Source organism: Rhinolophus hipposideros (assembly GCF_964194185.1).
Source record: "Rhinolophus hipposideros genome assembly, chromosome: 7".
In the NCBI taxonomy this organism is placed as follows: domain Eukaryota; kingdom Metazoa; phylum Chordata; class Mammalia; order Chiroptera; family Rhinolophidae; genus Rhinolophus; species Rhinolophus hipposideros.
This window is the reverse complement of record NC_138053.1, coordinates 100,386,685-100,665,518: the sequence shown is the minus strand read 5'-3', so window position 1 is coordinate 100,665,518 and position 278,834 is coordinate 100,386,685. Positions and strand designations below refer to the sequence as shown.

Sequence of the window (278,834 nt, the reverse complement as noted above, 5' to 3'; positions counted from 1 at the left end):
TGATGTGCTGACGCAGGCCACGGCCAGCAGCTGCACCGAGCAGCAGGATGGAAGGACCCAGCGATCTGAAAGCTGCAGCCGGAATCGGGAAGGAGACCCAGGAAGCCTGGCCCATAGCCATCTGTAGGGGGCCCCGAGGACAGGGGACAACCCCACCAGGCTGGGCCACCTTTCTGGGAGCCAGGATGGGCAGCATGTGACAGACCAGTGCCCCTGGGGACCGCCTCTCAGGCTGTGTGGAAACAAGGCACCAGGAGCTGAGCCTACCGACCCAACCACAGTGCGACGGGGTTGCTCCCAGCACAACTTACCCAGAGAGCTGAGCATGGAGATGTCCAGAGAGACGTCAGAATATGACTTCACTGACACAAAATCCAGCACGGAGCTGCCATCTCCTAGGGAGTCCCCAGCCTGCAGAGAACAGGAAACAGAAAAGGAAAGACACCTAAGTGGGCAGCGAGCACCACTGGGAGGACGGGCCTGCAGTCGTGTCCACTCCCAGGAGCGGGCGAGACCAAGCTGTGTCCAGTCCATGTCGTGGCCCAGGGACCAGTGGGGGAGAGCCCACGAGGAGCCATTACCGAGAACAACAATGCCAGACGGACAGACAAAGGCTGCTGGCTCTGGGGACCTGCAGGTGCTGAGGGAGCGTGGGGCAGACGGCATCAGGTAGGTACACAGCACCTGAAGAGCCCACAGCTATTTCTCAGGGACTTCACATAAGTCACGTGGCCAACTGCAAACCACAGCACTCTCTTTCCTCCTCGCGGGGAGCCTCCCAAGGCCACACGCTGCAGCCCCCCAGCGCTCCTGCCCTTGGGGTGCACCTGTGCTCCTCTGTGGAAGTGGCCGTGTCAATTCCGGCTCTGCACTGCACAGAAACAGCCCTGCCTTCTCCGAGACCCTCTCCCCCACCACACACTCATCTTCCATCCAATTTGCGACTCTCAGAATACTAGGATCTTAGGGTTGCTATATTTTAAGCAAACACTTCAGGGACCATCTAAGTACTCTAGGGCCCTCGAAATTCTGCCAAATCACATTTTCTCACAAGGGTGCCAAGTCCTAAGTCACTATAGACAATTAAATGTCAAAGGACAGTGCCCTCCCTCACTGGACACTCTGGAGTGACACTGTCTCTTCACCAAATAGTTAAGAAACAAAAGCTCCACATGACGGATACTGCGAGTCCGTGGGCCTGGCTTGTGCAGATGCCTTTCCACGCCCCCCACTCCACCCTCAGCCGTCTCCCGGAGCTTGGACAGGACCCACACCGGCTGCTCGGTGGGAAAAGGTGTCCACCTCCATCCAGCAACTCACAGGGTCCCAGTTACTGAAGGAAGCTAGGGCTGCTGCTCCCGAGGGGGGCACCAGGCCTATAACCCGGTGCCTGTTGGGTTGTCTTGGCCTCGGTGTGAACCCTCTGTGGTCAGGCTTTCTTGGCCTCGGTGACCTGTGAATTTTCTTCTATCCTTGGCTTTCGTAAAACCTACGTCTGTCTGTGCTAAGTGATCTCTCCCAAGAGGAAATATTACTGTAATGACTACGGCCATCAGCACATCAGGCTGAGCTCATGGTACAGAGCCCAGTGATGGGCCAGGCCCCACAACAACCCCACCACGACCATCCTGCCTCGTAACCAGAGACTGAGGCTTAGAGCTGTCAGTCACCCCACCCAGGGCCCTTGTTCCTCAGACTCAGGGGGACCATCGCACAGCGTCTTTCGGGGATGTTACAGGTTTACCTGATGATCCTACAGCACAAGGCCATCTGGAGCTCATAATGACCCTGAAGAAAACTAGTTTGCTCACAACTTATTCCACCAGTAAAAGGGCACTAGAAGCAGATTCCCAAGAGACCACCGCAGAGCAATGTCCCCCCCACACACACGTGTGCACGTGTCCCAAAGAGCATTCCCAAGCTGGTCCGCCCCAGGGCTCACTTATGGGGAACGAGTCTGGCATTGACCTTCCCATTGGCCACTTCTGCTCGCCAAGTGAGGAGATCTCCATTCTGAGACACCATTGAAAATGTTACCATTGAAGCTGGTGCCTTTGAGGACGTTAAAAAGTGAAGCCTAAGGCAGAAACGTCTGGGAGCCAAGTGGTGACAGAAGCATGTCACCAGACGCCATGAGGGGCACAAGCAGGATGGAATGAAATGGACAGAGGTGGGCGCCTCGTCATGTGGCAATGCCAGGAGGCCCCATGTGGACAGCAAAGCAGAGAATGGAGCTGAGACCCGGGACAAACATGGCCACAGCCTCCAGGGGTCAGGAGAGGGGTGAGGAGCGGGCGCTGTGTGACAACCGCACAAGGAGTGACAAGAGGCCCCTGCTGAAAGCTGTCCACAAGCAGGCCCTGGTGGCCGAGCAGGGGTGTGTGCCAGGCTCCCAGCTCAAGGTGGCCTGCTCGCGTGCCAGCTCTTTGAAGACGTGTGCAGGCTTGCACTCTATACCACAGGGTCTGCAGAACCGCGGCTGCCTCTCGTACCCAGCCGCACTGGCAGCCACATCTACCCTCGGAAGAGATGCCATGTCACCTTTGGTATGTCACTCAACAGGTGTCAACCACGGGAGGCTGGCTCCTGCCCAGGTAACACCTGCGGCCCAGGCGCATGCCCTGCCCAGCGTCCTGGCGTCTCTGCTCCAACACAGGGACTGTGTTCAAAGCCCACTGTCAACATGTGTACGCCAAGGGATTCCCACGGGACAGATGGGGGGAATCTTAGCGAACCACGGTTTCCTCAGGGACCATCTATGCTGGGCGCTGCTGAGGCCCCGAGGACCTAGTGCTGCCAAGCTCGTCCCACTCACGAGTGTGCAGCACACATGCGCCCAGCCGCCAGCACAGGGCACCTCAGGACCGGAAGGACCCACTGCAGACAACGCCCCCTGCACGCCCTGCAGGCCCCGGGGCAGGACCACCCCCACCCACCGCCCGGCACCTATGCATTCCTGAGTCTGGATTATAGGTATGTACGGGGGCTTTACACCCCTCACCCCAAGCCATTAAAATGGGGGGGAGGGGTGAGACTACCACTTAATTGTATTCATCAAAATGCAATTAGTCTCTAAATAAGACAATACACGGTGCTCTCTCAACCACCCCATTTCAAAGCCGGAGCAGGCCCGCCCTCTGTACCCTACTTACATGTCTGTGGGACTCACCTTCACTTCATCTGGGGGCTTCATCGGGATATTTCTCCTCTGCAAAGCAAAACAGGCGGGAAACCAGTTGTTCCAAAATGATTGTCTACAGAGGGACCATTCATCCACGTCACGGACACACGTGACGGCTTACTGACTGCTCCTGGGCTGTCCTCATCATGTTCCCACTCTGTTGTGAATCAGAGCCAGACCTCGACGCTTCTGTGTAGCCAGCAGGAGACTAACCCAGCTAACCCCACCCACAGATGACCAGTTCACCCAGCACCACCCATGATTCCCAGTGGGCTGAGTGCCCATGAGCACAGCAGGCAAGATGGAGGCGAAGGGGCGTGAGGACACCCACCCTTGTTTCTGCAGCATCAGATGGTGGAAAACAAAAAGGAAAACATCAGACGTTATACCTGAGTCTCAAGGGCAGCTCAGGAAAACACCGGGCCTGGGCCTGGTGGTTCAATGTAAGACACTCAATCCGCCTGATACCAGCTCAAGTCCTGATGGGGCAGATGCCCGAGGCCGCCACTACCCTCGGACTGGCAGAGCTATGGGGCCATGTACCCTGTTCATCGGCCAGCACAGCGCCTGGAAGAGGGCTCAAGCTTGACCACTACCGTGTGACCAGCCTGCATGCTGCCTGAGCCACTGTCCCGTGATGGGGCAGGAGCACCACCCTAAAAATACCCTGCTGCACACATACCCCGAACAGCCATTCCGTTTGCACACATTTGTATCTGCGACCTGGTGTTCAAATGTTTCTGAGATTCATTTGTGTTATGACTGTCACAAACTTTTAAACAGAAAAACAAGTACTGCCGTATTTTAACAAGTTTTCTCCCATCAGTTTCCTTTAACGCACACATCTGAGTGTACTGAATGCTCTGGCACATCTCTAAAACTATATGACTGTAACACAAGTTCACTGTCAGGTAATCAACTCGGAACCTAGAGAGGAAACCCAGGTGCCAGAACGTCACAGGCCTTCTGCTGTAAGCAGCAACACACGGCGTGCAGACGATGTTTCCAACACTGGGCCCGAAGGCAACACCACGAGGAAACTTTCACCCCATGGCACAAAGAGTGGCACCAAGAACCCAGCTGCCACGCCGAGGCAAGGAGATCACAGGCCGGGCCGTCTGGAGGAGAGCACACTGCTCAGGGCAGGAACTAGGCACGTATACGTGAAATGCTACCAAGCTAGTGCACAGGGCAGACCCATGCCAACTCCACGCAGACAGAACAGACCCCACAACGAAACCAAGTCCATCAGAAGAGACCCTCAAAGGGCTACTTCTTAGTATTTGAGCCAAACTGACCTTAGAACAAACGCTGCCTATAAGGATCGTAACAAAGCTTAAAAACAAGATCAGGTGATTCACAAGTAACAACTCTGCCAAAATGCACAGCGACAGTCTTTAGAGAGGAAGATAAAATCCAGGTCAGCCTTGTCCAATGGAAATATAATGTAAGCTCAGACATGTTAATTTTCTAGCAGCCACGTTAAAATTACCCTTAATGTGCAACTAGTCTTCACATATTTTACTGAACCCATTAAAAACACTTTCATTCTACCACGAAAGCCAAATAAAATAATTACTGAGATAGTTTTACTTTTTTTTTTTTTACCAGTCTCATCCAACCAGACAATGAAACAGCAAGTCATGGCCAATAACCCAGAGGAAAATCTGCCAACACAAACAGATCCAGAATAGCAGAAATGAGTTGGCTCACAAGGACTGGAAATGGGACGAACGTGTCCCAAGATGTAAAGAAAAACACGAACACAACGTGAGAGAATGGAAGATGTAAAAAAGAACAGAACTCCAGAGACGGAAACACCACATCTTCAATGAAAAATTCACTGGCTGGAACTAACAGTAGATTCAGACATGGTGTAAGAAAAGAATACTAAACTCGAAGTCAGGGCAACACAAACTACCCAACAAAGAGGAGGAAAAAAAAGACCTTATTAAAAAAAGAAAAAAAAGACTTCAGTAACATGTGGGATATATCAAGACATCTAACAAATGTGTCAAAGTCACAGAAAAGCTGAAAGGGGGTGCAGGCAAATAATAATTGAAGAAACAATGGCTGAAAATCTTCCAAATTTTTTGAAAACTGTAAACCAATAAGGCCAAGAAACTCAACAAATCAAAAGCAGAATAAACAAAGAAAAGTACCCTAAGACTCATCGAAAATAAATTGCTGAAAATCAGTTATAAAGAGTAAAATTTAAAAGCATCCAAAGCAAAAGTCCACAAACTTTCTCCCAAGGACAGCAAAGATTTGAGGTTTGAGGCCACAAATAGCTCCCAGCACAGTCTTTGTTTTCTCACAACCTTTAAAAAATGTAAAATACATTCTTAGCTCGTGAGCTAGTTTGTCAGACCATGATCTTGACCAAAAAAGACATATTACAAATGGAACACGAAGATAAAAGTGACTGCAGACATTTCAGAAACTGTGTAAGTCAGACATCTTTTAAAGCAGAGGGGAGAAAAAGCCAACCGATTAATTCCAGACCCAAGGAAAACGAATTTCAAAACTGAAGTTAAAGACTTTTCTCAAAGAAAAGCTGAGCAAATTCACTGCCAGCAAATCTACATTAGGAGAAATATTAAAGAAAATTCTTCAGGACACAGGAAAATGACAGCTGAAAAATGGAAGACATTTGGGTATACACAAAGTTATGAAGTGTGTCAGAAATGGGGAACATGAGATAAATAGGATTTTGTAATGTTCCTTTTAGAGACAACTACCAGTTGAAAGTAAAAATAAAAAATGGAAAATCCATGAGAGAGGAAGCGTTAGCAATGCTCTCAACACAGCACTGTCCCCCAGAACCCAGTCGTGTAGACGGGCTCTTTCCACAGGAGCGGTGCCACGTGCAGCCCACCTGCCTCAGCTGGAAGAGCATCCGCGAGTGGTCTCCACCTGTGATCTGGTCCAGGAGGTCGTCCACCATTCTCTTGCTGTAGCTCCCAGCATCCTTCACGAACTCCTGCAGGCTGGAAGGGGCCGTGGGAGGACATGCTGGATGAACAGTATGCTCCAGTGTCCCCGACTCTGCTGCCACGAAGGCCGACGGAGCAGCGCACAGGAGCCGGTGGCCCTGGCCCCACCCCACCTGCCCCACCTGGTCTTATGAAAGCTGCAAACCTCCCGCACAGGGTGGGTGTGGGCGTGGACCAACAGACTCAAAAGATTTTCAGTGTCCATGAGCCAAAAACGCGACAGAGATCTCAAGAACAAATCAATTTCAAAACAGTGAGGTGAAGAGCCGTGGATACACAGACATAAGGCAACTTACGCTAACTTCTGCAAAGAAGCGCATTCATGTCTATCTGTATTTGGTGCAAAAATACAAGTAGACTGAGAAGAGACGCACAGTGTAAACGGCCACCTACTGGGGAGGGGAGGGGTGTGGGAGCAAGGCTCTCCAAGAACACCTTTTAGTGTCACTTTGATTCTGGAGCCACTTGAATGCCTTTTTTAAAAACCAAAATAACGCTGACCAAAAAATGTAAAACGGTGGCAGAGAATGAAATGCCATGGTCCTAGCTTCAAAGCCGGGGGAAGGCTCAGAAGGGGGGCTCAGACTTCAAAGACCTTCACACGGAGCAAGGAGGTACCGGCCTGGTGGCGACAACACCAGCATCTACCAGGAGTGTTTAGAACAAAGCACAATGACTGTGAGAAGGGGCAGGCAGGCCAGCACACTCAGCGTGGCCTGAAAGTGGCCAGGACAGAGCGCCTGGAAAAGGTGGGTGGGGGTCCAGGAGCCCTGTCCACTTACAGTTCGTGTGCTGGAACCTTCGCTGTGTGGCACAATCCCTGTTTCAGGGGCAGGTACCTAGGGAAGGCTAGCCTGGTCCAGGTACACGGTGCCACCCGAACAAAAGGCGACTGCTATCCCTCAAGAGCTGTGAGCACACTGCCAGGGGAATGGGGACCAGCAGCAAGGAGTGAAGGGGGCAGTCACCAGCTTGTGACATCATCCTCTCCTGGAGGAAATTTCCTTCTCAGTTTTCTACTTTCACTTCTTTTTTTCATGAAAATCCAGGTTAGGCGTTCATTTACTGTATTAGGACTGATTTCTTGTTTATTTTTCAAATAAGTTGTTCCTTTTTTGAAACAATCCTTTTTTGAAATAAAACAAAGATCTAAAATGGAAAAATTCCACTGCTCAGAGGCCAGCAAAATTAAGTTAGTTTCCCCATAGAAAATTGCTAAAATTCTACAAGTGACCAATTTCTACTTTGCCACAGAAAACAAAAACACACACACAAAAACATCTGTATAGAAATGCAGTACGCCTATAACTTTAATATTATGATACATCTTAGCCCGTGTCCCCAAAATTCCTATATTGAAGCCCTAATGCCCACAGTCCCTCAGATGTGACTGCATTTGGAGATGAGGACTTTATTTTAAAGGGTGACTAAGTGACAATGACGCCTGTAGGATAGCCCCTAACTCCCTGATTGGCGTCTTTGTAGCAAGTGATTAGGGGACACGTACACACATACACACACGGACAGCAACGGGACAACACAGAGGCTTCAGAAGGAAGCAGCCCTGCTGACACCTGCATCCCGGACTTCTAGCCTCTAGGACTGGAGATAGACATCTGTTGCTCACGCCGTATGCCGTGCTTGTTACGCAGCCCGAGCTGATTCATACAGCTGCCGAGAACCACATCTCAACACAATGGTGAAACAAACTTACTAAACACACACGGGTAGTCACACACACATTTTTCACAACCATACCCTGGACCATGACCTCCTTAAAAGTGACTAAGTCACCTGAACACCAAGACCAGCCCTCAACGGACCAGTGCTTCACTGAAAACCACGTGGAACTTTCTGCTGCTGTTTGATCCTGCTGCCCGTGGCTGTCTCTCCCACTAGCCACGAACAGGCCCCAAGGTGCCCTGCAGGAAAGGGGCTCCGGGTGCAGAGCGAGCAAGAAGCCCGGCCGTGCAGCCATGCCTGGCTTACCTCAGCGCACACTGCACACCCGTCTCGTCTCCGTAGGCAGAATACAGCAGCTCCGCTTCATCTGATCCCAGGTCCCCAAATACCGAGTTGTTCTGCATTGAAAGTGCAGTGCTGGCACTTGAGAGAAAAGTGACTAAGAGGAGAAAGAAAGGGAAGCACCGGAAACCTCAGGTTATACTCCAACTGCACCGGGAAAAGACGCACGCACTCCGGCACTGTCCTTGTGGGCTGCTCACCCACACGCACCCCCTCAGCCACACCGTCTTCTCTAACGCAGTCTTACTCCTGAGTCCAGCTGAACTGGGAGAAGCTTTGGGGGCATAACGAGCAGAATGGTTTTGTCGCCGTCGCTGACCCCCATGGCCAAGGCTGCAGAGAACGGCTAAACGTCCTGGGAGGGAGGGAGCGCTATGGAGGGCTGCTGGTTCTGGCTCATGTTCCTCACCGCCCCTCCCCGACTTCTGGGAACCGCACCTATAAAGGTCAGCTCTTGCTGAGGGGACGTAAAGGGGGTTGGAAGGTGGCTGCCCTGAAGGAGACACATGCTGGCATCTCCGTGAATGCTGTCAGGGGCCTGGAGGGTGGCATCTGGGGTACGGAAGGGCAAGGAGCAGCCAGGCCTCTCTCTGCTGTGTGCCAGTAGCACCCCAGTGTGACAAAATGTTCTCTGGGAGTAAAGAGCTGCACACACTGACACATTCCAGAACCAGAAAGCCGACCATATAGAAATGCGGCCACCGCCCCTCCCCGGCTGGGCCAGCCGCTCTCACTGTGGAGACCTCCACCCACAGACCACGCCCTGTTGCAGGCATATCGCACCCCTCCCAACACATGAAACGTGTGTTTGTTGGAGAAAATGAAATTCCCACCACTAGACCATGACCTGGCTCCAAGGGTCCCAGCAGCCATCACTGTGGCAGGCGGCAGCCCATCCAGAGAATTCCATGAAGCATGGGGCTGAGACCCACCCACCAACAAAGAGCAGATGGCCAAGGAGGAGCTCGTCCTGTGTAATTTCATCGCCATCACTTTCAAATTGGAATCTGGATACAGTCCTGACAACAGGTGAGTCAGGACGACCGTGGAGGAGCCACCGGGGCCCACGCTCCCCGCGCTCGCCGCTCTCACCTTTGCTCCTTCTCTCATCTTTGAAGCCCAGCGTGGTGAAGCCGGGCAGCAGCTTGCTGCAGAGGGAGCTCAGGTCCACAGGGTGGGTCTCCTCCTCTACAAGGAGAGGGCACTGTGAGCGGACGATTCGCGAAGCCCCCGCCGGCCAGCACCGCCAGCTCTCTCCACCTCACAGCGTGTGGGAGTGGAGCCGGGGACCCCACAAACACCCACTAAAACCAAATCTACCAAAGCTAGCCAGCGTTCTCCAACCTTAACTGCACTCCAACTTTCACTGTGATTATTCCAAAGTCAAAAGCATGAAAATCATCAGCTCCCTGCCCGTGACATTGGCAACATAACATACCCACTGACCGCTCAGCATCTAAAATATGTTGCATGGGTCAGAGCAGCAGCAGGGGAACCCCCGCCTCTGCGTGCCCTGCAAAGGTACGTTTCCTGTGCAAGCTTGTTAACCACACACTGGTCATGTGACCTGAGCGGTGTTCAAGTCCACAATCAGAACCTCAGTCTGGCCATTCTTCTTAGTGGGCGATCAGCTCATGTATTCCCTTCCCGAGAACATTAAGAAATTGGTCAGAGTTTTACTCCATATCCATCAGAGAACGCCAAGTAAACCTGAATGTCAAGGGCTGGGTGGAAGAATGCTGCCAGGCAGGCCAGGCCCGTGGGGGCTGCCCATGTCCACCTGCGTGACACCAAGGGACAGTGTTTCATCTTCCACGTGTGTGCACGTTCAAATCCAGTGGGTTCTGCTTTTCTTCAAAGGGTAAGCCTTTGAAATCTTTTCCAAGGTGATGGAAAAGTGTAAAAATACGTCTTAAACACCATACAGGCTGGATGGACCCCGAGTTCACGCCTCCTTCAAGACCTTTCTTGAAGTAATTATCAAAGGGGAGCTTCTCATGAAACTCGTGTGGAGCTGACAGTTACCTTTCAGGCTTCAGGTGGAGCAGGGCTGGGCACCGGTTTCCGATGTGTGTGGTAAACCCCTCACTTTCACCAGGGCATCCAGCCCTAAGCCTGCAGCTTTGCGGGAGCGCAATCCCCATCCTGCTGGCTGTCCCGGGGACCCAGTCTGACCAGCGCCTCCACCCACACTGGACGACACCGCAGCCCGTGTACCACAAGTGTGGAGGAGAGGAGGCCGTGGAGGGCGGGAAACTAGACGAGGCTTCTCATCCCCACAGGTTACTGCCCGTGTCACACACACCAGGGAAAATGGTCATCACAAACAAGTCACAGGGTTTAAATCATCCAATAGGAGTAAGTAGAGGTTAGGAGAACAAAAGACTGAGGAGAAAACTGAGCCTGAGGGGCCACCCACCGTCGGCATCCGGCTCGGCTGTGTTGACCACGCTGTAGAGCAGGCCCCCGTCTGCGCTCTTCTTCAGGTAGCCCATCTGCAAGGAAGCGTGCCTGAGCTCACGCCCAGAGCGACGGCCCTGAGCACCCAGGAGGCTTCTACTGAAGCACCAACAAAAACGGCAGAGGCGCAGGGCCCAGCCGGGACAAACCCCGAAGGGCCGCCAAGGTTACGGGCTCTCCATGAACGAAGACCAGACGCCCTTGTCATGCCCTTCCTGGGGTCTAAGACCCAGGAAGTGTGCACACGAGTGCAGTGACAGGACTTCTGAGAAAGGCAACTCAGGACCCCTCCTAAAGGGAGCGCTGGGAACACAATACGTAGGAAACGCCTTTCCCAGTCATTAAGAAGCACCAAGACAAGTTATAAGACACTGCATCATGTCAACGACAGCCAGAGGCTCCATCTCTAAGGCATGTGGGAGCTATTTCCACTTAGAAACCAACCACCAATAAGAGCAACTCCTCCTCTACAGGTCCTGAGGGCTCCCCACCGGCCTGGGTGCTGGAGCTCGAAGTGGGGGTCAGATGCCTGAGTGGGAGCAGCCACCCGGGCGGGGAACCAGGGCCCAAGCAGGGTGAGTAGGGTATGGGGAGAGGGACGGGACACTGGCTACACTTGACCAAATAAGTGTACTGCGGGTAACATAAGCCAGGTTTCTCACTGTGGAATTACAAAACCGGAAAGGAGATCAGTGAGCAGGCCCGGGGACGTTGGGTGGCATCGGAAGTTCCAGTGTGAAAACACAGTTCTGGGAGAATGGAAACGCAGAAGACGTCCGTCGAGGCTCCCTCTAGGAGCTGTATGTGCACAGTGGCCTTCCTTGCTCTGTCCCTGAGGGCCACCCCCAGCGCCCAGAGTGTGGTTTTTGAACGCTATTCCCCACTGCAGAACCAGGGCTTCTTGGAGAAACAGCCGATACAGGGCTGAACGCAACAGGGGTGCAGACCAGCAGATCCCAGAGAAGCACAATGTGAGCCTTATAGGAAGCCTCAAGCCTTCCAACAGGCATGTTCAAAATTGGTAAAAAGGAATAGGCGAAATTAATCTTAATAGGGTTTATGTGACCCAATGTATCCACAAAGGTATTTCAAAATTTTTTACAGTCCGCTGCGCGTTTTGCAGACTCAGTGTAAAAAAGAATGTAAAGTTCTAATAAGTTTCATACAGACTACACATTATGAAGTAAGATTTTGGATACATGCGAATTCCATCCATGTCCTTGTCACATGACCACCAGGAGGCGTAAGCTGCCTCCGTGACCTGGCAGCTTCTATGGGAAGTGCTGGCCTAGGTCTGTGGCAGAGATATGCTCAAAGCACGTGGGGCCTCTTCCTGAGGACCAGCGTCCCACTGGCAGGCCGGCCGCCCGGGCTCCGCTGGCCACCCCTGGGCCGGCCCCGGGAGCGACTGACTGCAGGGCACACCGAGCCGGGAGCACAGGCAGGCCGAGCTGCAGCAGAAAAGCCCGCCGGGCTCATCTGTAACTCTCAGGCTCAGCCCGATCTGAGCATCAGCCCAGAGGACCCCTCCTGACACCCCCACCCCCCGAGACAAGGTCAGCGAGGACACAGAGCCGACCCCGACTGGAGCCTGCAGTGACAAACGCACCCCCAGGACAGCAACGCAGCTCTGGCTAGACACACAGACCCCCTGACGGTCGGCAACTCTTGATTCTGACGCTGTGCTGCTGTCCTGCCAGACGACACACCCGCCCCGCTGGCAGCGCTACCTTGCCACCTGGGAGGACTCGGCTGATCCTGTCCCGAGCCTCGTCGGCCGCGTGCTCCACCAAGGCCAGCACGTGCTCCTCTGCTGTGCTGTCAGTCAGGCTGCAAGCGTTTCCTTCTGGCTCAAACATGCAGCTACAAGGCAGGAAGACCACACGAGTCACCGGGGCACATGGCGCACTCCACGCCAGCCTCCCTGTGCTCAGCGCCTAACGGCAGCCCCGAAGCCACACAGGGGACCAGCAGGAGTGGCCCAAAGTGCACGTCTAACCACAGAAAAGATGCTTTCAGGGAGAGGAAGCCAAGCACTTTCCACATTGCTCACGTCTCGACTACATGTTTCAGTGGCTTTAAGGAAAACAGAAGAAACATGGCATGACAGGAGCCTGGCTGGTTAAAGCATCATTCAAGGCGCCATTAGAAAAACGTGACAGAAATCCCACAGAGGCTGAGGCGCGGGTGGTGAGCGGGCTGGAGAGCAGCCCCATGCGAGGCCACGGGGGCCCCGAGACTTCAGCAGGCCAGCCTCACGCTCTGCGCAAAGGAGTTCTTAACTTCAACAGCTGAGAGGGACTACAGGCAGTGCCCAAGGGAGGCTGCCTGTGCTGTGGAAGGTTCTGGAAGTAGGTGGAGGGAACCCCTCCTAGCAGCCGGGGAGCCAGCCTGGCCTGGGGGTCCTGAGCCCTCCGCAGTGCTTAGCTGCAGGAGCAGGGAACTCAGAGCGTGTCATGAGAAACGCATGTTGCCACGCGTGGTGCTTGCTCAACACTGCACAGCTGTGACACGTGAGCCCAGCTCACCAGCACGTGTCCTGCATGTGAGAAGGCCTCTTAGGAATGAAGGGCCAAGTACTCACAACGGCACGTGTGGGAAGAGGAGTGACAGTGATTGAAGGCATGCCGTGCACTGGAGACAGAGCCTGCGCGCACGTGGCGTGGTTGTGCCAGCCTTGCTGCCTCTAGTGTCCGTCAGAGTGACAGCGTGTCTCCTCTAGGACAAGTCACTGTACTGGCTGGAGAATGGTGTGCCTGCACGTGGACAGTGTGGCTCTCACACAAACCACTCCCTGCAGATCTGCCCACAGGTCCGACGGCCTTCTGATACCTCCCAGGGGTCACGGTGATATTCGTTACCCACACACTATGGTCACCTCCCTCTCAAGGTGGGCAGGGAAGGACAGTCGCGTACCTCTGTCCCTAAACTGCTGAGGAGCCATGCCCCTCCCGCCAGGAGGCATGAGCAGCCCTTCCGTCCCTAAGCGACACTGAGCACCTGGCGCGGTCCCCAAGGCGGGGGTGCGAGTCCACAGGCCGGCGCCCTGCCCTTTACCTGATGACTTCTCTACTCGGCCTTTTGGATTTCTTGGCAGTTTCTACGTGTACAGGTGCCACTTCGGGAGCGGGCTCCTCCACGGCTGTGTGCTCACTGCCCAGGAGAGCTGCCTGCTGAGAAAAATCCATGTTCTGCATGAACGACACGCTGCGCTTCAGAGCTAACAGCCGCTCCTAGAAGCAGAAAGCACAGAGCGGCAAGGACTTTACCTCTCCCTCACGTCAAGGTGCCATGATGATGGATGCATGGGGTGGCCACAGCCTCACCTGGCCTGACCGCTAACCTGCCATGTGGTGCAGCGGGACGTGGCCACGGGGTCAACATGGAGAGTGCGGCCAACTGGCTGGCGAGTGCTCGGAGCTGGCAGAGGGGAGCAAGCCAGAGGTCTGGGCCGCACCTCACCTACGGGCTCATCGGGCTCAAGGCGCGGGTCCTAGACATGGGACACATGCAACCTGGCTCATGGGACAGACCTGGGAAGCCACTCAGGATGGCAGAACGGCCCGGCTGGGCTCAGTGAGGCAGCCACGCAAAACAAACCCAAAAGGCTGGCTGCAATCCAGTGAGACAGACACCCGGCTTGAGGCCAACAGATCCGGGACTTTCCACCAATTCTAAAGGAGACGTCACAGCTAGGTCAGGAGCGGGAGCAGGAAGAGGGTGGTTGGAGGAGAGGGACATGGAGAGGCGGCCTGGGCATCTACCCTAGAGCAGAGGGGTCCCCACCGTGGCCAGTGGCGGATGGATGGAAGCATGTCATTCACTGGGAGGGAGTTTCTGTTTAGGCATAAACCACGCAGAGGAGAACTCTCGTTTCTGTGGCTGCTCGCTCTCAGTGGGTCTCTTACTTTGCTCATCATCTTAAAGCCTGCGTGAAGAATCTTCTTAGCTAATTTGTAGTACACGGTGTCTGGTCTGTTGTATGTCATTGCGTTATCACACATCAGTTTGAAATCTGCCTGAAAAAAGAAAAAAAACCCATCAGCTTTGAACCATCATGCAGACAACAGAGAGGCCAAAAGGAAGAGCCTGAAATTGAGTGGGAAACAATGAAATTTGGCTTTGGTTAAAAAGGTAACTTTAAAACTCAGAGACATTTTCCTAATTGTTCATTGGTCTTAAGTCTCGTGAAACCAAGTCTAACTTCCTGGTGAGCACCACACGGACGCTTCACGAGAGGAAGAGAATGGCTTCCTGTGCTTCCTCGCGTCTCCGCCCTTGCCCCTCTCTTCTGGAGGAGCTGGGACACAAATAAGATCGAAGGCTGACAGTGGGTTACGGAAAAGTCCAGGGATGAACTGAGAGGTGGGCAGTCATGTCCTCTGTCTCTGCACTTTTCCACAGGACTTAAAATTTTGTCTAAGACAGTTATTCTAGCGCTAGAAGAAAAACACATCCCCCTAAAATAAAGTCTTACTGAATAACAATCTACATTAAAATTATTTGAAACACCGATATTTCAACATCCTAAGCAAATCATTTAGCAAACACTTGCCACAGGTGAATCAGATGTCAGTATGGATGATGACCACTAAAGCCACACACTGATGTAGCATGTGCCATCTGGGGACCTTACAGGTCAAGGTGCCAGTGTCCCCAGGCCTGGGACAGAGGCCGTGAAGCCCCCAGGGACCATCACAGGTCCCGACTGTGTCGGGTTTAGAAAACTCTCTTCAGGACAAGAGACGGGGTGTACACTGCTCACACCTGGGCTTTGTCACCAGCGAGAGACCAGATCAGGGCTGAGTTCAGAAAGGCAGAGGACTTCAGGTATGGTTACTGTTACCTCCTGCCCTCTGGGACACCCCCACCCCGTAGAAATCTTCCTTTTCTCCTCCTCTCCTTTTAGCCAGGCACGATGTTTCCATAGGTCAGCAAATGCTCTCCATTATGTTTCTGGTAAATATGGAAAAGCCAACCTTTCCTAAAGCTAATAGGCCTAAGAAAGAAACCTAATCCTTTTTCTACACGTGCTGCTGCCAACACTGTCCAGCCTTCCTTTCGAACCCCAGGGTTTCGACCCCACCAGCATTTCTGTCTCTCACAGTTGGTAGGTACTACAAAGAAAGAGCACTGGCAGCAAAGAACTCAGAGGACGCAAGAATTTATTATTCTAAAGACACCAAACTCCCAGTTATTATGTGACAAAACCAAGAATGAGGAAAATATTACTAAAATTACCCATTCTGAAACCAGGTCACATAGGACACATGCCTGTGTGACCCATCATGTCCTGTTTATGTCAGCACAGTAACTTATTAAAAAAAAAAAAGAAAAATGCATTTCTAACAGCATGTAACATGCATGCTAGCTTCTAGACCAAACACAGAGAAAATGACAACCAACCCATTTCCTTCATGCTGTATTTGTGTAATACCAGCTCAAACACAAACACCTGCGAAAATGTGCAACTGGAAATGACCTGAGATAAACAAAGTTTTTACTGGACATAACCTGACACAGAGCCTCCTCCTAACAATTATTTCAGGAACCAAAATTCACTTACCTTAAATTCCGTGACTGACTTATATTCATTAGCTACGATTTTGTCTTTCATCGTACCAAAATCCATTGGATGTTTTATTATCATTGAGTATCCAGGAGCAATTGCATCCGTGACAGGAAAAGCAAAAAATCCATGAGGATCTTTTCTGAAAACAAAAACACCTGTATTTAAACTGGAAAACCCCTAAAATCTAAATTTCTAAATCACACAAAATCCTTCACAATACAAAAACTGATACAATTGCCCAAAGTTTGGTTCTTAAAAAGGAAAGAACTTATGCTTTTAAAGCTGTGGTATGTATTTTGGACACACTGACAGTTCCCATAGTAGCATCGTGGCTCTGGCCGTGACATTGACATCATAGCATCACTGACACCCCCATGCTGACTGGGTAGACGCAGCCCCCACTCTGCTCATACGTGGTGCTTGCCCACCCTGTCAGACCAGTGTCCCCAAAAACGGGCTCTTCAGAAACACTGTTTACCTCTGGAGCTGGCGCAGGAAATGCTCCAATAGCTGTTGAATAGGCGTGCTCTCGTTTTCAGCTGACAATTAAAAAAAAAAAAAAATTGAACAAAGAGTCTGATATGACTTCACCGCAGAGGTCCAATGTCACAGTGCGTGCTGATCTGTTTCGAGTTCTACAGCATTTTAGTAAGAAGGTTCAAGTAAGAACTGGATACAAACATCAAGCAGAGTCAGCCTCGGCTCCTGTCACAAAGCTCAGCTGGGTGGGAAAGGGTACCCACATTTCAGTCCCCAAGTTTAAGAGTGCCAATGTCCCCTAGAACAACAACCCGGAGCTATAACTCATCAACCTATTTGCAGCCCCTATCACTGGGCCTGGTACATTCCAGACAAGGTAAGAAGGGGAGAACAGGCTTTGGACACAGAAGATCATCCTGGGAGTCCTAAACTTCTCAGTTCGCCTGTCTGTCAACTGTAAAGCGGCGCTAAGAATACCCACTGCATGGGGATTCCTGCGAGCACTGCAGTTGTCAGCTACGTCTCTGGGCCCACATGTGAACAGTTTTTGGAGAATGAAAACGCAGACGTCCGTCGAGGCTCCCTCTAGGAGCTATATGTGCACAGTGGCCTTCCTTGCTCTGTCCCTGAGGGCCACCCCCAACGCCCAGAGTGTGGTTTCTGAACGCTATTCCCCACTGCAGAACCAGGGCTTCTTGGAGAAACGGCCGATACAGGGCTGAATGCAACAGGGGTGCAGACCAGCAGGTCCTCAACAGAGACACTCTTCAGCGTGACCAGGGAGGCCCAAGAGAGCAACATCTGGTCATTAGCTCTGCAGGTAACCTAGGGAGCGGGCAAGGAGGGGAGCACTGGTGTACAACCTCTAGCAGGTAAGTCCGATCGAGCTGATAATCACCAGCGACTATTCTGACATTGCACATGTTCATTTTAGGGACTGTTGTTTGTGCCTGACCCTCTCTGCTCCCCAACATACCAGCAGCCTGAGTCCCATCTGTTCACCATGGGAATGACTGCCAGAAAACCACACAACCCCCCATGATGGCAACACAATACCTCCCACCTCCCCCAGCAAGAAAAGAAACATCCGAAGAGCAAAGTATCTGGAAGCCTTTGAGGGAAGTGACCACACACAAATCAGAGGGCTCCGGAAGCTCCCCTCTGGCAGAGCAAGCCCAGCTCCCAGGGTTTCTGAAGGCCTGCATACCTGACTCCAGCACTAGCCTCCTCCCATCTACCAGCTTCTCAGCTCGGGGGCTTAAAGAAAAAGGCCAGGAGCGGCAGCTGGCCAGGCCCTGCTCCAGAAGTTCAAAGGCCACAGAAGAACCTCAGCTCTAGCTGCACATCCTGTGAGGTCCTGGCCAGAAAACTCCCTGCCTCCCTCCCCCGCTCCATGTGCTTCTCCCCAAAAGGACACGACGCAGACCTCTACTTCACAGTGACAAACTCCAATGCTCCAAGAAAGTCTCTGAAGATGCCAGCACTTGCCTGGCTGTGTCCGGCACGCTCGGACAGGCCGATCGGGGGGCGGCTCCACCTCTACCTTCTTCCCAGGATCGAAGTCATCGGCCTCTCCCTCTGTGTCACAGTGCTCCTTTTCCCGTTTCCGCTTCTTCTCTTCCTGGGAAGCAAAGGCAAGCAATGCAAGCAGTTTTAAACAGACCTCCTGTTTGTAAGGGGAAACACGAAGCTAAGAGAAAACACCGTCTTCCAGAGTCTCTTCTCATTACAGACTCCCACCCTGCAAAGCCCCTCCCCAGGGGTCAGGTGAGAAGCGATGCACAGAGAGCCAGGACTGAGCAACTACCTCCGTGGTCTGCGTTTTGCTACAAACAGAACGCCCCATTCCCTAACCCTGGGACACCCGTCCTCTGCCTCCCAAGGGTTGCGGGGTCACCACCCTCCTTTACCTTTCGCTTCCTTCTTTCTTCATCATCCAGGTATTTCTCCTTCTCTGACTTTTTCTTCTTTTTCTTCTTCTTTTCTTTGTGCCTTTCCCGCTCGTGATCTGACCTATCATCGTAGTAACTGGAGTCGTGACCAGACCCCGAGAGTTCAGTCACTTCACTTCCTCCCACCTTGAGGACCAGCTTCAGCGGCTTCTCCAAGGGCTTGTCTGCGTAATCTGCAGAGACAGGGTGGCCCTCAGCACATGTGCTTCCAGGAAGCCCCGCCGCCAGCTGGGTGGCTGGTGTCCCACGGTGTGGGTGCCCCACTGCGCGGGTGCCCACGGTGCGGGTGCCCACTGCGCGGGTGCCCACGGTGCAGGTGCCCCAATGTGCGGGTGCCCCACTGCGCGGGTGCCCCAATGTGCGGGTGCCCACTGCGCGGGTGCCCCACGGTGCGGGTGCCCCAATGCGCGGTGCCCCACTGCGCGGGTGCCCCACTGTGCGGGTGCCCACTGCGCGGGTGGCCACGGTGCGGGTGCCCCACTGCGCGGGTGCCCCACTGCGCGGGTGCCCACGGTGCGGGTGCCCCAATGTGCGGGTGCCCCACTGCGCGGGTGCCCCACTGCGCGGGTGCCCACTGCACAGGTGCCCACTGCGCGGGTGCCCACGGCGCGGGTGCCCCACGGCGCGGGTGCCCATGGAGCGGGTGCCCACGGTGTGGGTGCCCCAATGCGCGGGTGCCCCACTGCGCGGGTGCCCACTGCACGGGTGCCCACTGTGCGGGTGCCCACCGTGCGGGCGCCCACCGTGCGGGTGCCGCAATGTGCAGGTGCCCAATGTGCGGGTGCCCCACGGTGCGGGCGCCCCACGGTGCGGGTGCCCCACTCTGCGGGTGCCCACGGTGCGGGTGCCCAATGTGCGGGTGCCCACGGCGCGGGTGCCCCAATGTGCAGGTGCCCACGGTGCGGGTGCCCCAATGTGCGGGTACCCCACTGCACAGGTGCCCAATGTGCAGGTGCCCCACGGCGCGGGTGCCCAATGTGCGGGTGCCCCAATGTGCGGGTGCCCACGGCGCGGGTGCCCCAATGTGCGGGTGCCCACGGTGTGGGTGCCCCAATGTGCGGGTGCCCCACTGCGCGGGTGCCCCAATGTGCGGGTGCCCACTGCGCGGGTGCCCCACGGTGCGGGTGCCCCAATGCGCGGTGCCCCACTGCGCGGGTGCCCCACTGTGCGGGTGCCCACTGCGCGGGTGCCCCACTGCGCAGGTGCCCACGGTGCGGGTGCCCCAATGCGCGGGTGCCCCACTGCGCGGGTGCCCACTGCACGGGTGCCCACGGTGCGGGTGCCCCAATGTGCGGGTGCCCCACTGCGCGGGTGCCCACTGCACAGGTGCCCACTGCGCGGGTGCCCACGGCGCGGGTGCCCATGGAGCGGGTGCCCACTGCGTGGGTGCCCACGGTGTGGGTGCCCCAATGCGCGGGTGCCCCACTGTGCGGGTGCCCACTGCACGGGTGCCCACTGTGCGGGTGCCCACCGTGCGGGCGCCCACCGTGCGGGTGCCGCAATGTGCAGGTGCCCAATGTGCGGGTGCCCCACGGTGCGGGCGCCCCACGGTGCGGGTGCCCCACTCTGCGGGTGCCCACGGTGCGGGTGCCCAATGTGCGGGTGCCCACGGCGCGGGTGCCCCAATGTGCGGGTACCCCACTGCACAGGTGCCCAATGTGCAGGTGCCCCACGGCGCGGGTGCCCAATGTGCGGGTGCCCCAATGTGCGGGTGCCCCAATGTGCGGGTGCCCCAATGTGCAGGTGCCCACGGTGCGGGCGCCCAATGTGCGGGTGCCCCAATGTGCGGGTGCCCACGGTGCGGGCGCCCAATGTGCGGGTGCCCCAATGTGCGGGTGCCCACGGTGCGGGCGCCCAATGTGCGGGTGCCCCAATGTGCGGGTGCCCACTGCACAGGTGCCCAATGTGCGGGTGCCCCACGGTGCGGGCGCCCAATGTGCGGGTGCCCCACGGCGCGGGTGCCCAATGTGCGGGTGCCCCAATGTGCGGGTGCCCCAATGTGCGGGTGCCCCAATGTGCAGGTGCCCACGGTGCGGGCGCCCAATGTGCGGGTGCCCCAATGTGCGGGTGCCCACGGTGCGGGCGCCCAATGTGCGGGTGCCCCAATGTGCGGGTGCCCACGGTGCGGGCGCCCAATGTGCGGGTGCCCCAATGTGCGGGTGCCCACTGCACAGGTGCCCAATGTGCGGGTGCCCCACGGCGCGGTGCCCAATGTGCGGGTGCCCACCGTGCGGGTGCCCCACTGCACAGGTGCCCAATGTGCGGGTGCCCCAATGTGCGGGTGCCCCACGGCGCGGGTGCCCAATGTGCGGGTGCCCCAATGTGCGGGTGCCCCACTGCGCGGGTGCCCCAGGGAGAAGCCCGCGGCCGCCGCAGAGGAGGGACCTGTGTCCCTGAAAGTGAGACCCACCCGGACCTCGGCTGGATGCGCGTTTTGGACAAAAGCGAACCCGCAGCGGGTGTCGCAGGACGTCCCGTGGGGCCTGGTGCGCCATCGCACCACGTCAGGCCGCGTCCCACGTCAGCTTTCGCCGCAGAAGACGCGTCAGGCCGAGAGTCCGTGCAGCCCCGTCCGGGGACGCGCAGGAGGCGGGGCCCGCGGAGGCCGCCAGGGGAGGCCGGGCCCCCGTCACGCGGCCGCACCCGCGCCCTGGCCGCCGGCCCCGCGCCCCCCGCGCTGGCCACACTCGGCCCCGGGGCCTGCCGCGGCCCCCGCGTCGCTGACCCGGGACGAGCGGCCCCCGCCCGCACGGCGCGCCCGCCCCTCACCCTCGTACGACGAGCGCCACTCGGTCTTGTGCTTCTTGTGCTTCTTGCCCATGGCGGCGGCGGCGGCGGCGGGCGCGGGGCCGGGCGCGGGGAGCGGGCAGCGCGGAGCGGGAGCGCGGCCGCAGCCCGGGTACCACCGCCCGGCGGCCCAGGCCCCGCGGAGGTCGCTGGGTCGCGCCGGAAGCCGGCGCCGCGGCCGGAAGTGGCCCCGCCCGGAAGTGGCCCCGCCCGCCGCACGAGCGCTTCCGGGTCAGGGGACGCCGAGCCGCGCGCGGCCGATTCAAAGCGCGCCCGGGCCCGCGGAGCTCCGTGCGGCGGCGCCATGGAGCAGGCGGTGGGCGACCTGAAGCAGGCGCTGCCCTGCGTGGCGGACGCGCCGCCCGTGCACGTGGAGGTGCACCAGCGCAGCGGCAGGTGCGAGGGGCCCGCGGGGCGGGCGGGCGGCGGGGCGGGCGGGGCGGCTGCCGGCGTCTCCCGGGCCTTCCGTGTGCCGTGCCCCGGCCTGCTGCCCTGTCCCCGGGAGCGGTGTCCCCGTGAGCACGGTGTCCCCGGGAGCTGTGTCCCCGTGAGCACGGTGTCCCCGGGAGCTGTGTCCCCGTGAGCGCGGTGTCCCCGGGAGCTGTGTCCCCGTGAGCGCGGTGTCCCCGGGAGCTGTGTCCCCGTGAGCGCGGTGTCCCCGGGAGCTGTGTCCCCGTGAGCACGGTGTCCCCTGGAGCTGTGTCCCCGGGAGCTGTGTCCCCGTGAGCGCGGTGTCCCCGGGAGCTGTGTCCCCGTGAGCGCGGTGTCCCCGGGAGCTGTGTCCCCGTGAGCGCGGTGTCCCCGGGAGCTTGTCCCCGTGAGCACGGTGTCCCCGGGAGCTGTGTCCCCGTGAGCACGGTGTCCCCGGGAGCTGTGTCCCCGTGAGCGCGGTGTCCCCGGGAGCTGTGTCCCCGTGAGCGCGGTGTCCCCGGGAGCTGTGTCCCCGTGAGCGCGGTGTCCCCGGGAGCTGTGTCCCCGTGAGCGCGGTGTCCCCTGGAGCTGTGTCCCCGGGAGCTGCGTCCCCGTGAGCACGGTGTCCCCGGGAGCTGTGTCCCCGTGAGCGCGGTGTCCCCGGGAGCGGTGTCCCCGTGAGCGCGGTGTCCCCGGGAGCGGTGTCCCCGTGAGCGCGGTGTCCCCGGGAGCTGTGTCCCCGTGAGCGCGGTGTCCCCGGGAGCTGTGTCCCCGTGAGCGCGGTGTCCCCGGGAGCTGTGTCCCCGTGAGCGCGGTGTCCCCGGGAGCTGTGTCCCCGTGAGCGCGGTGTCCCCGGGAGCTGTGTCCCCGTGAGCGCGGTGTCCCCGGGAGCTGTGTCCCCGTGAGCGCGGTGTCCCCGGGAGCTGTGTCCCCGTGAGCGCGGTGTCCCCGGGAGCTGTGTCCCCGTGAGCACGGTGTCCCCTGGAGCTGTGTCCCCGGGAGCTGCGTCCCCGTGAGCACGGTGTCCCCGGGAGCTGTGTCCCCGTGAGCGCGGTGTCCCCGGGAGCTGTGTCCCCGTGAGCGCGGTGTCCCCGGGAGCTTGTCCCCGTGAGCACGGTGTCCCCTGGAGCTGTGTCCCCGGGAGCTGCGTCCCCGTGAGCACGGTGTCCCCGGGAGCTGTGTCCCCGTGAGCGCGGTGTCCCCGGGAGCTGTGTCCCCGTGAGCACGGTGTCCCCGGGAGCGGTGTCCCCGTGAGCACGGTGTCCCCGGGAGCTGTGTCCCCGTGAGCACGGTGTCCCCGGGAGCTGTGTCCCCGTGAGCGCGGTGTCCCCGGGAGCTGTGTCCCCGTGAGCGCGGTGTCCCCGGGAGCTGTGTCCCCGTGAGCACGGTGTCCCCGGGAGCTGTGTCCCCGTGAGCACGGTGTCCCCTGGAGCTGTGTCCCCGGGAGCTGCGTCCCCGGGAGCACAGTGTCCCCGGGAGCTGCGTCCCCGGGAGCACGGTGTCCCCGGGAGCTGTGTCCCCCTGAGCACGGTGTCCCCGGGAGCTGCGTCCCCGTGAGCACGGTGTCCCCGGGAGCTGTGTCCCCAGGAGCGGTGTCCCCGGGAGCTGTGTCCCCGGGAGCTGCATCCCTGGGAGCACAGTGTCCCCGGCAGCTGTGGGCAGTGCGCTCGCGCACCTCGGCGCGGGCTCAGGACCGGCCGGGGGCTGCTGGGCCCTGGGGAGCCTCCCGTGCCTGGCTGGGAACCCCGGGCCGGGAGCACCTGTTAGCTTGCAGACTGTGACCTGAACCCACAGCCGGAGTCCCCGGCTCATTAACGACAGGAATAGTCGGTGTTCACGGAGTGCGGTCGCTGTGCCACGCGTGGGCCTAACACTTAGAGTGTGTTCACTAATCCTCGTCCCAGCTCCGTGCAGCAAGGACTCCTGCCTCTAATGCCCGCATCTAACGGAGGGCCGGCACGGGTCCGTGGGCTGCTCCCTGAGCTCACACGGTGGTGGTGGCTCCAGGTTTGGTCACCAGGCGGCCCCTCTCTCCTGTACTCTTAACTGCTGCACTATCAGGTGTCTGGCCTGGTTATTTCTTTAAAATGATAGTTACTCTCGTTTTCTAACTTAAAACTGATCTGTGTGTTTTGTTTGCCTAGCACGGCAAAAAAAGAAGACATAAAACTGAGTGTGAGAAAGCTACTTAATAGACACAACATTGTGTTTGGTGATTACACGTGGACTGAGTTTGATGACCCTTTTCTGACCAGAAATCTGCAGTCTGTTTCTATTGTTGACACAGAATTAAAGGTGAGAGACCCACAGGTAAGTTACTAATTCCCAGTACCAGGATCTGGTTAACCCTTAACTGAGTCCAGAATCAGTACCATGAATGGCAACTTGCTGCTGTGGTCGGTGTATGTCACACTGCTTTACTCATGTGTTGGTTTGCCGATCAAAGCACTGGCTGCCTGGGAGTACACATGGCCCCCGTGTCAGCCTCGACCAGTGCAGTCGGGAGGCACACTGGAAACCCGGAACTCGAACGGTGGGCTGCACTGCGCAGCCTGCGTGCCTCCTGTCTCATGCTTTCCGTCAGCAACATTTATGGAGTGCTCAGCACGTGGGAGGCCCGTGGGAGGTATGGGGACAACAGAGGTGAGGAGGTGGGCTTGCCTTCTCAGAGCTCTTCACCTGGTCCAGCAGGATTCATAACCCCTCCGTCTTACAGAGTTCGTGTGTGGGAGCTGAGAGGGGCTTTGTGTGGGCGTGTGGCTGAGTGGGACAGCTCTGTCACCATTGTAGAAACAGCCCAACGTGTCTGCCTTGGGACAATGTGCCTGTAGTTTCTGTCTTAGAAGGAATCAGTTTGGAAGAATTGATACGGCACTGACATTTCTTCAACGAGGTGGACCTTCCTCTTATGTTAAGACTAACATTTGTGGCGTTCTTGGAGTTTTATCCACACCGAGATGTGATGTTACTGTACTTGATTTTGGCCACCCTGCGGGGAACCAGGGAGCTTTCCGATGCTTGTGGAAGGACAGAGTAGCACAGTGTAACTGGGGGGCCTGGGTGCTGACCACGAAACATTTTAATGTTCTCATTTCTGAAGAAGTTTGTCTTAACAGATAATTATTGTCAACAATAATTGACAATGTGAAATATTTTAACTATCAGAGATGTCTGAACAAATCTGACACATGCACACCAAATATGATGAAATAACCATGAAAAAGAATGAGGTTTCTATCTACCGTACTGACATAAAAATGTCTCTATGCTCCAGTACTAAGTGGGAAAGGCACAGTTAGAAAAATGAGTGGTAGAATCGCTTTTTGGTCAAATGTGTGTGAGTGTGTTTGAGACTAACATCTATGAGGTTGGATGTAGAGAACTTAAAATATTCTTCTATATTTGCATTTTTTCAACAAGTGTGTATTGACTTTCGTAACTACAAAAACAGTAAAGTTGTTTTTCTAAGTAAATGTAGGACCCCAAAAGGGGAGGGAGGGATACACATTTTAAAAAGAACTAATCCTAAATCTGAAATACAATCATAGTCTTTCATCTAATCTAAGAACTGGTCTTTAACATTCTGTACATTCAATCTTTACTTTTGGACTTTGACACCTAATTTTTATCGCTAGAATTAAAAGCGAGTTATTTTCCGTGTGTACGTGTTTGTTTGGTTTCTCCTGCTCACAGCCCATCGATTTGAGCACGTGCACGATTGCCCTTCACACCTTCCAGCTGAATGAAGATGGTCCCAGCAGTGAGAACCTGGAGGAAGAGACAGAAAGTATAACTGCGGCAAATCATTGGCTTCTGCCCGCAGGTACTTGTGACAGTGACTGTGGGTGCAGTGTGCTGAGTCCACGAGGTCAGAGCATGGCACACCGAGGCTTGCCAAGTGGGTTAGCCAAGGAAATGTCCATTGTTTTGTAGGGTTTCAGGGCATTTTAGCACTGATGAAATGGAAAGTAGATCACAGCAGAGGAAAGTGGGATTTCCTTTGGACGGGTCCTCACAGATGGAATGCGACCTTGCTCTTTGCTGCCCAGTGGGTCTGTCCTGCTGGACCACTCCTCCCCCTGACCTTCTTGGTGCTTCTCCAGGGACTTGCTGATGGGTTCTCGCAGGCAGAGCCCTGGGGTTAATTCACTCATCAGGTTTTGTGCCGATGTCCTCACGGCTGGACTAGACCTGCCACTCTGCCTCACCCAAGTGTTGGCTTGTGGGGAGAGTGGTGGATTCAGGACCGGGGCCGTGTCATAGCGCAGATCCAGAGAAGACAGTTATGCATAATGACACGACAAAAAGGTTACTCTTCCCCAGTTAATTGTTGGTCAGAGTCCTACATCACTTGCGTTTACTTTGCATCTTTAAAAAAAATTTTAAAAGATTAACATCCCTGTAATCAGAATGTTAGTATGCCACGTGTGGAGCTGTGGAGCGCACATTGGTGGTTTGGCATATCTAGCCAGTAGGTGTAATGCTTTCCTTAAGTTAGGTTTTTGTTTTTTTCTCAGCGGAATTCCATGGGCTGTGGGACAGCCTGGTGTATGACGTGGAAGTCAAATCTCAGGTAAGCTGCCGTTTTTCCCAGAAGGCCCATTTGTAGTAGAATCGCTATGATGTTGGTCTCTAGCACCGGGGAGCCCTGTGACTCAAATGGGCTTTTGGGAACCGCTGCCCGCCAGCAGCCTGCGTCCTGCGTGTCTGTTCCCTGGATTGCTCCCAAGTGGAGTTGGTCTCTGGGGTGTCTCCTCAGGGGGAAGAGGGGTGCAGAAGGTGACGACAGCTTCTGTTGGGTTTCACTCCTAGGCTTCCCCGGGTCTGAGGGGCATAGTGTAGGCAGACAGGAGGGCAGGATCGAGCGAGCACGATGTGGGGATACTCGAAGTCCGTACCCCGTTCCCCTGGCTCCCATCTGGGAAGCCACTCTGAGCCCAGGGAGTCCTGGCTGCTGGCATCTTGTAGTAAATGTGCTGCGTGTGCTGGCCCCGAGGAAGAGGCTTCCCCCTGCTTAGTCAGTCCCTTCGTCATTGTGTGCGATGCTGGCATTTTACAGAAAAAGTCCGGGTTCCTCCTTTCCACTCGCGGTAATAATCAGCACGTACCCTCTGTCTTGCGTTAACCTTCTGCAGTGAAAGCTTGTGAGGTGTGCGGGAAGCGACTGGCAAGGCAGCCATGCGGAGCCACCGCGCTCCTTCCCTGCCGCTCACGTGGCAGCGTGTTTGGTGGCAGCTTCTGCCTGTCGGCACCTATATCTGTATTTTCCTTTCTCCACTCAGCTCCTTGATTACGTGATGACAGCGTTGCTGTTTTCAGACAAGAACGTCGACAGCAATCTAATCACATGGAACCGGGTGGTGCTACTCCATGGTAATGTACGCGGGGCTGTGTGTGATGTCAGCTTTGTTCATAGCTTTGTCCGTCTGCGAGGAGTTAAAGCGTTCCTGTGGTGGGAGCCACTGTTGTCCTCGAGTGCTCCCTGTCCCCGAAGCCAGTGCAGCCGCTGTCTGCGCATTTCCTACCTGACCCTTCATTTGGCCGCCATCCGATTACTGCCCTGTGACTTTTCCAGTAGTGCTAAACTATTTGGTGAACTCTCTTATTGCCTCAACTGACCATAAACTCCTTGGGGGAGAAATGCCGCATATTTCTTTGTAGCATTCTTAGGGCTTCACTTTGAGTAGCAAACTGCAGAAACCCCACTTTACAGAAATTCTGAGTCTTCTCAGAGGAAGATCGTGGGTGTTTTTCTTAATGTCACTGGATGGAAAGGAATCTAGGATACACAAATTATAGTGAGGTAGGAGCTCAGAGTACCTAGCTTCTTTATACCAGTTAAGATTGTGTAAATGCTTATAGACAATCTTAAAAAATGTATCTTTTAAATATTAGATACGCCGGCACCTTGTCTTGATACCAGATTCAGAGTAGGAGATCAGTAGCTATTTCAATAAGTGAAATACGTTATTTCCATTTAGAATTTGTTACATGTCCCCTTTGTGATTACTGAAAATGCTTGCAGAAACTCAGAGTTGAATGTGTCAGCATTTTCTGTTAGATGCAGGGTGTTGTAGGTGACATAGCAAGAAGCTGTACACACAAGGCCCTCACTTTGCCGCTCGTTTAGTGTGGGGTGCAGGCCCTGGTAGACAGAGCTGCCGGGAAGGCAGTGCTGCTGTGGGCCGCAGGCAGCACGCTTCAGGGCTCGAGTCCCGGTGTTGTCAGCAAGGGTGTATGGGGCTTCCGAAAGGTGCCTTAGGGCCTGGATTTCACTGGACATGTGGCGGCGACGAGGGTGTTAGGGAAGCCGGGAAATGCAGCACTCAGAGTTGAGCGGCCCTTGGCCCAGAGGTGGGGACTTTGTTGCACAGTGAAAGCTAAGACCAGAGACACGAGTTCAAACGGGAAGAGGGAGAAACTTGTGAAGTGCATTGGTGATACTGTATGGCGCTTAAATACTGCTAGCAGACTTGTTTGTGAGTTAGCGAGCAGCGCTCGTAATACCACTCACAGCATCGAAAACTCTGCTCTTTGTTTCGTATTCTACGGAAAAGACAACTGCTGCTGTTTTCAGAAATTTGTCACAGCCCTGACTTCCCCACATCTGTGCTTGAATTTTGCTGCAGGTCCTCCGGGAACTGGCAAAACATCCCTGTGTCGAGCGCTGGCCCAGAAACTGACCATCCGACTTTCGAGCAGGTATCTTGGTGACTGAGGAGAGGGGAAGGTCCCTGCCTTTCATTTACACAGTGGGAGCTCTCTCTGTTTGTTAATCGTTTTACACAAACAGCAGGTCCCTCTGTCAGTGTAAATCAACCAGTTCCTCTGTCATCAGTATCGTCTTGAGTTACAATTTTGATCTTTTTAAGTTTATGGACACTTGTTTGGTGAGCAGCACGTGTCTGTCCTGGTGACAGAGCACGTGTACCTCAGAGAACGTGTTTCTGCTCCTGTGGGTGGGGTGCCTCATGGGTGTCAGCTCAGGGTACTTGACGTCCGTGCTGGTGGCCTGGTCTGTTGTCACTTACTGGAGGGGCGTGGCGAAGCCTCTGATGGTGCACTTGTCCGTTTCAGTCTCCTCTGGGTTTGTAGTTTTATCACATTTGGATGAAATTAGTTTTCTCAACTAATTTCCCTGTCCCCCCTTTCTGGGAGTCCATTTATTTACATGTTAGACTGTCTGATACTATCCCACGGGCCACTGATGCGCTTTTTTCCCCCCGGGTTTTTAATTTTTCTTTGTTTCATTTTGGACTGTTTTCTACAGTATCTACTTTGCTTTTAATTCCATTCAATGAAATTTTCATTTCTGAGAGCGTATTTCTCTTTGGTTCCTTTTATACTTTTCATTCCTCTTTTCATTGTGTTCTTGTTAAAATCCTTGAGCAAATGGGTAATAGCCATTTTAATGTTTAGATAATTTTGTTTTAACATGGATGTTGGGATTTGAAGTGTCTGAGTTATCTATCTGAAGTATTCTGGTAGGCATTTCAGTTATTTGCAATTTGGTATGATCTTCCTGAGGGTCAGTTTGAAGCTTTGTTAGAGAGGGGTCTAGGTGTCCTCTAGGGGCCGCCTGGAGTCTCAGCTGGACACCAGGAATGCATAATGAGTACTCTGCTCTGGCGACTCGGAATTTGAACACGCCCAGCCTGCAGGAGCGCCAGGAACTGTTCAGCTCACACACGGGCACAGCCTCATGGCTTTCCCTGCTCATACGCATCCCAACTGTTCAGTAAAGACTCGAGGGACCCCGCGATGGTTTCTGGCACTTAATTCCTGAAAATCTCCCTCTGCTCTGGAACTCTGCTCTCTAACCTCCAGCTGCCTCAGACTCTTTGAACTCTGACCTCTGTCTCCTCCACTTAGTATGATGGCCGTGCCCTTCCTGGGTCATGTCCCGGTGCTCCAGGCAGAGAGACAGGGTGCCTGCAGAGCTCACCTCATTTCCCCTCTTTCAGGTCTCAGTTCTCAGATGCCTCTTGGCCAGTGTTCTTTACAGATGTTTCATTTATTTTGTCCAGTTTTCTTTTTTAATAGGAAATATGTTTATTATTGATCATCTCAATTCAAAAATACTCATTCTTTCTTAGGGCTGGTCCATCATAATCTGTCTTCTTAAAGGTATTAAATAACCAAAATTATGAGCAATTTTATTTAACAGTACATAGACACTTCTGGAAGATAAACAACCCAAGAATTCCTAACAATGAAACAGGCTCTCCAGAATGTGCCATTAAAACAAAGGAGGCATTTTCAATCGCAAGATATAAGAACCCATGGATAAAATCTAACGGAGCACATGCTGGAAAATGGGATCAAAAAATGTTATGATCCACCCTCACCTTGTTTGCTCTGGGATGGCATAGGCACCGCTTGTGAAAGTGTTGTCCAGTTTTCTAATTGATGAAGGCAAAGGGTTATTCTGGTACCTGCTACTCCAGTTTGGCTTTAGAAAAGGAAATGCTGTGAGATTTACTTTCGAATGTATTTTCTTTTCAAAATGTCTCATATTTGTACATAGGAAAATTGCTTTATTTCAACCCTTTATTTTATGTTTAATGACTTGGCCTTCGTCTTAACATACTGTAGTGCCACCTGTGTTTTAAAGATCTCTAGGGGCAGGTTTCTAAAACAGCAGAGTGAAGATGTTATTACAAGAAATACAACTTTTTCCAGTACAGTCAGGCACAGCATAGTGACGTTTCAGTCACCCACAGACCCCATATACGACAGTGGTCCTGTACGGTGACAACGGAGGTGAAAAATCCTACCGCCTGGTGACATCACAGCTGCGGTCACGTCTTAGCTCACCGCACCCCTCACATGTTTGTGGTGACACAAACCTGCGTGTTTGTGGTGAAAACACCTACTGTGCTGCCAATCGCATGAAGGAACGGCAGACACAGTGCAGGGCGCTGCTGGACAATGGCAGGCCACGACTGCACTACTGGCGTATGCGTTGTTTTTGTCCTCACTTTACAGTGGACTCTCTACTGAGAGAAGTTCTCTGTGACACAGTGTGCGGGTTACGCCTCAGCAGTCTCCCCGTCTCGTGATCGCATCCTTTCCTCCTGTGCTGGCCTGAGTCCCGAGATGTTTTACGTGGTGACGTGCTGCACAGGCCTGAAGCCCGGCGTGCAGTGGGCTGGGCCGTCACTGATGTTCTCACAACAGTGCAATCTCCTGACGACACATTTCTCAGAACATACCCCATCATCAAGTGACACGTAACCGTACCAAGAGCTGGAAATAACGTATTTATTTTGTGGCTCAGAAACGGCACATGAAGCCTTTGTTGCTTCCTTGATAATCAAAATGTTTTATAATTAACTTTAATATTCAATCCAATCTTTATTTCGTTAGGGAGTCTGTCTCCCTTCTCTCTCTTTTGTAAACAGAACTAGTAAATGGTGTTTTCCTCCTTTTTTAGTGGAAAGTCAGTGATACTTTTTGAAAGTAATTATTTTTCTTCTGTGGGCTTTTGACAAGAACAAAACTGAAGAGGGCCTGGGATCCAGCTTCTCTCCCCCTCAGTCTGGTTCCCTGTTTTAGTCTAGTCAGGACTCAGTGCGTCCGCATGTCTCTGCCACCTCCCGCGAGACGGGAGTGTTAGCGCTAGACTTCCATCCACGAGTGTGTGCTAAGGTCATCCGAGCATTCAGAGCAGGAAGTGATTTTGTGCCGTCGTACTCGAGGGTTTTGTGGAAGGAAGAGAAAATGTTCAGCTCCAGTCTGAACTCGTGATGTTTATATACTGATTTGTTTGCTGGATTAGTACCAATAATACGTTTTAAATGTAGAAATGTCGATTGCAAGTAGGTTAAAAATGAAAGGGGTTGTACTCTTGCTTTAATTCAAGTGAAGATATCACTCAGTGGGAAAAACCTTGCTTTGCTTCCACTAGAACTTTTGGTTCTGTCCTGTTAGATTTTTCACACTTAGCGTGCAGGCTTCCTGACTCATCAGTTCTCTGTCAGTAGATACAACGATTGAACAAGTCAGTAGTTCCCGCAGGCAGGGCAGTGGGAGAACGGGGGCCAATCGTGAAGTGGGTGTCTTAACTCTTCTATCATCCTAGGTACCGGTATGGCCAGTTAATTGAGATAAACAGCCACAGCCTCTTTTCTAAATGGTTTTCAGAAGTAAGTATTAATATTCTAATTCTCTGTGTTGTTGACCATGTTGTTGAAAAGGTGTCGTATATATTAGGCAAACTTTCTGTGGGGCTTCCTTTCTGGTCAGAGGAAATTCCACAGCTAAACAGTAACGTGGAAATGGTCTGAGGCCCGAGAGCCGGGGCACATGCAAACCTGTGACTGGTGGGACAGCATATTCAGCATTATCTGAGGAGGGAGGGGACCCCAAGTTCTGACCTGGGCTGCACCCCTCACCTAAGAATGCCCTTGGGCTCTGAGCCTCATGCCACCATCTGTGAACTGGGGCTTGGCAACGTGACATCACGAGGGCCCCTGACCTCTGAAGCATTCTGCCATGTCAGCAGGCACGTCTGGCAGATGGGAGTGGGGACAGGGAGTGTCCATAAGGGGTGTGCCTGGCCAGTTTACATGTTTGCTGCCGTGACCCATCTCGTGGCTGGTGTAAGGACAGCTGGGAAAGGGACAGTAAGAGGCAGGCAGACAGGTGTGCCATGTGGCCCTGGAAGGGAGGCATGTGGACTCAAGTCTCAGTGTCCTAGCACATGAGACAGGGACACGGGGCTTTGGGTGGACCTCCTCCCCTGCAGGCCTAGCTTCTGGGACTCAGAGTTCTTCGAGGGCCATCAGGAGACTGAGCTTGTGGGGCCACTTGGGGTCCGAGCAGTGCCAGGCAGGGACGGTGGATGCAGGTGTGCCCCAGGCAGTATGGCGAGTGCATGGCAACACTAAAAGAGTGTGTTGGTTCCAGAGTGGCAAGCTGGTGACTAAGATGTTCCAGAAGATCCAGGACCTGATCGATGACAAGGACGCTCTGGTGTTCGTGCTGATTGATGAGGTGGGTGTGTCCCGCCAGTAAACCTGCGGTGGGGGGATCAGGGCTGAGTCACCTCTCACTGCTGCCCGGCCTCCGTCTGCACGCACTGTCCTCCTTGGCACCCCACACGTTGAGCTGGCACAGGCGGGCTCCTGCACACCCACTCGTTTGTTCGTTCACTCAGTGGACGTGTTTCGTGGCTGCCCTGTGGGTCCAGGCATGGTCATTTTTGACCCATTGCTCCATCCCCACAGGTGGAGAGCCTCACAGCTGCCCGCAATGCCTGCAGGGCGGGCACCGAGCCTTCAGATGCCATCCGCGTGGTCAATGCCGTCTTGACCCAAATTGATCAGATTAAAAGGTAATACAGTCACGTGCTGCTTAACAGTGGATACGTTCTGAGAAATGCGTTGCTAGGTGATCCGTCGTCTGTGAACATGACAGAGGCAGGAGGGCACCGCCCACTGCACCCTGGGCTGCGTGCTGCAGCCTGCTGCACCTCGGCCATAAGCCTGGAAGCGTGTGAGGGCACCAAGGACCGTAGAAGGTTGGAACATGGTATTTGGGCAGCTAACCAGAGCCAGGGCACAGCGAGCACACGGTGTAGAAGATAAAGTGTGTGCACGTGCACGCACATTGGGACGGAGCTTTGGAGGGAAAGAAGGAAAAAGGGAGAGAATGGGAGAGGAGAGATGGAAAGAGACCCAGGGAAATAAGCCTGAGATGAGAAATAATAAAAGGGAGATGAGGGAAACGGAAGGGAAGTGAGCTTGAGCACGAGCGTGTGCAGGGCCTCCTCCGGCTCCCTCGCCGACCCCGGGGTCCCAGCCGCGAGTGGTGCCTGGTGGGAGGACAGCGTCCTGAGCCTCCCCATACAGTCAAACCACCCACAGCCATCGGTACGTTCAGCATTGCAGGCGGATCCAGCCTTTGCTCTCAGCATTGCCGGCAAACCTGTGTTTCTAATGCATCGTGACCTCGTGCACCCACTATCAGATGTGGGTGGGTCCACCGTCACCGAAATGGCATGAAGCAGCATGTGGCTGTAAAGGACCAGACGCCCAGTGACGTGACGTGACAGGTCGCAGAGAGGATGTGTGAGGGTCACAGACCTTTCCACCCTACTCCAGTTCTCCTAACGAAACATGCCTCTGCCATGGAGTGTCGGCTCTTTGTCCACTTCTGAGTGGCGTACACTTACTGCGTTTTAGGACTTACGCACTTTATAAAGTATTAAAATGGGAACCAGAAGTTGGGCCTGGTGACAACTTACACCCTCCCTGCTGAGCAGCATAAAAGGAATCGCGGGCGCTCTGTCCCCATGTGCCAGCACCATGGTGTGTGTCGCGGCTGAGGTGCTGGCACCGGGCGGAGTGCCATCTGCTCGCCCTTCGTGGGCCCAGGTGTCACGTCTGCACCGTCCAGCCATGCAGGTCCAGGGCCTGTGCTCAGGACACCAGCGTTGTTCCCGCTGTAGGGAGCGAGACCCACAGACCGCACTCATGGGTCAGTGACGTCTGAACCAGAGCCCCAGCTGTCCTCCATGGGACATCCACGCTCCCTCCACCACCCGGCATCCTGCTCGTTCTCCAGGGTCTGCTCCCGGGGTGCCAGGGCTCCTGAGTGTCACCCAGAAGCTAGCTCGTTGGATGTACAGCGACAGTGACTACACTGCTCAGGAATGTGTTGGCTCGGCCCTCGCCGCTGTTAGCTATGGAGAATGTCTGGCTTCCTGGAGGTGTGCTTGTCTCCTGCGCCCAGCTGCAGGGGCCTCTTGCTTCCCGCCCTTCCGAGCCTCGTGGGACGTGTTGCCCCTCCTTGTAGCTGCTTCCGTCCCTCCCTGATTTGCTTCTCAGTCTGGTTTCTATCCCTTGCTCAGCCGAGCGCTCAGTTTTCTTTTCCTGGAACTTTCCTCAGCATTTTCCTCCATCTTCACTGCTGACTACCTCAGTTTCTGCTACCGAGGTTTCCATTCCGTCTCTTCAGGGGCCCCTGCACAGCCTGTTCACAGCTTTCTGTCATCTGGCATTACTCATGGTTCAAGTGGGTGAGTCCCGGTCACAGACCTGTGTCCACTGTGAGCAAACGTCAGACACTCTCCCAGGCTGCTCATTCTGCGCTGAAGCCCCAACTTCCCGGGTTCCCGTGACAACGACGGCTGCGTCGTGCACCCACCACTCACGCCAGGGTGTGTCACCCTGACACGCCTCCTGTGGCCGGGTGTGTGGACTCAGGAAGGAGCAGACACATGTGTTCGCCTGGTTCCTTTCCCCTGCCTGGCCTCACGTTGAGTCATATCCTGGTTCACGCCCCTCTGGGTGACCCTTCCACGCCTGCCTCTGCAGGTCAGATGCTTTGTAACAAACTCCCCCTGGACGTGATTCCAGCCACGTGCTCCCTCTGCGTCCCCACTCAGCTGCTGGGCTGAGCAGCCAGCTCCCCTGCCTCTGCCCAGGCCCCTGGGACCCGTGTGCCCCTGCCACAGAGCAGCACACCTCATGCCAGAGTCCAGGTGAAGCCGATCCTCCCAGGTGCTTCCCTGGCCACACCTGTGTGCTATCGGCAGGCCCTGTGCCGGCCCATGTTGCTGAGCAGAGCAATGACAGTGGCCTTGTGGAACCTGGAAGCTAACGGGGAAGCAGCTGGTACTCGGGATAAATAATTCAGCTCCACTGTGTTGGGGTGACGGGACCTGTGAGATGAGTAGTCTGGCAGTGGTGTGGGTCCCGGCAGAGCGGTCAGGAACGCTCCACAGAGGTGGCAGCTTAACTGCAATTGAAGGAGGCAAGGGAACAGTCAGCAGGAGTCTAGGAGAGCTTTCCAGAAGGCAGAGGAGCAGATGGAGCACAGGCCCTGAGAGTGTTCCTGGCACGCTGTGCTGTGGCCAGGACAGCCTAATGGGAGTGAGGGGTTCGGCAGCAGCTCGGGTGAGGGCCGTGGGAGGCCTTGCGGGCCGGCATTGGGACAGTGGGTGCGCCCAGCCCAATGATGGTGGCCGAACGTCCAGGACCTTCAAGGGCATCTGACACTCCCCGTGTAGGGGAGGCTATAGTCAGGTCACTGAGGCATGGGGTGACCGGTCCTTGCTCTTCTGCCTCCAGGCACTCCAACGTGGTGATTCTGACCACTTCCAACATCACGGAGAGGATCGACGTGGCTTTCGTGGACCGTGCAGACATCAGGCAGTACATCGGGCTGCCATCTGCAGCAGCCATCTTCAAAATCTACCTGTCCTGTTTAGAAGAACTGATGAAGGTGCCAGGGTTTTCTTTCTCTGTACTAATCAGTCAGTAGATTTCTTATGTTTTCACAATTCCTGGCGTAGCATAACAGGCCAGTGTGGAATGAGGGAGTTTCACATGGCGTTAACCCTTTAGATTGAGATTTTCAATTTATTCTATCTGGCAGGTTGCACTAATAGAATTATGGCCACTGACTCAAAATGGTCACCACACGCCATTCTGACCGGAGGTCATAGTTCACAGGGAGGCCATCCTGACCAGAGGTCATTGCTCACAAGGAGGTCCTTCTGACTGGAGGTCATAGTTCACAGGGAGGCCATCCTGATTGGGGGGTCATAGTTCACAGGGAGGTCATCCTGACTAGATGTCATTGCTCACAAGGAGTTCCTTCTGACTGGAGGTCATAGTTCACAGGCTGTCATCGGTTGCAGTATTCATGTCCCTTTGGTCCCGAGTTCTAGCGATGGCCATGAGCACAGCAGCAGTGAGTGTGGTGATGGTCACCGTCAATCTTATAACTCAGTCTAACGGACCTGCCGTGTGCCTGGTGCCAGGAGCTCTGGCACTGGGGGGACAGGGGCGGTAACCATCCCAGCCAACAAATGGGTGTTGACATGGTGATCACAGTAATGGCATCATTGTAACCGCTGGTGGGGTGGGAGCGACGCCCCCAGCCTGCAGCCACCACCTGGCACCGTGGACCTGGGGCCCCGGCATCCTCAACAAGGACAGCGCAGCGTCTGTGACAGGGACGGGAGCTGGTCTCAGCACTGGTCTCAGAGCTGGGGCCTCGCTGTCCTGGTGTGCACGTCCGGCCTGCTTTCTATGGCATGGGAGATGGAGCGGGGCGCTATGGAGCTTTGACGCAAGTCCCAAGTGACAGGCAGAGTGTTGTGACGCATGTTGCTGCCCAGGAGCCAGTCGATGGCAGGTCCAGCTGGAGGCCTCCGAGGGCCTTCAGTGTGGTGTCACGCTCACACTTGTGCTGTGAATCCCGGGCTGGTTAAGGTTCCGAGTGCACAGCCTTCCTGGGAGCTGAGCGTGTGTCTAGACAGCTTGTGGTAAGTTAAGGCATCCTGATGTTGCCTTGGAGATTTGGCCGGTCCTGAAGGCATGTGACTGGTCCTCTGTCAGGAACCTGCTGTCTGCCATGCTCACTCAACTAATGTTGGACGGCGTGTGTCAGTGGAGCGGCAGCCAGGCAGCCTGGAAAGCCGGGAGCCTGAGGCAGGCAGGAAAGTCAGACCACACTGAACGCGAACTTCTGAATTTACCCATGACCTTCACCAAACCTCCAGCATGGGCTTTCCTCTCCGGGTTCCCAAGTGGAAACAGTTCTTGTCCGAATTCATTAAGTAGTGGTCATTTGGTCATCGTGGCAGTCTGACAGTTCAGCATGGTGACTGGCAAAGAGTGTCTAGTGTACAGTCATGTGGTCTGCATGGCGAACACGGTGGCTCAGCTCCGGGGTCTGTCAGTCCACCTAGTGAGGGTCTTATCTTACAAACAGCAAACAGACCCTACTTGAAAGGCAGGTCAAGTCCTGGCTCCCAGGCCCAACTCTGCCTTGTGGCTTGTGACACGTCCTTGAAGCCGAGTAACAAACTGGACTCCCTCCCGGACATGTGGTGACGACACATTTTGGCCAAAAGCACAGAGGAGACTGGGTCACTGCTGGGTTCTGAGATGTGTTTTATTTGTGTTGTTTAAGAAGCGTGTGGGTGGGGTGGGGACAGGTGTGCATGTGCGTGTGCACGCTCACCCACGAGGGGAACGGGAAACAGTCTGTTCCCTGGTCAGCTGTGCAAGGAATGATCTCAGTCTGCATTTCTGTAAGACGTGATGTGGTCTGTGTTCGCTCACTGAGTGCTGTCCTGTTGCTGACGTGTGCGCCCATCCCACCCTGTCCCCAGTGTCAGATCATATACCCTCGCCAGCAGCTGCTGACCCTCCGTGAGCTGGAGATGATTGGCTTCATTGAAAACAACGTGTCGAAGTTCAGCCTCCTTTTGAGTGAAATTTCAAGGTGCGATTGACCTCGTTTTTGTAACCAAGGAAAAGTCCATTCACTACAGTAATGGGGTTGTCTTAATTGACTGTAGCCGTCTGGGTAGTGGTTTGGGGGTCAGAGGAAAGGAAGTTGAGTCCTGAGTCATCACACACAGGTTGGGGGGGGCCCCTTTTCCCCGAGTTGCTGGACCAGAGGATGGAGGTCCACTGCCCTCCCGAAGGGGCCATCAGCTAATGGGAAAAAGTGCTGCACTTATATCTGCAGACTGACGTTTGCAAATTAAGGTTTACTTGGTGCATTAATGATTTCTTAAGCAATATTTGTTAAATGCTTACAAATTGGCAAGAAGAAAAGAAGAGAAGCTTTTCCTTAAATTAGCAAAGGAAGTAACTGCAGGATCATATGCTTGGTGCTTTGGGAAAGAAAAGACCCTGTGCGGTCCTGCCCTGGGCGCCGAGAGACTCGTAGCACGTGAACACCGGGAGTCTCTGACACGCGTGCGAGGCCCAGGGCTGGTAGTGCTTTCAAGGCCTCTGGTGACGTTGGGGGTCAAGGGAAGGTGGGAGATGGACCAGTATCTCAGAGGAGTTAGAATTCGGATAAACTGGAGAGAAAATGGGAAGGTCACGGGCACCGTGCGTGCAGGGACCTCAGGTGGGTTGCGCTGCAAAGACCAGGTAATGGCAAAGACTGGGGGTGCTGAGGGCCGAGGGGGCCGCTTCCGAGTTCTGACCAGCAAGTCTGAACTTTATTCTGAGACTGTGAGGCACGTGGAAGCTTTTCAACAAAGCATGAAGAATGGTATTTTTTAAAGGTGGTTTTTTTCGGCTTATATGGTGAAGTGGTTTAAGTGGTAGAAATGGGATGGGGGGAGCGGTTCAGAGCCTTGAACCAAAGTTACTGAAGACGTGAACCAGCCTAGTTACCTGGGTAACCCGTGCTGCCAGCCGTGCCCACCGCATCAAGCTCTGCCTGGCACTCCCAGGCAGGCGGGCATCCGGTCCCGGCACCCATGGGTGGTATGTCAGGGCAGCAGGGACCCCGTCCCACCTGAACAGTAACTGAGGACTCAGGGAGACCAGCCCCACTCCAAAGGCCATGGGAGAAGGGACATTCAGAGACAGGGGTGGGAAACTAGCCCTGACACACAACTGTTTGTGTGGATTGACGTCCCCAAACTTGGTTGCATGCACAGGAGGAGCGAGGGCCTCAGCGGCCGTGTCCTAAGGAAGCTCCCGTTTCTGGCTCACGCGCTGTACATCCAGGTTAGTGCTCCGCAGCCACCTCGCCTCTGGGCGCCCTCCTCACCCACTCCTGCAGCAGGGCGTGACCTTGCTGGGAGTCATACTGAATATCGTTGGCATGTCTGCCTTCTTTTCCTCCATTTCCAAAGGGACAGGCTCCCGGGCAGTAGGAGGTGTTCACCTTAACGGCGGGGCCCTCTTGAGCCCTTTGGGAGGAGGTGGCCGTGCTGGGCTTGACTCACACAGAACAGCTGTGGAACCGCTGCCCAGAGTCGTCCCCTCTGCTCTCTGCGCTGTGGGTGGGGTGGGTGCTGCCAGTGGCACCCCAAGGGCGAGGGCCACCCCACAATGCCTGTGTATTCTTCCAGGCCCCCACCGTCACCATTGAGGGCTTCCTCCAGGCCCTGTCTCTAGCGGTGGACAAGCAGTTTGAAGACAGGAAGAAGCTTTCCTCTTGCACTTGATCCGGGCTCCTCCACCTACGGTTTTCAAATGGTGACCACACAGTGAGGACACTGCCCTGTATATCTCCACACAGCGTGGCAGGGCCTGCAGAACCAGGCGTTGAAGGAAGCGTGTTGCACTTACATGCTTTCAGTGCACATTGAAGGCAAATGGCCTGTCATTTTCACTGTCTGAAAGGGTCGTAGTTCAAGTTCTATTGTCTGTAAAGAACTGTCTAGATGTTTTTACTTCATCCTTCTGCCAGTCGATCAGACACAAAAGGCTGACAAATTTTGTTTAATATGGTTAGGGAAACAAGGATTTGATTGTAGCATTAAAAATGTACACGTCACTCAGGATAGAGGACAGCATTTGCTCTCTGACGTGAGCTTGTTTTCTTTAGTGCACATTTCCAAGACTACTTCATGAATAAGGAAAACCTATTCCTGTGTTCTAGAAACCGAGAAAAAATTCTAGGTAAAGTGTTCTTTGCAATAGTCAGACATGGTCCTCTGTGGGAGAGCTGCAGCCCTCAGTGTTCAGGTGAAACGTGTGTGTGTCAACACCCTTCATAACCAGCATTATCACAATGAAGATTCACATTCACAGATGTGAAATAAATTGGCCAATAATTGGTATATTCCACCAATTATGAATTAGAATATTATGTTTGCTTTTATCTCATGCTAAAATAAATTTCATATTAGTGTTTTATACATATTTTTAAAGAACATGTTACCTTTTGTTACATCTTTCTAAGTATTAAACTTTTTCCAGAATGTTCTCATTTTGTTTCTCTTATAACTCTCGAATGCTTTGAATTTTATTTAAGAATTGTTCGCATGATTACTTAACTTTTAGCCTGTTTTATACTTTGAGGGAGAAGTACAGAAGAGGCTGTGCCCATGGGAGCTTCACACACAGCCATGGGGAGGGGTTCTCAGGCTGGCGGAGGAGGACCCCCCAGGTCGTGGCACATGCAGGTTTCATCCCGGTGCCATCGGTCATCCTTGGCTCCAGCCAGACACAGAACCAGATCTCCGGAGTCCTGCCTTGGAGACCAGAGCCTGGCTCTGATTTCCTAAAGACCTTGAAATAGGTTCTGTGGGCACCGGGGCACTCCACGCTGCAGTATTGGGGCTGAAGCAGGTGAGGACTGTGAAACAACTTCATTTCACAGCTTTGCTGCTGAAATGCCCGATGTCTGGGTATCCAGGTGGAAAGAAGGGCCCTGAGAGTACAGGCTCTGTGGCTGGTGAGATACACGATGAGGGAGACAGCCCAGGGAGAAGAGAGCCGAGAAAGGGACGGGGATGGGGACAGGTGGGGTGGAGCCTTAGAGCCCTGTGGGCTGAGGATAGGAGATCTGAGTGGGGGGCTCCACCAGATTTATACACATTTCCCAGAAAGTGGCTTCCAGAGGTTCTGTCCTATGGGTGTGGCTGGTGTGTCTGCCCATGGGCCACTAGAGGGCGGCACCGCTCCGTGGGACAACAGGAGGGCGGACAAGGCTCACCAAGACCCCAGGGTGAAAAGACTAGTCAGCAGAGGTGGCCAGCCAGGCCAGGTGTGTCTGTGTGCGTGTATGTGCACGTGTGTCTGTGAATATGTATATGGACATCTGAGCATGTGTGACGGGAGGCGGGGCATGGGAACACAGGTATCCTTGGCCCCTCGTGCCTCCCCAGAGCCTATCTCAGTCGACAACATGGGCCATCTTCACACCCACCTTTCTTTCCAGGGGAGGCCCCTGCTTGACATGGGTGGGCCGAGGTATGAGGTGGGGGTCACACCTGGGCCCCCAAGCAAAGGATGCGGTACCTGGCTCCTGGGCTGGCCCAGGCTGTGGTGGGCACTTTGTGGGATGGGATGCAGCCAAAATCCCCAGAGGCATGTCACCAGGCGTGGCTGGCTCCTCCCACTGGCCCAGAGCCAGGATGCGGTGGGGCTGCCATGCCCACGAGGCGCAGGTGTGTGAAGACGGTGCCCTGTTCCTGGGGTGATGTGGGCCAGAGCACTGCCCCCCAAAACTCCACGGGTGATGAGACCCGGCAGGCGCAAGTGAGCACCGGTCAGGAAGCTGTGTGTGTGTGACTGCCTCTGGTCCTTTGCGAGTCCTCCAGAAGAGTGGGCATGAGCCATGGCCAGGGGCCTCAGGGGCTGCTGCAGCCGTGAGGCCACACCTGGCACAGGTGCGGGGATGTGCTGATGGGACCACCGCTGAGCCCAGCCTGAGGGAGTCCACGGCCATGCCAGGGTCTTCGGTTTCTGTAGGATCTATGTGAGTGCACATCGAGAACAGGTCACCCTGCACCCTGCCCATCACAGGCAGGTCAGTTTCTGACATTTCTTCTTGGCCTTCCCACGAGAATGGCTCTTACCCACAGGCCAAGACCCACTGTTGGGGGTCACCCTGACTGCCAGGTTTCAGTCCCAATGACACATGGGGCTGGGGAAAGACTGGAAGCTCCCACTGTACAGGGGTTCTGGTGCCTCAGCCCCTGCTGCCCTGGGACCCTTCTGCACAGGCCTCAAGGCCAGAGAAAGCTGGCACACAATTAAGCTCTTTGAGGGGAGGCGTGGAAAAGCCAACGCCTAACTGGGAAAATGACTCTGAGGCGGTACCGTTGGGGGCTATTGCGATGAGCTGATAGCCCTCACTCTGGGAAAGATGAGGTAGCGTAGAAGCAGGTGAGGGTAGGGTAGGCTGAGAGGACATGCCAGGAGATTGTGGCAGAGATGGTGCTGCCCAAACCCCGCCTCTGCTCCGTCAGCGCTTTCCCAGCTTCCCTGAGTGGGTGTGGCCTGTGGGAGTAAAGGGGTGAGATGCGCGTGGCTTCCAGGGACAGGCGACTTGCGCCATGTGTGGAAACTGGTACAGCCTCCCCAGACTGAGCCAGGCTGAGTGAAGGGGAGCGCCCCCCCCTGCCACCCTCAGTGTCAGGAGATAGACCTGCTGCTACTGATTCCAGCCATCAGACCTGCTGTGGATATGGCACAGGGCAGAAAATAAAACATAGGAATGAATGTGATGATGACATACCCTTGCATCTGAGGCCAGGGAGCCCAACACTTGGAAGCCCAGAGTTCCTGGTACGAGACACCACTTCATGGCCCAGGTAAGGAAGCAGCTGCTCCCCGTGGATGTACTTACTGTCACTCCTGTCACCATGCTGCTGCTGCTAGAATTAGCTGAATTATCATTTGTTACTGGAAACCTTCCTCTGCTATCACCTGCGTTATCTTTTATGATGGGAAAATTTCCTCCTCTATCACATGTTTATGACTGAAAATGTTTTCTCAAGAAATCTGAGTTATCATTTTTAATGAAAACATTTTGTTCTCTATCACCTGAATTATTTATGACTGAAAATGTAGCTCTATCACCTGAGTTATCACTGATGACTGGAAACCTTCTTCCTCTATAACCTGAGTTGTCATTTATGACTAGAAATCTTCCTCTATATTTTCAGTTATTATGACTGAAAACCTTCCTTATCAATCACCTGAGTTATCATTTATGACTACAAAGATTCTTCCTCTATCCCCAGAACTATCTATGACTGGAAACATTCCTCTATCACCTGAGTTATCATTTATGACTGGAAATATTCTTCCTCTTTAAATTATCATTTATGAGTGGAAACATTTTGTTTCTAGCACCTGAATTATCATTTATAGCTAGAAATGTTCCTCTATCACAAGCATATTACTTATGACTGAAAACTTTATTCCTCTATCACCTGAGTTATCGTTTATGACCAGAAATCTTTCTCAATCGTCTGAGTTACCATATATGACTGAATACATTTTGTTCTCTTATCATCTAAATTATAATTTCTGACTGGAAATATTTATCTATCCCCAGAGTTATTTATGACTGGAAACATTCTTCCTTTATAACCTGAGTTATCATTTATGACTAAAATCCTTTTTTCTCAATCATCTGAGTTATTTTTATTTCTGAAAGTGTTTTGTTCTATGTCATCTCAGTTTTCGTAGATTACTAGAAACTTTTTTCAATTATAATTTGAATAACCATTTATGACTGAAAAGCTTTTTTCTGAATCAACTGAGTTAGCATTTATGATGGAAACAGTCATTCTCTACCATCTGAAATATCATTTATAATGAAAATGTTTCTCTACTACCTGAGTATCATTTATGACTGAAAATGTTATCACCTAAGTTATTAGTGATGACTGGAAACCTTCTGCTATCACATGAGTTATCATTTGTGACTGAAAACATTTTGTTCTCTATCACCTGAATTATCATTTATGACTGGAAATGTATCACTATCACCGAGTTATACTTTATTACTGGAAATCTTCCTCTATAACCGGAGATATCATTTGTAACTGAAAACATTTTGTTCTCTATTACCTGAATTATTGTTTATGACTGGAAATGTGTTTCTCTATCACCTGAGTTATCTTTTATGACTGGAAACATTCCTCCTCTATTAACTGAGTTAATATTTATGACTCAAAAACCTTCTTTATCAATCATCTGAGTTATCATTTACGACTGAAGACATTTTGTTTTCTATCACCTGAATTATTTTTTATGACTAGAAACTTTCTTCCTCTATAACCTGAGTTGTCGTTTATAACAAACCCTTATTTCTCAATCATCTGAGTTGTAATTTATGACAAAATATTTTCTTCTCTATCATTTAAAATATCATTCATGACTGGAAATGTATCTCTATCATCTGAGTTATCCATTATGACTAGATAGCTTCTTCCTCTATAACCTGAGTAATATTTTACTACTGGAAACATCACTCTTCCTCTCTAAATTGAGTTATCATTTATGACTGAAACCCTTACTCTAGCAACCTGAGTTATCATTTATGACTGAAACATTTTGTTCTCTATCACCTGAATTATTATTTATGATTGGAAATATGTTTCTCTATAACCTAAGTTATCTCTTATGACTGGAAACATTCCTCCTCTATTAACTGAGTTATCATTTATGATTCAAAAACCTTCTTTATCAGTCATCTGAGTTTTCATTTATGACTAAAGACATTTTGTTCTCTATCACCTGAGTTATCATGTATGACTGGAAATGTTTCTCTATCACCCGAGTTATCCTTTATGACCGAAAACCTTTTGTTCTCTATCACCTGAGTTATCATTTATGACTGAAAACATTTTGTTTTTTATCACCTGAATTATCATTTATGATTCCACAGATTCTTCCTTGATTACCAGAGCTATCTATGACTGGAAATATTCTTCCTCTGTAACCTGAGTTATTTATGACTGAAAACCTTCCTCTATAACATGAGTTATCATTTATAACTGGAAACATTGTGTTCTCTATCACCTGAGTTATCATTTATGACAGGAAACATTCTTCCTCTTAGCCTGCATTGTCATTTATGACTGACAACCTTTTTTGATAACATGAATTTTCAGATATGAGTGAAAACATATTGTTTCTACCACCTGAATTATCATTTATGACTGGAAATGTATCTATCATCTGAGTTATCCTTTATGACTAGAAACCTTCTTCCTCTATAATCTGAGTTGTCATTTATGACTGGAAACATTCTTTCTCTCTAAATTGAGTTATCATTTATGACTGTAAACCTTCTTCCTCTGTCAACTGAGTCATCATTTGTGACTGTAGACATTTTTCTTCTATAACTTTGGTTATCATTTATGACTGATTACCTTTTCCCTCTATAACTTCATTTATCATTTATGACTGAAAACAATTTCTATCATCTGATATCATTATGACTGGAAATTTTTTCTCTGTCACCTGACATACTATTTTTGTCTTGATAACTTATTTCTCTATCATATGAATTATTTATGATAGGAAATTGTTCATTATCTATCACCTGAGTTATCATATAAGACTGGAAAATTTCTTTCTCTATTACTTCTGTTACCATTTTTGATTGAAAATTTTCTTTTTCTATTAACTTATCCTTTATGAAGTTATTAGTTATCCTTTATAAAGGAACCTCTGTAATCAGAGTTTCCATTTATGACTAGAAACCTTATTTTTTTAGACATTGGTTATCATTTATCACTCATGCTTTGAATTTTTTTCTATGTGTCCTGATTTATTATTATTGACTTAAAATGTGTCCTGATTTATTTATTTATTGACTTAAAATTCTTTTTTTCTCTATAAACTGTTAAATAATTCTTTTTTCTCTATCAACTGTATAAAGACTACCTTTTTTCTCTTTTACTCAACTTCTCACTTATGCCTGGAGACTTTTATTCTTTATCATCTATGTTATCATTTATGATTGAAACCTGTTTTTCTCTATCACTTGAGCTATTAGGAATTATTGGAAACCTTTCTTTTTCTATCATCTGTCTTATCATTTATAATTGGAAATCTTTCTCTATCAACCCAGTTATATTTTTGACTAGGAACCTTCTTCCTATGTTACCTGAATCATTATTTATGACTGGAAACCTTTCTCTATCATGTAGTTATCATTTACAACTGGAAGCCTTTTTTATGTATAACTTCACTTACTTTTTATGACTCGAAACCTTCCTCTCTATCCCATTAGTTATTATTTATAGCTTAAAACGTTCTCTATGACATGAGTTATAATTTATAACTGGAAACAGTCTTTCTCTATCATCTGATTTATCTTTCATGACTTGAATCATTCTTTTTCTGTCACCTGAGTAATCACTTATAAATGGAGAACTTTTTTCTGTGTCACCCTAGTTAATATTTATGACTAGAAATCTTCTTTCTCTATTACCTGAATTATCATTTATAACAGAATCTTTTTTTCTTTCTCACCTGAGTTATCCTTTAAGGATAGAAAGCTTTCTTTTCTATCATCTGGTTTATCCTTTATGGGTGGGAACACTCTCTATGTATCACCTGAGTTATCACTTATAACTAAAAACTTGTTTTTCTATCAAGTGAGTTATCATTTATGCCTGGAATTTTTCCTTCTCTATCACTTCATTTACAGTTTATGACATGAAACCTTCTCTATGTTCTGACTTATCACTTATGACTGGAAATCTTTATTCTCTATCATCTAATGTAATAATTTATTAATGGAAAACTTCATTCTCACTTGAGTTATCATTTATGACTGGAAACTCTCTTTATCACATGAGTCACCATTTATGACCAGAAACCTTCTTTTTCCATCACTTGCATTATTTATTATTGGAAACTGTCTTTCTCTATCACACAAGTTGTCATTAATACTAGATACATTCTCTCCTTATCTGATGAGTATCATTAATGATTGGAAACCTTTCTTTCCCTCTCACCTAAGTTATCGCATGTAATAGGAACACTTTTTTATCACCAGAATTATTATTATGGCAGGAAACCTTATTTTTATCACCCAAGTTATCATTTACAACTGGAAAACTATCATGTGAGTTAACATTTATTAATTGATGCATTTCTTTTCCTGTCACCTTTTCCTGTTGTAATCATTTATGACTGCAACCTGCTTCTCTGTTATGTGACTTGTCATTTATGACTAGAAACCTTCTTTCTTTATGATCTGAGTCATTTATGATGGAAGATCTTTCTCTGTCTTGAGTTTTCTTTTGTGAAAACCTTATGTTCCCAGAGCTCTATACATTGCACACCTTGTTTTATTTTTAATGGTTTCTTTTCTTAAGTCCATAGTATTTTCCTGGAGAAACAAAAGGCATTAAATAGAAGTTTGAGAAATATAGCTATGACTTCATGTCCTAACCTATGGTACTTTCTGTTCTAGATTGAATCGGTACAGATTTTTTACCTTCCCTTTATTTTCATTTGCAGTTATTTGGGAAAGGTAGCGCTATAAATATTTCTTTCAATATCATGTACTCAGTAGACTTGTAAAATGCCATACAAGGTGAAATTGCTCAAGGCAACAAAATATGTTTTCAGGTTATCTAAGAAAGTTGACGTTATTCCTAATGTATTTATTTAGTCTTTTGGAGGCATTAAAAACAAGAGGCCTTCTTTCAGCCATCTTTTGGTGGGTTTTGATGAGCAATTGTTCTAACATGTTTGTTTTGTTTCTTTTCTTTGAGTTTTTCAGAAAATAAGGCTCACTTGTGTGGCGCTGTTTTGTTGCTTCCTCGCTGTGTGCCTTGGCAGTACGCTCCTGCTCCTTACGCTCCTGCTCCTGCCTTTGGCTTGGATCGTGGGCACGAGGCACCCGCTCAGCTCTCCCTGGGCTGGGGGGAGACTGGAGTCCCCAGAACAGCTGGTGCTGCATCCACAGCTCTGCTAAAGACGTGCGATCATAACTTCACTGACAAGAGGGGGCCTCAGACCCCTAGTAGATCAACTCTTTGCTCCAATTGCCCAGAGCCACACATCAACCATGTGGAACGCAAGGCCAGGCCCCAGGGGCGCTGCTGTTTCCTAGGACACACTGGCTTCCCAGGCAGGGTGTCTGTTCTGGTCACAGAGGAGAGTAATTATATCCAGTGGGTCTTGGGGCATCTGAGTAGCTGTTATTTTGGAGAGGCAGAAGGGCTCTATCCACTGACACACTGGGGGTGGGCCACCTATCCACTGGGAAAGGCTACCACCAGCTGGCCAGTGCCCCTCATTCTAAGCTCTGTGACCCCAGGTGGCTCTGTGGCAAGTTTCTGTGGAGGGTGCATTTGTTCTGGCTTTATATGAGTTTTCAGAACCACACAGGTGGCTGGCTTAGGGGAGGCTGGGTGGGGCCTCCCTGCCATGACCAGGCAGCTAGTTGGCCTGAGCCCAGAGCCTTTTGTGTCTGATCTTCAGACAGCAGAAAATACGAATGTGGTTCTCTGGCTCTGTGACCCCAGGTGCACTTTTGCTGAGCCCGCAGTTGTGCCAGGAGCAGATGGGGACTCTTCTTTCCTCATTTACCCACTGGCGTCACCTGTCACGCTGGGTGGCAGGGGCATCTGTGTGAGGAGCTCCAGCCTGTGTTCCTGGGGCCTTGCTCACTGTGGGCCGGGGTGTGGGGTGATGTGGCCGGCGGGACACACTCTGCCTGCTGTGGGCTATTCAGGTTACATTCTGTATTTCATGGTCCTTGTGTCGCTCGGGAGAACCTAAGTCAGAGTTACTAGTTCTGAGGACCTGAGTATAGTTCCACGCCCCCATGGAGACAGCAGTGACTGTGCCAGAGAGACTGCAGGACAGACGGATGGAGCGACTTGGGCTCCCCGGCCCTGGTCAGCCCCAGGCAGCTGACCTCACACAGCTGTGTGCACACCAGCACACACACACACAGTCACACGCATGTGATTGCACACACAGTCTCATACATGCGCAGGTGCCTGGATAAGCTTCCCGGTGTCTCTGAACAGAAGTTGGCCCATGGCCGCCATGCTCTCTCTGGTGTGGACTTGACACAGCGGTGAGGTGGCCACTCTGTCAGCCCTATGCACAGCTTCGGGCCCCCACCTAAGTTGCCAGGGGGCTGTGGGCTGGCAGGTGGCCATGGCCAGCACACAGTGGCTTCTCCCTCCCCCAGTGTGGGGCTTCCAGATGCTTCCAGATGTTGGGTCAATGTTTGCCCACCTAGTTGGCCCCCAGGCAGAGCCTCGGTGCCCCTCCTTACCCCAGTGGGCTCTGTCATCCATGCGCTCAGGGCCTGGTCACTGCCACCCCCACAGTGCCCGTGGGCCATCCCTGTCTTTCCCATCCACCCTATAAGCCTCAGGCAGCCCGGCCACACACCCCCACTTGAGGATAAACGGCCGACTTCTGAGTGCCAGTGTTCCTGGCAGGGTTCACCCCAAACCTGACTAAGGGGCCAAATGTAACTGCTAGTCATTTCTTTAAAAAACCCTTTCCTTTTGGTCATTTCAGGGAAGAGCCTTTTTCTCCTGCTGCCGGGCACCTGCAGGGTCACAAGTGAGTAACTGTCCCCTCAGTAGCCCTGACAGCAGGAGCCTTCAGGGAACATCACCGCGGGAGGTGGGGAGCACCTGCTCAGTGACGCCACCAGGACAGCAAGCTGTTGCCACGTCTGCTCTGGGCGTCGGCGTCAGGGAGCACAAGCGGCCATTTCCCAAGGTAAGAAATGTCAGCGAACTTCAGGCCCACACTCTCCACGGCACAGGCTGGTCTCGGCTGGGCACTGGCCCCTCCGTGTGAGGGCAAGGGGTCTGCACCTGCCCTGCGGGGCCTCCTGTCCAAGACGGACTGGCCGGGGGTCCTACCCTCAGGGGAAGAGGCAGCGCTCCTGAGGACGCCGCCATCCTGCCTGTCTGCTCTTTCTGGCTCCTCCTTCCTTCCAGACACGTCTGTCCTTGGGTCTGTGCGATGGTGCCAGGAGGCCATGCAGGCTCTAACCCTTTCGCAGACATTAGTGCTCAGACGGAGGGCACCAGCCACCCTGTGGCCCACACCTCTGTCACACGCTACTTTCCTTCTCAAAGGGACAGAGTGGTCTGCCTGCAGGACATGGTGGCTAAGTGGCCCAAAGCTCCCGGGGTAAGGCCTGCCCTCACCCCTACTCCCAGGCCTTCCACTCCCCACAGTACCAGCTGCTTTGGGCCGGGCTCGGGGGGTGAATGGCAGCCTTGGGGTAAATCAGAGAACAGTGATAAGATGGTACCCATCAACATCTATTGCCCCTTCCTGGGTGCTCTGGGCAGAGCTGGCTGTCAGCATGAGCACCCAGGGGACTCTGGCACCTTCTGTGTCATGTCAGTGGGACAGTGGGAGCGACACAAGAACCAGCAAGCACAGCCAGTTCCTGGCCCACCCGCCAGCCTGTCACAGGGTTGTTGTGTTTTCTACTGAGACACATGACTTCTTTCATTTCCATTTTGGAGAATAATTGGCAAATGTACCAGCTAGTGTTTATTCGGCTTAACTTTGGGGATGAAAGGGAAGTGGGGTCGTTCCTTCATTTGGATGCAAGATGGAGAAGCGTGGACACCGGGTCGCAGGGTCGAGCACTGCTATGTGGATGCCGGTCGGGCCCCCTTTTCTTTCTGAAATCAACCTAAAGTCAAGCCTTTGCACACTTTCCAGTTTTCTCCTTGTGAAATGAATTGCTCAATGTTTACTTAACACAAGAAATAAGTATAATTACTGGGAATTAAACTTCCAGCCAATGGTGAAGAGCTGTCACTTTACAGTGATCAAAGGCTTTGATCTGAAATTGTATGTGTAACTACCAAGCAGACCCTTCATCCCATCTCTGTAACAAATCAGGGCGGACACCTTGTTTGAGCAGCATAAAGCCATCAGTCATGGAGACCTTTAGCACACGGGCCAGACCTTGTTAACAGGCCGGGTCCTCAGGACCGACGCTCAGCCCTTTGCCCAGCTCCTGAGCTGACGCGGCCTCGTCTGACCTGCGTGGTTGCCCTTCTTGTCACAGCCACTCTCTCTCTGCAAAGGTCTATTCACGGGTTTAGAGTTGTCTGCTCTAAGCACCCTTCCTGTCCACGGGAGTCTCATCTCGGTTCTGCCACGTCCATCTTCACGCGAGGCCGCGAGGCTGGTGCTCGCATGCACGGGGCTGTTGTCCCCACAGCGAAGCCTCTTTGCCTCTGGGCTGCGGCTGCCCCCATGGCTCTGAGCGACCTTCGTCCTCGCCCACCTACGATGCCCTGAGGTGGCGCTCTGCTGTCCTGCTGCTCCCGTGTCCAAGGGTGTTTATTACACACCTTGTACCCATTCCCGCCACTGCGTGTCCCAGCGTGTCGGCCTCAGCCCAGCTCAGCTCTGTCTTCCTTCCATCAGGGCCGCAGGATGGAGTAGGTATGGGGACAGCCCACCAGACTCTGTGCAGTCTTGGCTCTCGGTGCACAGGTGCAGGGTGGGGTCTGGGAGGGAAACCTGGCCTCAGGCTGGCCTCTCACACTCCACTGGGGAGGCAATGATGGGTCAGTTGCCTCTCAGATCCCTGGATCCACGTGGGGTTGGGTTAGGCTCTGGGTGGGGTGAGGGCCAGACCCAGCCAGTTTCAGCTGCTGTGTCTCCTCCAGCCTCCTTCCCTCCCTTCTCCCATCGCAGGCAAACCTTAGTCTGCTGGGTGTGAGAGACATGGGAGTGCAGGGGCAGACAACGCATTTAACCCCCTGCAGCACAGCGAGATGGCTTTTGAGACAAAAAAGCCCATCTGAGGCTGCCGGCCAGAAAGCGCCTGAGCTGGGACTTTCCTCCTTCTGGGCATATCCAACTCCCTGTGAATCTGGGTTCCTGGAGTGTGGATGGCGCCCCTGGGTAGTGTGACCGACATAGTAGCTGGTCTCAGCACCACCTTCACTCCCCTCTCCGTGTGCCGCCGTCCGCAGGGCACGGATGCTCAAGAGAGACACGGGCAGTGAAGGTGGATACACCTGGCTGGCCTCCCAGGTGCCTCACGAAAGCTCACAACAGCCCCCAGAGGTGTGTCCCTCCTCAGACAAGAGCTTGGGGTCAGGGCCAATGTGGGGAGTCATACAAGCTCTGCAGTCGGAAAGCAGATTTTTTCTGACAGACCTCTCAGCACCTCACCCCCATGCAGTGGTTTTCATAGTTTTTAAAATTCATCGAGACTTCCTTCAAAAGTGTCTCCTGGAAGCAAATCCGGGAATGAAATGAAACTAAAGGGGCAGGTGCAGCCTGGGCCCTGGCTGGTTCTGGCCTCCTCGTGGCCCCTCCATGGAGGCTCCAACACGTGTCCCCTTGGAGGTGTGTCGCCAGCTGCCTCTCAGGAAGGACAAGCCCCTGTGTGTCTCCGGGCTGTGGTGGGAGAAACAGTAACAGGGGGGTGGCTGGAAGCTGCCTGTGGTGGCAGCTGGTTCTGGGGAAAGCACTGCTGTTGTCTCCCGGGAGAGGCCCATGTGAGCCCTCAGGGTGGGCAGCAGCCTTCTCTCACGCTGAAGAGAAAACAGACGGGTTGTGGTTCCTGGGCCAGTAGCCTTGTGCCCTGGTCCACCTGGGGCGGGCGGGAGAGTTTCTGTGTCCCAGCCCCCAGACCCCGAACCCCACATTCCATAATGCTGAGCCTCTTGGCAAGACGAAGGGCAGATGCTGTCCCCAAGGGCGTGTCTGCAGAAGGGCTGTGCTGACGTCCAGGTCCCCAGGAGCCATCTGCTCAGCCAGGCTGGGGTCCTCTCAAAGTGGCATGGGGGCCGGGGTCTGGGCACTGAGAGGGGAAGTCAGGGTGCCCCGGGAGGGAGCCGAGAAAGTGCCGGAGACAGCTGCCACCGGGTGGGCAGGGCCCTGCAGCGATGTCCACCAGTCCCTGGAGTGGGTGTGTGTGTCCCTGCAAGCGCGGCTCCAGCCAGCACACAGTGTGTACGGTTCCAAGAGTGCAACGCTGCCACCCACACTGCCAGTGACCCAAAGCCGGGTCACATGTGACGTCTGTGTTTCGTTTGCCTTAGAATTTGCCTTTCATCACAGCGCTGCTCAGAGGCAGGGTTGGAGTCCCACTTCGTGCTGCTGTAGGCCTGGTGCTGCTGACCTGTCCAGTGCCGCTGGGAAAGTGTCCGCTGAGACAGGCCCAGCCAGCTCTTGCCCTTCCCAGGCCTGGTGACCCTGGCTCTGGGATCAGAGGGCACACTGCACAGTGGCTCCTGGCCCTGCACTGACCTCAGGCCCTCTGGGAACAGGCAGCTCAGCGAGAAAGGGCCCTGGGGTGGAGGACAGAGGGAGGGAGGACACAGGCTGGGGTGGGGATTGCAGGGTGTGAAGGAGGAAGGGTGTGAAAGCTGCTCCCTGGTGTGTGTCCAGTCCTGGGCTCTGATTCTCCTGCTTTTGCTTCTTGACTTAGATGCTTAGCTCATCACAACCCTTCTTCTTTGTCACCAATAGAAGCATTTATTGGATTTTCCTCGGTGCCACCCTGCGGGATCCAGAGAGCTCACTGCGCAGTGTCTCACGTCCATGATTTCTTCTTTGACCCGTGAGTCATGGAGACGTACTCGTATGGTTTCAAAAGTATTTCGAATAGTTATTTTTGCTATCTGTTTTGTCTCCCTTCTCTCTCTCTCTCTCCTCTCTCTCCCTCAAGTATCCCTAGGAATGCATACATTTTTAACAATTCGGTATTTTATAATTCATTATCCTCATGATTTTTTCTGTGGCCCAAATGTCTCAAATTTAGCCAGTGACAGCCACACAGAGTTGTGACATTTGTCTTTTTACCACATTTCAAGGACCTTGAATGTTTTCTTACAAAAAACAAGCACTCTGACGGACACCTGCAGCCTTATGTGATCACGTTTCCTGTCTGCTGCCCGTGCCGTGTCTTCACGCCCCTCCAGCTCGTGTGGTGACCCGGTTTTCCATGTGAGCTGGAAGGGGCATCGTCTCGACCAACAGTTGAAAAGGCAGGATGTCTTCCTTCTGCAAGTTTTATTGAGAACCTGAGCGCTTCACAAGGCCCTCCCGGGGCTGTGCACATAGACTCCAGTCTCACATGGTTTTGCCTAAGTGCCTGGCCACGTACAAACATGGATTCAAGGAGTCCCATGCAGGGCTGCGACGTCGACCTACGCTACCAGGAGATGCTCTGGGTGGGCATCTGGGCCCAGACAGCTGAAGCTGAGGGAGGGTCCACGGGTCCAGCGCACGTCCCCCAACAGCTACGCGAGGTGTTACTCAGACCACAGGGTGTGACTGCAAGATTGGTCCCGCATCAGCCTCCAGAAGTGGGACACTCACCCTCTCCTCAACTTGACACAATGATGTTGGCAGTGAGGTCATGACATCATCGATTTAATCCACTGCCAAGATGCCCCTCAGAGATTAGAGACCAGAAAGTGGTCCGAGGTGGGGCCAGGACAGCTGACAGCTGGGGCCAGAGCTCACATGGGGACGTGGCCCTCGGATGGGACAGGCCTGGCAGAGGGCACCTCCCCTGGGCCCATGGAGTGTAGGCAGGAGCCTGGCTTCCTGGACTCCATCCAGCTGCATCCCTCAGGGAACAAAATGGCAGCTCCAGCTGTCCCACTGTCTGTCGTCTGTCTGGCTGAGCACGCGATTCCTCTTTGTTTCTGTGAATGTGGGAGCCATGGAGCCAAGCGCTGCCAGGAAGCTTGAGGGAGGTGATGCCTCAGCCTCACTCTGCCACGTCTCCCCGTTTCCTGCCCAGACTGCACAGTGAAAACTACTGGACAGGAAACCTGTGAAAATGTCAGCGTCCGTCAGACCCTGCCACAGGGGGACAATTCCTCATTGAAACATGTGGCCTTAAACCCCCGTTTCGCTGCCAGAAGCCAGCCAGCCACACTGAGGCCCAGGGCGCAGTGTGACCAATCAGTGAGAGACACACAGACCCCAGCCTTACATCAGTGTGGTCTCCTTTGTTTGCCCTTTGTGGTTCAATGGGGTCAGCTCCTGGGGGGGGGTTCCTCCTCGTCCCCCCAGGCAGCCAGTGGCCAGAAGTGACCACAGCGGGGGACACAGGTTCAGAGGGCAAATACTAGGACATGCAAGACAGGCGGGGCACACGTGTCTGAGTGCGAGAGGCAGGCCAAATGACCCTGTTGTCCCATGTGGCCCATGGGCAGCTATGTCACTGAAACAGCCCTGCATCCAAGGACATGGTTTTAAACATCAGGTTGGCCCTTAGTCCCCAGAGGGCTGTTTCCATTGTGGGTCCTCCGTGTCAGTGCCGGGTCCAGAGCGGCAGCCCTGGCCTGTGTCCTTTTCATGTTAGGTTTTCCGGCCGCCCCGCAGCTGCTGCCACCCAGCACTCTGCCTGTCACCATAGCACTCTGCCTGTCACTTCCTCAGCTGCTTGTCTCCTCTCAGCTGCCTGTCTCCTCTCAGCTGCCTGTCTCCTCCTCAGCTGCCTGTCTCCCCCTCAGCTGCCTGTCACTTCCTCAGCTGCCTGTCTCCTCTCAGCTGCCTGTCTCCTCTCAGCTGCCTGTCTCCCCCTCAGCTGCCTGTCTCCCCTCAGCTGCCTGTCTCCCCCTCAACTGCATGTCCCCCCACTCAGCTGCCTGTCTCCCCCTCAGCTGCCTGTCTCCCCTCAGCTGCCTGTCACTCCTGCTGCTGCCTGTCTCCTCCTCAGCTGCATGTCCCCCCCCTCAGCTGCCTGTCTCCTCCTCAGCTGCATGTCCCCCCCCTCAGCTGCCTGTCTCCCCCTCAGCTGCCTGTCTCCTCTCAGCTGCCTGTCTCCCCCTCAGCTGCCTGTCTCCCCTCAGCTGCCTGTCACTCCTGCTGCTGCCTGTCTCCCCCTCAGCTGCCTGTCTCCTCTCAGCTGCCTGTCTCCCCTCAGCTGCCTGTCTCCCCCTCAGCTGCCTGTCTCCCTCTCAGCTGCCTGTCTCCCCTCAGCTGCCTGTCTCCCCTCAGCTGCCTGTCTCCCCCTCAGCTGCCTGTCACCCCCTCAGCTGCCTGTCTCCCCCTCAGCTGCCTGTCACCCCCTCAGTGGCCTGTCTCCCCTCAGCTGCCTGTCTCCCCCTCAGCTGCCTGTCACCCCCTCAGCTGCCTGTCTCTTCTCAGCTGCCTGTCTCCCCCTCAGCTGCCTGTCTCCCCTCAGCTGCCTGTCTCCCCTCAGCTGCCTGTCTCCCCTCAGCTGCCTGTCTCCCCCTCAGCTGCCTGTCTCCCCCTCAGCTGCCTGTCACCCCCTCAGTGGCCTGTCTCCCTCTCAGCTGCCTGTCACCCCCTCAGTGGCCTGTCTCCCCTCAGCTGCCTGTCTCCCCTCAGCTGCCTGTCTCCCCTCAGCTTCCTGTCTCCCCTCAGCTGCCTGTCTCCCCTCAGCTGCCTGTCTCCCCTCAGCTGCCTGTCTCCCCTCAGCTGCCTGTCTCCCTCTCAGCTGCCTGTCACCCCCTCAGTGGCCTGTCTCCCCTCAGCTGCCTGTCTTTCCTCAGCTTCCTGTCTCCCCTCAGCTTCCTGTCTCCCCTCAGCTGCCTGTCTCCCCTCAGCTGCCTGTCTCCCCCTCAGCTGCCTGTCTCCCCTCAGCTGCCTGTCACCATAGCACTCTGCCTGTCTCCCCCTCAGCTGCCTGTCTCCCCCTCAGCTGCCTGTCTCCCCTCAGCTGCCTGTCTCCCCCTCAGCTGCCTGTCTCCCCTCAGCTGCCTGTCTCCCCTCAGCTGCCTGTCACCATAGCACTCTGCCTGTCTCCTCTCAGCTGCCTGTCTCCCCTCAGCTGCCTGTCTCCCCCTCAGCTGCCTGTCTCCCCTCAGCTGCCTGTCTCCCCTCAGCTGCCTGTCACCATAGCACTCTGCCTGTCTCCTCTCAGCTGCCTGTCTCCCCTCAGCTGCCTGTCTCCCCTCAGCTTCCTGTCTCCCCTCAGCTGCCTGTCTCCCCTCAGCTGCCTGTCTCCCCTCAGCTGCCTGTCTCCCCTCAGCTGCCTGTCTCCCTCTCAGCTGCCTGTCACCCCCTCAGTGGCCTGTCTCCCCTCAGCTGCCTGTCTTTCCTCAGCTTCCTGTCTCCCCTCAGCTTCCTGTCTCCCCTCAGCTGCCTGTCTCCCCTCAGCTGCCTGTCTCCCCCTCAGCTGCCTGTCTCCCCTCAGCTGCCTGTCACCATAGCACTCTGCCTGTCTCCCCCTCAGCTGCCTGTCTCCCCCTCAGCTGCCTGTCTCCCCTCAGCTGCCTGTCTCCCCCTCAGCTGCCTGTCTCCCCTCAGCTGCCTGTCTCCCCTCAGCTGCCTGTCACCATAGCACTCTGCCTGTCTCCTCTCAGCTGCCTGTCTCCCCTCAGCTGCCTGTCTCCCCTCAGCTGCCTGTCACCATAGCACTCTGCCTGTCTCCTCTCAGCTGCCTGTCTCCCCCTCAGCTGCCTGTCTCCCCCTCAGCTGCCTGTCTCCCTCTCAGCTACCTGTCTCCCCTCAGCTGCCTGTCTCCCCTCAGCTGCCTGTCTCCCCCTCAGCTGCCTGTCTCCCTCTCAGCTACCTGTCTCCCCTCAGCTGCCTGTCTCCCCCTCAGCTGCCTGTCACTCCTGCAGCTGCCTGTCTCCCCTCAGCTGCCTGTCTCCCCCTCAGCTACCTGTCTCCCCTCAGCTGCCTGTCTCCCCCTCAGCTGCCTGTCTCCCTCTCAGCTGCCTGTCTCCTCTCAGCTGCCTGTCTCCCCCTCAGCTGCCTGTCTCCCTCTCAGCTACCTGTCTCCCCCTCAGCTGCCTGTCTCCCCCTCAGCTGCCTGTCACTCCTGCAGCTGCCTGTCTCCCTCTCAGCTGCCTGTCTCCCCCTCAGCTACCTGTCTCCCCTCAGCTGCCTGTCTCCCCCTCAGCTGCCTGTCTCCCTCTCAGCTGCCTGTCTCCCCCTCAGCTACCTGTCTCCCTCTCAGCTGCCTGTCTCCCCCTCAGCTACCTGTCTCCCCTCAGCTGCCTGTCTCCTCTCAGCTGCCTGTCTCCCCCTCAGCTGCCTGTCTCCCCCTCAGCTGCCTGTCACTCCTGCAGCTGCCTGTCTCCCTCTCAGCTGCCTGTCTCCCCCTCAGCTACCTGTCTCCCCTCAGCTGCCTGTCTCCCCCTCAGCTGCCTGTCTCCCCTCAGCTGCCTGTCTCCCCCTCAGCTGCCTGTCTCCCTCTCAGCTACCTGTCTCCCCTCAGCTGCCTGTCTCCCCCTCAGCTGCCTGTCTCCCTCTCAGCTACCTGTCTCCCCTCAGCTGCCTGTCTCCCCTCAGCTGCCTGTCTCCCTCTCAGCTGCCTGTCTCCTCTCAGCTGCCTGTCTCCCCTCAGCTGCCTGTCTCCCCCTCAGCTGCCTGTCTCCCCTCAGCTGCCTGTCTCCCCTCAGCTGCCTGTCTCCCCTCAGCTGCCTGTCTCCCCCTCAGCTGCCTGTCCCCCCCTCAGCTGCCTGTCTCCCCTCAGCTGCCTGTCCCCCCTCAGCTGCCTGTCTCCCCTCAGCTGCCTGTCTCCCCTCAGCTGCCTGTCTCCCCTCAGCTGCCTGTCTCCCCTCAGCTGCCTGTCTCCCCTCAGCTGCCTGTCTCCCCCTCAGCTGCCTGTCTCCCCTCAGCTGCCTGTCTCCCCTCAGCTGCCTGTCTCCCCTCAGCTGCCTGTCTCCCCCTCAGCTGCCTGTCTCCCCTCAGCTGCCTGTCACTCCTGCAGCTGCCTGTCTCCCCTCAGCTGCCTGTCTCCCCTCAGCTGCCTGTCTCCCCTCAGCTGCCTGTCTCCCCTCAGCTGCCTGTCTCCCCTCAGCTGCCTGTCTCCCCTCAGCTGCCTGTCTCCCCTCAGCTGCCTGTCTCCCCTCAGCTGCCTGTCTCCCCTCAGCTGCCTGTCTCCCCCTCAGCTGCCTGTCTCCCCTCAGCTGCCTGTCTCCCCTCAGCTGCCTGTCTCCCCTCAGCTGCCTGTCTCCCCTCAGCTGCCTGTCTCCCCTCAGCTGCCTGTCTCCCCCTCAGCTGCCTGTCTCCCCTCAGCTGCCTGTCTCCCCTCAGCTGCCTGTCTCCCCTCAGCTGCCTGTCTCCCCCTCAGCTGCCTGTCTCCCCTCAGCTGCCTGTCTCCCCCTCAGCTGCCTGTCTCCCCTCAGCTGCCTGTCTCCCCTCAGCTGCCTGTCTCCCCTCAGCTGCCTGTCTCCCCTCAGCTGCCTGTCTCCCCTCAGCTGCCTGTCTCCCCCTCAGCTGCCTGTCTCCCCTCAGCTGCCTGTCTCCCCTCAGCTGCCTGTCTCCCCTCAGCTGCCTGTCTCCCCCTCAGCTGCCTGTCTCCCCTCAGCTGCCTGTCACTCCTGCAGCTGCCTGTCTCCCCTCAGCTGCCTGTCTCCCCTCAGCTGCCTGTCTCCCCTCAGCTGCCTGTCTCCCCTCAGCTGCCTGTCTCCCCTCAGCTGCCTGTCTCCCCTCAGCTGCCTGTCTCCCCTTCAGCTGCCTGTCTCCCCCTCAGCTGCCTGTCCCCCCCTCAGCTGCCTGTCTCCCCTCAGCTGCCTGTCCCCCCCTCAGCTGCCTGTCTCCCCTCAGCTGCCTGTCACCCCCTCAGTGGCCTGTCTCCCCAGTGCTCTGCCTGTCAGGCCACAAGGGCAGGTGGGCAGCACCCGGGGGTTTGCCTCCCAATCAGATTCAAGAACACTCACGGCCTCGGCTGGAGCACTGCCAGGGGAAGCCAGGTGTGGCTACCCGCGACCCAGGTCAGACACCAGCCAAGAAGATGGAGAGGTACAATGACAGGGGTTGGGGTGCACAGAGCTGGAATCGGGAGAGGTGTGAGTTTGGGCCCTGACCCTGCCAGCTCTGGGAGCTCACGTAATATCCCTGGGCAGCTCCTCTTGGTAATGGCAGCAGCCGTTTCTTGAGCACCGGCTGAACCAGCCCCTACTCTGAGCTGCCAGGATTCCAGGTCCCCCAACTGGGCCTGCATTGCAGCCACCTGGCCGACGTGGACATGGGGCCTGGGGACTAAGTGGTGTGACTGTCGTCACATGGATGGGACTGCACAGGCCTGGCCCTGAAGCCCAGGCTCTGAATCCTCTGACCGCAACATGCTCTCGTCATGCTCCCTGTCTCCCAGGGAGCCACAGGTCCTCTCCAGCAATTCGGCTTTGACCCTAAGGGCACCACAGTGAACACACTTTTCCCAAACATAGCAGGTTAGTCCCAAGGGGCAGAGTATTGGGACAGGGTGGACCACAAGTCTCTCTAGTTCAAACATTTTGTTTTGATGGTGACAATGGAGGCCCAGAGAGGTTGAGTGACTTTTCTGGGGTCACACAGCTAGGGAGTGACTGGGAGAGCTTTTTCAGGCATAATGATGGACGTGGAAAACACCTGGTCCTCAGAATCCAGGATTTGAAACCAGGGCCAGTTCCCAGGCGAGGACACACCAGTTACCTTAAGAGGGCTGAGGTGGCACAGCTCATGGCCCCCTGTTGTGACCATGCTGCAGCCTGGGAAAGCCAGGGCTGGTTTCACTGTTGCCATTTACCAGCGGCCGGAGTCCACGCACCATGGTTTTTCCCGCCCTCTGTGCCCACTCTGTCCTCGCAGCTGTCCCCTCATCCCCCCCCACCTCCTGTTTCCCTCTGGTTGCTTTACCTCTGGGTTGGTCTGGGGTTTGGTCCCTAGGGAGAGGCGTGGGGGAGCTCAGAGGCCCCCCTGGCCATCAGGGAACACAGGCCCTGAGTCAGAGGGAAAGCGTCCTGCAGATCACAGGCAGGTATGTGGGGACCCTCTGGGAGGCTGGCCTGTGGCCCTGGGAGTGAGAGATGTTCCAGAGGAGCAGGAGCAGGGCATCCCCAAGCCCAGGCCAGTGCCTGCCGCGGCCCTAGCAGATGGGGCATGCACATCCCTGGGTGCCAGCTACCCATGTGGGGCTCACAGGCCACACATGAGAGCAAAGTGCGGAGGGCAAGGCAGACCTTCTGGGGTTCTGTCTCTCACCCTGGACGCCACACGTTCCCCTGCGGGAGCTCCATGGGGTAGGGCTCACACTGGCTTCCTGACCAGGCATATAAACCAAGTTTAGCTTTGGAGCTGACGCCGACACTCCGTGGTGGACATGGCAGCACCTGAAGGTGAAGGGGCAAGCCTAGGCCCTGCCCCCCCAGGGAGCTGCCCTGCCCACGCGAAACTCCACTGGGAAGACGCAGTGCTGAGGACAATGCAGAGCACTGCGGCAGGGCCTTTAACTTTGGGTTGCATGCTAAATTGGCAGCATTTGGAGTGCCTTGGGGGGAATAACGTTATTATTACAATTATCATTCTTTCTTTCTTTTTGGTGTTTTCCTGTGACTACCAGAAAGTTTGAATTTACATACGTGCTTACAGTACACCCCCCTGGACAGAGCTGGTCTAGACGGAGAACCATCTGGGCGATGAATCCTGACCATTGACTTCCGCCAAAGGGTTTCAGAGGAAGGAAGCATGAAAGGTTTTGCTGAAATTTTGTGGTCCTGCCTGGACAGGCTCACGGTCCGAGTTCACTAAAAGGTAAGCATAACATAATCTTACGTTAGAAGTTGACATTAAAGCAGCCGTGGCCCATGGCGTGGGTGACAAGCACACACGGCTCTGTGTGGAGTGCCTGGCACCACCGGCCACGGAACAGCTTGCAGCGGCCTCGCTGAGAGGGCACAGGAGGCAAGTCCCTGAGAGCAGGCCTCTCGTCTCCGCATCCTCCCCCGAGCCGTGCACCCTGCGTGTGTCCGGCGGTGCGGTGGGGGACACTGTGTGGCACTTACGAGCCTGTGTTCTCTCGTTGGCTGCACTCGTTCAGCATTTCAGTGCAGCATGTGCACCTCATCTAGGGCCCTTGTCTTGGCTCCAAGTGCGAACATCCCAGGCCGTCCCCAGAGCTGGCACTGACACTTCTCTGTTTCCTTTGTGGTTGTTGGAAGTTGGTTCCTTGGTAAATTCTTTGGGAAGGGCTCCTGGGGACGAGGCTCCCAAGTGTCTGCAAATTTACGACATCTTCCCCTTTGTTCCTGCAAAGCTGCTGGCTGGATTCAGTGCTTGGCTCACATTTTCTTCCCTAGAGTGTCTTTAAAAACGTGGCTCCATTGTTTTCTAGCAAAGAGTTGCTAGTGAGACACTTGACACCAATTCTTTGTAAATACAAATCCTTTGTAAACAAACTTGGGGCTTGGGGTCTTCCTGTTTGCACGTCCAAGGGATCCCCCATGCTCAGAGACCCTGGTTCGTTAGCCTGCGTCTTGCTGCTAACCGTGGGACCTGGGTCCTGCCGGGCACGTGTGCCTTTTCCATCCCCACGTCCGTGACGCGCTCCTGAATCACAGTTCTCGGTTCTTGTCCCCTTCCACGGCTCTTCTCTGCTCTTTTAAAGATTCCAGATACTTAGGTGTACACACACGCACACACAGCTCACACACATCCCACAGACACACAGCCAGACCACAACCTACCCCATAAAAGTTATTACAGTAAAAATAAAATTAAATAATATTCCAACAAACAACAAAAGCATATCAGAAAGATATGACTGCAAAACAGGTGAAAATCATTCCCTAATATTTAAAAATGAATTAAAGACATTAGAGCAGTAGTCGAGCTTTGAGACAAGAGTACAAGTCAGAAACAGAGACGCTGGAAGGGATGTAGCTAGACAGCAGGCGTCCAGGAAATAGCTGAAGACACCAGGAAACACGAAAAGGGAAGGGAAAGGAAGGGAAGGCAAAGCAAGGCAGCTTCAGAAATGGAGACTGAGTTTAAAGAATCTGAGAAGAACAGACACCACAGAAAGCAGTCAGAGAAAAGGGAACTGGAGAAGATAGAACTAAAGAGAATTGAATAGAAACAAAGGAAAAATGCCAAGATCTGTGAGAAAGTAACAGGTGTCAGAGGCTGGAAAAGGTGATCGTGGTGTATTTGTGTGTCTGTGAGTGTGTGTTATGGTGTACAGCATGTGTCTGTGTCTGATGTGTGTGCATGTGTGCTTGTATGTATGTGGTGTGTGTGCCTATGTGTGCACATGTGTGTATGAGTGTGCCTGAATGTGTGTGTGGTGTGTGCGTGCATGTGTCCTCCTGTCCACACTGCTGGGTTTCCATGGGTGATGACCAGGCAGCTCCTGGGAGGTGACGCGGAGGCAGTGTCCTCCCAGCTGGGTCTCTCCACTGTCACAGGACTCACCCCCGCCCCCCCACAGTGGAGCTCAGGAAGATTCCAGAGCCTGCGTGCAGAGCACTGCCCTCACTGGCCTGCCAGGTCACATCGTCCTATCCTTGCAGCCCCTCTGACCGTGCCGTCCTCCATCCTACCCACGCCCTGCTGCAATCCCAGGGTCCTTTCCTTTGCTGGTGATTCGGGGTGCACAGCCAGGGCTATCCTGAGCCCGTTGGCTCCCCACTCCCTGGCATGCACGGACCCCTCGCCTCATGGTGTGCTGGGCAGTGTGGCCAGTGCAGGAGAAGGTAGTCCATGGGTCTGGATGTCTCTCCACGATTGTCTGTTGGTCTCCAGGAAGAGTTTGGGAGATGAGCCCGCTGTCTACTTCCCACTCTTCCTGGGTTCTCGGTATCCTCTCCAGCCTTAGCCGACTTCTCTGCTTTGGATACACCTGGTGCTGACGACCCCTCAGGCGTGTGATTCTGATGGACATGAGACAAGGTGGCAGGGCTCCCCCAGCCCCCGACCCCATCCCTTAGGCGGGGCAGCACGTGTGCCCTGCATGCAGTTGCATTTGCTCCTCAGAAACCCAAGACGTGGGCAAAGGTTAGAGAGAAGACATTTCTGAAGAATCAGAGAGTGGTGCAAAGGAGAGGCCGTGTTCACAGATTTGTAATGGCTGAGAAGATCGCACAGACAGAATAAAATCCTTGGGTGAAGAGGTGAAGACCCTGAAAGGGTGTCTGTGGGCTGCGAGCTGGAGTTGGGCAGTGGGGATGGGGACATCGGCGCTGTGTCTGCCTCAGTGGCTGGCTGGTCACTGCCTTAGGGCCATGTGCGGTGCCTCGGACCTTCCGGCCTCTGGCCTTGTGAGGACTCACGGCCATTGCTGTGTTTTCCACGATGGCTTGGGCGACTCACGTACAAATGACATGAATGGCATCAGTGGGAGGTCGGCTTGTCCTCTTGGGCTCCTGGGTGTTCCTGCTCCGTCCACAGCTAGAACCAGCCCGGTGGGTTTAGGGAAGGCCTCGCCCCCATAGCTTCGGGGCGTTAGGGGCAGGACACAGAGGTTGCCACACGCCCAGGCTGATCCCAGGCCCAAAGCTGAACACCGCAAATGCCATGTGTTCTACAGTTGTCACCTGCGGGCTGCCATGCAGGAAAACATAAGCCTCCAGAGCCAGCGCTGACGATGGCAGCTGGAGACACACATCTGCCACGAGGATTTCTCGCTTTGAACCCTGGAGTATGCCGCCCAGCCCTTGCGCTTTCATGGTTGGGGAAGTGAGCTCTGGCAGTGGAGCACGGCCCCAGACGGGTCTGTCCCCTCCTTGGCACCAGGGCCACACGCTGCTAACCAGGCTGCTCTCCCCTGGCCCGTTGGGCTCTGTGGGAATGTGGCCCTCATGTCCACAGTCCCCTCGGGGTCTAAGGGTCAACACGGTGGCAGTGGTGCTGGACCCCATGGCAGGAGAGAGCACGAGAGCAGACCCTCCAGGTTGCTCTGGCCCAACCCACCTATCCTGTCACCCACAGCCAGGCACCTGGAACATTGGGGACCCTCTGGACAGCAACGCCGGCCAACAGCGGAGACCAGGCCTGCGACCTCCGCAGGGGCCTCTCTCTCATCCAAGGGCCCCACCCCGCTCACCAGGTCAGTGAAGGGCCAGGTGTGGGGGCACACTGGAAATTCTGTTCCCTCGTGCCTCTGCTGGGAGTGGACGGGTGGTCGGTCACCAACCTGCGCCTGATACCTGGCAGGGCCGGCCCTGCTGTCTTTGCTGCTCTCCTCCTGGGGGGTCTGAACTACGCTGGACCCTCAAAAAATGTGTGGGACGGCCAGTGAGTGCTGGCAGCGGCTGGTGTGCAAAAGGACTGGGCCTGAGTGGCGGCCTGTCGGGCCCCCACCACACTCGGCCTCCGCTGCTCTCGGCACCAGCACAGCTGGCCTTTTCTGTCACTTGACATGGTTGCCGGGGCCCTAAAACCAGCCCCCACATGCCTTAGAGTGTGCCAATGAAAGCAATAGGAGCCAAATAATGAAGATAAGATGGAAGCTAATAAAATAAAAACCAAACAATAAAGTCTTGTTTTCCTGGGGATGAGTCTCTGAGAAGAACCCTGATGAGACGAGACCCCACAAGGAAGAGGAGAAAAGGCAGGTTACAAACATCAGAATGAAGAGACACGCTGCCACACGTCCTGTGCACACTTAGGATAAGGAGATTATTTTTGAAGCACTTCGTACCATTATTTTAAAATGTAGAGGAAATGGATAAAAGTCCTAGATAAACACAAATTTCCAAAACTGACCCAGAAAAAAGGGGAAATCTGACTCCATGAAAGAAATGGACTCTGTGATTTAAACCTCTCAGCCTAAATGGCTTTATTAGTAAATTCTTCCATTTAGGAAAGAATTAACACCAAACTTGCATAAATTAGTCCATACACTAGAAAGAAGAAATATTTCCCAAATAATTCCAGGAGGTAGCACCCTTCAGTATCCAACAATGAGAGAAATTACAAGAGAAAGCTGCAAATTGATCTCATGTACATGAATGCACGAGTCCTAAACAAAATATTGGCAAATCGAATTAGGTAACATATTTCCTCTTTTTACATAAAAAAATTATTCATAATAACCAAGTTGTATTTTTCAAAAAATTCAAGGTTGGTCACTCAATATATTGGCAGAGTAAATAAGAAAAAGCATAAATCATCTCAATCAATGTTTTGAAGAAAGCATTTAATACAAGTCAACAGCACTCATGAAAACATCTTTGAGGCCAGCTAGCAGGGGACGGGGTGGCTTTCCCGTGGTGACAGCCATCTACAGCCTGAGGACCACATCACGGAAAACGCTTTCCCTGTGGCAGGAAAGGGACAGGGCACCAGCTCCCATCTCTCCTCCCCAACGGCCCAGTGGGTCCTGTGGAAGAAAAGGAGATGAAATAAGGTACAGCTGCCCCTCACAGAAGACGGGACTGTGACATCAGGAAGCCATCCAATCGAAGTAGGTCATTAGGAGCAGGAACTGCCCTTAGCAAGGTTGCTGGGTAGAAATCAGTGTAAGTCATAGCCGTCAGGCCTTGAAGAAAAGAGTGGACGGCTGCCCAAACGGCCTCTCCAGCAGTACACACATGTGTCACCTCCACACAGAAAGTCCTGAGCCGTCGGGCATGTTCTGACAAAACATGGATGAATTACCATGCCTTCCTGGGATCCTGAGGGTCCCAGCAGTTGGGAGGGTGGGCAGACGGTGCAGGACCTGATAGGAAGAGACGAAGCCAGGCCTGGCTGCAGCTCACGCCCCGTGTGGACGTTTGAGCCAGTGTTTCCTCAGGCAGGTTGCCTGGTCCCTACGGGAACACGCAATGTGCTGTGTGACCTGGAAGGAGGGCAGGAGGGATGTGGCTCCTGGTCGGACCCAGCTTCTGCAGACAGCCAGGCGAGAAGCCAGCTCTGTCCCCAGCAGTCTGCGGCCCCCCAGGTGTGTGCTGGGGGAGAGGACACAGCTCAGTAGCTTCACCCCAACACCCCTGTTGGGTTGGGTGGCACTTGCTGATTTGTATCCAAACCCTGTTTTGATGACTTAGGTTGGGGCCAGAGGCCACTGTTTCTACCCAGATGTCTGGGAGCTGCCAGGCAGCTCGGGCTCCACGGCTAGAAATGGCGAGAACCCCCAGGGGGCAGATGCGATCAGCAGCTGTGGCCGGGACCCTGCTGTGTGATGGGTGCAAGCCCCTCCCACGTGGAGACTGGGTCGCTGGAGGGGCTCCTGGATGGGGCAGCACAGGGAAGGGCTGTTTCCCTCCCTCTCGGCTTCTAGATCCTCTAAAGCAGTCACCATCGTCCCCAGTGTCCTCATGCCACCACAGTGCCGGGTGGAATTAAAGGAAGAGGAATGGAGCAGGGACTCAGCCTGCGAGCTGTCTCATGGCCACGGCTGACCCCGGCCCCCAGGAGGCCAGGGGCAGGTGAGGGCTGGGCCTGACTCACCTGGGCAGGTGGTGTTGCCTGTTCCCCTGCCCGGGCCAGAGGTGATGCGGCCGTGAGTGTGTCCATTTCCTCAGAAACACAGAGAAGCCCGTGATTCTGTGCGTTGGTTCAAGAATGTTTCTAGGAGCAAAATGTTCTAATGAACAGGGAAAAGAAACTGGTCCACATGGTATCAAAGGGACGCTTGTTGGGAAACGAGGTCTGCGTCACAGTGATGTCAACACCGCCTGTCGTCTCAACCCCCACTGTTGAGCCCCATCCAGACACAACTTGTGGATGACCGACTCAGTTTTTGCCCTAAGGGACTTAATGTATCAGTGCCATGGAGATGAGGACAAGGGGACTTCCTGACGGGCTTAAACATAAGAATGGTTTTCCAACAAAGACTGCATTATTCTCCTCTGAAGGCTCACAAGAGGGAGTTTGGGTGAATTCCGGGCAGAGAAAGACTTAAGAAGACGTCCAGAGGGCTTTGAAGTTGGGTGACATCGACCCTTCTGGGCCACCACAGGCACTAGAGGAAAGGCCTCAGCTCTTTCACACACATTTTCAATGATCTTTGCTTTCCAGAGCGGGAGCGAGTTGTAGACCAGGGGCAAGTTTCACGATGCTGCAGTGGTTAATTCTTAACCGGTTCTGAACGATGCTTAACATTAATCTTTGTATTTAACACGTCCCTCGTGAACTAAAGCTCCTCTTTTTAACACTAACTTTTATTTTATTTTATTTTTTAAGTGTGGTTTTCCAGGACCCATCAGCTCCAAGTCAAGTAGTTGTTTCAACCTAGTTGTGGAGGGCGCAGCTCACAGTGGCCCATGTGGGGATCGAACCAGCAACCTTGTTGCTAAGAGGGCCATGTAACCAACTGAGCTAACCGGCCTCCCCTTAACACTAACTTTTTGTTAATACTCATTTTGTTTTCAGCTTCCAGAGGCATTTCAGAGAGGCACGTTTGTCAATAGCAAAGCCCTGAGCTGAAATTCACTAGAAAATGCCCAAAGTGGGGAAGCTGGTTGCTTTAAGTGGCGTTCAGTTAAAGCAAAAGTTCAAACATTGTTTTGCTAAATTTTGGGCCATGTCTTGATGCTTAACCCCATCTGCTTGCTCTGTGAGGCATTGTCTTTTATAGAACTTTAGAAGCAGTAAGGTCTCTGGGACTTGAAAGCTGCGCACGCCACCGGGTGCCACGACCGAGCAGAGGGCAGGGAGCAGGTGTGCCCCTGGTCCAGAGGCTTTGCAAGCCTTCCCACAAGACGAAGCAAGTGCTGGGCTGCTGGGAGAGTTTCAGGTCTGAGCTGGAAGCGTGCCTGCTTTTTCTGCTGTTTTGTAGAGCTTTGCATTTTATTTATGGTCATTAAATCACATTATTTTTGAATTTATACTTTTGTTCACGACTTTAAGGCTTTGCAAAGGGCCTAACGTGCACATAGATAAAGATAATTCAAAGGAATGAGTCCAACAGTTACTTCTAATTGGCAGCAGAATTTGGCACCCAGTTTATTATAACCTTACATGCTACAGTTTAGAGCTCATCTCAACTTTCTATAAAGCTGGAATTGAAAACCTCGCTCGTAGCTTGATATGATTTGAAGACAATGTTTGTTTCATAATTTGAAACAAGAAGCTGGATCTTTTATGAGACCCAATATTACTTCCATATGAGGAGCAGAGCTGGAGTGAAGGTGGTCGGAGGGAGAGCGAGGCCTGGCCGCTGGGAGCCATGGCAACACTCTGCTTGTGCGTCCCCATTTCCTGAGGTCCCGCCAGGGGTGCGTGCAGGGCACATCTTCCCTCTGGGTCCAGGAACCTTGTGGGCGGCAGTAAAGGAAGCACCCAGCACCCTCTGCCTGGCTGGGGCAAGTTCTCACCTTAGTGTGTCACCGCGGACACCTGCTCTGAACAACCTTCACTCCTTCACTCAATCGTTAGTCTCTTCTTTTGTTCTTTGTCCCTTTTCTTGACAATTTCTGGAGCACCTGTCATGGGCAAGGGCTCTTCCAGGCTCTGGGGCTCTGCAGTGAGATAAAAGAGGACCCGTTGGCAGGGGACTTATGAGCACCCAGACCCCCACACATGCTGAGGAGGGAAGCCGGGCTGCTCTGCACGGAGCCCAACGGGGTGTCCCCCAAACAGGCCCAGGATGGGACTCAAATACAGGACCGTGTCAGGAGGTGGTCCCCAGAAGCAGAAGTGGTCTGAATGGATGGAAAGTGGGAGTGTCCCAGGACACAGCCATCTGGTGAGGGTGGTGGGAAGCTGAGAACATGTCCACGTGCCCAGTGTCCTCGCAGTGGCCGGTGAAAGCCAGAGCCCAGGGGACGGGGTGGGGCACAGTGTGGCCTCTGAGCAGAAGCCTGAAGGGGCTGAGGGTGATTTGCGGACCCCAGCTCCTGCTGGGGGGCGTAAAGGAGGCACAGAGGGTTGGTTATGGGGTGACTGGCCTGACTTTTAGTTCAAAGGAGACCTTTGGTGCTCTGTAGAGGATATACCATGTGGCACATAAGAGCCAGAACTGCCAGGAGCCTGTGTCCAGAGCTCAGGGTGCTGGTGTGGCCTGGACGGATGAGAGCGGCCAGGTCCAAGAGGCGGGGCATCGGAGGCAGGGCTGCGAGCATCGCTGATAGGCCTGCGTGGAGTGAGAGGAAAGCCAGGACGTGTCCCATACGAGGCCACTGTGGCTCCTGAGGGGAGGAGCCCTGGGGGACACGCATAGTGGGTGTGTGGGAAGGCACCCACAGCAGAGGCCATGGAGCTGTTGGAAATTCACATCTGGAGGCTCAACTTTGTAAAGGTGTACATTTAGTCTTTGTTCTTCTTATATCTCCTGCAGCTTTCCCTGGGTTTGTTTCTCTTTTTATTTTGAGGTTTCCTCCAAAAATGTTTTCATTGTGGATTTTGTTGACAAATCTTTTGAAATCTTATGGGAATATTTTTATTATGCCTTCACATCACTTGTTCTTTCAACTATTGTATTTTATGTCTATTTCTCTTTGTTGCATTTCTCAGGGATATATATATATTTCTTTTTCCTATTGCTAATTTCTTCCTTTATCTTTTGAAGATATTTGTCATACTTATTTTAAATAACTTGTCTGTTTGTCCTAATACTTCTGCTTCAGATGTTATAAGCTTCCCGGTTTGTGGCTTTTTCTTTTGTGATTTTTAAACTTCTCAGGTTTTAGTTTCCTTGACTCAGAGCTCACCTTCTCTCTAGAAGTGAGTTAAATGGTCTCTGGAAGAAAATAATTCATCTAAAACTTCTATTTCCATGCATGGCCTCCAAAATACACTCACAATTTCCAGCCATACCATGGGAAAAATGGCCAAACACCAAGAAACAAAAAGACAATATAAAGAGAATCAAATGTTGGACTAACAGGTATGGATTTTAAATTTACTGTTGTTAGCATGCACATAGAAATATGACAAGATGAACAGTTTTACCAGAGAACTAAAATATATTTTTTAAATCAAGTGGAAATACTAGAACTAAAAACTACATTAATTGAAATTAAGGACCTGAAAGATGGATTTATCAATTGGGTTAGACAGCTGAATAAAGTTCAGTGAAATGGAAGACAAGTCAGTAGAAAATACCAAAAACAAAGCAATGAAAGCTAAAAGGATTAAAATAGAAAAAAAGCACAAAAACATACAAGACATAGTGAAAAGGTATAACATGCATGGATTGGGGTCCCAGGAGGAGAGAGAGAGAATGAGGGAGAAGAAATAATTGAAGAAACACTGGTCAAATCAATGAAGGGCATTAAACCATGCATTTGTGAAGCTCTGCAAATATGAAGCAAAATGAATACAGAGAAGACCACAGCTGGGCACATCACAGTCAAAGTGTCAAAAATGAAAACAAAGGGGAAAATTGTAAAAGTAAATAGACTAACAGCTGACTTCTCAACAAAAATGATGGAAGCTGGAAGACAATTGCATGACATACTTTTGAATCCTGGAAAAAGTAACAGCTCACCTAGAATTCTATGTCCAGATAAATTTAGCACATTAGTTTGCTTTGCAGATAAAATACTTTTTGAAATTAAACATGAAGATATCTTCAAATTAACAAAAATTGAGAAAACTTATCAGCAATTTTCACTAACATAAATGATAAAGGAAATTTTTCAGGCAGAAGGGAAATTATACCCCCCTCCAAACCTTAGTTTTTTAAAAAACAAGAAAATAGAGGAAATTGTGGAAAACAACAGAAAGGGTGAATGTGTGGGAAAACTCAGGTGACTACTGACTGAACGCAACAATAATAACAATAGCTTGCAAAACTTAAAATACATGTAAAATTATTATATAAGACAATAGCACGAAGGCTCAAAAAGGTACTGTGTTTCCCCAAAAATAAGACCTAGCTGGACCATCAGCTCTAATGAGTGTTTTGAAGCAAACATTCATGTAAGACACGGTCTTATTTTAATATAAGACCCAGTCTTATATTATAATATAATATAAAATAATGTAATGTAATGTAATACAATATAAGACTGAGTCTAATATAATATAATACAATGTAACATAACACTGGGTCTGAGGGTCCAGCTAAGTCTTATTTTCGGGGAAACACGCAAATGGCATTAAAGGACTGTAAGGTGCAAATGGCATTAAAGGACTGTAAGGTGCATTGTCCAGGAGGGCTAAAACTCTAATATAAAGGATGCATGTGGCAAATCGCTGAAAGAATAATACAAATCTGGGGTGGTCGGATGGCTCAGTTGGTTAGAGCGTGAGCTCTGAACAACAGGGTCGCCAGTTCGATTCCCATATGGGTCAATGAGCTGTGCCCTCCACAACTAGATTGAAGACAATGAGCTGCTACTGAGCTTCCGGAGGGGCAGCCGGATGGCTCAGTTGGTTAGAGAGCGAGTTTTCAACAGCAAGGTTGCCGGTTCAATTCCCACATGGGATGGTGGGCTGCGCCCCCTGCAACTAAAGATTGAAAATAGCAAGTGGACTTGGAGCTGAGCTGCGCCCTCCACAACGACATTGAAGGACAATGACTTGGAGCTGATGGGTCCTGGAGAAACATACAGTTCCCCAATATTCCCAACAAAAAGATAGAAAGGAAGAGCTGATTCTACAGCACGTATTTAAAAAAAAAAGAGTAATACAAATCTAATATGGAGGAAATAATAAGAAATATTTGATTAGTCAAAAACTGGCAGAGAAAGAGAAGGAACAGAGGAGACCACTACACAGCAAACTGTAACGTAAATTTAAACACAAATGTACCATCAGGTCCACTAAAATAATGTAATCATTGTTTCAGCACGTCATTAAATTGCATTAATAATCTAATTAAAAGATGAAGCCTCAGACTGGATTACAAAACTAAAAAACTTCATTTCCTCAGATGACCTGAGACGATAAGCACACAAACACATAAGGGTGGGAGAAGGTACACTGGGCAAACACACCAAAAATCGGTGGGAATATTGAAGATTTGAAAAACTTGACAAGCGAATTTGACATGGTGAACACACCAAAAACCCTGCACACAAGAGCTCACTGAAGTATACACTTTTCCTCAAGTGCACAAGGATCGTAAACCAAAACTGATGACGTCTTGGGCCAGTAAGAAGCCTCAGCTAATTGTCGGATGCTGACAGCAGTAAAGAGAATCATCTGTGACCACGGTGAGATCATTGACGATGAGTTACGTGGAAAAAATCCGAATGTTTGAATATAAAGTGACAAACTTCTAAATAATCCATCTGTCAGAGAGGTCCCAGTGGAAATTAGGAAATATTTCAACTAGATGATGATAAAAAATGTGAAGTAAAGAAACTTGTGTGATGTACTGACAACAAAGGCAGCCCTGAGAGAAAATGCACAACCTACAATGCAAATATTAGGAAAAATGCTGAAAATCAAAGAACTAAGTGTTTTTCTCAAGAACTTGGAAAAAGAACAGAAAATTAAACTATTACAGTCAATAAATTAGAAGGAAGAAAACAACAATGATAACATCAGTAATTAATGAAATAGAAAACATTAGACAAGAAAAAAATCAACAGTCAAAAGTTTGCTTGAAATAGAATAATTAAAAACAAAATGATAAACTCCTAGAAAGTTTATTCAAGGAAAAAGTGAGGCACAAATCAACAATATCAAAGATGAGAATGGAAACATCACTAAAGATCCTACAGATATTAAATAATTAAAAAGTATGCTGAACAATTTATGCCAATAATTTTGACAATTTAGATAAAACAATTCTGAAAAACACAACTTGGCAAAACTGATACAAGAGGAAGTTAAAGCCTGCAAAGTCCTATTGAAAACAGCCCCACAAAAACTCCACATGGAGGGCGAACGGGTGGCTCAGTCGGTTAGAGGGCGAGCTCTGGGCAACAGGGCTGCCGGTTCGATTCCCACATGGGCCAGCGAGCTGCGCCCTCCGCAACTAGATTGAAGTCAATGAGCTGCCGCTGAGCTCCCGGATGGCTCAGTTGGTTGGAGCGCGTCCTCTCAACCACAAGGTTGCTGGTTCGACTCCCGCAACAGATGGTGGGCTGTGCCCCCTGCAACTATCAACGGCAACTGGACCTGGAGCTGAGCTGCGCCCTCCACAACTAAGACTGAAAGGACAACAACTTGACTTGGAAAAGTCCTGGAAGTACACACTGTTCCCCAATAAAATCTAAGAAAAACTCCACATGGAGTTGGCTTCACCAGGAAATTTATCCAAATGTTCTGGAAGACATGACATTAACCTCACAGAGAAGAGAAATTTACCCGGCCTGACCTCGTTATTAATATCCAACAGGGTCACTGCAAAGGAGAAACATCACAGCTGTCATGACGAGCACGGACACAAATACACTTTAAAAATTAGCAAATCAAAGCCAACGGGGTGGAAGTGCAGTCCGACTGACCAAGCATGATGCAAGCTGGTAAGGCCTGCGAACACAAATCAACATGTAGCACAAGTGATCAGATGCAAATGAGAAAACTTCACGCAATCATCTCCACAGATGCATTAAAAAGCTCTAAAAAATTCAACCCGTTCCTTATAAGTCTAAGAAATGAAAGAGAAGCAAAGTCAATCCTTCATCTGGTGCAGACTACCCACGAACACCGTACGGATGCTGAAATGTGGAGACGCTCCGACGGCAGATACCAAATTTTACCGCTCTGACTAAATGTTTAATCAGAGGCTCCTTCCAGTGCAACAAAACAAGTAAGCAAGAAAAAGAAAGGAGGAAATAATACTATCTTAATTTATTGACAAACATAGGAAATATAAAACTGCACAAAACCATTAAGTGATACGGGATTTCAGCAAGATCGTGATTTCTGGGCCATGAAGCAGGCCCGTCAGTGGCCGTCCTCGGTCTGCCGCTGGTCACCTCTCAGCCTGCTGATGGCAGCACAGACTCAGCTGGCAAGAGGTGTGTCCCCAGAGGTGTGGCACATCGCCGATCCCTGGGGAGGCCAGGGGGTTGGCCCCTCAAGAGCTCTGTGGCTGGGCCCAGGACCCAGTGTCCTTTCATGCGCTTGCTTTTGATTTCCTTACTGTCCACTCATGTGTCAAGGACTTGCCAAGGCATCTCTTCCCTAGGACAAGCACAACAAAAGCACCTTCCTAACCACTTTCCCCCCCAAATGGCCCTGAGCTGAAAAATGCTGGTGCCAAGGTGGTAAGCGTCGGTGTGTGGTCGTGGGCACTGCTTTTAAAGTGGGAGCAAGTCGTCGACATTCTGTGACTTGATCTGTTTTCCTCTTGACTTTGGTGGAAATTGTTTCTTCTTACTGCAATTGATATTTAAAAACACTGGTCAAGGTGAAATAGGCCGCTCACCGTGAGAGCTGAGGAGGCGGGCGGGCAGCCGGGGCGGCAGGAGAAGCAGGCGGAACTGAGATGGAGACGCAAACACAGGCGCGGCTGGCGTGCTTCAGAATAGAGGACCCGATTGTGCCTCATTGGTGTCTCTTGTGCTGTCTTGGCTGGTGAGGCTCCTTAAACGCTTTCCTGGAAACAATGCATCCTTTTTTCCCACGCACTGCAGACATTCCCGCAGCTCAGGAATGGGCCTCTGTGGGGCGTAGTGCCCGGCTTGGGTGGAGGGGCAAGGTCCACCGCTGCGTGCCACCTGGGGTCGGGCAACCCCAGTGGCTGTGGGGCAGAGCAGCCTCCATCCCACGTGGTGAGCTGGACCAGCAGGGCAGCCCTGCAGGACCAGACACCTTAGCTCACGGGTCTGCTTGGGGGGCGCAGGCTGGCAGGAGCAGAGGGAGCGAGCTGGCCCTGGGCCTTCATTAGTGTCCTGGACGCTGCGTGGTCCACGGTGCAGAGTGCACACGTGTCGCCTCAGAGGAGGTGCAGCATGCCATGTCACAAATGTGGAAGGAGGCTGGCCAGTGGCCTGCACGGTGGTCGGAAGCAGGGAGAAGCGGGCGCTGACCGCGGCCAGGGCAGTGGGGCAGCCGGCCGCCTGGAACTGCTGGGGTCGGGCACCGTCCGTCCTGGTTTGGGGGTTGAATGTGTAAGTGTCCGTGCAGTTTATTCAAACCTCACGGTTAAAGGATCCACAGCGCACAGAGTTTGCTGGCGCTGCTCCCCGGTGATGCCACCTCCATTCCTGAGAGACCACAGGTGTGTGTGGGAACGGCAGGCGCCCCTGGGCTGAGGGCGAGGGTTCTGGCAAGTGTCCCATGGGAGAGCCCTGGCTCCCATTTCTTCCCTCGAGTTAAAGTGATTGGGAAATGAAAACAAAGAGAAAACTTTCTCAGGGAACGTACAATCTCCTGTGGTTTTCAAATGTGATGACAACCGCCAGCCTGGGCACCTAGGACACCAGGTTACTGCCCGTTTTGCCGGGTGCTGCAGCCCAGGCACCCCAGATCATCCCCTGTGCCTGTGCAGGAAAGGAGCACTGCACCGTGAAGGGGGCTCGACCCCCAAGCTGGCCGTGGGGCTCGGATACGGGCTCTCCCCCTCTCTGTCTCTGTGTCTCTGTCTCTCTCTGTGTCTCTGTCTCTCTCTGTGTCTCTGTCTCTGTTTCTGTCTCTGTGTCTCTCCATCTCTCTCTGTCTCTCTGGACCCCACCTGACCCTGACTGTCTTACCCACTCACTTGCTCCCTTCCTGGGGAAGCAGGATGGAGACAGTTGTAGGAGCTCTGCTGCTGGGTGTTGTTGGAAAAGGGAATGACATTCAGCAGGAAGAGGAGTCCATGATTTACTGAATGTCCTCAGAAGAGCTTTCATCCCTGGGGCCAGGCGGGGTCAGGATGCCTCTGTACATTTTCCAGTGTCCCCTTTGCTCCCATCTGAGTACAGCAGGAATGCCTGATATGATAGGCAGAGTAATGGTTCCCAAGGACGTCATGTCCTAACCCCAAGTCCTGTGAGTGGATATGTTATGTGACAAAAGGGACCACGTTTGCTGATCCACTGGCCTTGAGGTAGAGACAAGGTCCTGGGTTATCCGGGTGGCCCAGTGCAACCGCAGGGATCCTCACAAATGGGGGGTGGGCAGGAGACAGAGTAAGAGAGATGTGGTGTGGGGAGCCCAGGATATGTCGCTGGCTCTGAGACAGAGGGAGGGTCCGAGTGGGCTGGAGAAGCTGGAAAAGAGAAGGGACGCAATGGCCGCTGTGGCCCCCACAGGATCAACTGTGTGCACACCTGCAGCGGGGCCAGTGGAACCACTTCGGACTGTGGCCTCCGGACTGTGAGGTCATAATGTGACCTAGTTATAAATGGCTCGGTCACACAGCCCCAGGGCTTCCTATAGGATGGAGGGCCTGGCACACTGGGGCAAACATGTGGACAGAAGCCCAGGCGACCGTCTCTCAGGACCAGGGTTGCGAGGGGGCACCCCTTGTCCCCGGCACCCTTCCTTGCAGGCCACTGCCCACTGCCCAGGGTTTGGCAGGTTCCTGGGGACAGCTGGGGTCTCAGCAGGGACAGCCTGGCCCCATGCCTAAGGGGCCTAAAAATGGTTCTTGCTACCCCCTGCATGGGGTCTGTGTCCACCTGTCCCTGTGTGGCCCCTAATCTCACACACATCCACTTTTCGATCCAAAATATTTTGCAGTTGCCACGGACAAGGAGCTGTAGTGGCTGGTGCTGGAAGCTGCCCCCCGAGGCCACCCTCCAGCGAGACAGACCGTGTTCTGCCCGGCTCGGCCCTCCTCCCACTGCTGAGACACTGCCAGTGCCCGACCTGCTCCATTTGGCCTGCTGACCACCAGATAACCCAATGGTGGGTGCTCCAGCTGACGTAGCCAAACATGCAAACAGCCCAAGCGTCCGTCAGCTGATGGAGGGGTGAGCACAATGGAGTCCCCCCATGCAGCGCAATACAACACAGCCGCGAAAAGCAAGTTCTGACACAGGCAGCACCTTGATGAACCTGGAAGTGTCCTGCTGAGTGAGAGGCCAGATGCCATAGCCTTCTATGTGACACGTCCAGGAATAGGCTGGCCAGTGGTTGCCAGGGGCTGGTGGAGGGGCCGGGGAGTGAAGTGGTGAAAATGCTGTAAACTTGGATTGTGCTGATGGTTGTGCAACTCAGTGAGGACACTAAAATCCCTAAAATGCGCACATACTTTACAAGGCCGAGTTGTATCGCATGTGAATTATGTATCTCAATAAAGCTATAAATTTTAAAAAACAATGTTCCCACAATTTAAAAAACTTATAAAAGTAACATTTCCTGGTAGCCTTTTAGAAATCAAGACAATGTATGCTCGTTGTAGACAGTTTTTAAAATACAGAAAGCTATACAAAAGAAAGGATTATGTCTCCACTTAGCAATGACAAGCACTTTACATGTGCTGCGCTTTTTCCTGGTTTCCAGCCTGGTTCATTCACGTAACATGAGCATGGCCTGTGTGTCAGACGCCTTCCCAAACTGTGTGCCGTCCACAGGGTCGCTCGCGCTTGCCGGCGGCCATGATCCGCACGCGGGTCTCCGACTGTCCTCGTGTGTGTGTTGCAGGCCTTCACCGCCGTCAGAAACCATGATGAGTGTCTGTGTGCAAAAATCCTCTGTCAATATTTCCTTGGAAATAAAACTGAGAAGTAAAATTACTGAATCAGGAAGATGAACTCTCCTTTCACGTGTGAGGACAAGGTGGAGTCTTAAGAAAAGGGGTGGGGGCTCCCTAAGCCCCACTGTGATTCTGACAGTGCAGTCGCTCTGGGGGATTCTTGCCTAAATAATTGTAACGTTTTGTGGCAGGTCTGGCCACACCACACAGACAGCTGTCTTCCATGGAATGGACTTACGTTAAAGAAAACCACAGTGATTAGTCGTCTCTCCTGTAGACCAGGTCCTGTCGACACACTTCTGGGTTTTGCTTGTTTTCTTATCGAAAAGCGTCTCCCGAGACCCAGCAACTAGGACCCCCCTCCCCCGGCCCCGGCCCAGCTCACCCACCACTCGGAAGGAACGTCCCAGGCTTTGTCACGGTCACCCCCACCCCACGTGCCCCTAATAAAATGGCAGCGACTCCCTAAGCTTGAGACAGCCCCTCCAGTTGAAAAGGACCACACAGTGGGCAGTGGGGGAGGTCAGAGTTCACCCTCAACCCCGCGCCCCACCCCCGGCAGTCAGGATGACGGAATTGGGGGTTATTTCCTAACAAAAGAAGCAACCAGATACAGGTGGCGAGCATTCATTCAAACCCATTTTAGTTCCTCTGGGCTTGTCTGACTTGCGTGTGGGAACCCTGGAGGCCCCACCTCCCAGCCCATCTCTCCTGCTGCCCACCTGGGGGGGGGGGTGGAGACTGCGCCAGAGGGATGAGGGGCTGAGGTCAGTACGGTCACCGGGCAGTCCGGGGTAGGTCCACGGCGTGGAAGGAGGCACCTGACACCTCAGTAACCAAAACATGGCTGTCGTGTAGGTGGAGGCTGTGTTCCTGAGGCCACACACACAGCAGTGGATGGCCGTCAGGGGTTCCGAGGGCCGTCCCCACCTGTAACGAGTCCTCCGTGTCTGGCACCCAGCCTGGTCGCCTTGTCTCCTGTAACTCTTCTCAATTATCTGCAGGCAAAGGTGCTGGGTGAGGCCAGTGGGAGGGAAAGGATGTGGGCAGTCTCAGCCCAGGAACGGGGTGAGCAGCTGAGAACTGGCTCTGTCTGCACCCCCACGACCAGGGCCCCTCAGGCCCCAGGCTCAGGAGCCCAGGCTCAGAACTCCTCTCCCAGCCCCCCAGGCTCTGGACACCCCCAGGCTCACCCAGAAGAGAGGCTCCCACAGGCTCACAGAGACCATGGAGCAGCCTGGTTCAGGTCATCTGGGAGCAGGAGGAGGGAACAGGCAGAAGTGGGGGGAGGGACACTGAGGGGCCAGGGGAGGAAGCCAGGGCTGGGGGAGGGGCTGCTTAGGCTCCACTTCAGGGCCTGGGGTCCCCTAAGCAAGGTGGGCAGAGACGCGCCCTGCTGTAGATTCAACTGTCAGCGTGCGGCCCGAGACAGACGCCACCTCCCGGCAGCTTGTGTGTCCCCTCACATGGGGTCCTTCTCCAGGGAGCCAGGTCTCCTGTGCTCCAGTGTGAAAGTGGAATATGACACCCACAGAGGAAAGGGCCTGAAGGCGGGGTCAAGGTCCCTCCTGGACGGACCAGCCCCTGTTGGGAGCTCCCCGGTGCAGCCCAGCCCAACACCAGGCACCACAGACATGGTGAGCGGGGGAGGCCTGCTGTGACCAGGAGGACAGAGGGGACACGTGGGGTTTCCATGTGCACACCACACAGGGTCGCCCCCCCTCAGGTGAACCCCTGACGAGCCTGGGGTCCGAGGGCTTTGGAGGGGCAGTGGCAGTGGAGGCAGTCAGACGCGGTGGAGACTGTCGCCCACAAACGTCCTTCAGGTCTGGGGCTCGCTGGTCCGGCAGCCTCGATGGGTCCAGCCCGTGGTGTGAGTCCAGGTGACCCGTGACACTGTAGCAAGGCCAGGCCCCTCCTCCCGCTGGACCACTGCCCTGCCAGGAGTCTTGGCGTTGCTCCCCTCCATGCAGGGCCCCTCTTGTTGCCCTCGGTGACCCCTCTGGGCGTCCCTCTGCCCGGCTGCACCCTCATGGCCTGCACACTGTGGCTCAAGCTCAGCCTGGTCCCCACCCCTTGGCATGAATGGATGTGGCCACTCTGTCCAGTTATTCACACCGTCCTGTCATATCCACAGGAAGGATGTCAGGTTGAGGCCTCAGTCACATGCTGGTGTCCCAGTGTCACAACAGCACCTGGGGACTGACCTGTGGCCGGCAGACGCTGCCAGCACCTCCACCTTCAACACTGTCACCGCTGTGGCGCAGGGCCCCTCTGTCCGGCCAGCCCCTATGTCCAGCGGGTCCATGCGGCCTCCTCTTGGCCCCCAGCTCCACCCTCCGGTCAGTTCCAGGCACCAGCTCGGCTGCCCCCCCTTCCCTCCCAATGCTGCAATTCTCCTCTGGTCTCCTGGCCTCATCTCCCCATCCGACCACTGGCCTTGTCCAGGGCCTGCCTCTGGGCTGTGTGCCAAGTGCCCTGGCTGCCTAACCAGCCTTCTGACCGTGCCAGCCCTCGACCTCCTCATGCCGCCCCCTTGGGGGACCTTCACTGTCTCCCCTTTCCCCACATGTGCCACGCCCAGACGCTGCAGCCTCACAACAGCCCCGCCTGTGTTTTGTTTCAAGTCCCTGTGGCCCACGGCCCCACCCCCTGCCTCAGGTCCAGCCCCTCCTCCCTGTCCTCTCAGCTGCTCTCCCGGAGCGAGTGTTTGGGGGACCCCACTATGCCAAATGGTGCTCACCCTCCACGTGTCACCTCAGTTAAGATTTTAGCAGAGTTTTCTGGGAAGATGCCCCCCGCACCTCCTGGCACATCCAGGGAGGCCGGCCTCGGGGATACTGAGCCACAGGAGCTCCACCAGGAACAGGCGCGGTCCTCCTGCAGGACGCGACAGCCGGCTGGGCCCGGCCTCCTGCCCCCCAGGGCTGGGGGGCTCCTGGGAAGCACCACCCTGGGGGTTAAGCGTGGGACCTGCTGCAGGTGTGGCGGGCCTCAAGTCCCCTGCTGCCCGCCTCGCTGAGTAGACGGCCATGTCTGCTCCGTCTTCCTCCTTGTACACAGGCCCTCCCACGGGGTCCAGACGTGGCTGCCTACAGCTGCCATGGCTGCCATGGCCGTGTCGACACCTGTGGAGGAGCCTGGCTGAGAAGCCCCCAGAGTGTCCTGGCAGGTGGGTCCCCTGCCCAATCGCCCAGGTTAGTCCCACCTCAGCCCATCTGTGGCTCCATTACGTTCCCCTGCTTGGGGTTCAGCGAGTTGAGTTTCTTATACTCGGGAAACCCCCAGCACCCATAGCCTCTGGGAGTTCCTGGAATGACTGGCCATCCCCATGTGGCAGAGAGTCAAAAATTACAACTCAAAGAATTTGGAGGTATGCCACCTAAAGCAGGAAAAACAAAAGATGAAACAGATACGTTGAACTTCAAAATCCAAAACTTCTGTACTTTGAAGAACACCATTGGGAAAGTGGAAAGACAACCCATGGAAAGGGAAATGATATTTGCAAAACACACGTCTGTTAAGGAATTTGTACCCATAACATACAAAAAACTTCACATTTCAACTAAGGTTTGAGCAGACGTCATTAACCATCAGGGAAATGCAAATCACGCCAGTGTGACACCAAGTCCCACCTGCCAGGGTGGCCAGAATCAAAATGTCAGATAGTAACAAGTGTTGTAAGGATGTGGAAAGATAGGCGCACCACACTGCTGGCAGGGCTGTGACGTGGGGCCACCGCTGTGGGTAACACCTGGGAGCACAGTGAGGTGGCTCCTCACATGGCTAAACAGAGAGGACTCAGTGGCTGGCAGGTCCCCTCCCGGCTGCCACACAAGGCCTGTGTGTTCACAGGACTCAACCCAGATGTCCACCAGCAGATGCAAAAAAAAAACAACAAAAAAAACGTAAAAACGTGGTCCGTCCACCCCTTGGAATGTTATCCAGCCATGAAAAGGAATCACGTCCTGACCATGACACACCATGGACGGGCCTTGGAAATACTACGCTCAGTGAAGGAAGCCAGACACCTAAGGCCACACGTTCCATGACTCTGTTCACATGGCAAGTCCAAAACAGGGAAACCTGTGGAGACAGAGCAGACAGTGGGGCTGACGGGAAGACTGGCGAGGAGAGCTGAAGGGCACAGCTTCTTCCTGAAGCAACGAAATGTTCTGAAACTGACTGTTTTGGTTGTACAAATCTATGAATATATTAAAAACCACTGAATCGTACACGTAAGTGGGCAAATTAGAGGGTATGTGAATTACATCTCAAAAAGCCGTTAAAGCAAACAGTTGAAACCTCTGCCAGATAATCCAGGTCAACGTGGAACACTTGAGAACTTCCTGCTGCCCAGCATTGTGTGACAAGGTAGATGTGATGATAGACACCGGTCAGCCCAAGCCAGGCCAGCCTGGGGGGCAAGATAGAAAGGGCATTGATTCCAGGGGTGCTCGAGCACCCACTCGGCCCTTTGCAGCCCTCGTGACATCTGTGTTGAACAAAGACTAGAGCTTCAGCCAGAAGAAATAAGACTCGATGGTCCCTGCCAACTCACCTGGCCAGGCGTCCCAGCCAAGCTCCCCTGTTGGGAGTGTGGGGTGGCTGCCCTCCCAGCGTCTGCGAGCATCACCATGGAGCTCCATACAGGACAGTATCTGCAGGTCACACACCCACCCCTCGAGTTGGTGCAGGGTGATAGACAGGGACACAAGGCGCTTGGAAGGGTTTTCATCTCTCAACTGGTAGTTTGCCTGATGCCCAATAGTATTACTACTATTGTTGTCACAGCACCTGAATAGGATACAGGAAACCTCAGAGGCTGACAAACAGTTAGGCTCTAAATGGGGGTGAGATGCAGAGAGGGGCTGGAAGAGTCTGGGAGGGTTGCTCAGAGGCAGGGCGCCTGGACCAGGCTCTAGAGCTGGGTGCCGTGTGGAAGGTGCCCATCTCCAGGGACCCAAGCCGGCACTGGGTCATGCTGAGTCATCCATGGAAAGTGGAGTAACCACGGGGTTACAGCAGCTGCTGAGTTGAGGCCACTGTGGGAGATGCAGGTGCTTGGTGGCCCAGGGAGGTTTGTGGCAGGAAAAGGAAGGTGGGTAAGAGTGGCCAGTTGGGGTCCAGGGAAGTGAGAAAGGATGGTTTCTCCAAAGGAAAGTAGAACAGGGCAAGGATAGGGGTCCCCACAGGGTGACGGGTGCAGAAGAAGGAACAGAAAGGGGGCTGAGGGCTGGGTACTGAGGGAGGGGTCTCCAGGGCAGCTGGATGGGCTGGGGAGGAGGCAGAGGGGAAGAAAGCTGTGCTGGGGGCCTGACCCTCAGGCGGAGGGGGTGACACCATTGGGCCGCGACCCAGGACTCCTGGGGAAGCTGATACCCTCCCTCATTGCCCAGGAGTCCAGCAAAAGCCCTGCCCCAATCAAGGCCAAAGGAGGGAGGAGTGCAGGGTGTGTCCAGTCAGGCCCACTGCTGGTCCTGCCCTGGGTTACTGTGGGACGGAAAGAGGCTAGGGCTGGACTTCTGGAAAGAAGCCAGGCGATCCACACCGGCCAGGCCAAGGCTGGGAGTTGCTCCTGTGGAGAGACCCCCCTTGTCTCCTTGCCCCCCTCCCCAAGCGCCCTCTCCCATGGGCCCCCTGTCCTCTGAATCCTGGACTGGACCCCACCCCAGCTCAACTTCCAACCTACCACCAGCACCAGCACCAGCACCACCACCGGCCACAAGGATGCCGGGGGGTGTTTCTCCAGTCCTGGGAGGTGCACCCGGGTCCTCTCCTGAGAAGGGAGGGACTCTGGACTCCTCTAGAAGAATCGGGACCCATGACCTGGGATGGCCTGGTGAGCGTCCTGGAGCTTTCCCCAACAGGGTCCACACAGAACAGCAGGCTCCCCTGCAGCCCCTGACCCGTCACAGGCGGCTTGTCCCGGGTCCTCACCTCCGGCGGACGCCGTCCCCCCCCCCCCCCCCGTCCCTGAATTGGCACTCCCCCAGCAGGGCCAGGCCCCAGCGGGTCCCCGCAGAGGCGGCGGCCCGGGATCCGGAGGCGGGCTGGGGTCGCGGCCCCGGGGGCGGTGCGCTGCGGCGGGCGGCCGCGGGGGGCGCTGCGGGGGCCGCAGTCAAAGCCCGGGCGCCGGCGCGCGAGTGCGGAGCGAGCTGGGCAGTCGCCGTCGCCGCGCCCTTCCGCCCCGGGCCCCCGCGGCCCCGGCCCCCGACCCCGGCCCCCGGCCCCCGGCTCGGCGCGGAGGTCCATGCGGCCCGCGCTCACGCCCGGCACCGGCACCGGCTCCAGACCCCAGACCCGCAGCTGAGCGCGGGAGCCGGGGCAGGATGGGCAAATTTCAGTCCAAGCACGGTGAGACGCGGGCGCGCGGGCGGGCGTGGGGCGGGGGCGGGGGCGCGGGGCGGGCGTGGGGCGCGGGCGGGGCGCGGGGCGGGCGCGGGGCGGGCGTGGGGCGCGTGGGGCGGGCGCGGGGCGGGCGTGGGGCGGGCGTGGGGCGCGGGCGGGGCGCGGGGCGGGCGCGGGGCGGGCGTGGGGCGGGGGCGGGGGCGCGGGGCGGGCGTGGGGCGCGGGCGGGGCGCGGGGCGGGCGCGGGGCGGGCGCGGGGCGGGCGTGGGGCGCGTGGGGCGCGTGGGGCGCGCGGGCGGGGCGCGGGGCGGGCGTGGGGCGCGGGCGGGGCGCGGGGCGGGCGCGGGGCGGGCGTGGGGCGCGTGGGGCGGGCGCGGGGCGGGCGCGGGGCGGGCGTGGGGCGCGGGGGGCGGGCGCGGGGCGGGTGGGGCGCGGGGCGGGTGTGGGGCGCGGGGGGCGGGCGCGGGGCGGGCGCGCGGGGCGGGCGCGGGGCGGGCGTGGGGCGGGTGGGGTGCGGGGCGGGCGTGGGGCGCGCGGGCGCGGGGCGCGTGGGGCGCGTGGGGCGGGCGGGGTCGCGGGCGTGGGGCGGGTGGGGCGCGGGGCGGGCGTGGGGCGCGCGGGCGCGGGGCGCGTGGGGCGCGTGGGGCGGGCGGGGCGCGCGGGCGGGGCGCGGGGCGGGCGGGCGCCCGCACTCACTGAGCCTTCCCTCTCCGCGCCCCCCTCCGGCGCGCGCAGACGCTGCAGCCTTCCAGCGGAGACAGAGCCCTGAAGGTGAGCGGCCGCGGGGCAGGGGCTGCACCGGGCGGGACCCCGGCCCCAGAGCCCGGCGCCCCTGGGTGCGGGGACGGTGCCGCGGGGTCTCCGGGAGCGCGCAGGTCCCCCGACCCCGGCCCTGCTCTCCGGCCGGAGCCCCGCGCGCCAGGCCGCGCCGAGGTGGGGTGGGCGCGCCGGGCGGTGGGCACCTTTAGGGCGCAGCTGCCTGGGGCTCACGGCGCGTCTCCTTCCCACCTCGGTTCCCGCGCTTCCTCTCGCCGGGCCGCAGGGGACAGCTTCGTGGTGTCCGCGCACCCGAGTGGCCGCAAAGGCGCGGAGGAGGCGGAGCGGCGCGCCGGCGTGGAGCACCGCGCACGGGACAAGCAGGTAGGCGTGGATGGGTGCGTTGGGGAAACCAGGAAACGTCGGTGCCAGGGTTGTGCCCATGGCTGGGACGGACCTAGAAGGCACAGGCCGAGATGGCCCGCGGGTTGTGATGCCAGCTAGACTGAGAGCCTGTCCCTCCCAGCCTCCAGGGACCAGGCTGGCAGGTCCTGAGCCCTTAACATCCCAGATGGAGGCGTGGGGGGAGGGGCATGATTGCTGTAGGATCAGTGGCTTCACAGTAAAGATGGCCTGAGTTAGAGACCACCGTGAGTCCCATCTGCAGGGTGGGTGACCACCGGCCTGCAGGGAGGCTCGCGGAAAGCCAGGCTCCACGTGGACCCTGGGGCCACCCGGGCTGCAAGGTCCTGCTCAGGTGGGTTTGGAAGGTGTTGTGTTCAGAAGCAGAGAACTGCTCAGCACGGCACCAGAGGGACCTTGGGTAGACTAGACCCTCGCATGTGTGCCAAGCAGGAGAAAGTGGATGTTGGATGGGTATTAGTGTGAGCTGGATCCGTGTAGATGGCTGAGACCTCTCCCTGCCCACTGCTCACAGAAAGTCATCTCTGTTTGTGGAACGACATTCTTGTGACGGGTTGATAAATGAAAAGTTCTGAGTACATTTGTGAACACCGCCCCTCCACCCAGACTGGAATTAGGGTTCCTGCTTTTGGGGAGTGAGGGTTTAATCTCACACCTGTGAAGGTAGGAAGTACATTTTAAGGTACTTTCTGGTATATCATGGTAATGTTGGACAGGAACGCCGGCTGGACCAAGGGACAGCGTGGGGTGCCCAGGGAGCAGCCCAGTCCCGTCTTTCCCACTCCGAGGGAGGTGGGGGTGTTGTTGATAACAGGATGGTAACTCTCCCATGTGTGGCATGTAAATTGGGGCAGGCTGGGAGCTGTATGGGCATTAGATTCGTGGTCAAGGCTTCAGGCTGGCCCTGGCTCACTGGCTGTCCTGGCTAGGGACCTGCTTCCTGGGGACACACAGGACCTGGTGCTGCCCACTCGGCCCTCAGGACTCGCTGGGCACATCATTTGTCCAGAATATGGCTGCAGGAAAGAGGGTGGTCTCATCAGCACCAGGCAGGCTTCTCATGGGCTGAGGGGTTCACTGGAAATAGCGTCTAAAGTGTGAGAACTTCAGTGACACTGTGGGGTTGTCAGAGCTGGGGCTGAAACGGGACTCCACACTGCTTGGACAGATTTTAAAAGAATGGCAGTGTTGGCTTGGGTTGTTCCCTTTTCATTTTGCCCTCTGCTATGGTCTAAATGTTTGTGTCTCCCCAAAATTCACATTGAAACCCAACCCCCAAAGCGAGGTGTGTGGAGGTGTGGTCATTGGGAGGTGACGAGGTCACAAGTGTGCAGCCCTAATGATGAGGTTATTTGCCTTTTACGAGAGACCCCAGGGGCTGCCATGTGAGGACACAGCCAGAAAATGCCGTTCATGAATCAGAAAGGGTCTCTCAGCAGACGCTGAGTCTGCCAGCACCTTGATCTTGGACGTCCAGCCGCCAGAACTGGGAGAAATAAATGTCTGTTGTTTATAACACCCCCCATGGTGTTTGTTGTAGCCTCCTGAACAAACTAAGACACCCCATTTCAGGAATGAAAGGTCCTTTTGCCACCATGATGTGGACAGAGCAAATTCAGAATACAGGATGGTCCTTAAATTAAATACATTTTAGCCTCAAGATGACGGCTCTGCTTTTTCCGTATCTTCCTGATTTGGCCATGTGGCTGCAAGCTGTGGCCAGGCTCCAGCCTTCAGTTTAGACATCCTGGACCAGGCAGCTGGGCAGGGCTCAGCCCATCCTGTCTTGGGTGGAGCTCAGCTTTATGGGTCCACACACTGGTTCCACAGACACATCCACACAGCATTGTCATGTGTGCTGATGGGTTGCACCTGTTCCCAGTGGACACAGCCTCGCAGAGTCAAGATGGCGAGTCTGAAACCCCACCGAGAGACTCACCTCTGGACAGGCCTCTAGCTCCCAGCAAACGTCATCTGCGTCCGTGTGGTTCTGCCACAGGTGGGCTCCGGCTGCTTCTGGAATCTGGGGCTCAGCACCATGGCACGGGTTCATGCCTGCCTCCTGGTGAGAATTCCCTGGGGCCTGTCACCATGACCTCTGTCCCGCTTGCCCCCTGTGTGGTGGGGCAGGGCCACTCCTTCCTCCTCACCTGGCAGCTCAGGAGCCAGTCCACCTGTCCACCTGCTCACCCTACTGCCAAGGAACATGGTGGCAGCAGGATTTACACGGCTCACTTAAGAGGGCTGAGATGTTAACGCTGGCTTTTTGCAGAAATCCCTGGAAAATCCCAGGCTTTGCAGGAAGTCTGGACACCGCCCTGCCCACAGTGAACAGAGAGCCATGGTGCGGGGCATAAACCACACGTTTGCCCGAGACATTCGCGGTGTGGGTGCCACGGCCCCTGCTTGTCAGCCGGGCCACGGGCCTCGTGGAGGCAGAGGCACCCCTTGTGACTCAGTGAGCTGGGTGGCAGGTGCTCCGGCCACAGTGCAGTTCAGAGGGCTGGCCTGCGGTCTGCTGTACCCTGTGCTCTGGGGACACTGGCCTCACAGAGTCCTGGCCTTTGGGGGTGTCTGGACCTCAGGGCCAGAGCTCTTTCCTTCCTTTTGGGTGCACACTGTGGGGACTTGGACACTAGCAGCATGTCCCTGCCCTCAGAAGTGCCGTGCGTGTGGTGAGGCTGGCACAGATGTGCACAGGTGCCTGAGGGTCACCTGGATGTGGGGACACTGATGACAGTCCCGGGGTCCCGGCCTCGCTGAGCAGGAGCACTCTGCCCCCCAACAGTGTTTCTGAAATTGCCAGTGGCCCTCTGGGTCCCCGCTGTACCTCAGGACAAGCCAGGCTGGACGCCATGCACCTGCCCCCTGCCCCAACCTGGCCCCAACCCAGCACCCATGGCAGGCCGCGTGCTGCTGCAGGGGCGGCGTGGCCACTGGAGGCAGTGTGTGTGCCCACCTGCCGTTTGCTGAGCTGCGGGCACCCTCACATTGAGTGGTGAGGACTCTGAGCTGGCGCCTGGCCTCGGGGCTGGGCCAGCAGGTCCGTGTTAGCTGGTGGCACAGCCTGTCCCCATGAAAGGACGCTGGTCAACAGAGGCTCTTCCCCTGAGAGGCTGAAGCTTCCAGAGAAGCTCCTTGGAAGCTGTTGGAGATGTAGCATGTGGCCGGCCTACTGGGAACATGACACCAAGGCTCGGGAAGGCTGTTTGGAGATGCTGGCCATTCACTCCACTGCATGCCCCCAAGGCCTGGGCCTGGGTGGAGCGTTCAGTTCTGCAGTTGGGGGTTTCCCAGACGCCCACAGGCCGCAGCAGGTCACTGACGGCTTCCTGGGGCGGCATGGTGCAGCTGAGGGCTGGGTGGACCTGTCAGCTCCCAGGAGAGGTACAGACCTGCAGGCGCTCTGCCCGCGTGGGGGATGAGTTTCTCCAGCGCGGGAAAGCACGCTGCCTCGTCCAAGGAGCACGTGCCATTTCTCTGTCCTGTGTTTGTCCTGTGGCCGAGTCGTTGCGATCACTTGGAGGGTTTGGTTGTTGGAGAGCTTACCTTCCAGCCAGCTTACCTTGGCTGAAACCGGCACTCAGCCAGGTGGCCAGCTGTTAAAGGGGTGGCAGAACACAGCCAGACGCGCTGTCGACTCCCGGGTGTGGGCGGGCAGCTGCAGCTGCTGGGAGACCCTGAAGCTGGCGGGAAGCCATGGGGCCAGGGGGGCGACCCCTGCCAGCCCCTGCCCTGACCTTGGCCCAGCAATCCAGCCCCTGGCCCCCTGACTTGGAGCTCTGGCGAGGTGCGAGAAGGCCTTCCAGCTCTAACACTGCAAGGCCCCCACTGAGCCCAGGTGGTGAACGCAGGCTGTCGTCTTTTCCTGGGCACATGACCCTGCTGTGCACGCAGGGAACAGAGTAACTTCTCATCTGAGCAGCAAAGTGTATTTGGTTTCATCTCCCTTGTAGGCATTGCCTGGTCCTTCACCTGCTGTTGCCTGGGTGGCCAGCACTTGTCTGGAGCGGGCTGGAGCAGGGCAGCACCTCGTGGCTGTGCCAGGCCACAGACCCTCCCTGGGCATGGGGACCGGACAGCACGGCCCTCCCCTGTCCATCCTGCCTCTAGGCTGCGGTTGGGTGTTTGATCATTCTTTTTCTCAGGAGGTGAGAGGTTGAAGCCCATGTCCCCTGTCCTCCAGCCCCCACTGTATGGCCAAGGGGCACCCACCCAGCCAGCCCCAACAGAGGTTGTCAAAGAAATTCTGCTCACAGACAAATACTGGGGATGTGTGCCATGGCCATCTTCAAATGTGGCAGCCTCGGCTCACCAAGGTTTCCCTCATACCGCTGCAGTGGAAGGTGGCCCTTGTGGTGGCCCACCGTCGTGTCTCTGCGTCACAGCTTGTCCTGCATGGCTCCCAGGCCATGTGCTGCTTCAGCCAGAGGTCCTACAAGGAACGATGAAGTGATGGATGTGATGAGTTTGGAGCTGGCGCAGCCACCCGTGGGCTTTGCAGAGGCGTGCTGGACAGCAGCCCACACGTGACCATTGAGCGCCCACCTTAGGCTCCATTCCTGACCTTCTTGGGCTCTGACACCAAGTGCTCAAAGGAGTGCTGTGCTGGGTGGGCGGTCCCTGAGAGGCCAGGTGTCCTGAGCAGGCACGGGGGACGTGGGGCCACGCGGCTGGCCCTGCCTCTCCTCTCCCTGGGAAAGGAGGCCTGTGGCCAGGTGGCTTTGTGGCTGCCGTCCCCGAGCTAGCAGAGGCGCAGTTTACAGAGGCAGCAGTTCGGGTTGCTGGGCACAGTCCATCCCTGAACTGAATTCCAACAGCTGGATTTGAGGTAAGCCAGCGTCTGAGTGACGGAGACATCGCCGCCCTCAGCCCTTCCTGCAGCTGTGAGGTGGGGCCTCTCCCAGGTTGATGCCTGCACCAGAAAGCCTCTGGGTTTGGAAGGACAGGCCTTGTCGTCCAGGGAGGGGCCGTGCTGCCTGCCAGGCTGTGGGGATCACAGACAAGGCGCTGGTGGGGCGGCCCACTGCAGGCCCCTCTCCTAGGCCATGCGAGTCTGTCACAGCCCCTCAGCATTGTCCTGCTGCCGGGCCTGCCCACCCCTGTAGCTTCATTATCCCGTCCACTTGTGAGGAGACCTGGCGAGTGGGGCCAGTGAGGTGCCCTCGTGCCGTTGGGTTAAACCAGAGAGAAGTGTGCGGTCAGGGCCTGCTCCCTGCCTCACACGGGGACATCCGCCTGGTCGCTGGTACCCACCCAGCAAGGCACTTTTTCTGATGATCCCATGTGTGTGGGCCGAGGAGCTGACAGGGCGTCACAGCAGAAAGGCCACCTTGCGTGAGAGGAGGAGAAGCCGTCCTGCACAGGACAGCTGGGCCTTGGCGACTGGCCCGTGTGGGTGTCTGGGCCGTAACCAGCACCACAGATGTGCGGCCTGCGCAATGGGAAAATGTCTTGTCCCCCGGGCTGGATGCCGAAGGGGATCCAAGGGCCTCTGCCGTGCTTGGAGGCCGTGTCCTCACGTGGCGTCCCCCCTGTTGCCCTCTTTATGTGATGTTCCTTCTGTCGGGACACAGGTTGTATGGGTCCAGGCTCCACCCTCACGTTCAAGTGACATCTGCAAGGGTCACAGCCATGGGACTGAGGGCAGGACTCGAACATGTGAATGGGGGGGAAGATCTGGCCCCTGACAGGCCTGGGTTTCCCTCAGCCCCTTCTCCTCCCGTCCTCCCTCCTCTTCTCCTCTGCCCAGTGCTGGACTGTGTGATGATGGCTGAGAAGGAGGCAGTCATCCCGGCCAGGGGACACGGGACGCGGCCCATGGTCAGCCTTTTCCCAGCCTTTTCCATGTCTGGAGCTGTTTCTCTCCGCTGCACCCCATCTTCAGTACCGTCCACGGCCCTTCGTGTGTCCTGAGCCCCCAGGCATTTGGTGCTGGAGAAACTGTGGTCCTGAGACCGTCTCTCCTTATCACTTGCCCCATGTCAGCGGCTCTGCTGTGCCCTGGCCTGGGATTGGTCACGTGTGGGAATGGGGCCAAGGGGAGGCTGTTCCGTGGTGCGTCCGCCAGCCTCTCGCGGGCCGGGCCTCGGGCCTCCATCCTGACCCGCTCCTCGGGCCCCAGCCAGGTGGCTTTAGAAGGTCTCTGGATGACACTGCTCGCCCAGCGTCAGCCCCCAGGTCCCCGAAGGGCTTCAGGAGAGGGGGGTGTCGGGAAGGGAGCTGTGAGCTGCACTTTCTGTTTCCTATTTCAAGAGCCAATTCCTGTAACTCCTTTGGGTTGTTTTGGTTGGAAGAAGGCAGGGGGCATATTTTTCCGTGGTTCAGCTGTCCCCGTTTTAGCTCTTGTAAGAAAGTATTTCCCTGTTCTCTTCTGGGGAGGGCATTGGTTGAAATGCTCCTCCCTCTTGGAGCACCAGTTTCCTACCCCTGCGGGACTGCGGTTCTCACGCCTAAGCCAGGCCTGCCCCTTCTGACTGCCCAGGCCCCCTCCGGGCCCGTGGCAGGGCACACAGCCTCACCCCTGTCCCCCACTCCTCAGGGAAGGCACTGCCCTCCCCGCCCTCCTCCCTTGCACTTCGACCCATTCCCCTCCCCCTCCTGCCCCTCCCCTCCCACTCCTCCTTCTCTCTCCCTCCTCGTCCTGTCTGGAGGCCCAGCGGACCCTGACCATCTGGGCACATTGTGTCCTCCTGATCTGCAGGGACATTTGCTCCTCTGAGATCTAACCACCCAGGAGGACATGCTTTCCCAGCCTGCGGGGTTACAGATGCCCATGTGTGTGTCTTAAACCCAAGAGGGGCCGGCGCCCAGCTGCAGGGTCCCTCGATCCTCAGGAGAAATTTGGGGCAGACCCCACCCCAGATCCCACCAGTACCCCAGATCAGTAATTCTTTCTGAAGAAAGCTGGACGTGTGGTCTTGTCACGTGGTCTTGTCACGCGGTCTTGTCACGCGGTCTTGTCACGCGCTCTTGTCACACGCTCTTGTCACGTGGTCTTGTCACGCGCTCTTGTCACGTGGTCTTGTCACGCGCTCTTGTCACGTGGTCACCAGCGACATTTGATGGCAGATCTTTCTGGAATTGTTGAACTTTGACAGTATAAGCACATGTGAGAGTGCCTTAGGATTAAGTGTTTTACAGAATTAAAAGCCGCCTGAGGCTACCTGTGTTGGTTTCCTGGGGAGGCTGTGACAGTCCCACAAACTGAGTGGCCTAAAACAATAGGCATTTATTCTCTCACGATTCTAGAGGCCAGAAGTTTGAAATCAAACTGTCAGTGGGGCTGCACTCTCTGAAGCCTCCAGGGGAAGGTCCTTCTTTGCCTCCTCCCACTCCTGGGGGCTCCAGGCACCGGGCACGGCTCGGCTCTGCCTCGTCTTCATGTGGCCTGTTGCCTGTGTCTGTCCTTTCCTCCTCTTCCAAGGACACTACTGTTGGATCGGGGCTGGCCCTGAATCCAGCATGAGCTGGATTCCAAATAGAGCCACATCTGAGGTTCCGGGTGGATGTGGATTCTGGGGACCCCCGTCCAGCCCAGGACGCTACCCCCGAAAACGTAACATCACAACACGCTGTTTTCCAGTTTCTTTGGCACGAAAGGGACTTGAGTGAGGAGCAGAGCCGACAAAGCCCGTGTGTCCCGCCCCGTGCAGTCTTCCCATCAAGGCTTTGTCTGAAATCTGCATTTTGAGGCCACCCCAACAAGGTCCACATTGAGTGACGGCTGAAGCCGCCCCACTTTCGCATTTGGTGATTTCAGAGTGGGTCCAGGTCTGGGCTCTGTGCTCAGGAGAACTGACGTCCCTGAGCCACAGGAGCAGACGACCTCTGGTGTCACAACGGTCACGTACCTGTGCTCGGCACATCACCGCCAGGCCCCCGTCTGGGTCAGCTCTGGGAGTCCTGGTGGCCCTGCCGAGAAGGAAGGCGGCCGGCAGGTGGGCCCCTCAGCCCAGTCTGGCCCCACATCTGGGCCTGTTGGAAGCACGACTGTGCATGTGGTTGTCTCTGCATTTGGAACAGCTTTTAATTAGCCTCCGGCCAAATTCCATGCAATGAATTATCCAGCTGGTGAAGAAAAACCTCAGGGGTCCTCTTCAGACTAAGGCAGCCCCTCCACCAGGCAGACGCTGAAAGGGGCTACAAGTTCCTCTGTGCTTGGCAGTGTCCCCAGATGTTAAGGAGACTTTCCGTCCTGCAGTTTCCCTGTTCATAGCGCAGCTGAGGGGAGGAACAAGGCAGGAGGAATGGCTCCGAACCGCTGGCAGGTCCAGCATCTCAGCAAGTGGTCCTATTGCTCTGTCACACCCAGGTCGCATCCCATCCCTCGGGAACCCGTCAGCTTGGTTTCTCAGAACATTTCACCACAGCCCTCTCTGCTGTGCCTCCAACCAGACCTCCACTTCTCCCCTGCATCTCTGAGAGCCCAGCTGGTTATTGGGCCAGTCCCAGCACCTCCTCCCTGGGCTGACGGCCTCCCTGGGCTGACGGCCTCGCTGGGCTGACGGCCTCGCTGGGCTGACGGCCTCGCTGGGCTGACGGCCTCCCTGGGCGGACGGCCTCGCTGGGCTGACGGCCTCGCTGGGCTGACGGCCTCGCTGGGCGGACGGCCTCCCTGGGCTGACGGTCTCCCTGGGCGGACGGCCTCCCTGGGCTGCCTCTCCACTGAGAAGCTGCGTGTGATAGACGCGGGGCCTTGCAGGAATGCCGTTTGCCTCCAGCTGGGTCTGCTCACTCCTGTCTACTGTGCCAGCTGGCATGCACCCAGGACCACAGCCAGCCCTCAGCCTTGGAGGGGAAGGACTTACCTTCCTTTTGTTTGCAATGTTTCCCAAGGAATTTGTAAGAAGTTTTGGGCCCTGAAATCAGAAGCGAAAAACCTGTTATGTTTTAATACAAAAATCCAAACTGGAGGTTGTTTTAAACAACCCTCAAGGTGTCTGGTGGGTTTGAACTTGGAGCGCTGCTGTGGTGGAGCCGTTGGTCAGCCAGGACTGAGTGGTCACTTACAGGAGGAGGCCCCTCCTGCCGTCAGTGAGTTGAAGCCGCTGGTCGTGGTCCCGGGCCCTCAGCCAGCGGAGGCGGGACCGTCCCCCGGTAAACCCAGGGGTCTCAGGGCTTCAGTGCACGTCCCTCTGGGACTCGGCCTCTCACATGAGCTCAGGGCGAGTGAGGCCCAGCCAGCTGTGGTTCATCAGTCTCCCTCCTGAAAGAGCCCTGCTGGATACTAGCAGGGCCTCCCAAGGGTTGGGTACCAGTCCCAGTGGCCTTTGGCACAGCCTTCCCTCTAGCCGGGGACCTGGATGGTTGGGCCCTCCGGGGTTGGCACCTGCCCCTTGGCAGGTGGTTCGCCCAGAACCATGCCGCAGGGAGTCGTGCAGCTGGGACCCGGCCAGGCAGGCCCTGGAGCCTCTGCTCTGACCGTGAGCTCCCTGCCTTCTGCGGGCTCCGTGCTGCTCACAGGCTGCGGGGAGGCAGACAGTGGCCACCACATAGGTGCCCTGTGCCGAAGGTTCCTGGGAGAACTAACGCGAGGGGTTGTGAGGTCAGCTAGTGGGGGAGGTTGCCACTGATGGGCCACAAGCACTGTGGCATTGATGAAACGTCCAACAGAACCGAGTAGCCATTCCTCCGTCTCCAGGTAGGACAGGGAGGGCCAGGGAGGGGCCCTGGACTTTGCCACAATCACAGCTGAGACCGTGTGTGCAGGGACGTTTGTGACAATAGGGGAGTGAAGACCATGGCTACACCTGCGTCCTTACCTCCCCGCAGCACATGCTAAATGTCAATACGACTGCCTCCCTACAGCTTTGTGACAAGTGTCACCTGCTGGGAGAAGGGCCAGGTGGCCCTCCGGCCCCACACCCACAAAGTCGGAATTCTTGGGGTTCCTGGACCCCATCTTCCCAGCTTTGGAACAACGAAGAACGGAGGCATCTTGCCCTTTCTCTTTTTCCATCGATTTGTTAAAATAGTTTAGGCTTTCTTTGAAACAAAACTGTCTTTAGTCCTCAGTAAATGCAGTGTTTATGGCTAGTCTGTGAGGTGACTCCAGAGGCCTGAGGTGTATTTGCAGCAGTGGCCAACCCTGCTTTTTTCAGGAGCTCAGGCAGCGGTCAACCCCATCTATGGTCCTCATGCCAAGGAGGTGACACTGTGGCCCCCTGAGGTGGGCAGAGTGAGGCTGCAGGAGCCGGCAGCTGCCAGCGAGAAGGTCCTAGGCTGGAATGCAGTGACAATCCTGCTTCCGACCTGGGCCCCTCCATTGGGGCCGTCCAGTGCTATCCAGCGTCTTCTACGAGTGGCCAGGGAGCTTGGGGCAATGCTGGCCTCCTGGCTGCGATGAGAGGAAGCTGCCTGGAAGGGCCTGGGTTTCCCTTCTTTTCTGCCTGTCATGGAGAGGACGCAGCCCAGACAGAGCAGGGACACTCTCATGCTGGGTGCAAGGACACAGGGGACAGACACACTTCCTGCTTTCGGGGTTTCCATGCCCCGAAGGCAGGGGCAGGATGCTGACCACCTCAGTCATGGCTCGTCTGGGGGGCTCAGAGCCCCAGCAGACGAGTCCTGGGTCAGTCAGAGGGCAGCATGACCAGGCTGCTGCCCCGAGTGGCCGGACAGTGGGTCCCTGGCCAGCTGGCCGCCCTCACGTGGCATGGTGTCATGTCTGTTTTCATCCTGAGAAGCCCACGTTGGGCCGCCCTTCCTACCCTGGTGTTGCGAATGGCTGCAGAAGGGCTGCAAGGGTGGGTGCCCTGCCTTCGGCCCCAGGCTGTGCCCCCCAGTTTCCCAAACCATGTTGCCGCTCACAGACACGCGTTTCCTCCGAGCACTTTTGTCTTTCACACGTAGGGTCTCCGCTGAATTCCTGTGGCCATGGGTTTTGGTCCGTGTCTGTAGAAGTAGCTTGGGTTTCATCCCTGCTCCTTTAAGATCCTGCCGGCTTCAGGTGTGGAGCTGAGTGTGGCTGCTGCGGCCACCTGGCTCCCTTTGATCTCGGGTCTGCTGAGGCTATCACTTGTCTTATCTTATGCAGGGTGTATCTCTACACTGTGCTACAGAGACGCTTTCTAAAGAAGGAAACAGCACTCACTACTTTTCTCAGAGCTCAGCCAGGAAGTCCTGGTGCTGTGATCAGGTCTTAGCTCCCCGCCTTTCCAGTCTGTTGGTCTCCGCTGAGGGCACAGGCGGCACCTTAACGTATAGTGCCTTCTAAATTAAAAAGACTAAATCAATGCATGGGGTTCCTTTCCTGCTTTGGAATAATCTTCCTTTGAAATAGGAAACACAAGGCTTTAATATGAATAAAAGAAAACAAATAGCCTGGTGGGGTTTCCCGTGGAAGAATCCAGGTGGGGAAGGTGAAGTCTGGGTTTGAAACCCAGGGGCATGAACCTCATCTGAATGCGGGTGACCAAGGGTGTGACGGGTCTGTTTTTATTCTGTATTTTGTGACTTCTGTGGCCTATATGCTCAGAAGACAACAGATGGATTTGGAAGAGCGATCACCCTTGATTTTCCTTTTTCTGTGAAATTCTGAATTGTGAGCTCTGAGGACGAGCAGTAGCAGCACGAGAGGCAGGAGCAAACAAGATTGTGCAGCACGTCCTGTGGATCTAAAACAACCCAGGAAGCTAAGAATGGAAGTCCTGGAGGTTTGGGCAAGTTTATGGCCACGTCACAGTATCGAAGGGGGTGTGTACAGGTGTGTGTGTGTATTACACATGTGTGTACATGTGTACATGTAGGCTAGACACACGTGTACATTTGCACAAATTTAGTATCTGTACTGAAACCTTTCGTCCTCAGCGACACCTGACTGAAGTGGAAACGGGAGACGTGGATTCTGGTCCCAGCGACAAGCCTGAGTTTTGGGGTCGGGCTCTTCCCAATCACGTCAGTTAATGTGGGTCACACAAGTTGTGGGGGAGGGAACCTGGCCACCATGCTGTTAAACCCAGCTTCTCGCTGACCCTCTGTTGACAGTGTTCGCCCTGCATGTATCTACAGGGCAGGTGGCCTGGGTCGACCCCAGTCACTCATTCATAATGATGAGCTGTGGGCCAGGCACTGGGCGGGGTCCCTGGTGGTGTGTGGTTGGCGGACGCTCCCTTCCCATGGCATGTTTTCAGTCATTCCTGCCACGGGCTTTGCAGCCATTCTCTGGCACGTTCCAAGTGTGGGGCCCTTGGGGACCCTCTCAGGGTCAGGGTCTTTTGGGGGAGGGTAGGTGCCAACAAAGAAATCTCTATAGACCAGGGTAAGTGGGGTGTAGAATACAGGTTGTCTTTTCTTATTAAAATGAGCAAAATTGTGGAAAGCTGGGCCGGGAAGAGAAGATGGAGGCCTCGTACAGGATGTAAGTCAGAGCTGGCGTGTGAGGGACACACACATTTCCTTTAGGAGAACTTCTGAACCCAGATGGCTGAGATTCTAGATGGAAATTCCAAATGTGGTTATTACAGAGTCTGACTAAATAGTCCTCATCCAGAAGGACCGCTGGGCAGAATCTGAACCGCTTTCTCAGGCCCTGAAGCTCTGTGGAGACTTGGAGAGAAAGAAGCTGCAGTGGTATGCAGCTCCTAGGGAAACCTGGGGCGCCCCCGCCACCCCCACGCCCCCAGAACGCTCAGCTTCTTCGTCCCTAGTCTTTTGCTTTCAAGTCAGAAGTTTGGAATAACAGTTACAGCAGCCCCTTGAATGGGACCCTCCGAGGGCCTCAGCCGCACATGTGTCGGAATCATTAAGCTCGTAAACCTACATCGTCACATCTGAAACTGGTTAGCCGCTGAAACCGAGACTGCCACTTCAAAGCTGCTCTGGCGGTTCCAGACGGGACGCTGGGCGCTGGTGGGTCACCTTGAAGCCAAATTCCATCCGCCGCGGCCACCGGCAGAAAGCAGCCCCCACCCCCTCACAGAGCCAGCGGTCTCAACAAACTCGGAAAAAATGGGTTCCCTCAGACACGGGGGTGTATTCCCACACACCTCCAATGAGCGGGTGGCTGGACCCGCCTACATTCCTGGCCCCAGGAGGGGGTTCTTTTATTTAAACAGCACCGGCAGCAGCTGCCCCCACCCCGGCCCACATTTCTGCTGGAGTGCCTAGTGACTGGCCGCTTGTTCCCTCCGCCTGCCCCCGCCCTCCAAGTCTCCCTCATCCCCCTGCCCCTCTCGGGCTCCTTGCTGGCCGTGGGCCTCCTGTTCTCTTCTCCAGGCGCCCTGGTGCTTCTCCCTCATCTAGGGTACCACCTGCACTGGGCTGCCACCATTGGCACGATTAACCCCAGGCTGAACCACCACAAAGAGAAGCAAGGTTGTCTGGTGGCTCCTGACACGGCCCTTTTCCTTCTGGAGAGTTCCTTGGCTGGCGGGTGGTGCTGACTGAGGAAGCTGGAGCAGAGGTGGTTCCGAGGCCCTTCCTGTTCAGCTGTCCCCAAGGCCCTGCCCTCCCTGTGCACTGTTAGAACTATACCTGCTTCAGTGCCAGGGCCTTACCTGCCCAGGGCAAGGAGGTAGGGGAGGCTGTTTCCCTGCTGATCAGAAACCCTGCCAGGCCTGTCCTGTCCTCATCCCCACCCTGTGGATTCCTGCAGCTGCGTGAGGTGGAACTGCTGTGAGGAGGGGGACCCGCCAGGTATCAGGTGGCGCGGCTGCAGAGGTGCTCTGTGGAGCTGGGGGCATCACTTGCTGGGGGTCACTGGACGTACCTGGGAGCCATCCATCTTGTTTCCTACCAGATAACCTCTGTGACCGTCAGTGTGGGCCCCACAGGCCCCAGGACCCCAAACGTCCCCCCCGGATTGAAGGCCACCCCCTCCTGAAGGACTCGCTGAGCGGGCATCAGTAACCGTCCTGGTATGAGCAGTTCTGGAAAAGTGCCTTCAACACACCCGCTCCCTTCTCCCTTGTCACTCGTGCCTGCTGCCCCCAAAGGAGCCCCTCCCCCTTCTCTCCTGCTTGGACTCCTGTCCATAAGGAGCCCCCTCCTGCCCCCACTACACCTGGGAGGAGACCACAGAGGACTCCGGAAGTCACACAGAATTCTGAGAAGTGGCCCCGAGCTCACATTCCAGGGGATGGTATTTCCAGAAGCCCAGAGATGCTGGGGCTTCAGGCCGTGAGCCATGAGGGGCTGTGAGCTGCACACGGGATCACACCAAGTTGGGAGAAGGGGCAGCGCCTGCAGGGAGGCTTGGGGTGCACCCAGGTGCCCGCACACCCGTCCTGGCCAACACACTGTGTTCTCACCACAGAAAGGAAACCTGCTCCTGGGACCCAGAACACTACTCGTTTTCTGGATGGAGTAAATATTTGTGAGGCCACCACATTCTCAGGAACGCAAGCCACAAAGGCCTCGGAGTTTATCAAGAATCCGCTTTCAGAAGCCAATGTGTTTCTGGCCGCGTGACCTCACTTTTTTCACTTGAAGCAGGACCTGCGTCTCCCTTCTGCCCTCAGCCCGTTTCGGTGAGAAGAGGAACCCCAGTCAGCAAGCTCAGGTGTTAGAGCTGGTGGTGTGACCATGTCTGTCCTCACAGCACAAGCTTCAGACGGGGGCTGGATGCTGCCCCTGGGGTCCGTGTGCTCCTCCTGGGACCCACGGCTGTCACCTGACATGGAACAGGGTCTGCAGGTGTGGTCTTGAGGCGGACGGAGGTCGTTCTGGTGGGGCCCTCACAGCTCGTATGTGTCTGTAAGAGGGAGGCAGTAGGAGATTTGACATCGAGGAGACGATGTGCACAGGGAGAGGCCACGTGGAAACGGAGCAGAGGTTGGAGGATGTGGCCACAGGCCCGGGAATACCTGGGGCCCCAGGAGCTGGGGGAAGCAGACGCACCGTCCTGGAGCTTCTGCGACACCTGGCCCCAGACCTGGGAGAGCATAAATTTCCATTAAGCGCCCAGTTTTTGGCCACTTGTTCTGGCCACACCAGGATACTGACACTGTGCCCCAGCCCATTACCTTCACAGCTGTTCATTGAAGTCCAAATCCCCGAGACCCACACACTAACCTCTTGGCTGAACAAACGTAGATTTTTCAAGGGCAACTCGCAGGTTTTATCTGTTTGGGAAAGACGAGACAGACTCCTGCCTGTCCTGGGCCAAAACAAGGATTGACGTGACCCAGAGGGCTGCTGCCTGGAAATGAGCAGGTCTTACGGGCCCTTCTTTTCACGGCTGTCAGCCACCAGGAGAGAACGCACTTGCTCTGGACACACTGGTTTCTGGAATGGTCTTTCCCAGAGGCAGGGAACAGAAAGCCTTTGGTTGGTGCCGGTGTTGAGTTTCTCAGGAAAACAGTCCCCTGAAAATTGGGGATGTGTTTGCTAAGATCCCAGATGCATTGCATTTTGAACATTGAAATCTGAAAAGCAGACCACTCAGGATGTAGTTCTTTACATCACAAAAGGCTTCTCATTTCCTATCTCACCTGCCTGGCCTTAAAGAATAGAAGCCCTCAGCCAGGTGTGAGTGATTTCCCAACAACCCCCCCCCCCCTTTGGACAGCCCAGACCTCACACCAAGGCCCACAGAGAGCCCGAGTCATCACCACCTCACCACTGGCTGAGGACACTGCTGTGATTGTGGGGCTCCACCGAGCGCTGTCCCACAGGAATGTGTGGCTGGACCTTCTGGCTTTTCAACGGAGGCCAGGAGCCGAGATTTCAGGTGAATCTCCCAATGCCCCGCGCCATGGGCAGCTGTGGGGAACGTCTCACGGTCTCACCTGGGTCTTTCACCAGGACGTGTGTAGGGCAGGGCCGTGTGCTGTGGCTCGTGAAACAGAAATCTTCTGAGCTCAGGACAGAGTTGGACAGGAGATGTGGATGGTGGCCTCGGGGCAGCTGACTCACAGGCCTGGAAGGTCTCTCCTCAGAGCCCCTGCAGGGCTACAGGGGCAGGCAGCGGACCACAGGGACCCCGCAGTGAAGGTCACAGCCACCTAATGTTGACGTGCAGAAGGAGGACCTGACTGTGAAGCAGTAGGAGGCCGTGGGCTGAGACTCCGTCACCGGTGGCCAGCAGAGCCAGAGAATGAACCTACAACGCCCCCGGGCAGCTGGGGATGGCAGCAGGCAGCCAGGAGTGCGCTGCCCTCTGGCCTGTGCCCCAGGGGAACAGCTGAAGGTCAGGCCCAGCACTGAGCACAGCTGGGTGGGTGGCCCCTGCTAGCTTGCTAAGGGAGCCCCGGGGTGGGGGTGGGGTGGCGGGAACAACTCTTGTCACCTGTCAGCCAGGGAGTAAGGAGGATGGTGCTGAGGACCCTTTCTGGGAAACCTGGCCAGGCGGAAGGCGGGGCCCGATCGAGAGTGGAGCTGGGGCTCCCTTGGCGGGGCGGGCAAAGGGAGTGAGGGCAGGTGATGGTCCAGCAGGGGGGTGTCCGGCCCAGGACCCCCAGAGGGCAGGCCTCGCCCTGGGCAGGGCGCTGCGGGAGGTGGACGTTAGGAGATGGGCATCTGCTTGCACCCTCCACCCCTGTCTCACACGGGGGCCCCAGTGAGCTGGGAGTCAGCCGTCTGGGGGGGTAGCCCTGCGGGGAGGGGCTGCACATCTGGCCAGCGTCCCTGTGGTGGTTTCTCCATTGCCACTAAAGCTCTTGGCCCTTCTGTTTCGCCAAAGCAGCAAAGATTAAAGGGCATTTGATGTAACCAGGGTGAATGTGACTGAAAGCACCAGTCACAGCGACAAGGAGTGTTACTTTCCCCCCAAACACTCTTTTTTCCCTCTTTTGCGGCTCTGCGTCTCAGAGGCAGTTGCTGATTTAGCTCCTAGGTAGACACTAGATTTTAGCGTGGGGATGTGCGTGAACGGACGGTTTTCCAGCTGGAACTTGAGCACAGCAGGGCACTGCTCACTGCCGGCCGTGGGAGCTCACTGTCCCCATCACGGTCACATCTACCGCTGACTGTTGAGTTCATCCTTCGTCACTGTGTCCTTATTGTGACATTGTCATAATGTTGGGAGCGCTGTAGGAGACCAGCCAAGGCTCTGCTGTCACCTGCCCTCAGGCTCCCTGGGCGCGTGTCCCACAGGAGCTGCGCCGTGGCTCTTCTGGGTTCTGGCATGTTCCTGGAAGCAGGTCTGGGGCTTCGGCAGTTTCACCGACTGACTTTACCTCTTTCAACAAGAAATGATGGGCCGGGCCCGTGGCTCAGGTGGTTGGAGCGCCTGCTCCTAATGCCGAGGTCGCCAGTTCGATTCCCACCTGGGCCAGTGAGCTGCGCCCTCTACAGCTAAGATTGTGAACAGCGGCTCTCTCTGGAGCTGGGCTGCCGTGAGCAGCCGGACATTGGCCTGAGCTGCCCTGGGCTGCTGTGTGCCGCCAGGAGCGGCCGGTGGCCAGCATGAGTGGCCGGCAGCCATCGTGAGCGGCCGCAGCCGGTGAGAGCTGCCATGAGCTGCTGTGAGCGGCTGACCAAGGCTGACCAACGACTGGCGACCGACTGCCTCAGCTGGGGGTCATGGGACAGGGAGCTGTGTCCTAGACTGAGAAACAACGGCTTGAACCAGAGTGGGGGGGGGCGACAGAAAAAGGGGGAGGGAATTAAAAGAAAAAAAAGGCTCTGCACACTCGGCCCCAGAGCCTCATGTTCGGAAGCCTCTGATTGTAACGCACACTTGGGTCCAGGTGGGGTGCCTGGGGGCAGGGGCACTCCGCCCACAGTCCGGAGCCGGCAGGTTCCTGGGCAGCAATGGGCAGCGCACGTCCAGTCCTCACACGCGGCTCCCGGAAGTGCTCGGGCTGGGCGGGGAGAGAGGACAGGTGGCTGTCCTGTCTGTCCTGTGCCTCCTCTTAGCACGGACTGCACACAAGTCCTGCGCTCCCCCTGTGGCCACGATCTCAGGCAAAGGCCACGCATTTGACAGGGCACGCGGGCTTTCGGGAGCAGCAGGTTCTGTCCTGTGTCTCGGGCAGCACGTTTTGTCCCGGACGTGGTTCTGGACACCACCATGCGATGGGCATGTGTTTTGGTTTCTAAAACTGTGAGACTTAGTGAGGCGTGGAGAGGCTGGTGTCTCTGCACGGAGAATGGTGACACCCCAGGAGGCAGGCGTCCATGGCCGGCCCCAGCAAGCCCAAGGTCACACTCGCCCTGTTCTCCCTGCAGGAGCTGCCCAGTGGGGACCCCAAGGAGGAACCTTTCCAGGGGGACCAGTGTCCTCTAGAGGGTAAGTCCCGCTCCCCAGACCTCACCCGTGCCCCCAGCATATGGCCCAAAGCTGCCCTTAGCACACCTGACCCCTGGTGATGTGGACCGCCCACGCTCCTTAGCTGCCCATGAAATGCAGACCTGCCCCGGGGCACCTCCTCCCCACCTTGTTCTCCAAAGCCACCGCTGGCTGCGAGGGCCGGAGGCAACAGGACACCCCTGGCCGTGGTGACCCCAGGTGAGGGCAGCCCTGCCTCTGCCCAGGGCCCTCGACACCTCCTTGCTCCGGAAGGACGGGCTCTCAGCTCAGGCCCATCTGGAGAGCATCAGAGGCTGCCCGGCTGCGCCTTCCTGCAGCCCTGCTGCCCGCGTCCCCTGCCTGGGCAGGGCCAGGGGGAAATGGCCCTTCCTCACCCCTTCTTGTCCCTCCAGTGGTGCTCCCCCCTGAGAAGGCCGAGGGCCCGGGACAGCTCTTCAGTGTGGACGATGGAGAAAGAGCAGCAAACCGCGAGGGCCCACGAGGCCTGGGCAAGAAACACCTGAACATCGACGTAGGTGTTTGCCCTGCCTCGAGCAGACGTCCGCGGGCGGGATGGGTGCACATCAGCCCTAAAACAAGCGTCAGCCTGGAGGGTTTGCCTGAGGTTCAGCCAGTGGGAGGAGTTACGGCAAAGCTTGCACGAGCTTCCAGTGTCCGCTGGCTCGGGGTGGGGGCGGCAAAGGGTGCCCCCGAGAATCCAGCGGAAACTGCTCGGTGATGTGGCACCAAGTAACCCGGTGATTTGCCAGGGTGACGCCAGCACCAATGGAGTGACACAGAGGTCCCCCATTGGTCTCCCACCCCGCCCAGGGCAGGAGCGCGGGGGAGCGGTGGAGGGGCCCACTTTCCTGAGGGTGGGGGGCTGGGCGTCCCGCTCAGTGTGCTGACCTGCCTCCTCTGTCCCCATGTGTCTCGCAGGCACTCCAGTGTGATGTCTCAGTGGAGGAGAACCGCCAGGAGTGGACCTTCACACTCTACGGCTTCGACAACAGGGGCAAGGCCACCAGGGAGGTGATGCACTTGTGTCCGGGGCAGACGGTGCCTGGGGCAGGGGCTGGCCTCAAACAGATGCCACCACTCCTGGTCTCCACGATGGGGGGACAGGCTGAGCCCTCTAGGGTGGGAGGAGAGGTGCAGATGGGGGCTCAAGAGGGGGCGCACAGCAGGACCCAGGCAACCACTGCAGCCGAGGCTGTCTGTTTCCAGCAGAGCCCTGCACGGCCTCTGGGAGTCCCCGCAGGCCCAGCCAGGCCAGCAGCCCCTCAGCAGGTGAGAGTAGTCCCAGGAGTAGCCCTGGCGCCCTCCCCTGCTGGCCTGTGTGTCCAGGGCGGGCAAAGTGCTCCTCAAAAGGAAGCAGACATATAGGACGACTGACATAAGTGTCTTTGGATCAAAGAGTAAGATGGGTAGTTATCTGATGGCCCAGTCCTTTGAGCACAGACTCTGAAATTGAGAGGGTCCAAGGGATGGGATTCCAGCAACAGCAGGGCTGCCTGTTGTCGCAAGGGGCTAAACGTGGGGTGACAAAGGCTGCTCAGTAGGTCGTCCCATCTGGGTCTGTCTGGAATGCCAGTGACTCAGGCAGGCAGGCAGCCAGGGGGGGTGGCAGCGCCCCCGCCCAGTGCGCCTGTGGTGGTGACATCAGTGCCGCCCTCAGGACATGTCCAGCCTAATGCACACCATCTACGAGGTCGTGGACGCCTCCGTCAACCACGCGGGCAGCAGCAGGAGCCTCCGTGTAAAGCTCACCGTCAGCCCCGAGCCCTTCGGCAAGAGGAGGGAGGGGCCCTCCGCCGGCCAGGGTGAGGGCCTGGGCCTGCCCCTTAGATGCCCTGAGGACCCTGCTTTGAATGGCAACCCACCTCCTCCTTGCAGCCACCCCAGCCCGTCCCCTCTGTATTTCCCCATAGCCCTGCCTCCCACACAGCAGGCCATGGGGGCCACTGTTCAGCACCCCCCCCAGGGCAAAGTCTGTCCTTTCCTGACATGGAAAGCATGTTGCATGGCCTGGCCCCTGGCAGGGGCGGCCTCAGAAGTGTTTGCACAGTAAATGACTGAGTGAGCGAATGCACAACGGCCCCTTTCAGACCGGGAGCCCACTCGCTGCAGGACGGAGGGCGAGCTCACCGAGGACCCCAGGGTGGCTGACAGGAGGTTGTCCGCACACATCAGGTGAGGGGCCTGGGTCAGGCTCCGCCCTCCAGTGGGGCCCTTGCCCCACTTTCTGCAAACATCAGGGGCCACCCCCTCAGGGCAGGCTGTCAGACGGGCACCTGGGTGCGGAGGTGCCCTGCCGGCTTGGGCCCTCACTCCAGCTGGAGCTGAGCACACCCAGAGTCAGGCGGGTGAGGACTGGAGGGCAGGAGGGCCTCCAGACCCTCAGCGTGGCGCACACGGGCGACCTGCGGTTCCACTCATGGCTGTCTGTGGTGGTGACAGGGGCAGTGGTCTCAGGGGTCTCAGAGCAGTGACCCATTCTCTGGCTCAGAGTATCCTAGGTGAACCAGAAGACGGGGACTTCTGTGGATTCCCTAATTTGTCCCAATGGGGTCCTGGGGCCGGCTGGGGACTTTGCTGTCATGGACACCCACCCTTTCTGATGCTCCTCGCTGGGCGGTGGGTGCTGGGCAGAGCCCGCCACCGTGCCCCCTCCTCTCTAGGAGTGCTGCTGTGCCCTTTGCTGCAGCCAAATATCAGGCCCGTGTGCCCTGTGCCCACACAGGAGGCCCAGTGCTGACCCCCACCCCTGCCCCGTGCGGGGGCCATACTGTGTGGATGAGAACACCGAGCGGAGAAACCACTACCTGGACCTAGCTGGGATCGAGAACTACACGTCCAAGTTCGGACCTGGTAGGTACTGGAGACCAGTCCGCGGGGCACGAGTCCCCTGGCAGTGGACGCCTCCGTCAGGAGTGTGAGCTGGCGCGCGGGTTCCTGGGCCCCGCAACAAGCACGCTACGGCCTTGTGTCCAGGTGTGTGGGGGGTTCCCGGTCCAAGGTGAGGTGTGCAGGCCCCGCGGAGGGTCTCAGTGTGTTCCCTGTCTGCAGGGTCCCCACCGGCACATGCCAAGCAGGAGCAGCAGGCCAAGGCCTCACACGCCCCGAGCAGGTCCCGCTCCCAGGACTCGGACGCGCACACCACGTGCAACCGCAGGTCCCAGGTGCTGGCTGACCACACTCTGCTGGCCACAGAGCCCACCGCCCGGGCCCTGGACATGCAGCCCCGGCTAAAGGGGCAAGACAAGCAGTTCCTCAAGTCCCCCAAGGGCTCGGGTAGGCCTCCTGGGGGGCCTGGTGGGGGCGTGCCTGGCGGGGGTAAGCCCGGGAGGACCTCCAGCTACTATTTGCCAGCCGCCCCACCCCAGGGCCCCCAGGACGGCCACCACCTCCCACAGCCCCCACCGCAGCCCCCACCACAGCCCTTTGGTCACAAGCGGTACCGGCAGAAGGGCAAGGAGGGCCATTCGCCGCTCAAGGCCACGCTCGGCCAGCCCTCGGCGTTGGAGCACGAGGTGGTGCGGGACCTGCCACCCATGCTGGGGGGGGAGGGCTGCACGGTGCCTGTGGTCCAGCGCCACGAGCACCACCACCACCACGAGCACCACCATCACCACCACCACCACCACCACCACCCGTCCTAGTGCACCCCCGCCTGCCAATTCCAGGTCCCCGGTGAGTCAGCCCAGGTGGCACTGGGGGCACTTGAGAACAGGGCCCTTCGTCCTTCTGCTCTACTCTCCTCCATGTCAATGGATGTCCTGTTGAGATGAACACGTCTGATATTCTGTGTAACTCACAAAACCATATGTAAGCGTAGAAAAATACACTTGTATCTTTCATTTGATTCCAAAGTGAACCCCTGTGGTGCTGAAAGGATTGTGCTCGGACGACATTCTCGCTTTTCTTGCGATGCCTTGCACTTTGGGTGCCTTGGATTAAGATGTGCGGGCTGGCGAGGCCGTTTTTACGTAACCGGGAGTGGATGTTGTAGCCCTCATGTGGTTATTCCTTGTGAAGCCCAAAGGGCAGGTGTTCCTCCGTGCTCTGCGTGTGCTGAGGGGCGTTCCAGCACACCACGCCCAGCACATACCAAAATGGAGGGGTGGCCACAGGGAGGGGCGAGGTGCTCCTTGGAGAGTGGTCAAAAAATGTGGGACATGAGGCCACGAGAGCAGATGGGGTGGACGGCAGCAGCATCTTAAGTGGACAGAAGGGCCGGGAGGTGCTGCGCTCCTTCTGAGCGCACACACAGTCCCCTGGACAGGAGGCAGAACGCTCGTCCTCTGGGCTCACACAATGCACCGTAGTGCTCACCTGTTGGCAGAGGTGATCCCTCGGGGTCAGGAAGAGGATTACAGACCAGCAGGAAGTCCCAGTGATGTGGAGCAGGGCCCATCTCAGGGCCGTGGAATCCTGGCCAGCAGAGTCCCCCTGAGGCAGGCCACTGCTGCTCCTTCCTCCCTCCGAGATGAGCAACTGGACTTTCTGGCAACTTGAGTTAGTACAGGTGATTTCCCCCTTCCCCTTCTTCCGCCTCCCCCGCTACTCCAGTTCAAGCCGTTGTTTCTCAGTCTAGTTGTGTAGGACACAGGTCCCTGGCCCGTGCTGGTGTTAGGAGCCTTGCGCTCCCCCCAGCTGAGGCAGTGGGTCGCCAGTCTCGGTCGGCCACTCATCACGGCACACGGCACACGGCAGCAACACACGGAAGCTCACACTGACCTCCCAGCTCCAGGGAGAGCTGTTGTTCACACTCTTAGCTGTAGAGGGCGCAGCTCACTGGCCCATGTGGGCATCGAACCCGTGACCTTTGGCGTTAGGAGCACGGCGCTCCAACCACCTGAGCCACTGGGCCAGCCCCTGTGCAGGTGATTTTGCATTGACCTTCATGGAACTGTTTTTAAGAATCAAGCAAACTGGTGGTTAATTTGTAATTGAGGTTCTTTTCCCCCAGGCATGATAAAAATATGTGCATTTTGTAATATGTCATACCCTGTTTTAAAATGAGCTTTTAAAGTAGATATGGTCAGGCCACCTGCACCCGCCTGTGGCTGCATGGAAAGGGTGTCTGTCTCCGTTTATAGAAACGTTTGTAGAACAATTAACCTACGTGCAGGCACACACACCTCCAGGTTTATGGGTAACTTTTCCCCCACTTTACTGCACTAAAAAGAAAACCAACAAGCCCAAAACCTAAGTCCCCAATTGGGTTCATGATAAGGGGACACTTGGAGCCACTGTCTGGGGCTGCACAGACCAAGGTTTACATGGAGACACTGGGCTCTAATGAGACTGGAGAAGCCGCTGCACCGTTCGCTGCTGTCTCCTCTTCCTTCCTTTCGCCATCACACCCCGTTCACGGCCATGTAATCCCCCTCGGGGTTTCTGAGGAACGGGTGTCTCCCGTGAGCGGAAGCCACATGCAGGGCAAACTGGGGCGTCCTCGGGGTCTCTCGGCCAGAGAACTCACCTGGTTTCCAGGTATTTCCGCTCAGCTCGTGCATGCTTGCCCGAGGCAGAGCGCCCGCTCGTGGGAACACGTCCACACTCCATGCACACGCGTGGCTCCTGCACAAGCAGCACACCCTGCCTGCATCAGGGTTTCACAGAAATGCTTGTCATCCAGAGCCGTGTCCGTTTCTCCGTGTGCAGAGCTCTTGCACCGGGTCCCACATTCGGGGGCCTTGTTTAGTTAGTCCCAGCACACCTGTCTGCCCTCAGGTAGGCGCTCCGCTGACCAGTGGGCATGGAAGTTTGGTGGGGCCTGAACTGCAACCTCTGACCTCAGATCCCAGTTTTAAGAACAATTCCTAAGTGCAGTGGGACGCTGGCAAACAGACCAGAGGCTGTTGCTGCTGGTGACCTCGCGACACACAGCTGCACACCAGGCAGCTCTCCAGCCCCCACCCTGCCTCCTCCGCCCTGCTGACCTCACTTTGTCCAGCAAGCTCTGCAGCAGACCAGCCTCCTCCATCACCAGAGGCAGGGCTCCTGCAGCCCCAGGCCCCATGCGGCCCTGCCTCCACCCGGCATCCCTCTGCCCTCGGGTTGCCCGGCTCAGGGCCTTTGTGGTGGATGCCTCTGCCAGGAGGGTCTCTCCACTGCGACTGACCCTCACTCTTCTCCCAGCCCAACATCTGGTCCGGGCTTCCTCCCACTCACATGGGGTCCTGGTTGACGCTGCCTCCCCAAAGGTCACTGCTCACGCTGCCAAGGCCTACGGGCTCTAAGCCGTGCTGACCACATGCCCAAATGGCTGGGCCACGGGACCTACCACGTAGGTGCCCATGGGCACATGGCCAAGTGAGGACCTGGGACCCCACCAAGTCCTCCCTCAATTCTCTGCCAGCCCCTCGTGGGGCCTGGTACTTCCACTCCCGTGACACCCAGTCCCGCCAAGGGCAGGCCCTGTGCTCTAGGCCCTACATGTGAGTGCCCCGGGCACAGCCCACACTTACCCAGTGGGGACTGAAGGACGGCTGTGCTCTCTGGGTCCCTCTCCAGCAGTGACTGTCTACCTTGCCCAGGGCCCAAGGAGACACGCTAGTGAACAGCTTCACACACCTCAGTGAGTGCAGCGGCCACTGTTTTCGCACACTCAGACTACAAACTCCATAACCACTTTAGAACATCTTGACACCCAAAAGGTACCCCGTGTTCACATCCCAGTAACTCACCAGCAACCCCTTTCCTTTGTCTCTTAACTCGCCTGTTAGGCACACTTCATAAGTGGGTCATACGTAGCCTGCGACTGTCAGAATGACTGAATTATATCCCACTGAGTGTTTACTACGTTTTGTTTAGCCGTTTATCAACTGCTGGGTGTCTGGGCTGTTCCCACATTTTTGGCTGGTGCGCCTGCTGCTGTGAACATGCATGTGCAGGTTTATGTGGCCGATCATTTCTCTGGGCGGACACCCAGGAGCAGAACTGCTGGGTCACACGGCAACGGAGCACGCTGGGAGCTGCAACTATTTCCACAGCAGCCACACCTCATGTTCCCACCAGCACCACCACAGGGTTCTGATTTCGCCACATTCTCAACACTTGTCCTCCTCCCTTCCCTGGGTGCACCCACACCTGGGGGTGTGGCCACCTTGGGGTGTGGCCACCTTGGAGGCGTGCTCTCAGTGTCAGTCTGTGCATTACACAGACTGTCCCAGTGGTCAGTCTGGGACCCCGTAATTCAAGGGGTCCCCTCTAATCCGATGTTCTTTGCTGATTCCACTTACAGGGTCCTTTCAGCAAACTCCTCCAAGAGAACAAAGGCATGGGGGCATTTTCTGCAATTGTCTGATTTTTATGCGGAATAAGACCCATGAGATCCTTCAACATAACTCAGATTTTTAAACCATTTTATTCTTCTACTAACAAAAATCATACAAAGAACCTGTAGAAGGAAAACATGAAATCCACCTTAACTGGCTGCAGTTAGTTACACAAAGGTCAGTGTGGAAAGGCTGCGTGGCGTGGAAACCACAGACACGGTGGGCAGGCACAGACACGCCGCCAGTGAGCCGGTCCCGACCAACTCCAGGCTGACCAGGACAGGAAGACGGGCCGACCCTCAGGCCCAGCCCACCTGCGGCTGTTTGGCACACGCTCTGGCCAGTGGTCACTCTGACTGCGACGCTGGCCCTCCAGGCTGCACAATGGCTCCTCAGAAACATTTGGAAGCACACACTTAGCCTTTGCCCAACATGAAATCCACGGCCTGAGCCAATTCCTGAAATGCCCATGGAAGCCAGAGAAGGCCAAGGGCAAGGCCGTTCGGGCCTCTTGCACAGACACAATCTTTGTGGACTTGATTAGCACTGACATGCTAGGTGTTTAGACAAGTAAATAAGCCCGACAGAAAGTGGGGCACTGTTACTGCAGCCTCAACAGTGCATGTGACCACGATCGCCAGCAGAAAGACCACAAGGTCAAGTGCAAAGCCTGCCCTAAAAGGCTGTCACCGTCCCCTACCTGCGGTGGGACAGACACAAGCTTCAGGCAAACAGCTCAGTGCCCTGTGCGCCCCGCCCCCCCAGTCCCTTGGGACATGAAGAGAGGACACGGAGGCCAAAGGATCGAGTGCGAGTCACATGGAATGGCGCGGTGTGCGTGCGGTTCTGCAGGTGAGGAGAGCTCTTGTTCCATGTCCCCCAACGCCACGCCGCTGGGATGGGCCTGCCGGAGCTCAGGAAAGAACACAGCCGGCTCACAGGCCCCCATCTGGAGCACAAACCCAGCTGGGTAACCCACCCCGTGTTCCGATCAACTGGGTTCCCTTCCCAGATGTCCCCAACCAGGTGGGCACCTGACCAAGGCCACCGGCTGAGCCTGGGGACCAGGGTGTGGGCAGAGCTCGGTTTTCTGCCTTTATTTAGGGAAACACACACACAAGGATATTCAAAGGAACAGACAGCTGGGGGCTGACCGAGGAACCGTTACTGAGCCCTCACTGGGGGCTGACCTTTCACCTTCATAAACGGACCCTAATGGCCCAAGGGTCAGAACGGACATGTGACTGCCGCAACAGACTGGGTAGGTGTAGCCAAGGAGACTTAATTCTACAATCCAGAGGCTGAGTGCATGGCCGTCACGAGACGGACAGCTGTGTCCCGGTCACCCGGGTCCCCTCAGGAGCACACGGTGCACCCAGGGCATCCCATCTCCCCTGAGACTTGAGGAAACCTTTTCAGTCATGCACTGGCTCTCAGCCTGGACTGGAGAGCCCAGTGGTTTTCTAGAAACTTCTGTAGCAAACCACGCCAGCAGGTCAGGCCAGGGGCAGTGTGCGCGTGGCACGGCCCCCAGGCCCACCCAGCACGCTGCAGAGCGGCCGAGTGCTAGGAGTAGATGGTGATCACCTCGCGGCCGCTGCCCCTCACCAGAAGCACCCTGTTGAGCCCCTCGGTCAGGACCTCAAGGAACTCCATATCTGGGGCAGATGAGTTAAGGCCACAGCTAACCGGCCGCACGTGTAGCCCAAAGCTTGAAGAGAGCGACTGACTGACTCAGGGTCCCGTGTCGTTGGGACTCGGTTTGAGGAAGAGGATGAGAACCGAGTCAGGGAGAGCCAGGCCCCGGGGTGGGGAGGGCCCGGGCAGGGGCCCCGGCGAGCAGCCTGCAGCACCGACCCCACCCAACACAAGGCCCCCCCACCTGACCAGGAACCTAGAGGGGACCCCACCCCACGTTGGGCTCTGGGTACAGGCACAGGGGAGCCACGTGCTTGGCAGACGTGTCCACAGCCCAAGACACCCAGACAAGCGCTGGTCATCAACGCGTAAGTCCCTAAAGCTGTGGGCAGTTTGAGGCTTAAAGCTGACAACCTGGCCGCTGACCTACCTGCCCTTTGATCCCCCAGGGGAGGGGGGGCTGAACCCTGGAGGATGGCCCCCTAGCTACACATCACTGGGCAGCCAGGAGCCGGTGGGGGGGCCCACCCCATGCAGCACAGGGTGGCTGATGCACATTGGGGGGCTGGGAGCCCCGCGGGGCACAGGGCTGACCTGTGACCTCTGAGGTCACAGCCTCCCGCTCCGTGCTGGACACCCTCACCCACCAGGAGGGGCCTTGGGCCCCTGTGGGGACAGGGCCTTGATGAACAGAAAGGGGATTGAGGGGCCTGGAGGACGTGCTGAGAACGCTCCGAGCGGACCTTCAGCAGACGCCCTGTGGACTCGGTCGCCCCAGCTCAGCTGGTCCCAGAGGAGGAGTCACACACTGGTGCCCCTGGGGCCGCAGCAAAGTGCGAGGACAGGAGTCAGCCCACGTCACAGCCCCCAGGGCCGCGCCCAGGAAAGGATACAGTTCTCGTCCCCTTGCCGGTTCCTGGGGGGCCCGGGCATGTTCAGCAGAACCAGCTGGGCGTCCTGGGACTTGTTCAGGACGACCCCGTTGAGCTTCACGGCCGTGTGCATCCTCCTGACATTCGACTGGTTCCTGGGGGAAGACGGCCACTCTGCACCCCGGCTGTGAGGCTGGGTCTGTGCCCACCCCGCCCACGTCACTCCGCTGCCCAGGCCTGGCTGAAAGGCAACCCAGCTTCTCACGGAATCATTGCCCAAAGGCCCCACGGGACAATCGTGACGCGAACCGAGGGGACTTGTTTAGCAGCTGAGGACCACAGCCTCCAAACACTTCACACTCAGCACTACTACTGCTGCCAAGCTTCTAGTCTACGAGCAGCTGTCCGCACAGGCGAACGAGGGCTTTGGCGGCGAGCTCGCTGCTTGGGCACAGAAAGGGGCTCACACGAGCACCGGCTCTGAGCTGCTTCCACCTGGAACCCCAGTGTTCAGGCCGGACCCCGTCTGTCGTGAGTCCACTAAACCTAGTGCACACGGCAGCCGCTCGCTCACACAGGATGGGGCCCAAAGAGACCCCAGAGATGGTGAGGAACCAGGTCCCTCCACCCGGATCCCACCACCCTGTGGTCTGAGGTCCTGTGACAAGAGCCGGACATCCTGGCCGAGATGCGTTCCCCGAGGGGCCACCTAGCTCTCGACCCTCCCAGATGCTGGGGCTCTTGGCTACGGCTGAAAGTCAAGAGCTGGCCACGTCCAGAGACCTAGACATGGCCCCACCCTCACTGACCACCTGGTTCTCCAAGCCCCACAGTGGGCACAGCGCCCATGGGGCTGACTGCCAGTGTCTTGGGCGGCCTGGGTCTCAGTGGCCCCCAAGACAGGGCCCCAGCCAAGTACAATTGAGGAAACTGAGACCCAGGTACTCGGGAACCTGCAGACCCCACGGCCCCGGCTCCCCCCTCGGGAACTGAGCTCCAGGAAGCACCTGCAGGTGGAAGTCTAGGAGCCCCGCCCACTGCCGATTCTGGGGTCACACATGGGAAATCCATGGCTAGCCCTTCTACAAGGTCCCCCGTGCCCCAGATACAAGAGGGACAGGCCTGACAGAGTCTGTGAACGAGGGCTCAGAGAAAGGCCTGCAGGACAGATGACCAGGCCACACCCTTTGGTCAACTCCACCCTTAAGGCAAATAAATCCGGTAATCACCACCAAGTACCAAGAGGAAACAGGGACCCGGACCCTTTATTTTTGCCCTCCAATTCTGTCTGATAAAATTAGAGATTGGGTCTCTGTCCGTGGCACAACGGGAACGTTTCCTCATCAGAACCATGAATGAGCCGCCTGGAGAGACCATAATCAGCAGTGTGCATGAAACAGCAACAACGCCAGAATACGTGTGAGCCATTAAAGGATCTCTTAAGATGAAGAGTTTGAGAACACACACAATCATGAAATCGGACGTTTGGGTCTGGAAGGGCCGGTGGTTCTAGGGCAATGAGCCCCCTTTGGGGTCAGAGGTGCAGAAACTAACAGCCGACCGTGAATCAGAAACACACAGACTCTGCCGCAGGGAGAAAAGCTTCACAACAGAGTCTGGAGGCTGGGAGCTGGAAATGGGGGTGGGGGCCCCTGGGCAAACTGGGCATTCCGGTCCCTGGCTCCCTGGCCTCGGAAGACAGAGGAAACAGAGGAAGACTGCACAGCACACCCCAGCAGGACCCCACGGTACGTCACGCATGTCAGGTGTGGGCTGACCTCGCCACCTTCCAGAAGCTTCCCTCAGCCTAGCCACGAGTGGGGCAGATGGGAGTAGGCCCTGGGCAACGTCGGTCTGCATACTTAGTTCAGGGCATGAAACAGCCTTTCTGGCCCACTTTCTTCTGAGTTTCCCCGCCTGCAAGCATCCAAACCCCGACCCTGCTCATTTCAGGGGTCGGGGTACAGGTGTGCGGAGCCCCACCTGCGCCCTCGTGGCCGTGTGGGAGCAGAGGGGTTCTCTGTCGGGCCATGGTTTAGGGAGAGACCCTATTCCTGTGTCTACATGTTTTTGTTTACTTTACAGACTTTATGGTGGGGGTACTATTAAACTTATGGAAAAACAGAGCAGAAAGTAGAGCCCTGTATGCCCCCCCCAGCACAGTCTCTCGACACGTCCATCCGTTTGCTCCCTCAATGAATCAGCACTGTCCCGTGTCCTCGGTGTGTGACTAACTCAGGCTTGGGGGCCAAAAAAGGAAGTGCAGCCACTGGTCCCCAGCACTGCCCTAGGCTGGGGAACGGGGAGGGACGGAGGCACCGACAGCAACCTCAGGGTCCTGCCCTCCCACGCGCCGGCCCGGCCATCACCCCTGGCCCCCTGGCCATGGGACTAAGCCCCAGCCTGACCGCACACAGAATTCACCCACATCCCCCTTCACACGGAGGTTAAAGGACGGCCATGTCCTCCAGGCCAGGGGACACAGGAGATGCTGGCCCTGCAGAACTGACTTTCTATCAAACCCCTTGACTGAGGGGTGTGGAAGAACCAACCAGCTGCGACAGAAGCACACACTCTCCCGTCAGAGAGGCTCAGGACCAGCCGCCCGATCTCCGCTCTCATGGGCTGTTTAGAGAATGAACCTCGCGGATGTGCCATGAGCCGCTCTGAACCAAGGACAGCCAACTAAATAGCAACTAAACAGCCACAGCAGTGCGGGCAAGCTCCGCCTGCACATGGACACGCATGCGTCACAGGATACGTGCACACGCAATCATGCACACACGCTCTGCGAGGGGCCGGGCATGGGCAGCAAGCAGGCTAAGAGGTGTCCTAAACCACGCGAGTGACTTACAGGTTTCCCCATTCTCTACATGGGAGAGAAAACAAAGAGCACGTTACTTCAGTGACCGCGACGCACACTTCACCACGGGCCCACCCCTGCTGCCCTTTCCTGGCCTACCTTGGTCCTTCTCCACGAGGAGGGTTCTAGGCCCACAGGCCTAGAAAGCCCCTGGTCCCTTTCTGACACCCCGGGCTTTAGGGTCAGGTCACTGAAGACCCCAGGAGAAGCCACGCTGCTGTCCTGTCCCAGGACCCAGCGCTGTGCAACTAGGACTCACTCCAGGATCCCTCCCCGGGCGCAGTCACGCTGTGCCACCCATGGGCCCCTCTGCCAGCCCAGGGTCTTCTCCGCTCAACAGCACAGACGGAAGCCAAGGCAGGGGGACAGGCTGCTGGCCCTGGCGGGCAACCTGGCCATCAGCGGAGGCCAAGCTGGGAGTCCCGATCCATCTAGGAGCCCTAACGTCTAGCTGCTGTGAGACCCACCAAGGGCTCAGACAGGCCGGCTTCACAAGTGACACCGCCAGGGCCCGGCTAGCTGGCCCTGAAAGGAGTGTGGCCCTGGGCAGGTCCCCTACCCTCCCAGGCCTGCCAGCTTGCAGCTGTGTGTTGCTGTGACAGGCAGGGAAGGGGGTTGGCTCAATGCAGCCAGGACCTGCCACCGGGGCCCACAGGCGACACTCACGGCTTCAGGCTGAAGAGATCTTTGAACCCAGATATGCCGACGTCTTTGTTCTTATACTTCTCCGCGATCAGCTTCTCTTTCGTCCAGGTCATCTGCACCTTGTCCGGCGTGGGCGGGGCTTGGGTCCTGGCAGCCACCACAGAATGGGACGCAGTGTTCCGGTCGTGGATTAGCTGAGCCTGGTGGGAGGGCGGGGCAGCGACGGGACTCACCATAGCTGGTCTCCAAAGTCCCTCCGGGAGGCGGCAAGCATGGGCAGGAAAAGACGTTGGCCCATAGAACCAACAGAGCTTCGCGACCAACCGGACCTGAGGATCCCTGAACAGCCTCCCACATGGGACCCCAGAGCCGCCCCCACCCCTGGTCAGTCCCCCTTCCTCTCGGGCTTCCAGATCAAACTCGTCGCTTCCTTCTCTCCTCCTGCCTTGCCCCTGAAAGCCACTGAGAAAAGACCCAGACTTCCACGTTGACTCAAGGGGACATTCACCCCTTCACCATCTATCCATCCACCTCCATCCCTCCATCCACCTATCCATCCACAGCAGAGGGACCACCAGGGAGTCCATGTTTGGGGTAGGCGGTAAGTACCATGGAGTTTGGGGATGGGTGTGGGAGGAGAGAGATTCGGTTACACAAAGCACCCGGGACGCCTGTGTGCAAAGGCGGTGCCGACCGACGGCCAGAGGGAGATGGGGGAGGCCTGTGGGGATGAGGGGCTCAGGGCAGGGCTGTGCTGGGCTGCTGGGCCACGGAGCCTGGGGAGGGGTTAACAAGTCAGCTCTCGGAGGCTCCGTGGCTGCTGGCTGGAGGATGGAGGGGCAGGACGGTGGCCGTGGGGGTTCGAGCAGGAGATGACACAGGAGAGGAGGGGCTGTGCCCCGCTGGGACCGGTCTGAAATAGACTGCACGTGTGGGGCTGGCAGGACAGCCCCTGGCCCGGCCTGGACGCGGCCCAGAGGCTGGTGAGGGCAGTGATCCCGGGGGAGGAGGTAGAAGGCCACCTCGTTCACAAAACCAGGGCTGTCGGGACAGGCTCCAGGTGACGACAGCCCCGTGGGGCGGGGGAGCCAAGGGCCCTGCGCCATCACTGTGCCGCCTGCCACCTCCGCTGCAGGTGCCGCACCCCCACGCACCTCCCTCTCCCGCTCCGTCTTGGAGAGCTGCATCTGCTTCACCATTTGTGACCTCTGCTCCATGAGTAGCGTCTTCTCATAGGTGAACGCGGAGATGTCGCTCTCGCCCTGGAAGGTTCCAGGGCACAGAAGACAGTCAATGTGCAAAACAGTGTGTTTTCACATCACCCGCTTCACTCGGTGTCTGGACAGCGGCTCAACAACGGGCTGCCGGGCTCCTCCCTCCTCCCCTGGGAGGGTGAGCGTGCGTGCGCGTGTGGGAGTACATGTGTCCTCCTGTGTGCATGTGTACAAGAGTGGGGATGAGCACGTACGTGGGTGACCATGTGAGCGTGTGTGCAGAAGCGTGTGTGTGCGACAGCCCTCACAACCAAACACTCCCCCCCGCCCCCCCCCCGGCCATGGCCCTTCCTAGCGCCCACGCTCACTAATTCACGAGCCGCCATGAGGAGGAAAACCAGCAGCAGCTGAGCCAGCGCAGTGTGTCCAGGGCTCTGGACAAGGGCACTGCCCAGCTGCGGCTACGAGCACACAGCCCCGTGTGAGGCACAAGCTCAGAAGTAACAGGAGCTGCTCTCTGTGCCCAGGAGAGCCGGCTGCCGGTGCAGGAGAAATCTGTCTTCTGCCCGCTGACCAGAGCTCAGCCCTCTCCTGACCTGGCCTGTCCCTCAGTGGGTGACACTGGGTCCCCCGCCCCTCGGCGGGATTTGTGACCCCCACGTGCACCACCCCCCAGCATTGGGAATGCCGCCCACAGGACCGCCGTGGAGCTCTACGTCCGCCTGGCAGTCCCGTGAGCTGGACGTCATTCCCTGACACTTTCTCGTGAGTCACTAGGCGGGAAAATTAACTTTTATGCATTATTTTTGTATCAGCTCACTCTACTAAATTTTACTGAATAAAATGTTTATTTCCTTGGGTTTTCCTGGTATGTAAATCATACCACATACAGAAAAAAAAAAGCTCCCCATTCCTAGTACTTAAGGCTGCAACACCCCGGAGGCCAGACCTTGTGGCTGGCCAGCCGCGGATGGCCCGGACGCGCTGACCCTCACTCACCGTGAGGCGCTTTGGCTCAGGCGCTCTGAGTCCATTCCTGAAAGCCCATTTATTCTTACTTCCCTGGTGCCCTCAATGATATCTCCTCATTTTAGAGAAAAGTCTCAGCAAAGCCACCAAGCTCACTCCTCAACGGGCTTTTCTGAAGCTTGCTGGCCGCAAGGACCTCCTTCCTTATCAGCGGCCCTAATTCTTTATGGTTCAATTTTAGCCTCTGGCCACTAGCCTCCTGTCTCCTCGTACATTTTCACACTCCCCCCAGCCCATGGCCCTCAGGATCCCTGTGGGTCTCTGCCTCCTGAGGACTCTAGAGTCCCAAGCACCCAGCCCCTGGCTCTCTGTGAGGCCATGTGACTCAGCATCCGGCATGTCTGTGTCCTGCGGTGCCCTGGAGGGGGAGGCCAGCCTTGAGAGGGACCCAGAAACCACAGGAGGGGCAGGCGGGACCCTGCACACACCCCCCCAGACGGAAGGACCTAACTTGGCTGAGGTCTTCTCCTCACAGGACCCATCTCCTCCGACAGGAGAGCCAGCAGAGCAGCTGAGGGCAGGAGGCCGGCTCTCACTTTCACAAAGAAAACACCACTATGTCCGTAATGCCACAGCCGCTTTCCACTTAAACCTAATTAGCAATCGTGAGTGAGATCAAGGAGGGCTGTAGATTTGAACAACGTTATCGTTCAATACATGGCACCAGCTACCCACTTGGAAAGCTGAGTAAGACCAGTGGCTTGGAAATAACTAGTTCTTGCAAAATTGTGACACTGACTCCACACCTCCTCAGTACTCCAGTACCCTCCTCAAATGGGGGCAAAACCATTTGCACCTTAATTCCATTTGGCTTCAGATAATTTAAAATTGTATGAGATTCCTGAACAAGGATAGCAAAAGCCGATGGATGGTTACGGGATGGGGAACAACAAAGGGACGCGGGAGCCACCAGAAGACGTCCCCGCAGCCCAAGTCGGGCAGTGCAAGCAACACAATGACGAGTGTGGTGAACAACCCAAAGTGCAAAGGAGCGAGACACACACACACATGCACTGACACACGTGGGGGTCCCCACAGCTCAGTCCCCCTCCTGCACCCTGGAGACTCGGGGACACGCTTCCAAAGCAGAGTCTGGAGAAGGAACCACTGCGACTTCACAGCAGAGGCCACAGGTCCTATGAGGGGTGGAATGTCACGTCCCCCTTACAGGACACACTGGGGAGGGCGCGCCCCCCTGAGGTTCTCCATAAACCAAGTCCAGTCTGCCATGAGAAAACCTAATCTGGGGGACATTCTACCAACACCTGACCCTTCTAAACTGTCAAGGTCATGAAGAAAGAGAAACCACCACAGCGCAGAGGAGCAAGTACAGCACATGGTCCTGAGACAGAGGCCACGGGAAGGATGTGAGATGCTGAATTGGGAGCACAGTGGGTGGTGACCAGCAGGGCCCACCCTCGTGTGACAACCATGCTGAGGGCCCGTGTCAGCACCGGGTGGCGGGAACCTGCCTGAACCGGCCCCCCTGCACACGCCCCAGGGCCAGACCACAGCAGACTAGAACCTGACAGCGGGCCTGCCCACGCCGGCGCCCTCACCATCTCCACCACCTCCACCTCGGCGCTAATCCTGAGGTGGTACAGGAACGTCTGCAGGTCCTTCTTCATCTGGATGCTGTTGTCGTCCACCTGGGCCACCGTGAAGATGCGCATCCGGCACTTCCTCCACACCTGGGGGGGCCTTGCATGAGGTCCCAGGGCCGCCACCCCACGTGCCTCACCCCGTGCCCCCCTCCCACCCCCACCTCCCGCGCCTGCCCCGCCTACTGTTGCCCATGACCCCGCCCACAGTCCCGCACCCTCCCCGTGCCCCACCCACCTTGTGCTGCCGCAGCAGGAAGGGCAGCAGCATGAGCAGGCCCCCGTCGTGCACGATCCACCACACATCGATGTTGCCGTCGCTGAAGCGCTCCTGGTTTTGTGGAAACAGGTCCACGTTTTTGGCCACCAGCAGGGCCTGCTGGGCCGCCGTGGTGTCGCGGACAGTGTCTGTGGAAAGGAAGCACATGGGTCAGCCGGACACCAGCCAATGCGAGAGTCCCCACAAAGCCCCCACCTGGGGCGGGGCCCAGGGTGGCCCTCGCTCCATCTGCAACTCCACAGGTGACATGGGCACAGGTGGCCGAGCTGGGCACCTCCACAGTGATGGCCAAACGGGGGGATATGGCGGGGAGAAGGCGAAAGGGTGGCTGAAGGCTTCGAAATGGCCTTTGCCTTTCTTTTTAGGTGAAACAGCATGGCTGTGCCCGGAGGGCCTTTGGGGAGCATCTCTTGGGCCACAGGAGACGCGACCCACCGACAAAGTTCCTCCAGGAGGAGGGATTGTCTTCCTCCTTCCAGGACTCTGGCCAGGCCACGAGCACCGTGTTGTGCTTCATGCCCCCCAGGCCGGCCGACTGGATCAGGTGCGACACACCGTCCCGCAGGTTGGAGGACACCACCAGCTGGCAGAAGCCTTTGCTCTTCTCAGCGCTCATCAGGGACCGGATGTTCTGCAGAGAGGCCAGGGTCAGCGCCACAGCTCCCGTGGAGCAGGTGGGAGCGCTACGTACCAGCCCCACCCAACCACCCCCCACAAGGGGAGCCGGTGGCACTGGACAGACCCCGCCCTGATGTCACTACCTCGGACTAAGGCCAGAGGCACAGGGCAGGTGGTGCCTTTGGGGCCTGAACTCAGGACCTGGCGTGAGCTCCAGGGGACCGCCTGTGCGAGTGCGTGTGCATGCGTGTGTGTGTGTGTGTGTGTGTGCAGGAGACGGGCAATAATCATTGCTGTGCACACAACTCCACACGGTTCTTTGAACATGACCTACGTTGTGCCAAAACCTCCCACGGTTCACTGGGACCTCTCAGGGCCTGTGTTAAACATCTGGTTTATGGAAAACCTCACTAGAACATGTCAAATCTAACTTCTTGTAAGGAGCACTGTGATGCTTCACGGGTTCAGGGATGAGATACCAGGTGTGCACCACACTCCCTGCGGTGCGCAGTTCCTGCCCGCTCCACCCCCCAGGCTGGGGGACGCCTGACATGCAGTGACCAACACGCCTTCCATCAGAGCACCAGCATGTGTGCACAGCGGTCTTCTCGCTGGCCACGCGGACCAGCCAGTAGCCAGGCCCGGACCCCCTTTTGGGTGGAGCTGGGAGCCACAGAGAAGCATTCCCAGGTCCCTACACCAATCAGGACTGCCTACTGGATTTCAACGCCCTTGGGGCAGTGACCCATCGACACCACAGATGTCTGCTCCCAAGAACGGGAATGTCTCTACCCCACATCGCACTTGGGAACACAGACACCTGTTTTCTGAGTGTGCAGGTCTGTGCACAGAGGTATTTTGCCCCAGAGTGGACTTGACCCCCCATCTCACCATCATCCAGTTCAGGTGACATGGAAGATGAGATTTGGGACCTCGGAGCAGCTGGTAGCTAGATGACATTCTGGACGGTCAGAATGAATTGGGACTTGGGAGGATGTTGGGATGGTATGAACGTACTTTGCACATTAAGGCAGATGTGGATTTGGGGGGCCAGAGGACAGATTATAGTGGGTTTATGGTGGGCCCAAAAGATATGTCCACATCCTAATCCTGAGAACCTGTGAACGTGGCCTTATTTGGAAAAAGGGTCTTTGCAAATGGCATTAAGACAAGGATGTGGAGAAGGGGAGACCCCCCTGGATCACCCAGGTGGCCGTGAATCCAGTGACAAGTGTCCTTATGTCATAAAAGTAAAATTAGAGACACAGGAGAAGCCATATAACCAGAAGCAGAGACTGGGGTGAAGCGGCCACCAGCCCAGGGACGCCTGGAGCCCCCAGCAGCTGGAGGAGGCGGGAAGGGTGCTCCTCCAGAGTCTAGGGAGGGGGTGTGACCTGGCACCTTGATTTTGGACTTCTGGCCCCTGAACTGGGAGAAGATAAACCTGCTGTTGTCGGTCCCCCGTGTGTGGTCACTTGTCACGGCCACTTCAGGACACTCATACAAAGGCTAGACTATGCCCTCTCCCCTTGCCAGGACCTCAGAGCCTCTGAGCAGGCAAACTGGAGGCGCAGGGACCTAAGGCCACCATGCGAGATCTGGACTGTCGATGCACACGGCACAGGAGCTGGGCCATCGCGAGGGCTCGGGGGAACCTGTCCGTGGAGGACGTTTCCAGGGTTCGGGCTAAATGGTCTCAGCCCCGGGTTCTACACCGTCCGGGGAGAAGCTGGCAGCCCCTTTAAGGTCTGAGCATCGCACGTTGGGGGTGGGGATGGGGGCTCTTCTGCACATTTCAAATCCAAAGACCACTCAGGCCGTCTTAGAGGTGGGTGATGGCAGAGCACAGCACTGTGTCTGGGGCACGCACATGGAAGACCTGTGTGTGCGGCCCAGCAGAAACGGCCTGGCCCCAGCCCCTCCATCTTCTAGTCCCCGCCCACGCGCCCACCCACCTCCTCGGCCTGCTGCGCCTCGGTGTGCTTGTCCAGGTAGGTCCCCTCCAGCACGGAGCCCACGATGGTCAGGCCCTTGCCGGCCTTGAGCTGCGTGGTGAAGGACAGCAGGCGGGGGTGCTTCACGCACTGCTCAGCGTCCAGGTTCAACATCACCAGTACCTGGGGCCTGTGCAGGAACAGCAGTGACCTGGCAACTCACCACATGCTCACCGATGGTGGAGAGGCAAGACGGGAACGGATGAACAGTCAGGCGCCTGCCGGAGCCCCACGCCCGAGAACCCCAGTGGGCACCGCCCCTCCCTGCCTGGCAACACCTCCAGGTAAATGCAGGATGGAGGCCAAGTGGCTTTCAGTGCAGATTAAATTCCCCCCTTCCACAGGGGCAGCCCTCCACCGACCCCCTCCCAGAAGTGAGAAGAGGGGCTGCGGGCTGTTACGACTGGTCTCCCATCAGCAGCAGAAGGAAAGCTCGTCCCCGCCCCCCTCACCACCCACGGGGCCAGGCTGAGAGCCTGGCACCGGGCAGTGGCTCAGACACAGCTGACCAGCCCAGGACTGAGGGAAGGTGCTTCTGAGACATTGTTGTTGTTTTTTTAACAAGGAAGGGAATGCCTTCTCTCTGCAGGTCTGATTTTAGAAACAGATGTTCTGTGGGTTCAGAGGGCGGGGATGGGGTTTGGGGAGGGCTGCAAGCACTCACCTCCAGTTCTTGGTGTGGGGGGCACCCTGCTCCACACGCAGGAGCGCGTAGCGGGCTGCGTTCAGCGACAGCCCCCTGATGCCATCGCCCCACTCCTTCTCGGCCCTGCAGAAGGGACAGCAGTGAGGCCCTGCTTTGCAGCCACCCTAGTAAGCTGACTTGGGGGGGGTCTCTCGGCACTTCTGTGACAGAGAAGGGGCCTTCCAGGCCAGCTGAGAGAGGGGACAGCCTGTGTGGGACCTCAGAGTCGGAGCCGACTGGAGGACATGAAGGAAGGGCGTGGTGGGGGGCCCTCTGACGGGCAGGCAGTGACCTGGGCAGAGACGGCTCCATGGGCCTGGCCAGCACAAGCAGTCGTAGCCTCAGACCCTCCTTCCAAACCACCTGAGAGCTGGGGCGGGGCTTTACGCAGCCTGCCTGGGGATCCACCGGCCCTGCCATGCCCCCCCACCCCCAATACCCCACCACCTGGCCAGAGGCGCCAACCCCCTGCCCTGGGCGGCCTGGGTGGCCAGGGGAGATGACCCAGGAAGGAACCGTGGGCGGTGATGCAGGTCCCATGAAGTGCTACAGCTGCCCACACTGTGTCCTTTCACAGTGTGGTTTCGGGGAATTCTGAAATCCATCACACATCAGTGGGCTTTCCTTTCCAGAAACAAGAAGTATGCTCAAACACGATGGCTTTTACACTGAGACACAGATAAACCTAACGCTGTATTGAAGCAAATGTGGAGCCACTTGTGAAGAGCAGCCATGCAGCTCCCTGCCTGCTAGGACCAGGGCTGCAGCGGTGACCCCACCCCACCGGAGTGCAGGTGCCCAGACGTCCCTGTGCCCCGGCCCTGGGAGAGCGAGCCGACGCCTGCGCTGCCACAGCACTCGCTGACCCCAGAAGCCAGGCCCCGCGGCCCCAGCACTCACCCGCGGTACTCGATGTACTTGTAGATGCAGCTGGCGATGAGCATGGCACACAGGGCGTAATACCAGGAGCAGATGAACATCAGCGCCAGGCACAGACTCATGCCCAGGAAGGACAGTGTCCTGCGGGAGTGAGTGGTCACGGGGCGGCCGGCACCCGCCCCACACGCCGGCCACCCCCACCCCCAACCAGCATCCGAGCAGCTGCCTCCAGAACAGCACCGCCCATCAGTGGCAAGCGTCCCCGCAGGGACCCCCGCCCCCGTGGCGCCTCACCAGTGGTAGTACTTGAAGCGCGGGCGCCAGTTGGGGGTACGCAGCAGGGTCTGCACAGCGCAAGCCAGGTTCACAAACATGTAGCACATGAGGAAGAACCTGGGGACGCGACAGCAGCGTCAGAAGGGCCAGCCAGGTCCCACGGTCGGGTCCCCACACGCCCCGCGGCACATGCCCGCTCACATAGACAGGATGGGCGCCACGCTGTCCAGGGAGGCGATGAGGATGCCAATCTCGCAGATGAGGGCCGTGAGCAGCAGGGCCCAGGTGGGCTCCCCGTTGGCCTTCCCGTGGCCAAACACCTGCAGGGAGATGGGCACGCGGTGGGCGGCCAGGCTGGGAGGTCCAACCGCAGGGGAGCGGGAGGGGCTCCATGACACCACCGTGGTCAGGGTACCCTGCATGGCCTCGTCCCTCCTGAGCGAGCAGACAGAAGCCGTGACAGGTGAAGAAACGCGAGTCTGCTGGGATCAGTTTCAGGAAACTGAGGTGAGAAGAGCAGACGCTGGGGCCGCAGTGCATGCCCGCCGAGGTCATACACCAGAGACCCCATACACACAGAGGTCGTTGTGCCCCCGACATTCAGGTGGTGAGGTCCTGACCCCAGCACCTCAGGGCAGGACTGTGTCTGGAGTTGGGGACTTTAAAGGGAACATTAAATGAGGCCACTACGGGGAACCCTGAGGCAATATGACCAGTGTCCTTAAAAGAAGAGATCAGGACACAGACACACAGAGGGACGATCTTGTGAGGACACGGGGAGAAGACAGCGTGTTCACGCTGAGGAGAGGCCGCAGGCGGGGCCAGCCTGCAAGCCCTGACCTCAGGCTTCCGGGTCCAGACAGGAGAAGGAACTTGTGTTCCTTACGCCGCCTGTTCTGTGGCGTTTGCCATGGTGGCCCCAGGGCACTGACACAGTAACGGCCTCAAGCTCATTCCAGAGCATTTTAGCCCCAACTGGACACCATGGGCCTCACCATGGTCACAGTGGGGCATTCGGGAGCAGTGTCCCACAGGGCAATGACAGGAGAGATGCCCAGTCCACAGGACGCAGAGGCCCTCACGTCGCTCCTCTGAACTGCTCCACCAGACCAGGGTGGCGGTGGGGACGTAGACCGTGCCCTAGAGCAGACCCTGGGGACCTACAGACACGTTTCTCCTGAGGGTCCCCACTCTCAGAAGGGGAGCCCGAGATGCAGCCGAGGCTTGCGGGGGGTCGCTGTGCTCACCTGGAGGAAGGGGATGATGCCATCTCGGGCAATGGCCTGCAGCAGGCGTGGCGCCCCCGTCAGGCTCTGCAGGCCGGCGCCACAAGTGGAGAAGAAGGAGCCAATGACGATGACCCAGGGGGACGGCCAGGCCAGCATGCCGATGACAAGATTCCCCTGCAGGGCCTCCCCGAACCTGTGGGGCCGGCGGGTGGGCTTTCAAAAACAGCTGAAGACTAAAGGTTTCCCCAGCTTCTGAGTGGGCATAACGCTGTCCCCACGCAATGAACAAACGTGTACCTCGAGGGTCCTTTCTCAGGAGCAGGGAATCTACGGCCCAGCCGAGGGTTTGTGTGGCCACACTCACTCACTGTCAGGGACCCACAGGAGCCCTCACCCCCCGAGGCAAGCAGGGTTGGCGAGCAACAGCTCCTCCACTGAGCAGCAGGGCCCAGGAGGTTTCCCACAGCCTCTCTCAGGAGCTCCTGCACCCCAGGGGCCCGAGGTGACTCTGTGGTCCCCATCTCCAGGCTGGAGCAAGAGAGCGCCATCCCTCTCAGGTCAGACCAAACAGAACCTCAACAAGGGTCGTGGGGTCTTCCCGCTCCACAAGCAAAGCTTGAAATCCAAGGTGATCTCATTTCAAAGTTCAAGTTTTTTAAGAAAACTGATGCTAACCCCAGAAATTTCTATTAAGTTGAAGATAAAAACCAACATACTTATCTCGTAAGATCACACCTTCAACGCAAGCTCCAAAAAGCACAATGCAGGAGAGGTCTGCAGCTTGTGTCAAGGAAGCAGTGGCTGCCATGAGCTGGCAGCAGGGCCCTGATCGCAGGTGGGCCTGGACCCACCCTGGGCGCACTGCCTGGGGCCCGTCGGGCACCGTCCTCACTGCTGAGCCCTGGGTCCACAGAATGGGCCTCAGCTCAGTGCGGACATGCTGGGCCTGCAGCGTGACCACTTCGGAGACAGGACTGGAGATGCTCACTCACTTAGAAGGGACGAACCTCAGTGAGAGAAAAGGCTCCCTGGCATCTCCAGGCTAGTGACACACACAGCTTTGTGAAACTGTGCCCAGTGCACGTGTGTGTGACTATCGCACGATATGCATACTTACATGTCACTAACATGTTGTTACATGTGGTAACATGGTTACTCTATATGGTTTATTTACAATACCACATCCCGTAACCAACTGGGAAGGTGGCGCCCAGGTGTGTGTTTTATTTTCTGGCATGAGGTTGACGCCAGCCCAGGTCCCTCTTGAAGAGACAGATGTTGTGGTCAGAACTCGCCTGAACCGGGGAAGCGTGCCCAGAGGCGTCAGGGACTGTCCTTCCCCAGCGCCTGCACCTCTCACGCCCTGACCCCTTCAAGGATACAAATAAAAGACGTTGTCACAATGGCCAGAATGGTGCCTGTAGGGATCGACTTCTGGGCGTCCCTCAGGTCCCCAGACCGGTTCGAGCCCGCCATAATGCCTGTGGAAACAGACAATCTGACATGTTACCAAGCAAACCTAGAAAACGCCACCCCCACTGGCCACGGCCTCTCTGGGGCTGAGTTAGGATGACCGCAGCCAGGACCTTGGCCTGGCCATGCTGGAAAGGCATGAGCTGGAAGAGATGTCTGCATGGGGCCTGGGTCCCCAAGCTGGGCCTCACTGTGCAGCTGTGGGACAAATGCTGCAGGGCATATGGGGGAAGGCCCCAAATGTCCTCCAGGCTCTCCACAGGGACAGCCACCCTCACCATGAACTGAGTCACAGTCAAGACCAGAATGAGGCTCAAACCAGACACACACCATTGATGCCAAAACCAAAGTCGGCCTCCAGATGCACCTAGCTCCTACTTCACTCCCCTCTGGGATCCGGGTTAACCCACGTGGCCGGGTCCCCTCTGGGATCCGGGTTAACCCACGTGGCCGGGTCCCCTCTGGGATCTGGCTTAACCCACGTGGCCGGGTCCCCTCTGGGATCCGGCTTAACCCACGTGGCCGGGTCCCCTCTGGGATCCGGCTTAACCCACGTGGCCGGGTCCCCTCTGGGATCCGGCTTAACCCACGTGGCCGGGTCCCCTCTGGGATCCGGCTTAACCCACGTGGCCGGGTCCCCTCTGGGATCCAGGTTAACCCACGTGGCCGGGTCCCCTCTGGGATCCGGCTTAACCCACGTGGCCGGGTCCCCTCTGGGGTAACCCATATGACTGGGGGTCACAGACTCCCAGAACAATGATGCCAAATGCCAACTTCCTCACAAGGCCCGGTCTGGATCAGAGCATTATAAGAACAGGAGCCTAAAGTACTCGGGGCCTCCCCACGTCACCTCCGCACTAGGCTCAATCCTTCTGCACATGGGCGAAAGTCACTGCCCACGCCCTCAAGAGTCACTGCATTTGGTACATAAAGTACAAGTGATTCCGATTGGGTTCAAAGAAACGCCAACTGACGGTAGGTCCATCCAGCCCCCCGTGAGCCTATTCTAGGTGGGACCAGACGCACCAGTGTGCTCAGAAAGGCAGTGGCCGTGTTGGGTGGGTGAGAGCACAAAGACATGTTGCCACCTGCTTCCAGAGGACGTCTCCACCCACCACGCCCACTCTCATCCCAGAATGCATTCCACTCTAACAGATGGGGGTGGAGTACAGGACAAAGACCCCGGGGGCCAGAGCCACATCCCAACCACAGCAGCCAAGGTAAGTCAGTGACCCCAGCTTTGAGGGGAGGAAAAAAAACAAAAAAAACACTTGCCAACACCTCCCCCTCCATGCCTCTAAACTAGGGCTTTAGGAAGAGCTGAGATATGGTATGGAGTGCAGACAGGCTCCCGGGGCGGCCAGGGGCTCACCCGGGCAGGGACCAGAGGGCCAGACACAGCAGGCTGCTTGTTCAGCCAGGCCAGCCCAGGTGGGGGCTGAGGGCTCCTGCTTTGCAGGGAGAAGGCTGAGGGGTGTCCAGGTGGGAGGTGGTCTCCAGGAGCAGGGGGTGTGTATGCATACGTGCGCCCCAGTGTGTGCACGTGTGTACATGTACTTGGGGAGGGGGAACGTGCATACACTAAGGGTCATCCGAGAAGGGCAGCTGACTCTCGCAAGAAGGATGGTGCAGCACCTGGCCTCTAACAGCCCTCCACGTCCTGTCCTAGGCGCCAGCTAACAGCACCCTGCGCTTCTCCATGGACCATGCTGCTTCCAATGCCGCGGGCCTCGCAGGAGAGCAGGGAACAAACCTCACTTAAACACACAACTTCCTGAGCTCCCCCCTCAGAACAGACAGCAGCAGAGACCTGTAAGCTCGTTGCTTGTGCCAAACAGGAAAGAAAACAGGGCACGGGGTTGGGAGTGGGCGAGCTGCAGGAGGGAGGTGGCAGCTCTGGCCTCACCAGTCACGGACGGGAAGTAGATGCCGACCAGCATGGTGAAGTAAGTCATGATGTCAGTGAGGACGTAAGGCAGCCCGCTGGCTCTGCTCTCCTCTGGCACGGGCACCGAGGGCGTGCCCTTCCTCTCCACAAATACCCCTTTGTCCGTGTATGCACTCCACAGGTTATCTGTGGGGGAAAAGGCTGGGTAACAGGACTCTAGAACTTTCCATCAGGCTCCTACCACAGGGAGGCCCAGCAGATGCACCTGGCACTTCCCCATGGGCTCCAACTTTGCACGACGACAAGGACACCAAACATTCCCTGGGGAAACTGCTCACCTCCTCTGAACAGTTTCAGTCCTAAAGTAAAACCTGACGGGAAGACTTCACTTGAACAACAAACATGCCCCTGACAAGTGGCCTCAGGGCTGAGGGAAGGTCTCCCTGTGGACGGAGTCAGTCAATGATCCCACCACTGGGGTCCCCAATGATGGAGGACCCCCACTGATGGGGGACCCCTGAGGGGCAGTGATGGCACACACACACACACACACACACACACTTGAGGTGACACCTGGGCCCGCCTCCCACCTATGCAAATACACCCCCTAGCAGATCTCAGCCTGCCCCAGCTGCAAGCTATGGACACCCTCCCCAAACAGAACCCCCTACAACGCCCCCACCTGCAGAGCCCAGCCCCAGGGCCCCCATCCCTGACACAGACCCCCCCAAATGCCCCCACACTCCCCACAGGTCATTGCCATACCTACTCCCTTTCCACCCATCCTGCTCCCTCCAAACACGGCACCCGTGTGTCTGTCTCTACCTGTACCCTCCGTATGACCTATGAACTCCTGCCCCTTCCAGGGGTCTTGCTCTGCCAGAGCCCAGATGTGGGCCTTGGGCTCACTACCCAGAGGGCCTCGAAGATTCAGGGTCCCCATGATCAGGGACATGTGGACAGTTGTCACTGCAGCCCTGAACCATCACTGCCAACCCACCTCAACTCAGCACGGCCCCCAAAGGCCTCCAACACCTACTGTCATCACAACGTCAGAGAGGCACAGGATACTGACCCACCAAGGGGTGGGCAGCTGGCCCTTGGCGTCAGCCTGCTTCCTTTTTCCCTAAAAGGCCAGGCCTCTCTCCCGGGTGGTGGGGGACCAGCCCAATTTATCACAGAAGAATGCAGAGACAGAAATCCAGTCCACACCCGTTAATTACTTCCCTCATTAACAGAACTGCTGCAGAGTCCTCAAGAAAAAGGACTGATTTGGAGCCACTGTCCCACTGGCTGCCATGACATGACCGCGTCTTCTGCTCTGGGGAGAGCCGGTCTTCCTCTGGGGAGGGTCAGCAGTGGGGAAGGGGCAGCCTGGCCATGCACTGAGCGGCGGGATGGGTCCCCAGGGACTGGGCCTCGGACAACGCAGCCCCACAAGATCGGACAGGCCCTCACCCAGGAGGACGCCGCTGGCCACGCCCGGGATGCCCTGGATCTCCGTGAGGTTGTTCTGGGCAAAGTAATCATCACAGGTGGTGCTGTCTGCGGAGCCGTTGCAGAAGAGGCCCCAGAGCATGCTGGTCCTCGTGCCGTTGCTGGTGACGTGGACTTTGGTACAGGCATCAAAGCTGCGACTCGATAACGTGCGGTTCCCCAGCAGACAGACCCTGCAGTGGGGGTAAGGCGTGTGGACATGTATGGCTCCCAGGGGACCAGGCGGAGATCCACGGAAGCCCCTGTAAGTAGCTTCTGACACTGCCCGTTTAGCATGATGGACCCATCCACACGAGCTGCTGGGATCAGCATCTAAGCAGGACTCTAGCCCCCGAGACTGCACTTCCTGAATCACAGGCTCTCACGCGAGGGGCTAAGGGACAGTCAGTCCTGCCGCCCTGTCCTGGGGCGTCGGACGCAGGAATGAATGGGCTGTTCCCTCCACGTGGAGATGGCAAAGCACAGGAGCAGGGGGCTGGTGCCAGCCGCCCCCCCAGACTCCTCTTGTCAGCCCATGGGCAGTGGGCCGACTGTGCAACCTAAAGGCTGAACACTGGCCACACCAGTGGCTCGCTGTGACCTAGGGCCACTTCCTTGTGACTCGGCATCTTCATTCAAAAAGGAAACAAGGAAACAACCCACTTGGGGGCTTTCCTGAGGACCAGGGCAGGAGGCCACTCCCGGGAGGAGCTGGGTGCTGCCTGATGGTCCCCAGGGCCGCCCGGGCTTTCACCAGAACTCTCGTGCAGTCCTTTCTTTGCAGATGGCTGGTGACGAGAGCCTCTGACTGCTCGCCCCCGAAGCCAGTGAGAGAACATAAGACTCACTGGCGGCCCTACCACCCCCCACTGCCGTGGCCACCGACGAAACCTGAAATACAAACTAGGAAACACTGTCTTTACAGACCTGGCCCCGGGAAGAGGGACAAAGGACAATATCCCCACGACGGACCCAGGACTCACGGGATGTCTGGCGGGTCGAAGGCGGTCTTGATGACACCGGCGTAGATGGCGAGGATGGACAGCACCACACAAGCCAGGAACACCAGGGCCAGCTTGTTGACGTACTTGACGCCCACGAAGACCACCATGGCCATGAGGGCCAGCGTGCACGTCCCATATATGCGCATGTTGTGCAGCATGGCCACCGCCTCACCGTCTGCCGAGGCCGCGTGGATGACGGCTGCACCAGGGGAGATGTAGGTCTGCAGGGAGAAGCAGGTCAGGGCCGCCATCCACCCCGGCCTGGAAGACGACCCCATGGGGAGAAGGACGGCCAGACACGACCTCCTGAGGGGCCCTTCTCTGGGAAGCTTGGCGCTGAGCTCCCCCTTCCCCGGAGGCCCCACACCACCAGAATGTGCCTACAAGGGACCGTCGGGTGCACAACACAGGGGCATCGAATGGCAAGGAACTGGGCCCAATTCTGAGATGACACTTAGGACCCTTCACAGTGAGGCAGTGTTAGGACACACGCATTCCCCACTTTCCTAACTTAAAGGAAAAGCAATGTTTTTCTGCTACCAGGGATGTAATTCCAGGTTGGAGAGCCCAGTGCCAGCCCAGCACAGCCCTCCCAGAACCACGCGGGCAGAAATGGAGCAGGATCACACGTGGTGCTCGGTGCACCCTGCTAGGACGGTGCACCCTGCTAGGACGGTGCACCAAGGGACTGGCGACGTAGCTCTAAGACGCGGGCAGGACCAGGGATGGGGACCTGACCAATGGGCTTGGGGAGCACACCCCCCTATTGCCCAGCAGGCACCCAGAGTACGGGAGGCACTGGTGTTTTGGGCAGCCGTGCCTGAGGTACCGCAGCAGGAGGAAAACTGGGACGAAGGGGCGGCAGGACCAGTGGGTCCCAGAGAGTGTGACCTCTGAGGGGTCTGGCAAACCTTAAAACACACAAAAAATTGAGCGCAAGTACTTCACGTTGCAGGGGGAAACTTCCTGCAGAAGGACCCAGAATGTTCGCCATGTGACAAGGACAGATGAGAAGAAAAGCTTGACGGCAAGCGCTGCCCCCAGGGTTGGCGCCCGGGCAAGGGGAACCATGTGCCAACAGGGCACTTACCAGAAAAATCTCAATGGTCCCCAGAATATACATGGCCCCTGCGAAGGTTGTGCCCAGATAGAAGCAGAGGCCCACGGCGCCCCCAAACTCCGGCCCCAGTGACCGCGAAATCATGTAGTACGAGCCGCCAGCTGCAGAAACCACCAAACAGGAAACAGCGGGTCAGGGCCGTGTCCTGTGAATGCAGACTTCACAAGCAGACGGCCATCTCTGGGAGTTGTGATGGAAGAGGGTCATGGTGAACAACAGTCAGTAGGAGGGGGCCAGGAGCCAGATACCTGCGTCCATAAGTCTGCACATCTTGTCGGACCAACACCCATCCTCTTAACTTCTCCACAAAAGGCCCGAGAACCCAGGCTGCTCAGGCACCATTTCTGTATCACCTTCACAGTGCCCTCAACTCCCACGCCCGTGTGTCTGTCCCTGGCTGTTTTGTCAGTCGGCTGGGTCCACACAAGGACACCAACCAGGAACCACTGTGAGTCTGAAATGTCTGCAACACATTTCAGGGAGAGCCCCCTTTCTGCAAACCAAAACACCAATCTGCTTCTGGAATCATCACACCCCTCCTGCAGCTGAGTTGCGGCGCCTTCCAGCTGGGCCTGGAGGGAAGCAGGCGACCCACAGGGGGCTCACTGTGCGGAAGTTCTGGGGGAGGGGCAGCTCTTCAAGAATTTGGGGTGCAAAACAAACTGAGCCTCACTTACATACACATACAGGTTGCTCAGCTGCAAGGGAGCCAGGTGGCTCCTTCCACTTCTGTGAATCCAGGTGGCAAATGAATTAGAGGCTCCCAGGGTACAAACTGGGCCACAGCACTGCCCTCCGGCCTTTCCTCCCTGGCTGAGCTCATCCCCTTCCCGTGGGGACTCCCCTCTTGCTCCCCTCCCCCAAGCACCAGGCCGGTAACTACACTGCAAAAGGGAGGAAGACAAACATCCAGGATTTCAGGGCTCAAATTTCAAAGTGAAGCCCGGAGGGAGCAGACCAGACGTCCCCACACCAGGCAGCCCCTCCCCCATCTCTACCCCTTGGTCAGATGGCGTCAGAGGCAACAAATGCAGCCTGTGGTGCTTTAGTTGGTTGAAAAGAGAATGATGGTTTGTGGGAAATTAAACATCAGAATCAAAGGGATGTATCTGGTCATAAAATGCCAGTGCGTTGTCCAGACAGCAAAGGCGCAGGTTTGACAAAAAAATGTCCTGGGGACAGTGCCATGGGTTCGCCCTGTGGTACCCTCAGGGGGACACAGGAAGAGGCCGCAGGACCCGGGGCACCAGCCCTCATGAGTCCACATGAGCACTGCTGACCAAAGGTGGGGTCACTGCTGGCAGCTTCTGGAAGGGCCCGGCCAGCCCAAGGACGTCCCTCTCTGCCCAGGTGCCCCCTGACGACGTAGAGGTCTCTGTGCTCGGACACTGATGACAGACCCCACCCTACAGGCGGTAAAGGCACATCCACAGGGGGCCTTTTGGAACAGGGCCCCATTTCCCGCCTCACCCGCAGCCATCTTGGATGAAGGGCACGTCAAGGTCATCATCAAAATGAAAGGGGAGCGCGTACTGAGTGCACAGCAGCGCTCAGCTCAGCTACTACCCACTAAAGGAAGTCGCATTTCAGATGACCCGGCTGCCAGACCCCTTACCTGGGACCACGCCGTTGGTGGCAATTGCACTCATCGAGATGGCTGTCAGCATCGTCTGCAAGACAGGTGACCCTTTAGAAGAGCATTCTTGAGGTCCCCCCGGCAGCAAGGACAGCGTCCCCCCACCATCCCCTGCAGCAAGGGCAGTGCTTCCCGGCTCCTGACCACTAAGGGGCTGCTGAGTATTGGACACTCAGGACTGCAGCCCCCAACCCCGTGTTCTGTCCCCTTAACCCCCAAAACTGTGCCCAGGTAGCTGTGCCCAGGTAGCCCAGAGAAGATGTGACTGATAACCCCATCCCACAGTGAAGGGCCCGCTTCTGCCTGGGTGGTACCCCCGTGGGGTGTATAAGGGGGACCCTGCCTGGGTGCCCACCCGCGTGGCAGCCTGTGCAGGGCGGCCCTGCCCCAGCTCTCACCACCTGCTCAGGAAGCAGCCACACCCGTGGGTTGGGGAGCAATTACTCTACAACCAAAGGACCAGAAGCCACAGCTGGGAAAGCGAAGGCCCCAGTGACTCCGGTGACCTGGTGCCCCCGGGACCGTATCTGCTGCATGGACAAGACCCTGCCCTGTGTCTTGCTTTTTATCCTTTATTCGTGGCAACCACTGCGGACACTTCCCGACATCACGGCACAGGAGAACGCCATGAGGCAGTTTAGCTGACCCCACAGACCCGCAAACACCACGGGCCAGGGTGCCGGGAAGCCCGGGGTACAGGGGAAGTGGACCAACTGGGGACCAGGGCACTCCCGCTCGTCTGCATGTTTGAATTCTCTCAGGTGACACGTGGTGACACAACCGTTGAATCACCCTTCTCATAACAAGAATAAAAGACAGTAGGAAAAGCACGGCCGGGGAGCGGGGATGAGCAACTAAACTAGGTGTGACAAAACAGTGGACAGAAGCGCGTCTGTGTCCTTGACGGGGACACAGCGCGAGGCCAAGTGTGGGTCTGGGGCTCAACAAGTCACCTTCCTATAAACGGGGTCCCGGAAAATGCCCAGAGGGTTCCCACTGGAAGAGGACCTGGTCCGCGCGCAGGACCGTGCAAGTGGCAACAGCGCCCATGGCAGCGCCCGGCTGCCCAGACGTCCCAGCCCCTCTGCACATCCGCGAGACGCGCCGCCCTACAGCCGCCGCCGCGCTCACACGGGCTCGGGGCAGGGGCTGCGCCGACCTGGAATGCACGTGGAAACCAGGGCCCCAGAGCCCGCAGTGACGCCCAGGGCACAAACACCGCCAGGGCCGGCGGGCTCACTCACGCAGGTGCAGCACACGAACACGATGAGGAAGGACTCCAGCACGCCGGCCACACCCACAATCCACGCCATGCGCAGGAAGAGGATGACGCCCAGGATGTTCTGCAGGCAGGGCAGGTAGACGCCGATGAAGGTGCCCATGCCCGGGCTCTGAGGGAGAGAAGGTCCAGGGAGGGGCTGCACCGGGCGCTGCTGCACCGGGCGCCACAGCCCCTCCTGGCAGCCTCACCTCCGCCCTCAGGCCCGGACATGAGGAAAGGAAGCAGGTCAGCTGCCTGGATCTAGAAAAATGGCTGAATCGACACCACCCCCCAGAGTGACCTGAGGCTGCAGGACGCCAGAGCAGGACGCCGGCCGCCAGGAGGGGCCAGGCCCACATTGTCACCAGGGAGCGGAGGGAGCAGCCTGGTGGGCCTTCTCCTCCGAGGGGAATGGCAGGAAGGGGGAAAGTCTGGGAAAGGGAGAAGAGGACCAGACTCTGTGCAATGCGACTGTAGCTTGGGGCTCCAGGAGCTCAGGACCTCATGGGCATGTCCCTAAAGCCACAGAAAGCACAGACACCAGGGCCAGGCACAACTCTGCTGTGTCCGGCCTGCGTGGACGGAGTGACCAGGGGTGCCAGCGAGACTTCAGAGGACTTGTGTGAGCGCATAGGACAGCCACTCCCCTCGCCACAGTCCACAGCCGTGCCGCCTGGACACGGGGAACTGCGGGGGGGAAGTGCCGGGGGCCCAGGTGGGAGCATCCGCAGTGCGCCTGGCGAGACCAGCCTGGGACGACAGCCAGCATGACCAGTCAGGAGGGACACCTGGGATTTGGGGACATCTGCTATACCAACAAGACGCTGCTTAATGAGGAAAACGTGTGAATTTAGGTAAAATTTTTAAAAAAGAAAACCTGGGAAGCTTTGCTTTGAAAACGTTTCCTGAATGACAACGCTGACCGAAAACAAGGGCCCCATGTGGCAACTGAGAGGGGTGTAGCCCTGGGGCTCAGGGGACACAGCCCAGCCCCAGGGAGGCGGCTGAGGGCAGATGCTCAAGGAAGAACAGACTGAACCCCCATGAAAGGAAGGAGGTGGTTTCTTGGGGTGACAACAGAGCCGTCGAGTACAGAAGGGACAGGGCCACGAGCTCTGACAGATCCTAGGACCCCAGGGACAATGACCTGAGCGCCGCCCAGTCCCTGAGAGGAGCCAGGGGCAGAGGGTCCAAAAGCCTGCACAGCTCAGGCGCCAGTGCTGGGCTCCGGCCAGCTGCTTTAACGCCTGCGCCCCGAGCACCCTGGCACTCCTAGGCCAGAGTCCTCAGCCCCGGCCCTGCCCACCCATGGGACCCTGTGCTTTTGTGAAAAGAAAAGTGAGCCTGGCACCTGACACAGGGTGGGGTATACGTGAACTGTATGAAAATACGAATGCTACACCAGGTGACAACTATGCTGGGCGAGTGCAGCCGCTGTGCACTGTCTCATGGAGCACACAAGGTCGTCCACAAAACAGCACAGAGGCTGAAGCTGACCGTCCAGTCACAGCAGCGCCCGGCTCAGGCCCCACATGGGCCGGGGGCCAGCTCTCTGTGCAGTAGCTGGCAGGCTCCTCAGTCTCCCGAAAGGGCACAGCGGGCACACAACCTTAATTCTCATAAAAGGCAGCTTTGAAGGACACACCTGACCCCTGAAGCCCAGGAGGCTGCAGGGACCAGGCCCTAAAGACGGCGCCTGGGGGGAGCCGACGCCCTATCTCTGGGGACGAGCGCTTAGCCCAGCTGGTCAGAGGGACAGAGAGGGGTGGCCCCTGACCCCACACCCCAGGGGACTTCAACTCAGTCCTAAGTGGGGCAGCTGGACTCACCCCAACCGAAGCCTGCCCACCTAGTGACACGGCTGTGCTAAGGGTCATGGGGTGGCCGTCCCGCCTGGACTGAAACCCAGGGATGGTCCAGGTCCCCATCTGGCAGTGGGTCCTTGCCACAGGCCATTGGGATGTGCCAGGCTGGACACTTAGGTTACATCTCAACAGAAACTACGAGGGGTTGGGGCTGCAGTCCTGTCTGTGCCACGCGGCGGCTGTGACCTGCTGGGCTGTGCCATGTGGCCTGGAGGGAGCTGCAGCGGCAGGTGGGGGGCCTGTGTGGGGCCAGGAGCTAAGGCCGAGGGTTGCTTCCAGAAGCACTGGGACCCAGGCAGGCTGGCAGCTCCCTGGGACACAAGCTCCTGCAGACAGATGGACAGCTGTCCCACAGCACAGCTGGACCAGAACCTAGGACACGCATCCACAGATGTGACCTCCCGCAGGGTGTCACCTGGGCCCAGCGTCTTCTGTCCCCCACCTCAGGGCGGGCCGTGGCTCCATGAAAACCCAGGGTGGTTACAAGCCCCTGACAAGCCAGGGAGGTCCTGACAGGGGGACCAGGACAGGTGTGGTCCAGACACACCACTGCTGCAGAGGCCACCGCCCTCTGGCCGGGAAGGTGGATGGGGCTAGATGGCGAGGCCATGTCCCCGTTACGTCTCCATTACTTCAGAACACGGGGACCTTCGGGTGGCATTCTCAGAGACAAGTTAGGGGAAATAAAGGGGGGAAATCACCATTTGACATCAAGAAAAGCCGATTTCCACCCGTGAGTGAACCACCTGCAGAGGAGGTGATCAGAAGAGGAGACTTGGGAAAAGCCCGTTTGTTCAAGGTTTCAGAGGAAGGAAGGAGGAAGAGGGCGCGTCATGACCTCTGGAAGCTGGGGCCTGCACTGGGAGGTCTCCCTTGGTGGTTAAAGTTGTTTTTTTAATTTTAAGTCTGTGTCTTTGATTTTTAAAGTAACATACATACTGCAGGACAATTTAAAAAGTAAAGGAAGTAAGACAAAACTATGAATCACACATCGTTCTCCCATCGAGACCCTCAATGTGTCCTGTTCACTGTGGCTCCGTCCGAAGTTGCGAAACACAGCCTGCAGGCTTGGCTGCTCTGTCCTGGACAGCCCCCCAGCCCCGCAGTGCGTTCCTAAGCCCGCTTACAAAACCCTCCCAGAAAACCTTTCCACACAAATCCTCACGGCAGCTCTGCTTATTTTTTAGGATAGAATCCTAGAAATAAATGCCTAAGAAATAAAATTTCTGGGAAAACGGTAAGAGACGAAGTGGCGTCTGACTGAACAAAGGGGGCAGGCCGGGCCGTACCTTGACCTCGCGCCGCCGGCTTTCCTCGGCTTCCTCATGCTCCACCACGCCCTGGCTCAGGTTGGTGTAGTTGGCCAGCTTGTTGAGGAGTGACGACACCATGGGGTTGCTGTCCATCTCCTCCTGTTTGGGACCAAGACATGGAATCAGTCACCCCAATCCCGAACTGACACGCCCCCAAACCGACCAGACCAACCACCCGGCACAACTCCTGCTGTGTGGACGCTGCAAAGAGCCCATCTACCTGCAGGGCCAGCTGGAGCCCAGCTCTGTCCTGGTCCTGAAGCCTATCCATCCCGCCAGGCCCTGGTCACAGGCCGTCTGAAGTTGGGGGTCAAGGGCCAGAGGTCAGGCTCCAGGGCCCACTGAGCGGGGCTACCCACCCAGCAAGGGGGACAGGGCTCCCCAAGGCGGGCCAGGATTCAGCCTGTGTGACGGGCTCCTAAGGCACCTCAGGGGGAGGGGTCGCCGAGGGACCACAAGGGTCACCACCTCGTGCCCATCAGGCAGCCTGGCCCCAGCTCACCCTTAGACTAGAGGGTCTCAAGGCCACGGCCCACATTGCAGCTACTTGGCACCCTGCTATTTGCAGGAGAAAGTGGACGTTACCTCAAAGAGCGCCATGCTCCTCCCTTCAAAGAAACTCTCTCTCTCCATCTCACCATTGTCAATGATGGGGCTGCTTTCTCTTGAGTGCCCATCTCCTGCTAGGGAAACAGTTCAGGTCAGTGTTAGAAGCTGAAAGAAGATGGGGGCAACAGGGAACCAGGGGGACGGCAGCCTTAGGGAGGACCTCCCGGTGACAGACAGACACCCACAGCTGAGCCAAGTGCGGGACACCGGGGAGAGGCCAGCGCCTGTGGCCTGAGGACGGAGTGGGCGCTGGTGAGGACACCGGGCTCCGAGAGCCACGTGTGGCCACAGTCTTCCTTCTCTGAGAACAGACACACAGGAAACCTGCACACGTCAGACTCTGCCTAGGACCACAGCCAATGAGGTCCCAGATTGTGGCCCCCTGCCCTGCACTCGGGGCGCTGCCTGGCCAGGCACCCTGGGTCTCCCTCCTCAGCTCAGGTCCTGAGGGGCCTGGGGCCGACGTCCACCAGAGGTACGACAGGCCAGAGCCTGGACAACTCCCCACCAATACAGCACGACGAGCCCTGGAGCCACTTGGCAGCCATGCTGAGCGTGAGACGTGTCTGCATGATGGGACAGAGACGCAGCTCCAGGGACCCTCTCACGTGACCACTAGTCTCCTGGACACCCGCACGGGGACCAGACCTCTCCACCCCGGGGGTGGCCCGAGGGCCTCGGGCTGCCAGTGGCCAAGAGCTGCTGGGTTCACAGCCAGGGCCCCTGGCCTCCGTTTTCCCACATGGAAGATGGGACTCACAGGAGACTGATTAACATAGTGGTGCCTTTGGAACGTCACTTAGAAAACCTTGGCTGGGCTGGGCTGAGAGTGCAGGGTCTCACACAGGAGAGGGGCTAAGCAGCACCCCAGGACCCTGGCCCGGACCCCAGCAAGTCTGTCTGCATCCAGCCTAGTGGCTTCCCCTGGGAGGCCCAGCACCAACAGTGGGGATCACAGAGAGCCAGGATGGGCCAGTCCTGGGGTGCACTGCCGGGGCGGGGAGCGGGCCCCCTCAGCAGGCACGGGCTTCTGGCAGACACCACAACTGTGCCTCCTCCCACAATTAACCAGACATTTTCAGATGAAGCAGGCAGCATGTTTTACAAGGAGAAACCTGCTCAATAACCACGTGGCCCATCACTGGGAACCTGGTTTTAAATTACGGTTCACCATGCAATAAAACCCTGCATTTATTTTAGAAGACGGGCTGTGTTTGCCCTGAAGCATGACCCCCGGGTACTGATGACAAACAGGAAACAGCATCACACACAACAGGAAGGCAGCCTCTGAAAGGGCAGCTCCAAGGTGAAGTGGGGCTCCCTGCCGGGCTGCCCCCCCCCCCCCCCCCCCCCCCCCCCCGCAACGGCGTCTCTATGCCGATGTGACTTCCTGAAGCTCTCTGTGGGGGGCAGGGGGCTCAGGTAAGACGGACCCCGCGCGGCCTCCTGCTCCGCAGCTTCAAGTCCCAACGCCTGCCTCTTGGGGCCCACGGACCCTCCAGCGCCTCCCCGGAACTCCCGGGGACACGCAGCCTAACAGGAAGTCCACTGCCTGCTGGCCTGTGACTATCAGTGACGTGGAAATACCCGAGTCCACGAGGACCACACAGACACTACGTTGGCTCTGTTGTGACAGCACCCCGAATCCTAACGGATCACAGTGGCCTCACCTGCGGTCGGTCCCAGAGCCGTTCGGAGCACAGATCCTGCAATGGGGTGTCATGGAATCCACACACACGACACGGCCCTAGGTGACACCTGGGACCCCCACCTCCATGGCTACTCTGTCAGGATGGCCTGACCCAGGCCACCAGGTCACGGCAGCCAGGTCAGGGGGACCACACAGGGCTCGGCCTGACCAACCTGCGAGCTTGCTCCCAAATCCTGAAACACAGACCCCAACACGTGCTCTAAATTCAAAATGGACAGAAAGCCATTGGCATCCCTCTAATGGCAACCCGTCCGTGCTACTGAGCCCGGGACCCTCTGGCACCCCCACTGCACAGATCAAGGGCGGCAACACCACCACCCTAGAAGCTGCCAGCAGGGACACGCAGAGCAAGCAGGGGGAGCAAGCCTTGCCTGCACCCCCATCTGTACCTTACCCGAGGACCCCCCACACTTTGCCCACCTATGTGTCACGACCACCAAGTCACTGTCACTGACGAGTCACGGCCACCAATGGGCCTCGTGGGAGCCGCAGCCATGGCAGGGAAAGGCCCAGGCTCTGACCACCAACCATCCTGTTATGACCCAACCCCCACCAGGAGGCTCTCGAGTGAGGGGGCCAGGAAGAGGCTTGGACACGCTGTCCTCTGTCCCCAGGGAGGCCCAACCAGGTGGAGCACGGACTTAGTGGGGAGCCACCTGCTTGCGCAGGTCCTGTCAGGGTGGCGCTCTGACAGAAGCCCTAAGAGCCAGGCGTCCCTGACCCTGCCAGTACTCAGGGAGGGGGTGTCCACCAGTGTGTCCCCTGAGGAGGCTCTAGGTTACGTCCCTGTCCCCTAACAAGGGAAAGGAATGAGGGAGACAGAGGGGCAGGGAGCCTCCAGGGCCGCCATGAGGGCACAGCAGCCACCCTGCGCCCGCTCCGCCGACCTGGCCCGACATCCTCAGCTCCACACCCGTCTGGCCGCGGCCTCCCGGTCCTCCACTGGAGGGGCCCAGGCCTCAGCACCCACAGCTGCAGCAGGCGCCCCACCCCACGCTCTGCGCCGCTCTGTCCGCCTGAGGGCTCCCAGGCCCCAGGCCCTGCTGCCAGCTAGTCACTGAGCAGGAGCAGGGACACGCAAGTCACCACTGGACTGATCGCCACAATGACCACTTTGGCCGAGAACCGCCAGCGGATACTGGGCCCGGGGCGAAAGCTGGAGCAAACGGCACAGTGCTGGGCCCACGTCTCCCACGAGGCACTCCAGCCGACACGCCACCCACGGACCTCACCAGGGGTCAAGGCTAACATCGGGGTCGCGGGATTGACCCCCAGAGCACAACACTGACTGCTGGGTTCCCGAGTCTGATCGTGAGGAAGCTTGAGACGAACCCAAACAGGTACCACAGGCACCCTGTTCATGAAGGCCGGTGCCCCGGAGGCCGACGGAGGGCCACGGAAAGTTCCAGATGGAAGGACATGGGGATGGGTGATGGAATGCAGCGCGTCACCCAATGCTTTAGATAAGGGACATCGTTGGGCTGACTGGGGAATGTGAACAGTGGACAAGACCTTCAGTCAGTGAGAATTCTGATTTGGGCGACGACACCAGAGATTATGGGAAACACACCCATTCTTCTCAACAGTTCAGAAGAAAAGTGAGTAAAAGGGAGAGAAACAAGCCAACGTGGCAAAACCGTAACATTCAGGCAAATCGGGCCAACGGCACATGGAAATTCTTTGTGTTCTTGCAACTTTCTGAAGTCTAAAGTTACACCAAAATAAAGTTAAAGGAGAAAATACAAACATTCTCAAATAAAAAAAGAAACAATGCTAAAGCTCCTTGCCCTAAACCGCAGCAGCCCCGCAGAGGAGCCGGGTCAAGGCCGGCCTGCCTGCCTCCCTCCGTCCCTCCCTCCCTCTTTCCTTCTGGAGTTTTAAGCGGATTCCTGCCCAGGCTCCCTTTTCTGGAAACAACGTATTACTTTGGTGATAACGGTCATGGCTGCTGACAGAGCAGCAGTTCCCGACTGTGTTTCTGGAGTAAATGAAGGTGAAGAGGGCTCTCTCTAGACCCGCCTCTGGCTGGAGGACACTCAGGCCACCCAAGGCGGCCGACAGCCCTGAGAGGCAGGGAGGGAGGGGTCGAAACCCGGTTCAGTTTCTCCCTCCGACAAGGAAGCCTGGTCGCACAACCTTGGACAAAGTCAGGCTCCTGGGTCTCATGTTTCTTGTCGCCGGAAAGCCTCGCCACACAGCTCCGGGGGCAGCTCCCACGTCCTAGGGCCTGACCCTTTTGCACACATGGGGGGCTCAGAGGGCAGAGCTGGCTTCAGACCCCCTTCTGTTCCCCAGGCACAACCCTGCCAGGGCCACCGCGGCTCTAAGGGCAGGGGACCCTACTCTGACCAAGGCCCACACAAGCTTCAAGGCCACTCACCTGGGCTTGCGCCCCTGTCGTCACTCCGCTCATTCATGAGGACAAGGACCCAGCACAAGCCTGAGCAGAGGGAACCCTGGGGCAGGTACTGCAGGGACAGGCAGAAGGCGGCCTCACCAGGCCCCACTGTGTCCTCCTGGGCGGGTGCCCCAGTGGTGCCCTTGCTACAGGGCGGTGGCCTGTGCAGGGCCGTGCGAGGAGGGAGGGCCCCACAGCTGGATCAGGTGTCCTGGCCACGCCAGCCCCAGGGCAGGACCCACATCTGCTGTCCCCAAGCAGGCGTGCACACGGCACAGACAGCCCGCCACGGTTCATCTAAGGGACAGCTTGTGTCCACCAGTCAAATGTTTCATCAGTTATGGCCCAGAGGTCACAGGATTAACTCCAAACCGTCCCCCAACCACACTCCCTCCTCCTGCCCCCAAGGAACCCACTTCTGACTCTCCACACCTGTGGACTGAAGGCGCACAGCTCACCTCGCATTTACAGAAATAATTTTACAATCTGTTGGTTTGACAATCTGGATGTAACCACCTGTTGTTTACTACACAGAAAAACAACGCGATGAGGTGGAAGGTCACAGTTCACGGCGAGCCCGTGACCCTTCCGACGCATCTTGGGGGGCTGCAGAGCTCATGTCACAGCCGCAGCCGTGCCCACTAGATGCGGAGGGGGCGGGGAAGCACCGTCACAGGCCCAACCTCAAGGATTCCGATTCCGTAAGGTGACACGTCGGGCGGGGGTGTTACAGACACAGAGCCGTCCCAGGAAGACTCCCCGAAACCACCCTCCCTTCCTCCTCCCTCTGTGGCTTGGTGTGGGCTCCTCTCGTCACTGAGAAAACACACCCTCAGCCAATAAAATCTGAACCAGAACAAGTCAGCATGGGTTTCACTGCACTCCCCCCAGCAGCCCGACCGGGAAACAAGCCACGCTGGGGTGGACTCCCAGTGGCCTGAGCTGCCCCCCAAAGGACAGCCAAGCTGTGGGTGTCACACCGGAAAGAGCACTGAGGCTCCCAGTGACCCTGGGAAAACAAGGGAATTTCCCCCAAAATGGAGTGAAACGGGGAGATATTACGGAAACATATCATGTAAACACAGGCCGGGTCCCTGAAGTAGTTCCCGGCTGAGCGCTGAGCATGGTTCCCGGGACAGCCCCTGGCAGCAGCTGGGACAGGTGTGCTCCGCAGAGGTCGCCGTCACAGTCAGACGCCACCAGGCGCCAGAGAGCATCGCGTGGCAACGAGCCATGAGCGTCCACTCTACAACCGCCTGGACTCTGGCCTGCTGGCCAGCGCTGGACTCTCGATGAGCTCTCAGGACAGACCTCTGATTCTCTGACACAGCAGCTAATTCCTGTAACTGGTCTTCTGATGGCCTTTAAAATGCACATGTAATGGTCCCATAGCAGCAGCAGCCCCTGCTCCCTGACCGTCCGAAGGCCACCAGCCCTAGGAGCATTCAGGGGACACCAACATCACCCACCACCTAATTAAAAGTGGAAACCGAACACTCAGCCCACCACCAACTCCACAGCAGTGGCTGTCCCAAATACAGGGGGGACCCGGGCAGCAAGACAGTGACAACTGGCTACAACAGGGAATAAAAAGAATTCATAAAGCCACATGGCCCTCATTGTTAAAAACTTAAAAGGCGAGGGCAAGGACTTACACACTCGTTTCTAATTAATCAAGTGAGGAAAGAGAAAAAGAACAACATTATGGGCAGAAACCCAACAAATACACCTCAGCTGGCATCAAGGTCCCATCCGTAGCGGGAGCCCTGGGGACGGTGGGTGCCCTGGATATGATGGGACGAGAAGGGCACACGCCCTGTGGGGGCCTCCTCCCCAAACCCACAACCCAGTGTAGTCTAAGGACACGAGTCGCAGCCCCCCTGAGCACACCCCCACTCCAGAGCCGTGCAGCCGAGAACAAGGGCAGCCTGACAACCTGTGGCACCAACAGGACACCAAGCAGTGACCGCTGAGTGCAGTGTGGGGTCTAGGGACAGAGTAGGACGTTGGGGACAAGGTGAGACGCTGACGGCTGAGCACAGTGGGCAGTGACACGCAGAGCTGGCCCTAGGTGTGACGGCCACGCCGAGTGGGGAGCCAGCACCGGGCCCGTGGGACACTGCTGCACCTCCACGCGCCCCTCAAGTCCAGAACTATGCCAGACGGAAAGTTCATCAAGTAAAAATAATTCTCATGGGCAGCCGCTTAGCTCAGTTGGTTAGAGCCTGATGCATGTACCACCAAGGTCGCCGGTTCGGTCCCCACACGGGCCACTGTGAGCTGCGCCCTCCACAACTAGATTGAAACAACTACTTGACTTGGAGCAGGTGGGTCCTGGAAAAACACACTTAAAATAAATACAAGTCTTTTTAAAAAGAAATAATAATAATAATAATAATTCTCGTCTTGGTGGGACCACAAAGAGAAAATTCAAGAACCGAGGCCTGGAAAACACAGACAGGTGCAGCTCGCGAACAGCTGCACACGAGTCAGAAGACCACCGTTCGTGACCCCCGTATGAAGTGGTCCAGGCGTGAACCCGAGAGACACCCTGAAACCCGTGGGGGACCAGGCCTGGACACTGCATCCAAAGGGGCGGGGCCCTCTGAGGTCACGTTGGCGGTGGGAGATGGACCCCAGGACCCAGGAGTCACAGGACAAGGACATCCCCGTGGCAATGTCTTGCCTCGCGGCGTTTCTCCTGAAAACAACCCCAAGGAAACAACCACGTGTAAGTTCCATGGCATTCTGCAAGACACCTGGCCCAGATCTTCAAGCACGTCAAGGTCAGGAAAGACGGCAAGGTGGAGAATACTCTAGACCATGGGCCGGCAAGCTTTCTCTGTAAAGGACCACACCGTCCCTTCACAACCACTCACAGGCTCCAAAGACAAGACAGTGTGTGAACAAATGGCAGGGCCATGTTCCAATAAAACTTTACTGACAAAGGCCGGCAGCTGGCTGGGCCACAGGCTGCAGAGCCCAGCAGGCCGGCAGCGGCTCTCAGCTCTCAGCACACGGGGCCTATGACCCTCACCAGGCGGAGGGCACTCAGCACGTCCTCCCTCCAGCCCCGAGGGCTCCCGGCTTCAGGAGCCACTGCCCCTCCTTGCAGCAAGTAGGAGCAGCCTGTTTAGAGCCCACGCCCTGAAGACCTGGCTCTCCAGCCCAAGAAGCCAGCACTCGGTGGGTCACTCCTCTGCAGAACACGTCCCAGCCTCAGTGACCACATATGCCTGCTGGTCCCCTCACAGTCTCAAGAGTTCAGTAGTGCGTGTGCTCCAGCACCTTCAGCACCTTTTAAACAAGCTCAACAAGACCAGCTATCCCCAGAGACTGTGGCCCTGCAGAGGGGCCACGCCAGCACACCCAGGTGACCGACGGCCACTGGTCAGCAGACCTGATCCAGCCCAGCACTCAGAGCTGCAGCCGGCCTGCAGCCCGCTGAGGCCCCAGACGAGCTCTCCCAGGAACGGACCGGATGGCTGACTGCTGCTGGAGAAGCAGGGACTCGGGGCGGGCACAGGCGGGGCACAGCGGCCCTGAGCAGCGCCACCTCCTCTCCTCCCAGAGCGCAGGCAGTGCTGGGCATGCTCCAGACGAGGCTGCACATCTTCTGTCTTCACCTGTCACTTCATTACAAAAATGTTTCAACTCTCGGCCAACAGACGCTCTCGAAGCCCCACGGCCACACCCCAAGCACCGGCCCTTCCCGTCCAGCTGAGGGGCAGCCACCAACATCCTGTGAGATGGACCCCGCAAGATACAGAGCACCTCACCTGGCCCGGGGCAGCCTCTGCTTGCTTTTCGCCCTGAACCAGTTGTTCCTGCATCGGCTTTGATGCCCACATTTCTGGCTCCCTGAAATGCAAACTGAACCCAGCATCCATAAACGTCACACAGTGACCGGGGACAGTGCCAGCCTAGAGGACGGCAGCCCCCAACCCCAGGCCACGCCTGGACTCAGTCACCCTGGAGACTGCATGGCTCTCAGGGTGCATGTCCCTGAGTGTGTGTCCCTGTCATTACTGAGCAAACACAATCTAGTTCTCTGCAGGACGCGAGGCAACGCCCCCCCAAGCCCAGAGAATCAGGCAGGTACTGGGACTCAGCGAGGCTGCCCAGGCTCGGGGCAAAGCAGACCCACCTTCCTGCCGTGGCCTGGGAGCCTAGACCATGGTGGTCAGCTGTGGACACTGGGTCAGAGCCCAGCGTCCCCTAAAGGACCCCAAGTGCACTGTGCCCTCCCCTCTGCGGCTGCAACCTCCACGAGCCCCCCCTTGTCCACGCATACTCGCCCCTCCCCGCGTGACCAGCACATTCCTCCCCACACCTTCCTCCTCCAGCTCAGACGGGGTTTCACCACCGTCCCTCCCAGAATGGCTCCAGGAAGGAGCAGAGTGGCCTGTGAGACTCAGGGCCAGATGCGTTCCCAAGGGCCAGTGGGCTGGGCTGGGCCAGCATCGTCAGCTGTCTCCCCTTCCTGCCACCAAGATAGAGGTCTGCCCAGCACTGGACAGGTAGGGGCCCCACAGGGGCCTGCACCGAGGCATGGACGTGGGGGGACACGGTGTCCTCTGTAGCCACCAGGCACTTCCAGCAGAGCAGAGTGCCCTCTGGTCACCTACAGTGCGTCCCATCAGCCGGACCCCAGAGCACCCCACACCACTTCCCCAAGGGCTGGGTCCTCTCTGATGGGGTTAAGAGCTGGAACGACATGGTTTTCGGTTCCGGGGTCCTAGAGGTTTAAGTGGTGACCCCTGGCCTCTGCCCTCTGCAGCCAGCATCAAGGCTGGGATCTGAAAGCCAGCAGCCTGGCGATGGAGGTCAGCGGGGTGCCCACGGGGCTGTAAGTGCCCAGCTTCCTACAGCTTCTGGCTGATACAGAAACGCCTTCTGTGGTCACAACAGAGGAAGCATTGAGCGGACAAGAACCACCCACCGGCCACCAGCCACCACGGCCACAGCGTGCTGCGGCTCTCCGCCTGCAGTGGCGTCTTCTGGAGGAACTGACGAGCCTTCCCCAGGGAGCTCCTAGGAGCGTGCCCGGGTCCTCTGAGAAAGGACCCGGTGAGCTGAGGGGACAGGATGTGGGCACTCCCCATGTGGGGTGGCCCCTGGTCCCTTCTACAAGCTGCACCTCAGGTCCTGGCCCGAGGGACAGTCACTGCCTCTCATGGGGATGACCTGTTGCTTCCCAAGGTGTAAACCTCCGCTGAGCAAATTAAACCTTCCTCCTCTGCGCTCACACCAGTGTGCTCCCCGCCCGGCTTCCCACCACGAACAAAGCCTGTTACCTAAGGCTAACGCTCCAGTTGGGGCAGCAGGGTCCCCAACCCACAGATCTGGGCTCCGACACAGGTGTAGGCCTGGCTTGACCCAACGCTGGGTTCCCCACACAAGTGACATCCATGTGCACTTGGCTGGACATCCCACTGGGCGGGGAGGAGGGCCGCTTACACTCCATCCTCAAGGCTTCCCCACTGGGGCACAGCCCTCACTTCTGAAAGCATCAACGACATCCTGTCCCCAGCACCTGTGACACCAGGTGTGATCAGCCTCGTAGGTCAGAGGGGCCCACAGCGCAGCCTCAGGCTAAAGCCCACTGGGCATAACTGCGTCCCTCTACTCCCCCACTAACCACGCACATCCCATGGGGCTCCCCCACTGTCTCCCTGAGCACCCCACTGTTGGGGAAAGGGAGGCTCTCGTGGGAGACACGAGGCGATCTGGGGACCCATGGGCAGGGGTCCCGAAGGCTTCAGACGCACCTTTCAACGGGGACCACGGCGTCTACCCCACCTCCACTCACTAATCATGCCACCAGGGCCCTCAGCCCCCACCACCTGCAGACCCAACCTCTGGCGCATTTTTAAGTGTGACATTCGTACTGTCCAGAAAGCAAGGACAGTGCCAGGTGCTCAGCTACCAAAAAGCACTGATACAAAGAAACGGCAAATCAAAAGTGGCTGGAAAGTCCCGGGAAGTAGTCAGACACACGTCAGCATGCACATAAACACAGCACACATACATGCACACACACACACAGAGCACACGTCCATGCGAGCACACACAGCACCACACGAGCATTCACACAGCACGTACAAGTGTGCACAACCAGGCACACACAGCACACACACAAGCATGCAGACAGCACACCACAAGCGTGCACAGATACACAGCACATACACATGCACACACAAACACACACAGCATGCATACCAGTGTGCACACAGACACACGTGAATAGACAAATGCAGACACACACAGACACATGTATGTACCCATAAACACGTCCATATGTAGAACAGTCGCACAGATACATGTGAGTACACAGAACACGTGCAGACACACACGTGCACACAGAGAACACACCCACTTCCCACACACAAGTTAACACCCTGCTACACGCACACACGCACGTGCTCACACACAAGCATTCTGGGGACCACAGCTCCGAGAGCTTCTTCCCAAAAGAAGGATGTGTTTCCAGGACTTTCAGTCTGAAGAGAGCCCCCCCAGAAATGGCGGGCCCCTGGGGAGCCCTACTCCCTGACACACCCTCAGTCTTACAGCTGCTTGGGGCTCCTGGTCTGACCTCTCTGACCTCAGGGCCCGGCAGCCCTGAGCAGCCCCCAGGGCAGCTCCCATTACCGCCCCGGCTCCCGTCTGGCTGTGGTCAAGACCCCTGGTCGGAGGTAAGAGGAAACCCAAGAAGAACCTGGCGCTTCTCTCCTGATTTAGGCTGCACTTGATCCCTCCCCAGTGACCAGCCTCTGAGCCTCTGAGAACCCAGGCCCGACCCGCAGGCGCCGCGACCAGACGGGGCTCAGGAGACAAGAGGTCATGGCCACCTCTGGGGCACGATGGTCCCTAGACGGAAAATGAGGCACAAGGAAAACTCAGAATGGCCTTTGAGTCCCGAAGGGCCTTGCATTACCCTGGGGTGTACATGCCCTGTTGAGCAGAGGGTGACAGACGTGGACACAAGGGGCTCGCCCACCTCTCGGATAGTGCCAGGCCTCACCACTGTGCTAACCGAGGCGTGGCCTGTGTGCAGAGGTCAGCGCGGTCGCACACGGCCAAATCGAAAGTGGTAAACAGGCCCAGGCGCCACTGGCTCTCCTCCCAACAGCCAGAGAGACCCCAGGCCTGTGAGTCACGCGGACCCAGCCAGTGGGGACTGTGCTGGGAATGACCCAGAACGCAGGAAACAAAGCTGCTGCCTGAATCACGGCTCCCACCCCCACACGCGTCCACACAGAATCGATAACACACTTCCACTCCTCCCCCAGCTGTTTTCTCAGAAAGCCGCCCCAGAAGAGGAAGAGGAAGCGTGCGAGGAGCCCCTCACCGGCTCAGGGCCTTGCTCAGGGCCTCCCGAGGTGAGGGTGGCGGGGCCCACGCAGATGCCAAGGCCCAGGCCCAGGCGAGACCCCGGCGCCAATAACAGCTCCCCGGCGGCCCCCGCCAGCCACAGGGAACCACAGGAGACCACCAGACGCTCACCGGGGGCTCCTGGCAGGAGGTTCAAGGACCCACCCAGAGCCGGCAGCCGCGGGTGAGGAGCCGGGGGGCCTCCTTCTCAGCTGGTCCTGCCAGCTGATTCGGCCGCAGCTCCGGGCTTATCTGCACAGAGCAGTCTCTGTTCTGAAAAGGGAGTTCCCCTTTTTCATAAAAGAAAGGTATTAACCCTTTGTACTCTGCTCTCTGCTGGACGGCACTGCCCCAGCGTCCCCCAGAAGCCCAGGCCCCCTCGGACCCATCCACAGCCAGCCACCTGCCAGAGCCTGAGCGGCCCAGCTTCTACTGCGCGGGAGACCTAGCCTCCTATTCCTGGGTGCTGTCCCCACCACTGTCACCAGGCCACAGCCCTGCAGGCCCCTCAGGAGGGCTCACACGCCCCCTGGAGAAGGGTCTTCCCTCCCGAGGCCCCGGCTGCGTGCAGACACCCCACACCCACCCCAGAGCAGCTGTCACTAGAAAATAACCCTATGGGACATCCCCACAAACACAGTGAAGTGCAAAGTGCTGGGCCCGTGAGCTTGGCACGGACGTCACACCCTGTCCTCCCGTCTCACACGGAGGTGATGACAGGAGAGCCTGGCACCTGGCAGCACGAGGGGGCCAAGTAGCCCCCGGTGGGTGTAGCGTGTCCTTCCCCAGGCCCACCTTTGGGTCTCACCCCGAGCCTGGCCACCACCCCAACTGCTGAGCCCCAGCTGTGCGGCACGAGAGGTGTCTACAGCAGCCCTGAGGACAGTGGCCCTGGAAGGTGGCCTGGTCCAAGGTCAGCCACGCCGGTGCAGGAGCCCAGGCCCGAGGGTCACATGGCAGGTCCCAGGGCTGTGGCCGCAGGCCCACTGGGTAGAGACGCAGGCAGAGACTCCACTTCACGGCTGGGTCCTCCAGAGGGCAGGGGACGAGAACACCCGCTACTGACCTGTAGGACCCGCCCCGGGCAGACCCCTCTGGCCCACTCCAGCCGCCCAGACATGGTGTGTAGCCTCCGCCCTGACCAGCTCCAAGCCCACAAGGCACCTCACACTGTTAGCACCCCCTTCCCAATGTCCCCCCGAGAGCTGCACCATACTCCCCAGTGGTACAGGGCAAGGCTGTGCACACCTCCAGGAGGACGATCTGAGGTCACTTACGTGAAGGAAACACCCTGAAATTCAGTCCCGCCTGGACCACTAAAGGAGGAACTGTGCCACGTGGCTCCCAGGCCCCTCCCGGGTCCCAGAGCAGGACAAGAAAGGGGCTCCTGGCCTCCAACAGCACAGGGGACACCCAGGGGGCACAGGCCCCATCAAGGTGCTGGGACCAGCAGGAACGTCCGCGGCCCAGCAGAGCCGCCCAGCACAGGCAGGTGGGTCGTACGTACAGCAGCCCCCCCACATCAAGCCCCACTGGCCCACAGGGCCCACTCCTTCTCACTGACGGTGATGGGAACCCAGGAGCCGACTCTGCCAGGGGCCCCCAGAACCCACACAGCAGGCCGTCACGCCTGCCCCCCGCCCCTACTTTCAGACCCTGACTGTGCCCAGGCGCCTCCGTCCAGGGCCAGGCTCCCCCAGGGCCCACAGCGTTTCACTCAACCCGGGGTCTGTGCCAGGGGACTGTGTTTCAGGGAGCTCCACCCTGGGGGCTGTCTGCTCGTCCTTGTCACGGTCGGACAGGCTATGCCTCCAGCCGGCGGGTCGGGCCAGTACACAATACGAGGCACAGGCCCAAGGGCCCACATCAGAGGAGGGGGCGACATGAGCAGAGGCCTGTCGGGGGGTCAGCTGTTCCTACTCACAGCCACAGGCCCCCTCAGACACGGCAGCAGGTGGGCGGAGCAATCCCAGCCTCATGCCTCCTGGTGGCAGGGACACAGCCAGGCCGTCAGAACCAGGCGGGCCCTGAAGCCTGTGGCTTCCACGTGGACGGGGCTGGGCTTCACGTCGGGAGGCCCACCCGCCACCTCGACACTCTCGCTACAGGCACCATGTCACCTCTGAAAGGCCTCCCTCACCCCCGGGCATTCATGGAGTCCATTTCCCCATCACACCACTAACCACGTGCCAGTTCCTACAGCCACCATGACCCAGGAGGGGGGCCGAGACCCTCTGCTCACTGACGCCCCAGGACCACCATGGACCGGTGGGGTGAACCCCACACCCTTCACAAGACAGAAGGCGGCTGCTGTGACCAGCACCCAGCAGCCCCAGAGCTGCCTGACCGCTGGGGGCTGCTGTCAGAGCTGGACCCACTCGGAGCCGTCCCTCACGTCCCAAGAACAGCAGCTGCCACTACTGGTGTCCACAGCTCAGGCACCCACCCCAGCACAGCATGGAGATCAGGAGGTCTGGGGAACCTTCTGGAAAAAAAGACTGCAGAACTGGATCTAGGAGGCAACGGGCTCCCACACTTACTACAGGGAACACATTTCAGAACAAGGCACAGACATGTCACCCCCGCCTGCACACCCCACGGTGGGGACAGCACCCCCAGCTGTGTGACTGGATGGGGCTCCACTGGGGGGCTGGAGTTAAGAACAGACGCCCCCACACCACGTGATCCAATGCTGGTGACCAAGCCGCTCTACCAGCCACTGCATGCGTGCACACACACACAGACACATGCATGCACATGTACACACACAGGCAGACGCATGCCCACATGTGTGCAGCCCACATGTGCAAACACATGCCCACATGTGTACACGCACACACATGCACATGCAGACACATGTACACACACAGACAGACGCATGCCCACACGTGTGCACGCCCACATGTGCAAACACATGCCCACATGTGTACACGCACAAACATGCACGCGCAGACACATGTACACACAGGCAGAAGCATGTCCACATGTGTACACGCACACACATGCACATGCAGACACATGTACACACACAGGCAGACGCATGCCCACGTGTGCACGCCCACGTGTGCAAACACATGCCCACATGTGTACACGCACAAACATGCACATGCAGACATGTACACACAGGCAGAAGCATGCCCACATGTGTACACGCACAAACATGCACATGCAGACACATGTACACACAGGCAGACGCATGCCCACGTGTGTGCACGCACAAACATGCACATGCAGACACATGTACACACAGGCAGAAGCATGCCCACATGTGTACACGCACAAACATGCACATGCAGACACATGTACACACAGGCAGACGCATGCCCACGTGCACACACGGGCTCGGCAGCAGGACTTAACCAGGTTCTCACTTGATTTCTAAGCAAAGGGACTGTCGCCTGAACAGTCTGGGACCCCAGCACAGGGAGAGGGTGTGAACACAGGCGTGCGCCCAACTCCATTCGGCGAGTATCAAACTACTTTTTCTTCCTTGGCCTTTCGAAATGGAATTTGGTACAAAATACATGTTTGGTACCCCCCACACCTAATATGAAACACTCTAAAGGGCGTCCGTGGGCCCGGCCACCTGCAGCTCATCCCAGGAGACAGGTGGGTCACGGGGTCTGCCAACGGGACAGACGCGCTGCCTGTCCTTCTGTCCTTCCTGTGTCAGAGGGACGCATGCCTTCCTTCCTGAAACCCAGTGACGGATGATGCTCTGTGCCCTTGCCCAGCTGGACAGACCAGAAGGTTCTGGCCACCCCCCTCTTTACCTGCACGGCCCCCTGAAGCCCCACGTCCTCACCCCCGGGGTTTGTGCTGTCGCCATCCGCGTGGCCGCAGCCTGACATGGCAGAAAACCTGCTCCAGGCCTGGGGTCACGGCCTCAGCGTGCTTACCACTGCCCACTGCCAGTGGCGAGCCTGCCACGTCCCCCAACAGGACAAAGGTGAGTCTCCCCAGGACTGCCTGGGCCAGTGTGGGGGGGCTCCGGTGTCCTTCCCAGAGGGTGGGAGAAGACCACAGAGTGACCAACAGGACGTGAGCAGCAGAGCATGACATCACAGAAAAGGATCCAAAAAGCAGAACAGGAACCACAGGGACAGGAAGCGGAGTCAGAGCCATGGGAAGCCGTCTCGGGCCCCAGGTCTCGGCCGGGGCGAGCAGCTCCCTCGGGCTGGCGCCGAGCCACGGAAGCTGGAAGCTGCGGGTGGAACCCCTCTGGGGGACACACAGGACCCAGCCACCGGCCTGGGAGGGGGGTACCTAGAGGGGGTCAGGCTGGGCTCCCCGAAGTCGGTTAAAAACCCATCATGCCAGAACTCCCGAAGAAGCACCCTCCTCCTTGCCACCTCCCCTCTATGTATTTCCACGAAGAAACAAAGTATCGAGAACACAACACAGAAGAACCTATCCTTTCCACTCCCATCACAATAACATGCAGAACAAATGTCCCTTTACGCAGGGGACCAGGGTGTGGTGCCCGTCCTCGGGGAGGGGACCAGCTCCCAGGAAAGATGAACCCCAGTCCTTCCAGAACACGAGGCCCCACCTTGCCGGCGGGGAGGGCCAGCGAATATGTCCACAGCAGAAGCTAACACCGGCCTCGGCCTCCACTTCCTGCACCAGCCCTCCCTGGCCCCAGTGGTCTTCACTCACTGGGGGAACAGCTCCTCCAAGGGGGCCCAGGCCTCCCTGAAGCAGCACTGGGGTTCAGGGCTGCCGTCTTCCTGGGGCAAACGCACCAGGCACAGGCCTGCCAGCCAGGAGATCCAGGGTAAAGCGGTAGGACTAATTCAAGGTCAAAGCTCAGCTTCTGCCATCTGCCACCCACCACCCTGCCACTGGCCGTGGCGCCAAGGGGTCGAGCAGGCCCGCTCCTTCCGGCTCCAGGTGCCACAGGCTCCTTGGGGCTCCAGGTGCCACAGGCTCCTTCATCACCGGCTCGTGGGGCCTTCAAGCTTCCAGACCAGACAGACCAGAATCTGGCCTCACTAAGGTCTGTATCAGCTGGGTCTAGGGAGGTGAGCGCCCCCATCTCACCTCCCACCCACCCTCGGCACGCACTCTGTACACACGCCACCCTCACCCCTCGCCCTGAGGTCCTACACCTATTTCCACAATAACCCAGGGGTTTCCAGGTACAGGGTGTCCCCAAAGTTGCTCTACCCCCCTGTGAGGCCACCCAGAAAGCCAGGTGCTTCCCTGGGGGGTTGAGGGTCAGCCACAGGGTCAGACAGCCCGGCAGGAAGCCCCAGCTATCCTGTGATGCTGGTGCGGCAGCCTGGCCACGGGCCTGGGACCACGGATTGCAGACCCCACACAACACGGACGCTCTGGAAGCAGTTGTGGCCCGGCTGTTCCCAGCTCCTGCAGGACCCTCCCCAACAAGCAGGGTTTGTGTTGGTTTTCCCAGGCGACCCCCTCATCACGCTGGTGACAGGGCCGTCACATGGCATCACTGAGTGCAGACTGGTCTGAGAGCTTATGTTAAACTCAGAGCCCAGCCAAAGACCCTGACAGACAAGGGCCCTGGGACATTCAGCACGAGGACCTCCTTCCTCTTTCTGAGGAAACACGAAGACAGAACACAAAACGTCAAAGTCCCGGTTAGCTCTGTGCCAGCTCAGCCGAGAGTCACAGTTCAGCTCAGACAGAAGGGTTTGTGAACAAGAGTGCAAAGCCCACACACACGGAGCTCCTGGGTCTGAGATCATCCAGGCAGATGTGACTCCTGTCCAGCCCTCAGCAGGGACGGGGCTCAGAAAGCAAAGGCGCCCAGGGAGGGGGGGCTGGGGGCTCGAGAGCAGCTGGGCAAGACGCTCAGCCTTTCTGGCAGCTGTCGTCCCAGCTCGTGGTCCCAGGGCAACACATGACAGCAGAAGGGACCAGTAGATAGGGAGCCAGACACCCAGGAGGGCAGCTGAGAGCTCCTGTGGGAACAGGATGGCTGCCGGAGCCCACATGACACAGTCGCCCAGAAAGACCACAGGGCCCACTCACACGTGACGCTCAGGACCGGGGGCTGTGGTGAGAGGACGGAGCCTCACACAGTGCCTTCACACCCCAACCAAGCAGCAGCCAGACCAGCCCCACTCCCAAATGCAGAGCACAGCGGGGTGGGACCCTGAGGACTGACGACGGAAAAGCCCATCAAGTGAGCACCTTCAGCAGGTTCCTAACGGTGCCCCCAGGAGGGGCCCGACATGTCCTGCCAAGGAGTGGGCATGCAGGACCTGTCCGCTCCACTCACCTGGCCGTCTTCCCGTAAGTGACTGCAGCGGGCAGCCCCCTCCCAAGGCCACAGTGTGTGGCCCAGGGCACGAGGGGGGGGCCCAGCTGCAGGCCCCAGACTGGATCCTCACCTCCCCAGTTTCTAGAGGGAAGCTGCACACTGAGTAAACCATCCATCAGCTGCAGGAAGCTGGGCCTGGAGGAACAGGCCTGGGGGACAAGCCCCCACAAGAGAAAGTGAAAGTGCCACAGACCTCGGTACACCAGAACAAAGAGGACTGGGGACCCCCCAGCACTGCTAGTAGGGGCTGGGGTGGCCCCTCCCCCAGCCCCACCAGGGACGTGTCCTCCTGCTGATGACCAGCAAGTGGGCTACTTCAGGCCCCTGCGCACACAGAGTGGGATCAGCAGGGGCTGATCTGACCCGCGACCCTTTGCCCCGCCGCCAGGGGGGGGCAAAGGCCAGAGGAAGAGCGAGGCGCCGGGGGCAAGCCAACCCCTGGGGGCCCGGGTCCTCAGAGGCCCCTTCCCCGTTTCCATAGCGACCCCGTGGCGTCTCCACGCAGCCCCCGCCCCACTCCGAGTGCCACACGGGGCGCTTCCTGGATCCCGGGGGGCGGGCCCTGGGGACCAGCGGAGCGGAGTCCCCGGAGTCCCCAGCCCTGGGAGCGCTGGGCGCCGATCCTGCGCCCGCGCCCACGCGGCTACGCCTGGTGTGGGCTCGGCGGGCGGCGGGGACGGCGCGGGGGACGGAGCCGCAGGCAGGGGCAGCGAGGGGGGCTGGGGGCGCCCGGGGGGGGGCGGGCGGGGAGAGCGGGCCCACCCCCTCGCGCGCTGCCGTCCCGCCCCGGCCCCGCGCAGCCCCGCGCAGCCCGGCCCCGCGGGCAGGTGCGGCCGCGCTCACCCGGGCCGGAGCAGTCGGGCTCGCGGGCCTCGGGGGCGCCGGGCGCCTCGCCGGTCTCCGCCGCCGGGTCCTGGTCGCCGTCGGCCCGCGCCTCCACGGGCACCACGGTGAAGTTGGTGGGCATGCTCCCCGGCTCCGCGCCCGGCCACGCCGCGCCCCAGACGCGCTCCGCCCGCGCCCGCCGACGCGCCGCGGACTTGGGCGCAGAGGCGGGTCCGCGCCGCCCGCCCCGAGCCCGCCCTCCGGGCCGGCCCCGCCCCGCCGGGCGACCACGTGACTTCACCTGCGGCCCCGCGGCCCCCGGAAAAGTTTGAGCGGGCGGGGCGGGGCGGGGCGGGGCGCCTCCGCGGATGCCCCTCCCCCGGCCTGTGCCAGGGGACCGCCCGGGCCCCCCGCCCGCCCAGTGTCGCCGTCCCCTAGCGGGTGACTCCCCGCTCCTGTGCCACCTCCCCCTGCCCGCCGCGGAGCAGTCCCCCCACAGTCTGGCCCCCAGGCGAAACTAAAACGCGTCCCCCACCAGGCAGAGCTGGGATCGGGTCCCCTCCCCTCCGTGCCTGGCTGGAGGCTCACCCATTCGTGGGATGGGATTTCTTGCAGAAGGGAGCCATGGTTCGGAGGGGGACCTGCTCGGCGACTCGGTCCACAAGCGACTTAACCTGAGGCACAGAAATCACCAGGCCCCCAAGCCCACCGCTGCCTGCTCAGGTGAGCTGCTCAGGTGCGCGGCTCCGGGAGCCCGCCCTGCCCCCATGCCACCGTCAAGTCTGGGGAAGCCGCTGGGACCGGAAGTTTGCGGACCAGGGCGGGGAAGGCCGCCAGGAGAGGCAGGCGGCCGAGCAGCCCTGCAGCCCGGGATCTGACAGCCAGTCACACAGGAAAATGGGCCAACAACCCAACGTCCGTCAAAAGGCGATCAGTCGGAAAAGTTAGGGCGTCCAGGTGCAGTGAGCTGCCCCAAACTGTTGTACACCCACAACACAAAACACAGGTCGGTGGTGTGGGCACTGGCGGTCAGGACAGACTAAAACAACAATCAGAACGGTCGGACAGTGTTTGAAAAGTGGGTGTATTTCTGCAGGCCCAAAGGCCTCCCAAAAGATGCCAGGTTCTCTCTGGGCTGTGGGGCTCTGCCTTTTCCTGGCATTGTGTTCCTATAACAACCAAACAACGTAACAAATTCAGAAAAGCCATTTGCCATGAAAAACAAAGGAGAGAAGAAGGTGGGTAGCCAGGTTCCCACCCTCTGCCCCAGGCTCAGGCCCCAGGCAGAAGCCGGAGGCCTGTGGTCACCAGGCCGGACAGGTCCAGGCAGCTCTGGGAGTCAGTTGGGAAGTCGCAGCCCTTAGCCTGGAAGGGTGCGGCTGAGGGGGGCCTGGCACCCCTCCTGGGGTACGGGCCAATCTCCACCACAGAGGGGAGAAGATGCAGGTTGCTGCTGGGACCCTGAGGGCACGGTGGGAGCCTGAGGGGGCAGGAAGAAGGGGAAAGGGGAGGGGAAAAGGAAGGGGGCCTGGAGTAATTTTTTTAAAACGAAAAGTGTGACCTGCCCTTCCTGGCAGGGTGGGGCGTGAGGGCCACAGGGACCGAAGCCCCCGGGGAGTGGGCCTGTCTTCCGCTGCCCTGTGGGACCAGAATTCTCCTGCATGTCTGGGTGGGAAGAATTCTGGGAGAGGACCGCCCAGGGCCACGGTGGTCTCTGAGGACCCCACCTCTGCCTGACTGTGCAGTGGCTCAGAAAGCAGCTGTTGCAGGCAGGGCCAGCAGAGTCCCCGCCCTGCCAGAGCTGACAGACACAGGGGGGCTCCAATCTGACCCCGCCTTGGCCCCTCCACCTCACCCCAGGCTCCCCCTGTGACCTGGTTTCCAGGGCCCTCCTGCTCAGAAGCCCTGCAGTTGGCCCCTGGGGGCAGGATAGGCAAGCACCCTGAGGACCTAACTGTTTCTGGGGTTCAGCAAAACAATGTCCTGGATTCTGAAAAACGTCATTGTCACCTGAGAATACTCAAAAACAACCCAGAGACTCCAGGTGGAAGGGACCCAGGAGACCCACAGGGCAGGAAGGGGAGGGCAGTGTGGGACCAGGTCGCCAGCAGGGGAGAGTCCTCAAACTATCCCCCACTTTTCTATAGATTTGAAAATGTTCAAAATAAAATCATTTCATGACTGGGTAAAATCTCCTTGTTTCATGACACATGGCTGTATTGAAAACATTAGTGGCCACGACCTTCAATGCCCCTCGTGAGTTCTGATATCCTACTGCCAGCTGGCCCTGCTCTGCACGTCTGTCCCCAGCTCAGAGTGTCCTGGGTGCCAGGTGGCTGGATGTCTCAGGCCACCAACGCTGCCCTTCACCTCCAGGATTGGGGTGTTCACAGGCAGACAGCAGAGCCCCAAAGAGGAAAGCACTGAAGTCCCTTCAAAACAGGGGGGTGGGGGTCCCCTCCAACAGAGCTCTCAGACCTTACTGGGCTTTATTTTGTACTTGAGAAAGGTAAGGATTGTTAAAGGAACACAGAAGTTAGAATGCAACTCAGCGTTCCAGGGGGTCTGCAGTCCTTTCAAGGATGAGATCCAGTCTTAGGGTCACACCCCGTGGGGGTCCTGGTGGCCGCTGTGGGTCTCCAGCTTCTCATTTCCTGAGACTTTGGTGGAATGGGCACAGCCTGCCTTCCCTCCGCTGTTCCTCCGCTGATGCTGTGGGAATCCTGCACCCATAAGCTGGCCTGGCTGCTGAGGGCTCACGAATCAGGACAAACCTCAGGTTTAGAGGGGGGCGGGCACAAACCGGCCCAAATGCCATTGTTTCCTTCAGCCCTTGTTCTGGCCCCACAAGTAACTTCTTTTCAGTAAATCTTGGACAAATGTTTGCTGTGAGCTCTGGGAAAGGCCGTGTCGGAATCCAGACTTCAGAGTTGGAGGGGTGAGCCTAGGGCTATCACAGGGTCCCTGCAGCTGGCAGTCCCCTCTGAGGCACAGGCAGCCTGGGCCCTGGTGGGGTGGAGGTGCGGCCTCGGTGGGGGGTGCCCACACCAGAGAAGGGGTTCCTGCCAGCACTCCACCACAAGGACCCAGAGCCCCTCCATGCTGACGCTGTGAGACAAGAAGACCCCACACTGAGAACCCTTCTGTGAGTCAGAGCTTCACAGACACCTTTCTAAACACTGAGAGAAAGAAAGTGGACCAGCTGAGTAGGAAGAGCGGACACCAGACCTAGTCAAAGTCTGGGATTCTCGCGGCAGCCGTTGTGTCCTGAACCAACTGCAGTGACATGGGACTGTTGGGAGGACAGTCACTGTGAGCAGACAGCCCGCCCTGATAACTCAAAGGCGAGGCCGAATCCCCAGCTCCGGGGCAGGAGGGGTCTGGGGCCACCCCCCAGGGAAACCGCATGGAGCCCACTAGGCAGAAAACCCTGGCCCAGGGTCTGGCCAGAAAGGGCTTGTCAAGTCTGTCCCTGTGGTCTTGAAAATGCTGGAGACGCAAGAATTTCTCAGAACAAACTAAGTGAAACCCCGAGAACAGCTACGGTTTCTGGGGGCTCTGCCGGGGGTGGGGGGCAGGGGGGCTGGACAAGCCTCTGGCCTGGCTGAAGGGAAAGGCAGAGCGAGGAGGACAGTGGCACCTCCTCACACCCTGGACCCACAGCCTCCAGGGACCACAGCACCGAGCAGGATTGTTTAATTTGAAAGAAGATAAGAGGCCTGCACAGCTGTCGGTGATAAGCACACCAGACCTCCCCTCTGGGGGAATGTTCCAGTGACTGCGGGGTGGGGGAGCAGCGTTTTAGAACTGGTCCAGTAAGGAGGGCCACCTGTGAAAATTCAATCCATGGAACACAAATCGTTCCTGTCGTTCCTGTCGACAAAAGGCAGCACCTGCCGCAGGCTGAAGGCACTTTCCAGAGCTCTAAGTATACGTCTGGTCGGCGGGCTGCCGTACGGTTCCCAGTGGGACGGGGAACAATTGCAATGCCACCAGCAGTGTTTTAAAGCAGGCACCTGGAAATCTGAGGGCAAGGCCAGATCCACCTTGCTGCCACCTTCTCCCTACATGCCACTTCCGGGGCCCACAGCCAGAGCAAGGACACCCACAGCCCCTCAGCCAGCACCCGGCACAGGTGGGGGACCCTGCTGTCTCCCGCCACCCTCATGGTACCCCCCAGAGTTCCCAAGGGCCCTGGGGCAGGTGGGTCTGTGACCTGGTTTCAGCCTCTCCCTGAGGTGCTGGTTCCTGGGGTAGGTGGTAAGGACCAGCCATAGGTGTCAGGACAACAGGGCTCCTTGATGCGCAGCTGGCCCACACTGCCATCCCTCTGCCATCCCTGCACCAGGCCACGCCCAGGCTCCCACCCACACACCCCAGCCGTGGGTAGGGCAGGCCTCACCACGCCCGGAAGGCTGCGTTTCAAGGTGAGGCCAGGAACACACCCCGTTCCTTTGGATTTCCCCCAGAGAGCTCCAGGCAACGGGCCAGCCCTGTGCCGGGCAGGGTGGGGACAGGAGCATTCAGCTTTGGGCTCTGGTACATAACTCTGATCTCCCTCAGGTCCCCGGCTCCCCTCGGCTGCTCCATCTCCCTCCAAATCCAGTCCACACCGGCCTAAGGCACACAGGTTGTTCCCAGCCGTTCAGTCCCTCTGAGGCCATCAGATGTGAGGCTCGCAGGCTCCAATGCAAGTTACTGGTGTCACTTTGAGACCTTTCTGGTGCCGGGGTGCTGGCTGGGTCTCTTGTCTCACTCTGAGGAGTGCTGTGGAACCCACCTGGGGTGGCGGCGAGGCCAGCTCACCTGGCAGGCTCACAGGACACCCCTGGCAGCCACAGGGGGAGGGCCCCAGCTTTCAGGACTGCAGCCTGCAGTCAGAGATGGCAAAACACAGATTTACACTAAAATCGATGATTGCAGAATTCCTTCATGGCCTCAAAACGCACTCTTCATGAAAGAGAAACCGACAGTGGTCAACCTTAATGCCAGATATTTCTCTGTTCCTCCAAAACCACTGTTAAGACTGGGAAAGTGGACCCTCATGCGTCAAGATAGCTGCCAGCACGTGGCCAGCCGGCCTGTAAGGATGGCCTACAGTTCAAGCAGGACGAGCCAGACCTGGAAGGAAGAGATGAAGATGGCAACAGACGCCCCACAGAGGAGCCAGGGCCACGAGTGAGGCACGCAGAAGCCGGCCGAGTGCGGCCAGGCTGGGGAGCGAGCGGCCTCCCCACACCCCCGTGTCCCCCACACACCCGGTGTGCAAACTGTGCAGCCACTTTGGAACTGCTCAGAAGTAACCTGGGAAACTGCACACCCGTCTCCATCGTGACCCGGCAGTGACGCCCAACAGAAACGTACAGGCCCCAAACATGCATGCAAGGACAGTCCCAGCAGCACCTGTGTCAGCCAGGCCGCAGCAGCCCACGTGCCCCACAGAGGCGCTACGCAGGCAGGCGAGCGTGGTCCGGTGGACTGGCGTGGTGGCGCACGGAGCTCCGGCCGCACACGCCACGCTCCATCTCACAGACGTGGTGAGAGAGGCCGTGTGAGCCTGTCCCCCTGGAGCTCAAGGGTGGGCCACACCAATGTGTGGGCACACGGCAGGATGGCAAATCTGGGGGGGCGGGCCCTGCTGCTACCTGTTTGGGGGCTGCACCGCACAGGACTCACTGGGTGTGGGCTCGTGGGCTCCACCGGGGGTCGCCACTCCTCACAGGGGCAGGAAAGGGTGGCTCAGAGCCTCTGGGCTATGCAGTGGGCACAGGCTGACCTCACAGCATGGACGCAGCTCATCCCACGTCTGAAAGGGAAGTGGCGCCTGAGAGCAACCCCAGTGTGTGCTTCCGCTGCTCCCCAAATTACCTCCCAAGCCCAGAGCTCTTATTTTCCTGGCAGCTGGAGACCTGGACCATTTCTATCATATCCTTCTGTCAACAAGGAAAGGACAAGCCAGCAAATATTTGTTAAATCACAAAGCCGTCTAGGCAGAAGAGAACTCTGTCAGGCCTGTAGTCCCCAACAGACGCCGGGGGCCAGAGGCCTGGGGTGGGCACGTGAATGCCGGCTTCAGGCCCCAGACCACGGTGTGTGGGCCCGTGCTGCCCATCTCCACATGACCTCTCCAGTGCCTCCCGCCTTGCTGGGCAGCGTGCACACTACTTCCAAGTCCCATGTGCTGATGTCCCCATTGGCCCCGAGCCTCTCCGAGGAGCTGTCCCTGACACTCGCCGTGGCAGGCTCCACCCTGAGTGTGCGTGTAGCCTAAATCACGGAGCAAGAAGAGACAAGATCTTAGTGCCATAACGATGCCCATCCCGTGGGCCAGACAGGCTCAGTCACTTGCCAGACATCACACAGCCAAAGAGGGTGGGGCTGGGACCAAGAAAGGCGCTTCAAGTGCAGCCGTGTCCCCAGCCCCATGGGTGGTGTGGAGGGGCCAGGATGGAGCTGAGCCTTTCCTGGGAGGCAAGCCCAGCGCCCATCCAGACCGGCCCGGGATCTGCGGGGCGAGCCCTGGACGCACACCACAGCCCCCTCCGGAGTCCATGCAGGCTGTCCCAGGAGAGGGCAGCGGGGACCCCCGTCCTGTCATCCTGAAGCCAGTGGGCAGTGGCGTCCCCTCCAAGGGTCAGAATCTCAGCCCATGAGGTCAGTGGGGTTGAGGCCACCTCCTTGGGGGTGTCTCTGCCTTCGGTGCCACCCCGTCACTGTGTGGGGGCCATGGCCCTGGGGTCACTGCTGCTGCACGTCCCGGTGTCACGTGGCCCCCCCATGTGTCTCAACACCACCCTCAGGAACTTGTCAAAAACTGTTTACCCATTTTGACTTTTCTTTCCCTCTTTAAAAAAAAATAATTTTGTTTGTGGTAAAATATCCAGGACGTAAAATTGACCGCATCAACCACATCTGAGTGTGCAGCCTGGTGCAGGAAGCGCACACGCGTGTGTGTCACAGTAATGAGACAGGAGACCGCCTGACGGAGCCTGACACCTTGGTAGCAACAGGCAAACCGGAATGTCAGGCAGAGTCAGAGCCTTGGGTCCCAAGAAACAGACGTCAAAACCACCGGTGCCAGATTTTATAAAAACGTGCCCTAGCGCTCGGCAGGGCGCCCACCCAACACCTACCTCCAGCCCATGGGAAGGAATACTTATCTGCTCAGATAAAGTCCTGAAAACTTTAACACGAAGCTTTACCTTTTAACCTCCTCCTACTCCTCCAGAACTTTCCATCCTCCCAAACCAGAGCTCTGTCCACAGTAGACCCTCACTGCCCAGCCCTTCCCGGCCCCTGGCACCACCGTCCACTTCCTATGTCTGTGAGTCTGACTCCCCCAGGGACCTCGTGTGATGGGGTCATAGCGTCCGTCCTCTGACTGGCTCCTTTCACCTCCAGCTCCATCCACACTGCAGCAGGTGCCAGAACCCTTCCTTCCTAACGGTGAGTCACATTCCACGTCCGGATGGACCTCTCTGTGCTTGTCCATTCCTCTGTCCGTGGGCCTTGAGTGGCTTCCACCTTTTGGATACTGAAGCATTTTGCTTTGCTAAATGATCTCCCCCATGTAGAGTGACGTGGAACAATTTGTCACCATTTTTGTAAAGAATCTCACGCACAGCACAACCCCTCTGGGAGGAGCCAGGACATGTGTCACTGGGGCCTGGGGTTGGGCAGAGGGGAAGGAGACAAATTCCCACCGGACTCTCCTCTGTACCTTTCCCATCTCATAGCCTGTGCCAGCACCACTAGGACAAAAATACTTCACAATCCTTTAAATTAAGCAGCTGTCCCCGGAGATAAGCAGGCTACACTGCAGCGCCCAGGGTGGTGATTTCTATCCTATTATTACCCACAGCCAGATAAGGGGACCAACGGCCTGTCCCAAGGTCACCTCAGAGGGTCCTGACAAACTGTTGAGGACGGAGGCCCAGGGAGAGGACGGGCCAGCGATGGGCTTGGGGTTGAGCTGGGCTGTGGGCTGCGGTCCTGTGCAAGTGTCCGAGGGACACGTGAGCCACAGCCCTAGAGGTGTGCGGGGGCTGAGGCTCACAGACTCAGCTGCAGTCAGTTCTGCCAAACGCTTTCCAGACTGGTAGAGCCATCCCTCAGGTTACACTTCACGTTCTTCTTCACCATTGAACCAAAAGCCACCTCTTTTTCCTGACTTCCTTCCATTCCATTAAGAGGGGAGAGAAGGGAACGTTTGGTTAACGCCTTCTGAGTTAGATAAGTACCTCTGTGTTTAATTACCTCGTGCTAACAAACCTCAAATCTCTGGCTTTGAACACACAGGAGCAGACAGATTCATGAGTTACTAAGACTCACTGCCATCTACAAAAAACTACCTTTTTTGTGCAAACACTGTAGGTCATTAATGACTACTTTCTCAGGGCAGTGATTTAAAAATACATTCTAAAAATAAGCTTTGATTGCCAGGAAAGTCTACTGAGGTCACACAGGCCTCACAACTCACATTCCCATGTAAGAAACGTCCAAGCCTATAGAGACATTTTGTAAGCGTTTACTTGAGCCGAACTGACAACATGTGCAGGGAAGCAAGATCTCTAATGCTCCAGAAGTGACAATTTTGCAGTTTCTTCTATGCATCTGGGCTTGAGGAGAGGACGTGAGGAAGAGGACACAGAGCTGGGGAAGCAAGGTGGGATGGATTACAGGGGAGTTCAGGCGATTCTGTGCTCCGCTGAGGGTGGACACACTTATTTCAAAGGTGTGGTCTCCTAGAGGCACAGAAACACTGGCAGGGCTGCCTACGGCCAGGATGAGCCTTTTACTGAAGAAGTTCCAGGCCTGGGTGTGACCTCTCACCCACCTGCCCAGTGAGGAGTTTATGACCCAACCACCTGTGAGGTTACTGTCCATAAAACTCCTTTTCTCGTTCACAACTCCAAACCCACACAGTCCATTGTCCCCAGTGCAGCAGACAGATTCTCCCAGAGACAAACAGCCCAAACGCACGTCATACAAAGTCACCACCGAGCGCAGCGCACAGGAACAAAAGCAGACCAGCCGAGACTGTCTGATGGCTACACTCCACGGAGAAAAGGGAGGCACATTTAAAAACCCAAAACAGGAAGATGTGCACCCTCGGCTTGGGGCCCGGACAAGTGCTCTGGGAGGCAATCACAGAAAGTCGGCAGGACGGTCTCTTCAAAGCGCTCACGGAGAAAACCCGCGCCAGCGTGCATTCCCACACTAGCAACGCAGCCGTTAAAAAAAGGAGGCACAATGACAGCATTTCCAGACAGACAACACAGGAGGGAACCGTCCCGGAGCTGAAGGCAATGGTCTCCAACAGAAGCACAGAAACGGGGAAACCATAAGGAAAAGCACGCAGGTAATGGCACCACCTGGGCAGAGCAGCTGCGGTGATGCATGTGGACCTTAAGTGTGCAGTGTCACATACAGACGCGCCACGACAGTGGCCCAGGAGTGGGGCCAGGCCGCGATTCTTGTGCGCGTGGGGGTGGTGGCAATGCTCATTCCTAAAGGCCACATGGCAGGGACAGCCGTGCGTGTCACTAGCTGCACAGAATACGGGAACAACAAGTTTAATAGCAGAGAAGGCGTGAATAGGTCTGGGCTCACCGCTGCATGGCCACCCTGCAGATTATCACTTCCAGCCCCTGGGCTCAACGACAGCAGAACCCGGCGGAACCAGGAGAAACAGACACTTCGACTCCAACAGCGAGAGACCCTAAGACACCTCTCTCAGGGTGCAGCCAGTTGGCTCAGTTGGTTAGAGCGCAGCGCTCGTAACACCAAGACCCCACAAGGGCCAGTGAGCTGCACCCTCCACAACTAGATTGGAAACAATGACTTGACTTGGAGCTGATGGGTCCTAGAGAAACACACTGTTCCCCAATATTCCCCAACGTAAAAAAAGAAGATACCTCTCTCAGTAATGGACAGAACACATTTTAAAAACTCAGCAGAGACAAAGGTCTGAACCACGGGTGTGACATGACAGTTTGGCAGCCCACACACCTAACGACCACACAACTCGTACACATACCGTCCAAATGCACATGAAACATTTAGCAAAACAGACCATATTCTGGCCCGTAAGACAAATCTCAGCCAATTTCAAAGAATGCAATAACAGTAGGATCTCTGACCGCAGAGGAATAAAGCAGGAAGTTAACCACAGGGAGATAACTGGAAACCCCCCCAGGCGCTGGGAAGTTAAGCAACACATTTCAAGGAACCAATGAGCTAAAGAAGAAACCACAATTGAAAGCAGCTAATATTTTGAATTAAATGATAATGAAAACACAACCTACGGACACTTGTCAAGTGCAGCTAGAACTGTGCACAGGAAAAAGTTGTCACCACAGGAGATCCTGCAGAAACTACAAAGACAGTGTAGTAGGTTGACCTGTGTCCCCCAAAAGATAGTGATAAAGTCCTGCCCCCCCCCCGTGGTTAGGAGTGTGGCCTCATTTGGAAAGAGGGGCCTCACAAATGAGACCAACTTGAGTTTACACTGGAGTAGGGGGGCCCTGATTCAGTACGATTTGTGCCTTTAAAAGGAGAGATTTGAAGACACCTGAGGAGGAATGCAGGGGAGGAGGTCATGTGACGACAGAGGCAGAGATTGCAGTGATCTGGCCTCAAGCCAGTGGGGCCCTGGAGCCCCCAGGAGCTGGGAGAGGCGGGGACGCTGCTGGAGGGAGTGTGGCCCTGACCTCTTCTGGCCCCGTTTGTGGTACTTTGTTATAGCAGCCCCAGGAAATGATACAGATAATAAGAAGATATTGTGAATAACTTGGTGATAACAATTTTGAAATTGTAGATGAAATAGACAAATCTTTCGGGAATCACAGCCTAATTTACAGAAAGAAATAGAAGCTGTGAATAGTACTATATCTCATGAAGAAACGAAAGCCATAATTGGAAACCTTCACACACACACACACACACACACACACACACACACACACACACACCACAAGCCCAGATGGCTTCACTGGTAAATTTTTTCCAGACACTTATGGAAAAAATAACACCAATTATACCAAACTCTTCCAGGGACTTTTTAAAAAAGAAGGGATACTGCCTAAACTCATTTTATCCAATCAGCCTTCGTCATCGAGGAACTGAAAGATAAAGTCTTGATGAGATATACTACACCCATGAAAATATCTAAAATGCTACTGATTGGTGGGGCCGTAGCATTCTCTTTTTACCTGGGGGCGAGGGCGTGACAAGAGGAAAATTCTGAAACGCCTGAAATTAAATGACAGCGGTCGGAGGGTGGGAAGAAGAAACCAGGAGTTACTCAGTTAACAGCCACAGGCAGAAGCCGAGGGGAAACTGCTCTGATTCCTGAGTATGTCTGGAAATTCTGAACCAACTTTCAGGTGGCTGTGTCACTCTTACCTGAGAGCAAGATGACCACTAGACAGCCCTGCACACTGCTTGCAAGTGAACTCTCTGGGCCGTGTCCCACGACCCGACCCCGCAGAAGCAGCAAACGCTCCTTCCCAGAGACTCTGCACCTCGGACAGAACCAGCCCCGCCCCAAACAAACTCATCAAAGGGTCCAGTCGGGATGGAAAGCCTGGCAAATGCGTTGGCTTTTCCATCCTCCCTGCAGCCGGTGGTTCACACCGCAGGCCCCAGGACCTGATCCTTTTCAGCTTAGTGCATGGCTCAGGGAAATCTTTCTTTCAGAACAGTTTTTGGCCATGAAGGTTTCTGCTTAACAGAGTTGGTTAGTAAATGTAAAATTTGTATTCGTCTGGCTATTGGTGTCACATGTCGGTGCCATGTTACCTAAACATGCACGTCTACCAGGAAAGACCAGAGGGGACAGTGGTCAAAGGATAGCAGCCCCCGCTCCCTGCTGCAAGCCTGGTGACCACACACCCAGGCATGGTTGAAGAACTGCCAGGGCCAGAGTCCAGTGAAGTCAAGGTCACTTATTCCCAGCGGCCTAGATGAGCTCTTTGTTGTTTGGCAGCACAAGAAATAAAGGCTGAATAACACAGCTCTCCATTGGGACAGCTCAGGTCACACAGGCACGAGGACCCATATCCTCCCTGTCCATGACCTGAAGTCAATGCTGACAGGCACAAAGAGAGCAGCGAGCCCACTGAAGGCCTGGGGCACGTCTCAGCACAGACGCCCTTGCTATGGTTTCTTTCTTCCTTATCTCATTGATGGAATTAACCTTCTCAGATGCACGAAAAGTGTCTTGTCCTTTATTGCTTTCCAGTGCTTAGCACAGCACCTGACACAGTATCTGTTCGCGCTCAGTAAGGATTTGCTAAATAAGGCGCTGGGCCAACACCCGGGGGGTTGTCAAGACCAGTACTGCCCGAGGCGGCGACTGCAGCCCACCTGGTTCCCATCTGTCCCCCGACTGGAGTGGGGGTATGTGTGGGGGAGCGTGTGTGTGTGGGGGTGCCTGAGCAGTTTTGCTTGGGTCTGCGTGCATTCTGTGAGTGTATGTGCCCACATGCACTCACTGTGTTTAGTACACGTCTTCCCATGTGGCCTAGGGCAGCTTGCGACTCATCACCACACCGGCTCTGCGTGCCTGGGCAGTGGCTCTCAGGTATCTTGCTTGTGCAGACGCTAATCTGGACCCGCCCCCACACTGAGGCCAGGCCAGTTTCTCCGTCCACCCACACAGGCTCCCTCACCTTCCCCACCACGCTCTTCAGGCTCTGCTTTATTCTCTCCTCCTGCTGCCCTCTGCAGTCGGGAGGAACGCCTGGAGATCCCAGGTCTGACCGCCTCACACAGCTCTTCCCCTGCTCACACCCCTGCTGACCCTCAGTGAAGCCCTCGTCCAGGAATATAGTCACTTCCTCGTCCTTCCTGGGATATTCTTATCCTTCCTAGAATATAGTCACATGCCCTGGACATCAAGGGCACCTCCCCAAGGGGCCACAGACACCACCAGAGCACTCCTGCTGGCCCTTCCCGGGGAATGGGACACAGGGTGGACATATCCAGCTGGGGCCCTCACTGCTTAGGAACAACCATGCCTTTTGCCTCTGAGAAGGCAGCTGGGACACTCCACTCCTGGGTGGCACCAGGCAGGTCTGGAAGTGTTTGGAGAGTAAACACCCCTCCTGGGCAAATACAGCCACAGCCAGGCTCTGAGGCCACACACCACACCAGCTGACAGGCAGGAGGGGGGCCCATGCTTACCCAAGGGACAGGGAGCTGAACCCCCTGATCAGGCCCAGGGTCTGGGGACTCCAACATGCAGAGAAAAAAGCCACAGAGACACTGGGGGCACTGACGGGGGGATGTGAGGCCACTCAACGGGACCAAAGGTTGAGCCCTGGCCAATAACCAACAGCGAGCATCTGGAATGTTCCTTGTGTCCTGGGCAACAGCCCTCACCTTTGGCGGGAGAGGCACTGGGGGGGGACGTGTGAGGTGTGAAGGGACCACTGGCTGTTAATAAATCAGGGATTTTCTGGAGGGTTAAGGTGAGGAAAGAGTGAAGAAATAAATGGAGTCACTTTAGTCAAGATTGTAAATTACTGCAATGACATAGGTTGAGGCCTGAGGAAAGGATTTTGTTCTTGCTTTACCTGCCTGGGACTTAAACATCTGAACTCTCCAGTTATGCCTGGAGAAGATATACAAAATGCGTGTGTGTGTGTGTGTGTGTGTGTACACACACACAGAGGGTGCCAAGAAAAATGTACACACATTTTAAGAAAGGAGAAAACTGTATTAAAATTTTAATATCCAATATATACCAATAACAAAAGATGAATGCAAGTCATGCGTATACATTTTTTTGGCACCCCGGTGTGTGTGTGTGTGTGTGTGTGTGTGTATGTGTGTGTGTGTCTGTGTGTGTATATATATATATATATATATATATCCTCCAGGTAACCCTATGGTAACATCCTGAAGGACTAAGGTAAGAATGTTCACACGTCCAGACCACCTGATATCCAGTATCCAGACCACCAGTCATCTAGAGGGTTCAGACCAATCCAGAGGCACAGAACACAGTACTGATTCTTCTCAAGAGTGTACTTTCCAAGGATGCCCACTCTCATCACTTCTGTGCAACATAGTATTGAAGTCTTAGCCACAGCCATCAGACAAGAAAAAGGAATGAAAAGCATCTAAATTGGAAAGCAAGAAATACAACTGTCACTATTTGCAGATGACATGATACTATATAAAGAGAACCCCAAAGAATCCACCAAAAAAATCTCTTAGAACTAAATGAATTCAATAAAGTCATGGGATACAAAATTAATACTCAGAAATCAGCTGAATTTAAAACATTAAAAAAGAATACCTAGGAATAATTTTACCCAGGAGGCAAAAGACCTGTACTCGGAAAACTGTAAGACACCGAAGAGAGAAGCTGAAGAAGAAACAAATCAATGGAAGCACACTCATATGCCGTGCTCACGGATAGGAAGAATTAACTCACGAACAGGAATCATTAAAATGTGCAAAAGCAAGCTATGGAGTCAACGCAATCCCTATCAAAATACCAATGGTGTTTTCCACAGAATTAGAACCAATAATCCTAAAATGTATATGAAACCACAAAAGACTCCGAATAGCCAAAGCAATCTTGAGTAATAAGAAAAAGGTGGACGGTATCACGCTACCTGACACCAAACTACACTGCCAGGCTACGGTAATCAGAACAGCATGGCACTGGCATAAGAACAGACACATAGACGATGGAACAGTGCAGACAGCCCAGAAACAAACCCACACCTATGTGGTCTATTAATCTGCAACGAAGGAGGCAAGAATATGCAATGGGGTAAAAACAGTTTTTCAATAAATGGTGCTGGGGAAATTGGACAGATACACGCAAAAATAATGAAACTGGACCACCTTGTTACTCCATATACAAGAATAAACTCAAAATAGATTAAAGACTTAAATGTAAGACCTGAAACCGTAAAACTCGTAGAAGAAAACATAGGCAGTAAACTCTCTGACGTTGCTTTTAGCAGTATCTTTTTGGATATGTCTCCTTGGGCAAGGAAAACAAAGAAAAAAATAAACAAATGGGTCTACATCAAACTAAAAAGTTTTTACACAGCAAAGGAAACCATCAACAAAACGAAAAGACAACCTACTAATGGGAGAAGTTATTCATCTTCTGATAAGGGATTAATATCCAAAATATATAAGGAACTCGTACAACTCAGCATCAAAAACACAAACAATCTGATTTCAAAAAATGAATAGACATGAATAGACATGTCACTGACGAGGACATACACATCACCAAAAGACATGTGAAAAAAGTCTCAACATCACTAATCATCAGAGAAATGCAAATAAAAACCATAATGAGATATCAGCTCACTCCAGTCAGAATGACAATCGTCTATAAATCAACAAACAAGTGCTGGCGCGGATGTGGAGAAAAGGGAACCCTCAGGATTGCAGGCTGGTGCAGCCACTATGGAAAACAGTATGGAGGTTCCTCAAAAAAATTAAAAATAGAACTACCTTATGACCCAGCAATCCCACTTCTGCATATTTATCTAAAGAAAACCAAAACGCTAATTTGAAGAGACATATGCAGCCCTATGTTCATTGCAGCGTGTTTACAGTAGCCGAGATGTGGAGGCAGCCGAAGTGCCCATCGATAGACGATGGATAAAGAGGAGGTGGTGCATTTATACAAGGGAATGGTACTCAGCCATAAAAAAGAATGAAATCTTCCCATTTGCAACAACCTGAATGGACCTAGAGGGTATTGTGCCAAGCGGAATAAGTCAGACAGAGAAAGACAAACACTATGTGATCTCACTGTTATTGTGGAATCCTAAAAAGAAAAAAAAATAAATGAACGAACAAAACAGAAAGAGATAGATACAGAGATACAGAGATACAGAGAATAAGCTGATGATTGCCAGATGGGAGGAGGGTTGGCGGAGTGAGTGAAAAAGGTGAAAATGGATTAAGAAGCACAAAATGCCAGTTATAAAAACAGTCATAGGGATGTAAAGTTCAGCATAGAGAATATAATGAATAATAAGGTAAAAAGTACGTCTAGTGTCAGGTGGGTACCCGGCTAGTCAGTGGGATCATTTCATGAGGTATATAAATGTCTAACCACTGTGCTGTAATGAGACTAACATAATATTGTATGTCAATCGCACTTGATAAAGAAATTTAAAAATAAAATAGTAGAAAGGATCTACGTTTTACTGTAAGACCCCTATGCTTTTCTTTCTTTGATCCTTGACTAATTCATTACCATTTATTTCTAGCGAAGCCCGTGTTCATTTACACTCGGTTGACAAGGGCGGGTGCAGATGGAAAGGGGGCATAGGACCAGGCCAGGTCTGCAAATGTACATAATGCCACCAAACCGTACACTTAAAAATGGGCAAGATGGTGAATGTTGTGTTTTGTATGTTTTAGCACAATTGAAAATTAGATCTAAAAGGCCTGTGCAGGTCCCAGCGAGTCTGAGGGCAGAGGGTCACCGGGAGAGTTCCCGGGGTCCGTGTGGGGTCAGCCTGAGATCCCAGGCTCGGGAGGCCGACTTCCAGCCTTCCCTGATGTGAGGACTGGAGCCAAGTTCCCCAGACACTGCCTTCCTGTCCCCCTGGAGGTGTGCCAGGAGAAGGGTGCTCAGGGCTGGAGAGGGCTTCCATGCATCCGGCCATCCTGAGGGGCCAGGCCAGGCCCTCTACGGCCAGGCCACGAATGAACACGAGAGCACCTAGGACTGGCCAGCATTGTCTGGGGAGGAAAATCACAGGCTCCACCGTGGGGAATAACCGACATCATCAAATAGGAGGAAAGACAAGACTCTGGCTGGGGTCACAGGCACGGAAGCGAGAAGCCTGCTTCCAGGGCCGGCGTCATTCTGAAGCCTGGTGACTCAGAAGGAGAAGGTGCCCGCTGTCGTCAGCCTGCACAGACCGACCGCACTGCTCACTGTCACCAGATCCTAAGCCTGAGGTCAGACAACAAGGGAGGGGCAGCCCCGCCAGGCAGCCCAGGGCATGATCTTCAGTTTCCCCTAAAGAAGAAAGTTAAAAAACCCAAGAAGCTTCTGGTGTTACCTCCACAATTTTATTTCTGGGTGTGGTTCACAAAAAATGCTGAAAATCACCTAAAATTTGGCTTGTTTGCTTACAGGAGGCTCTGCGGCGGCCGTGGAGATGCTTTCGCTGCTCCCCTCCCCCCCAAGGCGGCCAACCCTCCAGAATCTCCCAGAAGCCACAGCACTTGCTTCAGCCAGAGCCTGATGGGTCCTCTGGTGGGGCTGGCCGTGAGGAGGGGCCCTGGTGGCCAGTGTCCTGAGCAGGGCGCCCACTGCGGGTCTCTGCAGCACCGGGGCAACTCCGTGGGGGCGGAGCTGCAACACGTGCCTGCAGACCCTGCAGTGAGCCGGGCAGGACCTTCCCTTCCTCAGGCCTGAAGTACAGAGGGGAGGTTCCACCCACCAACCCCCAGAGCGGACGTGGGGGGGTCCCCCCAAACCTGCCCCAGCCCCCTGCTTGCTGCCCTGAGTAGTTAGGAGGAGGAGGAGAGACGGTTCCTTCTTTCTCTGAAGTGCAGTCTCAGGCACAGTGTGGGGAGCTGTGCAAGGAGAGACCCTTCCGGGCCTTCCAGGGGAGCCCAGAGGGAGGAGAAGCAGATGGGAGGTGCAGGGCAGGGCCACCTGGGGTCATAGGAGGAGGAGAAGGGAGGGGACAAGGCCTGGGGCACAGGAGGAGGAGAAGGGAGGGGACAAGGCCTGGGGTCACAGGAGGAGGAGAAGGGAGGGGACAAGGCCTGGGGTCACAGGAGGAGGAGAAGGGAGGGGACAAGGCCTGGGGGCAGAGGTGGAGGTGCAGCTCAGAAAGAGCCAGGCCACCCCCTGGCAGCCAGTGCAATCTGAAGTGGGATGGGGCGGGGGCACTGCCCAGGGAGCCCTGTGGTGGGGCAGGGAGGGCAGTCCAGGACCCCAGACAGGAATCTGATGGGAAGGGTGGTCTGGGGGTGGTGACAGGCCCCAGGTCAGCAGGACAGGGAGAAAGCTCTCGGTGAGGGCTGTGAGGTTGGGCGGGAACCTTCTGGAATGCCTCCCTGTCCCTGTGGCCTCCGGCAGCGTGTGGCTTGGTGAAGAGAGGCCCCAGAGGTGGCCCCAGGACCAGGGGCGCTCACAGGATTCAGGCTGCAGGTTGGGTACCAGACACAGGTCTGACAAAGCCACACCTGCTCCCACTGCCGGGCCTGAGGCACGGTCCTCCCCGCCCCCTACTGGCCGGCCTGTTACTCGCCCAGCGGTCATCTGGAGGCCAGGGGCCCTGGGCCCCCCTCTCCAACCCGCAGAACCCCACAACCCTGATGCCTCCCCCACGGAGCCCCACAAAGCCCCAAAGAGCACGGCTAGCAACTTTTCAGTGGTCACTGAAGGTCACTATCTCCCCTGAGGTTTCCACCCCCTCGAGCTCACTGCCTGGACTGCAGACATTATCCGCCCTCATCCCTGGTGGGGCCACATGGGGCCCCTCCCGAAACCTGCAAACAGGAGCAACCAGGACCTGCTCCCTGTGCAGCCCACCCCCTGCGCAGTGAGGGGCTGCCCACACAGCAGACGGCGCAGACACGGCCTCCGCGGCCAGCAGCCCAGGGCCCGACCACAGCCCCAGCAGCAATGGGTCAGGTGGTCAGCGACTGCCCCACTTCCACTCAGGACCAGCCACAGAAAGCAAACACTCCCCGGCCACCCACACAGGCTGCCCCTTTTAGCTCCCCACCTCCGGCCTCCCCAGACCCACAGCCCCCACCAGGGCACCTGCATGTCCCTCTCTCAGCAGTGGCGTTCTCCCACTCGTCTGCCTGCCCGGGAGTCCTGGCCACAGGACTCAGCTCTGCCCACTGGCACTGGAGGTTTGTGTGCACGTCCACAGCCCGGTTCGGAAGTGGGCCCTGCCCCGGGACTTTGCACTGCTGTCCCTGGGCTGCTTACCCAGGCAGCTGGGGCGTCTCTTCCTGGAAGAGGCCTTTGCCGGGGAGGCTCTTCCTGCTCACTCCAGCAAGCAGTCAGGACCCGTCAGAACCCACGGGCAGGCCGTACCTGAGCTGTGCTGGCAAGCGGAGGTGACACACACGTTTCGGAGGTGATGCCGTGGATTCTGCCGGGACATTTTCTCATGCCCACTAAGTTGCGGGTCCTTCAGGGCCCGGGCAGCATGCCGCTGCAGGGGAAGCCACAGCACCGCAGCCTGTGCCCACAGTGACAGGGAGCTGCCACCTCCACGTGCTGGGCAGCCCCTGCTGCCCTCACCCACTGTGCTCATCGCCCGGCCCTGCCCGGTCTTCTCAGACCACCTGTCACCCACCCCTGGATGTCTCCACCTCCAGTGGCTTCACACCAATCCCACCCTGCCTCAGGGGCCAGTCCAGGTGCCCCCACAGCGGGTCCACCAGGCTTTGTCTGGACACCTACTGGGGTGAGGGGTGGGGCCGCGACTCCTGGAGACCACAGCGCACGGTGGACACTTGACAGACGTGCTCCCGTGCTCCCGTACCGGGGGGCTCACACGTGGGGGGCTGTCTTTGGGCCCAGGGCTTTGCCCTCAGGCTGTCGCCGAGGGTGAGGGCTGTCACTTGCCCAGGGACCGCCAGCCGCCAGAATGAGCACCAAGAACCGAGCATGGCCCCTTTGATTCAAATACACGTGCAGAACAACACTCAGCCGCAGGAAAACCGCACAGACACGTCAGCCAGCCCCCTGGGCCAGTCAGTTCCTGGCGCTGTTCCCAGCTCTCTGCGCACACGCCGGACGGACGCAGGCAGGCGCTGCATGTGCCCGAGGCCTGGCCTCGTGTGTGGGCCTCTGCATTTCTGTCCCCGTTCCTGCCCTTTGCCCCACGGCCTGTCCTCAGCACCAGGACTTGCACACTCACCCCCTGATGGGTTTTCAAGTCACAACCTGGCTTCCAAGTGAAGCCTGTTACCAAACGTAGGCAAAGTGCAAAGGGCTGAGGGAACATAGTGCAGGTGGGCAGGGGCCAGTGCCGGGCGAGGCCACCCTCCAGGACTCCAGGGGATGCCTGGCTGTGTAAGAGTGGTGGTGATGTAATGCTCTGTGCTCTGTGCCACCTGCCAGGGCCCGGCCTTGGGTCTGTGCAGAACACTGGGGAGTGGGGGTACAGGGGGGCAGCTCTGGCCAGGGAAACGGGTGGGACCTATGGGGCCCTGGAGGGTGGGGATGGCATTGCCTGCCCGGCGCTTTCTGCGAGAGCAGCTTTGGGTGACTCAGCCCCTGGCCAAGCTGCACTTTGGAGCTGGGTCTGCTTTGGGCGTTGATTTCCGGCTCAGGTCCCAGCCTCCGGGGTTCCTTTGATCACCCCTCAGTCCCAGTGTCCCCACCGGCTCCAGGACACAGTGGTCACCTCCATGCTGGGGTCCAGCCTCTTTCTCCGAGGACGGCCCCAGGAGGCCCCAGGCTCCAGCTGCAGGCTGGGTGCCCCAGCAAGGGCTGGGGGTGTGGGCTGGGGGCTGCTCCCTGTAGACACAGACAGTGGTGCGGCCCCATGGGGATGCCACTTGGGTGGTGGGTACAGCAAGCATTGCCTGTATGCTCCCGAACTACCTTGCGGCAAACCCAGCCAGCCAGCCCTGCAGGCACCACTCAGAGGGCCAGCTGCTGTGACCCAGCCCAGACTGGTGGCTCCACTCACACACACACACACACACACACACACACACACGCACACACACGCACACATGCACACGCCTGTGCTCACAGCTCTGGGGCCAGAACTCTGAGATCAAGGAGACTCAGGGCTGCACTCCTTCCGGAGGCTCCGGGACGGCCCTGCTGCCTTCTCCAGCTTCTGGGGCTCCAGGAGGCCCTGGACTGTGGCTGCGTCACTCCCGTCTCTTTCTATGTGTCTGTTCCCTTCTGTGTCTCTTACAAGGGCACTTGTCACTGTATCCAAGGCCACACAGATGATCCAGGAGGGTCTCCTCATCTCCATGTCCTTAACTTAACCCCATCTGCAAAGAGCCTTTTTCCAAATAAGGCCACGTTCACAGGAATCAGGGGTTAAGACAGGAGCATAACGTTTGGGGGGCACCACTTAGCCCCCTACAAACCTCAAAACTAAAACAGGATTCAGGTCCAAACTTGGACGTATGTGGGCCCCAGGGAGTCACTCCCTCAGTGTTCTGCACACAGTGGGACACGCGCGCCGTCCCCTGTGCCCTGTCCCAGTGGATCTGACCGGAACGCCATGGTCCCGACTATAGAAGGGGCCTCAGGGCAGCAGCAGGTCCACTCCTGGAGTCCCCCAAGGTCCCACAAGTGGGCTCCTCGCCTGCGTGGGTCTGGCTGGCTGGTCCTCTTCCACACACAGGAAGACAGGGAGGCCTCCCGGGCCTCTGCTAAGCCTGGTGGGCTTCCTGTGGAGGGGAGCTGGGCTGGTGACAGCACCACAGGTGACCTGTGGGAGCACACACGCCAGAACGGGGGCCGAGGGCCGTGCACCAGGGGATGGGCCATGGGGGAAGGCACCCCAGCAGGGGCTCAGCTTCTCATGAAGCCCCGCACCCCAACCAAGAGGGCGCAGCCTGGCCGACACTAGGACAGTAGGGCCTGGCCCACACAGTGAGATGTGGCTCACGCTGAGAGAAATGGTCCCTGCAGGGGAGGGGCTGGTGGCGCTGGAGTAAAGGAGCTTGGTGAATCCCAATGCCTGTCCACTCAACCATCCTTCTCACAACAGGCAGTGGCTCACGTGAACCTTGTGTAGCCATGTTCCACTTCAGCGACCCAGCTCCCTGGGGGTGGATGTTGTTGGAAGTGGGTTCTGTGAGCGGCCCTCCCGCCATCCTGGAGGGCATCCCCTTCCCCCACTCTGGCAATGGGCAGATGGGGGCGCATCAGAGCACAGGCACCCTGTCTGTTTCAGATGGCTTCAGGCCACCCGTCCCAGGACATCCTCAGCTAAGAGACCTCTGGTCACAGACGCTGGAACGTGGCCACCTGCAACTGTGGCTCTGGAACGAGGAGGCCACAGCCCTCAGTGCATCAAGGGCACGGCAGGGACAAGGCCAGCTGAGCTGTTAGAGGCCAGGATGCCGCAGGTGAGCTGCCCAGGGGCTCCCTGCGTCTCTGCGTCATTCAGCACCCCGGGGCCTCCCCCAGGGGACCCTCAGGAAGGCTGCTCCCAATCGCAGCTGAGGTGCGTCTGCACCTGGGTAAGCCTTTGGACTCATGCAGCCCAGGTCGGATTCGCAGGAGGCTTGGAACCCAGCAGAGTCACGCGGTAGGGGCAGTATGGGGGGGCACTGTGAGGGCCTGGCGCACAGAGGCTGAGGGCTCGCCTATGCGGTGCTGGGGGAGACCCAGTCCTGCGGCACCTGCAGGCCCCTCCCAGGCGTAGGGCACCGGGACCCTGCAGGTTCCGCCAGGTCCTGCTGAGGCGGCAGCTGGCTCCTTCCTGGGGTGGCACCGTCATCCCTAAGGGCTCCCGGCTTCCTGACAGCTCATCTGCACACTGGCTGCCCCCAATTTGTTAGCACTCTGGACACAGGCAAACTGGGGGTTACCTGCTGGCCCACTCCCCCTGCTGGCAGCCCCCCAGGAGGTGTCCCTCCCATAATGGGGATGGGGCTCTGTGATGCACCATGTGGCCTGCCCTCCCTTTGCTGAGGATCATGGCAGCACTCACTGTGTCTCCAGGGGGACAGGAGCACTCAGGTCTCCAGGCAACGAGGCAACATGGAGCCTAGGCCCCCGGGGGAGGCTCAGGTAGGGTGAGGGGGGCAGCATGGGTCCCGATGGAGTGGCTGCCGGGCAGGGAGCCTCAGCCAGGGGAGGCAGGCTGTGAGCCTTCGGCTGGGGAGGTCCCAGGGCCCTGCTGTGACAGCTCAGAGTGACCTCAAGGTGGGCCGCGACGGCAGTTCAGGGGTGCCCATTGAGGGCTCAGGGCAGAGCAGAGCCGTGGGGCACAGCCACGGAGGAGGCTGAGCTGAGATGAGCCTACCTGCGGGTGCGGGGGTGCCCGTGGGCTCCACAGGTGGACAGTTTATCTGTGAGAGTGGGCATAAAAGGCACCACAAAACAGACATTTATTGCCTCTGTCCTGGGGGCTGGAAGTCTGCCCGGATATTGGCTCTTTCTGGATGTTTTTGTGAAGGTGTTTTTGGATGAAATTATCACTTATCGGTGGAGCTTGGGTAGAGCAGACTGCCCTCCCTACTGTGGGTGGGCTTTGTGCAATCAGCCAAAGGCTAACCTCTGAGAAGGAAAGAACGCTGCCCGCAGATGGCCGTGGAGGAAGTGCAGCCCTTCCCCAGGTCTCCCGCCCACTGGCCGCCCGCGTGTTGGACTCAGCACGCCGCAGTGGTGGGAGCCAATGCGCTGGTGGGTCTGCTTCTCCGGGGCCCTAACAACTGCTCTTCCCACGTTTTCTCTCTCAGGTGTCTGCAGTGAGCATTGCTGTTCAGCACAGCTTTGAGGGAAGCTTCCAGAGCGCTCAAAGGCCCCCCAGCCCACCCAGTCCCAGTGGGGGTGATGTCGGGACCTGGGCTGCTAACAGAGGGGCTCAGGCAGCCTGCACCCGGTGAGGACAGGGGGCCACGTCCACCGGGCAGCACACCGTGTCCCCTCACTCACTGGGCGTCCAAGACACGAGTGAGGTGACCACATGGGACTGTTCTGCGAACTGCAGAGCGAGGGCAGGGCGGGACAGCAGCTCTGCTGAGGCAGGAGAACCCGTGCACACGTACACATGCCCCTGTGTGCACGCACATACTCCCTTCTCACGGCTGACACACGGCCTGTGCACCAAGGGGTCCAACACACCTACTGCCAGCCTTGCCTCGCACACCCTCTCGGTGCCCAGGGCCGGCCCCTGCAGGCTGCAGCCCGCGTCACCCAGGCAGGTCCCCCTGTCTGAAGGAAGGCGCCTCCACAGCACAAAGCTGGGCCCTCGATCCCCCCACGGCTGAGGCTGCAGCTTCACTGTCCAAGGAGGGGGGGCAAGAGGGGGCAGTATGAACGGCCGTCCCAGGCCTGCAGCCCCCTCCCTGGGATCTGCACGCAGGAAGCCACCAGCGGCCCCTCTGCCCCTCCAGGACAGCACGGAAGAGGTCACACAGAGAGTTATTTGAAACAGGAAGGCCCCTGGACAAAAATGTCTCCGGTAAAGAGGCCTGAATTTGCACCGTGCAGAGAGCAATTTAGATTAAAAAGGACCCACTCCTGGGAGAGCCCTGCAGGGAGAGATCGACTTAATGAGACTGGCCTCCCAGAAAGGAAACAAGAGACCGGGCTCTCTGGCAGGAGCAGGTGGCAAGGGGAGGTGTTTAGTTCCCTCTTGGCCCTTCCCTCCTGTTTGCTTTTTTTTTTTCCGTGTTTTTTTCTACTGTGGTCAACTAACTATACATAACCTACAACGCACCACTTTACCCATCGTAAGCATCTAGTTCCACAGCATTAGGCACATTCACTCTGCTGTGTGACCACCCCCACCACCATCTCCAGAACTTGCTCATCATCTCAGACGGAACTTCTGTCCCCATTAGACACTCACGCCCCGTCCCCTCCCCCAGCGCCTGGCACCACCGTCCACTTCCTGTCTCTGAGTCTGACCACTGCAGGGACTCCCGTAAGAGGAATCACGCAGTATCTGTCCTTTGCGTCTGGTTTCTCTCTCAGCAGTGTCCTCAAGGTCCGTCCTGCTGTGGCTGGTGTCAGAGTGTGGGAATCACAGTCCATTGGGCGGATGGACCACTTGTGTTTGTCAGTGGACACCTGGGTGGCTTCCACCTTCCGCAGTGTGGCCTGACTATGTGCAGGACGGGCAGCCGGGACTGGGGAGCCCGGGAGCCCCAGTGTGGGGGGTGCGCACAGCGGCGGGGGTGGGGGCCCAGCCCACTGTGCAGTGATTGTCTCACTGAAGATTAGAATTCCATTCACAGGAGCCTGGGGCGGCCGGATGGCTCAGGTGGTTAGAGCGTGAACGCTCAACAGCAGGGCTGCTGGTTCAATTCCCACATGGGATAGTGGGCTGTGCCCCCTGCAACTAAGATTGAAAACGGCGACTGGACTAGGAGCTGAGCTGCGCCCTCCACAACTGGACTGAAGAACAACGACTTGGAGCTGAGGGGCCCTGGAGGAACAGTGTTCCCCAATATTTCCCAATAAAATTTTTTTAAAGAAAGAAACCTGACAGGTGAGCCGGTGCCTCAAAACCCACCCCCACTTCTCCCACTCGGCACCCACCTCCCCCACCCTGCCCTGTATACAAAGAAGCCACACTGAACATTAAGCAGCAAAGAAGAGCAGCAAAGGACGTGTCCCCAAGAGCTTTCTATAAGAAATCACCACAGCAAGAATTCTCGGGCATCAGGGTGACCAGACCCTTGGCTGTTCTGGATGGCTGCTCCGGCTGCTCCGTGAGGTGGCTCACAGATTAACAAGCGGCCGTGCTCCATAAAATATTTAAGGGAACGAAAACGGAGCCTGCATGCCTGGGGGCTCCCCGAAACCAGAGCCGCCTCCACCCTGGGTCAGTCGGCTCCTGCCTGGCAGTGGAGAAGGAACCCTGCCCAGAAGAACCTGCCTCCAGCACACACCTATGACGGACTGTCACGGAGTTGTGTAAAAAGCACAGAGGCACCACCTGGGCAGGGGTGGGGGGTGGGTGTTCGGGTGGTCCACAGACCCGCTGAGGGCCTGTCACAGAGGGTGACCTGGGGAACCAGATGGCCCTCCGTCCCCCCACTGCACCCCATCTGCGTGTCTACTCCACACCCTCAGCTGTGGAGCTGGAGACTGAGGTGCCCACACTGCCCAGCGACGGCAGTGCCTGACCAGGCCAGTCCCCTCGGCTCCTGCTGACCAAGTGGATAGGCTGCCTGGTCCTTGTGTGCCCTTTGCCAATGCAGATGGCCTCTGCTGGCCCTATCAGCCCAGAAGGTGCTTCCTCACAGATACCCCCGTGGAAGTGGCAGGCTGCTGTCCACTGACCCTGACCCACAGGCCCCTACCACTGCCCTGCTGACTTCCAGAACCTTCCACTCAGAGTCTGCTTCAGGTCCAGCCCATCCCAGACCATGGAGATACAAGAAGGCGGAGGGGAGTCTGGCTCCTGGGGAGACAAGCTGACCTCAGTGCAGTGTGGCCCTGGGGGGGAGTCACAGGAGAAGGGGGTGAGTATGTGTCCCTCGGGCCGCCTCCCCCCCATGGCCTTGAGCTGGCTGTGACCCTCCCCAAGTGTCCTCAGGGCAGCCTCGTGCAGGCTCGCCTTCCAGGCTTGGACCCTCTCCCTTTCCTCTGCCCTCCAGAGAGGGCCAGGGGGAAACATGTCCATCGTATGTCTTGATTCTAGATCTGGGACCCTCTGATGGAACTGCATGAGGGCTCCCGCCAGCACCCCTTTACTGGGAATAGGCAGAGAACGATGGTTCAGTCTTGCTCCCCTGGAACCCCCCAAACCATGTGTGACCTTTCCAGCCCCACTGCAGTGCGGCCAGACCTTTCCTGGGAGACCGGAATGCTCTGTGGTCCCCTCACACATCCTGTCCCGTTCCTGCCCTGGGCTTGGGGCTCACAGGATACAACCACATTGGGGGCGGGCAGGGAGTCACACCTGGCGCTCCGACACAGGCCTCCTGTCCCAGCACAGACTCTCCGTCCCCGCTCTCGCGCTGGCCAAACCCCCACGGCTCAGCAGCACACCGTGGTGACCTGACGGTGTGTGCTGGGCTCTCAGTGGACCCCTTGGGAACCTTAGCTGAGCCATGCACAGGGACGGCACAGGGACGCAGAGCTGGGCTCCCGTCCTGCCACCACAGCATGCTCTCTGCACGCACGCACGCACTGGAAGGAGCTGGTCTGGGGGCAAAGTTGGATGGCAACTGCGGTTCCCACTGCAGGCTGGACACTGCAGGGAGGCACCAGGGGACCTGCGCAGAGTTAGGAGCCTGTGAGCTCCAAGGACTAGCAGTTCCCTCCATCACCACCCCACACACACACCTGGAAGTGAACTTGAGCTAGTACCCACAGGAAGTGAACTTGAGCTAGTACCCACAGCGCTCCACTTCCTGGCTAGGACCGAGATGCCAATAAAGCCTGTTTCGTTTTTTAAACTTAGTGTCAGTGTCTAAATGAAATGTCAAATAATAGAGCTTTTGTTCTCACATAGTGGGCACAACACAAAATCATTTGATTGACCACCGGCTGGAACGCCTGCACCCTGGAGCCCAAGGTCTATTGGCAAAGGCTGGCCAGCCAAGCGTGGGCAGGCAGTGGCCACAGGCTCAGCAGTTTCCAAAGCTGAGAGCTGAAGTGGGGCAACAGCCAGGGTGGCCGTCCCCACCTGGGTCCTCAGCCCCTGAGGGCGGTGGTGGGGAGGGAGGGAGGCCTACCCCCTAGATAGCAGTCCATAGGGAGCAATGAAGGTGGGTGTGGGAGAATTTGAGGGCCCGGTGGGATCCCCTGGCCCCAAACACATTGAGGACTCGGGCAGCACCCTTCTTCCACCAGCCTAAGGCTGAAAATCTCAGCAGCCCCGTGGAAAGTGGAAAGACCTGAGCATGTCTCCTGGCACCAGACGCTTCCCCAAGGGCTCAGGCCAGCGAGCTGGCTGCAGAGGGCCATCAAGGCAGACAAGGCCTGAAAGCGGGTGCACTGTAGGAGGACCTGGACGGTCAGCTGACCCAGGGCCGCACCCCATGATGGGACAGTGCCCACCGGGAGTCCATCTTCCAGCCCAGAGGAAGGCCGAGGCCCCAGTCCCTGTGAGGAGAGTGTGGGAGCTGAGCAAGCCCCATGCTGGAGTCAGCAGGGAACCGGACTATCACCTTCAGGGTCTGAGGGGCAGGGAGTGTGGACCCAGCTCTGCCGCCCAGGAGAACCAGCTCCTCTCACAGTGCAACCACCGTCAGGAAGCCCTCACCCAGGCTCTCATGTGGTTCTTCCTCTCAGCCATACTCTCCCTGAAATCTCCACTCACTCCCTTCATCAAAGCCATTTCACTCAGAATAGGCTGGGGGTCGTAAGAGGTCATAGAGATGATCTGATCTGATTGGGCTCTGATTTATTCTAATCAATGCGGAGTCACCTGCTCACAGAGTAAAACAAAGGACAGTGTCCCTGGGTGAGCAGGAGCAGGAGATGGCTCAGCTCCCGTCTGCAGGGCACCCTCCCTCTGCCTCACCCACAGTACTGTTGCAGGGGTGCGGTGGAGAGGGCCTGCCTGCTCTGGGGTTGAGGCCACAGGTGCACAGCAGGTGCCATATGCCCCTCCTGGAGCTGAAGGAATGATTGCCAGGGTTAGAGGGTGACGGAGAGGGAGCAGGACCTAAGAACCAGCTGCCACCAGAATGACAAGAGTCCTGTCCACACGTCCACAGCTGACCTAGAGCTCAGAGCAGAACTGGACCAACTCGCATAATCCCATCTGTGCCAATGGTGCTGTCGTAGAGAGCAGGGGGCTGTGACACACGCACCTACCTCTGCATGCACACACACATGAGGAGGCCCTTGCTCACCTGGGGAGGCACCGCTCAGGTGTCACCATGGTGCTGGAGCGTTTCCCAGTAACTCAACGGAAGGCCTTAAGCAAGCATCTGAAACCTCAGCCCTCACGCGCAGAGCTGCCCTCACTGTGTGCACACACGACACTCGCAGGCACTGAGTTTCCCAGGGGAGGCCCTTCTGCCTGAAGAGCCGCCTACCCTCCCACAGCTGACCTGCAGGGACCGCTGGGCACTGGAGAAGCTGCAGGTGGCTGGGAGAAACATCAGCCCAGAAGTAGCCGAGGTCTGGAGGGCTAGCGAGTGCCCACCCACGGGCTGTCCGCCCCGGTAGCAGGTGAGGTGAGGCCAAGCCCTGGGCAGGCCTGGGTCCTGGGCACCTCTGTCCCACGCTGGGGTCAGTGCTCTGGGATCTCAGGAGGGAGAGGAACGGCACTGGAGGGACAGGCTCAAGCAGCCTTTCAGATTTAGTCAAGCCCTGCTCCTGAGCCCTGTCACCAGAAAGCAGGCTTGGCCCTGTCCCGACACGTCCCCACCCTCCCCTCCCAGGGCTGTGGGTGCCACACCTCAGTGAGCAGTGAGTGGCCAGGAGGAACACACTCTGTACATCCAGCCACAGAGGGACATCCTGGCTGCCAACCCTCCCCCCGCCAAGTCCAAAGGTCCACAAAGGCGGTCGTTAGACGGTTACAGGCAGGTGGGGTGGCTGAGGGAAAATCGCAAACCCAGGGACTGACCAGAAGGGCTGTCCTTATTATAAAAGCACAGCTCCCACCGGAGGCCTCACCACCCTGGGGCGGTGACATTAGAGGGACAGGAGGCCAGCAGAGCACTTCCTTCTCGGTCTCCAAGGCCTGTCTCTACACACCCCTTCCACACCTGCGGATGCGACTTGGCCCTGCGCTCTGCGCTCCAGGAGCCAGGAGACTAGAGGGCCTGGGAGCTGTCACCAGCCAGTCCCCAGGACAATGCCCGGCTTGCCCCCACCGGGCCCCCACACAGGGCGGACTGCGGGCGGAGGCGGGGCTGCGGTCGAGGCTTCCGAGGGGAGCGCTATGGCTGCACCACCGCGGCTCAACCCGGCGCGGACCACAGGCGACACGCGTGTCCCCAAGGCCAGCGCCTCTGAGGCTCTCCCGCCCCTGCCACCCGCCACACGCCCGCGACTACCGACGTCGCCCGCCCCGCAGGGGGCCGCGGCCCGAGCCAACGCCTGCACTCCCCCGAGGGGACGTCCCCGTCCCGCAGCGCCTACCGTAGCGGCTCGGCTCGCGGCCGTAGCTCAGGATGGGCAGCGCATCCACGCGCGGCGGTTCCGGGGCGGCTGCGGGGCCGGGTTCCCCCGCCCCGCCCACCGCGGGGGTCACCACGAAGCGCTGGGACATGGTGGCCTCCGGTCCCCGGGTGCCGCGAAGGCTGCGGGACGCGTGCCGGGCTGTGCGGCCGCGGGCGGGGCCGGAGGTGCGCGGAAGAGGGGGGGCGTGGCGCGGCGAGGGGCGTGGCGTGGCGGGGCGAGGGCGGGGCGCGGCGAGGGGCGGGGCGCGGCGAGGGGCGTGGCGTGGCGGGGGGCGGGGGCCGGAGGTGCGCGGAGGAGGGCGGGGGCGGGGCGCGGCGAGGGCGGGGCGCGGCGGGGGGCGTGGCGTGGCGGGGGGCGGGGGCCGGAGGTGCGCGGAGGAGGGCGGGGGCGGGGCGCGGCGAGGGCGGGGCGGGGGGCGGGGCGGGGGGCGGGGCCGGAGGTGCGCGGAGGAGGGCGGGGCCGGCTCCCGAGAGGAGGCCGGAGGGGGGTCCTGCGCGGTCGGGGGCTCGGGAACCCGCGAGGAGGCGTCGGGCCGCCGGGCGGACGTGGTCGCCAACCGTCGCCGAAGATCCTTGTTCGCTGTGCGACACAAAAGCTTTGATAGCGCAGCCAGTCGTGTCCCTCCCAAACACCACGCCCTCGGGGGTCGCGCTGCAAGACCTGGGAGACCCCGTCGCACCTCAGGCGGTCAGGGGTCCGCGCGCCAGGGCCCGGTCCTGGGGACGCTCGGGCCAAGGGACGCCCGGGATCTCTGGTCCCGATGGATGGCCATCACCCCTAGCGCCAGGACAGGTGGCCAGGACAGGTGGCCGGGGCGACCGACCACGCCCACTGAGGCCCGGTAGCAAAGCTCCAGGAGGGAGGGGGGTGGAGGCTGCTAGTCCGTGGGGCTTGAGGGGGAGTGGAAGGCGGGAAAGAGGAGGGGAGGCAGGGAGTCGGGAGTGGGGACCGACTCACCGGGAAACCTGGGTGAGAACCAGCCATTCTGAGTACAGCATCCTGCAACACCTGCAGCAGCCACAGGTTAATGTTGTGGTACTACGCTGACACTTTGCACTTATCCGTGTAAAGCTACAATATGCAACGTGTTTTGCACGTTTACTCATTCATCGAATATTTCTTAGTGCCTGGCTATGCCAGGTGGATGACATAAGGAGGCAGAAATCCCTGCCTTTTTTGAAGCATACATTCTAGAGTGGAGGTAGAGATAAGAGCCCTGATTAAGAAGCAGACAAGAAGGGGTCTGGAAGGGGTGAAATTGTGAATGAGTGTCCAGGAGGGCCCCAGGGGAAGAGGACATTGGCACAATGACTGAAGGAGGTCAGTGGTCACCTTCCAGTATCTGCTTCCATTCACTCACCCCATGGCGCCCAATGGCTGCCCCTGGTCCAGCCATCACATTTGTATTCCAATAGGGGAGGGAGGAAATGGGAAGGTAATTAGCCCCCTCCCAAGAGCGCAACCCAGAAGCTGCACACAACACCTTTGCTGGACCCACTGGCTAGAACTTGGTCATGTGACCACACCTGCCCATGAAGAAGGCTGGGAGGGGCCAGCCTGGTGGCTCAGGCGGCTGGAGCTCCATTCTCCTAACACCGAAGGCTGCCAGTTCGATTCCCACATAGGCCAGTCGGTTCTCAACCACATAGGCCAGTTCAATTCCTCAACTCCTGCAAGGGATGGTGGGCTGCGCCCCTTGCAAATAACAATGGCAATTGGACCTGGAGCTGAGCTGCGCCCTCCACAACTAAGATTGAAAGGACAACCATTAGACTTGGAAAAAGTTCTGGAAGTACACACTGTTCCCCAATAAAGTCCTTTTCCCCTTCCCCAATAAAATCTAAAAAAAAAAAAAAATTACACAAGCATTTAAAAAAAAAAAAAAGAAGGCTGGGAAATATGCCCACTAATGTTTGGGGACTCTGTTAATGAAGACGAAGGAGAGGTTAGGTGTTAAGGACACATTGAATGCGGCAGGAAAGATCCAGGGTTCTGGAGGACGAGGGCTGCTTTCTTTCACCCACCTTCTCATTACCTCCCCCACCCCCGCTCACCATCTGCAGAGCTCGGCCAGGGTCCAAGTTCTCACACTCGGCCACACATGGCCACCCCCACCTTCTTCCTGCACAGCCTTCACGGGCTCTTCTTGGTGCTCAGGAGCCACTCCTGTCCCCACCCCACCCCCACCCCATTCCCAGATCTTCGTCTGTGATACACAGGGACAGGACAGCAGCCCTGCCCCTCTCACACCCAGTCTCCTTCAGTGTTTTCTAGGCCATTCTTGCGCACTGATACTATTGTGTTTTTTTTCCTCAAGATAAATATTTGAATCATTTTGGAAAGTTCCCCTCCACACACACACAACACACTTATGTTTGAATTGGAAATCCAATTTGTAAACAAATTTGCTGAGAAGTGACATCTTTATGGTGTTGGTCCTTTTACCCAGGTCCTGTGCAAGTTAATTCATGTGTACCCACCATTTTTTGTTACTTCTGTAATGGATCTTGCAACTATGCTGATATGTAAAAACAAAAACAAAACAAAGCAAAACATTACTGGTTTCTGCGTATTTCTTTTGTAATGTGCCACCTCACAGAATTCTAAATTCCATTATTCAACTGTTTTTTCCAGTTCAACTTCTTAGGTTTTTGCAAGGGAATCTTTTTACCTACAAAGAATAACAGCTTTGTCTTTCCTCATTGTTTTCTCTGCTTCTGTTTTCTTTTCCCCCTTTTGCTCTTGTTGTGGAATTTTGTAGAGATTCCAGGGCAATATGAAATACGCTTGCTACCGCTCCTTGTACGGGCTGAACTGGAATGGCAACAGTCCTGCCATCTCCCCATAAGGCCTGGTGCTGGCAGTGGCCTGGGGTGTCTGTGTCTGCCCTGCTGCACTCCACTGGGTGGCCCTGGTGGCCACCATCAATCACCAGGAGCTAGCAGCCTCTCTTAAGACCGGAGACAGCAGGGAGGCCTGGAATGGAGCTGCAGAGGTCGGTTCCAAGACTGACTCTCTGCCCCTCAGCCTTCTCTTCCCACCGTTTAGGGTGTGCAGGAGGACAGCCCGCGTCTCCAGCTTTCTCTGCAAAATGCTCAAACCTGCTCGGTCCAGCCACAGCCTCGATGGAACAGGCTTTCTGCCCACCTAGTCCCTCAGCACTGGCTGTCCTAGAAACCTGAAGACACTGGAGCTGCACAGAAACCACTGGCCACACGACCTCAGCCTGGACGAACAGGCCACAGCAGCCACCAGCCTCTTGGCCCATGAGGACGGAGGTCGCAGCGCCTAACCTGGGAGCTCCTTGGCGAGTGCCTCTGGGGGCCTCACACCGCTCTGCCTGTCATGTTGGGGGTGGATGGGTCCCCACCAGGAGAAGCCCAAGGGGCCTCTGATCATCACTACCCACCTGCAAGAGAAAAAGATGTAAAACCTCTTATTCCTTCAAAGTGTTGAAACCGGAAAAATGCAGATTGGTTCACATACGTTGTCGATATACCTGGTAAAGCAAGAGGTGAATGATGGAGGGTGGTGAATGCAGGGTGACAGGGGCGGGAAGAGGAACTCAAGGGTGCCAGAAAATCACACTGAGGGACAGGAGACATGAAACAGCCTTCAGGCGGGGAGGGTGTGGAGCCGGGGGCTGGAACGTCCTGCCTCCCCTTCGTTGAATTCTGCTTTTGTCTTCACTGTTTCTTCTATTCACTCTTTCTTCCTACCATCTTGATCTGAATACTCAGTTTAAAAAGCAATCTGCATCATGTCTTGGTAAATAAAACACCGAAGACGATACATTTGCCCCTGAAAATAGCTTTGGCCTCATCTCTCAGGCCGAGCTTCTGTGGGTGTTCCCTCAATGGCATTTTTTCCTACATAGCCTACAATTATAGCATTAATCTTTTCAGCTAAAAAACTTGCTATAGCCTCAACTTTTAAAATTTATTTATGTATACATGCATGTATTTGTTGATTTGTTGTTAATTGAGGTCTAATGTGCAAACAGTAGAAATCACCATCTCTCCAGAGGGTTCCACGGGTTCTGGCAAGTTTGAACAGCAGGACACAGAACACTACTGACACCTCTGCTCACAGTCCCCGAAAGCGCCGTCAGTTTCTCTCCTTGCCTTCTCTCCAGCACGTCCCCTAAGGGGCATCCATTGTACAGCATGTAGCATTTTGAGTCTTAGCCTAGAAAAACCTCAGGCCGATGTTCAAAGTGCCAGCCCTGCTAGAAAAACATCCCAGGAAGGCACTCATACAAAGTCTAGCTGTCGGGGCAAAGCACAGGCTCCCCTGGACCCCAGAAGTCACAGCCTAGGAGTCCTCTAGTCGACAGCAGAGGGCACGTGTGTGTCAGGGTGGGGGTTCTGGGGGTCAGCGAGCAATCGGCACACCCACAGACAGCAAAGCAGGCGGGCGCCACAGGCCTCTGCCATCAGACGGACACACGCAGGAGCCCTCACTGTCCCCGCTGTGGACCTGGCACCCCCAAACACTCCAGGGGTTCTGGCCCCTTAGCCCTCTCAGACAGGAGCAGCTGCCCTGGCGGTCCCCCCCGGCCATCCACAGGGTCACGGCCCAGGAGGACCCCTCCAGGCTGCAGTCCACACCGCCCAGAGGGCCCTCCGCTGCCTAAAGCTGCCCCTCGTCAGGGGAGGCCTGCGGGACAGTGCACCAGGAGGAACACGGGGCACTAAGCAGAACCACGTGGCTGACGAGGCCACAGTTCGGGCGGTGGAGAGACTTGGGGCGCTCTGTGTCCCCTCAGATAACGTGGTGCTGCGGGGGCAGGGACTGACGACCTGGAGCCTGGAGCCTCACTTCGGAGCCGTCTTGGATGGCTCTCCATCCAGGGCGACCCCCACTCTCTCTTTCTCTCACACACACACTGTCTCTCACACTCACAGTCTCTTACACTCAGTCTCTTACACACACTCACACTCAGTGTCTTACACACACCGCCGTCTCTCACACACACATCTAGGGCGGCATGGAGCCTGCCTGCCGGCTCCCTGAAACTGGCCCGTGGCCCCACAGTGAGCCACAGGACAGACAGGCCACATGGACACGCAGGCTGATGGGACACCTGGGCTGCATCCCCAGTCGGGCTGAGCGGGGCCGGGGTCGGGGGCCGCTGGTGGGGGACAGGACCAGGCCACTGCAGGAGGCCTGATCTCAGGGTCTGGTCTGACGCCCGCCCTACCTGTGCTCTTGTGAAGAATACCCCTGCAAGCATGCGGGTTCCCTTCATTAATAAAGCTCAGTCCACCCTCTCCCCCTTCACAACAATCCGGGACCTTCCTGGGGCCTCAGACGCCACCTGGGTTTCAGGTGTCACCTCTGTGAGAAAGTCACCATCTTCTCGTGAGAGCAGGAGAGGCCACACCTCATTCCTGCAGAGGGCCAGAGGGCAGGAGGCCTGAGCCAGCTCCGCCGCCTCACACTCAGTCCCTTCAAAATGAAAGTCCCCTCTGTGCTTAGGTGTCTGGTTTTAATGCCGCAGGCAGCTGCATCCTGGGACCATGACAAGGGTGCCAAGCATGGGGTTTGGGCTGGGGTGTCACCGCCTCGGGCGGGAAGATGTTGAGTCTCACACGGGCGGGAAGATGTTGAGTCTCACAGGCCTCACGGTTGTTCAGGAAGGAGACAGGCTCCCTTTCTAGCCCCAGGCTTCCAGGAGGTACCCACCTTGTTTGCTAAAGCCGCTTCACCTGGCTGCTCACAGCTGAGGTGACCTGGTGGAAGGCTGCCTGCCCCCGCCCCCACCCATCCCACCCACAGGGACAGGCTGCGGGTTGAGTGGGTTATGGTAACACTCTGTCCTCAGGGAAAGGGGGCCCCTCCTGGACGCACAGCACAAAGCCCTGCTGGGGGTGTGGGTGGCCCCCAAACCAGGCTGGGGGCCTCTGCTGACTGGTCCCCTCCTGCCTCAGCACTGCCTCCCCTCAGACTCACAGCAGCCACCCTGTCCCCAGCCCTGGGGTTCCGGATATCCCCTGGGTCCTGGGGACAGGGCCCTCTGTTCCTGGCCATCAGGAATCCAAGAAAGGGGTGCAATGAGAAGGGGTTGGGGTGAGGCTGGAGGTGGGGTGTGATGGGAGGTGCTGGACATGTGCTGGGCTCCTGGACACCGTCCAGCGACTGACGCACACTGACACTGACAAAGTGCGTCCTCACTCACTGTCCCCGGGTCCGTGGGGGGGGGGGGTGTCGGAGGCTCAGGAGGGGATCAGGGAGGCCCCGCCCCTGCTCCCTCTGAAAGATGCTTCCCAGATGGAGGTCCTCACTGTGTTGACGAAGGGGGAGCAGGACTGGACCCAGGGTGCTTCTCATGGGGGAGTTAGTTTTCCTCTGGTGCCACCCACCCCCACTTTTAGGTTGTTCTCCTCCAGCCCTGAACCAGCACCCACCAAGAGGCCCCCTGAGTGCCCACCGATGGTTCCCTCCAGTCCATCACACCCCTCTTGGACAAAGGCAGCTGCCTGTGGCCCTCAATTCTCCTGGGGGACCCTTCTGTGTTATTCCCTGCACTGCTCCAGCACCCAGGACAGTGTGCAGTGCCCCTGACGTTCATAAATTAATGTGGAATGGTGGGTGGGTGGGTGGGTGGAAGGATGGATGATGGATGGTGGATGGGCGGATGAACGGATGGATGGATGGATGGGTAAATGCCTGGAACTCTCTTCACTGTGCAGTTGACATTCAGAAAATCACTTTCTTTTCTTCTGGAAAGTGTCAGAATGATATTATTTGCTCTGGACCCCCACGGCTATTTGGCTTAAATTCTATGTCTCTACTTTGAGTTGTGTGCTGAGGTAGGATAGTGTAACTACCTGAGAAGTTTAGTGTAGGGGAGGAGGGGAGAAAGAGAAAGATAAGGAGCCAGGCACATGGGAGGGTGGAATGTAGCAGGTTCGAGCGGAAGGAGATGCCAGGACGGGCCCCAGTGGTGGGCTGGCTGGAAACCAAAGCCAGGGACTGGGGAAGACCACACAGGACCACAGGAGGCGGGCTGTGGCAGGGTGCAAAGTAGCCCCTTTGCCTTTCATCCTCTTGTGTCATTCTGCTCTGCTGGGGAAGCCTCGCTTTGTCTAGGTGGCCCCCACTCTCAGGAAGACCTCCAGCAGGTGCTGACACTTTGTGCCCATCTCTGTAGTCCCGCTGCTTTTCTTTTGCTGGTTTTAGGTGTGGGCAGGTGATAAGGTCTGGCCAATGAGCTGTGGGGTTAGGTGTAAGGGAAAAGGATGAGGAAGAAGGGGGCATGTCTGGGAATTATTTCTGCAGGGCCAGGCAAGGAGGTTCAAGTCAGATGTCAGTCTCCTCCGCAGGCATGTGGCAGGGGTGTGGGACCCCTGTGCCTGGGTATGTGGTCCATCAGCTGAACCCTGTGGCCAGTGCAGTGGGAGGTGGTGGGAGGTGGCCGTGGTCCTCGTTAGCAAAGTGTCTGGCACAGTGAGGGTCTGTTCAACCTCAAACAGGGCTGCCCTGGATCTGAGCTCAATCTCAGGGGATCGCAGGGTCAGGACACTCAGAAACCCCAGGGTAGACCCGTTGTGCCTCTCCTGCCTGGAGCCCCAGTCCCAACGCTGGCCATGTTGCTCCCAGGCATAGGGTCAGCCCTTAGCCATGGACCCCTCCCTGCCACGCGACCTGCCCCCCTTTGGACGTGTAAACATGGAAACTTGGGCCATCTGACCCGCAGCCTCACTCAGCACAGTGACATGATCCCTTGGGCTCCTCTGGCCACTTGCTCCCCGGGGAGTTCGGGTTCCTGGGCTTGGCATCTCAGCCTGCTCTAGTGAGGGGTGCCCCAGGTGGCCCTGGCCCTGAATCTTCCCAAGGTGCCTCCCGTGGCTTGGGGAGCATGTTTATCAGAGCCTGTGACTCTCAAGCCTCTAGGGGCTGCCAACCCCAGTCAGTTCTGCCTCCTGTGCTGGGGGGCGTGGGCACTGCCCACAGGTAGGCAGTCTGAATCTTGAAGGCTCCTACTAGCAGACAGCCTGCTCTTTGAGACAGTCTAAGACAGAATATATCCAGTACATGCAATCTACTTCCCATCACCCATTCACCTGTCCATCTATCATCCAACCACCCACCCATGCATACATCCATCTGTCCATCTGTCCATCCTTCCATCCATCCATCCATCCATCCATCCATCCATCCATCCATCCATCCTTCCATCCATCCATCCATTCTTCCATCTATTTTCATCTATCGTCCATCTTCCATCCACCACCCATTGCTATCCATCCATCCATCCATCCATCCATCATCCATCCATCTTGAAGCTCCCTGTCGTGGTTCTCCTGAGGCGCCTGCTCTCAGGCACGAGGTAAGGAGCCAAGGGCAAGTGTAAGGAGCCGGTACAAGGGCAGTCCTGTGGGCAGTGCTGGGGGAGGGAGCGTGGGGCTTATGGTGGGTCCCATGCTGCTCTGAATCCCAGAGACGGGGTTCAGAGAGGTCAGGAAGAAGAGACAGGTGTTCATGCAGAGAGGCCCCAGGCTGCAGGCAGGGTGTAGAGTGATGAGGACAGGCCACGGTCACTTCTGCTTCCAGCTTCCTGGCCATGTGCTACCTAGCAGGCTCCTGAGCCAAAATAGCCTCTTTCTTTCATTGTTGTTAGGGTATTTTGAACTTATGCGCCTGTCACTTACAGTCCAGAGTGTGATAATGAAAATAACTGACATCACCTCCTTGGTAAGGGGCTTCCTTTGTCCTCTATGAAGGCTGCCCTCCAGCTAAAACCTTCAGTGTTCCCTGTTACCAGCTCAACCTTTGGCTTTCAGGGCTTCTCGTGGTTTCTGCCCATTCTCCACACCCGTCTTAGTCTCATCCTTCCCCTCTGAATAGCCTGCTGGATGGAGCCCACTGGCCTTGCTCCTGAGGTGGCCTCATTTGCCCCTAGAGCCGATTCATCCCTCTTGGTTGGTGTTCTCACCTCCCTGCATCCTGCCCTCTCCAGGCCATCTCCTGTTGCTCCCAGGGCCCTGCATCGTCCAAGGGTTCTACTGTCTGGACACATCCTGACCTCCATGCCCAGCTCAACCATGCCTAGAGACATGTCCACTTGCAGAGGGCCCAGTTCAGAGCTGAGCAGACGCTCACAGCTGAGGATGGACATACCTGGGCATGCTGACACAGGGCAGGTGCGGCCCAGGTGCAATTTAAGGCAAGAACACAGCTTTCTGTCAGAAATGTCTGTCCTGCATAGCCTCCCGAGCGGACCCGAGCAGCATGGGACATGTTTGCCTTCCTGGGGGCACTCTCCAGCTTAGAGGTGGGAGGGCGGGGAGCCCTTGAACTCTTTTTGATGTAGATTTTACTTCCGATAATTTGCTCATAACTGTTCAGTTCAGAGTTTAGACAACTGTGGGTCCCTGTACAACCGCCATCCAGAACAAGACACAGAGCTGCCCATCACCCGGAAGGTTCTCTCCTGGCCCTTGCTGTCACTCCCACCCCCACCCCAGGTAACCACTGCCAGATCTGCCTGTTCTGGAGCTCAGAGTAGACAGGACCATGTAGCGTGTGCTCCTCTGTCACTTGCTGGTGGCTCAGCACTCTGCCTGTGCCGACAAACCACAGTTGGCTTATCCATTTCTTTTGATGTCAGATTCTGGTCGTTTCCCGTGAGGCTGTCAGGAATAAAGCTGCTGTGGATCTTTGTGTACAAGTGTCCCTGTGGACACGTGTTCACTTCCCCTAGGAGTGGAAAAGCCAGCCCACGGAGTAGACACGTTTAAATGTGCCAAACATTTTTTTCCAAGGCGGTAGTGCCATTTTACAGGGTGGGCAGGACTGGGGCTGCCCAAGGTGGGCCCCTGGGCCGAGGGCTCCTTCAGCACCCAGCAGCCTGAGTGGGCTGGCTACACTCATCTCCTTTACAGGAGGGCACCCATCTCCCCCATGTGTCCCCACCCCGGGCAGGAGACTTAGTCAGCATCCTGCTGGGCCCTGTACCCACCCTGTTTCCTCAGTAGGTGTGTGGTGCCAGCCGGACCCACCCTCAGCCTGTCCACAGGAGGGTTTCTCACTCAACCTCTGTACCCTCCGTCTTTTTACCTGTAAAGTGGGGTCTCCCACTTCTCCCTGTGTGTCTGTTGTCTCTGTCTCTGTCTCTTTGCTGCCGATTGAAGGAGGAATCTCCTTCACTCAGGTGCTGAGCACACACAAGCTGCGACCTGTGCTGGGAGGGTCATCCCCTTATGTCCCTGCAAGGAAACCTGCAGCCCCTCCACATCTCACCTGATGAGAGCTCATCCTATTTCGGGGAAAGCAGCGGGCGCCCCTGCAGGCGGCTGGGCGTCTCACAGCCGGGAGCGAGGCTGCAGAGGGTGTTCTGCCACCCCAAACCTCACCGGGACCACTCCCCCGCCACTGCGATCACCCCAACCTCCGTGCGCACACACCGGGGTGCCAGGGGCCTGTGGGAAAGGGCACGGCCGCCCCCTAGCGCCCACGGACTGAGCCCAGTCTGGATGGTCCGTGGCCCCGGTGGGAGGCGGACACGCGCTTCCAGGGATGGGGCCTGCCCAGTGAGGCCCCGCGGTCCCCGTCAGGTGAACGGATAGGGTCCGCAGTCCGCGCCCCCGGGGGTGAGCCGGTCAGGACGCACAGCCCTCCCCGTGGCGTTGCCCACGCCCCCCATACCTGTTCGCTCTTCCCCTCTGCTCTGGGGCCCCCAGGTACGGCGCATGCAAGTTCCTTCTGGGGTCAGTGCTCTGCTCACCCCTAAAAATGGGGAACCCAAAATGCTCCAGGGAAATCTGGGCTCCTGGGACAACTGCACCCCACCCGCAGCGGCACCCCCCCATCTTGCTGACGTCCCTGAGCCAGGGCCCATTTCGTGCTCAGCTGTTCCCAGGAAGCAACGGAGGCACAAAGAGAAGGGAACGACCTGCCCAGGGACCCCCGGAGACGGAGGGGAGCCGGGGTGCGAGGGGGTGGACGGGGGTATCCCAGGATGAACCAAGGTGAGCAGGGGTGCGCTGGCTGCTGGGCCCACCACGTCCGCGGTCTCACTGCGACGCCGGCCGAGCGCATCGCGGCCCGAGCGCATCGCGGCCCGAGCGCATCCCGGCCCGAGCGCATCCCGGCCCGAGCGCATCCCGGCCCGGGGGCGCCCCCTGCCGGCCAGCATCGCGGCCCGAGCGCATCCCGGCCCGAGCGCATCGCGGCCCGGGGGCGCCCCCTGCCGGCCAGCATCGCGGCCCGAGCGCATCCCGGCCCGAGCGCATCCCGGCCCGAGCGCATCCCGGCCCGAGCGCATCGCGGCCCGAGCGCATCCCGGCCCGAGCGCATCCCCGCCCGAGCGCATCCCGGCCCGAGCGCATCCCCGCCCGAGCGCATCCCCGCCCGAGCGCATCCCCGCCCGAGCGCATCCCGGCCCGAGCGCATCGCGGCCCGGGGGCGCCCCCTGCCGGCCAGCATCGCGGCCCGAGCGCATCCCGGCCCGAGCGCATCGCGGCCCGAGCGCATCCCGGCCAGAGCGCATCCCCGCCCGAGCGCATCCCGGCCCGAGCGCATCCCCGCCCGAGCGCATCCCGGCCCGAGCGCATCGCGGCCCGGGGGCGCCCCCTGCCGGCCAGCATCGCGGCCCGAGCGCATCCCGGCCCGAGCGCATCGCGGCCCGAGCGCATCCCGGCCCGAGCGCATCCCGGCCCGAGCGCATCCCCGCCCGAGCGCATCCCGGCCCGAGCGCATCGCGGCCCGGGGGCGCCCCCTGCCGGCCAGCATCGCGGCCCGAGCGCATCCCGGCCCGAGCGCATCCCCGCCCGAGCGCATCCCCGCCCGAGCGCATCCCGGCCCGAGCGCATCCCCGCCCGAGCGCATCCCGGCCCGAGCGCATCGCGGCCCGGGGGCGCCCCCTGCCGGCCAGCATCGCGGCCCGAGCGCATCCCGGCCCGAGCGCATCGCGGCCCGAGCGCATCGCGGCCCGAGCGCATCCCGGCCCGAGCGCATCCCCGCCCGAGCGCATCCCCGCCCGAGCGCATCCCGGCCCGAGCGCATCCCCGCCCGAGCGCATCCCGGCCCGAGCGCATCCCCGCCCGAGCGCATCGCGGCCCGAGCGCATCCCGGCCCGAGCGCATCGCGGCCCGAGCGCATCCCCGCCCGAGCGCATCCCCGCCCGAGCGCATCCCGGCCCGAGCGCATCCCCGCCCGAGCGCATCCCGGCCCGAGCGCATCCCCGCCCGAGCGCATCGCGGCCCGAGCGCATCCCCGCCCGAGCGCATCCCCGCCCGAGCGCATCCCGGCCCGAGCGCATCCCCGCCCGAGCGCATCCCGGCCCGAGCGCATCCCCGCCCGAGCGCATCCCGGCCCGAGCGCATCGCGGCCCGAGCGCATCCCCGCCCGAGCGCATCCCCGCCCGAGCGCATCCCGGCCCGAGCGCATCGCGGCCCGGGGGCGCCCCCTGCCGGCCAGCATCGCGGCCCGAGCGCATCGCGGCCCGAGCGCATCCCGGCCCGAGCGCATCCCCGCCCGAGCGCATCCCGTCCCGAGCGCATCGCGGCCCGGGGGCGCCCCCTGCCGGCCAGCATCGCGGCCCGAGCGCATCGCGGCCCGAGCGCATCCCGGCCCGAGCGCATCCCGGCCCGAGCGCATCCCCGCCCGAGCGCATCCCGGCCCGAGCGCATCCCCGCCCGAGCGCATCCCCGCCCGAGCGCATCCCAGCCCGAGCGCATCCCGGCCCGAGCGCATCCCCGCCCGAGCGCATCCCGGCCCGAGCGCATCCCCGCCCGAGCGCATCCCGGCCCGAGCGCATCCCGGCCCGAGCGCATCGCGGCCCGAGCGCATCCCCGCCCGAGCGCATCCCCGCCCGAGCGCATCCCGGCCCGAGCGCATCGCGGCCCGGGGGCGCCCCCTGCCGGCCAGCATCGCGGCCCGAGCGCATCGCGGTCCGAGCGCATCCCGGCCCGAGCGCATCCCCGCCCGAGCGCATCCCGGCCCGAGCGCATCGCGGCCCGAGCGCATCCCGGCCCGAGCGCATCCCCGCCCGAGCGCATCCCGGCCCGAGCGCATCCCCGCCCGAGCGCATCCCGGCCCGAGCGCATCGCGGCCCGAGCGCATCCCCGCCCGAGCGCATCCCGGCCCGAGCGCATCGCGGCCCGGGGGCGCCCCCTGCCGGCCAGCATCGCCAGCGTCTGCTCTCCAGGTGGAGGGCTTTGTCTGACTTGTCAAAATAGGGATTGTGTCGCGCACCTGGTTTGCATTCCGCTTCCCCCGACCTGACCTAATATACTGAACATGTCCCTGCCAGTGAACGCTCTTCGTGTATCCGGCGTGTAAGAGTCACGTTCACGCGGCGTTCGGTGTCCCGTCACTTACTTGATCCTTCCTCTCCGAGTAGACATGTCGTTGGTGCCAGTTTTTGTCCTATAAATAGTGCAGTGTGGAGCATATCCAATGTTCCTCGGGATGGATGGCTGACCTGGGCTCTTTTCAAGGCTCCTGATACTGGTCGTACAAAACCGGGCGAGGGGCGAGATTCTGGGCTGGGGGCTGCCTGCGGAGGTTCTGCGGTGCCACCCTCACCAGCTATCCCTGCTCCCCAAGCGCGCACCCTCTCAGCAAGGGACCCGGGGCTGGACGGCCCTTGGGGGGCCTCCCACATCCTGGTTGCACCTCCCTGGTTTCCCCAGCCCCGGGACCCAGGTTTGTGGGGGAAGCTGGTGGGTGGAGAGGGGGTGTGGGGAGCAGTGCACACAGACAGCAGCCCTCCCGGTCAGTGGAGGGGCGATCCCTTCCCCTCAAGGAAATCGTCAGACCAAGATCATTAACTCATTCGTGCAGAAGGAAGGCGCCCTCCTTCCTCACCCTTGCCCATACCCCCGAGAGGCCCGCTGCCCACTCCTGGGAGCACCAAGGGTCTGCACGCCCCAGACTCAGGTGCTGGATCAAGCCTGCCCTGAAGGCGGCCCAGACCAGCTCTTCCGCACCCACCTTTGCGAGGTGTGCGGGGCAGGCAGTTCCGGATCTGGGTCTGGAGGGAGGCGGCCCACAGCCCACCCCGCCCACTCCCGAGAGTGGTTAGAACAAGGAGACCCCGCCACTCGCAGGCCAGCGTCCTCCCGCAGGTTCTCCTGATTAAAGGGAATAATCACAGCACTGGGCGCTCACTCGGGGCTGCCCACTCCATAGACCAAAGACCGGGTGGACCGCACGCCCACCATTGCTTTACATGCGGCGGAGAAAGAAGAAATATTGCGAAACACCCCCTCCACCCTGTGGACCGTAGGAGGCATCAGCAGCGTCAGGTAAGCTCTTACAGGAGCACGTGCACATCTCAGCGCCTGCGCAGTGCGGCAGGGGTGCGCTCTGAGGCTGACCCCCCCATCACTGCTGTCACGTGACGGCGCCACCGTGCAGGAGGACCCCGCTGGGGAAGAAGGGGAGGCAGAATGTGTGTTGACGGCTTCACAGAGAGCGTCTGCCAAACTGTGGCTTTGAGGGGACAGTCCCAAGGTGGGGTCTTGAGATGGGGCGGCACCCAGGAGCTCAGACTGAACCAAAGTGATCTAACCCGTTCACGATCAGCTGACACTGATGTGCATGAGTCTCCTCTCTGTCTGTCTCTGTCTGCCTTTCTGTGACCTCATGTGACTCCGACGTGGCCCCCATGTGACTAATATGTGACTCCCAGCACAAAATACTGCACACAGTCGACTTTAACAGACATTTGTTCTCATAGTTCTGGAGACTGGATGTCCCAGGTCAGGGTGCTGGCCTGAGGGGGGACGCTTCCTGGCCTGTGGATGCCACCTTTTCCTGTGTCCTCCCAGGGCAGAGACAGAGCTTTCTGGCATGTCTTCTTATAAGGAGAAGAATCTGGTCAGCTCAGGGCCCCACCCTTGTGACCTCATTTAACCCTGGTTACCACCTTACAGGCCCCATTTTCAAATACAAACACACTGGGGGTCAGGCCCCAGATATATGCATTTGGGGGGACACAACTCAGTCCACAGCAAGGAGTCTGTGTGCACCCAGGCGTTCTCTGAGGTGCCTCTTAGCACTTCCAGGGGGACCTTACGAGAAAGTTTCAGCAGCTAATGCAGGCAGGACCCCAAACGGTCGAGACTGCTCAGGAATGAGGAACAAATGGTCACCTGCCAGGTCAGGACCCTGTGCAGCTGAGCTCTGACGCGTCAGGAGCAGGGTGGCCCGGAGAGGAAGAAGAATATTGCAGCAGCCAGGTGGTGCCCAGGTGGCGCTGCTGCGGGGCTGCTGCGGGAGGATGAGCTCCTGCAGACGCCTGACCGCCCCCTGGGGATCTCTGTTCAATTGCTTGTCCCGTCTGTTTCTCTCGTAGTGCACACACCCAGCACTGCTGCTGTTGCTAGTTTCAGCATAGAGTCTTGGTCCAAGGCGGGAGCCTGGGACAGGTGAGGGGATGTCACCCAGAGATCCAATGGCGGACAGGTCTTTGGACCCCAGTCAGGGAGCAGAGGGCATCCTCCTTTGCACGGCAGGGGGTGGGGGCGGGATGCACCGAGCTGCTGAAGCATCAGTTCTGATGGTTAAACTCCAGTGCTGTTCATGGAGGTCCAGGGATGGAGCCCACAGGATGGGGGCCCCAGAGGACAGGCTGGTTTGCAGAGGAAGAGGAGACTGGCGCAGACTGCCTTCCCTGGGCCGAGGTACATTTCCATACGCCATTGTCACCACGGAATACTAATGCTGCTCTGTGCCAGCCTGCCAGGTGTTAAGAGCCACCTGCCTTCTAACAGCTGAGGATACACTGCGGGTTCTTGCTAATCTAACATGGCTTTGTTTCTGGCGGCTGCATGTGTCGCGGGTCACATGGGGTTGGGGGTGTGCCCTGGGAGGACACAGGAAAAGGTGGCACCCATAGGCCAGGAAGAGTCCCCCCTCAGGCCAGCACCCTGACCTGGGACATCCAGTCTCTAGAACTATGAGAACAAATGTCTGTTAAAGTCGACCGTGTGCAGTATTTTGTGATGGCACCTGAGCAGCCGGACAGTCTCCTCCCCACTGGTGTCCTTGGAGCAGTGGCTCCAGCCAGCTGCTGTGTGCTTCGGAGGCAGGGCAGCCAAGAGGCCCACTGCCGTGCCAGGGGGACCTGCTGGTGTCCCTGCAGGTGTTCTCTCTCCCAGAGCTTCAGGGATGGGGACCTCTGCTGTGGGGCACCAGAAGCAGTGCTCTCCTGTGGCACCTGCAGACAGAGACACATCCCCACGCCTTCACTGGACTTGTCTGTTTTATTAGAGCCCGTTTTTTGTCCACACCTGGCCCTGTCTTTTGAAATTTCCTAGGGCTGGTGTCGCTTAGAGCAATCTCCCTTGAGAAGCTTCCTTTCCCAGTAGGAAATTAATGGCCTTCCACCCCAAGCCCCGCCTTCCCCACCCACCCACCACCTGTCTCAACTGGACCCCTGCTCCGGCCCCACGCCTGCTTACTGTGGGCTTGGAGGAACCATCTCTGCAAAGGGAACTGGTGCCTTGTCAGCACTCACACAGAGTGGGGGTAGGGGTCAGGGGGATCCCTGGAGGGCCCCTCCCTGGCCCATCGAATCTGCCCTTAGGGTGGCAGGGGCCCTGGGTCATCTGCCTCAGGGTTTGCAGTTTCCTTAGCTGGGCATTGTGGGGGAGACTGGGGCTCAGAATTGTGGTGGCAGCTAGGGGGGATAGGCCTCATTCTGGGGCTGTGTGGATGAAAAAAAGGGGTTCTATGGAAAGTCAGCTCACAGGGTGATCTGAGTATAAACTCCCTCACTGGACCAGTCAAGGTCATGGTGGGTCTGGGCCATCACACCCAGGACTGTAAATTCTTCAGTAAAAGGCTCATCTTGGCCGTAGGCAGCCCTGCCCATGTTTCTGTGCTTCTAGGAGACCACACCTTTGAAATAAGTGTGTCCACCCTCAACGGAGCACAGAATCTCCTGAACTCCCCTGTAATCCATCCCACCTTGCTTCCTCAGTTCTGTGTCCTCTTCCTCACGTCCCCTCCTCAAGCCCAGATGCATAGAAGAAACTGCAAACTGCTATTCTCTGGAGTGTCTGAGATCTTGCTCCCAGAGGCAGTTTGGCTCAAATACATGTTTATAAAAATTCTCTACAGGCTTGGACATTTCTTACATCAATAGGTTGGAGGGGAGGGGAGGGGGAGAGCAGGGACAGGCTCCTGACCCGGAGAGAAGTGGGGCGCATACCCGCACACTGCCTGCTCAGGCTGAGCTGAGACTGGAGGGAGGGGTCCCCATGCTGTTACCCTCCAGCCCCTCCCCCACAGCACCTCAGGGTGGGGGGTCTGCGGGCTCCCCCACCATCTACAGACCTGCCTTTTCCAAATCACAGCTCCTGCTGCCCCTCCTTCCTCTGACCTCTGACCCAGGTCCCTCCTCTGAAGACTCTGGTCAGGTCTCCACCCTGCTCCTCCCAGTGCTCTGCTGACTCAAGCCTCAGCCCGTTACCTCTGACCTTGAAAGTGAACCTGGGCCCCATCCACGACCACACCTGGCCTGTCACTCCCCAAGCCAAGCCTCTGCCCAGTGTTCCCTCAGACCCCCCTCCCCCCCCCCGCCCATGTGCTGCCTGCCTGAAATCCAGGCTTGTGCTGTGCTGCAGCCTGGCCTAGTCACTGCCCAGGCCTCTGGGCCTCTCTGCCCCAGCCTGGTCTGGGAGCCCCGGGAACCAGGTCAGCCTCGCTGACAACCTGGGCCTCCCACCTCAGGCCCCACAGCCTGGGCTGGGCTCACCATGACCCTTGACCTTGCCTCACTGCCCTTCCCTGTCCTTGAAACTGGAGGCCAAATGCATTCCAGGAGCCAGACTGGAGCGGGGGCCGTAGAATAAGCATTTATGATCAGAGCAGCGTTGGTCTGAGAGGGCAGCGGGTTGACACCTCCCAGCACTGCCTTCACGTTCTCAGGCTGGCTTGGGGTTTGTCAGGGAACACCTGGCTGTGCCTCCACCAGGGGTCTGCAGGGAGCCTTCCCTGAGGCCACCTGATCCTGCTGGGATCATTGTCCCAGGGACAGTGATGGGAGGAGCCTAGCAGACCATTCAGATTGTGAGCAATAAGCCTAAGAGTATTGATCAGAAGTTTCAAGGTAACTTTCTGTGCAGCACACACTCTAAAAAAGGGTAACTTTCTAAAACAGGAAAATGGGTGGGACAGGGACATTCTGAGCTCAAGCCCCAGGGCGTTGATCTATTGTTAAGCTACAGGTAGGTCAAGGAAAGGTGAGGCCGGGAGACCTCTACTATGGGGGTGCCAGCCGGGCCCTGTTTCATCCTCACTCTCTGGAACCTTCTCCTGAGCACCACCCTCAGACCAGGGCAGCTGGGCTGCGGCCTTCCCATCCCCTTGCTCCAAATTTCCTGAGTTCTCTCCAGGCCAGCCCAAGTCTCCCCCCACCCCCATCGTTCTCTCAGAGTTACCAGGAGTTTGGGGGTCCTGCTTAAATCCCTTCTCCTCCCCATCTCGGCCTTTCAGTAGGTCCACACCCCTGACGTCCAGCCTGACCATCTACTGGGGGGTCTAGATTCCCTCCTGTGTCTTCCTCCGCTCCGCACCCTACTCCCCCTCCAGCGAGGGCTGCTGGAGAGTCAGGTGGGAGAGCTGAGCTGACACCTGTACTCGGCTTGGCTGGTACCTTTTCCTCCTTCCCAGCCCTGCGGTTCTTCTGAAGGAATTAACATTGTGTAAACGAATTCTTAGAATATACATACATGGGTTTCATTCAGGAAATGCTATTCTGCTCAGAACTTCCTTCTCTTTCCTACTCCTTTCACTCAATTATTTTGTAAGGTCCACTCTTGGCTTCTAACTGCCAGCACCCCTAAGGTCTCCCATCACCCCACCCAGGTGCCTCCAGCTCTGTGTGCCTGGGGAACCCGCAGTGGGACACCCCACAGTCATGCAAGGTGACTGCATCTTAGGTGGGCTGGCAAGGGAGGCTTCTTCGTAGCCTGTGCTCCTTAGTCTTCCTGTTACGAGAGAGTGAGTCCTTCTAGGCGAGGTTTCCAGGTTCCTGGCGTCTAGAGCAAAGAATTGAACGAGACACAGAAATAAAGTGGTGAAAGACTAGTTTAATGGAAGAGACAGTACACTCCAAAGAAATAGGAGCCGGGGGCGGCCAGATGGCTCAGTTGGTTAGAGCACGAGCTCTGAACAACAGGGTTGCTGATTCTATTCATGGGCCAGAGAGCTGCGCCCTCCACAACTAGATTGAAGGACGATTTGGAGCTGATGGGCCCTGGAGAAACGCACTGTTCCCCCAATATTCCCCAATAAAATTAAAAAAAAAAATAAAAGAAATAGGAGCGGCCTGAGCAGCAGAGAATGGCTCAAGGGCTGAAGGTGGCATTATTAGGAGAAAAAGTACACTCCAAAGAGTTTGGAGCCCTGAGCAAAGGTGTGGGGAGCCATGATTTCTTGTTTCTCAGAAACCTTGTGAACTGGCTAGTATATAGTTAACTTGTCTCAGCTTCTAAGGTAAAGGACCTTGAGAATGTTTACAAGTTGCTAAGGAATGAGATGGAACTGGCCGGTTTCCCAGACACAGATAACTGGTGGCTATCATGACATTTTGGTAGTCTCTTTTCTATAATAATTATGACTAGGAAACTTTGTGATGATTCTGTAGTTTCTGTGTAAAAGTTAAAAATTTATTTTGCTTGAGGTAATGCACCCATGTTATTGTTAAACTGCACGTACCCATAGGGTATATATATTGATGAGGGTGATTAAATCATTGCTCCAGCATCACTGGAGACCTCCAGCATCACTGGAGACCTGCAGCATCATCATATGTGTGTGTGCCTCTTTTTTCATTCCCGCTCCCCCTTCCAGGGACTGTTCGTCTCGTCGGCAGGCTCCGACACAAAGGCAAAGCTCGGGAGGCTCAAAGGGCTTGGACTGGCAGGGACTCGGAGCTTTTATCGTTTTTTTCTCTAGAATGGGCTGTTCCTTTCCAGGTATTGACACCTGTGATTGACAAGAGGCTATTACCTCATCATTTTAGATTGCACATGTTCCTTCCCAGAATTCAGTCTGTTGTAATGATATTAATGAAGTTCCAGGCATATGGATGAATTATAATGAGGGCATAATGAGGCTCTGGTGAAAGGAAGGGCGTTGTGGCCTGTACTGCACAGGTGTGAGTGGCCGGTTTAATCTAGTTGGTATTTTGTACCCATTTGTTCCTCACAGGGGTAGATAATTACAATGAAACGGGCAAGTTTTGGGCTGAGAGGACAGGGAGCTCTTTTGGGCGGTTGGATACTATGAGTTATGCAGGAACACAGAGTCCCGATGCCTGTCTAACTGCCTGCCTTGTTTTCCCCTTGAGAGACGTGATCCCCATAAAATCTCTATGGGAAGTTGAGGGACAGAGTCTTTTCTTCCGTATCTGCTTCCTGCTGAGCAGGGGCGTAGGGCTGTCCCTACCTATTGGATTCACGGAACTCTCGCCCTACCTGACCTCAGATGAGAGGAGGTGGTCCCGAGATCCTCCTGGAAGACCATGTTGGCTTCTTTGGTTGCAAATGGCAACCTTGCTGGGGTATCCTCTGTATCCCCAAGGCCCCTGAATGAGGAAAAATAGATTTTAATTAATAGATTTAAAAGTGTTGTCTTAATGAGCAGAGCTCAAAGCTATTGATGCGGGGTGTCTACGTGATGGAAAATCTGCCTGCCCTACAGAGCCAGTGGCCACTTAACCGGCTATTCAGGTGTTAATTGTCCGGGAGTTAGGCCGGGTTGGGTGGGAGAGAACATTAGCCTTCAATGATTTAACCAACAAGCATAAATCACAAGTCTCAGGGCAATTATCTAGAGCAGGGTGCAGGAGATTTCTATGATTCAGGTTAAAAACAATCTATTATTTATGGTCAAGAAACCAATGAGGTTAAAACACTGAAGAAAGAAAACGTAGAGTTTCCGTCGTGAGAAGCCCTTTCGTTTGGCCCGCATCAGCAGCCGGGGTTTATGATTTATTACAGCCCTCTTTTGTCCACACACAGCTCCCACAGACAGCGGGGCTTTGCTCCCAAGAGGGCGCTGCTGAGGTCACCTTGGCTCAGGGTGCAGCACAAAATGCCAGGTTTGGGACTTCCTCGACAGGCGGACCCCTCCTCTGAAATCCAGACTGGGCGATTGTGAAGTGGGGAGCCCCACCCCAATCATGGAGGGCCCAGGGTCCCTAATAAGGAGGGTGCATGGAAGAGGGCAGTCCCAGGGCTGGGCTGGACTCATCCTGGGAGGCCTGAGGAAGGATTTTGAGCAACACAAAGGAGCTGGGACCCAGGAAGGGGTTGGCTTTTGGGGGGCTGGGAAGATGCCCAGCATTGAGGCTGTGGCTGGCCTGGGGTGAGCCTTGGAGGGGCCAGGAGGTTTGGGGAGAAGGGGACTGGACTGGGAGAAGCAGGGTGTCCTGTGGGGTGCTGCGTGGAGGCCCCTGAAGGAGCTGCAGGTGCAAAGACTGGGTTCCCAGACCTGTCTCCCTGCCAAGGCTCCTCACCAGCCTGCCCCCACCCGCAGGGACACAGGGGAGAGCGGGGTGAACGGCCTCTTGGAAAAGACCTGGGAGTATGCTAAGAAGTGACTTCCTCGGGCTGAGGCTTAATCACGTTCAGTCGGCTTGAAAACAGTTGGACTCATTTCTGAGAATGCCTGGAGCTGGGAGGAGCCAGAGACAGCGGTGCCAGGGGTGGGGGACGCGGCCAGGGCACCCTCTGCCCGCTGTAATCGGGCAGAGCCTAGGCAGGCTGGGTCAGGTACACGGATGACAGCCACCCCCACACACTCACCTGTACCTGAGACCCCAGCCCTGTGACTGCCCTGCCTCTGGGCTGCAGACAGCCGGTGGACTTGGAGCCCCATCTGCCAGCAGCTCTGTCACCAACCAGCCCCACCCTCCAGGGACAGGCCTCCAGGGGCCCTGCAGCCCCCAGGGGGAAGGCGTCCTAGCCCTTAGGAGAGGCCAGCAGAAGGCCTTATTCCTGGTGGGGGGACAGGCAGGCAGGGCCCTGGGTCAGCAGCAGGGAGAAGGGGGACGTGTCTGGTCCCCTCCCACCTCACCCCTGCCCCCCATATCACCCCTACCCCCCCCCCACTGCCTGGGTGGGCCTCAGGTTGGAAGGTCTCAGTTTCCTGTCTGCACCGGAGGGTCTGGTCCAGCTGCCCTCCCCAGAGCCCCACAGAGGATGCCCCGCCAACGCCCCGCTCCGACATCTCACACACTTAGATTGAGCTTCTTCTCCAAGCTTCATTTGAACAGAGTTCCAGAAGCTGCTCTAACAGTGGGAGGGACCCCTAGTCCTCCTTGACATTAGGGTCAGCAGGGGACCCGTCACAGGCCACACTGCCATATTGGGTGTGCCGAGTCTCTCAGTCCAGCTTCATTCCTTCAACCTAAGAAGCCACTTCCAGAAAAATCTGTCTCAGGAGTCCAGACATGGGGAAAAAGGTTTTTGAACAACAATATTTACAGTAACAAAACTGGGACGACATAACTGCCCAACAATAGAAAAAGTGGGTAACCACCCCGAGGGACTCTACCTGAGGGTGACTGTGCAGCGTGAGTTTCCTGGTGTGGGAAACAATATGTTAAGTGGAAAAAGGAAACGATACCAATAATGAATACATATGTAATATGCATGTATATTCATATATATACCTAGAAGAAAATGCTAAATTAACTGTTTACAATCATCTATGGATGGTGAAATTATGAATGCTTTTTACTTGTTTCTTTGTTCTGTATTTTCAAGTATGTTACAAAAATGTGTTACTTTTATAATGGCAAAAGTTATAAAAATATAAATTTGCATGTTACTAATTATCTGACAAAACTACCTGAGACCCTTCACCCAATGCCTTGTCCACTTTTTCCAAGCTTGTAAAATAAAGGGGAGTGCCCAGGCAGCTGACCCCTCTCCCCAGGGACCATTCAGGGGATGTGGGACCCTAGGCACCACCTGTGCTCCGCCCGCTGCTACCAGCTGGGCTCTAGAACAGCTGTTGTCACAGCACTGTGATATCACACTGCATCCTGTCCCGGCTTATCTCTGGGTTATTTCCTCAAAGACCCAGGCTATTAACAATCGGTTCATTTGACAACCCAGCAGTAAAACACGTAGGAATGGGACTCCAGGTGAGTCTGGCCACACTCAGCCGGGGTGGGGAGATTACAAACCAGCATCCCTGGGTGCCAGTTCCACTCCAGGCAGGGCACGCGTGATCCAAATGCCGGTGAGCGTGCATTTGGGCATGGAGCCTTCTGGGAATGCAGTGGCTGTCACCTTGGACCCCTGCTAGGGCCACCAGGTGCGGGGGGGGGGGGCAGGACAGCTGGACCCCCACTCTCTTTTTCCCTTCCCCTCTCTTCCTCTCTTGTCCTCTTTTCCCAATCTCTCTTGACCCACCCCACCCCAGCCCCTGTGCAAACAGCTCTGCTCCCTCTTCCCCTTGGGAAGACAAAGGCAGAGAGAATACAGATGAAAGACCAGAGCTGACTGTCGCGGGGTGACACTAACTTGTGGCCTTGTGGCTTACCTCTGGGCCCAGCAGCCAATGAATGCAGGCCTTGAGGGAGGGGGTGGAGCCCCAGCGGCGTGGTCCCATGACTTCTAGGGCTACGACTCAGTAACTTGGCCTTGTAAACATGCTCCTTCATGAAAACAAGCCCCCGTTTAAAACAAAGGTTAATGACTGCAGATCACGAGCTGCCCTGGTCTGGCCCTCCGTCACCCCCTGTGGCTCAGTACTGAGGGCGGACAGGCTGGGCTTGTGTTGTGGCAGGGCTGACAGCAGTCACTAATAACCAAGTCCCTCCGGTGCCTTGCCATCCTAGGGCTTGGGGCATGTCCTATCCTTTAGTCTGTCTGTCCAGGGGACGTCCCAGGAGCAGGCCCAAGCACAGGAGGAGGTCACAACTTCTCCACACACTTCCCATTGATTTGAAAGGTGGGGCATCCTCTCCGGAGGGCGCAGCTCACTGGCCCCTGTAGGCTCCAACCACTGAGCCGACCAGTCACCCTATTCCAGCATGTTTCACGTTTAAAAATCTGTTATCACCACATTAAGAGAACAAAGGAGAACAAGTTTATGATAATCTCAAAAATGTAGAAAAGCATTTCACAACTTTTATCACCCATTCATAATAAAAGAGGAACAACAAGGGCACGGGTGGGTGATGGCTAAAGGGTACAGATTTCTTCTGGAGGTGATGAAAACTTTCCAGAATCGGTTGTAGGGATGCTTGTATGAAGCTGTGACTAAATTAAAAAGAGAGTAAATTGTACACTTTAAATGAGTAAATTTATATTGTTATAACTATATCTTAATAAATACAGAGGGTGCCAAAAATGCATACACATTTTAAGAAAGGAAAAAATTGTATTAACTGTAATACTCAATAAATACCGATAACAAAAGATGAATACAAGTCACGTTTGACTTCTGCAGTTACAAGAGGTGCTCAGAGTGGTTACCGTCAGCGTCCAGCCACTTCTGATTACGGCAAACTACTGCTTGAGCATAGATAATATCTCTTAAAATGTGTATCCATTTTTTTGGCACCCCCACTAAGTACCAAAAAAATGAAAGAACCTCTTAGTACACAGAGAATAGAAGGGACATTCCTTAATCTGATAAGGGTTTGTACAAAAATCTCCATCATCCTCAATGGTTCTGATGGTGAAATACTGAAAGCTTCTCACAGGACAGGAAATGAGGCCAGAATGCCTCCTGTTACCGATTTTATCCAGCATTGTGTTGGACACAATGTAATAAGGTTAAAAAAATAAAAAGAGGGCCAGCCCGGGTGGCTCAGGCAGTTAGAGCTCCGTGCTCCTAACTCTGAAGGCTGCCGGTTCGATTCCCACATGGGCCATGGGCTCTCAACCACAAGGTTGCCGGTTCAACTCCTCGACTCCTGCAAGGGATGGTGGGCTGCGCCGCCTGCAACTAACAACAGCAACTGGACCTGGAGCTGAGCTGCGCCCTCCACAACTAAGATTGAAAGGACAATAACTTGACTTGGAAAAAAATCCTGGAAGTACACACTGTTCCCCAATAAAGTCCTGTCCCCCTTCCCCAATAAAATCTTTTAAAAAAATAAAAAGAAAAAGAAAGAATACAAGGTAAAAGGATGGGAATGAATTAAAATGTAATTATCAGTTGGCATAATTTTGTATTGAAAATATATTTAAAAATCAATGGTTAAGAAGGCTGTCAGGAGGGGGATCGAATATATGGTGATGGAAGGAGAACTGACTCTGGGTGGTGAACACACAATGGGATTTATAGATGATGTAATACAGAATTGTACACCTGAAATCTATGTAAATTTACTAACAATTGTCACCCCAATAAATTTAAAAAAAAAAAAAGAAGGCTGTCAGGCTAGGACATCAGGAAAAGGCTACAGATTAGATCGCAGGAAAAGAAAAGTTGAAGCCATGTTTCGAAGATCTGTGTTACACATGCTCCATCAGCTTGTAAGACATGAGTCTGAGCTTGGCAGCTTGGTTCTTGAAAGATTCCTGAATCGTGTGCAGTTACTGGGGCGAGTGGGCCAGGACCCTGACATGAGACAGGGGGAAGGGAAAAACCCAGTCACAGTATTTTCTCTAGCGACAAATGAGATGTGGAAATCCAGAGACCATGAAGCATAGCAGATGGGTGATACCAGTCCAAAGACAACATGGCACAGAATTTCAGTATTCTGACCAGGCCTCAGAGAGGCAGCATATTAGTATATGAAAAAGGGGTCTCAAATTTATGTGGAAGGAAAAGTAGACTGGTGAATACACAGATAAAAATAATGGGAGGCGACAAGCAACAACGATCATAGCTGATAGCATTATATTTCTGAGTGACCAGACAAAAGGAAGGCATGGAGTGGACGATCTTTGGGCAGTGTTTGGTACAGTCTCATTTCCAAATCATGTATAGTCTTTATAGTTTCTAAGGACAAGAATTAGAATACTCTTTTATATAAATAAAAATCAATGGTTAAAGGTACTAGAAAAAGATTTCAATATAAGGTCTATCTGCAAAAATTAATTGTATTGTTATAAGTGCCAGCAATACACAATTAGAAGATAGACATTAAAAAAGCAATACCATTCAAATAGCATCAAAAATGATTGAGTACCTAAGAATAAACGTTATAAAATATCAAGACCTCCACACAAAAAAACTTATAAAACGTTATTGAGGAAAAGGAGGCGGGAGTTAGTGGGGGCGTTCCTGTGTGTGATGTAAAGCATTGATAAGATTCCGTCTACATTGATCTAGAAATCTATGGATTTAATGCACTTTGATGGAAGTCCAGCAGGTTTTCTGTGGGCACTTACGAGCTTACTCTAAAACACGTGTTCTGAAGAACACAATTGGAAGACACGTACCATCAGATGGAAAGACCTATTGTAAAGCAACAGGGGTGAAGCTGGTGCCTGTGGCAGGTGGGGAACGGAGTAGAGGGTGAAGAGATCGCACCGCGTGGAACAATAGATTCCTGAGAAAAGCAGCTGAGCGCATAGTGGGGCACGTGTGGGGTTTTGAATACACAGAACTGGTCATTTGGATTAAAAAAAAAAAGAAATCTTCACTTGATGGCTATGTGACCCACAACATAAAAACCAATTCCAAGTAATTGCAAGTGGACTGTTTCTTAAATGCCTACGGCTGAACCATAAAATAAAACCTGCAAGAACATCTCCATCCCCCGGAGGTCGGCACAGCCTTTTTTAAAGGTCAGTGATTGGCCAACAGTATAGTGAGAGCTTCTGTTCATCCACATCTTTGAGAGGTGGGGGAAGGCGGGTGGCTGCGTGGGGAAGGTGTTTGTGAAGTACTGGATTCTAGAATGTAGTAAGAGAGCCTGAAAATGACTAAGAAGGGTCAGCATCCCAAGGGGAAAGGGCATTTGAAAGGATGAAGCTGGAGGTCACAGGCTGTCAGGGAAATGCAAGTTACAACCACAAGGTGATTATTAGCCTGACACAATGGTCATGGAGGAGAGGGGCCAGGACGCGAGCTGGCGAGGGTGTGGCACCCGGGGGATGCTGGGTAATGGGCTCCACCCCTGCCGCGGCCCGCAGGGTCCTTTCAAGTGGGCTGTGCAGGCCCAGGAGGCGTCCGTCCCACAGGACACAGGCCTGAGCATACAACACAGTGGCTCGTGAGAGCAGCGTACTCTGGACTCTGTCCGCAGCAGCAAGGTGATAAGTGAGCTGTGACACGTTACACCTGGGCCCTGCAGGTGATGACGGGAGAGCCGGAGGCTGCAGGACTCACAGCCACACAGAGGCCAGGAAGCGGCCACTCAGCAGGATGACACCCAGCTGCGCTGCGGGATCCGGGATCCGACAGGGGCTTCCTCTGGGACGACAGACAGGGCCTGGAGGGAGCAGGGCCTCTGGGGTTCTGGAACATTCTCTCCTGTCCTGGGGATGGGCCCGCCTTATGGAAATTGTCAACCTGTACAACAGCAACAGAAAGACGCACATTCAAATACCCGGTCGGTCACAGCGACAGTGGTATTTGCAAGGGGACAGGCTGAAACTGGCAGAGCACCACGCCAGCAAGATTATCTCTACTGAATGTGGTGTGTCCAGCACGGTGCTTTCGTGTTCCACGTTGACAATGGCACTTGAGAGAAAATTTTCATTAAAGATTAATAAGTAAACATTTAAATTTGATTAAAAATTAAAGTTAAATAAGAAAATTCTCAAGACATAATGTTAAGTGAAAATCATGCCCAGACAGTACAATTCCACACGCACACGCGTGCACATGCACACACACACATAAAAGCCCAGAACAATGAGAAAATGGTTCGTGTTTGCCAACAGGTACAGCCAGGTCTGGGTGGAGGGCGGCCAGGTCACAGTCGTGGCATGAAATAGTCCCTCCTCGGGGCCACGGCGTCTAATCCCCACCGGCCGGCCATCCGGGGAGGGCACGGCCAGCCTCCAGCTCCTGGCCTCCATCCACCCAGTGCTGCCCAGGCGTCAGGCGCGTCCAAGGAGCGCTGTCAGTGAACTGGAGGAGAAGACCCACCTGTGGGTCCCACATGCGGGGGACAGAGAAGTGAACAAGGAAGGGCATCTCCTGCACAGACGTCAGGAGGAAAAGCAGAGATGAGTGGGATGGGGAGTGCCGATGGGGGAGCAGGCTCAGGCTGCCGTGTCAGCGGGTGACCCGGCAATCCGTGGCGTCTACACCTTGACTTGCAGAAGGTGGCTCCAGGCAGGGGGAGCAGGCATGGACCTGGGGTGCAAGGAACCGCCACCGAGGGGGCTTAGCGGTCATGGCAGTTCAGGTGGAACACAGCGGACCCCCGGGGCCTTTCCCCTTGGAGACATGTGGGCGTATGGAGGGTTCTGAGCAGGACAGACAGGGCTGCCAGGCTGAGAGTTCTCTGCCCGCCTCGTACCCAGTACCCCTCTGCACCCTGCACCCCAAATGCTGAGCCCACAGAGATGGCCTGCAGCTCCGCAAACCCATGGCGCCACGGCAGAAGTGTCCCCCACCCTCCGCATGGCCCAGGTCCCCAGCCAGGCCTGTGGGGAAGGACCAGGCAAGTCTGGGACCTCGGCTGAGTGGGGTCCTGGTGGCAGCCCCCTTCACCCTCGTCATGGAGACCCCGAGGCCCCACGTGCTCAGGCTCAGCACTGGGCACCTGGCCTTCTGTCTGTCAGGCACCACCTCTGGAATTTCCCAGGAAAATCACTCGTTCTACAGCCTAGGGAAGGGGTTGAGGACTAAGCAATGTGGCTGAGCTTAGGGGGGCTGGTGGCCTAGGAACGTGGGTCCAAGTGCAGTTCCCCCTCCTGGCTTCCTCCGCGAAAGCTTCCAGAGGGAGCAGCCAGAGGAACCCGCTGGCCCACCCACAGTGAGGCCCAGACATCAGCCCTGACCCCCAACACCTGGGCTCCATGCCTCTGTCTCCTGTGGGGGGCTCACACTGGACACACCCAGGATGGGACCCCAAACCACAACGTTGGCCCGTGGGGTCCAGGCAACACCTCCTCCCATCTCTACACAGTCCGACCCCACCCAGCCTGAGCCAGCCTGGCCTCTCTTGCCCCCTCAGTCTCTCCGTCTCTGTGTCTCTGCAGTGGCCTCCACCCAGCTGGCCCTGCCCTCCAGTCTGCCCCTGTCTCAGGAGCCAGATGTCCTGAATGCAAACCTAATCTCTTCCTTCCGGTCTACCCCTGCCATCCTGGGGTCAAAGGTCAGGCTCCTGAACTCACTCCTGCCTGAGTGACCCCCACCCACCTTCCAGGATTGTCCCCTGAACTCAGTGCAAACCAATCTAATGGGGTCTGGTCAGGTAGCCGGAGCCCGGCCTCCCTGATGTCACCGTCCAGCGGCGCAGACCACTGATGAAATATCTGCACAGACAGAATGACAGAGTCCATCCTCAGGGAAGGCCAGGGGGCTGGGAGAGCAGGGTGGGGTGGGAGGTCAAGGACGGCTCCGCAGAGAGCTGACCGGGAGGCTGGACAGAGGCTGGTAGGAAGGGCGTTCTGAGGGAAAGGCCCAGTAGAGGGATGGGTGTGGATGGTCACTGGCCAGAGGGAAGGTGTCGTAGGGGAGGGGTGTGGCTGAGTTCAGGTCAGGGCAGGGCACACCCCACCCCACTCCCTGCCCAGAAATTGCACTGAAAGTCCCCGCTTTACCTTGGGTCTCAGCCTAGACATAGCTTGGGTGGGGGCCTCCCCTTGCCCACCCAGCCTCCCCTCAGCCCGGAGGTCGCCAGGTGGGGAGCACGTTGCTCTTTGGATGTGCCCTGTGTCTCCCAGCTTGACTGCCCGCTCTGGGGGGCAGGGACCCACTCGGTCTGTTCCATGCACAGCACTGGGTAGAAGACAGAAGTCCTGCAGCCTGGCAGAGACCTGGAGGCTGCTGTGTGCAGCTTGGGGACAGTCCACCCAGGGACAGCCCACGGGGATGGAGCAGCTCCGGCCACCCCAGTGCTGGCGGGACCCAGGCTCTCCGAGGAGCCGCACCAGAGCTCAGGCCGGGAGGGGTCCAGGCGGCTCCGAGCTAAGTGTGAACAGGGCCGTGGGCTGCTCCCTGGGCCCAGGGCTCCAACTCGAGTCCCTAGACTGGGGTGGGGGCAGGAGTGCCCCAGCACCCAGCCTGTTGGCAGGGAGCTTGGGAGAGAGACCCCTCCTAGCCCCTCCTACAGGTGGGAGCGTGTGGCTGGAGGCTGTGGCAGGGGGCTGTGAGGGTCCCGGGGACTAGCATCCTACAGAGCCAGGCAGGGCCCTCCACATGGCCGTTTTGCCCCGGGTCGCACCTCCCCGGGAGCCTGGCTGTCTGAGTGCACTCGGGGGTGGGGGCGGCTTACCTGTGCCCATGACGTCTGCGTTTGCACAGGGGGAGGGCCGGCCAGCGCCTGCAGATAAGGCATTAACAGTCTGTGCCCTGCAGATCTGCTGACACTTCCTTTCGGCCCAGGTGCTTGGGGTGAGGTGCCAAAGGTTCCCCATAAAGAGCTGGGGCTCCTGCTGTGTCCACTTACCCGTCAATACCGGGCCCGCTGTGCTGAGAGGACCCCCCCACCACCATGGTGAGACTCGTGCTGCCCAACCCGGGCCTGGAGAACCGAATCCCGTCCCTGAGCGAGCTGGACGTCATTGAGAAGGAGGAGGCCAGCTCGCGGCCCAAGTGGGACAACAAGGCACAGTACATGCTCACCTGCGTGGGCTTCTGCGTGGGCCTGGGCAACGTGTGGCGCTTCCCCTACCTGTGCCAGAGCCACGGCGGAGGTAGGCTGGGGCGGGGCGGGCAGGGGCCAGGCACCCACTCACAGAGGGGAGCAACTCGGAGGGCAAGGGGCTGTGGGCAGGACAGCACTCGCGCGCGCCCTCCAGCCCTCGCCTGCCGACTTGAGCCCCCGAGGGCAGGGCTGGTTCAGCCAGTGCCCAGTGCTACATGTCCAAGCGCCTGGGTGTCGGGGAGGCCACTGTGCCCCAGGACCCGGGAGCCCTGCCCTGTTCCCCGAGGACAGATGTGATCTGGGCATGGCGGGACAGGGAGGGAATGGCTGCTTCTCTGGGCAGGGGCCCTCCTCTGAGAGAGGAAGGTGCCAGCGTGAGGGGCAGTGACAGCGGGGACAAGTCCTAAGCACACAGGGGGCCCGGGGCCCTGAGGCAGAGAGGAGGGAGCCGGGCCAGGAGTGGCTGATCCACAGAGGGACAGGTGGCAGGTTCTTGACCGATGGGCACACACCAGAGGTGGGAAAGCCACATCCCCCACCAAACATGGCCTGTCCTGCTGCCTTCAGAGGCTTCTGGGAGGCTTGGCTGGAGCCCAGGGGTCTCCGTGCCCAGGGCTGAGGCTGCCCCCTCTCCCCCAGTCACAGAGCCTCCACTGGGGGGAGGTGCTGGGTCTCAGTACCCACGATCTTATCCCTTCACCACCTTCCAGGTGTCCACGAGGGCACACCCCAGTTCCCTCAGCCCCCATACTGTTCATGGCTGCGGCCCCCCGACCCCCAGCCTTGAGAGGGGTCTGGGAGAGGCTGCAGAGCTGGCTGGATGCCTGGGGCACGGGCTCCTGGTTCTGTGGGCTATGGGATAATCTCCTGTGAAAAGACCAAGGCTCTAGGGGTGTGAGTTAGTTTCACCCTTCGTGACAGAAAAGGAAGAAAGCAGGTCCTCCCTGGGTCACCTTTGTGACACCCCCATGGCTAAGGACTCGAATTTCTGAATGGCTCGGAGGGTCTGTCATAACACACTTCTGTTCCAGCTGCAGCCACCTCTGTGCCAGTGGGGGTGGGAGGGGACTCTAGGGGCCCAGTGAGGTCACCCAGCAGTAGAGTGACAGTCCCTGAGGCCAGGCTGCCCCTTCCCTCTGGAAGGTCCTGGTCACCTTCCCCACCCCCATCAGGGCCTCTAGGACCAGGGTGCCAGCATTTACTTCCTTCCAAAGGGAAGCTCAGTTGAGCAAAAGGGAGGATATCCCAGCCCAGCCCTCCCCCCACCCAAGCTCTCCTCCCCCCTCTCCTCCCTCCCCCCCACACTGGGCCCTGGTGGGCTGGGAGGGATGCCCAGGACCTCACCGAAATCCACTTTAAAGTCTTCAGCACAAGTCACCAGAGCAAAAACGGAGATCTAAAGTTCCCAGACATCTGGGGGACCTCGGACTGAGACGTGTTCACCCACAGGAAATGGGGGCTTTCAGGGTGCAGCCACACACTTGCTGTGAGGCTGAGGGGCAGCGGGTGTGGGGGGGGGATGCTGCCTCCAGACACTGATGAAGGGAGAGGTCCCCACATCATCCCTGGGTCCTGAGGAACGGACAGCAGAGCCCGGTCTGACCTGTATCAGCTCCGGAGGCGAGAGCACAGGTCCAGCCCTAACTCCTAGGCGAGGCTGCAGCGCCTCCCCCACCTCCGGCTGGCTCCCCTGCCCCTCCAGGCTGTCCCCTGCCCCTCCAGGCTGTCCCCTGCCCCTCCAGGCTGTCCCCTGCCCCTCCAATGTGCTCCCTCCCACCTGGAGGGCCTCTCACTCTTCTCCAGCTCCGATCAGAGCTGAGCACCTGGCGCTCCAAGCCCAGGAGACAATGGTGAGGATAGCGATAAGGGACCACCCCAGGAGACAATTGTTGAGGACAATGAAAAGGCACGGCAGGTGACTCTTCAGGAGTGGCATTTCCCACCCCTGCAGCCCCAGCGATGGGGGAGGGAGTGACTGAGTGACTTGGAGAGAGAGTGATGTATCTGAGGCCTCTGATGACCAGGCCTGATTTGGTGAAAATTTAATTTGCCTTCAACTATTTGCAGGAGTTCTGGGTAATTTGAATAGTAAGATAAATCATCACTTACTTTGTGTTTAACTTTGTACTGAGACAAGAAGAAAACGCAGAAAAGTAGAGAGAACTACAGAGAAGCCTTGTCCCCAGGACAGATGAGCCGTCAGCAGCATTTGGCCGTGTTTGGTGTGGTGGCGCTGGGGGCGCATGTGCACACAACCCCCTGCGTGTTGCCTGCCATTGAGCGATGCGTTGTCACAAGAAGGCCCCACATTCTGGGTCTCAGGCGGGGCACCTTTGTGACCAGGAGTGGCCCAGGTGCCCTCTGCCTGCATCACCTCTGCCTGCCTTGGTTTCGTGTGTTTGCCTTTGGCAAACAGCAGAGCACAGTTACCTCGGGCAGAATCTGCCTCCGGGCCACACGAGAGGAGACATGCACACATTTCTCATGGGCACAGGTGTCCTGTGATGGGACCCATTTGGACTGCGTGTGGCAGAGAAAGCCCAGGCAAGGGGCGATGTCCATGTGCAGCCTTCAGGGAACAAGCAAGGGACTAAGGGACACACGGCCCCTGTGTGAGTGTGGGGGGACGTGGGCTCACAGGCCCTTTTCCTGAAGAAGGGCCTTTCAGAAGCTGAGTTGGGATCAGAGCCCACGTACTGGCCCAGCCCTCTGACCTGTGCACCTTCCGGGTTCAGTGTCCCTCCAGCCTGTGAAATGGAAGGTGACACAGAGTTGTGAGCTGAGGGCTGTACCACCAGGCCCTGCTGTCCAGCTCACAGACAGGGAAGGGGGCTGTGTGCAAAAGACTGAAAACCAGGGGGCTAGACCGAGGTAGGGCTCTCCCGCTCAGGGAGGCCGCCATGCAACAGCCAGGTCCTGCTGCCTGGACGGTCCTTGGCCAAGAGTTCTGGACCAGCACCTGGAAAGTGCGTTCACGGCACGTCTGCCCAGGACCTCTCCATATGTGCCCACCGCCCAGTCTGCCCAGTGTCGCCACCCTGACGCAGGGCGTCCCCTCTACCCCCTCTCATCCCCACTTCTCAGCTACAGCACACGCAGGAGAGAGGGTGTGCGGGCTGGAGGAGCCCCAGCAGGCCCCCCAAGGACCGCGCTGCCCCCTCAGCACAGGGCTCTCTATGGCCGCCCCAGCCTGCTCCCTGGGCTGCATTCTTCTCTGGGTCCTGGCCCTGCAGCCACATAGTCAGCACATCTGCCTGGAGCCTTTGCTCTGTGCCACACGCGGCCCGTGCAGGAGAGACTGCTGACGGAAGGCTCGGACTTGCCCTCCTGCCCGCCCCGTCCCCACCTTGTTTCCTGAATCCTCAAGAGAAAAAGAAAAAGAGCTGCGTTTCCATGCAAGCGCATCGTTCTCCTGCGGGTTCTATCCCCCTGTATCTGCTTGTGTGTCCATCGGTGTGCACACGAGCACACCCATGCAGACAGGAGCCCTGTCAGGCGCCCACCCTGTCCACCTGGCAGGTACGCGGCTGTCCTCCCTCCCTGGGGCCTGCAGCCCTGCCTCCTCTGTGCCCCCCCCCTCCACACCTCCCACAGTGAGAAGCAGCTGGCCTCTGAAGAAGGAAGCTTCATATCCCAGGGGCTCTACTTGTAAAGAAAAGCAAGAAAGCAGACATGGCAGAAAATAAGGCATTGCTTGGGTTTCTTGAGAGAGAAAAAAGCTCAGACCCTGCTCATCCTTGCAATGAACAAGGCATGAATGCAAGTCCCATGCCAGGTGCTGCCCTGGGTTTCAGGTGCCAACCGCACAGACCCCACTGGCCCCACAGGATGGCCCTACAACGTGGGGACACGGGCGGGCTCGCTGAGCCCCGGCCCCTTTTGGGGGGTGCAGTAGGCATGTGCTGGCCCCACCATCCCACCCTCTCTCATCACTGGCTGTGGTGCCTGCTCAGAGCTCAGCCTGACACTCGGGGGACCCAGGGGAGCCACAGCCTCCTGCCTGGGAGGACCTTGTAAGAGGGAGGGCTGCCCGGAGCACAGGCAGCAGAGGCTTCTTGGAGTAGCGGCTATCCAAGCGGGGTTTTCAAGGATGAAGAGGAGTTTCCTGATGGAAATGGAGGGGCAGTGAGACCTGCAGGTAAAAGTGACATCATGGGGGCAGGGGCAGGATACAAGGACATTTGGGAACCACAGATTTGTTTTCTTCTTGGTAGTTTTGCCCCAAAGATTTTCACTTCAAGCTCCTGAGAAAACATTAGAGGCAAATCTTTCCTTGCTTTAACTCTACCCTCCCTGACACCGTGACCCCTGTTGGTCCCTGCCCATGAGCCTGCAGCCCAGGCTGGACCCTAGATGCAAGGCAGCTCCCCACACCCCTCCCCAGGGGATCCAGCTGCTTGCTTTTCATGTCATTGTCACCTTGAGTTCACCATCCCCTGTGAGTGAAGGTTCCACTGCTGTCCCTGCCTTCCGGGCTGGATTGCAAGCCCACAGAGAAGTCACGACAGCCTGTGCCCAGCGCGTGGACACCCTCCCTAATCCCCAGAAGCAGGCTTGGTCTTGGGAGGACAGCAGACAAACTGACCACGGTCTTAAGCAGCACAAAACGTCCCCCATAAAACAGTGTCGATGGCTGTCACGGGTGGTGGCGGCGTGTCCGTGACGGTGTCCTAAGTTTGTATTTGTGACAGAGTTCTTCAGGTACTTTCTACCAGCACTTGTGTCCCCAGAGGGGGCCTTCTGCTGTGTGCCTGCCGCTGCATGACGCCCTGCCGCCTTCTCCCTGCCAGGAGCGTTCATGATCCCTTTCCTCATCCTGCTGGTCTTGGAGGGCGTCCCCTTGCTCTACCTGGAGTTTGCCATCGGGCAGCGGCTGCGCAAAGGCAGCGTGGGCGTCTGGAGCTCCATCCACCCAACCCTGAAGGGCGTAGGTGTGTACCTGGGCCCACGCGGTGGGACCCTGCCCGCGTCTGCTGTGGGCAGCAGCGTGCTCCTTCCTCCTCCTGCCTGTTTCTGAGGGCTCACTGCCCCCAGCCTTCTGCAAACCCTTCCTTGGAATATCAGGGAAGTGGCAGTGGCAGGGTCCAGGCTGGGGCTACTCTTGGCGTCCAGGGACCAGCTGGGCAGCCGAGGCTGTCCCCTGATGGACGCCCAGAGCCTGGGAGGGTGTGGACATGGGGAGAACAGCGCCCCCCATTGCTGCTCATTGCAGGGCGCAGTGAGCACCTGAGGTGTCACCCTCCTGCTCTCTAGGACGGTCCATCCACTCGCTCCCCCAGTGCACCCCAGCAGTGCCCCGCCCCCAGCGGTGCCCCGCCCCCAGCGGTGCCCCGCCCCAAGCGGTGCCCCGCCCCCAGTGGTGCCCTGTGGCGCCGCGCCCCCCGCGGGTCCCCGACAGCCCCCACCGCTGTGTCGTCCGCCCCCAGGCATCGCGTCCATGTTCGTGTCCTTCATGGTGGGTCTCTACTACAACACCATCATCGCCTGGGTCATGTGGTACTTCTTCAACTCCTTCCAGGACCCCCTGCCATGGAGCGAGTGTCCGCTCAATGCCAACCGGACAGGTGAGCCCTGGGGGTGGGTGGGGGCGGGACAGCTGGTTGTGTGAGAGCCACTGATAGTTCATAAATAGTCGCTCTCTCATGTCCCCAAATTCAGATGGTTGTGGCTCAGGTTGCAAAAACCAGAGCACATTTAAGGCAATAGGGAATTAAAATAGAAAAAAATGATCATGCCAGAGAAAAGCCCTTAAGACAGGTGCTTCTGCCTCAGGAGGAACGGGGCTCGCTGAGGTCGGGATGAAGGAAAGGTGGGAGCAGCCCTCTGGGAAGCGGGCTGTGGGCGGCTCCCTGACGTCACCCAGGGTGGTGGCCTGACCCCCACTGTCCTCCCCATCGAATTTCCCGGGGTCTCCTTCTCTGCAGAGTCACCCACCCCTCACCACTGGGTCATTCTGGGACTTCCCAGGGAGGGAGAGTGGGGAGCACACCCAGTGCCTGGGGCCGTGGGGGGCATAAGATGTGAGCTCAGCTCAGCGTCAGGATGTAAACTGCAAGCGTGGGTCCACCAAGCAAGGAACGGCCAGTGCAGGGTGTGTGTATGTGTGTGCCCATGTACACGCACACGTGTCTGGGTGTGTGCACATGAGTGTGCATGTGTGCCTATGGGTATGCACATATATGTGCTCATGTACATGCACACGTGTCTGGGTGTGTGCACGTGAGTGTGCCTTATGGGGATGCACATATATGTACCCATGTACACACACATGTGTCTGGGTGTGTGCACGTGGGTGTGCATGTGTGCCTATGGGTATGCACATATATGTGCTCATGTACACACACATGTGTCTGGGTGTGTGCACGTGGGTGTGCAGGTGCATCTGTGTAGGTGTGCACATGCATGTCTGTGTGCCTGTGTGTGCCCATGTGCACGTGTGCACTATGTCCCTGGTGTCAGTGAGTCGGGAGCATGGCCCCTATTTCCTGCGGCTGTGCCCTCTGTCCCCTCCGTGGTCCCCATTCTCTGTGACCCAGCCTGACATGTGAGAGCACCCCCATCAGGCTACGTGGAGGAGTGCGCCCTCAGCACGCCAGTGGACTACTTCTGGTACCGGGAGACCCTCAACATCTCTGACGCCATCAGCAACTCGGGCTCCGTGCAGTGGTGGGTCCTGCTCTGCCTGACCTGCGCTTGGAGTGTCCTGTACGTGTGTGTCATCCGCGGCATAGAGACCACCGGCAAGGTGCGGGCCAGGCTGCAGGGGCTCGAGGGGCATAGGTGCGCATCTGGGCCCTGAGCTGGCTGCCCCGTCATCAGCTCGCAGGGTCACGGTCCCATGTGCCATCTGTCTGGGAAGGGCCTTTGCTGCCCACCAGCTAGGCTCCAGGGACTCGGTGCGGGCTCTCAAACATGCGATTAGAAAGCTGAGTGCCGACTGGTCCACAGTCGTTGCCTAATGGAGGCAACTGAATAACCATCGTTACAAACACAACAGTGGGAAACTGGGGGCGCTGCCTCTCCCTGCCTGGGAAGCGGCGTGACCAGCCCTGGCTCTTCGTAAGCCCCATCTCCCCCTTCATCTCACACCTGCTGTGTCCCCAGGCTGTGTACATCACATCAACACTGCCTTATGTCGTCCTGACCATCTTCCTCATCCGAGGCCTGACACTGAAGGGAGCCACCAATGGCATCGTCTTCCTCTTCACGCCCAATGTGAGTCTCCCGCTGTCTACCCCCAGGTGTCTGGCTTCCCTGCCCAAGCCCAGCCCTGGCCAGTCCCAGGGCCGCTGGACGCATGCATGCGGGGCCTACAGGGGCTGCATGTGGCCTGAGGGCAGTCGCTTCCGTGTCATCAGCTGCCCTCTTCAGGAGCAGTTGTCTTGCCTGACCACCCACCCAGCAGCTCTCATCTCTCCCTTGTCCTTGGGGCGCATGGCTGAGGGTCTGTGTCTGTCACAGGTCACGGAGCTGGCCAACCCAGTGACCTGGCTGGACGCGGGGGCCCAGGTCTTCTACTCCTTCTCGCTGGCTTTTGGGGGTCTCATCTCCTTTTCCAGCTACAACTCCGTCCAGTGAGTGTGGGCAGGTGTCCTGGGCTGGGCAGAGGGCTCTGTGCTGAGGCCAACTTAGGGTGTGGGTGGTTTTTACATGCTAGGTATCTTGGCCCTGGCGATGGGGGGCTCCTGCCCCCCACTCCCACTCCCCGATTACCCCTCGGAATCCAGGACCCCAGATGCCCAGCCCCCACGATGCACCCAGACCAACACCCACACGGAAAGGGCCCCCAGGGGCCTTCAGAGGGACACAGTTGGTGTTGGTTCATCTCTGCAAACATTATGGAGCACCTACTGTGTGCCCTGCCTGCGCGTGATGATCTGTCCTCCTGGGGCCTGTGGCTGTGGCCTGGCTGAGACACAAACAAGTGGACTAAGCGGGAGACGAGGGGGTGGGGCCAGGCGGGCTCCTCGGTCAGGGTGGGAGGGTCCAGAGGTGCAATGTGAGCACCCTGGGACATGGAGGGTGACTCAGATGCCCCTCTGGCTGCTGGCCGTGGGGGACGGTCTAAGAGGGTGGAGCTGATTGCTCCACGTCCTCAGGACACTTGTCACTATCTGACTTTTTCGATTCTGGCCATCCTGGTGGGTGGCATATGGAGTCTGCTGTGATTTGATTTGAGTTTCCCTGAGGGCTAAGGGACTGGGCTTCTGCTGGAAGCATCTGGAAGGGTGGTGTTAGCTTTAATAGTGGGGCGGGTAGGAGAGCTGCCAGGCCACTTTGGGAACATCAAGGATTGTGTTCTGGACACGCTGAGCTGGGGAAGCCTTTGAGCTCCAGGAGAAGGCAGGGAGCCCTCAGTTGGGAGGAGACAGTCCCCTCAAGGGGCCAGAAGGAGGTACAGCGGGGCAGGGGAGGGGCATGGGCAGGTAGGGTGGGGACCTGGCCAGCCGAGGCTGAGGACTCGCTCACTGGGCCCAGAGCAGCTGCCGGCCAAGCAAATGTGCACACAGGGCACGCCCAGCCCACCTTTGGGGGTTGAAGGCTGCTCTAGGGGTCCACAGAGTTTGGGGGGGTCTCCGGGACACCAGGTAGCAGCACAGCTGGCATTGTGCTGTGGTGAGAAGGGCAGGAGTGAGGACCACTGACTGTGGGCACAGGGCTTGGGGACAGCTCTCTGGTCACCTCTTGCTGGGTGCCAGTCGGGAAGGACAGGTGGGCTGCCTGCACCCCAGCAGCCCAGGCTCAGGCTTGTGCTGACTCGGCCGGGCTGGTGGATACCGCGTCCCTGGCCTGTGGTGACCTGAAGCCGTGTTTGTCCGCAGCAACAATTGTGAGATGGATGCGATAATCGTGTCCATCATCAATGGCTTCACGTCCGTGTACGCAGCCACCGTGGTCTACTCCATCATCGGCTTCCGTGCCACCGAGCGCTTCGATGACTGCTTCAGCAAGTGAGTCCCGTCCCGGCCACACCCACCTTTGAGGAGCTGACTGGGCCTGCACCACCCAGAGTATCAGCTTCACTGTCTTTCCAGGAATATCCTGACGCTCATCAATGGGTTCGACCTGCCCGAGGGCAACGTCACCCAGGAGAACTTTGTGGAAATGCAGCAGTTGTGCAATGCCACCGACCCCATGGCCTATGCGAAGCTCAAGTTCCAGACCTGTGACATGACCTCCTTACTGTCGGAGGTGAGTCCCTCCGGGGTGGCACAGGCTGGGAGGGAAGACAACACTGGGGTGCTGAGCTCCCCAGGAGCCCAGTTCCCAGAGGCCTGTCCCCTCCCCCATGGGCCTGCCCGCCTCTCCTCCCCTCGGGGTCCTGGGCGCCCCTTGGGGTCCTGGGCGCCTGGGCTGGGGTACCAGCATCTACCTGGCCACAACACCCCACATCCAGACCCCAAGTGAAGGCAAGGCGGGGACGGGGGCTGTCACCAGCCTGGCCTCCTCCATGGCCTCATGTCAAACACACGAGGACACCCATGGTCATTGTTAACATAATCCTTCCGTGAAAAAGTCAGAGTCATTGTAACTGTACTTTTGAAATGACTTGGGACCTCGTGGCACACTGTGTGTCAGGCTGGCTGACGTGTGGCATTGTCACAGTGCCGAGGAACATGTAACCTACACATCATCGTCTGAGGCATGAATGCTTTGAACAGCAGCTCTAAGGGTTAGTGATGCTCACAAACCACGGCGCTTGACAGACCAGCATTTACTAATTGTACTTGTGCGATTTCCTTATTTGGAGCCATCCAGTATTTGGGGCGTGTGAAGCGGTCTAGGGCCCGGCGCCGTTTTTCCTGTGGCAATAATAACGCGGCCACACCAGGAGCGAGGTTCAGAGAGGCCATCGAAGGGTTCCCTGAGCACCATCTTCCCACCGCCGTGCAGATTGGAAGGGCAGGTGGCTGACACACAGGAAGTACAGTCCGAATCCCTTTCGTATCGAAGTACAAGCACATTCCTTGTTCAGGGCAGTTTGCTGAGGGTTGTAAGTGAGCAATTCTGTGCAGCACCTAGAAGTTTCCAGCAGCAGTAGGCCCCGCCTCCCGGCCCCCCAGGCCACTACTCAGCTGCTCCTGTCCCCATGGTTGTGCCTTCTCTAGAGGTTTCATGAAAAGAGGGCCATGCCCTTGGTGGCCTGTGCTGCCCTCCCTTGGCCTCGCCACTTTCGATTCCTGAGGTGTTGTGTGGTCAGCCCCTCACTACTCTGTGAGGCAGCCATTCTTGTGTGGGCCCTGCTGTTTTTCACATGTCCTCTTCAAGTCCCCACGGGCCTCCACAGGGCTCAGTCAGTGAGTGGAAGGGGTGGACCCTTTTGTAAAGGTGTGACATGGCCTCGGGGCCCCTGACTTCTATGGAACCCCAACCTCCCAGGTCAAAGCGGGGGACCCCTTCCCCTCAGACTTCCTCTCCAGAGGGGAACACTGGCGGCCAGGAGGGGACCTGGTGCTAGAGGTCACTGACCCTTGTGGGCTGGATAAAGTGGCCCGGGGTCAGCCCTGGGGCTTACGTCCTGTAAGCCTGTCTGTCACACGCCTGCCCTATGGCCCGCTCTAACCCACCAATAGGCCGCATGTCCAGGGCAGCCACCAAGGGGACTCACTCTGACCCCACTGAGGTCACTTAGCGCCCTGAGCCTGGCCATGTGGGTGCAGCTCAGGAATCGTCCTGGGGGTCTGAGCAGCTTGTGCTGCTGGACTGTGAGACTGTAAAACAGCTCAGCTTTTAAAAATACAGCTCGGTCTAAAAGACAAGATCTGGTTATTTCGCAAAATGACTCAAATGAGCCGGACACCTGAAGGTGTGGGCATGACACGTGGCGAGCCGACGGAGGCCGGGAGCCCTGGCAGCGTGTGCTGCGCGAGCTGACGCGTCTGCTCGCTGTGCAGGGTGTGGAAGGCACGGGGCTGGCGTTCATCGTCTTCACGGAGGCCATCACCAAGATGCCGGTGTCCCCACTATGGGCCGTGCTGTTCTTCATCATGCTCTTCTGCCTGGGCCTGTCCTCCATGTTTGGGAACATGGAGGGTGTGGTGGTGCCCCTGCAGGACCTCAAAGTCATCCCCAAAAAGTGGCCCAAGGAGGTGCTCACAGGTAGGAGGGCACGGCCGGGAGGGCAGGCGGCGAGGACGGGCGTCGGGGCCTGGTGGAGGCGCCGCCCGCCCCGCGGCCCACAGCGCCCCCTCTGCGCCATCCGCAGGCCTCATCTGCTTGGGGTGCTACTGCATTGCCTTCATCTTCACGTTGAATTCTGGCCAGTACTGGCTCTCCCTGCTGGACAACTATGCCGGCTCCATCCCCCTGCTCGTCATTGCCTTCTGTGAGATGTTCGCTGTGGTCTACGTGTACGGTGTGGACAGGTAGGAGGGGGGCTGAGGCCCAGGTGGGAGGGAGAGCGGGGCACGCAGCCGGCTCCGACTGTGCCGGGAACTGCCACGCCTGGATCAGCCGTGCCATGTCCGGGCCAGGTGGGAGACAGGTGCGCTGATGCAGGCGGTGGGAGTATTTGCCTTGTTCGGACAGCGTGGGGTGGGTGCGGGTTGGGCGCCTGGATGGACGCTGTGGAGAAAAGATGGATCCCGGAAGCATGCCCATCCAGAGCACCCTAAATGCTCCCCCTCCAGCTTCTAGATGCTTCCAGATCAGCATACACATGAAGCTCAGACATAAGAAGACTGCGTAGTCTCAGGGCAGGAGAACAAAATCAGCACCACAAGTGAAAATACAGCCACCTCTGATCTGATCGCATGATTTAAAAAAATGTATAGCCAAAGTGTCATAAGCAGAGTCAAAAGAGTAGTGAACTAGGACAGTGGCAGTGCGAGGAGGTGAAGCGCTCGTCCACCGAGAGGCCCTCGGTGGACAGACAGGGACCAGACATGAGCAGAAGGCCCAGGAGCACCCTGGGCTGGGGAGTGGGCAGGAGAGGCGAGGGCCAGGAGTGACGGGCGGGGGTGTGAGCTGTGGGCAGGGGTGCTTTTTGACAACATGGGTCCATAGCCGGGGAGCCCTGGGCCTGGTGGGGACGCTCTGGGCCTTTCTAAGGGGCGAACGGCCCGGCAACCAGAGACTCAGATGAGGACGGGGAAGGGGGGACCCTTTTCAGCATCCCCTTGGCCAAACTGTCAGGGCATTGCCCGTTGTCAAGATGGGGGTCCAGAAAACGGCACCGGGTCCTTGGCAGGAGCTGGACGTGCCACAACCTCAGGAATAACGTCGGTGCCCGTTACCATGAGACATGCCCGTGTCCTCAGCCCGCCCTGCTCCGTGTGACCAAGACACACGTGTGCAAGGGCCACACAGTGTGAACAGCTGAGGTGGCCGTTGTAGGCAGACCCCCCGGCCATGACACCAGCCAGATGTTGCCCTGCGCCTGCTGGTGGGTGTGAAGCAGATATGACCATCCTAACAAGTGCAGGTCCATCTGTGAACGGGGCACTTGCTACTGGGGTTCCCACGTAACGCTGCCTCAAGGAAGTCCACGAGTGGGAGGCGGAGAGCCAGGAGGGGCCCCGAGCAGAAGACACTCATCACCACGCTCCCAGGACTTGCTGGGCACAAAGCCTGGGCATCTCTGCTTTTCCCGAGGTGTCCTCTGGGCTCGGTCCTGGACAGCTCATGTTTACATTCTGACCACTCCGTTCTGATTTCTACAAACAGTAAAGTCATTTGTGCAGAAGAGAGTCTGGTACAGGATGGCAGGACGCAGTGGGGGCTCCCAGGTCGGGGCTGCTGGCCCCTGTTTGCTCCCAGGTCGGAGCGCTGCGCTGGGGCTGAGGGGCGAGGCTTCCAGAGGCTTGTGCTGTGGCCACGGGCCTTCCCAGGGGAGGCGCGTCTTGGTCCAGAATGACAGCAGCACTGAGATGACAGGAAGCCAGGTGCCGTGTTGCAGGGCGGCGACTGTGCGATGCGGAAAGGTTGGCCCACCTTCCGCCTCATGGGATGAAGGGCCCATGTTCCCAGCAGGTGACGGCTCCCTGTGGCTTCTGCTTCCAGGTTCAATAACGACATCGAGTTCATGATTGGCCACAAGCCCAACATCTTCTGGCAAGTCACGTGGAGGGTGGTCAGCCCGCTGCTCATGCTGGTCATCTTCCTGTTCTTCTTTGTGGTCCAGGTCAACCAGAAGCTCATTTACAGCGTGTGGGACCCTGCCTACGTGAGTGTGCAGGGCCGCTGCTGGGGGTCGTGGGTCGTGCTGCTCGGAGCGGGGCTGTGGGGCTGGGCCTGGCTCGCCTCCTCCCCCAGGGGCATTGTGCCCCCGGAAAACACCCCTCTGGCTGCCTTTGTGTCTGTTCAGCCTGCGGTCACTCTCTCCCCAGGAGGAATTTCCCAAATCCCATAAGGTCTTGTACCCAGACTGGGCATATGGCGTGGTGGTCATCGTGGCTGGGGTGCCCTGCCTCACCATCCCCTGCTTTGCCATCTACAAGTTCATCAGGAACCGCCTCCAGAGGCCAGAAAACCAGCAGGGGCTGGTCAGCACGCTGTCCACGGCCTCCGTGAACGGGGACCTGAAGTACTGAGCAGCCCTGCCCACGGCTGCTCGTGTGCATGTACATACACGAGCGTGAGTGTGAGTGTGCACTGGGTGCGTGTGTACATGTGAGAGCATATGTGCATGATAGCTGAGTGTGTACATACCTGAGTACCTGTACAAGTGTGCACTGACATGTGAGCGTGTGTGATTGTGCACGGGGCTGTGTCTATGCATGTGAATGTGCGTGAGTGTGCATGTGGGTGAGTATGTATATGCATGTGCGTGCACATGTATGCATTGTGTGAGCATGTGCATGTGTGTATATGTGTGTGCATATATACATGTGTCTGCACGCATGTTATATACACATGTAAGTTATATATGCATGTATGTGTACACGAGTGTATTGTGTATACTGTGTGCTTGCACATGTGTATACATGTGCTTGTGTGCACATGCATATAGGCACGTGTGAACACCTGTGTATACATGCATGTCTGTGTACACATGTCTATGTGTATATACACACGTGCGGGCATGTGTATTTATACATGCATGTGCACATGTATACATGTGCCGTGTGGTATATACATGTGTATGTATGTGTACGTGTTATGCTCATGTGCATTTGTGTACACATGTGTATGGAATGTACGTGTACGTGCATGTGTATGCATGTGCATATGCGTGTTACCCACAGCACACGCCTGCCACCTGGGGGCTGGCCGCCCCCTTGCTGTGCTGGGTCATGTGCGCGGGTCTTGCCTTGCCCTCCGGGAAGCAGTCAGAAGCTACAGCAGGAAGGCCACACCTGCTGTGCTCGTCCTGCGGAGAGGGGAGCTTTTTGTTGTGCTGGCTCCTTGGACCAGTCCCGCAGCTCCCCAGCCCCCCCCTTGCTGTTGAGCCCTTGACCTAGAAACTCCTGCTGGTTGTGTCAGGCATCTGACCCCACGAGGAGGAGCCCCATCGACAAGAGGCCACGAGCCCCTCGGCCGCTGACCTAGGAAAGCCTGGCCAGTCTTGGGCCCTGCCGTCCGCCAGCGGCAGCTTCCCCAGTCTTGGCAGTGGTCTGGATTAATGACTGCTAACCCGTTTAATCATTGCTTCTGGCTGCCACAAATAGATGACAGTTAAATAAAACTCAACTTGGCATAATTTAAGGCAGAAACACCCTTTGTGTTTTTTTTAAGAAGGCATTAACTGTGTGAATTTTTAGCCAGATGTTGGAAAAGACAAGTTACAGGGTAACTCAGCCTTGGTCAGTGGGGTGGAGAACAGTCCACGTGTACTGAGTGGTGTTGGGGACTAAGAAAGCCCTGGACCTCCACTGGGTGACACTCAGTGATGGCCGGCGTCAGCTCTTCTGCTGTCACAGGAAGGGTTATTTCCTGGGAGGCAACACCAACCTCAGCCAGTTACTTGGCACTTGGGGTGTTTATTTCAATGAACTGGTCACCTCCACATTCCATGGAAACATCTACAAGTTTTAGTTAAACTGGAGTTTCTGAGAATTCTCCAGGCAGGGACGGGAGACCCGAGTGCAGGTGGGGTCCCGGTGCCACATCTGTCTGTCCACATGTAGACGCCACACCACACTCTCCCCTCGCCCCGTACCTCCCATCCAACGGCGACCACAGACCTCAGCCCCAAAGCCTGGCTGAGAAACCCCAAAGCCCTCGGCGTGTCTAGAGTGCTCTTCCACTGCCCACTGGGCACCTGGACACCGTGATCGGCAGAAACCCCTGAAGACACCCCTGGGGCCATGCCCACCTGTCCATACCCAGCATGCCCAGAGGCCCCACACTGCTCTGGCCTCCACATGCCGGACGCCAATGGCTTCCGTGGGACCCCACCTCCTTCTGTCCCAAAGCCTTCTGACCCCGGATTAGGGAAGTGCTGATGACTCTCCCATGGGCACACTGCCCCACCCAGGGGTACAGAGAGACAGACGGCTGGGGCTCATCCAGTCAGTTCATGTCACCCAACGAGAACCTCGTTTTACAGACTTGGTGTCTTTGTAAATTGTTAGAAATGCAGGTTTTAAGAGCATCAAGTGTACCTGTCTCAATAAATCACTGTGCTTCATATCCTCGGCCTAAATGTTGTCCAAACACAGAGGGATGGGTAGAGGGAACAGCCCAGCCGTCTTGAAGGATTGGCCCAGGACCTCAGTTCTGGTTTCCGGGTTTCCTCTGAAGAAGCCACAACAGGGTGGGTGGTGGCCCCTCCCACTGCCCGAGGGGCCTGGCAGTGGAGGGGGGGCGCGGAGGGGTTGGCTTCTGGACACAGGAGCTGCTGGCCAGGCTGACTGGGTCGGGAACAGGGAGAAGGAGTAAGAAGCACGTGGGCAAGGCCCTCGCAGGTGCCTCTGGCTGGGCTGCCTGCCGCCCCTGCCCTCCTCTCCCCTCCTCTCCTCCTCTCCCTTCCCTCCTCCCTCTCCTTTGTATCTTTGATTCTCCCCTTTGTCACTTATCCCTCTCACCCAAAAAAGAATCTCTTAAAACTGTGTCCACGAGACCCACACTTCCAGGACCCACATATCTGGGGGTTGTGGCCACACTGCTGAGAGACGCAGTGTCCAGGGAAAGCGAGAATTGTAGGTCTGGGGCCCTGGCCTGTCCTGGTGGAAGAACCAGCAGGGGGGGGTCTCCATGTCCAGGAGCCCCCAGTGGGAGCGCCTAGGCTGGATCCACCCCATGTCCGCTCATCTCTTCCTCGAGGGCAGGTCCCACATGTCCCCCAAGCCGGCTGAGCCCACCCCTGCCTTGTACAGTGGGTGTCACCCTGTCCCACCTGCCCGCTGCTTGACAGTGGCAGTGGACACTGAGGATGGAGAAGGAGCTCCAGGGCCAAGAGGAGGAAGACACTCCCATCCCCACCCCCACCGCTGACCCAAAGATCCCACTGTGTCATCCCATTTGTACAACGTTCTTGAAATGACAACTATAAATAGGAAGTTGCCAGGGGGCTAGGGAGGGGATAGGTGGGAAGGGAGGTGGGTGTGGCCATGAAAGGGGCCAAGACGGACCATCCAGGGGCGCCAGGTCCTCAATTGACACATGGACGCCAGCATCGCTCTGTGACCTCGACAGGACGCCTGCAGGATGTTGCCATCAGGGGAGCTGGGCTCACGGGCTGTCTGTAGCATTGGACGAGGATGTGTGAGTCAACGATTATCTCACAAAGTAGCTGCATGTGCCCTGGACTTGGGGCCCGAGAGTCCCTGGAAGGGACCGGTTCCTTGGTGGTGGCACCCGCAGGCTGTCAGAACAATGCGGGTAGGGGCCGGAGGGGTTCGGGGAGGAATGAGCTCGGGCCTGGCCCTGGTTACCAATTAACGGGCCTCACGGTTTTCCTTTAAATGATGGGGCCTGCACTTGAAGGGGGAACTGCTCCACGGTACCGGAGAGCGGCATGGCGTGTGCCCCAGGACCAGACGCCCCGGGGGGCGGCAGCGGGGCCCAGAGGCCCAAGTGGGACAGCAAGCTACAGTACCTGCTCAGCTGCGTGGGCTTTGCCGTGGGCCTGGGCAACCTCTGGCGATTTCCCTATCTGTGCCAGAGCCACGGCGGAGGTGAGCCTGCATGGGACCAGGGGACAGCGGCCACCGGTCCCACCCTGGGAATTAGAGCTACACCCCCCCCAGGGAGAAACCTGGCCCTTTGGGGACAGGGCACCAGCGCCTTTGGGGCTCAGAGGAACCCTCCAAACGCTGCTCCTGTCCAGCCCGGCCTTGGCGTTGCTGTGCCACGCCATGTGGCAGGGGCTCTGGTTTCACCCACAAGCTTCCCTAAGATGGCAGGTCCACGGGGGGCCGCGGGTGGTGGGAAAACAGCCCGCAGTCGCTTACTCCAGACACTTGTCTGTCTTCGTGCGGCAGAAACGTCACTTTCCACCCATAGTGCTGGGGACGTGAGGCTACCGACAAGCATCCACCCTCGGGACCTGACGTGATGTCGCCCGGGTCTGTCCCCAGACGCGATGGGCGGGGGACTTCGCAAGCCAGGCTCCCCCTTTTCTGGGTTCCCACCTTGTAGGGGCTGTTTTGGGCTCAGTGCCAGCTTCCTTCTGCTCCTGTGACACCTGAGGGCTCCCAAGTTTCTTGGTGGTGGTCACCTGGCTCCATGGGGTCTCCGCGTAGAGATGCGAGTGGCCTCTCCCTTGGGTGGTCACTCTGGCCTCCTGCCTGCCTGGGAAATGGGGGTGCTGAGCTCTCATGCCTCATTTTCTGGTGGGGGCATCATGGTTTCCTTCTCGAGGACAGACAGGTGACCCTCTTGGCAGTGAGGTGGAGGGATGGGGAGGGAGGGCTCTGCAGAGCGAAGCAGACAGAGCAGGGTCTGACTGAGGGGCCTGCCTGTCACTGCTGCCCCGACGGGTGTCAGAGCCTTTCTGGGGTTGGCAGCAGGGCAGCCCCTCAGGAAGCTACATGGCCCTGATGCCCCCTGGGCCCTCTGCCACCCTTTGCATCAGGAAGGAGTGTGATGGGGTGCGGGTGGGAAGCAAGGCCCGACATATCGGCAGTCACCAACGGCTGACCCTTCACTCACCGTAACCGGTTATCCATGTCCAGGGTACATGTGCCCGGAGTGACCGAGGACTGACCTCCCAAGTTCTCGTCCCTGCAAGCCTGGGCTGCGGCTGCCCAGGGCAAGGCCGTGTCGCCGTGGTGGCCTGTGTCCCCAGGGCTGTGTTGCCGTGGTGGCCTGTGTCCCCAGGACCAGCAGGGACAACACAGTGCCTGTCACCACCTGAACCCCTAGTCCTTGGCAAAGGGGGGTCCCCCGTTTTTGAAATACTTCTTTAGGATCCATTTACAGATGTGAAACACTCGGTAAAATGTCATGAAATATTTAAATTTCTTTAACTCTCTCTTTTCCTAAAAATGTACCCCCGTGTGTGCAAAGGCCGTTTTTGTATCACGTTGACCACGGTCACTGTTGGGAGATGGGATGTAGGCGGCCAGCAGGCGATGGCAATGTGCTGCACTTTCAGTCTGCGTCACACTGGGGTGACGAGTGTTTCCTGTCCCATTCGTGGTCACTCAGCTTTGTAAATTTCCTCTTCAGAGCAAGACGCAGGCAACATTGTAACAGAATTGGCAGTGACTGTCACATAAACACCACTGTACTCTGTGGTGACGGTGGCAAGCGGCTGCTGGGGACTCTGTTCTCCTGACACATGGCAGTGCCCACCGGCGGGGGCTGCCGGTCCTGATGGCGCTGGGTCCCCACGTCTCTGGGCTCCGGGAGGGGCCAGGGCCCTGCTCAGCTCTGGGGACCGAGTGATTTTTATTTTCTTTTGTTTTTTTAAAGATTTTATTGAGGAAGGGGAACAGGACTTTATTGGGGAACAGTGTGTACTTCCAGGACTTTTCCAAGTCAAGTTGTTGTCCTTTCAGTCTTAGTTGTGGAGGGCGCAGCTCAGCTCCAGGTCCAGTTGCCGTTGCTAGTTGCAGGGGGCACAGCCCACCATCCCTTGCGGGAGTTGAACTGGAAACCTTGTGGTTGAGAGGACGCGCTCCAACCAACTGAGCCATCCGAGAGGCAGCTCAGCTCATTGACTTCAATCTAGTTGTGGAGGGCGCAGCTCGCTGGCCCACGTGGGAATCGAACTGGCAGCCCCGTTGCCCAGAGCTCGCCCTCTAACCAACTGAGCCACCCATCGACCCCATGGGGCCGAGCGTTTTGTTTTCTTCCTTCCACTCTGGGCTCCACGGGGCCCTCACCCTGCTGTGCTGTGTGGCCCACCTTCTGGCACCTGGGCAGGCGTGTGGGCGAGGCTCCAGGTGAGAGACCGTGGGGACACAGGTCCCAGCCAGCTCAGGGAGAAGCTGCAGAGGTCAGTGAGCCCAGCTCCCGGCCCCGAGTCCTGGGGTGTCTGTGGGAGCAGAACAGCCCACCTGTTGATGAAACAGCGCACAGGCCCTGTCCCCTCAGGGGTCCGCAGTGCGTGTCTGCCCTGCGTTCTGTCCGTCCACTGCTGACCGCTGCGTCCTTGCAGGGGCCTTCCTTATCCCCTACTTCATTGCCCTGGTCTTGGAGGGGATCCCGATATTCCACGTTGAGCTGGCCATCGGGCAGCGTCTGCGCAGAGGCAGTGTCGGGGTGTGGATGGCCATCTCGCCCTACCTGGGCGGAGTCGGTACGCAGCCTTCTGCACCCCTGCCCACCACTGCTCGGGAGGCCAGGGTGGGGGCTGCAGGTTTGCTTGTCACATGGGCACAATGCCAGTGGCCTGGAGCCTGCCGAGGAAGGAGGTGCCCCGATGTGAGCGGCAGGAGACCCGAGACCAGGCAGCAGCGTCCCTGTCACGCTCTCTGGAGGCCTCGTTCAGTCCCCTGACAAACGACTTGGGTGGGGGGTGCTGTGGGGTGAGCTCAGGGTGCAAGAGGAGGACATAGTCCTGTGCCATGTCCTCAGTCACTGCGGGCTGTGCACATCGGGCCAGCACGTCCCAGGAGCTGGCGGGCATGGGGACGGGGTGAACAGAGGGTCACAAGATGAGGCCTTGCCCCTCAGGCGGTGTGGCCAGAGGAAGGCCAGCTGTGGCAGTGGGAATGGCCCGGGCGTGAGGCGTCAGGCCGTCAGTAGGGAGGTGGTGATGGTGGCGTGTCTGCAGGGCTGGGCTGCCTCTCCGTGTCCTTCCTGATCAGCCTCTACTACAACATGGTCCTGACCTGGGTGCTGTGGTACCTCCTCAACTCCTTCCAGCAGCCACTGCCCTGGGGCACCTGCCCGCTGGACCTCAACCGCACAGGTGATGCAGGGCCGGGACGTCGCGCTCGCTTTGCCCCGAGCCTGTGCGACTGCGCCGAAGCCACGCGTTTCAGGTCCAGTTCTCTTCGCCCTGTGTGTCTGTTCACTGCTGGACCCTGGGCCCACGTACGCCCTGTTGTTCACAACGCAGCTTGTGGGGCTGGCGGCCGTGCTTGGCCACGGTGCTGAGAGGGCGGGGGCTGCTTTCCTGAGCTAGGTCTTTAGGTCCCGACCTCACCGGGGTCCTGCCCGCATGCCCCGCGCCCCCAGAGTGGCTCCTGGAGGGGGGCGGGCTGCAGAGCCTGAGTCCTGCCTGTGGCCAGCGCATGACGGGACTGCCTGCTTCCAGGGTTCGTGGAGGAATGCCAGGCCACGAGCACCGTGAGCTACTTCTGGTACCGGCAGACGCTGAACGTCTCGGCTGCCATTGAGCACAGCGGCTCCGTGCAGTGGCGGCTGCTGGCCTGCTTGGCCGCCTGCTGGGCAGTCGTGTATCTCTGTGTCATCAGAGGCATCGAGTCCACGGGGAAGGTGAGAGTCTGCGGCCGGCCCCACGCCTCAGCTCCTGCAGCTGCACACGTCTCCTGGTGCCACCAGTGTTGACGCGGTTCACAGGCTCTGCTGGGAGGGGCGTGGGCGGCAGGACGGTGGTGTCTCCAGGACGCCAGCCTTTTTCACTAGGAAGGGACCATCCTGACCCTGGTCCTAGCCTTCACTCTGAAGTCACCTGAGGTGTGGAAACAGCCACCTGCCGTCTCTGACCATGTCCACGTCGTACCTTCTTGTTCTTTTAACCTGTCAGGGCCTCTGAGTTTAAAGTGTGCTTCCTGTTGACAGCGTGCTCTTGGGTCTTGCTTTTTGCCCTGATCTGCTGACCCCTGCCTTTGGTTTAGGGGTGTTCAGGGTGTCTACGTTTAGTGCGCTTATCGATGTGGCTGCTTGAAGTTTTCTTGTGTTTGTGCTCTCCTTGCCCCTGTTTCTGCGTCGAGTCCTCTCCTCGGCCAAGCTCTGCAAGCTGTGTTGGCTCGTTAGCGATAGCGCTTTCTTTTGTCTTCCTGCCTCAGCTCATCATGGTCCCGAGCAGCTCGGCACGTAGGGGGAGGACCTCCCACACCTGCGTCCTCCTCCACGCTTTCATGCTGCAGTCATACATCTTATTATACTTGTAAACAGGAAGTGCGTTGTTACATTTGTGTTCGAAACAATTGACTGTCTTTTAGAGAGAAAGACATAGTGAGGAAAAACATACTGTGTGGTTTCCACACAGAAAGGACCCGGGGAGCGTGCCTGCCAGCTTGCAAGCCTGCCTTTCGAGGGGCCCAGCTCAGAGCCCCACCCTGTGTCACTGCCATCCACACCCCTCCTAGCGCAGCCTGTAGCCCCGCGTGGGCAACTCCAGTGGACGCAGCAGCCGCGTGCAGTCCAGGCGCCTCTGGGTCATGGCGGCCGAGGGCCGCTGTGCAGCTCCCCATGGGCCCAGTGTGCACAAGTCACTGGGACTCCCATGTGAGGGTCATCATGCTTGAGAGGATTGCAATTCTGAGGCAGAGAAGGGACCCCAGGAGGCCCCACAAGCCAGCCCAAAATTCCCCGTAACACTGCTACGGAAGTCCCTAACCATGGGTCTGGGTGACCCCCACATCAGTCTTTATTTGAGGCTTGGGGGCCAGTAAGGGAAGGCGTCCACTTGTAGGTTTATTTTGCAGGGACACTGGTGTGCAGACCCCTGCCCAAACCTGACAGAACTGGGAACCGTCCTGCTCTGGGGGGAGGCTGTGGGCTGGTGTGCAGCCCCAGGACTCTGTGAGCAGCCAGCTGGGAGGGGGGGGGGAGCGAGAGCTGAGGGCCTGGACGGGGGCCACCACCAGGGGTCAGTGCCCACCTCAGCTGACCCACAGGCACACCGCCTACGCGAGTCCAAGGTGACCATGGCCGTGAACCGCAAGCCCTCGAGCGTCACTGGAGCCCACCCCCACGCCCACCCCCACAGTGCCCTCCGCCCCAACCCAGCTGGAGTCCGGGACACGTGCTGGGTCACTGGCCCACGAGGCGGTTCCGCACGCCTGCTTCTCTGAAGGTTTTTATATGGAACAGATGTCACTGAAAAGGCTCCCAATCTGGCCTTTTTACAGGCGATTTATTTCACAGCCTTGTTCCCTTACGTGGTCCTGACGATCTTCCTCATTAGAGGACTCACCCTGCCCGGGGCGCCCGAAGGGCTACTCTACCTGTTCACCCCCAATGTAAGTGGCCACCAATGCAGTCCAGGCTCCAGAGGACACTGCCGTCAGGGCCACGGCCCAGCCCACTTGTCCCATGCCCTGGCCATGGGGGTGGCGGTGGGGTGAGGTGCTCAGGGTCGGAGCGAAGGGAGGATGACGCAGTTTAGGACAGGCAGACTCTGGTGCCTGCCTGTGGGATGTTGGGGGCCAGGGGGTCAGTGCAGAGGCAGGCTGGGGACCCAGTGTCCTGCTGCTAGTGCCCTGGACTGCAGGCCTCTGAGAGCTCGTCCAGCTGCACGGCCCCAGCAGGCGGGCGCCCACAGGACAAGGCGCTTGCCCACCAGAGCCCACAGCCCTCCTGGTGGCCCCAGGCCCCCAGGCAGGGAAGGGGAGGGGCACCTGTGTGTGGAGGTAGGTTTCCCCGGGCCCCCGGCAGCAGAAACATCAGGCACCGTGTGCACATGGACGCCCTGGGGGCCTCCAGTCGCCCAGGCCAGCAGGTCTGAGGAGCAGAATAAATACACCCAGGCTCAGGTCGCCCAGACCCATTCCCAGCCCTGAGGTCTGCCCCCAAGTGCTCACACCCGCACGCCCCATGTGGACGCGAGCCGTGGGCTATCTGAGATACCACAGGACTCGAGGCCGAGTTTGCTGTGCTAACTGCCTTCCCAAGGTCCGTGGCTGGTCTACAGCTGTCCCGGGGCCTCAGCAGGTGACACCATTCGTGACAGCCACCCTGGAGAAAGCCCTGGCACCACTCTGGGACAGCAGGCGCCCGGGCCATGGTGGCTTGTCTGTGCACAACACGGCTCTCCTGTCCCCTGTCCCCTGTCCCCTCCAGATGCACACTCTGCAGAACCCCCGTGTGTGGCTGGATGCAGCCACCCAGATATTCTTCTCTCTGTCCCTGGCAATAGGAGGACACATCGCGTTTGCCAGTTACAACCTGCCCAGGTAGGGTGGGGCTCGGGGGCACCCATCCCCACACGCAGCACGTCTTCATTGGGACTCACTGCCGGGGACGGAGGGTGACCTAGGGTGAACTTGAGATAAGACCGGACCTGGGGATCCTAGCAGTTCCTGAGTCGTCCCCTGAGGGCTGGACGTCAGGGCCTCGATGGCAGCTTGCGGTCCGTTCCGGGGCCAGGCAGTCAAACCCAGGAACAAGGTCATCACTGGGGGCTGACAACGACCTCGCGAGCCCCGCGCGTGACGCACGAGGTGGCAGAGCAGAAACACAGTGTGTGCTCCTCGGTGGCCCCTGGAGCAGGCTCAGGCCCGGCAGCTGGGGACAGGAGGTGCAGGGCGGGGGCCAGGTGGGCCGGGGGCTTCACTCTCAGCGTTGACAAGTGACGGCCTCAGCTGTCACTCGAAATAGCTGTGTGCAGTCTACCCACCGCCAGCCTCCATGAATGCCCAGAAAAGCCCTCTGTCCCTGTGCCTGAGGCCCTGGGGCCCTGGAGGCAGGGCTGTCCTGAGACCCCCAGGAGCAGAGCGGGGCGTCCCGGTGGGGGCGCTGAGGCGCAGGCGCCACGTTCCTCCCCCAGGAGCGGAGCACAGAGCTGCCTGTGCCTGTCTATGTCTGCCCAGGAACGACTGTGAGAAGGACGCGCTGACCATCGCCCTGGTGAACAGCATGACCTCTCTCTATGCCTCCATCGCTGTCTTCTCTGTCCTGGGGTTTAAGGCGGCCAAAGACTACGGGCGCTGCCTGGACGGGTGAGTGCCCTGCCCTCAGGCCACCGACAGGGGCTGCTGCCCGGGGCTCCCACTCCCTGGCCCTCTATTTCCTTAGGGGAGTGTCCCCCAAAGGGCACGTCCACCATAACCTAGAACGTGACCTGATTTGGAAATGGGGTTTTTGCAGATAGTGTGGGTAAGGATGAGGTCACACTGGAGAGGGCGCCCCAAATGCATGAGCGCGTCCCTGTACGTACGAGACCGAAAGGGACACAGACACACAGGGAAGGGCCACATGACGGGGGGGAGGGGGCAGAGGTTGGAGTGACACAGCCGCAAGCCTAGGGAGGCCTAGAGCACCAGGACCTGCGAGAGGCAGGAGGGACCCCCTGAGAGCCCCCAGAGGGCGACCCGGCCGCGTCCATGTCTACGGTGACACATGTCCCAACTGGGCTGCACCAGCAGAGGGAGGAAGAAAAGGACAGATGCGGCCGCTCCCAGGATGGGGTGCTCTGGGAGCAGCTGAGCGTGTGCACCTCCTGGAAGGTTCTGGAGAGGCTGCAGGCTGCACGTTGGTGAGCAGCACGGTCCTCACAAAGCTCTGCCAGCCGCTTCCACCGAGACGCCTGGGAACTCGAGCTGTTAATCCATGAACGGCCCCTGGACGTGTGTCCCGGGAGGCCCTTAGGACAGCATGGCCGTGCTGCACTTGAGAGTTTGAAACACCAGAATCACCGCCGACAGCAGACAGAATGTGAAAGCCGAGGCCTCAGCGAGGCTGTGTCACTGTGTCACTGTGTCACGGACAGTACCCACAGTGGGGGGGCAACCAGGAAGCATCGCGCCGGCCGACCTCGGCGGGACGCGCCACTCCGGACGGCCGCGTCCCAAGTCACCGCAGAAGGGCTGCGGGTGTGAATTCCGAGGTTACAAATAAGTTTAAGGAGTGGGCAAATTTGCAAATGCTGAAACGTCCGCTGGGGCTGCCACCCTTGCTGTGCCCAGTGCCCACGGGGGACCCACAGGTCCAGGGGGCAGGGAGCTGCCACCGTCTGGTCGTACCCACAGGGAGCGTCCCCTGCAGGCCGGGGCCCCCTCTGGGCTGAGAACAGTCTTCCCTCCCCACCGTGTGCATGATCAGCACCCCCAGCTGTGGCCACCGGTGTTCCCGAGACCCTGGCGGACGCCCCCGAGGGCCAGCGCCCACCCAACCTCTCTGTCCCTGCAGAAACACCCTCAGCCTCATCAATGAGTTTGATTTCCCCGAGCACAGCATCTCCCGGGACGACTACGCCGCCGTCCTCACACACCTGAATTCCACCCAGCCCGAGAGGGTGGCCGGCCTGCACTTGGAGGCCTGCCACCTGCAGGACTTTCTGGATAAGGTACTGAGGGGCCTGGCCGCGCTGCAGGGGGCCCACGGGGCAGTGGGCGTGACTGACGCCGAGCCAGGCCGAGCGGGAGCTGGGCAGCCACGTGGACGGCGCGCTGAGCCCCGGGCACCAGGGCGGCGGGCTGGGGGGGCGATCAGGAGGCAGCTCCTCCGGGCAGAGGTAGGATGGGAGCCTGAGCCCCAAGGCCCCCGGCTCCCACATCACTGTTGGCTAAAGGCTGTCAGAGGGCGAAGGTTCCTTTCCCTCACGCGCTTCTGTGTCTTGTCCCTGCACCGCCCCGACAGCAGGGGCCCTTGCCTCTGCGCTGAGGCCAGGAAGCATGTTGGTGCGTGTGTCCCAGCGCACTGCACCTGTGTGTTGCAGAGCGCCTCAGGCACAGGCCTGGCCTTCATCGTCTTCACGGAGGCCATCCTGCACATGCCGGGTTCGCCCGTGTGGGCCGTGCTCTTCTTCTCCATGCTGTTCACCTTGGGGCTGTCATCCATGTTTGGGAACATGGAAGGTATCATCACGCCGCTGCTGGATGTGGGGGTGTTGCCCAGATGGGTCCCCAAGGAGGTCCTAACTGGTGAGTGGCCAGATGCTGTCCTCCATGAGGGCTCAGGAGCTGGGCTGCAGCCCCCGAGGACGGCTGGTCCTCTCGGGGCTCGTCCTGGCGGCCCTGTGCTGACTGGATGTCCCTGAGTATGCCACCGGGAGCAGAGGGTCAGGGTGCAGGGAGCAGAGACCCCCTCCCGCCCCCACACTGCACGCTCAGGCCAACCCCAGTGTCCTCCTGTCCCTGGGAACAGTGCAGGTAGCGGTGGGATGAGCAGGCAGGAGGCGAGGTGCAAGGAGCTGGGAGGGCGGCCGGCGACCTGCCCCGCAGCGGTGTCGTGCGTGTGCAGGGGCAGCCTGCCTGGCCTGCTTCCTCTCGGCCACCTGCTTCACGCTGCAGTCTGGCAGCTACTGGCTCGAGGTCTTCGACAGCCACGCCGCCTCCCTGAACCTCATCCTTTTCGCCTTCTTCGAGGTGGTCGGCGTTGCCTACGTGTATGGGCTGGACCGGTGAGTTCCATTCCCCTCGGCATCCCACCCCTCTGCTCTGGCCTCCGCATATGCGATGTCTAGGCTTCGAGGAACTGGTCTCCGGGGCAGCTACGGGGACGGAGTCGGGGATGAGACGGAAACATCTGAGGCCCCTCCCTGGGGTCCACAGAAGCAGCCACACGACCCGCCTGCCTGGCTGTGCCGGCCCCCCAGAGTGGCAAATGGCCACCACACATGCAGGGCGGACTCCTCACGTCCAAGTATAGGTGGACACTAGGGCACTGAAGGCCCAGCACTGATCCTGCCCATCCCCACCTGGCTTGGGCCTGCCACACACGTGTCACTCACACCTGTCACTCACACCTATACTCATACCCGTACTCACACCTGCCACCCCTGACCACAGCTTTGCATGAGTGGCCCTAGAGGTTGTGCTCTCTGTCCTTGGCTCCAAGGGGTCCTGGGAGCCAATGAATGTCAGGGCCTTCATCTGTTCTGTGGGCACAGGGGCCAGTGGGTTTGTCCCGAGGTGGACACTGACCACAGAGAGATGGAGGAGAGAGGCGGCTGTCTGGTGGGGGCCTGCCTGGTGTGTGGGACACACAGTGAGCCCTGGACACCGACCAGCCACGGGTCTCAGGAGACACTCAGGCCCCGTGTGGAGTGGAGCTGGGTGGGGGGTGGGGGGACAGGGGGAGCGAGCAGCGGAGGGGCCGTGAGGAGATGCCCGTCCTCCAGTCGGATCCTGGGCATAACTGACGCTGCAGCTGCTGCACATCCTGGGCCACCTCCGTCCCCACCCCTTGGGCCAGAGTGGCTCAAAGGTGGCTTCTCCACTCTGTGCACTGAGGGCACCAGGTCAGGTGCCAGCTTCCCTCCCACAGCACAGCTTTGCTGCTTCTCACCCGGTCGCTGAGCCTCCTGGGGTGACACCCGCAGGCCCTGTGCATTGGCACCTCACCCCGGGCCGGCTGACCGCCTCCCTGCTGTCTGGCCGCCCCTGGTCAGCGCTCTCCCTTGGCAGGACTGACCTGCTCACTCAGGCCTTTTTCACACATGGGCCAGGGGCTTGAGTCCTCGTCAGGATCTGTGAGTGCTGCCCATTGGTGGCTGCTCAGGAAGGCCTGGGGCAAAGGATGGAGTGGAGGTGGGGACAGCCCCACAGGCCGTGTAGGCTGAGTGGGTGGGCAGGCAGGCAGGGTGCTGGCGGGAGAGCCTGAACCCGGTGTCTCTGTGGCAGGTTCTGTGATGACATAGAGTGGATGACCGGGAGGCGGCCTGGTCTCTACTGGCGGGTGACCTGGAAGGTCATCAGTCCCCTGCTCCTGCTGACCATTTTTGTGGCCTACTTCGCCCTCCTGACCCAGACGCCGCTGAGCTACAGAGCCTGGAACCCCCAATACGTAGGTCCTTTGGAGGGACCCAGAGGCCCTGAGACCCACTGCAGGTCTGGCCTGGCCTTGGTGCCAACCAGGGCCCAGATGACCCTCGTGGTGGACAACTGTATCCTAAGTGACCATGTGGCTGGCGCTATGGGAACTCCAGTGGCCCCTGGGGCATCAGAGGCCACTCTGGCAGCCCGGAGAACCTTGGGCAAGGTCCTTGGCCAGTGGCGGGAGGACAGGAGAGATTCCAGACTCTGTCGACATCACAGGTCCCAGTAGCCTTAGGTACAGGGACATGGCCTCCAGCCGCACATCCCAAGTGCTGTGGGGGCAGGCACTGCACACTGCCCGCCCCTGGTCTGAGGCAAGAGAAGGTGCGCATAGCACGTGTCCTAGAGCTGCCACCAAGCCCAGTCGGGGAGGGTGCGCAGGCCGCATCTGGCCCAGCCCTCGCCCGCCGGGCTGTGCTCAGCCGTGGGGCCTGGCCGACCTGTCACCCAGCTGTCTGCCCTGAAACTCACTGTGCCCCTTGTCGGGAGCGTGGGAGTAATTCGTTCCAAATGCCCTTAGAAAGGGATGCTGTCCCAGACACCGAGGCAGCAGAGGCAGGAGTGGCACTGCGCTTCTCAAAGCATTTCTGTGACTGTCATCCTGCTAGAGACAGAGCAGTGCCTTGTGGACCTCTCAAGAAGGGCCGGAAGTCGCGGGAGGTGTTGCCCCCCCCCCGGTAGAGGAGAGAAGGGAGCGTGGGGTCCAGCGATGCCCAGGGGACCAGGCGGAGGCGGCCGCAGCACCGTGGGCCCTCGGGGGGGTCGGGGCACCTTTTCCATCCACCCACCTGCTGGTTTGTTTCAGGGAGTGATGGAGTGAAGCTGCCCACACAACCCACGTCCACTGGCCAGGGGTCTGCCGCCTCCGCCCAGGGGGTGGGGTGGGGGGGGGCCGGGCTGCCGCTCCCCGGTGCTCACTGTGCCCTCGCACCCTGCAGGAGCAGTTCCCCGTGAAGCAGGAGAAGTCCTACCCGCGCTGGGTGTGGGCCATCTGCGTGCTGCTGACCTTGCTGCCCGCACTGTGGGTCCCGGGGGTCGCGCTGGCCCAGCTGCTCGCCCAGCGCCTACGGAAGCAGGAGGACACGCCGCAGGAGACACGCCTGGAGCTGCAGGGCAGTGGGGTGTGCTGAGGGCGGGGTGGCGGGGGCCCGCGGTGTGCCTTTATTATATTCATCCTGACCCGACACCTGTGCGTGTGCCGGACACTCATGCCTCCGGGCTTGCTTGGGGCAGCCCAGCCCCTCCTCACAGTCCACGCTGTTTGCCCAGGAGGTGGCAGTGTGTTGTCCAGCTCCTTGGGCCCTGCCGTCTGGGGTCCTGCACGGCACCGTCTGGCTGGCCGTAGGCTGTGCTGGGCAAAGCCACTGGCAAAACGGGAGAGGGTCCACTGCCAACAGGCCACACCCATGGCAGTGGGGCCTTGCGCCCCACGGGTTGTGGGAATCGCAGGGCTGACCATGAAGGAGAAGCAAATGGATGTTCCCTTTCCCGGGAACATCTGCGTCATGGGGAGGGTCTGTCGTGGCTAAGTTGTGAGGGGACCCATGCAGGCAGCAGGAGTGTGTGCCTGTCTCAGGGGAAGTGGGCAGCCTGACGGGGAGAACTGTCCCAGGGAACCCATGGCCGCCCACTTGCCCCAGGACCCAGGATGGACCCTCCTCAAGGGCTGATTGGTGACTCCTGAGGTCACATCAGAAACACTGCCTGTTGTCCTTTTAAACTTTCTCAAAGACCACATGTGTCGAGAAGGTAGACAAAGGCCGATTATCATTCAGGTTCCTACTGTGTCCACTCACCCCCAGTCACTCCCTGGTGCCTGCCCTGTAGCCGACACCATGACCTGCCCTTCCGGAGACCTTGGGACAGCGCCTGTCCCCCAACCCCGCTGTGCTCCCGCTCCGCCTGCCTCCCACCAGCACCACCGGCCAGGGAGCAGGTCTAAGGCTCAGGGCCTCACACCGGCTGGCTACTGACCTGCCACATGGAGACCATTGGGTCCATGGCTCCGCGCTGCTGGGAACAGCCCATGGGTGGGTTGTAAATAGCCTGTGTCAGGTGTGCTTCTCGGAGCCCACAGCCAGCCCAGACCCGGGCAAACAGCACACGCACTACTGCTGCCTAGGAGCCCCTGGATCTTAAAATGGACGGCACTGCAGGGTGCCCCGAAGTCTGTCTAAAGCTCCAACCCCCGTGGGCGAGCCCTGCCCACTGCCCCCATGCTGCGACCTTGCCCCACCTCTGCTGAAAAACTAGCAATGGCCACTGAGTCTCTCACGCCGCGTCTGACACCATCGCCTCAGCCTTCTGCTTCCACTTGCACGGACCCTGATGACACTGCTCCTGCGGGTAATTGAGGTGTGAATTCAGGTGTGGCTTCCATTCCAGTCAGCCGAGTAGTTACCCGATTCCCCCTCTGCAATGGCAGGCTTTGGGGTTAGGGCTTGGACATCTTTGGGAGTCACTGTTCTGCCTCCCACGAGTGCCTGGGGGGTTCTGAGCCCAGCCAGGTTTGGGAGCCCTTCACAGCCAGGCACCCAGCACGCACGGGCGAGGGGCAGGCACGTGGGCCTGGGGGGTAACCAGAGCACTTTGGGGGGTGCTGTGGGGGCAGTGTAGGCTTTCATTCTTGCTTCCTTTCCGTTCCTTTCTGCGTCTTGGTTCCACTCGCTCCGTACATGTGTGGGTGTGAGAGCAAACGGGCTTCTGTACATGCAGTGTAGATCTAGGGAAGACCAAAAATCTGTGTTTTTTCTTTGCTTTGTAAAATTTTATTCCCACGTTTCACCCTGAGGAGATCTGGCTGTCAGCATAGTGCTCTTGAAAAGAGATAAATCAGAAGGTTCTTAGTGAAGCCTCATGAAAACGTGTACCCTTCTGGAGGGCTTAACACTTGGGTAGTATACATGTGATCCTGAGGAAAACTGTCGCAAAACGCTTTTCCTAGACAAGACTGCAGCTTGTAGGAGACACCTGAGCGGTGACCGACCGCCTGGGCTGGCTGTCCCACGTGCCACAGAAATGCCAGAAACGCCAAGGGGCGCCGTGAGCCTGCGCTGGGGTCCGGCCTGCCCTGAGCGACCTCCCCGGGGCGGTGGGTCAGTTTGCCCGTTTATGATGGCGAGGGCACCGCAGGCCAGCACATAGGGTGGGGCTTGGCCCCTTACTGCTCAGCTCGCTGGTGATTTACAACATGTTCCATGGACTTGTGTCCCCATAAATGCGTAGCCCAGTCACTTGCTGCTCTCTGAAGCAGCAGAACGAGGCAATATCCATAAAACTCACCACAGCACATACTCATGCCCGGACATCGGGCTGCGTTAGCACCGACCCCGTCCAAAGTACACTCAGTGGCACCTGTTACATTATGTCCCCACCAAGGACATTGGAAGGAAACCTCGGCATTGCTCACTGCTGTCCACATGCCACCTCCTGGCTTGGCACCACCCAGGGCACAGGGCAGAATGCCAGCTGCTCTGGTGAGGTCTGTTTCTTCAGATGACACCCCTTTGAGCTGCCCCTCCTGTTCTTCGAGTGACCCTTCCGGCTCTGTTCAAGGTCGTCTGTCGAGCCCCGCGCCACTCACCTGCACAGCACACGCTCAGACACAGGCAGGCGGCTCGCCAACCTGATGCTTGCAGCTCCGTGGGCAAGGCCTTCCCTCAGTGGGGCTCCTCACAGGCCCAAGGCTGGGGAGCTCTCAGAAGGTGTCTGGGGAGGCGGCAGTGAGGGCTGCCCTCTCCTGTCACCAAGGCCCCAGAACCCCTCTCGTACAAGCCCCTCCAAGACCCGTCACTTCTCCCCGGTGGCCTCATGCACGTCCCCCATACCTCGCCCTCCATATACCTCCAAACTTCTGACCCCGAGCCACCATCTGGTCGGTGGTTGTGTGTGGGCCCCCCCCCCCCCCCCGCCCCCAGCCAGGAAGCAGCAGCAGGAACTTGTTAAAAGCGCAAACTCCCAGGCCTACACCTAACCTGCTGCACTGGAAATTTGGGAGGCAGCCCCCGTAAGTGTGTGGTCTCAGGCCCAGGGGACTCAGAGCCCGCCCCAGGCCAGGCCCCATGCACACCACACACCCCGGCTCACGTGCTTATAATTAGAGATAACACCCCCTTCATGGTATTTTAATACAAACATAAGAGAAACGCTCAGCACTTCCAAAACAATAAACAGGCTTGGTTTCTTCTTTCTACAGCTCTCCCCTCCCATCACTGGGGGGCGGGGTAGGCAGCTGTGTAGGAGGGTCCATGAGAGGCCAAGTACTGAGCAGGAACCAACAGAACACTTTGGAAGTGGGGGCGCTGGACAGACGGGGTGTGCAGGACACTCGGCTCCAGGAGGCCTGGGCAGGGCGCAGGGACGGAAGAGATGAGAAGCATGGGTGTGGCCACACGCAGGGGCTGCAACAGCTGACGGGGTCCTTTGCTTCCAGGAGGCGCCCGGAGGTGCGGACTTTGGATGCACTTTAGAAGTGGCTGGGGGGGTCAGTTGGCGGGTGGGTGCCGCTCCAGGTGGGTGTGGGCAGCTTGTTTTGGGCGTTGCACGTGTCAGAGAGAAGGAGCCACACCTGCCACACGTGAGCCATGGGCCGTTGCTCTGGACTGGGGTGCCCCACAGCAAAGGGGGTGACAAAGGTCACTGACACTCCCCTTCCAGACACCAACGCCCGGTCAGGCTCTCGCAACTGCCTCCTCCTGGCGGCTGGCAGTTGAAGGATGAAATGTGACCAGAAAGTGGGGTTTGGGGATGGGCCCTGCTTCCCCGCTGGCTAAGCCCCTCCCGGGTGCGGCCAGTCAGCAGCACATGTCCTGGGGTCTCGGGCTGCAGGGGCCAGATGCTCTGGGTGCATACAGCTGGGAAGGGGTCAAGGGCCCAAGCCCAGCCCGACCATCAGTCCAAGATGGTCTTGAAGTCTGTGGCCAGGGCTGGGTCGGCCGCTGTCTGCAGGGTGGCCAGTGTCGCCCGTGGGAGCCGGAGGCACAGCTGTGACTGGGCTGCGGGGAGATGACCGAGATCACCCTTCCTCCGGGGAGAAACCCGAGCACACACATCATGCCGGCCTCCAGGTCCCAGAGGCGGCAGGTGGGGCAGCTACGCGCTGAACACCTACTGTACGCAGGCCAGGCTCCAGGTGCTGGGAACCTCAGCAAGGGGCAGGTACCCGCGAGGCCAGGGAGCAGGCAGGGCCCTGGTGTGGACATCGGAGCACGGGGGAGGGGGAGGGGATGTGCAGGGAAGTGAGGCGCTGAGGACCCCACGTTGCTGTTGGGGGGTAGTCAGGGCAGAACTCCAGCACAGGCCAGGGTGCCAGGAAGGGCACGCAGGCCAGCGGGACGGAGGAGACAGAGGGACCCAGGGCGGAGGCGGAGCAACAGGGTGGGGTGCACGCGGCTCACCTGGGGGCTCCTGCACCCACCCGCCCGGGACTGAGACGCACGGGCCGCCACTCAGGACGAGGACGTGGCCGCACCTGCACAAAGGGGCACCTCGGGGCTGGGCCCGTGTGCCTCGCTTACCTTCCCGGAGTGGCCCCAGGAGACACTTGTAGGTGACCTTGTGACGAGACAACTTCAGCAGGAAAGCGTGCAGGCAGAGCCACCTCGCGGCTTCAGAAGGAAATGGGCCGGTGCAGCCCTTGGCCCCCAGCAACACCCCTGGGGACACGGGAGAGGCTGAGGGCCCAGCGCTCCTTTCAGGAGACCATGTGCTCCAGACACCAGGGGCCCAGCCAGGCTGAGCGGGGGACAACCGGGTGACTGAATTTCAGGGACCCCCAACATAAGCACTGTAGAATTCTGACAACTGAAATGTGTTTTCAACCTCTGCAGAGAAACTTCCACGAAATAGCAAGTCTGTTAACCTCAGGGCCTTGGAGACACAGCGCGGCCTGACCCGTGCACGAGGCCGTGGGGAGGGCTGGGCCCTGAGGCAGGGGCGGCGAGCTGCTGGCCGGAGTGTCCCTCCCTGAGACCAGCAGGGGCGGCTCCAGGGGGCTCACGGCCTGGCCTGTTTGTGCAAGCGTCCCCAGCACCAGGGAGAGGTCCCACTGCCCGTTCACAAATGTCCCATCATGTTCCAGTCATGCAGGACGCCTGCCCACCCAGCAGGCAGGGGACATGAGGTCAGTGCCAGAAGTGCCAAGAGCCGCGACTGCATCTCCAGCCTCCGCGACACCAGGGCCCAGTGCTCACGGAACACACGACAGTTCCATGTTGGAAGCGTGAGGTCAGCATGCCACGTTCGCCAGCACCGCAGTGACCCCAACACCTGCCAGCCCAGCCATGGGTCACCTGCACGCACCTGCGTTCTTGGCTTTCAGAAGGGCATAGCAGTGGGACGCCATGTCCGAGATGACACGGAGAAAAAACGAGGGGTTCTTCCAAACTCGCTGATTGAATGGGAGCTGGAGCACACACGCGTGGAACCTGGGGGTCAAGTTTATCAGGAAAGCCTCCTGGACGCAACATGCATGCACGCGTGTCTATGTGTAGGCATGCACACACCACATGTCCACATTCTGTGTGTGCACATGGGCACAGGGCACATAACAAGCCTCCGCCAGGGTCCCGTGCTCCTGCTCTCACCAACTGCCCGGGCCTTTCTGGAAGAACGTACACACATCCACCCAGCCAGCAGTCTGACCTCGCACTCACGGTCACCCTCGTGAGGCGGGAGGTGTCATCCCCACTTACAGCAGAGGGGAGACAGGCCTGGAAACACACACGTTAGTGACAGAGCCGGGGCCTGGTCCCGGGTCGGGGCTGCACCGCCGGCCTGGGAGGAGCTCACGTTCCGCAGGTGGAGTACCTTCTCCCCAGAGACGGACAGAGCTCGGTGTGGGTGGGCGTTCCACCTCCCAACAGCCCCAGCCCTGAGCCCATACTCGGCCAAGACCAGAGCTGAGCCTGTGGGCCCGAGGCAGACAGTGCCTGGCGTGTTTTGCTCCCCGGGCCAGGCACATGGCCCGGCCTTGCCTGCTGCAACCCCAGCCGCCGTGACCATCATGCTCCAGCTTCACGTTCCCTCCTGCAGTAGAGGGCACGGGGCCCTCAGACCTCCCGGGACCCTAACCGTCTGAATCTGGAAGCAGCTGACATTTACACCAGTGGGTGGGGACACTTGTCCTGAACCCAGGTGTCTTCAACATTCCCTGGCAGGCAGGTGTCCAGGGCCAGGGCCCCACCGAGCAAGGGGACCCACTGGTGGGGACACAGGGCCAGGCTGGGCTGAACACGAGCACAGCTGTCAGCGGGCGAGGTGACGTGGCCTCCAGGGACTTGGAGCTGAGGCCCCGAGAACCAAGGTGTGTCACAGCCACCTCGTCCTTAGCCGCAAGTGGCCTGCCTGGCAGCCTGCGCAGGAGTACTGGTCCAGGGAGGACGATACAGGTCAAGGCAGATATGTGACATGGAAAGCAGGAGGCGCTGAGCGCTGGGCCCTGGCCTAAGCCCGCGGACTCTTTGCCTTTGGGACACCAGTGGGACAACAGAAGGGCACGCATGGCCCGTGTGGCGGAAGCACAGGGCATGGGCCCCTGGGGCTGAAAGGCGTTTCCTGGTGTGACATGCAACAGGTGTGACCTCCGAGAGCAGCACCCAGCCCGAGACATGACCGTGTGTGACATGGGCACCCGGTAACATAGACTCAGAGGCTCCCTGTCACCTGGGCGACGGCCGCGGACCCTTGTCCGCCCACCACTCAGCCACCGCCCGACTTGGACTCTGGGCACAACACTTTCCCAGGACAGATGGGCAGGTGGCCCCTCCCTGAGCTGCCCAGGGCCAGGTGACTGGGGTCCTGTCCGTCTTCCCGACAGCACAGCCTGCGGTGGAACTGTCCTCCCCCGACACAGGCACAACCAGTGAAGCCAAAGGTTGTGACACAGGCACAACCAGTGAAGCCCAGTTCTCGCTCAGCAGGCGGCCGCAGAACCCTGGCACAGGGAATGTTCCAGAAGCACAGCCGGGCCTCAGCATGGGGCAGCGGATGGGGCAGGAGTGCTGGCTGGGCCCGCGTCCCACCACCCCTTCTGAGGGCACAGGAGGGATTGGGGCCGGACGGCCGTCTGGTCTCCGGGTTCCCTCAGGCGTGTACCTCCCACCCCCGCATGCAGCTGCCGTCCTCTGCAGCCCTTCTCCTGCAACCCCTCCCCCTGCAGGACGGCCCAGGACACAGGGACGAGGGGATGCCCGGGCCACGCTGGTCTTCCTGGTGACTGGGGACACACCAGCACAGCCGACATGTACGTGCACGAGGAGCAGCTTTGTCACCACCCGCGAGCTGGGGTGTGGGCTATAGGGATGGTCCCCACAGCACGACAAGAAGCCCACCTGTAGGCCTGCAGCAGGAACACCTTGTGAACGTTTGTGCAAACCGTCTGAAGGCTATTCACCTAGAGACACAGGAAAGCGAATGCTGGAAACGTCTGCAGGTTCCCAGCAATCCCCAGCTTTGCTTTACCCTCTCAAATGGAATGAGGCCCAGAGATGAGCAGCCACTGTCCCTCCAGTGAGGTCCCCTGTGCAGCCCCTCACTGCCTCGGGTGTAGTCGGGACTCTGCTGGGGCCACCGGAGGGAAGGGAGGCAGGAAGGGAAGAGCAGGCGCGTCCAGCTCAGCCAGGCCGACGTCCTGGGGCCCTGAGGCTCTGGAGCCAGCACCCACCGAGGTCCCGACCCCCACACCCTGTGAGGAGAGCCCCAGGGCGAAGGCGGGTCCTGAGGGGCACGAGGGCAGAGGGCCCTGGATAGACACACATGCACTTGCACACAATACACAAGAGCTATGAACCATGCAGGCCCCACAGGTGGGCTGAGCCTCTGGGCGTCCGAGCTCTGTCCTGCAGGCCGCTGGCCACGTGCTCACCTGCAGGTCCAGGAACAGACTGTGACACTTCAGCCCCAAGACCCTGAAGAGCTTGCGACGCATGCTGCGTCCGGCCTTGAAGCCCCGGCTGAAGGTGAGGCTGGTTCTGATGGAGGTTCGCGCGTAACTGCAACACAACAGGGTCCCGTGACGCACACGTGTCCACCTCACGCCTCCCCCTGAGCCCCTGCTGTCTACATGCTCTGATCACACCTCACACGCATGTCCGTCCACGCAACCTGCAGGCTTCTCCCTGCAGAGGATGCCCTCAGACATGCTGTCAGCACGACCCAGCAAATTCTCACGGAGCCTCTGGGGACAGGAGCAGGGCAGACCCAGGGCACCCACACACAACAGCTGGGATTTCCAACATGAGGAAAGGCGACCCCCGCCTCCGCACTTTGGAGTCTGTGCTTTTCATTCACGAAGCAGCCGTGCCTGCTGAGTCCGTCCACATCTGTGCTGAGCCTGAGACGGGGCTACGAGCTCTTAGGTTCACAGAAAACAGCCAGCTAGGGCTGAACTGTGTCCCCCAAATTCTCCCCATGTGACTGTCTGGGGACAGGGCCTTCAAGAAGGTAACTGAGGTTACATGAGGCCATTAGGTTGGGGCCCTGATCCAATGTGACTGGTGTCCTTCTCAGAAGAGACTCCCCAGAGATGCTTGGAAGGCAGAGGGACGGCCGTGCAAGGACACAGGAGGGAACAGCCATCTACAGGCCAAGGGGAGGCCTCACAAGAACCAGCCCTGCCCACACCTGGGTCTCGGACTCCAGCCTCCAGGACGGGGAGAGAACGGACGCCTATGGTTTAAGCTGTCCTGTCTCTGGTAGTTTTTATGGCAGCCCGAACTAAGACAGGCACCCATGGAGCCATTGTCCTGCTCCCTGACAGATCAGAGGCGGCCATGAACCCACGACGTCCAGTGAGGCCGCGGACGAGAGCCGAGGAGTGTGCCTGTGTAGTAAAGACACCCGTGTCCAGCAGAACCTGAAACCTCTGGGTTGACCTGCGCTGCCTCCCCATGGGCTGGGCCCTGAGCCCGCACACAGCTTCCTTCTCCCCAAATGCCCCCAACAGCTGCTCACCTGGCGAGTCCACCAAGCCTGGCCTTTCGGGGCTGCAGCCGCCTGCACACGGAAGGAAGCAGGAGCAGGCTGGACGGGCCGTGTCCCGCGGGCGCTTACCTGGAGTAGTCACAGAGCACCTCCAGCGTGCGTGTGTCCAGCAGCAGGCCACACCAGGGGAACAGGCAGTGGGCCGGCAGCTGCAGGGGGCCCTCGCCGCCCGGGGTGCCGTCCTCCACGGGGAAGTTTACCACCGTCTTCCGCAGGTTTGCCATGCAGCCGTACTCGGGCACACCCCTGACCAGGGTCCTGAAGCACAGGCCCACGTCAGCGCCGGGGGGATACACAGATGACCGGGCAACGCTTAGAGACCAGGGTGGCTGCCAGGGGAGGGCAGCATGGAACCCCCAGGGAGAGGCGGAATCCCCAGGCCGGGTGGACGCTATGACTCTGTCCCACAGGTGGGACAGCTGAGCAGTGAGCTCAGGCACCAGGCTGAGAACCGGGACAGGCAGGGGGGCCCAAGGATGACATCCTGTCTGCAACGGCCAGGTGTGTCCACTTGGCAAGGCCACGGTCCCCAGGCTTGCGGGGTGTTGTGCAGAGGAGGTCGGCTTTAAAAGCTGCCTTCCATAGCAGGCTGGGCGCAGTCGTCGGTGGAAGGGCGCGGACACCGGAACCCGGTGTCCCGAGCTTGGAGACAGCCTCTCCGGGGACCGTGGCCTCAGCTCCTATCCGGCTGCTGCCCCGCGGATTGCAGACTTGCCTCTCCAGCCCCTACTGTCACATGGCTGACTCCTTGCGGTAACTCTTTATCTGTCCCCAATGGTCCACTCTGAGCCACCTGCCCGCCCAACACCTTCTCAGGAGTGGTGCCCCCAGACGTCCCAGATGGGGCCACACTCTGCGCTGTCCCCTCTGGCAATCAGCGGCCACGTGACCACTGATGTCTATGAACGCAGCTGCTGCCCGAGGACCTGGGAGGCATTTAACTTTGGTGAACTGACATTTGCACAGTGTCCTGTACGAGGGCCACTGTGTGCCAGCAGGAAGACCGTGTACCCTGTGAGCCCCAAGGACCCCCAGGGGACGTGGGCTCCCAGGACGCTATCTCAATGGGTTCTCCAAAGACAGCCCAGAGACCAAAGCGAATTGTCCCTCGGGTGCCACACTTCCGAGACTTAGGTTTTATAACCTCCTTCCTTGGAAAACCAACTTTAAAACAAGCCCGACTCCTGGGGTCCCAGGGGGACCGGCGCCCCAAGGGCCACACTGAGGCAAGGACCCCTGCTGGTCTGCTCTCACCGTGGACAACACGGACGTTACCACCAGGACCCCACACAGACACCATGCTTCGTCACATCCTGTCCTCCCCGCGACCCCCGTGACCCGTGACCGCCACAGAGAAAAGTGATGGTGGAGGCACACACGGCGCACTCCTGGGCTTCCCTTTGTGGTCACAGCCTCCTGGGGGTGTCACCGCCCCTCCACTGGCACCGGTCACTCGCTCCCTCTGGGGCGCCGTGTGCTGACCGCTCCACGGAGCTCGGCTGCCCCCCGGGGGCCGGAGGCGGGACTGCGCCCGTTCTCTGCACAGCACGACTGCACGTGCCCTCACAGAGCACCGACCGAGGTGGCAGCTATCACGTGGGTAACGTCAGTTGTGCCAGTTGTGTCAGTTGTGGCCACAGAGGAGCCCGCAGACACACGCGCATGGCCCTTACCTGAGAAAGACCTTCGCATGTGCCAGGTGAGGGGTGACCAGCAAGAAGTCATCCACCAGACGCAGGAGCAGCCTAGTGAGGAGACACAGGGAGGGGCGCTCATGCTGAGGTCACGCCTGCTCGGCCAGCGACGACCTCCGTCTCTGTGGGATCCGCAGTGGCCGGGGACGGAGGGCGGGGGGCCGGCGCTCAGGCCGGGGCAGCCACACGCCCCAGGGTGCGGGGCCACTCCGTCCACGCTCAGGGGCCGCCCGTGAAGATGGGCCAGAGTGTGGGAGGGGGAGGCAGCGGTCGCAGCACCACGGCGGGGACCCCTACCCGTCCTGCTGGATCCCGGGGAACACCTTGCTCTCCATATCCCCGTAGCACAGGCTGCACAGCAGGGAGGACAGGACGGAGCCCTGGGGGACACCCTGACCCTGGACGTAGGACCTGGGGGCAAGACAAGGGTGGAAGGGGGGGCACGCTCACATCACACACGCCACACGCCCACGAAGCCCCGCCACGCCGCCGTCCACACGGCACAGCCCCTTCCTGCGGGGGTGGCAGCAGGTGGCCCTGACTCACTTGCCCCCAATCCTGATGACATGGCTGTGCACCAGTTGCTGGAAGAAATCCAAAAGGCTGCTGCCAGCCTCGTTCAGGGAGCAGCTCTGCAACAGCAGGAGGGGTGTGGGGGGCGGCAGGGGGGCGGCCGTGGGGGGTGGGGTGCCTGGGAGGGGTGCGGGCGGGGGGGGGGCTGTGGGTGAGCAGGGGTGAGGAGGGGAGCTGCGTGGGGGCTACCGCAAGGGGTGTGTGTGGGGGCCAGGCACGTCTGGGTCTTCTGTAGCTCTGGCTGGGCTCCCAGGCCCAGACAGCTGCACCCCACACTGACTCTGTGGCACGTGGGGGCCCCTGGTGGCCAAAGGAAAGGGGTCTGGAGGTCTCGGAGCTTCACTTCGTGGACCAGCCTGACCCTAAAACTGGTTCTGTGAACAGCCATGGACGCAGGACCCGTCTCTGCTCATGCGCGAGAGAAACGGGTTTCACACCTGCTGGGTCCATCTCGGGGCCCACAAGGTGAACAGCAACGTGTCCTCCTAAAGGACGTTTTTTTTGGCCTTAAGATCAAAATCACGGGAGAAGACGTCTCTCAGAAACCTCAGTGAAAAGGCTAGACAGCAGCACAGAATTTGACGAGAAGGCAGAGAGAAATACGGCTGAAGGCAGAAGCAAGTCCCTCCAGCCTTGGGGGGTGGCCCCACCATGTCCACCCCCTCCCAGGTGGTGAGCCGTGCGCCCGTCCACACTGACCTGCTCGATGACCACAGCGTCCCTCAGCGAGCTCGTGTCCTGCAGGTGCTGTACGAACTGTCTCATGTAAGGCTGGAGGTCCGTGAGGGTGGACACCTGCTGATGAGAGGACAGGGCGTGGGGCAGGCGGACGCCTCCCTCCCTGTGCCCCGGGCTGTGCAGTCACACCACTGAAGGCAGAGCCAGGGAGGCCCTGCTGTGCAGTGTATGTTTGGGGAAGGGACAACAGAGGTGCAGGGAACAGGAGAGTGTGACAAAGCCACAGGGGACGGCACCTGCTGTCACTTCCCCAATGACTGCTACGCCTGATAAAAGGCAGGTGAAAACTGCTTGGGGCTGGAGAGGCAGGACACAGCTGGACGTGCGGTCCAGCCCTGGGGCGCGTCCCACATTCAGCCTGACTTCTCCCTGAGGCCTATCCAGCCCGCTGTGGGAGCAGTGAGCAGAAATGGGGTCTACGACTGAAGACAGGGTTCAGGGCCACCACAGCAGCTGGGGTTAAGGGATGGGTCCTGGGGGGATGGGGCTGCAGAGAAAGGGCCCAAACTGAGTGATTCCTCCTCCAATTCTTGTCAGTGCTCAGCTACCTGGAGCAAGGGGCTGAGGGGAGCCCGGCCCGTGAGGGCACACCTGCCCTCAGGCGAGACGGCAGAGGGCCACGGCCAGGGAAGGGAAAGTGACGGGGACCAGCTCCTGTGCAGTCTAAAGACAACTGTCCTCGGATCAAGGTCACCCACCACTCTAAGTGTCAGAAGAACACTGTTCCCTCTGGAAGCCAACATTATGCAAAACCTATGCTTTAAATGTTTTTATTTAAAAGCCAGGCAACTCATGAGAAAAATAGCAAGCCATGCTGAAGAACAGGCCTGCGTGACCAAACCTCAAGTAAACAGCAAAAGCGTGACAGGAACCCACGGTGGCCGAGACGGCTACTGAATTACCGGATTTAAAAATCAATAAAGATGGCAGAACCAATAAAATAATGGAGACGGAGAGTTTTACCAGAGATCTGGAATCCACGAAAAAACGTACACAGGATTTCTAGAACTGAAAAACAGAATAGTTGGACTTGAGAATTCAGTAAGTGGGTTTAGCGAAGGATTAGAGACAGAAAAAGAGAAGATTAGTGAACTGGAAAGCAGGCTCACTTGAAATCCAGATGTAAGGAGAATCAGAGCAGGTTAAAAATACCACAAAGAAATTAATTCAGAAAGGACCCAGACCTGAATGCGAAAGCCAAAGCCATCAACTTTCTAAAAGGAAACAGAAGAACCGTGTCATGACTTGGGGGCACGTGTTTTACACAGAACAGTGTGAGCCATAAATTATGGAAAAGTCGACTTCTTTAAAATTAAAAACTGTTCATCAAGACTCCACTTGCGACTGAAAAGGTGAGACAAAGCAAGAAGACGTTTGCAAGACGCACATGTGACGGATGACATGAGCCCAGAAAACACGTGGGAGGCAACTTGGAAAGGCATTTGCGAGAGAAACGTCTGTGTGAAAGGCGCTCGACTCGAGGATCTTCACATGTGCCCTTCCCAAGAATCCCCCGCCTCCCCCACGGCAGTGCGCTGCGGGCTGGGTGCCTCACACTCACCACGACTGCTCGGGGACCCCCACACGCTGGCTGGGCCTCGGCACAGCCTGAACCCCCAGCGTCCCCTCCCAGCATCACTGAGGCCCCTGGCCACTGGGAGGAGGGGCGGCCACCGGCCAGGTGTGCTCCTGGGGGAGCGGCCACGGGGACGCCCCTGAAACACACGCCCGGCTCTGTGGCCACCCGTGTCCCTCCTCTGCCCAAACCCGTGTGCAGTCCCACGGGCCCTGTGAAGGGAGAGCAGGCAGGAGCGGCCTGAACAGAAGCCTGAATGTGACGTGCACACGAGCGTGCGCACGGTGAGTACGAGGCACCGCGAGCACAGAAGTGCGGCTCCGCGGCCGTGGGGAAGGGCCTGGCTGCAGGGACAGACGCCGTCATGGACACACCCCGTGGGCCTTACGTGTCTTTTGAAGGACTTGCGGATGTGCCCGCAGGCCGACCTCTGCACCACGGCATAGTGGCGCATGCAGTAGGTGTGCTCTGGGGGCCCGATCACGTTGGCCACGAGCCGCAGCAGCCTGTCCTGAGGGAGGGTGTCGTACGCCCCCGTCACATCCACCTACATGAACGGAGGTGCTGTTTACAGGCAGCTCACGTACTCACCTCGGCCCCCCATGTCCTACCTGCCCTTAGCAAACCCTGGGGTGACTAGGCCACGGCAGGACCGGCCGGGCCCATAGCCCACATGCCTGCCCTGCTGTGGGGCTCTCGCTGAGACGCATGCATGTCCCCCAGACTGTGACACCCCAGGGCGGGCCTGGGCCTGTCTCTCTACACCCCATGTCTTCTAGGCTGCGACACCGTGTCACCTGGAGCCACCTCGTGATCAGCAGGCCCCCTGGTGTGTGACCCGCTTCCAGAGCACCTGGGCTTTGTGAGCTGAGCAGGTGGCAGTGTCACCCTCCCCCACAAAGAGTAGCCCCATGGAGTCAGGGTTCAGAGTCACAGAGGCCACACCAGCCAGGATAGTTCACAGCTTCTGCCCTGGGGAGCCAGGTGCCCCAACGGAGACGGCCCCTCCCTGCCCCCAGGGACGTCACCCAGGTAGACACGGGGCCTGAAGAAGGCGACTGTGCCCAACACCCCAGCCAGGCCCCCGACGTCCCGGTGAGAGGAGCTGGCTCCCTGGGTGGGGGTGGGGGGTGGAGGGACCGGAGCCCACCTTGACGAAGTACAGCTGGGGAGCAGGGTCCTGAGTCCGCGCGTGCAGTGCGAAGGCACGCCAGGCCCGGTAGATGTCGTCCAGGCCCATCACAGAGGCGCCCAGGAGCCCGGGCCGCCGCGCCCGCTCGTAGTTCAGCATGCCGAACAACGTCTTCATCTGCGAGGTGGCATGCTGCACCTGGAGGGCCAGCCCAGGACGGCGCGGCGTCAGGACATGCTCCCAGCCCCAGGGACCTGCGGTCCGACTGCCCACCCCTGCCCTCCGCCTCTGTGCCTCCCACCACCCAGCTCCCCTCAGACACCAGAAGGGCCCGATGGCTGACCTACCCACGTCCACCCCAGAACTTAGGGTCCCCCCAGGGACCCATCATGGAATCCCACGAAACCGTTACTAAAACTGCAACTACCTACACGCAGGACCCATTTCTCCCACCTGGCCCTCACCCCCACCAGACGGGGGGTTATCTTTACTCATAGACCACACCAGGTCCCTAATCCACAGCCTCACTTCCTTGTTTGGGGGCACCAATAATGAGAAAATCACCCCCAAACGCTAGAGAGACACTCAGAAAGGGTCAGACACAGACATGCTCTAGGAGGGAGGGGTGCTGACCACGGGGTGAGGTCCTACGGGGTCTGGCAATCCAGTGGCTGAATGGCCTGGCTTTTTCTGCCCCCGGATTCCGGAGAGCACACCCCCACCCCACCCTGCGCCACAGCAGGACCCCAGGCACCATGTGGGTCCCTCGAGACACCAGTCCATGTCCGTGGGTTCCTGGAGCCTGCTTTGCAGCTTCTAGGGCTGGCCCTCCTGCGAGCACAGCCTGTTCACGGTGCACCCACCACAGCCCGCCCCGCGTGGCCTCCAGGCTGCACACCAAGCCTGGGGTTCCAACGCACTGTTTAAATAATGAACCAGAGGCGGTGACCTTCTTGTCCCTGCGCAAGGTCCCGGCCCCCACGACGTAGCGCATGTTCACGATGGGCCGCAGGCCGCTGGGCTTGGGGAGAAAGCGGAGCCTGGACTGCAACAGAGCCGGGCCAGCTGCCCGGAGTCGCTGGACCTCCTTGTCCGACACTTCTTGAAGCCGTACCCTATCGATGTGCTGTCTGGAACAGAGCATTGTGTGGGACGGGGCTCAGGGCCACGCAGCAACCCAGGCGGGTCACCTGTGAGGGTGGCAGGGTCAGGGCTGCACTGACATGCAGCCCCGATGCCACTGGGCTGCCCTCCCCGGGGGCCCAGGACACAGGTTCCCTCTGCTACAGAGCCCTGCATAGTGCAGGCTGGGACCGGATGGGACCCCTGGGCGAAAGGCCCCACGTCCTGACACGTGGAGTGAGCAGGGAACTACTAGGTGCAGCCGAGAGGAGCAGAACCATTTCCCCGGGACCCCAGCTCCCTGCCGGCCTTTCCTGAGGCCACCCACAGGAAGGGGTGGGGCTGAGGACGCTCCTGGGCCGAGGTGGCAGCAACAAAGGCAGGTCAGAGTGCCGCCCATCGTGGGACATGATCGTCCACCGGGGAGGGTGATGGTCCCCACAGCCCCACAGTGAGTCTGAACAGCAGCTTTGGATCACACGCCATGAATTAGGTTATTAGAGTGCACTGGATATCAACTCAGACCCACAAAAAAGGCCTCCAATCCTGTCCCGCACACAGGAGGACACCGGCCCCAGCACCCCGGGCTCAGGTTTGACCCAAGTGTGCAGGGGGTCCTGCCCTGGCCACTTCAGGGTGTCCCCAAGCTGAGGACACAGGGCGCCTCAGCCAGGCCGGCCCGACAGGAGGCCAACAGTGTTGGTCATCACGTCTCTACCCAGACAGGGTCCCACCCAGCTTACATCCACCAGTCTTTCATGACAACCCAAAACAGCCGCTGGGCAGCCCAGACAAATCCACTCGGAAGCAAGTCAAGATTCTGGAAGCTTCTGCCTCAGGGTTCTGCTTCACAGCAGACGCCTCTGTCCCCACTTTCTGCAGTAAGTGGTCAAGTGGGCGGGTTTCATCGTCTTGTGACACAAGCCTCACTTATTCTGCACAAATTAAAATAGAATCTGACCATTGGACCACGGGCAGGGCCAGACCAGTGGTTCGGTGGCACCACTGTCCCCGCTCTCGAGACCCTAGAGGTCACCTAGCTTAAACCCCTGGTGCTGCAGGTAAGGACAGGGGGGCTCCAGGAGTGGGGCCAGGGTAGGCCGTGGGCAAAGATAGCCGCATGGTGGGGCGCTGGGCCCTGCAGCTGGGGTGGGAGGCAGGGAGAATTTAAGGCAGAAAGAATCCAGTGGCGCCAGGTTCTACCGGCCACACCTGATGCCAATGCTTTGCAGCTGGGTCCAGATGCTCTTCCGGAAGAAGAAGAGCCGGTTCTTCTGAAACGTGGTCTCCGTGACGTAAAAGAATGACCTCAACAGCTCGACAACGTACGTGCCCATCAGCCAGCACAGGAACTTGGCCAGCAGCGCCTCCCTCCGACGGTGCTCGGCGGCCGGGACACGGCGACCCCCTGGGAGCAGAGGGGCAGCGCTCAGCTCAGGCACGTCCAGCCGGCTGCCGCAGGCGCCTGGCATGCGTATGTCGGGACCAGACCGGCTACTGGCGCCCACGTGCAGCATCTCCATGACACGCAGGGAGGATGGGTTGTGACGTATCAGCTGACTGTTCAAGTTGAGAACGTCTTGGGTAGCTGGAAAATATCTTGTTCAGTTTCATTGTTTTTCACTTTTTTATCATGGCCACTAGAACATTTTAAATACACATGTGCCCCTTCTTATACTTCTAGACAGCAATGGCGTGGCGTGTCACCATCTGCCCTGGTTGACACGTAGGACCGAGGGCACAGACATGCTGCACGCCGGGACACACGCTGGGTGCTGTTCTCTAGGATTTCTGGTCCACAAACGCCTGGGGTTCTCCAGGCTCAACAACCCGGTGAGTGGAGGCGGTGACACAGCAGCTAGGGGACACCACATGCTGTGGGCCAAGACTGCTGTCCTCCTTGGAGGTCCTCTGCATTTTATTCTTGCACTTGGAAACACCGTGTCACAAGGTCCACGGGTGTCATGAGGCTGCCACAGCAGACAGAAGCAGGGAAAGAAGAAAGGGGACCCAGGGGCAGGTCTGGGACAGAAGACAATGGGGTAAAGCTAAGTAAACTATGACCATCGGAAGCACACTGGTATTTAATAGGGACGTAAGCAGGTCAGTGGGGAACAGCACACAGGTTGGAAAGGCGACCAGGTTAAAGTATGCGAAGGGCTTTACGTTATCCAGGAGAAGGGAGCCACTCAGGAAAGAGAGTGGAGAATATAAATTCGAACTGCTGGGAGGCAAAAACCAGAGGAATGCATAGTAGGAGCTGCACACAATCAGTCAGGAAACAAGGAATAAGGACGTGGCAGAGGCAGGCACACTAGACAGACAGACAGAAGAGAAGCGCTCAGACACGTCTCTAATCACAGAGCAATGCAAACAAGTCCGTCTTGAGGAAAGTGGCAAAGACTGACACTCGACTGAAAATAAAACGTCAGCTATATGGATAGGAAAAGGTTAAAGATAAAAGTTAAAGGACAAAAAATGGTACAAGATGTAAACATAACCGAAAGAAAGGCAATGCAGCCATCCTACGAGCATCAAACAGGCTTTAAGGTGGAAAGAATTACGACACATTCGTCAGGAAGCTACAACTTCTAAACCCTGTGTGCATCTCATAAACCATGTGAACACTGTCAGAACGGGGGAGCTGGACGGACGCGGAGCGCAGAGCGCGACGCCCAGCACTCAGCAGCCGGCACCACAAGCCTGATGTGGTGACACAGCCCCCGCCCCGGGCCCCCAGGACATGAACGCTGGTGAAGACTCTCCACGCAGGAGATGACAGAGCACGTCTGCATGTTTCAGATGACCACACTACTGAGATGGAAATCAGTAACAAAAAGGTAGATTAAAACATCTGTGCATTTGGAAAATGAAAGTCATATGTCCAAGTACCTCACTGATTAAAGAAATGATAGAAGAAACTACAAACACTAAAACGCAGTCCATATCAAACTGTGAGCCACACATCAGAGCACGGGTGTCGCTGAGCAGGACGGAGGGCAACGCACTGCCAGAGGTCCACCTGAGAGGCCAGAGGCCAGAACAGACAAAGGACACAACCATCAGAGAAACGGCCGGAATTCGAAACAAAGCCCCACTAAAAGCCCCACCTGGACTCCACTCTGCAGGTCCAGGTGGCCTGAGCAGGAGGGACACTGTGGGGGATGAGAGGCAGAGCACAGCCTGAGCCAGCGCAGTGCGTGCCCAGGTTCAGGGACAGGGGTCGCCACTGGCCCAAGGACAGCCGGGGGAGGCAGCTCCTGACTTCCCATCAGGAATCCGTCTTGCCAAGTGTCTGTGACACTTGCCAGCAGATGTGGTCGGCCCGACAGTCTGGAGTCCAGGATTGGGGACCAGGGAGCCCGCGGGGGGTTGATGGCAGCTTGGTAGGCAGGACAATAGTCAAGGACGGCTAGACAGAAGCAAAGGAGCCCGGATGCTGTGGACGAGTGCCTGGCGGGGCAGACGGCTCGCACAGAGGAAGGGGCACCCCAGCAGGACAGGGTGGCGGAGGTGACCACGGACAGCCGTGATCGAAACAGGTACCCGAGGCTAAGGCTGTCACATGCATCATTTATTCAGCCAGGGGGCGACTGGCATGGCCTAAGCCACGGAAGCAGCGGATGTCTCGGGTACAACAAGTGACCGAGGGCACCAAAGGGCCAGCGCCTGGGTCCCCGCCGCATGGGCTAACACTGCCTGAAACCGGGGAACACAACTGCAGCCTGAGATGCAGGATAAAGCGAGTTGCATAACTGCTGACTCGACTGAGGCTCACACATTCGAGGGTCACCTGTGCTGTCACTTAGCAGTACCATCCTGTACACACACACACACACAACGTTGAGGGAGAGCTCTCACGTTGGGTTTTATCCCTCACAATTAAAACAAAAACACCAAGTTGCTGAAGGTCACTTTGCTGTCCCCCTCACCTGGCCATGGGGTCTCTTGGGAGCCTGAAAGGGGGTGCCGCCCTCCCTCCCTCCCCTCCCCCCACTGCTGCCAGAGGACACTGCAATGGGGGTCTTTTGGGATCGGGATGGGCATTTTAGCGTCCCGACCCCAGGAGCCTAGACGTGCAGCAACGCCCGGCTGTAATAAAGGGCTCTGAACCATCTTTTTTCTAAAAGCGTCTCAGGAGTTGAGGGAGGTCAAATGGCAGAACGTGGGTCTGTCCTTGCCACTGCTCCAGTCAGGGGAGCTGGGAGGGTGGCTGGTCCTTCCACACCTGGCGCTGGTGCGCAGACGAGGACGCCGCCGAGGGGGCTGAGTGGTGGCTGGACTGGAGGAACCTCATCATCAAGCCCAGAAAAATCAAACAGGTGGGAGTGGGGAGCACCAAAGGCCAACTTCACAGAAAGCACCCTGCAGGCCCCCATGGTGGCAGCCCACTCCCTGACACGGGATGGCACCTGGCTGCTCCCTCTGCTCCCTGGTGACCCTCTCCTTCCTAAAGATGGCTGGGTCCTTGTGCAGGGCGGTCTTTTCACTTGTCTGTCCACCCTGCCCTGGCACAGCAGAGGCTTGATTCAACTTAAATTCGGATCTGTAGGTGGGCTGACCCAATGCTGTCCCAAAGCCAGGAGCTTTATCTCCCACCCCCACAAAAGTGGGTTTCGCCCCAACCTCCGTGGCTATCAGCGGGGAACCACTTCGTGGTGATAAACCTTGAAGTCAGAGGTTATGGGTGATGTTCAGGCACGCTCACGAGAGCTTGCCCACGTCCATGCTGCACTCCCCAAGTCCATCGGCTCACTGCCCACCCCCAGCGCCCAGACCCTGCCCGAGTCCATGAAAGTAGGTTGATGCAAACGGGGTGGGAGAGCGGCTCTGAGGCACAGACTGGGAGGGAGCCACCCAACGGGCCCTGCTGCGGGGCTGTGGGGCTGTGGGGCTGTGGGGCCTGGGGCTGCAGCGCCAGCCACCACCTCCTCACCTGGTTTCTGGCACAGCCAGGCGCAGTCCTGCACTTTCATCTTCCAGGTCAGCTCCTGCAGCGACAGCTTGGCATGCTTCCCCAGGGAGACGAACTTCTTCACGTTCTTCAAGAAGCGGCGCTCATTGTGCCTGGAGCCCCAGAGGCCTGCGGGCACCAGGCGGCCAAGACAGGCCCGCAGGAGCCCGTACACGTGCCAGGGGCTGCTGTGCTGGCGGAGCAGCTGGACCAGGCGCCGCGGGCCCGCGTCCTCCTCCCGGGCGCAGCCGCCCGCTGCACTGCGCCCCTGGTCGCCGGACCCCGCCGGGGTGTCCCGCAGCGGGCAGTGTGTCCTGAGGAGCCTGCCGTAGGGGCACCGCGCGTGGTTGGCAAGCAGCTCCCGGAACAGGGGCCTCATCTGCCAGTAGCGCGCGGGCAGGCGGCGCGTCCTGCGGGGAGCCCCCGGCCGCAGGGGCCCGGGGTCCAGAAAGATGGTCTCCACAAGCCTCCGGGCCCCCGCCAGGCTGGGCCGCAGGGAGCTGAGCAGGAAGGTCGGGCGCAGGCGTTCTCCACCCGCGGAGCAGTAGAGGAAATGCTTGGTATCAGCGAACGCGCGGGGACCGAGCGCTTCCTGGGGACGCGACCGCCCAGACGCGGGGCAGCTGGCTTGTCGCTGGCCTCGGAGCAGTGGGAAGGGCCGACCGGCCCTGCGCGGCTCGCCCGCCGCGGACGCGGCTCCCACGGCGACTCTGGTAGGTGTCACGGCGCTGGGCTCTCGGTCACGCGGCCCACGCGCGCTGCGCAGGCGGGCCCGGGACGCCGGCCCGGCAGGTCCCCGGTCTGGTTTCGGCTGCGGGACGGGGCCCGGGCCGCGCCGGGGCCTCTTGGCCCGAGGCGGACTTCCCGCCACGCTGGCCGCGCGCCGCCTGGCGCCGGGGGCTTGCAGGCGCCGAGGTCTCCCGGCCTCCCTGCCGCCGCCGTCGCAGGCCCGGCGTGGCGCCGCGAGGCCCGCGTGTCGCGCGGCGAACAGGTCGTAGAGCGGCGGCCCGCACACCTGGTAGGCGCAGCTCGGGGCCACCAGCACGTAGAGCGCGCAGCGCGCCAGCAGGTGCGTGAGCACGTCGTCGCCCACGCGGCGCAGCAGCAGCCCCCACGCGCCGCTGCCGCGCAGCGTGTCGGTCACTGTGTTGGGCACGTAGCTCTGCACGTTGGTCGTGAAGGCCACGGGCGGGCCGCCGCGCAGCCCGTCCAGCAGCGCGAAGCCGAAGGCCAGCACGTTCCTCGCGCCGCGCTCGCAGAGCCTCTGCACGACCCTGGCCACCAGCTCCTTCAGGGAGGACACCTGGGGGGGGGTCCCAAGTCACTGGGGACGGGAGTGTCCGGGTCCGGCGCGCAGCCGCGTCCGGCCTCGTTCCGCACGGCCCCACCCGCACACCCGGCAGCCCACCTGGCGGAAGTCCGGGGCGGCTGGAGGCGGCTGCGCGTCCCAGGGCACGCACACGAGGCACTGGGCCACCAGCGAGCGGAAGGCGGCCGGGTCCCCGCGCTGCACGAGACGCCGGCCCTCGGGCCCCAGGCGCCTCGCGAACGTGGCCAGCGGCAGCACCTCGCGGTAGCGGCTCCGCAGCAGGGCGCGCACGGCGCGGCACCGGGGCGCTCGCGGCATCGCGGGAGGCGGCGGGGCTCCCACGTGCGGGGACCACAGGCGCCAGAGCCGCGCGGCAGCAGGGGTCCCGGCGGAGGGCGGTGCACGTGGAGGAAGGGGCGGGGCCGGGGAGGAAGGGGCGGGGTCCGCGGGGAGGCGGGGCCGGGAGGAAGGGGCGGGGCCGCGGGCCCCAGGTGTTCCGCGCTTACCTTCCCTCCGCGCCCGGGCGGCGGGTCCCAGGGCTTGGTGCCGGATTTCCACAGGGACACGGCGTGCCCTCACCGCGCAGCTGCCCCGCGCAGCCTCCCGTCCGTGTGCTGAGACCCCTCCCAGGGCGCTGGGCTCGCAGCGAGGGCGGCACAGCGGAGAGGCTCTGGGGGTACCCACGGAGGGGACCATAACCGGGGTGGGGGGCCCTGGGGGCCCTGATGCACTCTGCGCCCCGGGGAAAGGGTCCTTCTGGTTGGTCACTTTCTCACGTGGGCCGTGACCCTGGCACAGAGAGTTGCGTTGGGGTCCAGCAGAGGGGTTTGAAAGAAGCAGGACAGTGTACAAAGCAGAGAATGGACGCCAGCACGCTGGCCAGATGGGCCTGCGGAGATGGAGGGCGCGGGCGCATCCTCGTTGGACTCCTGGAGCCCCGGGAGCTTGTCCGGTGCTGGCAGCAGGAAATGCGCAGTGGTCGCCCGCAGGGCAGCAGTCCTCTGGGGACGAGGTCTGCTGGACCCAGGGCTGTAGTTTTTCTTTGGCTTTTTAGATTTCTTTTGTCCCGACCATAAACAAAAAACTCCACATCAATTTCCTGTTCGTCAGGACCTGGTCAATCTGCCAACTGCAGGGGAGAAAGTGGAGCCACAGGTGCCCTGCCTGGCACCATCTGCAGGCTCCTCACACTTGTGCTCCCCTCATGCCCTCCATGCCATGGGGTGGAAGGTGAGAGTGGACACGTCGGGCCCTGCCTACAGCCTGGCAGCCCCAGAAAGAACCAGGAGCCCCTGGCTACCCACCACGCAGCAGAGACCCTCCCCAGGCCCAGGGGGACAGTTGTGATTGCGGCTGGTCATGTGAACAAGACAGTTCAGAGGAGTCACCCTAATGAGATTCCACCCAAATGCAGATGCTGTGGTATGTTCCACTTTGAATTGCTGAGAGGGGAAACTTCCAGGTCTGGGGAGGCTCCTGGAGGAGACATCTGAGTTTGGCAAACACTGCATGGCTGAATAAATGTTAACCTTTCACAGTGGTGAGAAACGTGGTCAGGAAATTGCTTCTATTCATGGCTGTAGCATTTAAAGAGGCCTCCACTTTCCCTCCCTTGACAGACAGATGATGATTCAGGTTCATGGAGCTCTGTGGGGTCTGCCCGCCTGGGTATCCTGGGGATGATGGGCTCTGCTGTTCCAGAAGCCCACAGAGTGAGAGCACTTCCTCACTTCTGCTGCTAGAGGATTTGGGGCTGCTTCAGGATATTTGTTCTTTTTGAAGTTGCTCTGGTTCACCCGGAGAAAACAGCCCAAAAACATAATCAAAAAAAGAATAGAATAAACTGAGACAGAAACTGACAGGCGTGTGGTTAGTACCAGGTGTATGTGAGAAAAGCCCCTAGTTTGATGGAACTCGCTCCCATCCAGAGTGCCCTTCCGTGTTGCAGGGTCTGCGGGTTTGTCTCTGAGAAGGAGGGACGGCCTTAAGTCCTTGCATCACATGACGTGAAAAAAGCTGCATTATTGTTTAAGATCAAATACAACCACCTGGCGAAGTCTTCCGCCAGGCAGTGTACGGGCTTCACACACCCTGAAGTTTCTAAACAGCAGATTCTGTGCCAGGAGCCAAAGCACGGTGGGGGCCTGTGTGTGGGGACAGGTTGCAGTGAGGTGCTCTGGTACTGTGTATGTCCACCTCGTGGCACGTGTCCTGCCCAGTGCGTGCCCCACCCACAGGGCTGGAGTCTCAGATCTGCAGCCGGATGAGGCCTGAAGACGCCCGATGGCAGAATCGGGGCTCAGAGGATCCGGATGGCAGCCAATGAGCACAGTGCCAGGTCTCTGAGCGGTGACCACAAGCAGTGTAAACACCAGACCTGGTCATCAGCACCCTTTGCCTGCAGAAGGGCAGTGCCACGTGACCCCAGACCCAGTGAGGGCGTGAGGACCAGACGCTGGGAGAGCCTCCCTCAGGGCCTTCTCCTCCAAACTCTTGTCACATCTCGTCCCGACCCTGACCTGCTGCCTCCCTCTCACGGGGACCACAGGCTGATCCAGGGCACCTCCCCACCTCAGAGCCCTCCATATTCTGCCATCCACAAAGTCCCTTGTGCTGGGGGGGGGTCACGCTGGTAGGCTACAGGACCAGGATGTGGTATCTGGGGAGCGTTATGTAGCCCGGGACACCCAGCGTGGCAGAGAGGACGGGCTCTGCCTCCTGTCCTCTCCGGCACCCATGCTTGCTCTCCCATGACTCAGGCAACAGTAAAGCAGAGCCAGGACGCTGGCCCTGGTCCAGTGTGGGGCTGGTTTGCTGTCATTTGATCACCTCTGCAGACTTGTGTGTCCTTGCCTGCATTTGGCGATGTCACTAGTTCTTACTGTAGCCCCTCTGATAGGGGTGAAAACCAGATGAATTGTCACATGGTCCTGAGGTGTGACAACCTGGGGCCTGGTGTGGGGGCCCAGGAGGGGCCCAGATGGCACTCCAGGCACAAGGCAGGCTCCAGCTCAAAGAATGTTGGCGATGTAGAAAGACAATGTCCTTGGAACTAGACTTGGAGTGAAGAGGGGACTGTGGTAGGCAGGTTTAGAAAGTGTTTTCTGGAGAGGCAAAGTGGTGGAGGAACCAGGGGACCTGCTGGGAGGGGAACAGAGCAGAGGACAGCAGTGTGGCCACACAACCAGGGTCCTGGGTCGGGGTGGGGGCTGCACTACAGCACCTCTGCACCCCTCGGCCCTGTCTCCCAGGTTCCCTGAATCCAAGAACCGATTGTGCCAGCTGCTGTTGTTACCCCGACCTGGGGCTCACAGTAACCCCCATCTCATCTTCAGTCGGGGGTCTGGGCAGGTCTCTGTGAGCACAATAAAACAGTAATAAAACAGTGGTTGCTGTGCCTGTGTTCTCGTGATTTGTCACGCAGAAGAGGTTACTGGAACATTTAATTCTTAGTGGTAAAGGTAAATAACATGACTAATGGTCTTCCTTTACAGAGTGCTTTACAATTCACACATCAGTTCGGGCACATCAGCTCATATCACTGTGCAGCCTTTGGAAGCAGGTGGACAAGTGTCAGCATCCTTTCTTATAGGTTCAGAGGTGCAGACTTCCTGAAAATCCCTGTGATTTGGGGCAGAGCCGGAACACAACCCAGGGTCTCCATGCCCACAGCCAGTGTATCCTCAGTGCAGCCGGCTAGCTTCAGGGATATGGCCCAGTTAGGACAGGGTGGGACTTCAAGGGACATGGCCCCTCGGGTTCACGAGGGTCCATGGGAGCTCGGACGCCTTAGCTGTGCCCAGCTTGGCAGCTCCCCGGAAAACTGTCCTTAGCCAGAGGAGACCTTTGATCTCCTGGCCTTGTCCTCCTCGCCGTGTTAATCCTTCCTGACCCACTTCCATCTCCTTGTGTACTTTCTCTTGCACCTTAAACCCCCTTAAGAAAACCAATAAGAAGTGCTCAGGGTTCAGAACCGCTGACTGCTGGTATTAACTCCTGCACCTTGGCAAACAGTTTCCGCTGTACATCTTCGGGTTTCTGCACTCTTGAAAGGCATTTGATGGAATTTAAGAAAGCAGTAAGATAAAATTAGCCTTTGGGATGCTGGAAGGCGGAATTTACTTACAGATTTAAGCCCTTAAATAGCTCCCTTTGTGGACTCCATGTCCAGGCCCAGCCACGTGCTGGTTCCTGGCAAGCCAAGCACAGGACCCGGTGCCTCTGACCAGCCCTCTCCTTGGTCTCAGAGAAATGCAGGACTCGGCAAATCAGCGACCCGCGGTGATCTGCGTCTGCAAGAGTGAGGGCAAGATGAGGACAGAGGGACGAGGTCATGACCACAAAACCAGGGTTTCCAGGTTTTTCTTGAGAAGTGGTCTCGTAAAAGGAGGAACTGAACTCTGACTTCCGCACACATACACTCAGTCACTGCTCAAGACTGAAGCCACAGCACTGGGAAATGTCCTTGGTTTCTCTTTCAGGCACGTGCCATATTTAGCCACCGTCATCTCTTCCATTATCGCAACAGACTTCTAAGTCCTTCCATTCCTGCTAGCTATTCTCCAGGGAGCATCTAGAAGGATCTTTGAAAAGCACAGATAAGAGCGTGTCATTCCTGCTAATACCCGCTAAGGCCTCTCACTGATCCCAGAATAAAGTGCAGACGTGTGACTCGCTTTCAGAGACGCGCGGGCCTGATCTCTCCCGCCTCCACCTTGCACGCATTTTAAGCCAGGACCTTTGAGAAGGCTACAGTCGTTCTATGTCCACGCAGCCCCAGGCAGATACAACATGAGTGACTGTTCTGAAGGAATCACCCACATTTTAGGTCATGGGGCTCCTACAGATTAAGTTTAACCTACGAACACACACTCAGGAAGCTCAAAACACACAAGAAAGCAAAGTACCACAAATGAGAGTGGGCAGAAACCGACAAAAGAGAGAGCAGATATCCAAATTTTGCAGCTGTCAAAAGAGATTCATAGTAGACAGCAAATTTGTTTTATAAATTTAAAAACACAAGCAGGCGTGGGGGGCGAGGTGTAAGGTACAAATAAAGAGCTTGACTGTTAAAGTTGCCAGGGAGATTTAAAGAGTCAAACAGTGTCTAGAGTTGTATGTGTGTGTCAGTGAATACAAATGCAGGAAGACAAACTAAGCACCAAAGCAGAGAAAAGCAGCAATATGGGAAATGACCTATCTGAAACAAGTAGAGACAAGGAGATTGAAACATGAGGCGGCTAAGAGATAAGAACACAATCGCAGAAAGAGAGAATCGGAAAAGTGTGGAGGAGGCACCGTTTGAGAGAAAATGGCTGAAATTTTTCTACTGTTGATGGAAGACATGAATACACCATTAAAATAAATACATTACACACTCAAAGAATAGTAGAAGGAATGACGCAGATGTCAAAAGAACAGCTTAAATTCAGACAGGAGAAGACAGATCACCTGCCACAGTGACGGTGACTCTAGAAAAACACCTGTAGGCAACCATCTGTCTGCGAGTGGTCCCCGGAAAAATATCTCTCAAGAACGAGGGTGAAATAATGACATTTATCTGAATAAATCTTAAAGGGTTTACCAGGAGCTGAATTTCTAAAGGACGGACTTCCTGAAGGAAAGTCTGTGGTCCAAGAGCAAAAGGTGAGTAAGGAAACAGATGGACATATATAAAATAAAAGGAAGATTTGATTTTGGTGAGGCTCAGAAAAAGAAAGAAAGCTGAAATACTGGCAACTGGTGTGTTTAACCAGTTGTTACTGTAATTTACTGTAATTATTGATAAGGGTGGGGTTAAATCTATTATACTGCTATTGGTTTTCTCCAGAGGGTGCCAAAAAAATGTATACACATTTAAGAAGAACAACCATATTAAAATTGTAATACTCGACGCAGAGGAACTAGGTCGTGAGAAAAGGAGGAACCACCATTTCCTCTGTTTTCAATCTCTGCGCCTTTTGCAGGCCTCCCAACAGCGCTCTGGTGGGACAGAGCACCCGGAGGTTCACAGCCTCTGTGGTCCGTAGAAGCCACTATGAGGAGGGCTCAGGGAAGAATTTGCCATTTTCAGTGGAAAACAAGTGGCAGTTGCTAGTTATGGTGACTCTGTACTTTGGATCTGGATTTGCTGCACCTTTCTTTATAGTAAGACACCAGCTGCTTAGAAAATAAGGATGTTTTACTTAATCCGTGAAACAGATATGAAGAGGAGCATTTTAAGAGGTGCAGTCACTTTGAAAAATGGATCAAACTGTTGAACTCAACATACTAAAAATGTTTGCAAATAAACTTACGGCATGAATCCTTCATGCATCCTCTCTGAAATACAAAATGTGATAATCAGCATGTGCATACTTTTTTATTTGGGTAATATCTCTGTTAGTTTTTTTGACCAAAATATGTATAATTTAGCTTGTTTCTTTGTCTTAAATTCTCAGATTTCATAGTTTAAAGGGAGAGTAAAGATTTACTTTCAGTCTTTACTTTGAAGGAGTAAATTGGTTTTTCTCCATGAGTGATAATCATGAGGAAAACCAAATAGTGATGACAGATTCAAGTTCAAGAGCTTCATTTTTTACCTCCAGACCTATGCCCTAAAACAAATCTTTGCCTTGATAAATGTGCTGCTGACCAATATTAGTCGTGTTTACACGACTAGAAGTATGGTATTTGAAATGGAACGTATTAGCACGTAAGATAGAATATAGGAAATATTACTAATTTATTCTGGAGCTTTGACTAGTAGAAATGAGGTAAAAGATGGCTCTCAGGGGCCAGCCCGGTGGCTCAGGCGGTTGGAGCTCCATGCTCCTAACTCCGAAGGCTGCCGGTTCGATTCCCACATGGGCCAGTGGGCTCTCAACCACAAGGTTGCCAGTTTAATTCGAGTCCTGCAAGGGATGGTGGGCAGCGCCCCCTGCAACTAAGATTGAACACAGCACCTTGAGCTGAGCTGCCGCTGAGCTCCCGGATGGCTCGGTTGGTTGGAGCACATACTCTCAACCACAAGGTTGCGGTTCGACTCCCGCAAGGGATGGTGGGCTGCGCCTCCTGCAACTAGAAAACGGCAACTGGACCTGGAGCTGAGCTGCGCCCTCCACAACTAAGACTGAAAGGACAACAACTTGACTTGGAAAAAAGTCCTGGAAGTACACACTGTTCCCCAATAAAGTCCTGTTCCTCTTCCCCAATAAAATCTTTTTTTTTTTAAAAAAAGACGGCTCTCAGTATCATTGAATCAAATTTACATGAGTAGTGAAATGCTGCTTGCCACATAAAGTGTAATTACTTAATTTCTAAGTCTTTGTATTAGGGTAAGGAAAAAGAAGCTAGTGAATATTTTAATCCCAGTTTGGTTACTTTTAGAATACCACTGGTGTTAGAAGAATAAAGCAGAGGTTATAAACTGGTGGTCTGTTTGTCCTGTAGACTTTTTGGTGAGAGGAGGTGCTGTACTGTTTTTAAACCAATATTTAATGCCAGAATATTTACATAAAGTTTATATTTCTGGATTCTTGAAAAAAATTGTAATACTCAATATATACTGATAACAAAAGATGAATACAAGTCACGTTTGACTTTTGCAATTACAAGGGGTGCTCAAAGGGGTTACCATCAGTGTAATTTTAATACAGTTTTTCCTTTTTAAAAAATATATATACATTTTTTTGGCACCCTCTGTGTTTGTCCCATCTGTTGTTTCTCTTTTCATATTTTTCTGCCTTCTTTTGCACTGAGTATTTTTTATAATTCGATTTTATCTCTTAGTGGCTTAATAGCTGTAACTTTTATTTCAGTGATTGCTATCGGGTTTATAGCATGCGTCGTTAACCAATCTCAGTCTCCTTTGGGGTCCATCACATCTTCACGTTTATTAGTAGGGGGACCTTCCAGCAGGTACTGCCATGGCACCTGCCGGCATCAGTGCTATTGTCGCGGCACATTTCACTTCTGCGCATGTCATGCACCCCAAGAAACATTGTTGCTCTTTTAGCTTTAAGGGG

General features: G+C 57.6%; 8 protein-coding genes and 1 pseudogene across 28 annotated transcripts in view; 6 read left to right on the top strand and 3 right to left on the bottom strand.

Moving 5' to 3' along the window:
* Window positions 1-21,620, bottom strand: part of BRD9 (bromodomain containing 9) — a 25,098-nt gene extending 3,478 nt beyond the window's left edge. Inside the window, exons 1-14 of one of the 3 annotated variants that reach the window (XM_081054341.1) lie at window positions 21,436-21,620; window positions 18,625-18,839; window positions 18,203-18,335; window positions 16,713-16,773; window positions 16,229-16,373; window positions 14,571-14,681; window positions 13,720-13,895; window positions 12,393-12,525; window positions 10,622-10,697; window positions 9,295-9,390; window positions 8,167-8,299; window positions 6,060-6,171; window positions 3,170-3,208; window positions 312-411 (exon numbers count right to left, since the gene is read on the bottom strand). In XM_081054341.1, the coding sequence (XP_080910467.1) occupies window positions 312-411; window positions 3,170-3,208; window positions 6,060-6,171; window positions 8,167-8,299; window positions 9,295-9,390; window positions 10,622-10,697; window positions 12,393-12,525; window positions 13,720-13,895; window positions 14,571-14,681; window positions 16,229-16,373; window positions 16,713-16,773; window positions 18,203-18,335; window positions 18,625-18,839; window positions 21,436-21,487 (1,582 nt within the window). In that variant the 5' untranslated portion in view covers window positions 21,488-21,620. The remainder of the gene's footprint in view (window positions 1-311; window positions 412-3,169; window positions 3,209-6,059; window positions 6,172-8,166; window positions 8,300-9,294; window positions 9,391-10,621; window positions 10,698-12,392; window positions 12,526-13,719; window positions 13,896-14,570; window positions 14,682-16,228; window positions 16,374-16,712; window positions 16,774-18,202; window positions 18,336-18,624; window positions 18,840-21,435) is intronic. The other 2 variants (XM_081054342.1, XM_081054343.1) reach the window with 2 other exon arrangements.
* Window positions 21,620-40,582, top strand: TRIP13 (thyroid hormone receptor interactor 13). Of its 2 annotated transcripts, none has more exons than XM_081054345.1 (13): window positions 21,620-21,849; window positions 24,009-24,174; window positions 25,558-25,687; window positions 26,382-26,437; window positions 27,147-27,237; window positions 28,494-28,566; window positions 31,949-32,012; window positions 32,776-32,862; window positions 33,096-33,202; window positions 35,943-36,096; window positions 37,997-38,109; window positions 39,290-39,359; window positions 39,707-40,582. In XM_081054345.1, the coding sequence occupies exons 1-13, from the start codon at window positions 21,758-21,760 to the stop codon at window positions 39,800-39,802; spliced, it is 1,299 nt and encodes a 432-aa protein (XP_080910471.1). In that variant the 5' UTR covers window positions 21,620-21,757; the 3' UTR covers window positions 39,803-40,582. The 2 variants fall into 2 exon arrangements, with proteins under 2 accessions (XP_080910471.1, XP_080910470.1); XM_081054344.1 differs by having other exon boundaries at window positions 21,665-21,849; window positions 24,009-24,159; window positions 39,707-40,570.
* A 43,773-nt stretch (window positions 40,583-84,355) lies between these two features.
* NKD2 (NKD inhibitor of WNT signaling pathway 2) lies at window positions 84,356-107,760 on the top strand. 2 transcript variants are annotated; one of them, XM_081052957.1, is made up of 10 exons: window positions 84,356-84,549; window positions 85,279-85,314; window positions 85,586-85,683; window positions 103,837-103,897; window positions 104,311-104,429; window positions 104,837-104,929; window positions 105,576-105,720; window positions 106,006-106,090; window positions 106,641-106,768; window positions 106,967-107,760. In XM_081052957.1, exons 1-10 carry the CDS (start codon window positions 84,525-84,527, stop codon window positions 107,557-107,559), a joined length of 1,383 nt encoding a protein of 460 aa, XP_080909083.1. In that variant the 5' UTR covers window positions 84,356-84,524; the 3' UTR covers window positions 107,560-107,760. The 2 variants fall into 2 exon arrangements, with proteins under 2 accessions (XP_080909083.1, XP_080909082.1); XM_081052956.1 differs by having other exon boundaries at window positions 104,837-105,187; window positions 106,967-107,729.
* A 3,480-nt stretch (window positions 107,761-111,240) lies between these two features.
* On the bottom strand, window positions 111,241-189,193 carry SLC12A7 (solute carrier family 12 member 7). Of its 13 annotated transcripts, none has more exons than XR_013993595.1 (24): window positions 166,605-166,834; window positions 140,628-140,722; window positions 140,019-140,141; window positions 136,848-136,994; window positions 135,583-135,637; window positions 133,938-134,068; window positions 132,827-133,068; window positions 131,826-132,037; window positions 130,386-130,553; window positions 128,389-128,487; window positions 127,723-127,780; window positions 127,025-127,199; window positions 125,979-126,097; window positions 125,796-125,894; window positions 125,523-125,642; window positions 124,602-124,706; window positions 123,899-124,067; window positions 121,761-121,956; window positions 121,284-121,453; window positions 121,004-121,135; window positions 118,356-118,463; window positions 117,210-117,401; window positions 113,715-113,848; window positions 111,241-112,841 (listed from the first exon to the last, which is right to left on the bottom strand). XR_013993595.1 is itself a non-coding variant. In XM_081052947.1 (24 exons), the coding sequence occupies exons 1-24, from the start codon at window positions 189,125-189,127 to the stop codon at window positions 112,750-112,752; spliced, it is 3,261 nt and encodes a 1,086-aa protein (XP_080909073.1). In that variant the 5' UTR covers window positions 189,128-189,193; the 3' UTR covers window positions 111,246-112,749. The 13 variants fall into 13 exon arrangements, 9 of the variants coding, with proteins under 9 accessions (XP_080909073.1, XP_080909077.1, XP_080909079.1 ...); XR_013993596.1 differs by lacking the exon at window positions 166,605-166,834 and adding an exon at window positions 159,846-160,041 and having other exon boundaries at window positions 140,628-140,725; XR_013993597.1 differs by lacking the exon at window positions 166,605-166,834 and adding an exon at window positions 159,276-159,474 and having other exon boundaries at window positions 140,628-140,725.
* A 25,273-nt stretch (window positions 189,194-214,466) lies between these two features.
* Window positions 214,467-218,284, top strand: LOC308499785 (single-stranded DNA-binding protein, mitochondrial-like; annotated as a pseudogene). The gene is made up of 2 exons: window positions 214,467-214,933; window positions 218,136-218,284. The product of its transcript is annotated as a single-stranded DNA-binding protein, mitochondrial-like (transcript).
* A 1,176-nt stretch (window positions 218,285-219,460) lies between these two features.
* SLC6A19 (solute carrier family 6 member 19) lies at window positions 219,461-235,317 on the top strand. Of its 2 annotated transcripts, XR_013993642.1 has the most exons (13): window positions 219,510-219,794; window positions 224,536-224,676; window positions 225,172-225,309; window positions 226,309-226,490; window positions 226,850-226,960; window positions 227,207-227,319; window positions 228,568-228,696; window positions 228,781-228,937; window positions 230,641-230,845; window positions 230,952-231,111; window positions 232,748-232,910; window positions 233,074-233,622; window positions 233,697-234,396. XR_013993642.1 is itself a non-coding variant. In XM_081053706.1 (12 exons), exons 1-12 carry the CDS (start codon window positions 219,593-219,595, stop codon window positions 233,275-233,277), a joined length of 1,905 nt encoding a protein of 634 aa, XP_080909832.1. In that variant the 5' UTR covers window positions 219,461-219,592; the 3' UTR covers window positions 233,278-235,317. The 2 variants fall into 2 exon arrangements, 1 of the variants encoding a protein (XP_080909832.1); XM_081053706.1 differs by having other exon boundaries at window positions 219,461-219,794; window positions 233,074-235,317.
* A 1,305-nt stretch (window positions 235,318-236,622) lies between these two features.
* Window positions 236,623-248,936, top strand: SLC6A18 (solute carrier family 6 member 18). Of its 3 annotated transcripts, none has more exons than XM_081053830.1 (12): window positions 236,623-236,805; window positions 239,235-239,375; window positions 239,853-239,990; window positions 240,339-240,520; window positions 242,122-242,232; window positions 243,053-243,165; window positions 243,802-243,930; window positions 245,120-245,276; window positions 245,649-245,787; window positions 246,173-246,332; window positions 247,555-247,717; window positions 248,688-248,934. In XM_081053830.1, the coding sequence occupies exons 1-12, from the start codon at window positions 236,646-236,648 to the stop codon at window positions 248,877-248,879; spliced, it is 1,785 nt and encodes a 594-aa protein (XP_080909956.1). In that variant the 5' UTR covers window positions 236,623-236,645; the 3' UTR covers window positions 248,880-248,934. The 3 variants fall into 3 exon arrangements, with proteins under 3 accessions (XP_080909956.1, XP_080909955.1, XP_080909957.1); XM_081053829.1 differs by having other exon boundaries at window positions 245,649-245,853; XM_081053831.1 differs by lacking the exon at window positions 242,122-242,232 and having other exon boundaries at window positions 236,624-236,805; window positions 245,649-245,853; window positions 248,688-248,936.
* A 3,010-nt stretch (window positions 248,937-251,946) lies between these two features.
* TERT (telomerase reverse transcriptase) lies at window positions 251,947-271,209 on the bottom strand. The gene is made up of 16 exons (XM_081053380.1): window positions 270,928-271,209; window positions 269,502-270,822; window positions 265,778-265,973; window positions 264,393-264,573; window positions 263,462-263,641; window positions 262,700-262,858; window positions 260,697-260,792; window positions 259,971-260,056; window positions 259,722-259,835; window positions 259,404-259,475; window positions 257,800-257,988; window positions 256,613-256,739; window positions 256,080-256,141; window positions 254,050-254,174; window positions 253,266-253,403; window positions 251,947-252,743 (listed from the first exon to the last, which is right to left on the bottom strand). The coding sequence occupies exons 1-16, from the start codon at window positions 271,144-271,146 to the stop codon at window positions 252,640-252,642; spliced, it is 3,369 nt and encodes a 1,122-aa protein (XP_080909506.1). The 5' UTR covers window positions 271,147-271,209; the 3' UTR covers window positions 251,947-252,639.
* A 479-nt stretch (window positions 271,210-271,688) lies between these two features.
* On the top strand, window positions 271,689-277,002 carry LOC308499784 (cytochrome c oxidase subunit 7C, mitochondrial-like; the record flags this gene model as incomplete). Its single annotated transcript, XM_081053616.1, has 2 exons — window positions 271,689-271,840; window positions 276,795-277,002. The coding sequence occupies 2 exons, from the start codon at window positions 271,689-271,691 to the stop codon at window positions 277,000-277,002; spliced, it is 360 nt and encodes a 119-aa protein (XP_080909742.1).
* Window positions 277,003-278,834: the final 1,832 nt, after the last annotated feature.

Bases quoted from the DNA above. Each gene is read 5' to 3' on its own strand.
- TRIP13 (XM_081054345.1), top strand. From the start codon at position 21,758: ATGGAGCAGGCGGTGGGCGACCTGAAGCAGGCGCTGCCCTGCGTGGCG. The intron at 24,175-25,557 runs GTAAGTTACTAA...TCCTGCTCACAG, and splicing joins TAAAGGTGAGAGACCCACAG to CCCATCGATTTGAGCACGTG. The intron at 39,360-39,706 runs GTTAGTGCTCCG...GTATTCTTCCAG, and splicing joins CTCACGCGCTGTACATCCAG to GCCCCCACCGTCACCATTGA.
- NKD2 (XM_081052956.1), top strand. From the start codon at position 84,525: ATGGGCAAATTTCAGTCCAAGCACG. The intron at 103,898-104,310 runs GTAAGTCCCGCT...TTGTCCCTCCAG, and splicing joins GGACCAGTGTCCTCTAGAGG to TGGTGCTCCCCCCTGAGAAG. The intron at 106,769-106,966 runs GTAGGTACTGGA...CCCTGTCTGCAG, and splicing joins CACGTCCAAGTTCGGACCTG to GGTCCCCACCGGCACATGCC.
- SLC12A7 (XM_081052951.1), bottom strand. From the start codon at position 166,800: ATGCTTCAGTATCCAAAAGGTGGAAGCCACTCAAGGCCCACGGACAGA. The intron at 135,638-136,847 runs GTGAGTGAGCCC...CCTGTCTTGCAG, and splicing joins TGTTCGTGTGCTGCACCTGC to ACGATGCTGACAGCCATCTC. The intron at 121,957-123,898 runs GTGGGTGGGCGC...GCCTCTCTGCAG, and splicing joins AGGCGCAGCAGGCCGAGGAG to AACATCCGGTCCCTGATGAG.
- SLC6A19 (XM_081053706.1), top strand. From the start codon at position 219,593: ATGGTGAGACTCGTGCTGCCCAACCCGGGCCTGGAGAACCGAATCCCG. The intron at 225,310-226,308 runs GTGAGCCCTGGG...CACCCCCATCAG, and splicing joins GCTCAATGCCAACCGGACAG to GCTACGTGGAGGAGTGCGCC. The intron at 226,961-227,206 runs GTGAGTCTCCCG...TGTCTGTCACAG, and splicing joins TCTTCCTCTTCACGCCCAAT to GTCACGGAGCTGGCCAACCC.
- SLC6A18 (XM_081053829.1), top strand. From the start codon at position 236,646: ATGGCGTGTGCCCCAGGACCAGACGCCCCGGGGGGCGGCAGCGGGGCC. The intron at 239,991-240,338 runs GTGATGCAGGGC...GCCTGCTTCCAG, and splicing joins GCTGGACCTCAACCGCACAG to GGTTCGTGGAGGAATGCCAG. The intron at 245,854-246,172 runs GTGAGTGGCCAG...GTGCGTGTGCAG, and splicing joins CCCCAAGGAGGTCCTAACTG to GGGCAGCCTGCCTGGCCTGC.
- TERT (XM_081053380.1), bottom strand. From the start codon at position 271,146: ATGCCGCGAGCGCCCCGGTGCCGCGCCGTGCGCGCCCTGCTGCGGAGC. The intron at 260,793-262,699 runs GTAAGGCCCACG...TCTCATCAGCAG, and splicing joins GCAAGTCCTTCAAAAGACAC to GTGTCCACCCTCACGGACCT. The intron at 254,175-256,079 runs GTGGGCTTCTTG...CTTGACCCCCAG, and splicing joins TTCCTGCTGCAGGCCTACAG to GTTCCACGCGTGTGTGCTCC.